The sequence below is a fragment of the Lacerta agilis genome, chromosome 8 (assembly GCF_009819535.1).
Source record: "Lacerta agilis isolate rLacAgi1 chromosome 8, rLacAgi1.pri, whole genome shotgun sequence".
Taxonomy (NCBI): Eukaryota; Metazoa; Chordata; class Lepidosauria; order Squamata; family Lacertidae; genus Lacerta; species Lacerta agilis.
Window position 1 is genome coordinate 58937290 of NC_046319.1, and position 224339 is coordinate 59161628.

The 224339-nt window shown below is 45.4% G+C and overlaps 7 protein-coding genes across 10 annotated transcripts; 4 read left to right on the forward strand and 3 right to left on the reverse strand.

The window, feature by feature from the left end:
• Nucleotides 1-75455: 75455 nt before the first annotated feature.
• On the forward strand, nucleotides 75456-112616 carry MFSD2A (major facilitator superfamily domain containing 2A). 2 transcript variants are annotated; one of them, XM_033157730.1, is made up of 14 exons: nucleotides 75456-75849; nucleotides 81587-81712; nucleotides 82751-82875; nucleotides 90933-91056; nucleotides 92558-92636; nucleotides 94263-94438; nucleotides 96069-96159; nucleotides 98738-98859; nucleotides 102078-102161; nucleotides 107106-107189; nucleotides 108390-108502; nucleotides 109071-109214; nucleotides 110401-110577; nucleotides 112186-112616. In XM_033157730.1, exons 1-14 carry the CDS (start codon nucleotides 75760-75762, stop codon nucleotides 112244-112246), a joined length of 1596 nt encoding a protein of 531 aa, XP_033013621.1. In that variant the 5' UTR covers nucleotides 75456-75759; the 3' UTR covers nucleotides 112247-112616. The 2 variants fall into 2 exon arrangements, with proteins under 2 accessions (XP_033013621.1, XP_033013622.1); XM_033157731.1 differs by lacking the exons at nucleotides 81587-81712; nucleotides 82751-82875.
• A 21659-nt stretch (nucleotides 112617-134275) lies between these two features.
• CAP1 (cyclase associated actin cytoskeleton regulatory protein 1) lies at nucleotides 134276-159456 on the forward strand. 2 transcript variants are annotated; one of them, XM_033157732.1, is made up of 13 exons: nucleotides 134276-134398; nucleotides 145805-145926; nucleotides 146373-146473; nucleotides 147546-147623; nucleotides 149425-149568; nucleotides 150442-150527; nucleotides 151118-151223; nucleotides 151328-151514; nucleotides 154181-154371; nucleotides 154871-154994; nucleotides 155481-155563; nucleotides 156703-156846; nucleotides 158042-159456. In XM_033157732.1, the coding sequence occupies exons 2-13, from the start codon at nucleotides 145815-145817 to the stop codon at nucleotides 158123-158125; spliced, it is 1440 nt and encodes a 479-aa protein (XP_033013623.1). In that variant the 5' UTR covers nucleotides 134276-134398; nucleotides 145805-145814; the 3' UTR covers nucleotides 158126-159456. The 2 variants fall into 2 exon arrangements, with proteins under 2 accessions (XP_033013623.1, XP_033013624.1); XM_033157733.1 differs by having other exon boundaries at nucleotides 134321-134447.
• Nucleotides 159457-161102: 1646 nt separating this feature from the next.
• PPT1 (palmitoyl-protein thioesterase 1) lies at nucleotides 161103-175821 on the reverse strand. Its single transcript, XM_033157734.1, has 9 exons — nucleotides 175678-175821; nucleotides 170505-170614; nucleotides 168565-168692; nucleotides 167681-167751; nucleotides 166437-166539; nucleotides 166248-166338; nucleotides 165444-165542; nucleotides 163096-163167; nucleotides 161103-161525 (listed from the first exon to the last, which is right to left on the reverse strand). The coding sequence occupies exons 1-9, from the start codon at nucleotides 175790-175792 to the stop codon at nucleotides 161403-161405; spliced, it is 912 nt and encodes a 303-aa protein (XP_033013625.1). The 5' UTR covers nucleotides 175793-175821; the 3' UTR covers nucleotides 161103-161402.
• Nucleotides 175822-178669: 2848 nt separating this feature from the next.
• On the reverse strand, nucleotides 178670-189585 carry LOC117051389 (elongation factor 1-alpha 1-like). 2 transcript variants are annotated; one of them, XM_033157736.1, is made up of 8 exons: nucleotides 189485-189585; nucleotides 186170-186333; nucleotides 184695-184874; nucleotides 183769-184065; nucleotides 182881-183031; nucleotides 182150-182406; nucleotides 180494-180728; nucleotides 178670-178996 (listed from the first exon to the last, which is right to left on the reverse strand). In XM_033157736.1, the coding sequence occupies exons 1-8, from the start codon at nucleotides 189522-189524 to the stop codon at nucleotides 178875-178877; spliced, it is 1446 nt and encodes a 481-aa protein (XP_033013627.1). In that variant the 5' UTR covers nucleotides 189525-189585; the 3' UTR covers nucleotides 178670-178874. The 2 variants fall into 2 exon arrangements, with proteins under 2 accessions (XP_033013627.1, XP_033013628.1); XM_033157737.1 differs by lacking the exon at nucleotides 189485-189585 and adding an exon at nucleotides 187354-187388.
• Nucleotides 189586-189760: 175 nt separating this feature from the next.
• On the forward strand, nucleotides 189761-196371 carry LOC117051388 (cyclic GMP-AMP synthase-like). The gene is made up of 7 exons (XM_033157735.1): nucleotides 189761-189796; nucleotides 190331-190596; nucleotides 191000-191277; nucleotides 192576-192807; nucleotides 193297-193542; nucleotides 194327-194426; nucleotides 195583-196371. Exons 2-7 carry the CDS (start codon nucleotides 190335-190337, stop codon nucleotides 196034-196036), a joined length of 1572 nt encoding a protein of 523 aa, XP_033013626.1. The 5' UTR covers nucleotides 189761-189796; nucleotides 190331-190334; the 3' UTR covers nucleotides 196037-196371.
• A 2294-nt stretch (nucleotides 196372-198665) lies between these two features.
• On the forward strand, nucleotides 198666-205476 carry RPL11 (ribosomal protein L11). The gene is made up of 6 exons (XM_033157738.1): nucleotides 198666-198745; nucleotides 200738-200891; nucleotides 201845-201951; nucleotides 202052-202183; nucleotides 204009-204119; nucleotides 205402-205476. The coding sequence occupies exons 1-6, from the start codon at nucleotides 198740-198742 to the stop codon at nucleotides 205429-205431; spliced, it is 540 nt and encodes a 179-aa protein (XP_033013629.1). The 5' UTR covers nucleotides 198666-198739; the 3' UTR covers nucleotides 205432-205476.
• A 3016-nt stretch (nucleotides 205477-208492) lies between these two features.
• LOC117051391 (kelch-like protein 31) lies at nucleotides 208493-219856 on the reverse strand. The gene is made up of 3 exons (XM_033157739.1): nucleotides 219715-219856; nucleotides 211632-212838; nucleotides 208493-209851 (listed from the first exon to the last, which is right to left on the reverse strand). The coding sequence occupies exons 2-3, from the start codon at nucleotides 212819-212821 to the stop codon at nucleotides 209119-209121; spliced, it is 1923 nt and encodes a 640-aa protein (XP_033013630.1). The 5' UTR covers nucleotides 212822-212838; nucleotides 219715-219856; the 3' UTR covers nucleotides 208493-209118.
• Between the last annotated feature and the right edge of the window lie 4483 nt (nucleotides 219857-224339).

Below are 224339 nucleotides of genomic sequence, written 5' to 3' on the forward strand. Positions count from 1 at the left end.
ACTCAGTCACGCAGCTGATCGCTGCAGAAAGCAGGCTTGAACTCACTGCCGACCAGCTGACCAGCCCTGCCCTTTGCAGGGAGTGGCTGTGCAATGGAGTTCTCCATGGGGAACCTGGCCACACAGCTGGTCCGGTCTTGTCTATCCCTGCCCCACACCTGACATCATATATGGCACTAGGTGGGCGTGGTCAGCAGACTGCAGCCTAATGCAGCAAACTGGGACCCCTGCTGGGCCAAATGTGGTTCTCCACACCTGTTATACTTCTGAATTAATACGATTTTTCAATGGTGTGTGTGCTGTTTTTATTTAGTTTTAAATTGCATTAAATGTACTCTTTGTTTATGATGATGACAAAAAGTTATGCTGTATCAATAATTAATAAAATATAACATTACAGTACTTTTCTTGTTTTAACCCACCCTGAGACCTTGTGATAAAGGTTGAGTAATAAATGTAATAAATAATGATATCTGGAGGGCCGTGGGTTCCCAATCTGTGGTTGGAATGCTTGCCTTAAAATACAAAACAAACGGGTCTCCCTCTCCGAATCACAGCATCATATTTTCTCCCTTATGCCTTCCCGTTTCCAAGATAGAGCGGCAAAACTACATTTGACGCTGCTGCCAATTAGCAAAGGCAATAATGGTCACAATTTGTCGTTAATAATTTTCAACAAAATGCATTTGTTGTCCTCATTGCTACCATCATAAAAAAACTGTTGGTGCTCTGGAAACACCACAACCCTTCTTTATTACACAAACATTATTGTGACCAAATGTAAATAAATCAAAGGGTTTCAAGGTTGCAAAGCTTGGTTTGCTCTTGTCTGTGTCTTTCTTTATCCTTGGGCCCTAATGAGACTGTTTTTGCTAACGAGTTTGCACCAGTCCTGTTGATGTTAATGGCCTGCTCATTAGCAAGTGGAGATGCCTTTGAAAGGAAATGTGTAATATGCTTCAGGAGCTGCAGTGTCTGAAGTGCAGGAGGTCATCGAGAGAGCCCCCACTGTCACACCCACAAGGAGACCCCCAAAATGCAGGCAGCTGTGTCAATCCATTCCTTATTGTGGCGGATATACCAAAGAGTCATAGTACAATGCACAGTTTTTTTAGGAACATCTGACAGTCATAGAATAAGAAGGTAGCAAAAGGTGTGGTGCAACAGCAAAGATCATTCAGTGTCGGACTTAAGGGTTAATTCTGTGGTTTATAAGGCAACTAACCAAGGGGCTGTGACCAGGGGCATCGCAGGGGGGCGGAGGGAGCGGGCAGCGCCCCTGTTGGGGGTGACACATCGGGGGCGGCCCCGCCCACTGGGCTTTTAAAATTTTGTTTTAATTTTTGTTTTAATTCTTTTTAGGTTATTTTCGGCACTGCCGGGGTGGAGCCGCAGGGGCAGCCAGCGAGGAGGGGTGTCACACCCCCTCGCTGGCCGCCCCTGCGGCTCCGTCCCAGCAGCGCCGAAAATAGCCCCCCTTCCAGCGGCGCAGCTCGGCATGGAGGCAAGGGGCGGGCCAGCGAGGTGGCCCGTCCCTCTCCCTGCCCCGACTTGCGCTCCGCCAAGGGAGCCTGGGCGGCGGATTCGGGAGTCTTTGCAGCCCGCAAAGACTCCCGAATCCGCTGCCCAGCACCCCTTCTTGCAGCGGCTGCTCACGCAGGCACGAGCAGCCGCGGCAAGAAGGGGTGCTGCCGCCGGACGGCGGCTTCTTTGGGAGTCTTTGCAGCCCGCAAAGACTCCTGAATCCACCGCCCGGCACCCCCGGGGGCGGGGCATCGCATGCGTCATGACGTCATGACGCACGCACGCACCGCAGTGCCCCCCCAGGGGTGCCTCTTGGCTTCCCGCCCCCGGCAGCCAAGGGGCTAAGAACGCCCCTGGCTGTGACCGTGGAGGTGTTGTTTGGCAAGCAGAATGGAATGATTCTCACTGAGGTAACACACACCCTGATTAGCTGAGGAGTTCTGAGGGAGTTTTCCTCTGTCTGTATACAGTTACAGGTAGGTAGCCATGTTGGCCTGCCATAGTCAAAACAAAATAAAAAAATAAAAAAATCCTTCCAGTAGCACCTTAGAGACCAACTAAGTTTGTTCTTGGTATGAGCTTTCGTGTGCATGCACACTTCTTCAGATATCTGAAGAAGTGTGCATGCACACGAAAGCTCATACCAAGAACAAACTTAGTTGGTCTGTTTGTATAGTTAAATATCTCCCTGCTACGCACAAGGCCTGCAGTAAGAAAGTAAAAACCCCTCCGTTCCTTTCTCTTCAAATTATACATTTGTTTTTATTCAGATTCCTCAGTAAAGTGTTACCAGGATTTCTATTATCTCTGTACTCTGCATTATTTAAGTGACTTTGCTAACAGTACAGTAACTTGGCTCCCTTCATCCCTGAACATTGCCCGTGCTGGCAGGGACTGTTGGGAATTGTAGTCCAAGAGACCACAGATTTCTCCTCTCTGCTCTAACCACTACATCAAATTGGCTCTTGTAGCAAGAAAACCCACAAACTAATGGTGTTTAATTTTATAATAATAATGTTATTTTTTAAAAATAATAATTGCTGCATCATATAAATATACAGTGGTACCTCAGGTTAAGAACTTAATTCATTCCAGAGGTCCATTCTTAACCTGAAACTGTTCTTAACCTGAGGTACCACTTTAGCTAATGGGGCCTCCCGCTGCCGCTGTGCCGTCGCCACACGATTTCTGTTCTCATCCTGAAGCAAAGTTCTTAACCCGAGGTACTATTTCTGGGTTAGTGGAGTCTGTAACCTGAAGCGTCTGTAATCTAAAGCACCTGTAACTCGAGGTACCACTGTAAATAATAATAATGGGTGGAATCCAACGTAAGTGAAAATTCTGTCTGTGAAAGGATTTATGCTTACCCAAAACGGGGGGGGGGGGGGTAAAAGGGCCACAATCTGCTCAACGTACATAGGCAGAGGGCAGGCTGTTACAAAGAAGAGGGATACCACTGGATGCAGCAGAACTTTCAGCAATGGGGTAGGGTTGCCAGGTCAGGAGCATCCAAGACGCTGAGATTTCAGGACCCAATTGTGAAACCTGGGGGGGGGGGGGTCTCTGGTGATAAGGAAGGGCAACCCTTGGTGAAGTTATGGGGGCCAGACCCTGGTGATGCCATTAAGCATGGCACAGGAAGCATGGACCACAGAGCATGCCGTTCAATATTCTTAAAAGCCAAAGTTTAACAAATGAGCAGATTGGTCATTGTTGGAAATTAAGATAGGAACCTTAGCTAAAGTGGGTGTTCCCACCTTTCAGATGAAGTAAGGGGACCCGTTCCTTCTCACCTGCTTAGGGTGCCTAGGTAGTCAGTATTTAATCTAGCCTACTTGCTTTTGGCCAGAAGGGTTTAAACGCTCCTGCCAGGTTGAAGGATACAAGCTGCATGCCTAATTAAAAAAAATAAAAAAAATTAAGGCACTTTTCTCAGCCACTTGGAGATTCAGGCTGCCACCTGGAGGAGGTCAGACAAACCTGGAGATTCCAGGTCAGCTCTGGAGGTCTGGCAACCCTGCTGTTACAGCATCCTGTTCCCAGAGAGGCCAACTGGATGCCTGCGGGAAATTCACAAGCAGGATTTGAGCACAAGAGCCCTCTCCCCTTCTGTGCTTTCCAGCAACTGGCATTCAAAAGCATTGCTGCCTCCAACTGTGGAGGGCAGAGTATAGCCACCGTGGCTAGTAGCCATTGATAGCCTTATCCTCCTTGAAATTGCCCAGCCCTCTTATAAAGCCATTCAAGTTGGTGGTTCTCACTGCCTCCTGTGGAAGTGAGTTCCATAGTTTAACAACCCACTACAATACTTTTAAAAAATCTGCCCGGAGGGGAGGGGTGGATCACACGTTTAGGCTGCAATCCTTAGCGTGTGGTGAAGAAGGATATCACACAGGCATGCAGGACAGCAGTCTCCCTCTTTGCAGCTGTGAGATGTCGGGACCATCACTTTTCCATCTGCACAGCGAGTGCCAAGAAGCGGCAGAAGGTTGAAGGCCCTTGGATGACACAGAGCTGGCTGCATGTTGAGAATTGTCTCTCTCATACACACACTGTACGTGCGCAAAGGGGCCTATCTCTGAATTGTCCTGACACAATCTCTTTTCCACATGCTGTGCCAAAAACGTGGCTCTCCCCCCCTTCTCCCCCCACCCCTTGCAAGCTTCCAGTATATTTAGCTGTGGTGGAACCTTCTACCTTTCCTTATATAGCAGAGGCCAAAAGGATTTCTCACTCTCCTTATTAATAGGCGGAGCAGAGTTTTGAGGAACCTGCCAAAAATAGCAAGCAAACATTGTATGGTGTGGGGAGTGAGGGGAGGGGGGTGGGGTTGGGGAGAGCAAAGAGACAGAGAAAGGTATGTCCCAGTCTTGCTCTGCTTAAGCGAAGTGTTTTATCCATCCCAGAACACAGCCTTGAAAGGGCCTTCAGATTTGAGTTGTGTGTTTAATATTTTGGACTCGGTGGAAGAAGAACAGCCAGCTTCAGCTCCCACATCGTGCTGTCTGTGGGGGGGCCGTGTAGCAGGGATAACAAACTCAAAGGTAGGAATCAGGATTTTGTAACTTCAGAAGCTATCTCCTTTCCAAAGGCAGTTCTAAGTGCTTTCCAGCATTTCCTTGCAGTGATCCTTTCAGGTTAGGACACTTTCAAACTGCTGCTCTCTTTGGGGTCGGATTCAATCACATACCAGCAAATTTAGGTTGCACAACCGAAGTTGTTTGGGGGGGTCTTATACAATTAACCCACTTCCTCAAAAGATCACTCTTTTTGCGATAAGCAAAGTGAGGAGGAAACGCACAGGAAAGTGTATGTGAGGGTAATTCTTGCTTTGACACGTCATACAAATTCCACAAAAATGCTATTTATGAATGCTCAATAAACAGGCCATCCAGCATCACACTTAGTTACTATTGCATTTTACATAAGATATATTTAAAACACACACACACACAGAGAGAGAGAGAGAGATCAAGAATCCTGGGAAATGTGGTTTGTTCAGGGTTCTGGGAATTGCTGCTCAGTGAGGGATAAACTACAGGAGTCTTGGGGGGGGTGCCTTAAAGGTGCTTTAAATGTATATGGTGTGTTCACAGCCTGAGGCTGAGAGATAGACAGCTTGGCTGAGGCCACCCAGGGAGGCCATTGGTTACCAGCAGAGATTTGAAACCCACCTTCCTTTCCCGAGGTGAAGGACAATATCTCCCCTACATTCACATTCACACACATGCATACAGCTCATGTGTACTTCCAGCTGAGTCTTATTTTGGCATTTGCAGCAGGGCAGCTTTCTGTACCACACCCAAAGGGCAACAAGACGTAGGGGGTGTGGCACATAGCTGTCCACCTTCCCCCTTTTTTGCGGGAAGTTCCCTTATTATAGCAGTGGGGAACAGCAGGGAGGGTGGCATGGCCCATAACTCCAGTGCCTCTCTGCTGCCTGAGGCGGTTGCTTCCCTCTCCCTAATGGTAGAACTGGGACTGACTCCAGCCAAGCTGGATTGCTACATGGGGTAAAAAGATGATGGGGGGGGCGAGAATGGGAAGCAGATAGTGGAGGGGGAGAAGGGGTGCTTCTCAACTTGATTGTGGTCCTTTTCTCTCACTGGCTTCCGTGATGTGGACAGTTCAATATTAATTTTAATAGGAAATAAATCCCAGGTCTAGCTTATACTTTGGGGAATGGAGACCATGAACAAGGACACCCAAACCCTCTAACTATGTTGGTTTGTTGACAACGGAAGAGTGCGCCTTCAGGGGTGAAGTCTAACAGCTGGAGAGTTACAGTGCCTGCTCTGGCTGTGTAGGGATGGAGAAAGTGGGGTGCAAAGAGTGCAGATACACACACTGGGGCTGCAATGTTCTCAAGTGCATTTTCCTGGGTGCAAGACATGCATGTGAGAATGTCAGTGTGGTATAGTGGTTAGAGTATCAGATTAGGACAAGGGGAATCTAGCTTCAAATCCCTGCTCAGCTATGAAGTTCAGTGTTGAAGTAAGATTCAACTGGGGAAGGGCCACGTAGCCCAGTGGTAGGCCAACTATGTACGCAGCTTTCTATGTAGAAGGTGCCAGGTTCAGTTCCTGGCATCTTCTGGTAGGGCTGGGGGAGACCCCTGCCTGAAATCCTGGTAAGTATGGGAGATACTGAGCTAAGCAAGTGAATGGTCTGCCTCGGTAACTGCCCTGAACCCCTGGCCTACCTGGCAGCAAGTCAGTATGCCAAGTCCAAACTTCAAAGTCCGAGGGTTGTTCCACACAAACGAAATCCAAAGACCGAAGCTCAGGAAACGAGGTTCAGGGGTGATCCAAGTAGCCAAGTTCAAAGTCCTGCAGTCAGGATACAGTCCAGAGTCAAACCCAAAACACAGTCCCATGGAGGTCCAAGAGCACCCAAGTCCAGGTCCATCAGCATGGGCAGTTGAGCAGACCCAGCACCTCAGCTCTGCTGCCCTTGTATACTTTGCCTGCTGACTGCAGCACCTGGGCTTGATGAGGCATGTGAGCCTCACCTGTTCCTACCCTACTCCAGCTGAGGAATCCCACCCCTTCTTTCAGAGCTAGTTTGCTGGGCTGTGGGCTCTTGCCTGCCATAGCCTCCTGGAGTTCCCCTCCCGCTGTTCCCTATGCCTCAGAGCATGCTGTGTTCATGGGGGACAGGGGCCCCTGTGGATCCGGTGATGGGTCTCCTGCTGCTCTGGTTCCTGTGCATTGACCCCCATTCTCTTGTCTCCTCTGTCACCCCGTGATTACTTCCAACAACAACTTCTCCTTCCCCATCCCCTGCTTGCCTCGGTGTGTCCCAGTCCCAGCTACACCCCTTGCCGGCATCCTCTTCCTCCTCCCCATTGCCCTGCCAGTTCACGGCAGTAGTGGCAGATTGCTTCTGGAAGGGACATAGCTCAGTGGCGGAGCATCTGCTTTAGATGCAGAAAGTCCCAGGTTCAATCTTCATCATTTCTGGGTAGGGCTGGGAGAGAAACTCTCTGCTTGAAGTCCTGGACAGCCACTGTCAGTTAGCATAGACAATACTGAGCTAGGTGGGTCAATGGCCTGACTCCAAATAAGGCAGTTTCCTATGTTCCTGTCAGTCTGGACAGCTTTTGTACATGGATGAGAGAGGCACCATCTTGTCCTTTGCCTCAGGCAGCAAAATGTCTTTGGCTGACAAAAACTATCTGTCAAAACAAAATAAAAAAATATCCTTCCAGTAGCACCTTAGAGAACAACTAAGTTTGTTCTTGGTATGAGCTTTTGTGTGCATTCACACTCACATGAAAGCTCATACCAAGAACAAACTTAGTTGGTCTCTAAGGTGCTACTGGAAGGATTTTTTTATTTTTTATTTTGTTTTGACTATGGCAGACCAACACGGTTACCTACCTGTAACAAAAACTATCTGGTTTAATCTGCTGTCTATATTGAAGGGGGGGGGGGTAGCAACTTTTCCTGATTTGGGGAATTCTCCTTCTGAATAAGTTTATTCCCAGACAGACTGGTACTCTTTTATCCTCCAGGAGACCAGTTTACCTTTTCTTTGTTGTTTCAGGAAGGTTTATGTCAGGGGTCAGCAAACTTTTTCAGCAGGGGGCCGGTCCACTGTCCCTCAGACCTTGTGGGGGGCCGGACTATATTTTGAAAAAAAATATGAACGAATTCCTGTGCCCCACAAATAACCCAGAGATGCATTTTAAATAAAAGGACACATTCTACTCATGTAAAAATACCAGACCGGCCCCACAACTCGAAGATGCATTTTAAATAAAAGTACACATTCTACTCATGTAAAAACACGCTGATTCCCGGACCATCCGCGGGCTGGATTGAGAGGGTGATTGGGCCGCATCCGGCCCCTGGGCCTTAGTTTGGGGACCCCTGGTTTATGTTCTAATGCCAATTTAGCTGCAGAATCTTGAAATCTGTTTTTACTTAGCTCATTTGTTAGACTATATTTGTGTTAACAGTGCCTATGTGTTGTAGCAGATAAAGTTGCCAAACATCAGATATTTTACTTGCCCATTCAGTTTTGCAGCCTCAAATTCAGTTTTGGGGATTTCGCTGAATTGAAAAGCCAAGGCAAGTGTTAATTTTCCACTCCTTTCCATCCCGTCTGATTTTGCAACTTTTGCTGCATCAAAAGCCAACAAGCCCCTCTCACGATCTCAACCCCCCATAGCCCCCCCCCACAAACAAAAAGCCCAGGCTCCACCTCCAGAGGTGACCAAATGATTCAAGCCCCTCACCTGCCAAATCCCCACTAGGTTTCACCCCTGACCACTCGAAACCCACTGATAGCATTGTTGTTGTTGTTGTTTAAATTTGTTAGTCATTTTATCTTGCCCTAGGCAACCCAAAGCAACTTACAAAAAAATACCTAAAAAAACTCATCTACACAGATACAGTAAATACCAAGGGCAGAGCATTCAAAACATCCCATCCACTGCTAAAAGTCCACAGATTGTTATATGCCAAATGCCTGGTTATAGAGGAAAGTTTGTGCTTGACCCCTTATCCTCCAACTGAAGCACTATGGTTAGATTCTTAACATTTTGTGGACTCTGTGGATAATTCAACTTATTGCTGTTATATTTTTACTCTCAGGGAGCTGTGTTTGTGGCGTTTTCTGTCTCAGACGCCAAAATAACTCGACCAAACATGGATACAAACTCTTTATTTATTTATGGTATTTACATACTGCTTAGTCATTAGCATTTATAAGTGATGTGAATAAAAATGAACCACATAAGAGAATAAAACAATAAATAAGGCATCATAAAACCAAACACTGCCTTCAAATGCCTGCTGGAACAAGAAAGTCTTTGTCATGTGACTGAGATTAGGCTGGCACCCTCCACAAGACCTCAGTGATCAGGCGGGGGATATACGGGATCAAGTGGTCCTTGAGATATCCTGAGCCCCAGTTGTTGAGGGCCTTGTAAATTAATGCACCTTGACTTGGGGAGGGGAGCACCATTTGCTGTTCTGCCTGGGGCAGCAAAACATCTTGGGGCAGCCTTGGTGGCTTTTTATTGTTTGTTTGAGCAGGAAGGCAGAGGTGCAGTGCCTCCTTCAGAGCTTCACTGACTATGTGAACAAAATGGCTGCCGCCGTCATCACAACATCTGTGTATTCTTCTTGACAAAGTAGTATAGCAGCTACCTTGTGGGAAGAAACTCTGCTTTCTCACATAACAGGGCAGCATGTTTTAGGGGTGGGAGGTGTGTCGTTAGGTTTTCTTAAAAGACGCATCATTGCTATTTTCAAATATTAAAAATTTGGGACATTTCCCTTTGCTTGATGTTATTCAGGCCACAATAGCTATTTTTCTGGATTATCTTGACACAACCAGGACAGCTGGCAATTTTCTTTGAAAGGGCTGGGCACATGTTTGGGTCACTGCAGGGTTCAAAGAAATAATAATAATTCTGGCAGCTGAATGATGACAAGCTGGAATTCAGCAAGTGAAGTTTTCCCTATCACTGCACCTCCCTGCCAAGAACTGCTGCACCGGATGCATTTCTGTTGGTGGTGCAGCTGTTAAAGACACAGTTAGTCTGCCAGAAAATGAGACAATTTGTTGGAGATCTGGCTCATCCCCTCTTGCCCAGTAACCACTGCCTGCTGGCTCCACAACTATGACATTCCTTTCCCCTCCACCCATTCACTGCCTTTTAAAATATTCTGTGCATCAAAAGCATCACTGTAAATAAACAAAGAAGACAGTGTTTTCCATTTGTGTAGGTAGACTCATCAGCCACACCCACCCACCTGTGTATTTAATAATATTAAATAATATGTTTGTGGGAGGGGGATTATTGGTTTGTTTTTTCTGTTTTAGCTATGTATTTTGAGTTCTCATTTTGCATTTTCCTGTTATGGACTGCCCTGTGATCTTTGGATGGGGAGTAGTATACAAATTTAATATATTATTATTGTTAAGTCATGGGTGCAGTGTCTATATGATTTCAGCTCTTCGTGTAATCAGCTCTGGGTAGTGATTCAGCATGCTAGCAAGGATATGCTAGGAGTCAAGTCTAACAAGAACAATCTCCTTTGTTGCAGTAGGAACTTGACTGTCTGGAGGGAAAGGGCGAGCTCCTTTTATACTGTCAGGAACAGGAGTTGGGGGAAAGGATACATTTAGATTTTGGCGGGACCCAATCAGAGTAAGGATCCAAATTATGCCAACAAGTTAACCAATAACAACTGTCAACCGCACCCGTTTGAATCACCCTGGAGCGGGAAAGGTAGTTACAGAACTAGCAGTGAAACTCATATTAAACCAATACATAACAATTATTATTATTATTATTATTATTATTATTATTATTATTATTATCATTATTATCATTATTATCATTCCAACAATTACTGCTTAATGACATAGTTTCTAAGCGGTGTACAATAAGGCTACAAAAAAAGCTACAACAGTGATAAGATCTGTTAAGATTAACCATAAAATTAAATTAAAATGCCTGCTGAAATAAGGTCTTCACCAAGTATGATAAATTCAACAAGGAAGGGGCTGAATTCCACAGAAGACTGAATGTATGTCTGCAGCTGAGTGTTTGGGCCATGGGCTCTGTAATGGGAAAAGCAGCCCTAGGCCAAATTCTCCCTTCTATGTAACTTTGAAAGTCATAGGGCTCCTCTCAGGGTTCAGACCTGGCACCTGACTCACACAAGAGCTTTGTACTTACCATACTTTTCCATGTATAACACTAGTTTTTTTAAAAACTCTAAAATAAGGTTAGAAATCGGAGGGGGGGGTCTTATGCACAGATAGCGCATATGCATATTTTCATTTGAGTCCCCAAAAGTAGGGGGTGTCTTATACATGGGTGCAGGGCCGTCTTAGCCATAGAGGCTAGTGGTGCGGGGAACCACAGCGCCACGTTCTGGAGGGCGCCAGGGAAGAGGTGGAGGCTGGACGTGGCGCCTCCCAGCATCAGCTTGCCGCCCTCGTCCGCCTCTGCCATGCTGCACTGCGCCCAGAGCCTCCTTTTGGGAAAGCGTGCCATTGCGGCTGCCCCTCCTTGGCGTGCCCCGCACCCTCCCAGGACGCGCACCACGCCCCCACGCAGCCAGCCAGCCGAACCCAGCACGCAAACACGAGTCAGGCTGAGCCTTTCGCCAGCAACCGGGGGGGGGGAATACATCTCCCCACTCCGCCTTTGCGCGGCCACCGCAACTGGGAAGCGACAGGTGAGGTGGGGAGGAGCTTGGAGGGTTCTGCGTGAGAGTTGTGGGGAGGCCAGGAGAGGAACAGCTCCAGAAGTATTCCTCTCCCCCTCTCCCCGCACAAACCCCTTCTCGCCATTTGGACATGCACATTGCACGCTATGCACCCCTGTGGGGAACCTTTCCTGAAAATGGTCAATACCCTTGGGGGTCCCCCGCCTAAAAAAGGTTGACAATTCTGGGAAATTGGGGGGGGGCACCGGAGGGATCTTCGCACTATGGCGCCGGATATGCTTAAGACGGCACTGCATGGGGGTGTCTTATAAATGGAAAAATACGGTATCTTTGGCACCCAGGCAGCCTGGGGAGAGCAGCAGAGGCATGTTGAGATCTGAGCATGTAGTGGTCATTTTGGGGTGGTCATTAAGATCAGTTTAGCTCTGAGCTAGGCCAAATCAAACCTCTGATCAAAACCAACTCCAAAAGATTTGTTATATTGGTGCCACGTGCTTCCGCAGGGCAGTTCCACATGGTGGATGCGGCCCATTTGATCTTCAAGGACAGCAATTTGCATTAAAAAAAAAGTCCACATGCTAATTCATATGCATAGATGCAAATTTAGAGAGTAATTTAAACAGAAATGCAATGTGACTCACTAGAGTGGGAAAACTGTTACCAGGTGACCTGTTGGCCTGCCCAGTCAGTGGTCCAGGTGCTGCTCACTGGTGATGGGCAACTTTGAAGGCCCCTCCTGCTTTTCCTTCCAGTGGTTCTTTTTTACTTTAAACTGGACTTGGGCCAGACACAGCTTTTCAAATAGAGGACTGCCCCCCATAAAACAAGGACACAAGGACCACGATTACCCTCACCATAAGCTTGAGATAGTTACAGGTAGGTAGCCATGTTGGTCTGCCATAGTCAAAACAAAATAAAATAAAATAATTCCTTCCAGTAGCACCAACTAAGTTTGTTCTTGGTATGAGCTTTCGTGTGCATGCACACTTCTTCAGATACACTGAATAGGGGTGGAAAAGCTGTTGACGCCTCTTAACGGCTGCAGACCAATTGCAGCCGTTAATTCCACCCCTATCAGCTGATCACCTATTCCCACCACCCTTCTGAGTAATACCCCTCCCCACTCCCTCACTGTATTTAAGGGTTTGGTGACTTCCGTCTCAGTGTATCTGAAGAAGTGTGCATGCACACGAAAGCTCATACCAAGAACAAACTTAGTTGGTCTCTAAGGTGCTACTGGAAGGAATTATTTTATTTTATTTTGTTTTGACATAAGCTTGAGAGGAAGGGTAAATCGAGATATAGTGAGTGGGTCCACTAAGCCCCTGCATGACCTCCATGGCTGAACTAAAATTTGAACCCAGAATGCTGGACTAGGTGGGCCACTGACTTGATCCAGCAATAAGGCTGTTATGTTCCTCCTGAACTACAGACCTTCCCCAAGGAAAAGAATGAGGTTGCTACAATCAGCAGCTAAGCCCCTTAACAAGGTTTCGGCCCTGGCAGTTGCCCTGTTTTGTTGGCCTCTGTGTCACTGGCCATGCCCAAAGCCTTGCTATCTGCTGAATGTGTGCGTGTTAATAAAAGCTGCTTTTAACATTTCACTTAATGAGGCAAAATCCTTCCTACCTGCCTTGGGGGCCAAAAAGGCAAGCAAGCTCTGGAGAGCTATTCACATATTTGCATGTGCTGGTGAAATCTGGAAAGCAGAGAGCCCCTCTCTGCAGTTTGCACGCCCGTGACAATATTTGCTGGTTAATAAAGACACCAAGGATTTCATTAGCATAAGTCTGCTCAAAGTTCCATTGGTTGACAGCTGGAAAGTGTTTGTGTGTGTGTGTGCGCGCGCACAAACACACACACACACACACACACACTTGCACAAGCATGCGGGAAAGAGGAGGTTGGTGGCACTAATTATTATTTTGGTTTTGCTCTTTAAGTTGTGGGGCAGAAACTGAAGAGGGGACACCCACCCCCCTGCCAAGTGTGCAGAAAGAAGCTCTTTTATGGATGAAGAGGGAGGCAGAGTAGGGGAGAGCCACCTCACCTCCTTTGCACCTGGAAACCCCTGCAAAGCTCAGCTTGCCTTCTGTGCCGTTTTTTTTTTTTAAATCCCTCCCCTTCTTTGCAAGGAAGGAACTTCTCAAGCTGAACTGTGAGAGGGTTTGCTGCTGCTGCTGCCGCTGCTGCCACTACCGGCTTCCAGGGAACAGAATGCAGAAGGCGAGAGAGAGAGAGATGTGCAGGGAGTTTTTTTTTTTTCCTGTGGCAAAGTCAAGAGGAGCATCAGAGCACCGGTGAAAGGGGGGAAGAAGAGAGAGAAAGAGATCTTGGCAGGCTGCGGGGCACCATCCCAAAGGCCCATGATGACCCCCCCACCGGAAAGGATGGGAAATCACCTCCAGGACTGTAAGTGATGCTGAAGCGGGAGAGAAGCAGAGGGAAAGAGATGGGGGGAAATTGCTGGGCACTGCAGAAGAGTTGGGCGTGTTTAACCTTCACCAGTACAGAGCTGGTGTTGCAAAGCTTGGGCACCCAGAGAGAGGCACCTTTTGGGGGTTCTTGCAAACGGGGGATGGGATGAGCTGGGACACCCCCCTCCCTTTGACATTTTGGAACCAGCACCATTTGCCAGCTTTGCAAGGGTGTGTGTGTGTGTGTATGTGTGTTTTGGGCAGGGGGGAGTTCCTCTGGGGAGGCTGGGGAAATCTCTCAAAGCCCTAGGTGGGAAAGAATCAGCATCTGCTGAGAGCTGCAATTTTCTCCTTTCTGGGTTGTCCAGAGAACAGAGACCCTCTCTAGGGGATTTGGAAAGAATTAGGGTCAGCAGAGAGAGTTTGTCAGAATGCTGAGAAAAAGGGAGAGGGTGGGGTTTTTTTTTTTTTTGGTTTTTTATTAAAATCATCCTAGCAAGGTTGCCCCCCCCCCCCCCGCAATGGGGCGGATGATCAAGTTTTGCAGAGGAAAAGTGTCACCAAGTAAAGCACACAGATCAGGTGTCCAGTCACATTCAGGTCTGTAACTTTTGGGGACTTACTGTGTCAAATTCAATTCGGAAAGCAGAATTCATAAGACATCTTAGTGGCTTTGAGGACAGCGCCATTCTCTCTTCCCCCATGCAGATGGGCTAGAAGAATGAACGACCCTCGTTAAGCAGACTAATACAGCCCTGACCCCCATCAATGCTGCCCTAGCACCAGAAGTACATCTCCCAATCTTGGTCAAGCGTGTATATTAAGTTGTTTCTGGAGCCCTAGGCCTAAAACCCTGGACATTTGGTAGAGGTGGGGGGGGGGAGCTAGTCTTGTATATGTGTTCAGTGACAAAAACTTGTAAAATGAGTAAGATAGATAGATAGATCTCAAGAGTGCAATTAATGCGCTGCTGTGTTGTTTTAATTAGGGTGTACAAAAAGATGCACATAAAGCCTAATATTTACTGTGGGATTCTCTTTTAATCCAAAAATGCAAATGGAATACTAGGCCTTGTAGTAGGGAGGCATTGTGTTGAACTGGGCTCCTGAACACTTCATGCTGGTTCCTAGACTTTAAATACATATATGTTTTCTTCTAGTCTGATTTGACACTCATGGGCAAAACGTAGATTCTCTGAAGCTAGAAGGGAAATGACAGAGGTCTGTTGAGTGGCTGAATGTTGGTGTCGCATTTTTGCTACTTTGACTCCAGTTGGAAAAATTATCTCTTTTGCTGGACCAGCTGTAATTGATCCAAGTGAAATTAATTTTGGTGGGTTTAAGCGGACAGACAGGTTAGGGTTTTTTCACTTCCTAACTGGCGGAGCTTGTTGATTTAGAGTAGGGTGTGGATTTGAATAAGTTCCAGACTTATTTTCTTGAAACCTCTCTGCTCCTTTTTTTTTTAATGTGTTCATCTGATAAAGTGGCTAATGCAGTCACTTTATAATGGGATCGATGGAGCTGGCAGAGGAGCAGGGCTGGCGGGTGGGGTGGGGTGGGGGATGAGTAGAAACAGGAACTGGGCCAAGCAATGGCAATGAGTAGTGAAACTTGGAACATCTCTGTTAAGTGAGTGGCTGCAGAAACCCAGGGTTGGAGCTGGAAGGAGATGGGATTAAAAAGCGAGAGACTTCCTTTTATAGCAAATGCTGGGCAGCAAAAGGAGTGTGTGTGTGTTTCTCTTCATCCAATCTGCCTTTGGCAGGTTCCCCAAGAAACTTCATCAGTGCCTTGGCTTGGCTGGAATCCCTATTGCTTCACACGCGACTGAACCCCAGTCCCAACATTCTTCCGCCGATTCCTGAGCCCAGCAGAATCAACAAAATGCCCCTTCTCACAACCATCCCAAACTGGTTCTAGGCTGTCTGGGTGACCCTCACCCCCCACTCCCACTCCACCTCCTCATTCTGCTCAAAAATATGAACTGCAGTGTCAACGTTGGGCAACAGGCAGTTTCGAAAGGGCAGACCTTAAAATGTGGCTGCGTGGGGCCTTTTCCTGCGTGCATCTTTCGTACATCTATGTCACTCAATTTCCCTGCAGTTCATTAGTGTATCCTTGATGACTGGCAGCTGAATGCATTGTTAAGAGCTCTCTTGTTCTCCCAAATGATCAGGAGCTCGGGGCTAATATCTATATCTATCTATCTATCTATCTATCTATCTATCTATCTATCTATCTATCTATCTCTATCATCTATCTATGCTTTCGTACGCCATTTATTGTGCATTGAGTGTTGCTCATCCCTGCAAATTTGTCGCAGCGTCCACTTGGCATCGCTCTTGTCAAAATCCCATCCCACCCACTCTGAATTTAACCCAGATTTACCATGATTTTTTTAAAAAATTAATCAGATTTTCTGAAGAAATGGTGAATCCAGTGTAAATGGGAAAATAATACAGGGCAACATTTTGATGAGGATGTTGTTTGTGTGGATGCTGGTGCAGGACTTGCAGGTATGGGGAGCAATGAATCCACCATTGATCGTGGCATGGAAGTGCCCTATCTAGTGCACCATAGATGTGCCTGGTACAGCTCCCTGCCCATAAAATCAATTCTGGGGAGATGTGGAGAAAGAAGAGGGAACAGAGGCAGGGGTAAATGCAAACTGCTCTGTTTCAGATGAACTTATTTAGGCTTGCTTACAGGAGTGTGAGCACGTTTGCAAGGTGGGGAAACTGTCAGGGTAACACACACACACACACACACACACACACACACACCCCACACACCCCACAACCTATTCTATTGACTACAACAGACAGCTGCTTTCAAGGCTAATTTCAGCAAGGGGAGGGGATCCTGCAAGCACCAGGGAAGATTTCGGCAGGTGCATGGATGTCCGTGGGCACCAAGCTGGCAACCCCTGCAGTAGCATATGGGAAACTAGAGGGTTGTGCCACAGAATTCATGGAATAGGTGGCCTCTGAAGAGGGATAGTTAGTTAGTAAGTAAGTAAGTAAGTAAGTAAGTAAGTAAGTAAGTAAGTGGTAACCTCATGCAGTGTTCTGCACAGCAGTTCCACACATCTGGGCAGCAAGACAGGATGATGTCTTTTGAAAGAGCAGGAGGGTTTTGGATGGCTGCGGGTGGTGGAGCTGGAGACGTGGAAGTCATGAGCAGGGGTTTATCACAGGGGTGGAGAATCTGTGACCCTCCAGATGCTGTTAAACTCACAAGTCCCATCAACCTCAGTCAGCATGGCCTATAAGGGATGATGGGAGTTGTGGTCCAGCAACAGCCGGAGGGCACTAGGTTCCTCATCCTTTGTTCATCAAACTAGAAGAGCAGAGAGATAAGCAGGAGGCATGGCCAAGGACAGCAAAGTGAAGAAGGCAGCTGGGCTGGACCCACCAAGAACAGACAGGAACGCAGTGGGGGGGATTTTTGAAGGCACTGCGCATTGTCAATGGGGAAAGGTAAACAGTTTGGGCAGCCGAGAGCTGGATATGGGCTAGATAACAAGGGTCTTCCAGGTCTTCATCCTGATTTGTTTGCAGAGAGAATAGTTAGTGATGCATCAAAGCAAGTGTTATTCCCAAACTTTCCAGTTATTCCCATCACTTTCCTTATTGCAAAAAGTCTGATCATTTGGGGAAGCAGGATTATTGCACAAGCCCTCCAAAACAACTATAATTGTGCAACCTGAATTTTTCATTATGTGATTCCACCCAAATATACCGGTAGTGACCCTCTGGATGAGCCCAAGGTGAGACAAGAGAAAAGCAGAAAGGATATGATTGCAGTAGTCTAACTAAGACATGATTAGGGGGATTACATGTCTTCTATTTCCCTTCGGGGGGGGGGAGGACAGTGGAGGCTTCGAATGTCTTTGTCATATCTGTTTTATTTACAAACATGCAAGCAAGTGAAAGCAAAGAGACTCCTGCAGCAGGCAGGAAAACTACTGCTGATCCTGCATCAGATTCCCGAAGAGAGCAGCTGCTCCCTCCCCACCAGCTATTTCCAACTAAGCTTGAGCACAAAATCTCCCAGCTCTCTGCCTGGCTCCATTTGCCTCCCAGTCCCAACTGAAAAATCTCAAGAACAGCCCCTGAGTTCTTACTAGCTGAAGGGTTTCACCTTCCAAAGGCAGGGAGAAAGATTCACTCCAGAAAGAAAGCCACTCCAGGCTTGGAAACAGATTACCCGAGAGAGAACCTTCTCAAATATCAACCTACCCAAACCTTAAATTCATAGGATTGTAGAATTGTTGGAAGCACAAAGATCATATAGCCTAACCCCCTGCAATGCAGGAATCTTTTGCCCACCATGGGGCGAGCATTGTTTGGTGTTGCATTCACTGAACGTACATGTGTGAAGCAAGTTTCTATGATTGACAGCTGTCCATGTGTAAACTGATTCCACTTAAGAGCCTTTGTGGCTAAGGTGTCATGGAAGTTCTGTCTGTGGGAATTGCAGTGGCCTGTTCACTCATGCGATCCATCATGTCATGTTGCAACATCATGTCATGTTCCCTTTCTCCTTGTGCCCTCAATCTTTCCCAATATCAGGGTCTTTTCCAGGGAGTCTTCTCTTCTCATGAGGTGGCCAAAGTATTGGAGCCTCAGCTTCAGGATCTGTCCTTCTAGTGAGCACTCAGGGTTGATTTCCTTCAGAATGGAAATTGCAGTTATTATGGGAACCGATGCTGCCTGTATCTGTGCTTCCCTGGTTATAATCATCACCACTACTTGTAGCATCTACATTTTTCTAAGCTTGGTACGAAGCCAAGGAAACTGGGGCTGTCCAAGTAGACTCCCAAAGTGAGCCCAAAACGGAAGAGTGGGTTGAAGCGGGAATCACAAGGCATCAAGTTCCCTGAGATTTCTGAGAAGATCTAAAGAAAATAACAAACACAGAGAGGGGGCAATGGGACAGGAGAGAGGAGATAGGAAGGGTAAACTAGCTGAGCAATCTGTCTGGGAGCATCCCTTTGAGAGGGCACCCTAGTTGTGCAGCACTAAAACTGCTAGCACGTTTGCAAAACTAAACAGGGTCCAATATGGTTTCAAATTAGATGGGGAAACACATGTTGAGATTCCTGCAATGCAGGGGATTGGACTAGATGGCTCCCAAGGTTTCTTCCAAGTGTACAATTCTATGAGTCTATGAATAAGAGGTTCCCAGTGGTGGTTGATGAGTATTAGAGCTGGTAGGTTGCAAAGCAGGGAGGCCAACAGTAGGTGGAGCCAGAGCAAATGGTAGGCAGAGACAGGCAAAGCCAGAGCCAATGACAGGCAGGGCCAACTCATTCTAGTTTTGTCCCCATCTTCCTGTTGAATTCTACAGGTACTGAGGAGGAGGAAGCTGATAATCAGGGCCACCCCCTGGGCCAGAGATAACCAGGCGGCGGGGGGGGGGGGCTGGTTGAAGGCAGACTGTGGTTGGTGGGCTCAAATAGGCCTTCCTCCAGTGAAAGGCTCCATCTAGAATAAAGGGGAGGAAGGTCAATAATCTGGATGGAGAGGGGCTGGTGGTATTCCAAAAGAAAGGCTGAGCACCACAAGCAATTGCAGATAGGGTACTTTTAAAGTTTCCCACCACAGTGCATTTGAGGGAATATTTGCAGAAGGAAGGCGAGTTCCGTGTGCAAAATTAAACAGGGAGCCCATATCAAGGCTGTACTCAAAAAGGGTTCGACGTGCAAAATCAAAGTGGTGGATCCTAACCTCCTCAAGAACTGTAAATGACTGTTGATTAGTTTACCTGGAGGAACAGTGGACGCTTGCAGACTGTCAGATTTTCAGGTGATTCAATCACATACTGAAAGATTCACATCACACAATTAGAGTTGACTGAGAGGTATTGCTGGACAAACCCACTCCCCACAGGAAACTGGACTTTTTGCAGAAAGGAAAGGCACCAGAAAGTGTGGAATAATGTTAGTTTCCATCTGAAAGCTACTGAATGACAGAGGCAGCACATACCTGTGTTGGCTGTGTGCAGTTCAATCAGGTGCTGCATCAGGCACTTGCATCCCTCTGGGATCCTTGCTCCTCACAGGCAACGTGGGCAAGTTTAACTCCTGCTAGAGAGAGTAGCTAGTACACACTAAGGTTACCGGTAGCTTTCCTCTGCTGTGCTTTGCACAGTCACTGGTACAGCGAAGCTGAATGAGCCGGGGAGTTAAGGGGTCTGCCCTGAAGGACAGTGAGAAGAATCATCGCTGCAATAAGACCCACACCTTTGAGCAAAGGTTGCCAGGTGGGTGGGGTGATTTCGGGGGGGGGGGAGGTAGCGGTGGAAGGACATGAGTGCTGCATCCTCCTCTTAACAAATGTATAGAACAGAGCAACCAAAATGGCCAAGGGGCTGGAGCATCTCTGTTATGGAGAAAGGTTACAATGTTAGGGACTGTTTAGTTGAGAAGGGAAAGGCAAATAATGGGAAGCATGGTTAGGGATGGAGAGAAATCAATTCAGTTCACAAATTTACATAATTTGCACTTTCTGAAACAACATGCAAACCAAGACAGCTATTCTTTGAAATTTGCACTTTTGCCAATGTTGCAATGCAGTTCCCCCAGCTGAGTGCGGTGCCTAAAAATGCACACGCCAGAGTAAAGTGTACATAAAAATGTGCATGTTAGTGCAAATAGCATACGCAAATGTATTGTAGTAGGGAACACTGCTTTGCAAAAATATGCATAATAGGAAAGATTGCACGTAAACATGTATATTAATGAGAAAGTAACGCCTAAACGCTGGGGAAATTTCCTGAGGACTTAAAAAAAATATCACCAGTGGATGTGAAAATTGTGAGAACTGAATTTAAGACCAGAAAAGCGAGAGTCTGATAGAAACCAAAATCGACTGATTCCCCCATCCCAAGACATGACTGAGTTGTATAACAGTATGCATGGTATGGTGAAGAGGTAAGTTCCCCCCCCCCTCTCATAATAATGGAACCTGAGGTTATCCAATGGTGCTTTAAAAGGGGATTAGACAAATTCACGACAGATCAGGCTGTGAATGGCTACTTGTCACAGTACGCCTCTGAGTACCAGTTTCTGGGAAGCATGAATGAGGGCATGCTCTTGGGTTCATGTCCTACTTGTGGGCTTCCCAGAACCATCTGGTTGGCCACTGACAAAAGAGCATGCTGAACTAGATGGGCCTCTGGCCTGATCCTGCAGGGACCTTCTTATGCTCTTTCCCTATTGCTGTACCCCTTTGCAGCCTTTCCCCCTAGGCCAGGGACGAGGAAGCTCAGGATCAGGGGCCAAATGTGGCCCTCCAGATCTCTCTGCCTGGCCCTCAGAACTCTCCCCAGGTCACTGGCCTTGCATGGAACCCCCCTTGAGTGTTTTGCTTGGTCGGAAAGGATGCTTGCTTGGATGGAGGAGAGCGAAGGGTGTGTCAATGTGTGTTGAAACTGTACAAAGTTAACATTCACATTTGTTAATCTATGCACCACTGGCATTTGGCCCTCGGAAGGTTGCCCAGAAGGGAATGTGTCCCTCAAAATGGGTCTCTTCCCCCCCTGCTCTAAGCCATTTCCTTCTCACCATTTCCTTTCCCCAAGCCAAGCTTATTTCTGGTCTTCAGTGGCCAGTTGGTGGGAATGTGGCCAGGGAGAGGGATGGGGGCAAGAGTTCAGCATTGTCTCCCATCTGACACTGCCCACCCCAATCCACCACTGTACCGTTATGCAGCAGCAACCCCTTGTTTTAATGCAGGAGTATGTTCCAGCCTAATTCCTCAAGGGGGAAACTAGTCAGTGGAAGAAGTTATTCTTCCCTGTCCCTGTATAAAAGGATGGCTGCTGGGGCCTTCACTACCATTGGGCTGAGTGAGGTGGCTGCCTCAGGTGAGAGTGGCAGGGCGTGTTGGCAAGGTGTTGGGGGGGGGACAGGGCTGTGTGTGCCACATGGCTGGCCCTGCCCTCCCTAAGCCGGCCTGCTTCCCCCAGATGCAGTGGAAGATGTCAAAGGATGCCAGCGTTGAAGTGCGGCTCAGCTGCCACCACAGAGCTTCCTTGGCCAAGAATTGCCAGCCTCTGCAAGGTCATGGGGCAAACTGGTTTTCCAATCCAAGCTGGCAAGGTTTCAGCAGATTTGTCAGCCTTCAGAGCAGAGGTGGGAATGGAAATGCACAGAGTCACAGTCACACACACACACACACACACACACACACATTTCTTTCCCCCACAAGTACATTGTGCTCCAGTTGGTTCACCGGAAATGCGACAGCTGCAGGGATAGCAAAATGGAATCATAGAATTGTAGGGTTGGAAGGGATCTCAAGAGTCATCTAGTCCAACCCCCTGCAGTGCAGGAATTACAGCTAAAGAATCCCTGACAGATGGGCACAGTCTGTTCCACTGTCAAGCAGCTCTTACTGTCAGAAAGTTCTTCCTAATGTTTGGTTGCAATCTCCTTTCATTTCAATTTGAATCCATTGGTTTGAGTCCTGCCCTCTGGAGCAGCAGCTTGCTCCATCTTCCAAGTGAGAGCTCTTGAGACTTCATGATTCTTTGCATCACCGTGTGCCTCAGAAGAGGGTTGCAGGGGAGGGGCATTTCTGCGGCCTGGGCAGACTTTTTAAAACATCACCACTAAAGCTTTCTTCTTTGTCTTCTTCAAGCAAAGAATCTGTGACCAGTTTGGGGCATGCACTCAAGTTATGTGTCATGCATATGAAATTCAAGGCATTTTGAGCAACAACCCCCACACCACCAGTTATTTAAAACTATAAAGCTTCCTTTTCTTAACAATGGGTGCTTCAAGACCATTGCTGTTTTGCAGGTGGCCACTCTGGGCCGCACATATAAAACATTGTAAAATATCAGACATGAAAAATTTTCTGATACAGGACTGCCTTCAGATGTTTTCTAAAAGTCAGATAGTTGTTTATTTCCTTGACATCTGGTGAGAAGGCATTCCACAGGGTGGGCACCACTACAGAGAAGGCCCTCTGCCTGGTTCCCTGTAACCTCACTTCTCACAGTGAGGGAAACGCCAGAAGGCCCTCAGAGCTGGACCTCAGTGTCTGCGCAGAACGATGGGGATGGAGATGCTCCTTCAGGTATACTGGGCCAAGGCTGTTTAGGGCTTTAAAGGTCAGCACCAACACTTTGAATTGTGCTCAGAAACGTACTGGGAGCCAATGTAGGTCTTTCAGGTGTTATATTGTCTCAGCGGCCACTCCCAGACACCAGTCTAACTGCTGCATTCTGGATTAGTTAATTAACATTTATTTGTCCTCACCAGGCCCTGATGGTGGAGGTGGTTCTGTTAGATTGCGAACCACCTGAAAGTGTCTCCTGCTGCTGTTTTCTGCAGATGCAATAGAGGCAGTGAAGAAGGTCCTATTTGCTGTTGCTATCGCCACTTGGTATGCTCGATGTTGAGCTCTAACCCATGTCTGGTCCTATTCAGAATGAGTTTTCCGCCACTGGCGCTCTAGCAGTTGTCTCACCACCCTCAACTCTGGGGGAAACCATGGGGCTGTCAGGGCTCCATGCAATTGGAGAGGGTGCTTCAGAGCCAGTTGATAGCTCTGGTTAACTCCGCATTCCAGCGGGCCACCAGGGAATCAGCGAAGAGGCCATCAACATGGGATAAAACACCTCCTACTACTATTTGGAAACCATTTGGATCCATTAAGTGGTGGGGGTGGACCATGTTAAAGGTGCAAGAGCCCTGTCCTCTTTTCTGTCTCACCATCCTACTTCAAAAACGAGGTCTGCAGCTGCATGGGGAGTTTAGGGAAAGTGCATCTCCCAGGCCACTGCTCCTGAAAGTATCAGGTGGGCACACCTGAAACACAACAGTGCCTGTCTCCTGTCCTTAGGTGCTTCCCACTGCATCCCCACTACTTCCTCCTTTCTACAGCCCAGTGAGTATAAGCAAAGTCCTGCCTGGATCAGCCCAAAGACTCTTAGTTGAAAAGAAAGGTGCCTAGGGAAATATGGCACTTGTAGGACCACCACCCTAGATGGACAAGCCAGTTCCACAGTTCCCTGTCTCTACAGGTGAGGCCACCTTGCCCATCACAAAAGAGAGGCATTCTACAGGTGCTCAGGAACACTTACTTCCCCTTTGGAAAAGGCAAGAAGGGTAGCAGTGGCAAGTCTTCTTCCCCATTATGCTCAAACTCAGTCCCTATTAAATTTGCTCCTCTATCTTCCCCCGGCATAAGTCCTTCTCACAATGCTGCAATACCCTCCCTTTCTAGGTGGACCTAATGCATTCTGGAAGCCGAAGAGCATTTCACAACAGTGGCAGCAGGAAATGGGGATACAGGAAGCTACCTTAGACAAACAGACCATCTAGCTCAGTATAGGGGACTTTCCCAGTCCTGCCTGCAGATTAGGAGGGGCGAGATGGAAGAAGAGGACAGGGCTCCTACACCTTTAATAATTCTGAAGAAGGAATTTCAGCCAGTGTAGCTTTTCACATAAGGCACACCTGCTGAGATTCCTCTTCTACAATTAAAGGTACATGAACAATGGCCTCTTCATCCATCCGACTACCCTACTGAAGGTGCCTGGGATTGAACCTGGGACCTTCTGCAGGCAAAGCATGCACCCTGCCACTGAGCTTCAGCTCTCACTCCTACTCTTCCTTCTTATGTGTGTTCTAGCAACCTCATACCCAGTGTTGCTCAGGAATTCTAAGAAACCAAAAAGCCTCATATAACCAACATGCTGAAGTCTAATTAATGCATGAAGGGGTTAATGCGATAAAGCAAGCTGTCCTTGCAGGCTTAGCTCACCTTGGGAGAGACTAGATAATCAAGGCTTGTTCCCCTCTAGTTGGCCTAAAAAGCTCAGCAATGTGAGGAGGTCTGAGCTGGTTGCTGCTCCTACACCAACAATTTAATAATTTAATCACTGCAACTAAGTCAGGTTTTACTGCCTGTGCAACTTTTTCTGAATGCTGTATGGAAAAGCACATGAATCCGATCTTTGGAGAGTTTGAAAGTAAGCTACAGTATTTTTTAACTTACCAAACATGTGGCATTTTCTATGCTGGGGAAGAGGGAAACTGTGCAAGGAACTTGGAAGGGCATTTTTCAAGGTTTTATTATTTCCATGCTTTACTTGGCTGTGTATTTTGTGATTTAAAATTTCTGCTGGGGTTCTCTCACCAAAGAGTACTTGCCCCCAAACCTGGATTTTTGCATCCATGAATTCTTATTTTAGACCTATTTTATTTTTCCTTGCCACCAACAAAAATCAGTGGTTAAAACCAGTGCAAGGGTTCAGTCCACCATATTGATTCAAAATGGCATCTAGTTGTATCCAAACATGCAAAAACCTGTTCCTTGATCTCAGGAGCTAGCATGCAAAATTTGGCTACAATATCTTAAAGAGGGGTCCAAATGCACAGTGAACAGGTTTCCAAAATATGTAGTAGTTAAAGCCCCACAGCAGTTGAATTAAGATCCAGTTGTCAGTATGAAGGATCAGGCCCATCCCAGTTTGTGTGTCCAGATTGCAAATGGAACTGGGGATTCTTGCTAGAGCTGAGTTCTCTCTTGCCTGGGGCAGCTTATTTGATAGTCCTGTAAACTTGCTCTGGTTCAGGAGAAGCCTCCAGCACCAGCCTTCAACCACAGAGACCTTGCTATGATTGCTTTCTGGATTTGCTTTGCCTTTATTGGCCTGACCTCAATGGTGTCCCCCACCCCACCCCCCAAGACCCTCAGCAATTAACATTCTCAGATACAGCACCCCAAACACGCCTCCAAGACTGTATCTAGGACAGGGTTGACCTGGTGCAGCTGCCATGGATCTTTGGTGGGTGTCCAGAAGTAGGCAAGGAATTAAATCTGGTGCTTTTGACAATCTCTGAAGGGACCTGGCCAAACCCAGTAAATGCTGTGCAGGGAACAGGCACTTCCAGCCTTTCCTCTATCTAGTTCTTCGTGGTGGTGGCATTACTGCATCAGCCTCAGGATAACAACCTGAAGGCCCTTTTAGCTTAGAAAGAAAGATAACTTTGGATGCGTACACAATATACATTTAAAGCACATTCAAAACAAATTTTTCTCCCCTCCAAAACCTTGGGAACCATAGTCTATTAAAGGTGCTGGGAATTGTAGCTCCATGAGGGGGAAACTACCTTTCCTAGGATTCTGGGGTTGGGTGTATGTGCTTTAAATGTCTGGTGTGCAAACAGTCTACGAAGAGGGAGGGCAAGATAGAGGTGTACTAAACTGTCCTTGGTGTGGAGAAAATGCACAAAAATAAGTTTTTCCTCACTAAGGTCATTAGAAACTGAGACAATTCAATGAAACCAGATAAGAGGAGACTCAGAGAAAGAGGAGGCCTTCTTTGCACAATACACAGTTGGCTTGCAGAAATCACTGATACACGAGCCACTGCTGGCCACCCAATTACCGGTAGGTTACTTTAAAGGGGGATTAGATAGAGGAGAAGTGTATCCATGCCTACTAGTCATGATGGTTATATGTTGGGTTGATTGAGAATTTCATTTCCATACTTTTAAGAAAACCAGAATGATTTGCAGTTCCTGGATCAGAGTAGTTATCCTTCACAGAATGATTCAGATATGGGTCATAAGAGACTCATAAATGAAAGTGTGTGAAACTGAAGTGAGTCAGAAACAGGTTGATCTGTCCATCCCTAGTTATTGAGAACCTCCATGATCAAAGGTTATACGCTATTGAAAGCTGCTAGAGAGTAATTGCTGGGGAGGACAATTGCCTTCGTGCCCTGCTTCTGAGCTTTCCAGAGGCAACTGGTTGGCCACTGTGAGGATCAGGGTGTTAAACTAGATAAATTGTCCTCAGTGTTTCAACACCCAGGACCCATATTGAGCCCAAGCATGTATTTGGGGGACCCACTTCATTATACATGTGTGTGTGTGTGTGTGTGTGTGTGTGTGGGCACGCGCCAAGATTATATATTGCTTAATCAAAATAATATCTCTTAAGAAGTTTGCGTAAGTTTTTTTTTAAAAAAAATCATTAAAATAGCAGTAAAAACAGTTTGATAGATGTAATAAAATTATCAAAATAATAAAAAATCAACAGATTTTAAATGCAAATATACACAATAACATTACATGTCCAAGTAGGCTTGCCTAAACACAAAAGGGTTTCGGCAGGCACCAAAAGCGAAGGGATCTGTCTAATTTCAATAGGCAGCGAGTTCCAGAGTATAGGTTTGATTAAATGTGCTGAACAAGCATTATGTGGCACTTGTGGAAGTGCCAGTTCCTGAAACTGCAGCAGTCAAGTGAGTAGATACGGGGCGAGGTGATTGTTCCCAAGCTATTAAGGGCTTTATATATTGATAGTAACCCATTGAATCTAGCCTGGTAACAAATCAACAGCCAGTTCAGATCTCCGAACAGGGGTGTAATATGCTGATAGGGTCTTAACTCCTGTCAGCGCTCATGCTGCATCATTGTGCACTAACTGCAATTTCTGGACTGAGAGCAAAGGAGGCCTCACATAGAGTACAAGGCAGTTATGCCGCCACTGCCACCACCCACCTTAGGTCAGGCTGAAACCCTGTAGTTGCTCTTGACCTGCCATGGGCCCAGTACAACACGGGTGAGAGAGGTGTTGTGGCTGAGGAGGGGGTGTTGGCTGGAAAGCACCCCAAGGGCCAGATAGAGAGGAGTGGAGGGCTGTATTTGGCCCCTATGTCTGAGATCATGCACCCTGTTTTCCGGGTTGGATTCAAGAGCTAGAGGGGATTCATTTGGGCTGCTGTAGGGCTTATGCATACTTGTCTTAATCATTTCTAATCATTTCCAATCAGCCTTAATCATTTCCAAGCCAATACACAAACGGAAAAGCAGCTGTCCTTTGATATTCACACAGCTACAAATTCTGCAATGCAGTTCTCCAACCCCCCCCCCCCAAAAAAAAGTATAGCAAAATGCATGTAAGTTAGTGAAAACAATGTGCAGGAATGCATTCTATCAGGGGAAATTGATTGCAGAAATGTGTGCAAAATTGCATAGAATAATTCATATACTGGAAGAAACAGGAAAGTGCATAGGAATTTTTGTGCGATTAAAAAAACTGATGTGGAAATGGTGTGAACTAGACTTTCAAAATGGGAAAAATGAGGAATTGAAAAGAACCAAAACTGACAGATTGGTCTACCCCTAGGTTCTGCACCCAAGGAACAAATCGCAGTGCAGGGAGGGGATTTTGACCCAGTTCCTGCTATGTTTGTGGGAGGATTCATATGATCCCAGAGGCAGAGGCAGTAGAGTGGGACAGCATCTTGGGAATGCAGCCAGCAACATCTCATAAAAATTATCTCGTTGGGGAAAACCCCAAATCCTCTTATCTGACAACAAAGAGCCAGGCACCTTTGGAAAGCACCAAAGCCGGGTACAGAAGGGAGCTTGTCCCCAGTGCCTGATACTCAGTGATAGACCCCTTCTGTCCATGGAGGTTCTGCTTAGCTGCCACGATAAAAGCCTCTGAGAGATCTGCCTTCTGCAGATTTGTCTAAACCCAATCCAGCTTCCATTCTGGATTCTCTGGGACTTCTGAGTAATAAGTTTATTTCTACCTGGCAGTGCTTCGTGCACCAGAAGCAGTTTAGTCATGCTGGCCACATAACCCAGAAAGCTGTCTGCAGACAAATGCCGGCTCCCTTGGCCTGAAGGTGGACGTGAGCGCCGTACCCCATAGTCGAATTCGACTGGACTTAACCGTCCAGGGGTCCTTTACCTTAAATAGGCAGTCCGGATCCCAGCCATCCAAAATCACAAAGTGAAAAGTGACAAACTCTCAGCTCAACCCCCTTGAGAGTGTGAAGCTGGCAAGAGCACCTTCTCTGCAGGCAAGTGGGATGATGAGGGCAGCTGTCTGGAGCTGCTGCAAAGCTAGACTCCAGAGCTCCTTTGTGTTTGCTAGGGTTGAGCAAACCTAACTGGCACTTTCCGAAACAATATGCAAACCGAAATACATCCACCCTTTGAAATTAACACTTGCTTGAGTTTTCCAGTGCAGTTCTCCAGCAAAGTAACATGTCGTAAAATACATATACTAGGGCATGGGTAGGCAAACTAAGGCCCGGGGGCTGGAAACGGCCTAATTGCCTTCTAAATCCAGCCTGCGGATGGTCCAGGAATCAGCGTGTTTTTAGATGACTAGAATGTGTCCTTTTATTTAAAATGCATCTCTGGGTTATTTGTAGGTCATAGGAATTCATTCTCCCCCCCCCCTTCAAAATATAGTCCAGCCCCCACACAACGTCTGAGGGATAGTGGAACAGCCCCCTGCTGAAAACGTTTGCTGACCCCTGTACTAGAGGAAAGTGTGTATTAAAATGCATACATATTTGCAAATAGCATACATATGGGGAAATTGTTTTGCAAAAAAAAATGTGTATATTAAGAGAAAATTGCACTCACCCACATGCTTGAGATCAACCCTGGTGTGCTAGCTTTTTCTGGTACATGGGACAGCAATACAAGCATCCCACTCTACCACCTCTGCATTCTACCAGTTTATGCGGCTGTGTGTAGATCAGGCCTGTCTCTCAGCCTTACGTACCACACAGGGTTGTTGTGATGATAAAATTGGATGCACCAAGAAACTCATGAGGGGGCCACAAATGTGAGGACCATCTCCTTTTGTTTGCATGCAGCATTTGGCATTCAGAGAGGTATACTGCCTTTAACAAGGAGGCTTTTTAAAGCCATCTTTGCTGATGAATGATGGTAGAACATCCCATGGAGGCTGGTCCCTTTGGGTGGATGGGGCACTGTGTCACCACCCTAGTCTACCCTAAGCCAGCCTCCACTTGCCTGCCTTCTTATTTACAAGCAGTCATGGGGTGGCCTTGGCTGCCAGCTTCCTCCTCCTTAATCTCATTGTTGCCCTTGTAGAACTCAGCAGGGAGTTGGCTCTGCCTGTCACTGGCTCTAGCTGTTGATCTCCCCACCGTAGGCCCTACCAGTCCCAACACAAACCAGCCACCACTGAGAACATCTCCTCTATGTGCTGGGCTGGCGTAAGACATTGTGCTGCCTGAAGTTGCATCCAGACTGTGTCAGTATTTTGCAGGAGGGATTCAATTCAGATTCCTAGAGATGTAGCTTTATGCAATTAAAAGTGGATTAAAGCACTCTGGTGCAACAAATCTACTTAAAAATAAACAGCAGGCCTTTTGTGGTTAGGAAAGTAACAGGGAAGTGCATTTTAAAAAGTGTGGGATAATTGATTAACAGGAAGATGTATAAATGGCGCAGAAGCAAATCAGGATGAAATCAGGATAAATGCTTGTGGTTGTACAACTCCACAAGCAAATAAGAATGAATGGGCTCCTTTAGTAGGTGGGATGTGTTAGGCCACCTTTGGGTGTGTGTGTAGGTTTAATTTTGTATTGGTTTTTTTTTGTATTATATTGCGAGTCACTCTGAGCTAACATTTTGTTTTTTAAAAGAATTATGATAAAGACAGACACCGTGAAGTCTCTGCATAACCTTTGTGTGAGCAAATCTGGATGAATGCACAACAAACAAGTCACCTGGAGGCAAAATACAAGATGGGGCCCCTACATTCCACACACAGAAACCAACCAGATTGGCCCTCCAGCACTGGCAACAGCACAGCATCTTCCACAGCACCTGAGAGCCATAGGCTAGTTTAGGGGGCCAGGCTTGCATTTCACACGCTGCTCTGTCCTCCCACAGCTTGCCACAACTTTCTACCTCCATAGCGTTGGATGCTTATGGCAGCTGCCTCACTCTGCCCAACGAAAGGGCTGGCCACGCCCATTAGTTTCTCTGACCTCCACTAACAGGTTTTTTTTCTTATTTTTCAGGGATCTTGCTGGGTTCCTCTGTGGGGCACAAGACAGGAGATGAAGCTGCCCGCTCCATGTTTCACTCCCTCCTGAGCCTACATACTTCTTCATATGCCCATATGGAGTCAGCTGGCATTATGGAATGTTAAGAAGTATGTATCATTGGGGTGGGATCCCTGCCTGGAATGACCTCTCCTCATCGGCTCTCGGCACACAACTTTCAGGACCAGCAAACAACTCTGAATATGCCACACAGTGCAGCTGCTAGAGAAGGGAAAGGAGTAAGTCCTTGTCTGTACGCTTTTGTGCCCCTGGCGCTGGTAAAAAGGAACCAGATCGACTGGCAAATGGATTTGGTCCCCTTCAACCAGCTGTAGTGGTGCATGCAACCTCTGGAACGCCTGTCTGGTTTAACCGTGATCCTAAGAACATACTTGTGTATGCCACCATCCCATGAAAAGGCAGAATTTGGGCTGCAGAATCAAGGTTTCCATGATATTCTCTCTCTCCTCCTCCTCCTCCACCTCCTCCTCCTCCTCACTCTTTTCATTTCCAGCAATGTTTTGTAAATATAGCTTGGAAATAGTTTGGCAACATTTGCTGAAATCTCAAAAGCCAGGAAACAGTTACAGAAGGTGTTCAGATATTTATGTGTATTTAAAGAATTTTTATCTGCAAAATGAGCCAAGTAAATTAATAAATCCCAAGTGTCAATACAAACAAGACGGTTCTTTCCCATAGGCTGAAGGGTTGTCCACACTTCTGCTTTCCCTGTGCCTAGAAAGCACAGGTCTGAGCAGTTTTGCTTTTGTCCTCCTCTTTTCCCCTGGAAAACCTGTTCTTTAGTGCTAAATCTGGAGAAAACGTCAATCTGGAGAAAACCCAATTGATGTTTGCACCAATACAGCGGGTTATGCCGGGAGAAAGTGATGGGGTAAGTGGAAGTGTGGATGAGCCCTGACAGTCTAAAAGATATGGCACAAAAGGAAAAGAAATGGGGAGGGAGGAAATCTAGTCAAGAGGCAGGGGTTTCAGTAACCTGTAGAACTCTTTGCCCCTCCTGGGACTGGCAGAAGCAGAACGAATTGTGCAAAACAGTAAAAAATTCTAAATACTGTAAATGGTTCAACACGAGTGCTGCTGGACCAAGCCAAAGGTCCATCTAGTTCAGCATTTCCAGTAGTGGCCAATAGAGCACAGAAACAGCAACACTCCCCCCCCCACCCCAATCCCTGGCCACAATTTCCATTTCAGCAACATAATTAACTTGTGGAACTTACTAACACATGATATGAAGTGTCCAGTGGTAATAGGGAGTGGGGATTCCTGTACTATTCACATTTGTATAGAAGAGGAAATGTTGAAGGGGTATCTTTTCTCATCCTGCAGGTCTCTGGAAACAGCACTTGCCAAAATCTTTTTTTACACAAGACCGTCACTGTATAGCTCTACCCTACATGGTTGGTCTCTACAAGGCCCCACGTCAGTCCCCAGCATTGCCAGATATAAAGGGATGTTGCGGCAAGTGTGCTGGGCACCCACAGTTGGGGAGCCAAGTTGGCACCCCTGCGTCTATATAGTTCCTGGGCCAGACCAGAAATCCGTATCGTGTGAGGTGACAAAACTTCATTGTTTTCTAAAGGTGTTCCTGGATTACATTCTCAGATGACAACCCATTCTGACTGGTTTTTTAAGCTTTTCATGTCATCAAGACTGCTAAAGCTTTTTTCTTTTTTCTTTTAAAAAGATCTAAAATAAGCTACAATGTGTGAACAAATTGTCCAATTTAAAATTTTAAAACTGTGTTGGAAAGCTGACGAATTTCTTAGAAATAACTAGTTGTAATAATGTCGTTATCAATTACCATTTTGTGGTACAAGGCATATATCAAGAAAAGGGGACATGGACGTGATTCTCGTGACAAGCTGCTCTTCCTCTTCTTTTCCTTTAAACATTCCACCTCTGTTATTCCAAAGTCAGCTAGGATCCCAGCGCACCTGAATGAATCAATGAACAGTGTCAGTATAGTTGCTCTTGTTCCACCACAGCTCCAAACTTCACTCCCAGCTGAGTTCACTGCAGGGTCCAGATTTCAAAAGCCACCTGCAAGTGGTCTGTTTAGTCTAACAGCAAGAGTGATATTTCCCTCCCCTTTACGGGATCCCTAAGGAATTTTACTTTAGCCCTCTCCAGGCGAAGCCATTTCCCTATCTCCTCATCCCTTGCGCCCTTGCCAAAGAGATGTCCTGGTGCCCCCACCCCAATCTCCAGGGGGGAAAAACATGATGTAATTCAGTAATTACAAATGACACTTAAACTGAGCATTTAACAGCACAATCTTACGTCTACTGAAAAGCAGATCCCACTGAGTTCAATGGGACTTACTCCCAGGAAAGTGGGTACACAGGACTGGAGCCTAAATCTGCCATGCCAGAGGCAGGAACCTCTGACAATACCTGGTTTGCCTTTTCATTACTTCCAACAAGGTGCTGGCAGAAATGTTGTGTTTCACTTGGAAGTAAGCCTTGCTTAAGTCAATGGCCCTTGCTCTCTGGGGTAAATATGCAGCGTGTGCTGGAAATTGGTCAAGGTGGGAAAGAAACCAAGGAAAAGTGACTCGGCTGTGGTAAATTAAGAGCTTTGCCTGCAGGAGGGCAGGGGCCATACTAGGGCGAAGGGCCAAGCAGCAGTGTCCTCATGGGGAGCACTGCTGCTGGGAAGGGGGCTTCACAGGGCTGCTGTGATGGCCAGCACCAGTGCCTGGATCCCTCTGGTGTGGCACTGAGAGGTGCAATTTTTGCCCCCCTCCCCCCTTGGCAGGGGCCAACCTGATCAACCCATAAGTGCGCCTCTGCCTGCAATTGTACATCTTCAGGACAAACCATGAAACTACGAAGGGAGATCTTGCCTGTTGGCTGTCCACTGAGGGGAACCCAAAAGTTCTGTTTCAATTAGCAATGAGCATGGCAGTAGCACTCCTCACTGAAGCCTGCTTGCTGTGGAAGTGGGAAACGACGTCATATGCAAAGGCGTCCAACCCCCTCGCTGAGCTCTGGTGCCTAATCAAAGATAACAAGACAAAGTCAAATGCCATGTAGTCTGCTCATGATGTGCCAACTGTGCTCCACCTTCTTGCCTCTCCACTGGAGAAGGAATGCCCAGAGGAGGAAGGGTTCTTACCAGGTGCTTGGTGATCTTGTGGCACAGCTCCTGCAGGTTGCAAGGGTCCCCCACCAGGAGAGTGCCTCCAGGGTGCCATTAGAGGGCCTCTGCAAGCTGTTCTTGGTTGCCTTCAAAAAGGACCCCCCCCCACACGTCCCTGCAGAATGAGGGTCACTTGTGCCACTCTCTCTAGCAGCATCTGGATGATTGCAGCTGTTTCGCTGCAGAAGAGTCAAGGTCAGCATCTTCCAGACCAGAGAGTCTCACATAAGTGTCCCAACTGCCTCTCATGACCTTTCCCTCCTACACCAACAGTTGTTGATGCTGCCATCGGTCCAACCAAAAGGCTACAGCATGGCCAGAGGTTGCCATGAGGCAATGAGGAGGCTTTGGCACTAAAGGGCACCTGAAAGTGTTCTAAGACACAGATTTCTTTTTTTTTTACTAGTACCACTCTAGTTTTTCACTCTTGTACTCTTCCACTCAATCCTGTTAAATATTTATATCCAAGTTCTCAACCTTTGAAACAAATAAAGGAAGTGTTTGTTTGGTGTAGCCTCCTCCTTCCCCCCCCCCCCCGGCCTTCAGCTACCACTATTCTGCACTCTTCAAGGTCACATTTTAGTCCTATTTCAAAGCAGCAAAATGAAAAAGGCACCAAAATCAAACACTGCATCTCTACCAAGGGAAAATGCCATGCCCAAAATGCATCACAGGGGGTTGGACTAGATGACGCTCGGTGTCCCTTCCAAATCTACAATTCTGTAAGGCTCATGGGTAGCAAGCGAAGCATTTAGGGATGCCTAATCTTGCTGCCACACGTGGAGCCTGAGCCTATCTGTGACGCTCAGGAGCTCCCACATGATATTCCAAAGTTGAGGAACCGAGCCCTGAATGATTCAATAGTTTAAACCAGGCTTCCTCAACCTCGGCCCTCCAGATGTTTTGAGACTACAATTCCCATCATCCCTGGCCACTGGTCCTGCTAGCTAGGGATCATGGGAGTTGTAGGCCAAAAACATCTGGAGGGCCGAGGTTGAGGAAGCCTGGTTTAAATCCTGGTCCTCAACCTCCTTTTGGTTGCTCTTGAAATTATTACAACTTTTTCTATATCACGTTCCCTGTTGTTACCCTTCCTGGGTCCTGTGCTGCTCTATTAACGTCTTCCTGTGGCTCCAGGGCAATGAGATGAAAATTAATGCACGCAACTGACTGCTACACAGTATGGGATGACCATCAGCAACGGAGGAAGCTAGACTCAAACAGTAGCATTCTCTAAACTGCCAAAAAATTGAGCGCAGTGGTCTACCCCAGTGGCAGCTGGTGCCCAATAGGATCTAGTGTGACTGCCAGGAAGTCTCAGTGGGGTGGTGAATGAGCAGTCACGGGGGTGTGGCCAAATTGTTCTAGTTTTCTCCCCATCCTCCTCCCTACTGTGAACACTGGAGCATCACAATTTTACTAATTTTACTTACGTAAATTGAAAAGCATCTTACTTTGATTCAGAAAGGGTCCCTGTTGTTGCAGTTGCTTCTCTGCTGGGAGAAAAATTGTGTGGATACCACCAGTTCTGGTTCTCTTCCTGTCCTCTTCCTGGGGGGTGGGGGAGAGAGAAAAAGTTGGGCCTTAAACACTGCAGTTTCATTAAAATTTAGCACTTAAATATCTTATTACCATGTTTCAGAAGAAGGCCCTACTGTCACAATTTCTGGTGTGAGTTCATGCCAAATAAACTGCAAGTAATCTCCACTGAATCCCATGGGGATTGCTCCCTGATAAGTATGTACACAGGTTTGCAACCTGAATGGATGAGTCTTAAAGGTGCTACACAGGACTGTTAACATAGGACAACAGAAGTTACCAGACCTGTAGGAGAAGATGGTTCTCCTCTCTCAGCTTAGTGGTATTTACTTCTGCATCTTATTATCCAGATTGTGGAATAAGGTAGAGGACTATTAAACAGATTAGAACCTCGGAGACCTGGGTTAAAATCAGCCAGGAAACTCACTGTGTGACCTTGGGCCACTCACTCAGCCAAACCTACCTCAAAGGTGAGGATAGTATGGGGGAAAGGAGACCAATGTGTGCCACCTTCAGAGCCTTGGAGGGAAGGTTGGGTATAAACTTAATGCTGATAAACAAGGAATAAACAAAATAAACATCTCTCTCTAACCTGCTTGCTCCCAATTTTGAATTTGGGGAGGGGAGACAAGTTTGGAATCGTGAAAAAAGGCTTACCTAAAAAAGGGAGGGGAATAAGAATCTCTATCCCAATTTCTCTCATACCAGGGACTCAGGTAGACAGTCCAGGTGACTTACACAGAACACTGCAGAGACAGCTTGCAGAGGGAGTCACCAGCCTGGCATTCCTTGTGTCGCAGCACCACCCTTATAACGGCCAGGGAATGTACTGCAGTAGCCTACATGAAGATATCTGGGCCAGATTTGAAAGACCGATGGGAATTGGTTGACTGTTTAACTACTGCTTCAGGCTTTGCTGCCAAAGGCCCAAATACACACAATGCATATTTACCGGGTGCCAAAGAGGTCAAAGGAAGCAGGAGTGACTAGGCTAGGACTCTAGGAAACACAGAGGTTCCCTATCTGTGTTTTAGAGGCCCAGGGTCAAATCTATACAGGGTAAGGAAAGGGATGGGCTGAACAACAGCAAGTAGGGTTGCTATCCTATTTCTCGCCCTGCTCCTATGCCGTTAACACCAGCGCTTTAATACATTAAGAGAGCCATGGAGAATATGCAAAATGCAGTATTTCTCATAATACTGCTGAATAAGCCTAGTCAGCCCTTGCATAATTGTTTTTAAGAATTATATTTATATTCTTCCAGGAAGAGGCAGACAAGGAGGAAAGCAAGGGAGGAGAGGAAGGGATGAAATAATTTTAGTCGAAAACATGGGTTCCCACTCTTTAAAATCCAGTCCTGATTCCCACCCAGCAGCTATTCATCATTAAGCCTGCAATCCTAGCCCCACTTACCTGGGACTGAGTAAGCCTCACTGAACTCAATAGGACTTACTTCTGAATAGACAACGGTTAGACTTCCATTGTAAAGCACCGTCACCCTTTACCACAACTAGGAATGGCACCCATGTCCCCTCCAACCCTCGTTTCTTCCTTCCTTTCAATAACAACAGGCCAGATCACCTCCATGAAGAAGAGGCCAGGGGCACGTGCCATCCAAAAGTGGGGGGGGGGCATTTAACACTAAAAATAAAATAAAATTCAGGGCCCCAACCAGGGCAGGAGCAGCAGAACAAAGAGGAGAAAGCCAGGCATGTGTGGCCCCCTCAGGTAAGAAGCAGCACTGCATGTGCTCACAGCTTGCGTTGTGATTGGCTATGAGCGGCCATAGCCCCGCCCCCACATGCTTCATTCCTCTCACATGCTAGGTGAATTCTCCTGCCTTGACTGACAGGAATGGAGGTGGTGGGAGGGGGGCAGGGGAGGCCAAAGGCTCGATGGCCACCTGCCTGTGCTCCTGCCTCCTGTGTTTCGTTTCTGCCCTGGAGACTCTTGGCTAGGAGTTCAAAAGGGCAGATTGGCTGCTTTCAGGTGGTGAAGAGAAACAAGTCTGGGGAGAGTGCAATTTCCATTCCCTGGAAATGGAAATGGAAAGGCGGAATGAAGTTAAGGCCCAGCAGGAGAGCGGACACAGAAAACATTCCATGGCAGGGTCCTGGGCACCCCTGACAGACCAGCCTCCTCTGGAAGATAACACCAAGAAAAGTATTACATTTGAGGAGATAGTTTTGCAGAAATGTTTACATCAGGCAAAATTGCAAACAAAAACGTGCTATTAAAAACAACTTTGCACTCGAGTGCTGGTGGATTTTCACCCGGACTTTTATGATTGCACAATGGGGTGGATATGTGAAGAACTAAAGTTAAGGCTGGGGGGGGGGGACGAGAAACCGAATTTGACATACTTGCTCATCCCTAGGTGGAGCCAGAGCCAAAGGCAGGCAGAGTCAGCGGAGTCTCCTTTTTTTTTGTCCCTGTCCTCCTCCCCTGCTGAGTGACCCTTGAGACGATGCTAGCCAGTGTCTCATGGCATTTAGAATCCCAAGGGCGCTTTGCATATGTTCAAAAGTGGAACAGAATAAATAAAATATATTTTTCCTTATTACACGTTCCAGGGCTGAGCCTTGACAATGAAAAGATGGTTCACATTCAAACTTAGCCTCACGTCTTGGCCTTAAAGAGCCGATGTTCACCCAAGCAACGCAGCTGCCGCAACCGCAAACAGACATGTCCAAATATAGAAGAGCTGCGGCTTCTAGCTTCCTGCCTCAGCTCTACTGAGCTGGCATTGTTGTGACATCTTTTTCTTTTCTCTTTTGGGGGGGAGGGATGACTCCAAAAGCAGAGTCTCATCTGACACCCAAGAAACGGAGTACACTGAAGCAGAGGAAGTCACCACATCTTAAAGAATACTGTTATGGATTTGCAGGTGGCAAGGATCACCTAAAAATCCTGGATCTCAGATTCCCACCCACCCAATAATTTCTAAAAGTTAGTAAATGTAGGAGATCACTGAATGCTTGAAGTCTTCACCCAGGTGCGAGACAGCTTAGCAGAGTGTAAATGCAGGTTGAATCAGTTTGTTTCCTGGTCATAGTCATTTTATATTTATATACGGCTTTCCCCACAAATACATTGTGTGCGAAGTGGCTCACCGAAAATTGACAACTACAAGATAGCAAATCATATAACTGTAGAGTTGGAATGCACCCCAGGGGTCATCTAGTCCAACGCCCTGCAATGCAGGAATCACAGACTAATATTCCTTGCCATATGGCTATCCAACCTCCGTTTAGAAACCTCCAATGAAAGAATTCCTGGCCAGGAACCGCCTGGGGAGAAGAACCATCATGCAGTAAGAGAGAAATCAATGGGCCTGACACAAACAGTTACCTTGTGCCAGCAGAGAAGTGTGAGCCCCTCCCATGCAGGGTTGGTAAACAGAGAGAAAGGGCAGGTTTAGGATTTCAGTGTTGGATTATGTAAAATGGGAGTGGTAATATTGCCAGGACAACAGGGAGCATGATGTCACCACAGGAAGAGTGCCCTTTCAAACTGAGGACCCCCCCCCTACAAGTGCTATTGGGAAGGAGGAGAAGGAAGTGAGCAGAACTCACTGTGGGGGACTGAAGGGTAGCAGCCCAGCTGGCTGATTTGCATGACATACTAAGCTACTTTATGCCCTAGCATGAATGTGTGGCCGAACGTGTAGCCACTTCGCTTCTGTTGCGCAGCACTGATCTTAATCTGCAGGGTGTGGTTTAGCTCTCTCAGATAAACCATGAGCTATAAAAAGAGATGAGGATTTCAATTCAGTTCCTGTTTAAATCCATATTTATTAAATTTGCACTTTTCGAAAAACAATACAAGCACCAAAACACAGCCATCTTGCAAAATTTGTACTTATCCAAATTTTGCAAGGGAGTTCTCTAGCTACTGTATTTACAAGAATGCATATTATCATCATTCTTATTAATACGCCACTTTTAAATATACAATTCCTTTCGAGCAAACAAATGAGTTAAATGAATATATGATTAAGTGCAATACCTCTTGATACCTGTTTGTTCAATTAGATTCCCACCCCGCTTTCCTCACCAGGCACTCAAGGTGGCTAACACCAGGACATCTCAAGACAATAGAAGACAACTGTCAGAAGCCACTAAAAGCACAATTCAAACATCAATTCAAATATTAAATAGAGCAGTAAATACACCCCCATAAAAAGACAACAGCGGTCAACCTAGCAGGTAGTCCTGTTTAAACAAGGTCTTCACTTCCAGGGTGTGCCTCTGCAGGGAGGGTGTAAAAAACTTGGGGACAGTCATGGGAAAAGCCCACTGGCCCATTCCTGCCAAGTGCAGGATGCAGAGAATCATGGATATTTTGCTTTTAGAGCAGTCAGGACTACTTTAAGTAATGGACCAGGTGTGCTATGTGGAAGTGTTGCAACTCAGCAGGTGATCAGATGCAAAGACAGATAGGGCTGTTGTCCCTTTCACACAGGGAAGGAGAACTTTTGGCCACTCAGATGGCGCTGGACTCCAACTCCCACCACCCCTGACCTCTGGCCCTGCAGGCAGAGGTTGATGGGAGTTGGAGTCCAATGCCATCTGAGTGGCCAAAAGTTCCCCTTCCCTGTGTGAAAGGGACAACAGCCCTATCTGTCTTTGCATCTGATCACCTGCTGAGTTGCAACACAAGTTGCTTAGAGACAACCTATTTATTGAACGCTCATCCTGATATGTTGGCACATGATTTACAGAGAGGTTAGGCAGTGTCTTCTGCTTATTCAGCATTCATTCTGATTCACCTGCAGGGAAACATCTTGCCAAGTAATTGTCACCCCACACTTTCCAGTGCACTACTTCGTCACTTCTGGAAGCACTCATAGAATGGGGTTCAGGATGCAGAGCTTCATTATGGCCAGCAGAGGGCACCTCAGACTGTGTGTTGCCTAACAAGGACCTTTTCAACAGAGAGAGAGAGAGAGAGAGAGAGAGAGAGAGAGAGAGAGAGAGAGAGATGAACAGGCTGGGTGAAAAGACTTTGGAGAAAGAAGCAGATTCTTTAACAGGGAGTATTAGATAGGGGTGGGGGAGAAATTCAGTTAAGTTTGCATTTTAAGCCAAATTCATCAAATTCACACTTTCTGAAACAATATAAGAACGGAAACACAACCAGTGTTTATAATCGTAAATGCGTATACAGTAGAAGGGGGGAATATGTCTCAAAATGAATTATGCTAGCATTTGTCTGTCTCAGGAGATAATGGAGGAGTGTGCCTTTAGGCGTGAGGTCAAGCTGTTGGATGGTTGCAGCGCCTGCTGTGGCTGCTGAGACTGATGTAGGAGAGACATGTTTTGTTGCAGCTGGAGCAGATGAAGGCACCCAGATGTGCTGCTGCAGATGCACCATGGCGTTTCTTCTCTCTGCGCTTCTCCCAGCCAGCAGTGATTCCTCCTCTGGCCACTGCTATGCATAAATGATTTGGCTGCCTCCAGGCACTGTGGTCGCTTGCAGGAAGAAACACCATGGACAGAATAATTGCCACACACAAGAAGAACAAGGATATAGTTTGACTTCCTCACTTGTAGTTTTATAAATCATTTCATGTGTCAACACGAATAGGAGTTATTAATATTGCAGTTGTTGTGTAAGGGATTATTATTATGACTGGAATGTAATGGAAATTAATAAGTTTTTGGAATGCAGAAATAAAGAAAACAATCAAATCATCCAATCTAGCACATGGGGGGGCTTTATCTAAATTATATAATTCGGTATTTGAACTATTGGTATTAATATTTGTATTATAAATTGGTATTGTTATAATGAGGCTGTTACAGGGCTGTAATTGAAAACTAATAATATTATTTTATATATATATATATATATATATATATATATATATATATATAGAGATGATCAGGATGAATGATCAATAAACTTGTTTTCTGGAAGTGCCCCAAATCCCTGCTTGCTTGCTTCCTTATGATTCTGCCCCGAGTCCGTTGTTACAGTGTGCATTAAAATATATGGGCACCAGCTCAGAGCTTTGTTCAGGCTTTGCCTCTAGACTGTTAAGACAAGAATTGCTTCCAGAGAATGAATTTGTTGAGCATTCATAGGAACAATGGAAGCTGCCCTACACCTGCATATCTATCTCTGTATTATCTACACCAGAGGCAGTGAACCTTGGGTCCAGAGGCCAAACTTGCCTGTTTCAGGCATCCCTTTTTTGGCTCTCAGGACTCTCTGTAGACCACCCTTTGCCAACCTAGTGCATTCCTGATGCTGTGGACTACAATTCCCATCAGTCCCAACCAGCAGAAAGTAAGTAGGGACAGCGGACCTGTGGAGCATGCATCAAACAGCAGTTCCCTTTCAAAATTCCCCATGGTCCAACCAGTTGGTTGCGAAGGAGGATTGAGGCATGTGCATGTGAGAGAAAGAGAAGGAGGTTAAACCTGCTTGCTTGTTCTCTCTAACCATATATGCCTGCAGGGCCACAGCTGTGTGATGGGAGAAGCATGCAGGCAGTGCCCCATCTTGCGCAGGTGTAGGAAAATCTGCTTCCATGTTCATCGCACACGTGGCTGGATTAAGGCAACAGTCTACTAAGCTGTCCTTTTAGACTGCCTTGTGGTGATACCTATAATTATGATCTTTGTGAAGTTACCAGTACTTAGTGGAAAGTGATCCAACACAGATAATCTGTTTTCATCCTGGCAAGAGTGCATGCTGGCAGTGCAATCTATCCTGGGCAGCCCTGATGGGTAAAGGCAGCCCTTTACAATCCTCTTATGCCTGAGAGTCATCGTAGCAGCTGGGAAAGGGCCCTTGAGAGGCCATTCCTGGCAAAGGACCTCCTAAGCACCACTGGTTGCCCAAGTGTCCTCAGCAAGTGAGTGTTCCCAAACAATCTTGATGAAAGGGCCCGTAGCTCAAGGGCAGAGCATTTGCTTTGCATGCAGAAGGTCCCAGGATCAACCCCCTAATGTATCCAGGTACGGCTGGGAAAAGACTCTTGCCTGAAACCCTGGCGAGCTGCTGCCAGCCAGTGTAGACAATACTCAGTATAAGGCACCTTGCCAAAAATATATTAAGAGATTATAGAGTTGGAAGGGGCCACAAGCATCATCTAGTCCAAATCTCTGCAATGCATGAATCTCAACACGTGGTCCCTCATCCAGTTTGAAACTTCCTGTTCTCCTCTTGATAAGATACACTGTGTTTTGTGGTCACCCCAGTTTTGCCACTGACCCTTCCACGTGGCATTTGGGAATGGGGAAGGAGCGGTGCCACCTGGGCAGGGCTTTGGGGCAAACGTCCAGGACCTCTCTGAGCAGAATGAGCAAGAATTCACCCCCCCCCCCAACAAACCAAGGCAGCAGGCCTGGCTTGCTCCATGGTGAAGTAAAGCACATGACAACTGGATGTGGTGGCAGAAAAATAGGGGAGGAGAGAATACGGGCTCCATAACATTTGAACATGTTGTTAACTTGTATACAGTATATAGATATGGATGCAAGGCTGGAAAACATCAACGTTGTTTAAATCAAAATGCAGCACATCACACCATAGTGGGGAAGACTGTGGCCTACAGGTGAACTATGTGTACACCTTCTCAATCTGCTTCCCAGGTGCCAACAAGTTATGGATGAGCATCTTCAAGGGCCCTCCTCCTCTCCCTTCTTAGACTCTTTAACTTTGAACCAAACTTGGACCAGGAAGGCTTTCAAGTAGAGGACTCCTTCAAATTGAGGACTGTCCTCTGTAATGCAGAACACAGGGACACCCTGTACTGCTATCTAAACAGCAGCCACACCCAAACTCTAAAATGTCCTAACTGCACCACTGCAGGGGGCATGCATGTGTAAAACTGCTACCTGCTTCTCAGTTCACATACATATGCCACCCCACAATCTCAGATGCTGCATTGTTTGGGGTCAGGCTGTGTACCATGTGCTTCTCTCCCTCTTGCTCTGAGCATGGTCCAGAGAGCAAACCAATTTTCACAGCCCCGTTCCCTTGGAAGTAGGGTTAAGCAATGATGGGGGCAATTGAACAAGCAGGAGCATAACCTTTGGATTGCCAGGTTGTGACGCGTCTCAGAGATAAGGGGTGGCAACACAACAAAAGATCACATGACTGGAGGGGGGGTTGTGTCACATCTGCACCATGCAGTTAAAGGGAATTTAAAGTACATATCTCCCCCCCCAAGAATCCTGGGAACTGTAGCTCCTCCTACCAAGCTACAATTCCCAGCACCCTTAACAAACTAGTTTCCTGGATTCTTTGGTCATGTGCTTTAAATGCACACTGAGTGTGCTTTAAATGCATGGTGTGGCAAAGGGAACAAGAGGGAGAAGCAGAGGGGAAATGAGTAAATGAAAGAGAGAGAAAATGAGAAGGGGAACAAGAGAGAGGGGAGCAAGAGAACAAGAGAGTGAATGAGAGACAGAACAAGGAGAAAGAGCGTAAATGAGAGAAAGAGAAGATTGCACCCAGGTTCAAGTACCGTATATTCTGTGGTGAGGCTCTGCCCATAAAGTATCTTAGGCCTGCACAGTTCCAGCTGAGTCGGATATGAATATGGTATTCTTGTTCCCTTTATTTCTGGATACATAGAGTTCTGAAACCTTCCACAGCACATTCTGCTGAGTGACACCACTAGGAGCCAAAATGACGGAGCAGATGGTGAAATCAGATGGTGTGGTATAACCCTTGCTTCTGAACGCAAAGCTCAGTTTGAATCCCCCAAGTAAAAAACACAAAAAACCCACCTCACTGCAAGTAGAAAACTAGCACAAGAGGAAGAGGGCTGGGCTAGAAGATTGTGCTTCCTTGATGTTCCAGCTTTCTACTTGCGTTGTTGTTTTTATGTGGGGGAATAATACCTTTGTTCCATGCTCCCTCGTCTTCAGTCATATGTGGAAGCTGAGCTGTTTTGACGCTGTGCTGCATTATGCAATCATTCAGGTGGGGAGGTTCTGTGCTTCATCCTCTGAAAGGACTCTGAGGAGGGCGCAAAGCCTGATCTATATGTGCCACTATCTCAATATCGCAACCAAGTGTTGGCAAGAGAATAATCCAGGCCTCCTCCTAGCAGATACACTGATATGTACTGTATGTCCTCCCATTCTTCCCCTGCCATTCCTGGGAAGGCTTTGGTTCAGGGACTTATCTCCATCTTTCCTGCTTTAAGATCAACGACAGCACTGCAGGGACTATCTTGGTACTAACTGGTATTCCCAAACATGCTAGTAATAAGAATAAGAATAATTTCATTATTTATACCCCACCCATCTGGCAGGGTTTCCCGAGCCACTCTGGGCAGTTTACAGCACATAAAAAAGGGTAAAACATTAGACATTAAAGATTTCCCGATACAGAGTTGCCATCAGGTGCCTTCTAAAAGTCAGGTAGTTATTTATTACCTTGACATCTGCCGGGAGGGCGTTCCACAGGGCGGGCGCCACTACTGAGAAGGCCCTCTGCCTGCTTCCTGTAACCTCACTTCTCGCAGTGAGGGAAACGCCAGAAGGCCCTCGGCGCTGGACCTCAGTGTCCGAGCAGAACGATGGGGGTGGAGATGCTCCTTCAGGCTTACTGGGCCGAGGCCGTTTAGGGCTTTAAAGGTCAGCACCAACACTTTGAATTGTGCTCGGAAACATACTGGGAGCCAATGTAGGTCTTTCAGGATCAGTATTATATGGTCTTGGCAGCCACTCGCATTCACCAGTCTACCTGCCACATTCTGGATTAGTTAATTAACATTTATTGCCTCACTGTGCTTTCCCAAGCAAGATTATCTCTAAGGGAAAACTTAAAATTGCTGAAGGAGCTAGATCAAAGGAAAGGACATTCACAAGAACGGCTTTATTAGGCTGGGTCAACATGTGCAACAGAATGTGGTGGGAGAGTGGAATGTGCCACTTCAGACTACCAGCGGGGGATGCGCATTCCCCTACCCACCCACCCACTAATTACTTTATTATCCACAATTACATCAATACATCAAAGACATATCATCCTTATTTTACATAAATCGATTTTGTCAAAACAAAAGTCCAACAAAAGAATATGAGTCTTCCTACAATGCTTCTGGTACATAAACTTGACTTCCCGTCCTTTCTATTTCCCCCCCCCCACCACCACCACTCTAATAAACCCATTGCCTCAGCTTATCAATATATTAATAATAAAATAATATTCATATGTATATATATCTATTTTCCCCTTTAGCCTAGGATACTCACAGAGATTACTCAAAGGCTGCAACCGAGTTCAGGTTGCAACAGTTATTCTTTAAGGGACGCGGGTGGCGCTGTGGTCTAAACCACAGAGCCTAGGGCTTGCTAATCAGAAGATCGGCGGTTCGAATCCGTGCGAAGGGGTGAGCTCCCGTTGCTCGGTCCCAGCTCCTGCCAACCTAGCAGTTCGAAAGCATGCCCAAAGTGCAAGTAGATAAATAGATAGCGCTCCGGCAGGAAGGTAAACGCCGTTTCCGTGCGCTGCTCTGGTTTCACCAGAAGCGGCTTAGTCATGCTGGCCACATGACCTGGAAAAACTGTCTGCTGACAAATGCTGGCTCCCTCGGCCAGTAAAGCAAGATGAGCGCCGCAACCCCAGAGTCATTTGCGACTCGACTTAACTGTCAGAGGTCCTTTACCTTTTTATCTCCTTAGAGGTTCCCAGTTTGAAATGAACTCCTGTTATGACTTATCTTTTATCTTTTCCGAGAGACTGTCTAATTCAGCATATTCTACCAGCTTTAATAACCATTCTGATCTACTGGGAGTTTCATCACTCTTCCAATGTTTTGCTATAAGTACCCTTGTGGCAGTGGTGGCATACAGAAAGACTTTTCTTGTCTTCCTGACAATATCTGGACCTGCGATACCCAATAAAAATGATTCTGGTGGGGTTTTTTTTAGGAAGGGTATATTTAACATTGTTTTGAGCTCTATGTATATATCATTCCAAAAGGTTTTAATCTTTTTGCATAGCCACCACATGTGGAACAAAGTTCCACCCGGCTGTGATGGCCTGGGAGTCAGACTCAGATGCTGAACCTGAGGGATCCCAGCCTGCCCAGGATTCCCTGCCTCCAGAACCAGCTGAGCCAGGGCCAGGGCTTGAGCCTGAAGGATCCCCACCTGTGCTGGATCCCCAGGTGCAGGCATCAGCGGAGTCTCCTCTGGCTCCTGATGGGAGGGAGGACCCATTGCCTGCAGGTGCTCCACTCCCAGCCTCATCAGAGGAAGCTGAGGCGGCCCCTGGGTCCAGTAACCCACCAGCCTCTCCTGAGCTGCAGAGGCTCAGGGCAGAGAAGCGAAGGGAGCTAAGTGCTTACAGGAGGAATGCTCGCCTCCAGAGGATCGGGGCCGCCCTAAGCATAGGGCCAGATAAAAGCCAGCCAGCCCCAGCCCAAGTTGCATGAGCAACTTAGCTGCAAACGTATGTTGACCTGCAACCTTGTGCCTGCACCTGCCTTGGACCTTGACCTGCTCCCTGCCTCGCTCCCCGCCGGACTGACCTCCTTTGGACCCCTAGACCCAGGACTGGACTTGGACCTCGCTTCACGGACAAACCCCCAGGGCCAGCACACCGGCTCTCCACATCTCCAGCATGTATTTGGTATGCTTTTATACATTTTGGAGAGTTTACTGCAGGTTAAAAACCATCTATATAGCATCTTTTGGAGATTCTCCCTTAACGTAGAACATGCTGTAAATTTCCAATTAACTTTCCAAAGGTGTTCCCATTGACTCATCTCTATGTTGTGGCCGAGGTCTTGAGCTTATTTTATCATTGCTGATTTAACCACCTCCTCCTTGACTTCCCAGTCAAGGAGGAGTTGGTATGTTTTAGAAAGGGTTTTGGTCTTAGAGTTTACTAGATTGGATTCAAATTTGGAAATCTCCATCGCAAATCCTTTCTTTTTGTAATTTTTAAAAGTTTCAAATAACTGATAATATTGAAACCAGTCCAACACCTGATCTCTTATTTCTAAAAAGTTTTTAACTTTTAACTGGCTTTCTTCTTCTTTTAATAATGATTTGTAAACTGGCCAGTTTCCGCTTGTGTTCTTCCTTTTAACTGCAAGTGCTTCAATTGGTGAGATCCACCAAGGCACTTTTGGCTTTAAAAGGTCCTTATATTTTCCCCAGACCATGTAGAGGGATTTTCTGATGATATGGTTCAGAAAGTTCCTATGAACTCTGATCTTCCCATAACCCAGGTAGGCATGCCAGCTGTACCTGTTATTATACCCTTCCAGGTCCAACAGTTCTAGTTTTTGAGTGTGTACCACTCCTTTAGCCAGGTGAGACAGGCCGCCTCATAATACAGTCTTAAATCTGGCAGGGAAAAGCCTCCTCTATCCTTACTATCAATTAAGATTTGGTGTTTAATTTTGGGTCTTTTTGCCTGTCAGATGAATTTTGATATACGTTATTGCCATTCCTTGAGGCAGTCTGTCCCACACAGAATTGGAATTGATTGGAATAAAAATAATAATTTGGGAAGCACACTCATTTTTATAATCGAGATCCTTCCCGAAAAGAATAAATTTAGCCTGCTCCAAATGTCGATTTAAAAAAAAATTCTTCCCAGGCTGTCAGGTAATTGTCCTGAAACAGACTGATATTCTTTGGAGAAATCCAGGTGCCCAGATATTTTACTTTATTGCAGATTTTCATCCCAAATATTTCCTCTAAATCTTCCCTTTCTTGGATTGGTACATTTTTGGTCAATAATTTCATCTTTGACGTGTTCAATTTAAAACCTGCCACCTTGCCGAAGTTTTCTATTATCCTAATAATGCTTCAGGGGCACAATGAAGTCTTCTTGTTGCCTCCTGCACAACACACGCAAGGAGGCTAGGGGGCGAAACCTTGCCCAGGGCACTGGCAACACACACTATGCTACTGTATTGGTCTACATGTTGGTCTCACCAGGGAGAGGGCTACATTAAATATTTCTATCTGTTGCACTAGACTTTTTCAGGCTGAGAATTTTTCTACTTGAGGAAACTTTCAAACTGATTGCTGCCTGCAGTCTAAAGCAGGGGTTGGCAACCTGCAGCCCATGGGCCGGATACGGCCCACAAAGACCATTTTACGGCCCACGAGCCCCCTTCAAATCAAGCTGGCAGCGCAACGCGGGGACTCACCAAGTGGCATCTGCGCACACGTAGATACCAGAAACCGTGTCTGCACATGTCCAGAAGCTGAAACTTGCTTCTGCGCATGCCCAGACGCCAAAAATTGCGCCTGCACATAAGCAATTTTTGGCGTCCGGAGACGCGATTTCCAGTATCGTGCTGCGCATGTCCGGCCCACAGATGAGCTCCATGGAAGTGATCCAGCCCATGACTGGTAAACCTTGCTGACCCCTGGTCTAAAGCATCACAGTTCTGATGTTTACCAGCTCTTTCTGTGCAACATGTAGGCTTACTATTTTATTAATTATACAAAATTCTCTCCCTCCCTTAGGGCCTTGCAAAACCTCAGCTTTTACAATTCTTTGTAAAATTGCCAGCTTCTTTGCAATAAACCTTGGTAAAACCTGAGCTGCCTGGAACATACTGTTACATGCCACCTCCAATTTTAACAGCAGTGCGAGATTCCAGGGGTTCCAGGTGTGCTTACCCAGGGACTGTTTTTCTTTTTGGAAATGAGGGACAGCAGAAACTGTGGTGTCTTTATGATATATGGTTTATTTACACATATATACAACCTGAACCTACAATGGAAGGATTCACAGCATTAACACCCCAAGAGGTTCTGGGCTTCTCCCATAGCTAAGACAGCCTTGGACTTAAGCTGACCCCAACCATTGCTCTCAGATGTTGCTCTCTGACTCTCCAGCCACTGCTTACTAATTCGGTTGCATAGCTCCTAACTCCAATCCTAAAACCTAACCTAAAACACTAGCATTGTCTTTTAAACTAATTCTCAGTTAAGTGAGGGAGCCACTCATTTCCAGATGAGATCTGCCCTTGATATTTTGTGTTGCTTTATTGGCTCATCCCCAGGCTATCACATGAAAAGAACTTAGCCTGACTTAATTAGTTTTTTTTAAATTGTTGTTGATTTCCTAGGATTAAAGAGGCACTGGACATGCAGCTTAATACACACGGGTCTTGATTAGATTCTAACACGTGAGAGTCTGACACACAGTTTTAATACATAAGCCTTAATTACATTCTAACACTAGAATGATCTGGAATTCAGGGTGTCTTGTACCCACCAACTGATACCAATACTTTGCACCTATTACAGATTTGGCATGAATGTTCCATTACCTTGCATTTGAGCCCACCACCACCTTCTATTAAGCGCCACCTGCACGACACGTTGAAAGCCGTTTCATCACACTTTAAACAGTCATGGCTTCTTCCAACGAATCCTGGAAACTACAGTTTTTTTTAAGGGTGAGCTGTGGTTCCAAGAGTTCCCTGGGAAGAGGGATCCGCTGTTAAACTACTCTGTACTATACTATAGCTCTGTGAGTGAAGCAGTGGTCTCCTAATAACTCTCAGCACCCTTAACAAACTAGTTTCCAGGATTCTTTGGAGAAAGCTATGACTGTGTAAAGTGGTATTACACTACTTTACATTCAGTGCAGATGGGGGCCTTAGTCTTTCGAAAGCTATCTCTTATGCAAGCAGGGGACTAGTTTGGCCCTTGAGCGGGGGGGGGGGGGTGTGGGTGTGTGGGTGGGTGTGTGGGTGTGTGTAGCGCACCTCTCTTGGCTGGGGACTTAACTATACAACATGACTATCCAAGCTCTGGTTTTTGAAGGGTTTTCAATCAAGGCTCCCAGGGACACCTTGCAAACATTTGCCATGGGAGCACCCGGAGTTATAATGACCACAAGTCCTTTGCACATAGTGCTTGACGGGTTTAAAAGGTTGAGTAAACATTCCCTCTGGCTCTCTCAATAGGATGGAAGCCAGCTGTGCCCTAGAAGAGAGGCCAGGTGTTCCAGCACACCCTGGTCCTCTTCACCACCGTCTCCTGCCTTTTGAGAGCACCTGTCTTTCATTGGCTCCTAGGAAGTCAGAACACAATCCTGAGAGATGATTGGCTGGCTCAAGTGTGCAGACGCTCTTGGCCACCCACGGCCTGTGTTGGCAGCAACAAAGGAAGAACAATGTGGTCCCTTCCAACTAGCCTCTGCTATGGTGCTCAGTGGCAAGACAGCCAGGGCAGGCAAATCCTGGACAAGCTGGTGGAGAGTCGGGGAAACTGATTGCGGTCACCCCACGCCATACATTTAAAGCACTCTTGTACAACTTCAAACGTTTGTTAAGGGTGTTGAAAGTTGCTGGGAGACCCGTGCAAAGAGCTACAATTTCTAGCACCCTTAACAAACAGCAGGAATCCCAGGAATCTTTGGCGGGGGGGGGGGAGCTATGGCTGTTAAAGTGATATAAGAGTGCTTTAAATAGTGCAGCTGTAACCTTAGAGAGCCAATAGTGGTTAAAGTGTTGGACGCAGAGGACCTGGGAGACCATGGTTCAGTGCCAGATTAAGACCTTTAGACGCCCTAAGCACTAAAAAGATTATGGTGCCCCTCATGTGTAATTCAAACAAACAAACCAGACCCCCCAAGTGTCCCTATTTTCCAGGGACGTCCCTGATTTAGAGAAGCCGTCCCGGTTTCTGATTTGATCAAAGAATGTCCCGCTTTTCCTTAGGATGTCTCTATTTTCATCGGAGAAATGTTGGAGGGTATGAAATACTAAAATGCAAAATAACATGCTGTTTTACAAAATGGCACGAAACTTAGAGCAGGGCCAGTGAAGGGTCTGGAGTGAGTCACAAGCACCAGAGAGTGGCACCTGCCAGAGAGGGGTGACATTTAGCTTCTGGACTTGAGGTTCTCCACCCCCACAATAAGCTTAACAAGGTCAGTGACTGGCCTCAGATCACTCAAAGAGCAGGGGTCCCACCAGTCCTACTCTGACCTACTCTAACCACTACACTTACTTAGGCTGGGTATATACTATACCTTTAAACAGTGGTGTAGCGTGCGGAGGCCACAGGGGCAGTTGCCCCAGGTGCAAAAATTCTTAGGGGTGCAACCCATAGTATACCACTGGACCACAGCAATCCCGAAGGTGCCGCGAGACTGGGAGGCAGGTGGCTCATTTTCAGGGCCCAGCAATGTGAGGAGGGCCTGTTCAGATTCAGCAGTATACAGCAGACTTTCCCTGGGAAAACGGCAAGACAAAAAAAACCAACCACCACCAAACCTCTTCGACCTGTCACTTGGAATCATGGGACAAACCTAAGTGTGGATAGGCCCTAATACTCATTTGCTGAGCTCTTTTCTCACAACCTCCTCCATCAGAAATGAGAAACCAGAAAAGGCGTCACCAGAATATTGTGCGGATGGAGGAGAAGTTGATGCAACATTTCATTGAATACCATAATGAGTGGATTTATACTGGAGCAAGGGACCATCCTCACATCTTTAGTTGTTCTGCAATACTTCCCAAATATTGACGCATTAAGCAAGATTTTAAAAACAAAAACAAAAACAACCAGAACATTGTAATATAAAAAGTTACAGGATTTCAGCAGGAAACAATGGGACATGTGCCGGTTGGAAACAAAGCTGAATGTCCAACCTGAAACATTTGCCTGCACAAACAGTATGCAAAGCAGGATTACATTTATCTGCCTCAATACATCATGAGCACAAATCATTATGAAGGCACGATAAGAAGGGCGCCTGGAGGGACCCGGGTTATTCACCTTGCCGTCTCATCTGTAGTGAGTTAGAATTGGCTTCAAGGAATCTTCCCCAGGCCAGGAAACCTCTGTGAACTGCTTGACAACCAGGCCATTCCTCAGGCTTAACATGGCCATTTGTGGATAAGTGATGTTTGCGGACTTATTTGCAAGGTTTTGCTGTATTTCCCCCTGTCATGATATCTCTCTGCAACTGCTGAACAGCCAGGTGGGAAAATATAGCAGGACCTGGGCACCTTTAATAATTTTGTAGAAGAGGGGATTTCAGCAAGTGTGGCTTGCGTGACAAGCTTTATTAAGGGTGCAGGAGTCCTGTTCCCTTTTGTTACCCTGTTCTGTTGCGGGGCAGCCTATTGCTTTTCCTTTGCCCCCAAGGTCAGGCCTTGGGGGCAAGGCTTCGGGTCAACATTTGCATGAGGTTTCTAGGCAGAGGCGCACATGTCAGCAGTTCTCTTGTTACACATTTAGATCAAGGTTTGAAGAAGCATCGAGGAGCCTGCCTATTCTGGGTCATAGCACTATGGTCTAGTCACGATCCAACCGTGCAGATCTATTGGACACAAATCGCAGAAAGACGTGGATGCTGTATCCGCAGAGCCTTAACTCACTTTTCAGAGGTTGCCAAAAGTTCCCCCGTGGCCTTTGGAATGCAGTTTGACAACATGGATGGACTTTGAAGTCCTGGTTCGATACGGCTCTCTCACATAGCAGCCCCTGTCCATTCATCTATCATCCTGGCCACACTTTGTTCTGCCACAACCATTCTTTACTCTCTCCTGCATACTGAGGAATCTGGTTTCATTTGTGAGACATCCTAGCTCCCCATCCGAGACCCCAAGGGAACCTGCATATCAGATTTCTCACAAATGAAAACAGATTCTTCTGCCCTCCCACTATTAGACTTTCTGTGTCTAATTGAGAAAAAGTGACTGTCTTTCAGCAGGGGTGGGGAACCTTTTTCAACCGAATGGCCATATTGCCTTCAATGCAACCTTCGGAGGGTGGCATAGCAGTGGTGGGAGGAGCCAGAGGTAAACCTGGGCAAAGCAATGTAAATTTTATCTTTCTACAATAGGACAGTTTCTGTACACACTCACATGCCCCTCTATCCTCCATCCAGGCAAAAACACTCAAGGAAGGTGAAGAGCAGTGCCAGTGAGGTGTGTGGCCTGGGGAGAGTTCCAAGGGCCAGATAGGAAGGCCTAAGCTCCTGGGCCTAAGGTTCCCCACACCTTCCTTTCAGGCTAACCTACTTTGAACACTAACCAGCAAGGTCAACTCCAGGTTTGAGGGAGACTTTGTCAAATTGCTCCCTGATGGCCAGCATCATCAGTCAGTGGGCTCTGAGGGGACATACCTGGTTGTGGTGGAAGTGCTCCAATCGGCTTTGGGAGGCCAGGTATCAGCACCCTTTTCATTTCCTGCATTAGGAAACCTTGGTAGACGTTCCCCCCCCCTTTTAAACTAACATTTAATGAAACCAAGCTCTCATGATTTCAGAGAAAGCTCTGAAAATAAGTTGGCCATTCTTCTGCTAAAGATTTAGGAAGGAAGAGAAGATCTTTGAACTCTTTCTTTAAAAAAACATATGTCTTCTCACAACCCCTTGGTCTTGCAATCCTGTTCTTTGCATCCTACCCCAGTCAAATAGAGCACAATGTTAGATTCCACCCATCCACACAAAGGAAGGGGAAAATTTGCAATCTGAAATGCAGTTAGGGTTGGGGAAAGCATTTATATTGCTTAATTCACACTTCCTGAAACAATACAAGAACTGACATACAACCATCCTTCAAAATCTGCACCTTCTCCAAATTTTGTCATGCAGCTCTCCAGCATGATATGCATACAAAAATAGTATAGTGGGTGAAATGTGGGAAAAAACCCATATATTTATGACAACAATGTACAACAATCCATTCTATTTCCTGTAATTGCTTGCTAAAAAATGTGTGTACAGCACTAGGCAAAACTGAATAAGAAAATGCACATTATAATTACAGACCTTTTAAAATAAAAATTCACAAACTGATGCAGCAATGGTTTGTATTTAAAGCTTGGGGGGGAAGAGAAACAGAGAAACTAAAGTGGGAGATTCATCCATCCCTAATACACTTTCAGAAAATGTAAGGATTCCACAGTGAAACTGTCAAAAAGTCCTGTGGCATCTTAAAGACTAACAGTTATTGTGTGAAATAAGCTCTTGTCGATGTATGCATTTATCACCACTGCAGGATGCATTCTTCTTGTGGCATCAGCCATCCTATGCACAATATTTGGATGTCTGCAATATCACTGCCAGTTATATTTCCATCCTGTATCACGGAATACTTTTATTTGCAGCTCCCCACGCTAAAACCTGAAGCCCAGCTGGGAAGAAAGGTGTGGTAGAAATATATCAAATAAACAAATAAGCTTGCTGAGAGGAAATTGTGATGGCGGGGGGGGGGGGGGAGGGAGGGAGGGATGTCTCTCAGATAACACAGCATAAACCCACACCCCACCATCACTTCCCATCAGCCAAAATCCACAACCTGGTATGCGATTATTTAATCTTATCAGAGCTGACTGTTCTGACCTGACCTGGCGCAGAAAAACAAACAAATTATGTCCAACCTGGCAGGATTACTAGGAATTCATGAGGGAACCTGGAAGCCTGAAGAGAAGGAAGGCCAGTGGGCTCTTACCTGACACCTTGGAAGCAAACACCTGACAGTTAGAAAGAGGAAGGGCCTCAGAGTCCTCCTTCTTTTGGAGAAACTCACTGCACAGTTCGAGGGAATATGTATACACACTCCATGTTTCTCATAGTGATGTACAGTACGTAGTTCTCTCCCCACCCCCCATTTTATCCTCAAAACAACCCTGAGAGGTAGGTTGCATTGGGAGACAATGGATAATATCCCATGTGAGTCATACTCAGAATGGGCCCAATTGAATTAATGCCCCCGTTGCACTGTATATTTAAAGCAGTATCATACGACTTTAGACAGGCATGGCTTCCCACAAGAATCCTGGGAAGTGTAGTTTGTTAAGGGCGCTGGGTGCTGTTTAAGAGGCCTCTGTTTCCCCTCACAGAGCTACAATTCTGAGTGGTTTAACAGTTTTTTTTCCCCTCCCTCCAATTTTATTACAATTTTCAGGTTTATACATTTCAATCATTTACAGTCATTCGAACATTTAAAAACTTGACTTCCTAACCCCTCTTTCCACGATTCCTTAAATTTATTTTAATACCTTCTGCATATCCAAATTAACTTAATTTGTTCATTTATTCATCTACTTAAATATATACTCTTATGAAACTGCAGGTTATTATTATAATCCTGCCAATGTTCTTATCTGTTTACAATTTATCTGTAAATATTTAATAAAACATCTCTATTTTTATATAAAAGTTTATCTTGATTTCTTATTTTCCAGTAAGTTTCGCCATTTCTGCATATTCTGTAAGTTTTTGTACCCATTCTTCCTTTGCTGGGACCTTCTGCTTCTTTCCAGTTTGGGGTGAGTAACATTCTGCCACTGTATAGCATACATGAATAAGTTTCTATACAGTTTTGGGTAGTTCTGTCCCTATAATTCCCAAGAGTGGTTTACCAGGCCAATCCTTCTTCCGAGGGAACTGTGGATAACCAGTCTGCCTGCAGCCAGCCCCTTCTTACTTGCAATCTATGTGGTGTAGATGGTTTAGTGTGTTGGACTATGACCTGAGAGACCGGTGTTCAAATCTTCATTCAGTCATGAAGCTCACCTGGGGTTCAGATCACTGCCTGTCAGCCTAACCTGCCTTCGCAGGGTTGTTGTGGGATTAAATGAGGAGGAGGGAAACCATGTATGGCTTGGGCGGAATCCTTTAGTCATCTACAAGATTGGGGGGGCGTGGGGCGGTGACCCCCGCCCCCATTGCGGCATCGATAACAGGGTTCCCGTTAAAGGGGTCTCAGGGGAGGCATTGACCATACGCCCAGAGGTCGTCACTGCCCTCCCCCTCCAGCGGCGGTGAACATGGGGCGGGCTATCTGCTTCAACATATGTTCTCCAGAGCTACCCCACTCCCTACTCACCGCTGGATAGCCCTGAACTTACCTAGAACCCTGGCTGGGGGGGCTGGGAAGGATAAACGCCCAATGCCTGAGCCAAGGTCTTCCTACATCTGAATATTAATAAAGTTGTGGCCAATTTAATCCCATAGAATGTTGTCACGTGTCGTTATGTCCCTCAGGGGCTGCCCAGGGTTCAGGGGACTCCGCCTGGCCACGCAAAGGGAACTTGGATCCTTGGTGGAAGAAAAGGGAACCCTGGATCCCAGGGGAAAACAGATGCAAGGGCAGCTCAACTTTTAAATGTTTTCCCCCCCCCACTCATGGGAGGAGTGACCCCTGGTTCTTCCTCACCATAAGCAGTCAGCGTTAATTGCTCAGGTCCTTCATGGCCTCTTAAGTACCCTTTTGCATTGAAAGGGAGTTGCAGGAGGTACAAGACAAACTGGCTTAGAGGTAAGACAGATCAGGGCCTTTCTTCACAGGGGCTGTGATGTCAGCTGATGGACAGGTGTGCAGTCCTACCCACCACATCAAATTTGGCATACAGGGGTAGGGGGTATAAGGTAGGGCTGGTTCACAAACCGCATACATCACAAGTTATGTGAGGGTTCCCAGGAGCACAACTTGATTTCACTAACGATGATTACAGCACTCTTGATGACTCGTACCGGAATGAAAAGAAACATGATTGAAATGTGTCCCGGCTGACTTCCGGCTGGCGACGCCATAGCGGGTGGTCGGGCTTGCTTCGGCTGCGAGGCGCCCGATCCATCCCGGGGGTTAGGAGCCGCGCTAACCGCAGCGCGCGGCTCCGGTTGGGGTGCGGGAAGAGCGTCCCGCACCCTGGGCTCCCCGGCTGTGCCCGTGGAGGCTCCGACCCTTCCCCTACCCCCCTGTAAAGGGGGAGTGGGGGTGAAGGGACAACGGAGCCGGGCTTACGGGGATATGCCCCAACCGGGATGCAAAATTGCGGCGGCAAAGCCCGCGGTGAGCGTCCAAGTTCTACCTGTGAAGAACGGAGCTAAAGGAACCCGGTGGTCGTGAGTAAATAATCTTGGCAGAAATCGTGTTTTTGGAACGATCCGGGGGAAGGAGAATGGCAGCCTGCCTCCCTCCCTTCGAGCCTAAGAACTAACCAATATCAGGGATTGCTGCCAAAGAACTGATTATAAAGTATCTAAAATCGACACATGAGACTGGCAAAACTTTTTCCTTGGGAAGCTAACTAGCGGAAAATATCTCTATTTAAAGTTGCGGTGTTTGCGCTCCAGCTCAGGAAAAATGGCGACGAACAAGAGACAGGAGAAGAAATATGACACCCCACTTCCTCCTCCTCTGCCAGTATGCTGGGTTTGTCCTTGAACTGGTATTGAACTCTGGACTAACAGATGAACAAAGGCTCACTGCATTGAAGGTGGAACTAATTTACAGAAAAGTTAAAGTCTTGTGTGGGGGTCTGAAATGGAACCAACTGCCCACAGAGGAGGCTAACAAAACTTTTGACACTTGGAAGGAAATCTTGTCAAAGAGCTGAGAGGATGGATGGAAAGATGGGAAGAAATGAATGAGCTACTTCGGAGAAGAAATTCGCTTGTTGGGGGTGGCAGCCCCAAGGCGATGTCAAGATTTGCTATATCCAGTCCCCGAGGTGTGAGCTCGGGGGCCAGGGACAGAGAATTAAGGTATTTACAAGAAGAAAAGGAATGCTACAAAGAACCGGAGAAGCTGAGAGAGGGAGAGTTGGATACCTCGGAGCTCGTGGCAAGGAGAGTGTTGGACTGTGCCTGGATTTGTGGACGTTGGGAGAGGGAAGTTGCATGGAAGTTCAGTGCTGATGCCATCAGGAGAAGAAGAATGGACAGAGGGGGGTGTGGGGTGAAGCACTAAGTAAAAGCTAAAGCAATCTGTTATGGTATTTTGAAATCGGAGGGTGAACACTGTCAACAATAGTTTGTTTTATTATTTGGTTGAATATGAAAAGAGATATTTCAAGTTCTATGTTATTAGCAGCAGTTCAAAGGATAGAAGAGATAGATCTGATGAGGATGATTTGTGAGGATTTATGAGGATGTAGTATAAATGAAGTCATTTTAAGTGGTTAAGTTATAGATTAAGATGATTAAGACTGAGATGAAGATTAAGATGAATGCGTTACTTTATATATATAGTTAAGTTAATTTTTTTAAAAATGAAGAGGTTATGAAGTAGATTATGGATATAAACTCGAAGGTGAAAAGGCAGGGAAGTCAACTGTCAAGATTGGAAAAAGAAATTTTTTTTTTTTTTTTTGCAGATGTTCAATTAAGAAGAAAAATCATGGCAATCTTTGTATGTGTAATTGTATTTGTTTTGTTTGTGTATAAATGTAGGTGTGGTGAAGGTTGTATGTTGTATAAGTAAAAATGTCAATAAATTCTTATAAAAAAAAAAAAATGAAATGTGTCCCGGCTGACCTGAAGGTGTTGCGAAAATTCTGCATAAAGTATCTAGTCTGTGAAGGCTGATTCACATATGCAAATTGCCACTTGATGCTATAGTCATCAAATATTATTATTATTATTATTATTATTATTATTATTATTATTAACAACAACAACAACAACAACAACAACAACAAGCATGCATGAACAATCCCAACATCTGAAGATAGCTGCCGATCCCTGGAAATCCAGAACAGACAGATTGAGGAGCTTTCACTATGATTCTGGTCAGCAACTAATCTGGCCACTTTGCTACACTCTGCATAATAATAGCCCTGTTGTGATAAACCTAACTGAAACAACCACAGTTTCCTCCCAATGTAGTTCACTGGCTAATCCCATTTCCTTCATCCAACATTCTGCTTTAAATCCAGCTTGCTACCTGGTAGGGCCAGGCAGCTTTTCTCACTGGCAAAATTAGTCCCAGAGGCTAAAAGTTGCTGATCTCTATCAGTTTGTTTGTTTGTTGTTTGTTTGTTTGCAGATTTATAGACCATCTCATATGAAAACATTACCAAAGTGGTATACAATAAAATAATGCAAGATAAAATTTAAAATGCTAAAGGTTATACACACCACAAACTAAAGGCAATAAAACCACTTCTGCAACTATACAGTTGGTTATTCCAAAAAATGGATGGGTCACACTTCAAGGAAAACCTTGCCTAACTATGAAATGCTAGCACTTGTCATTTAGCATTTGGGGAGTTTGTTTTAGAACCTTGTCTTTCTTTATTCATGCTTCTTTAACAAGAATGCAACATCAGTTCTGGCTAGAATGTGCATTCCATTTATAAAATTTCTCTCTCCTAACTTCTGTCCAGATTTCCAACAACTGAAAACCCCATTGCGCAAAGACGAGTAACATGCTAGGAAAGTTCAAGCTATATCTCACCAAGAAAAGCAAGTCTTCTATATGCGGGGATCTTTTTTTCCATGTGGGAGAATTCAGACCTGCTATTTACCCATGTGTAGTTTGAAATCAGATTGATTATATCTCTGCAGCCCAAAGATGGAGAAGCTCTATACATTCAGCAAAAAACAAGACCTGGGGCTGACTGTGGCTTCTTATAGGCAAAATTCCAGCTTAAACTGAAGAAAGTAGGAAAAACCACTGGGCCAGTAAGATACAATTTAAATCAAATCCCTTATGAATACACAGTAGAAGAACAGGTTTAAGGATTTAGATTTGGTGGATAGAGTGCCTGAAGAACTATGGATGGAGGCTCATAACATTAGACAGGAGGCAAGCAACGAAAACCATCCCAATGAAAAGGAAATGCAAGAAAGCAAAGTGGCTGTCCAATGAGGCCTTACAAATAGCGGGGGAGAGAAGGCAAGCAAAATGCGAGGGAGATCGTGAAAGGATACAGGAAACTGAATGCAGATTTCCAAAAATAGCAAGGAGAGACAAGAGGGGCCTTCTTAAATGAGCAATGCAAAGAAATAGAGAAAAACAACAGAATGGGAAAAACCAGAGATGTGTTCAAGAAAATTGGAGATATGAAAGGAACATTTCGTCCAAAGATTACCATAATAAGGACAAAAGTGGGAAGGACCTAACAGAAGCAGAAGACATCAAGAAGAGGTGGCAAGAATACACAGAGGAATTATACCAGAAAGATATGGAGGTCTCGTACACCCTAGTAGTGTGGTTGCTGACCTTGAGCCAGACATTCTGGAGAGTGAAGTCAAATGGCCTTAGAAAGCCTTGCTACAACAAGGCCAGTGGAAGTGATGATATTCCAGCTGCATTATTTAAAATTTTAAAGGATGATGCTGTTAAGGTGCTACACTCAATATGCCAGCAAGTTTGGAAAACGCAGCAGTGGCCAGAGGACTGGAGAAGATCAGTCTATATCCCAATCCCAAAGAAGGGCAGTGCAAAGAAGGCTCCAACTACTGCACAATTGCTCTCATTTCACATGCTAGCAAGGTTATGCGTAAAATTCTACAAGGCAGCTTAAGCAGTATGTGGACCGAGAACTCCCAGAAGTGCAAGCTGGATTTCAAAAGGGCAGAAGAACCAGAGACCAAATTGTGAACATGCGCTGGATTATGGAGAAAGCTAGAGAGTTCCAGAAAAACATCTACTTCTGCTTCATTGACTACGCAAAAGCATTTGACTGGTCGACCACAGCAAACTATGGCAAATTCTTGAAGAATGGGAGTGCCGGATCACCTCATTTGTCTCCTGAGAAATCTCTATGTGGGACAAGAAGCTACGGTTAGAACTGGATATGGAACAACAGATTGGTTCAAAAATTGGGAAAGGAGTACGACAAGGCTGTATACAAGGCTGCTTTTGAATTATGGTGCTGGAGGAGACTCTTGAGAGTCCTGTGGGACTGCAAAAAGTTCAAACATATCCATCCTTAAAGAAACCAGCCCTGAGTGCTCACTGGAAGGGCAGATCCTGAAGTTGAGGCTCCAATACTTTGACCACCTCATGAGAAGAGAAGACTCCCTGGAAAAGACCCTGATGTTGGGAAAGATGGAGGGCACAAGGAGAAGGGGACGACAGAGGATGAGATGGTTGGACAGTGTTCTCGAAGCGACTGGCATGAGTTTGGCCAAACTGCGGGAGGCAGTGGAGGATGGGGTGCCTGGCGTGCTCTGGTCCATGGGGTCACAAAGAGTCGGACATGACTGAATGACTGAACAACAACAGTTTGGAGTAGTCCTGTCAGAGTGTGTGTTTGTGGGGGCGGGGGCGGGGAGACTACTGATTGTGTAACTTGGTCCCAGTGGATGCTATCTTTGAAGGCTTAAGCATAAACTGAAGGTCCCCCATTGTCTTTGTTTTCTTCTGCTGCACTGTATTTGCAAAACTTCGTTGGGCCTTAACATAATGCACTTTGACCCATTAATTGAATTGCAGGAGAGAAAAGCACTTTCAAACAGGTCTTATCTTGAGTGTCATTAATGCTGTTTAAGAAATATCAGTAAAGTAAAAGCAAACCACAAGAGCTTGATGAGATCCAGAAGTGTGTGTTGTGTGTGTGTAAAATTAGTAAACCTCACCAGTGGAGCATGCGAAATCACAGAATTGTAGAGATGGAAGGGTCCCCGAGGGTCATCTAGTCCAACCAATGACAGACAGAATGTTATGTGGTTCATGATTCAGACATTCAGACATTGGTGTGTGGCACAGGCAGGAAGTATCTGACACAGAGAGACCCTTTCCTCCCACAAATATTTCAGTTAAAGAGAGACGCTTTTCTCTCTCTCCAACAGCAGGATACTGCACCCTGAGGAACTTGCCAACATCTCGGAAGCAAAAACAGGGACATGATTGTAACATCTTAATTTCCACACCGAGGGTTATTGTGCAAGCTCTCTCCTGCTTTCTCTCCCTCCCTCTCTCCCACACTCATACATACATGATTACACATGTAGTTTGTAAGGGTGCTGGGAGTTGTAGCTCTGGTGAGGGGTAAAATAGAGTTCCCTAGATCGTCCTACAAGTGTTAATGAAAAGTTCAGAAATTTACTTCAGCAGCTGTAGTGTGTGAAATTGAATGTTTGTGTATCGGACAGTACTTTTGGGATCATTCACAGGAGATGTTGCAGCTGTTATCTGCTCCTAGACCCTGCAGAAGGGGCATAACCCTGAAAAACTCTAGGTATTCTCCCTAAAACAATTTAACAAGGCAGCCTCGTCAGGCAAAAACAGACATCGATTTTACCAGCTACTTAGCAGAAAATAGGTTAAATAAGGACAGTTGGCGTACACGTGAAATGCAAAAAAAGTGGAAATTACCCGAAAGCAAAAAAGTTACATGAAAGTTGTGGTGGTGAGGGAAGTCCCTCAAGAGTGCTGGCCAGAGAGATGGAGGGGCTGTGGAGCGTGTGTGTGTGTGGGGGGGGGGGTTGTCAGTGGGTGGCATCTTGAATAGGGAACAAAAGATGTGAAAAGGAAGTGAGGAGGGTGAAGAAGACCTGCAGTCTGCTCTTGAGGGGTGAGTAGTGGGGTGGGGTGGGTGGGGCTGTAACCCTTTCTGGTGCCTGTTTACTAACAAGTAAAGCGCCCACTAAATCACACAGCCTTCGCATACCCTCCAACATTCCTCAGGTGGAAATGTCCCTATTTTCCTCTGAGGAATGTTGGAGGGTATGTGTTCAAGACCTGAATGTGTGCCTCCTACACCCAGAAAACTAGCATGTCAGGAGAAAGGCCCTCCTTTCCTGTACTGTACACTAGATTTTCTATGTGCAGGGATTCCCCTCCCCTTCATATGGAGAAGTTTTCTCATGTGTGAGCCTCCACCTGTGTCTATGATATGACACGGTAAAGCCCAAACACAAGTTTTCCCACCTCAGTGAGTACTGTGCTGCGGAGTTGAGGCAGTTATTTTTAGGCACACAATGGTGGAGGGTGTGTAAGTTTTCGTGGGTGCTGCCGACAGTAACAAATGGGGCAATTCAAAGCTTTCAAATGGAGCAAGAGGCAGCTGATCTTGTTCCACTGGTTTACATCCAGAATTTGAAATGCAGAGTATCCACTTGCCAGCAGGCTGTCTTCACTTTGGCCTCCATCATTCCCCGGAGGTTCCTCTGACGCCAGCAGAGGAGCGCTGTGCTGTGCTGTGCTGGTGGCACCAGTGTGGGGGTGCCTACTTTTGTGCCCCCTCAAAAACCCACACCCGGGTCCACGGCCCCTCTGGCACACACCCCCATGCTACACCCCTGTAGGAACCCTCAAACAATGGGGTAAACACAGCCCTTCAGACCCTTCTGTCTAGCCCTCAAGACTCTCCCAAGGTCCCAAAACTCTCATTCACATTTCAGATTCTTCTGATCCTCCTCAGTTTTTTTTAGCTTTTAGTTTTTTTTTAGTTTTTTACAAACCTGAACCATCACCCCAGGGGAAAAACTTCAGTTGAGACAGGAAATGGTGAGTTGTGATTGCAACATGTTTTGGAGTCCCCAAAAGTGCCGTTCCCCATGATTTCATCACAAATCTACTTACTTAAATGTGGATATATGATTAATGTATAGGGTGTATTGAGTCATAGTTCCCCCCCCCCTTTAGCTCAGCAGAATTATTACGTCCAAATACTATGCCGTTTCCTCCAAGTTAACACAACTGATTTCCATTTGATCCGTATGCTGTTAAAATTGCTCCTAATATATTTCCATTTGTTGGATTACAGTATTGGACAGTTGTCCCAGACATTGCTGAGCTAAGCGGCCACCTGGCAGTCACCTTTCTGCCCCCTTACTGTACATTGATGCCTGGTAAGCTGCAAGGTGTCAAGGGCCAACCAACATGAGCTGGAGCGAACTGACCATAGAGCACACCTCAGTGCCCCCCCCCTCCGAGGAACATGAATTCTCCTGACATGCACGAAAGGCAAAAACAGAGATGGCAATTTGACAAAGAGCAGAAGACACGGACCATCCCTAATGAATAGGGGATGCAATTGCTCCACTGTTGGGAGAGGTCACTGGTATGTTCCTTTTATTTCTGATGTCCAGGCTTACTTGGGGGTACATTGGCTGCTTTCACTGGAGCTATGACAGGGCTGTTGGTGGAGAAGGGTGCTGTCATCATGATGCAGAAGCCAAGCTGGGCTTGGGCGCTTCCCCCAGGGTCCCCCAAGGTGGCCCTTTTGTCAGCACTTGTGGAGTGGCAGGAAGAAGAAGAGGAGGAGGAGATTGGATTTGATATCCCGCTTTTCACTACCCGAAGGAGTCTCAAAGTGGCTAACATTCTCCTTTCCCTTCCTCCCCCACAACAAACACTCTGTGAGGTGAGTGGGGCTGAGAGACTTCAAAGAAATGTGACTAGCCCAAGGTCACCCAGCAGCTGCATGTGGAGGAGTGGAGACACGAACCCGGTTCCCCAGATTACAAGTCTACCGCTCTTAACCACTACACCACACTGGCTCTCTGGAAGCATTTGGAGGAAGCATTTGGAGGAGCTCTCAAAGCACACTGGGCAGCACTTTTTTAAAAAAGAAAACATACAGCACACTGGAAGCATTTGGAGGAGCTCTCAAAGGCACTGGGCAGCACTTTTTTAAAAAGAAAACATAACTTGGAGATCACATTCGGGAGTAAGGGGGACGGGGAGAGCGGCAGTGCAGACTTTAGCCTCCTACAGCAAAATTTATAGACCCAGCACTGGTGCCGTTTGATACCTGAGTCCTACTAATCATATTTACTGGTTTCAAATGCTGCTGCTGCAATCTTTCTCGATGCTTTATGATGGACAGCCACGCTGGGTGTTTGGTTTCCACCTCTGCCCAGAAGCTTCACGTGCCAGAACCTTTGGACCTTCTGCAGGTGGTCTGAGCAGAGCAGAGGTTGCATCGCCCTGGCTGTTAACATTTCCCCTTCCCGCAAAAGGAAAGAAACAGCAGTGCTCTCTGATAAAAACACACACAGGTCTTTGATATCAATGAGCCTTAGTCCAACATTACCTAAGATTAAAAAAAACCCGGACCACTCACTTGTACACATCTTCACCTTTATCAAGCATCAGGACAAAGGGCAGACAACTGTTTTGATGACAGAAAAGACAGACAGGATAAGAGACGGAACTGATTGCCCCTTTGATGGGCATCAAACTATGCACTACATCGCCCTTCGTTCTCCAAACAATGTCCACCTGGGGGTGCAAACACTTATCACAGCAAGCGCATGAGGAAACCCCGACAGTAACTTCTTTCATTTTGTTTTTATCCGACCCTGCTTCCAATATACAGTACTCAGGGCCTCTTGCTTTATCCTCACTATAAGCCTGTGTGGTAGATGAGGAAGTTGTCTGTTTCTGGGTTACTCAGTTAGCATCATTTGGACCTGGGTCTTTGGAGTCAAGATCTGGTAACCTAATCTGAGGGTGGGGAACACTGGGTCTCTGGGCCAAATTCAGCCCCCCAGGTCAGCCTGCCTGGCCCTTGGGGCTCTCCCTAGGCCACACCCTCTCACCAGCCCACAGCCCTCCCAGGCCTTCTGACTGCCCACCTCCCTGAATTGTGTCTTGAACTGTGACAATGCCTCCTGCACACTTGGAGGGCGGACCGGGAGGCTTCTGACTTCTGCATGGCTGGCATGTCACTGCAAAGGTAAGAGCACCAGACTCTCTGCTCCTTGTGCCTCTGGCTCCACCCACCCAACCCCCTGGCCTGTAGACCCTGGAAGGGTCCAACAAGGTCCAACAAGGAATGCAGCCCTCAGCCTGAGAAGGATTCCCTGGCTCTGCTCCGACTGGCTTTCAATTACACCAAAGCTACCTCTGCAGGGGAATAGAAAATCAGGCCAGAGGAAGGGCTATATGCAGCTTTTGCTTCTTCCTTGTGCTCTAAATTGCCCTCTCCACGCACACACACACACACACACCAAATCAGTTTTTCCATAAAACAGCCATCTAGCAAGTTACATGAAACATAGAGCTGGGCCTTGAATTCATGGCTTAGGCAGGGGTACCTCAGGCCCAGGGGTCAAATGCAGCCCTTCAGTCTTCCCTGCCTTACCCAAGGACTCTCCTGAGCCACACTCCCTGCTTTGTTCCTTCCTTCAGTGTTTTTGCCTGGCTGGAATGTGTCCTTGAACTCTGATAATGTTTCTTGCTTGCCTGGTTGTGGCATAGGTTATGTAGAAACTAAACTACTGCACAAAGAGGTAAAATTCATCACATTCATTGCTCTACCCACTTTCATCTCTGGCCCTGCCCACCACTGAAATGTGGCCCCCAGAAAGTTGCCCAGAAAGAAATGAGACCCTTGGCTTGGAAAAGGTAACCCCTTTTAGTCGCTAATCTAATTTACACTCAGAGAAAGGTAACACACAAGTAGCCAGAGCTTCCATTTCTGCTTTCTGTGCAGCAACTCCTGCTCCCAAAGATGCAAACTTTTTTTTAAAAAAAAAACCCCACAAATCTACGTATAGCAGAAGACTTGCTTCATCAGCTGCTGCAGAGGAAAAAAAATCTTTATTCCCAAGTATCATACAGAAGCTACCAGTGTGAGAATACAGGGCCCGCACAGAATATTTTGCTGCCCCCCTCCCCAATTCAGTATACCCAGTCTGGTAGATGAATTTAACTTCATTGTGGTCAATGGGGCCATGTCCTCAGCCACACCTGAGGACAGCAGTCTAGGGCTAGGCAGTGTGACACACACAACTCTGCTCCAGCACCTCACTGCCGTTGCCTGACACCACCATCACAAGCAATCTGCTGCCCCAAACACCTGCCTCACCCTGCCTAATGGTGGGGCAGACCCTGTGTGAGCTGGGAAGTCACCAAATTTTGCCTTAGCCTTTAACTTACTAGGTAGCCTCAGACCCAATAAAACACTTTTCTACTTCTTATAGAGAGAGAGAGCTCCCCAATTACCTTACAAACAAGCCACAGAGATTATGAACGGGAGCAACCCTTATTCGAGATAATTGCACAGTGAGTTTGGACATCTGATTACTGTGAGTGAGGCTGTTAAGTATTTCACAGTCCCACAGAGATTATGAACAGGAGCAACCCTAACCTGAGATAATTGCATTGTTTGTTTGGACATCTGATTACTGCGAATGAGATTATTATGTGATTGTGTACACCAGGGGTAGTTAACCTGCTAGGGCCGTTGAACCTTCCTGGGGCCACATGCCAGTAGTAACCTGCTTGGGCCGTTGAACCTTCCAGGGGCCTCATGCGCACAAATACACAGCTCCCCCCCCAAAAAAATAGAAGAAGAGGAGAAGAAGAGTTTGGATTTGATATCCCACTTTATCACTACCCGAAGGAGTCTCAAAGCGGCTCACATTCTCCTTTCCCTTCCTCCCCCACAACAAACACTCTGTGAGGTGAGTGGGGCTGAGAGACTTCAGAGAAGTGTGACTAGCCCAAGGTCACCCAGCAGCTGCATGTGGAGGAGTGGAGACACGAACCCAGTTCCCCAGATTACGAGTCTACCGCTCTTAACCACTACACCACACTGGCTCTCAATAGTCCATGCAGATGATCAGTCTGATAAGCAGGGAGAGAGGGGGAGAATTGCAATCTCATCAAGACCTGGGCAAGGCAGTCCATTCATCCCAGTGCCATCTGTACTTTAATCTAGACTTTTAAGAGAAGGGCACCAAAAATGGAGATTGGATGGAGACAGATCACACTCTGAAGTTTGTTGGGTGAGCTAGACCTGGGTGGCTCTGCACAATCTGCCAGCGATCAGGAGGTGGTGTAGGTGTGTTGCAGAACTGTGTGATGATGTGTGATCACAAGTGATAGTAAAGGTTGTAGAGCAGGTTAAGTTTGTGTTACCTATGTAGTGTTGCCAGAGGGCAGGCATGTAAATTTTGGAGGAAATGACTGGATGCTGAGAGCCATTACCCTACCCATAACAGTGTTACAGTTCAGGGAAAGTGACAGGACGATTTTTCACCACCAACAACACCATTGTGCCTTTTGATTTCTCAGTAGCTAAAGGGTGCATCTTCACTACCAATGGCTAGAAGATGATGGTTTCAGTGGGCACTTCTCTTAATTTAGCAATAGGGTCCTCCAGCCAACTAATGAGTGTAAAATATGTACAGTATATATACTGTACTGGCATAAAGTGTGCATAAAAGTACATTTCTTAATGAAACGAAATTGTATTATTTTAGGGAACATTAATTTGCAAGGATGTTTATATTAGAAGAAATTTGCACTAAAATGCTGGCGAATTTCCATGTGAACTTTTTCTATTAAAAAATTGCAAACGGTGATCTCTGGGCTGGAAAAGTATTGTTTTGCTGTCAAATGTCTGCATAAACAAGAATGTTTTCAAATTTATCCTGAAAGTTAATAATGATGGAGACAGGCACTAGGGAGGGCATTCCACAAACTGAGGAACTACCACTGAAAAGGCCCTGCCATGGGTCGGCCAGGCAGCTGATGGGAGAGGTCTGTGACTTAAGGGTGATCAAGGGGGGCATGCTCTGTCTGCTGTCGAGGTGCAAACTAACTGTGGATGCGCAACTTCAAAGCCCTTCCTTCTCTCCCTTCTTGGGGTTCTTTATCTCTAAACTGGGTTTAGAGCAGACAGAGGGCTGTCCTCTGCAAAGTAGGACATCTGGCCACCCTGAACACTTCCCAGCAATCTTGGGACCTGAAACAAAGTTGCGCAGCCCTTACAGAAACAAAGGCTTACTGTCTGCCAGAGGAATTTCCTCTCTACATTGTTCCTGTCAGCTGATCTTGGGAATCCAGTCATCCTTCCTTGGAAGAGTTATGGGTGCTATGATTGGCCTACAAAACCTCAGCTGTGCTTCCTCTAAAATTACTGGCAACAGTCAACACACTTTGAGGGAGATGTATCTTAGGTTAATAAGCCCTGTGATTAAAGCAATGGTTCTGAAATGGAGAAACTGATCACTAGGGAGCTTTGCCTGACTCCAGTATTATATATAAAAAGTATGCAAATGTTAAAAAGATGATTAGCTGTCCCCCCAATTTTCTCCCCCTCTGTGGGTGGATAAATTGGTTGGGTTGAGGGATTTTTGAGCAGATAGCAGGGAGGGAAAGAGTTAAGCAACTCTTCTGTCTTCTTACTACCCTATATCTGCTTCATTCTTCCCTCCTGTCAGTTGCTTTTAGTTTTAAAGTGTTTAGTTAGACTGTATCAGATTAGGACTTGAGTTCCAATCCCCACCAGGCCACGAAGCTCACTTGGGTGACCTCGGGTCAGTCTCAGACTCAGCTGGACCAACCTCAAAGGGTTGTTGTGAGGATAATATGAAGGGGGGGGGAACCTAGAGCTTTTTGAAAGCAATGTGCATCCTGTTTTGCTGCCTGAGGTGGTAACAGGAAGGTATTGGTCCACACACCCCACCGAAGACTTCCTTTTGTGGGTTGTGCGGTGGCACCCACAAAGCAGCAACGTTGATGGGTTTCAACGAGATCTCACGAAATCTCGTGGAGTATGCAAGGTCTCGTGAGATTTCTGCAAGATGTTATGAGCCGCTGTCACTGCTGCCACTTCACCAGCAGCAGCAGCAGCGGCAGAGGTGGTGGGGCAGGCAGGCTGCTTGCAGGTGCTGGCTCTTGCAGTTCTGCTGCCTAAGGCAATTGCCTCAGCCTGCCTCATGCACAGGCCGGCCCTGTATAAATGTAGTAATAAATGCAATGAATAAAAGCCTCACAGAATTATGTAAGACTTAAATATAAAAATGGGGTGGTTATGTTACCTGGACATTAAGTCATAGCTATACTATAGACTATAGTACTGATAGGGGTATTTCCTGCAAAAAAAGGGGGAAGGTTGACAGCTATGCATTAAGTAGCAATCTACATGGAAACCTTTGTGTGTTTCTGCACATGTGTACGCATTTTCCTTTAAAATAAATATTCGCCATAAATGTACTGTTATTTCCTGCATTGCCGAAACTGACCACAGCTTGTGTAATTCTAAAGCATTTCCTTATCAACCCTCACCATTCATGATGTCTGAAGTCATCATCTGGTGACCAGGAAATGAGAGGAAGATTCCACATCGCAAAGGAAGAAGAGAACAGTGATTTAAATCCACGCACATTCCTTCCCCGTCCTTCCATTGACTGCTCGAGCAATAAATCCAGGTTTCTGCACTGAAAGTCTTCTCTCAAAGAGACTGGCCTTTATAACTTCGCTTTGCCGGGACTGTGAGTGACTTTTGTGTGGAGGAACATTTAGATCAATCTTACGGCAGATGGAATCAATCTGGTCAGCTGATGGAACATCTGCTAAATGAGGAAAAGAGGTTCGGTGCTAGATGACAGCAATGCCCAATGGCAACTCACCCCCTCCCCCCGTAAAGGACTTGATATGACCAAATGCTAGAAATAATTTCCCCTCTAAGCCCAGACAGGTGCAAGGAGCAGATAAATGTGATCAACAGGTTCCCAAGGGCTCGTGCACAAAGATAACCCAGAGTCATTTTCTTCCCAAGACGTCCTCTGTCGAATTCCTGCACTCTGATCCAGCTGTCAGAGATATTCAAGAACAAGGAGTTCTGATGCTCAGCTAGCTTTTGTTCGGAGTGTTACATTTTTGTAGATTAAGAAAATGCTTGGATAAGTGCACTGGTCCCAGTACAAAGAAGATACATATGTCACAGGAGTGGCAGCAGTAAATCAGATGTTGTTGTTGTTGTTCAGTCGTTCAGTCGTGTCCGACTCTTCGTGACCCCATGGACCAGAGCACGCCAGGCACGCCTATCCTTCACTGCCTCCCGCAGTTTGGCCAAACTCATGTTAGTAGCTTCGAGAACACTGTCCAACCATCTCATCCTCTGTCGTCCCCTTCTCCTTGTGCCCTCCATCTTTCCCAACATCAGGGTCTTTTCCAGGGAGTCTTCTCACAGCAAAGGTGGCATTTTTCCATCTCCGCCGTATTAAGCAGTTGGCCCCCTACCTCTCTCGCCCTGATCTGGCCACAGTGATCCATGCGACGGTCACCTCCAGACTTGACTATTGTAACTCGCTCTACATGGGGCTGCCCCTAAAGCTGACCCAGAAACTCCAGCGGGTGCAGAATGCCGCGGCGAGGCTCCTTACCGGGTCTTTGCCGCGGGACCACATTCATCCAGTGCTTTACCAGCTGCACTGGCTCCCGGTGGAGTACAGGATCAGGTTTAAGGTGCTGGTTTTGACCTTTAAAGCCCTATGCGGTTTGGGACCCTCGTATTTAAGGGACCGCCTCTCCTGGTATGTCCCATGTAGGACCTTAAGGTCCTCAAGTGATAATCTTTTGGAGGTCCCGAGCAACAAAGACGTTAGGTTGGCCTCAACTAGGGCCAGGGCCTTCTCAATATTGGCCCCGACTTGGTGGAACAGCCTATCACGGGAGACCAGGGCCCTGCGGGATTTGCCATCTTTCCGCAGGGCCTGCAAGACGGAGCTGTTCCACCTGGCCTTTGGGTTGGTTTCTGTTTAATATTTATGCTTCATCTTTTATTGGTGGGTTATTTTGAAATTGAGACCTGCAGTTTTAATTGAATTTTAAATTTGTATTTTAATCTGTTATTTTAAATTGATCGTTTTTATGTTTTTTGTTGTGATTTTAATTGATGTTAGCCGCCCTGAGCCCGGTTCTCTGGCTGGGAAGGGCGGGGTATAAATAAAATTATTATTATTATTATTATTATTCTCTTCTCATATGCACTTACGGGTGCATATCTGATTTACTGAGATGAGCCCCTCAGTAAATCAGATATGCACCCGTAAGTCATCAACATCAGATGGATGCACATTCAGGTAGGAATCCTAATGCACATTCCTATCCGCATTTGGATGGAGATGTGGCTGAATTAATTAATTAATTAGTTAATATTTAAATTTATTAGTCTTTTCTTTACCACTGAAACTCAAAGTATACAATATTTTAAGCAACAAACAAAGACATATAGTTATGGAAAGCAGCAAAAAAAACCACAAATCTATATTAAAACATCCCACCCTTTTCTTGGAAGAAGGAATGTTTTTGCCAGGTGCCTAAAGATATGTAATGAAGGTACTAGGCGAGCCTCCCTGGGGCGAGCATTCCACAAGCAGGGAGCCACCACTGAAAAGGCCCGTTCTTGTGTTGCCACCCACCAGACTTCCCATGGAGGAGGCCTCTCAGACGACGACCGCTGGTTCATACGAAGAGAGGTGGTTCTTGAGTTATCGAGCTCCTGAGCTTCATAAGTCTTTAAAACCTAGTTTGAATTGGACCTAGATTTATTTATTCATTTTACATTTCGGTCCCATTCCTTCTGCTCAAATGGAATTCAAGGAAGTGAACACGTGGTTCCCAGGGGGTCACTCATCCAGGCACTGACCAGATTTGGGCCCGCTTAAAACTAATGAGATGCTGATAGGTAATGTATGCATTCCATTGCGCCTATGGACATGTGACCTACACACCCAATAGTGTAGCCAGCACCCGGGGCCACGCAGAGGGGGTAGGGGAGATGGAGGGAAATGGACAGAGTATGCATGCACATTCAGCTGCCTAATGGCATCCTCATCACCTAGGAGATCGCAGCCACAGAGATACGAAAAAAAGAGTTCTGTTGTCTGGAGAGGTCACTTCCTGGTTTTCATGGAGAAGCCATTTTCAATAGAGCCTAGTGATGGACACACACAACTGTATTGAGGCAGCACAGGATGTTGAAATTTTGCGTACCTAACAATTTTTGCCCCTGGGGCAGCCACCCCTATGCCACTCCCCTCCCCACTTTACGCCACTGTACACACCTGAAGTGTGTCTGGAGGGACTTACCTTGAACAGGATCTCCACATTTAGTGGGGAAGTTTCATTTAGCAGTCATGACAGGCTGCTGGTATTTTGGACTTGTGTTCTGAGCGTGACAGAATCAGCCAATTAAAGAAATGTTTTTAATTCAGTGTAGGCAATTTAATTTATTAAATTAATCAAGGGGGCAATGTGGTTAGCAACAGATGGGATGGCTCCACATAGCCTTGATATCACCACTGCCCTGGACCGACCCCACTCTGCCCTGGTTGTTGGTGGTGGTGGTGGTGTCAAGAGCATGGCCCTGCAGAAGAGCTGCCACTCCTGTAATTAATCATTTAATGAATCAATCAAACTTGTGATTTCCAAGTGGGAGGGTAGCTCATTGGGGCAGGCCAACCTCAGCAGTGGAGAACTATGAATTTAGTGTTTTCTCCATCAAGGGTGAAATGCACCCTGTGCTTGCTTAGAATCACTTTGCCTTAAGGACTTTTAAAAAGTCTGCTCAGAGCAATGGCACATGCTGCCAAAGATAACCAGTATAAAAAAGCACACAAATGTGGCAACTCTAGGAAGAAACAACAGAATGAGGCCCACTCAACTCCTTCTCATGGTGCTTCTGTTCAGAGGCCCCGACTTTCAGACTAGAAAGATTATTAGCACTCTGTGGCTAATTGCAGTCTTCTGGCATATGAACACACAGAGTGAAAATGGTGCATAATGTGCAGCCGTTACATGATGAAATCTACCCAGCATTTAATGTTTTCTTGTGACTCAGTGATGGAGCATAGGCTTGGCATGCAGAAGGTCCTAAATTCAATCCATCTCCAGATGAATTCAAATTCATCTGGAAAGAAGACTAAAGAGAGGCTCCCTTTCTGAAACCCTGGAGAGCTGCTGCCAGTCAGTGTACACATTAGTGGGCTAAATAAGCCAACATTTTGTCTTGGAACTGTTAGAAATTTCATTTAAACAATGCAGATGGATTCCAGAAAGAAATCTTGACAACACTTTAATGAGGAAACTCCACAAAGCAGTGTTTTGTGTCTCCACAAAACAGACAGGTTTTGACTTTCTTAGTTCAGGCCTTTTTCAGGGCAGAGGGACAGTTAACCAAACATATTTGGTGGCGAGAGAAACCCTCAAAACTGCACAGCCAATCAGAGCAAATGCCAGTCTGCCTAGTTGCTAAGCAACACCTCCACTCATCGTCCCTCTTGGCTCCTTGACTTTAACACTAACAGAATGAACCCCTTCCAACAGGAATTAGTTAGCTCCCTATGTTCCTAGGCTATTGTGTAGTGAATGCATCATGTTTGAAGCAGCCTTTATGCTGTCAACAATAGGGAAGGTGTTTAGCGTAAACACACACATTGTATACACATAACACAGTAGTAGTAAGATGGTCAGGCCTAACCACCTTCGCCACGCTGACTGGGCAGGTGGGGGAAGGGAAGCAAACTTCTCTCAAGTTTTCAGCAGAACACCTTCCGTTGAAATTCTCCTTTGGAGCTGCTACATATTTTTGTAGTCCATAAGATCTGGAAGGGCTAAGAACAGCTGCCTTGAAAACATCTAAAGACCACACCCCTGACTCCTCCCAATTTTAACCATTAGGCCCTGCTGCCCTACAGGAGCCAGCACAAACAGTGGCTCCACACACAAACACATCTCACTTCACCTTATAATCCAGGGGTGCCAACTCGCCCTCAGGATTGTGGGTGCCCGCCGCTGCAACGCGAACTTGTGATGTCACACGCACACACCTGCACATAGTGATGTCACACGCACTACGTACAGGCGTGTGCGTGTGATGTCGCATGTCTGTGTTGCTGCAGCTAGCAGCAGCGGTGGCTCCTCTTCCTCTTCCTCCTCCTCCTCCTCTCCACAGCCAGCAAGGCAACCTTTTCCATGGTCTGGCCTTGGAGGCAGAGAGACTCTGCCTCCACATCTGAGCCCTCCCCCCCCCAAAAGGGTGCCTCTTTGACTGGCTGAGGAGGGCGGAGCTGAATTGCTTCTCTCAGGGGCAGCACCGCTGCCACCTGCCTGCTTTTCTCATTGACTTTATGGGTGCCCCGCCCCCAGAAATATTATTATGGGTGCCCAAGCACCCACTGCCCCCTGGAGTTGGCTCCTATGTCATAATCAGTGCACTAGAAACAAGGTCTATTTTCAAAGTGCCTAAAGAAGATGCGGTTGATGAGTCCAGTTGATGGGGAGTTGTGGTCCAGCAATGTCTGCAGCCCTACAACTGCAGCCCCATTCCTGGCCTATATAAATGAATATTTGGGGGTGGAGAGGATACGAACAAGACGTGCCTCTTTTCTTTATTTCAGGAAGCAGTTTGCACCTCCCAAATTTGGGAAGTGCTAGTGTAAGCGATCTGGTAAAGCCTGACGCTTTTAGCAGCACGGGATACGGATGGGATTAGATCAGTTTAAGAATAATGTCTCAGGGACTTCGGAAAGCCGTGATCACAATGTAAAAACGGCAGGCAGGTGGAGGGGCTAAATTTAGGAGCCGGGATTGTCTGCTTCGGCGAGGAGGAGGAGGCAGGCAGAAGGCGGTGGGTAAATGGGGGGTGTTTGCGCCGGCGCAGCCGCTGATTGGCTCTCGCGTTATATTGGGTGGCGCCTCCAATTATGGGCACAGGAGCAAAAGAGGATCAGGGCTGGTGGGTGTGCGCTGGGCAGCTGCCAGCCCACACCCACCAGCCCTGGGGCGAGGGGAGGGGGCGTGTCTCACGAGCAAGAGGGCGGGGCCTCCGCCAGCAGCGTGCGAGTGAAATTCAATCTGCCTCGAGTCGAGCCGTTCATTCATTCACTCACTCACTTTTGGGCGGCTTCGAGCGGGACCTTCGCCTTGGAAAAAGCGAAAGGAAACGCCACGCCGCTCCGTTCTTGCGAGCGCGCTTATCTGGCCATCAAATACGTCGTGCTCCTTTGTCGACGGGGTACTTTCACTTGCGAAAAGGCAAAGCGAAGAGCGACCAATCGAGCAACAAGGAGAAGAAAAAAGCGAAGGAAGCAAGGAAAGAAGGAAAGGAAAGACCAGTGAAGGGGATCGGGTCGGGGTTTGGGGTTGGCTTTTTTCCTTTTTTTTGCCAGATGGCCAAAGGAGAAGGAGCGGAGAGCGTTGCAACTGCGGGTCTTTTGCAGCAAAGTATCTTAAAGCAAGAGGAACTGATACGTCCCAAGGTACGTAAGGAAAAATGTGAGAGAGGGGGCGTCCCCTTTGGGAGGTCGGGCCGGGGGTGGGGAGTTTAGAAATCCCCAAGGAATTTGAAGCCGCGATCCTCGCACGCTGGGCTCGGGAAGAGGGGAGTTCCATCGTGCGTTACTCCCGAGGAGGCATGGCTGGGAAGACCGGGGCTGCCACGTGAGTGGATCCGGATGGCTCGATCCGGATGGCCTTTGGTATTCCCCCCCCCCTTCTTCTCCTTCAAAGGGTCGTGCATTGTGTGTGCAAAGAGAGAGGCTTTGGTCCGGAGCAGAAACAAGACTCTCGATCCTGCGACTCGCCCCAACGCCGGGATGCGGATCGTGGCGTCAAAGCGATGTGGCAGATCCGAATCCCGTCGGGATTGGGGCGTGGGGGTGGTGACGGGAGGACTCCTAATGAGGTTTATGAGATGAGAGGAGGGGAACGGCCCACATCTCGGGTGAGGACTGTGGCGGGTTGGAGGCGCTTTGTCAAGGCTGGATTTTCTCGGGAGGCGCCTCAGCTCGGCTGGAGCGGAGGGCCGGGGCCATTAGCCTGCTGCGCGAGGGGTGCTGCACCCCCTGCCTTTTTTCTTCCCACACAACCTTCGAGTGGTAGTAAATCGGCTCCAAAGGCCGCCGAGCCGTTCAAGTTCATTCATTAGAGACAAGGGCAAACTTTCCTTAAAGGCGCCGCGTTCCCTTTACTCTCGATGGGTGGGGGTCGCTCGCGCTGTTTTAACTTCCTGGCAACTAGAAAATCGGACTTGTTCCCGCTTTCTCATATGCATTTAAAACATATACATAGCGGAGTGGGAGGTCCAGGTGGAAATAAAGAGGATAGGGAGCATAAAGTAATAATTGATTTATAGGGTGTCCATACTAATGTACAAACTTATTACATTTGTTTTTGTAAGCTAAACTATATGGAAAGGGGGGGGGTCTATGTCTAGTTTTTAACTCTAAAGTTTAGAGTCTAAACTGGAGGAAAAGGCTATGCTCCTTCTCCCACACTGTCAGAGGCAATATTCCTCTGAGAATCGCAAGTGGGGAGAGTTTTGCTGCTGGACTCTGGTCTTGGCTTTCCATAGGGGATCTGGTTGGTCCCTGAGAACAGGATGCTGGACTAAATGGGCCACTGACCTGATCCAGAAGGGAAGACTCTTCTTGAGTTCTAACCATGACTTCCAAGGTGGGATTTTGGTCTGTTGGCTTCCTCATGACTGTTGAAGACTCTGGAGAATCTGGGGCAGAGAGGCGAGAGAAAGCTGGTCAAAAGATAATAGCCCTGGGCACTAAATAAAAACTACCAGTGCTGGTAGTAGATAGTATTGATCCTTATTCCAGGACTCGAAAGGGTATCGTTGAACAGTTTGCAGTATGTTGAATGGGGTGCAAAATGTACGTGGAAATTTCACCTACCCAAGAAGGTTCTTGTGTGAATGAATGAAGTAAGGAGTGTAATTTAAGGGGTTTGGAACTGCACATGAGCTAGGATTAGAGACAAATGACTTTCAGCGAACCTTGGGTTAAAAGCAGAGAAACACAACACTTCTTGAATGGGACCAGCCTCTTGTATAAAGCAGGGGTGCTATTTAGCAGTGTGTGTGTGTGTGTGTTTTCCCCCCATAAGGGGGGGGGGAAGGCCCACTCATTCAAGCTTGAATTGCAAAAAAAAGTCAATATGCTACAAGAGCATGTGTGGTTGCTTCAGAGTTAGCAATATTATCACTCAACATAGGTCAGAGTTATTAAAGAGGTGGTGGGATTCTTGCCTTTGGCATGCACGCTTCATGCCCATTTTAATTGTTTGGTGCATAGTGTAAAAGTGCTCCTGAGGAGCAATCCTATGGAGCCTGCCATACAGCTGATGGTGGGGGCAAAAGCATCCCCCACCCCATGAAATTCTTTGCAGGCTTCTTCCAGTGTTAGTTGCAACATCCCTACTGGAGAGGTTGACTGCTTGCAACAGAAAGGAAAGGCGAGAAGCACAGAGGTGCCTTGCTCAAGGTTGCCTGTTGTTGAATTAGTATCAGGATTGGCTTCTGGTAGTGGAAAGCCCAGACCTCACTCCTTGCAAAGGCTTTGGAGACTCATTGTTACAGCAGCCCCTTGTACTGTACAGTGCTGCATAGGGTGAGAGTAGCTCATAACTTCCCACAGGGCGCTGTTGATGGAGCCCGCCTCCTGGGGAAAGTGTACACCAGTGCCGTTGAAGTACGTGTCTCTTTCAGGGCCTCTCCCTTTCCAGTTCCCAATTCCGGGGCTTGGGGGGTGGGGAGCTGCCCCAGCTGTTCTCCCTGCGAATGCAGCTGTGCTGCTAAACTTGGCAGCTGGATTGCTTTGCAGAATTAGGCTTGTGTTAGTCCACTGGCTCCGTTCAAAGCGGTTGGTTTTTGCTGCTTCCTAGAGAAGTTTGCTTGTTATCTGTAAATCAATCCCCCTTTGTTAATCTTCTAGATTAAATACAGTCCAGTGGATCCAGGGAGCTGTGCACATTGTTCTTCTTTCCTGCTTCCGAGTTTACTGCATAGATAGATGGAGCAGTTGCATTGCCAGGCAGCCACGTGGAGCTTAGGCGGAATAATCTTACTAAAAGAGTGAGGCAGGAAATGTGTGTTTGCGTCTTCCCTGCCCACCAATTCAAATCTCACTTCTGCCATAGATTCAGTAGGTAGGCTTTTGTGGGTTGCCATCTGTGTCTCAGCTGTGCCTCCACCTGAAAAACAGTGATAGTAATACTGGCCTGCTTTATGGGGCTGCTCTGAATCTCTTCTGGGGGAGCCCATGGCTTTTCTGTGTGGTGTAGTGGTTAAGAGTGGTAGACTCGTACTCTGGGGAACCGGGTTCGCGTCTCTGCTCCTCCACATGCAGCTGCTGGGTGACCTTGGGCTAGTCACACTTCTTTGAAGTCTCTCAGCCTCGCTCACCTCACAGAGTGTTTGTTGTGGGGGAGGAAGAGAAAGGAGAATGTTAGCCGCTTTGAGACTCCTTCAGGTAGTGAAAAGCGGAAATATCAAATCTAAACTCTTCTTCTCTGAAGCAAGCAGAGAGAACTTGTGTTGTTGGACTCCAGTTCACATCAGCCCCGGCCAGTGATGAGGAAGGGTGAAAGTTCAGCAACATCTGGAGGGCCGCAGTTTCCCCATCCCAGCTGTACAGTGCAGTGTAGTGATTAAAAACAATTGTGGTGCAAACCTATACATATCTACTCAGAAGTATATGGAGATCAATGGGGCTTGCTCTCGTGGAAGGAAGTGCATTTTAGGAGTGCAGCCTTAAAGAGAGCACCACCGCCAGAAAATGAGGACTTGGATCACAGGTGGTACTTATGATGGAAACAAAGTGGTGCTTCTCTCCAGAAAAGGTTCATATGGCTAAATACTATATATTTGTGGTGGGAGTCCTGGTTTAGACAGCCAGCACCTGCAGAGTGTGTGTGTTATCAGATGCTTCATGGAGAAGGGAACCCATTTTATGTGGGTTTTTAAAAATGTATTTAAGCACTTCATGTAACTGGTTAGAGTACTATTGCTTTATCTGACCACAGACTGAACTGTAGCAGGTACATGATATTCAGAAAATTTAAGGCTGCACACCTATCCCAAACTCCATAGGAGTGAACCCCACTGAACTCATTGCATCTTCCTTTTGAGTAGATACTGTGTGTATGTGTATGATTAACTGTAAGACCCTGGTTCTTGAGAATGGGAGGGGGCAAACAAGATGGATCTTTCTGGATTGTACCTTTAAAGCTGCATACACACTATACATTCAAAGCTCATTTTTCCCCTCAAGGAATTCTGGGTACTGCATTTCACTAAGGGTTGCTGGCAATGGTAACACTGTGAGGGGTAAACCATTGTGCCCAGGATTCTTTGAAGGAAAGAATGTGGTTTGAGTGTGCTTTAAAGGTAATAGTGTGTACACAGCCTTACATGGGACTGCTGTTGCTGATTGGGTGAGAGGTAGGGCTATTCAGTCTTCCAAAAGGCTCGGGGTAGCCTAACTGGTCTGGTCTGCATAAAAACCCTGTGAGGTAGGCTTAGTCTGAAAGAATGTGACTGAACAAAGTTCACCAGGTAGTCTTCCAAGTCCACTGTTCTACCTTTGGGGAGGGCTGCTGCACAGAGAGAGAGAGAGAGCACCTGCTTTCTGCACAAAAGGTTCCAGGTAATCCCAAGTATCACCTGAAGAAGAAGAAGAAGAGTTTGGATTTGATATCCCGCTTTTCACTCTCCTTAAGGAGCCTCAAAGCGGCTAACATTCTCCTTTCCCTTCCTCCCCCACAACAAACACTCTGTGAGGTGAGTGGGGCTGAGAGACTTCAAAGAAGTGTGACTAGCCCAAGGTCACCCAGCAGCTGCATGTGGAGGAGCGGAGACACAAACCTGGTTCACCAGATTACGAGTCTACCACTCTTAACCACTACACCACACTGGCTCTCACCTGGGATTGGGCTGGTAAAGACTCCCCTCTGAAACTCTGGAGAACCACTGGCAGTTGGGAAGGCTAAACTGTGGCTCCCCAGATGTTGCCAGGCTTCAGTCACCCCAGCATTAAGAGAACCAGATATAGGCTAGCGGTGGGGAAGCAGTGGTCATAGAATCATAGAACTGAAAGGGACCCTGAGAGTCAACTAGTCCAAGCCCCTGCAATGCAAGAATCTCAAGATGCATTCCCCCATCCAATTTGAAATCATACCAGACCCTGCTTAGCTTTGCAAATGTGCTAGCATTTTAATGAATGAATGATGATGATGATATTGCTGCACCGCTAGGAAATTGGTCAGTTCTTAAATTATTACCTATTTAAGAAGTAGGCTTGTCATGGCCATAGTTTTGTATGCCGTGATGAGCTTTTTAAAAGTAAATATTCTGCAGCCTGTAAAAGACGTATAAAATAAACATTTCACCCCACCCCCCTGAATAGACAGGGAACAAAAAGACAGGGAGAGTTTTACTTGGTTAGCAGGAAATATAGTTTTGTGGTGTGGAATGCATTGCCACACACGCACAAGCAACTTCTGTTGTCCGTCCTTGATGCAACTCCATTGTCCATTTGAGGCAGAGCTGTTTGCAAACAGTGAGTGAGCAATGTAAATCTTTGCTAGTAAGAGTGGGGAGTAGTAAAGCTGTCTACTCAAATATGCCTTGAGCTAATACAACCAGATATGACAAGTTGCTTGGAAGTCATTCAAGGCTCTGGACTGATTAATGCAAGAAGGTGATTTAAAAACCTACAACCTCAACTACGTGCAAAGTTGTTAGGTTGCCATGCTGTTCCCACAAGAAGCTGAATATGCCCGGGAATGATTTGCATGTGTTTTATGCAGGCGGCGTTTGAAAATAACCTTTAAGTTGGACTCAACTCTTTCAATGCACTCTCAAGATTGATCTGTGTGGATTACCGTAGTTGTGTGTTTAAGCTCACTCACCTGTTACGTAGAACACTGGTACACATTGTCTCTACGCATGTACAAGTTATTGTGTGAAAAACAGTATGCTTGCTGATTTGTGTAGCTAAATTGCTATGAATGCATAATAATAACAACTCTGGGCAGCTCCCAACAAAATAAAATGGTGGATGCATAAGGAAGAAAGACAGTTTCTCTGGGTACTTGAGACACTCTCTCTCTCTCTCTCTCTCTCTCTCTCTCTCTCTCTCTTCTGGACATATCAGACGTTTAGTATGATGGTGGCTAATTTAGTACGTCCTGTCCTCTATTTTCCAGAGAGAAAGCAAAGGAAAGCTATCGATATGCAGCAAAGTGTGTTATGCCGTTGGCGGAGCACCCTACCAGATCACTGGCTGCGCCTTGGGCTTCTTTCTGCAGATTTACTTGTTGGATGTGGCTCAGGTAAGTCTGACCAGCTTGTATGTTTTCTTTTTGAGGGGTGGCCCAAACGTGATGGAATGCAGCACTCCACTGAATAAGCTGCAAATTGAAACAAAAACTTGGCATTTCAGGAGAAGCGTTTTCGCTTGTGCCTGACAGGCCCTTACATGAAAGCTGCCTTTGGATATACTGTAACAATATAGCAGAAGAGAGTGGTAGAGTTCTACTGTTGGAGGAAGGTCCATAGCTCAGTGGTAGAGCATCTGCATTGTATGCAGAAAGTCGCAGGTTGAATCCCTGGCAGGTAGGGCTGGGAAAGACTTCCTGTCTGAATACCCTGGGGAGCCACTGCCCGTCAGAATAGACCAGGCATGTCCAACAGGTAGATTGTGATCTACTGGTAGATCGCAGGGTATTCCTGGTAGATCTTTGCCCCCCCCCCGTGAGCTCCTCCCCCCTCCCCAAAAGGGGGGGGCGACCACTGTGGCTTCTTAAAAAAGCTCAACAACTTTGGACCACCCAACGACAATGGGTAGATCGCTGCCAGTTTTTTCATACTGTGAATAGATCAGTCTATTGGGAGTTGGACGTCCCTGGAATAGACAATATTGAGCCAGATGGATCTATGTCCTGACTCAGTATAAGGCAGCTTTCTATATCCCTGTGTAAATTATGTTGTTCGCAGGAGTAGCATTTCATGATGCAAGTTCCTCTTCCAAGGAAAATGTGCCCTACTAGCCACCTGGGGCTTGAAAACCCTCCAGTTTTTGATGCCTGCCTTGAGGGATTTTTCCAAGCTCCTGACAGGCTGCACTTTGTTGCTGCTGGTTTTTGTGTTATGGTGTCATCTCTCCCTGCCTGCTGAGCTTCTGTAATGTGTGGTAGGTCACAAGCTGTTCAAGCTTAGTGGGGGGCAGACAAAGACCACCTGAGATGACAAAGAAAAATGGTGCACTTGGGAAAGCATAACTGATGGAACCTCAGCTTGTACTCACGTGCTTCCACACCTTCAGTCTTAAGCTGCTTGACCTGAATTGGATCTCTTCCTCTCCCGCATAGCTGGACCCTTTCTATGCATCCATCATCCTTTTTGTGGGCCGCGCATGGGATGCCATTACGGATCCACTGGTGGGTTTCTTCATCAGTAAAACGTCATGGAGTCGCTTGGGACGCCTGATGCCCTGGTAAGCTGGTTTTTGCCTAAATTTGGGATTCGTAGAGCTAGTCAGTGCATAGTGCTTGTCACTATGATGAGAAGCACATGCATTTGTGAATGGAGTGGGGGCCTGTTTCGGGGCAGATCTTTGATAATATGGCTCCCCATGTGAAGCCAAAAATTGGCGATCTTCTCATATATCTTCTCAATTCTGTGCCCCCTCAGCTTAGTCTCCTGTGTAGGGGAAACTCCTAAGGCAAGCAAGAGGCATTGTTTGAGATAGGGACAAATGACCCTAAATCAGCGACAGGGAGGAAAGGACCCCACCAGCTGCAGGAATAGAAGTCTGGATTCAGACCTTTCTTCCTTGGCTGGAAAAATTGCCTTTTTCTTTCTTGGCCTCCCCTGCAAAATGAATGAGCCGTGTGTAGTTGTAGCTATGTTATTCTGTCTGATAACGAGGAAGAGAGAGGGCAGGCATTTGATTTATGCCCAACAAAGGATTTAACAATGCTTTATTATGCACTCCCCCCTTGACTGAGGTTGAATGGACTTTATTTAAATTATCTTTGGACTGAACCAGCAGGGTAAGAGAGCAATTCAGAGTAAGAAGATGAATGGCTGCTAATTAAATCTGGCAAGAGCTTATATTTGTGAACAGGCTTTTATTTTTATTTTATTTTTAAAACTACATGATGAGGAAGAACCCCAGAGTGGAATTTTAATGGCAGAGATTGGTCATTCTAGTCTCCTGTGTAGGGGAAACTCCTGAGGCAAGCAAGAGGTATTCTGCCAGCGCAAGGACACATTGCAGCCAAATGGTGCAATGCAGGGGCAGTGAGGGGTGTGGTGAATGTCCTGAGGGCCAGATAGCTAAGTCTGGAGGGCTAAATCTGGCTCCCAGTCCAGAGCTTCCCCACCCCTGGTATAGGTGAAAACTGGGTAACAGATATTTTTAATAATACTGTCATCACTGATAATCAGAGGCTCCCTGTCAGGCAGGGTTGCAGCTCTTCCTGAAGATAGAACCTGGGACCTTTCAGCATGCAAGGCTAAAAGCTGTACCTTCGAATTACAGCTTTTCCCATCTAGTACTGGAGAGTGTAAATGACTGGAAAGCTTTTGGTGCCTGGGCAAACAGCAGCCTTTCCCCCCTTGAGGACTAGGAGAGTGCTGCCACCTCTTTCCTAACAGGCCTACGTCTCCACAATACTCTTCACACATTGGGCACAAAAGAATCTGGAAGGCAGTATATTACCCAAATATTTCCTGTTTTCAGTACTTGGAGAAATTAGGGAAGAGAGAGGCTGTCTGAAAGTGGATGTCTGAAGGGTGGAAATGAGTATCAAATCGGAACTTGCAGTGGGGCCAGAAACCATTGTGGCTATTCAGGTTCCTATGGATAAAGTGGAACTTCTTGATAAATTGAAGTTGCAGCAAAATAAATTTTAAAAAGGCTAACTAGCACCCTGGGATTTATAAGGAAAAGCATCGTAGGAGACAGCTGCTTGTGTTTGAACTCTCCCAATCCTCTTTCAGCTGACAGTCAACATTAGCTTGTTATGGCTGAGGTATAGCGGCAGCCTCTGAATCTGGGAAGCATTTGCTTCTGTCACTAGGATTGCATTGCTCACTGGTCGAAGGGTCTAACAGTGGATAACATATGAAAAAGGGTTGGGCGGGGAGGAACTGCCCAGGGAGAAATTAGATATGCCTTTCCTTGGTAGGGCATGATTATACTCTCCACCCCACCCTTTGGGATTCTTAAATTTGCTGGTGCAACTTGGTGCTTTTTGTTTTGCTTCTGTTGGCCTTAAAACCAGGCCCAAAATATCCCTCCCCCACTGCTCTTGCCTTTGCTGAGGTTCCAGGACTGGAATAAAGGGCGGGTGTCTGCCCAGCCAGCATGCAATGATGCTATTTGGGTTCAGTCCAGGCAGGCCAGTCGGAAGCCAGAAAAAACTCCTGTTGGCGTCTAACATAGACTGGAGGGGCCTACAACAAAATGTTGCTGTGTGGAATGTTGCTGTTCAGGGTACCTGTCAGTGAACTGTGCCCCCTTTCATGTAATTCCATTTCATTCCCATCTCCTATCCCCTTCCCCCCTTCACCTCCTCATTTTCTGGGTCAGCTTTCTGCTCAGTGCTTATTGGGTTGTTCTCTGGGTTGTCCTTGTGGTGGTTGTTTTGGTACTTCTGCAGGCCTTAGGGTCCGTATGTCTATTCCCACCCCCCACTCTCCAAAGTATTCCATCTGTGGGGTGGCTTTACTTCTGTTTTTGCTGTATGGGGATTGGCTATTGGAGAAGCAGTTAGCCATTGATATACTGTATAGCAGCGATGGAATACAGTCGTACCTCGGAAGTCGAACAGAATCCATTCCGGAAGTCTGTTCAACTTCAGAAGCATTCGACTTCCAAATCATGGCTTCTGATTGGCTGCAGGAAGCTCCTGCAGCCAATTGGAAGCCGCGGAAGCCCCTTCGAATGTTCGGGTTCCGAAAGAACATTTGAAAACTGGAACACTCACTTCCTGTTTTCAATTGTTCAGGAACCAGAACGTTTGACTCCCAAGGCGTGTGGGAGCTGAGGTACAACTGTAATGGGATTTATACCCCAACATCCTCTGGAGTGCCCAGGCTCCCCATGTTTGCTGTATATAATATAGATCCTCACTGGCTTTTTATGATATGCTAATAAAATGCTGGCCAGGATGTCAGTAGGAAGTGGGTGGGGGCTAATTAAATTTGTTGGGAGTAGTGGACTAGTTTATTCTTGGGAAGCAAAAATTTTTTTGCAGTTAGGAGAGTGCCTCATCCAGATACCTTGTTGGCGCTAGTATATATGACTCACAAAGACAGAATGGTTTCAGTAGTGTCTGGAATGTGTTAAGAATATGCAGAAACAAATGTGACTTCATCCTCACCTGTACATGATCTCATGGAAATCTTTTGTAAGCGGGCTTATTGCAGAACAGAAAGCCTTCCCTAGCTGTGACATTGAGCGTCTAGGCCATTGTTAAGCTAGGACTGATTCTTTTAAACATATTTTAGTAATAACTTGCCTGGCAGTTTATTGCAGCTGAGATGTTGCTGGGGACAAAGGGCAAGGTTTCATGTAGTTTGTGTGAGTGTGCTTAATAGCTTCCATAGCACCAGTGCTTCTCTCTCACTTTTGCATCTCGGATGGTGAGTTGCAAATATTGAAAGTCCAGAATAGCAACATGTCAAAGAGCAGTTAAGTTTTGTGATTTCTGATGCAGTAAGTGGGCTGAGCAGATGGCTTATGAGGTCGTGTCCTTATCAGTCTGAGTCGGCTTGCTTCTCTCTAAAATTGGCTCCCTCTTCATCGCACGTCTCTCCTGTCAGGCTTGCAGGGAACAGGGCTCGCTCCTGCGATGCAATCCTGTGCACATCTCCTCAGAAGTAAGTCCCACTGTCTTTGATGGGGCTTAGCATGCGAAGGCTTGTAGCCTTACTCTAATATTGCCCACAACATCTTTAGCATGTTTCTCTGCAGTGGCTTTTGGGCATCTTCCCTCTCCAAGAAGTAGCCACGAGGAGAAACACAGGTGTGGGTGGGTGTTTCTGGAACACACGCTCAATTTGCAGGCGATGACTGTGAGGACCATGACTCCATGCACCCTAGAAGGTGCCCCAGTATGATTTGCAGGGGTTCTGTGGTAGGTGATTGAGGACTTCTCTGTACAAGCGGTAAACCAAGAACAGATCTTGGTTACAGCTTATTGGTTTGTCTGGCCCCAGTTTGGTTCTGGAAGCAGCAGCAGAAGCACTGTGGCTGCCATCTTTGCTTGGGAAACTTGCTCATTTGTGCTAAGCTGTGGTTTAGCATATCATTTCATGCAAATTGAGCCAGGGTTTTACTACTCAGTAATAATACTGGGTGGCTGGGCGATACAGTATTGTTGTTGCTTGGTACTATGTTATGTATCTTTGTGTTTTTACATTGTAAACTGCCCTGTGCTCCTAGGGTGAAGGTTGGGATAGAAATTTAATAAATCTTAATAATGATAAATAAATAAAACACCAATAATAATACAGTGAAAAGTTTGCTTTTAAACACTTCAACATGGAAGCAAGGCTTACTTTTGAAAAATCTGCTTTTAATTTTTTTTATAAAAAAAATAGTATCTCCTTCCACCCCACCCCCTACCCCCGCCTCACACTTTCCATTCTGATTTGAAGCCGAGCTGAAAATCAAACTCTTTCCCTTTCCCCAAGAGCAACGTGTGTGGAAGGAAGCTGTTTCACAAATGGCAGAGGAAACGGTTAAAGCCGGTGGGCGGGGAAGGAGAAGAGATTGCAGTGGAACACACCATCTGAGCTCAGCCAATGGAGAGCCAGGGTGTGTGCCTGTCTAGCCTGTTTCATATATCTCTGCGGATCAGCGGGTGGGGGTTACTAGAAGTCAAACCGCTGGGAGACTCTGTCACTCTTAGAATGGCTTGGAGAGGAGGAAACGGATGAAGCTGGCCGTGGGGTCTTGAACTCTGTAGCAGTCATTCTTGCTAAAAAGGTGTTTTACACGGGGATCTCCACAAGGGCACCCCCACTGTAGGGTGTGAGCACTCCCCCACTTTCCGCAGCACTATTGAGCTATGTAGAGTTTATGGGGATTTTTTTTTTAAGCCCAGGGGCAAGAGGAAGGCTACGCAAATACTGAGTATCTAGAAGCAGTTCAGAATACCAGGACGCTTGTGATTGTCTTAGTGTCCTAAACACGTCACTTTTCCTTTCCGCGTCATGGGAATTGGCATGCTGTGGGGCAAAATGCCCATGAGTCATATTAAAATAATTTCTCTCTCTCCCGTCTGCCTGCCTTGCTCTCCTCCCTTGCCAGATGGAGAAAAGTAGTCTTGCACACACCCTGGGGGATAAATTTAATTTTCAGCCACATGGCTGCAGCCCCCAAAAGAGAAATAAGAGTGCTAAGAAATAAGATTGCTAAGATTGTTAAACCACAGAGCCTTGGGCTTGCTGATCAGAAGGTCGGCAGTTTGAATCCCCGCGATGGGGTGAGCTCCCGTTGCTCGGTCCCAGCTCCTGCCCACCTAGCAGTTCGAAAGCACGTCGGAAGTCCAAGTAGATAAATAGGGACCGCTCCAGCGGGAAGGTAAACAGTGTTTCTGTGCGCTGCTCTGGTTCGCCAGAAGCAGCTTTGTCATGCTGGCCACATGACCCGGAGGCTGTACGCCGGCTCCCTCGGCCAGTAACGCGAGATGAGCGCCGCAACCCCAGAGTTGGAGATGACTGGATCTAATGGTCAGGGTCCAAAAAAAAAAATTCTACCAGGATTGCCCATGCATTATTATTATTATTAGTATTCCCATTCCCTCATAATATGCTCACAGAAACCTTTTTTAAAAAAGAAAAGAAAAACTAATTCAGACTTGCTCTCCACAATATCTCTTGTTACCCTTGCACTCACTTAACAGTGGGGTAGTTCCTGCCCCACTTATTCCTTACAATCCATGTGAAGCAAGACTGGTGGGCACAGCCCCTAGCTATCAGTCACATGGCATCACAGTGACATCAAGTGCAAAGAGCTTTGAAGTGCTAAAGTTGGGACTTCAAAGCCCCTTTCAAAGCACTGCTAAAACTTGTTTTCCCAGGGGTTTCCATTCAAATCCATCCCTGAATCAGGAAGGGGTTTGTATGGAATCTTGCTCATTTCAGCTATACTGCTGTGTTCCTACATGAGAAACATCCATGCACAGCCAGCACAGGATTTATCCTCCCCCTCCTGCCCATCGGATAACTGAAGTAAGTTGAAGAATGGGTGGGCATTTTCTGGGGAAAATTGCCTCTCAGACCAACTCGGACCCCCTGGAGGGCCAAGGTTGGCCTACAAGCTTGAGGTTTTGAGAATGCATTAAGTCCAAATAACAGTACACACATTTCTAGCGTGTACAGTCCACAGAGAAGTCCTACACAAAGGCTTATTGAACCGAATGAGAACTGAACCGAGAGAACAGTAAATGTGTTATTGCAAGGGTCCTCTTCATTTTAATGAGGCCTATGCAAGAGCACATTCCCATTATAGGTTGTGTCTTTTAGATCTCTCTTGGCAACCTTGAGTTTAGTTATCAAAGGGTGTGTACATGTGTGTAACCCAGTGCCACTTTCGATTTTTGTCTCTGTGCATTAACTAGCAGGTGAAAGGCAAGAATGAGCCAGCCAATCCTTCCCCCAACCCCACCTGGAATGAGCATCCATTCTTCTCATGTTAGCCTCTGCTTTAGTATTGAGGGGGCGAGCTTTGCTTGGTTGAATCCCTACTCTCCATGCTTATTAGATTGGAAGAGCTGGGAAAAGTTGACGAGCATTAGGCCAACTTCACTTAGGAAGAATATGGTTCTTCCTCCCCTGTCGGAGGCACTGTGCCTCTGAATACCAGTTGCTGAAAACCACGGCAGAGGAGAGGGGTTGTTGTACTCTGGTCTGGCTTGCTTGCTTGCTTCCTGCAGACAACTGGCGAGCCATTGTGAGAATGGGATGCTCGATTACTGGATTGATCTAGCCGGCTTTTCTTACGTTCACCAGGTCCTTTCCTGTAAAAGGATTTAGCAGTTTCTCTCCTGGGGAATAAATGGATACATTCCCCTTTGTCTCTTCACCCCAATCTCTGCCCTCCGTCTCTATGTACTCCTCTGTCCTGTTGATAACGTATCCTTGCTACAGAGAATGTGCGTACAGCAACGCACTCCGGTTTCCTGGAGGACCAGTGAGACAACAGGCGTTGAATGATAAAGAACTAGGTTTCCAGTTAAGGACGAAAGCTGCCGCCCAAGTTGCCTATGTTGCAGGATACGCCACTGCTTTCCAGCATGCAGCCTGCATTTTTTTCTGGGTTTTTATTTGTTCTGGGGTGTATGCAGATCTTTAGCTTGTTTGGGGGAGGAATTCCGAGCATTGCCAGATTTCCTTCTGTGAAATGCGTATCTTGTGGAAATAAACCCACCTGAGTAACTAGCTTGCAGAAATATTTGGCCTGTCAAGCCACACTTATTTATGCTAGTTTTCTGTGGCTTAAAATAGGCTGACCACCTACACCTAATTCTTTGTCATTGGATGGCCAAGTGGCTGTTTAAAGGTCTGTCTTATCATGCGGTCCTGCATGGGAAGTAGATACGCAAAGAAAGCCAGTTCAGTTCTCTTTTCTGAGCGAGGGAGGTAGTGAATTCCTCTCTTTGGGTGGAGAAGGTGGCACTTTAGTTCCTTGGTTTAGCTTTCCTCGCTTCACACGCACAGCATGTAGACTTCCCCTGCCTCCCTCCCGGTCCTGCAAAATGCTTAGCTCCTCCTGGAGTAGACGGACCTTCTTGCCAAATCTCTGCTTTGTTGCTCACAACAGGTTCTAAAGCTCAGCAGGTCTGCTCCTGCTGCCTCATTGAAGGGGGACTGTGTGATCAAAGCCGCACCGCACAAAACCTTACTCAGCTCTTTATGCTCTCTGGAACTTTGCCTCTCCTCTCTCTCTCTCTCTCTTCTCCTACCCACCCAATCCCGCCCAAGCACTGACAAGCCTGGAATTATAAACTTGTAGGACTGCAAGCTGAATCTGAAGGTCATCTAATCCCTTGGAGCTGAACCAAGGGTTCTGACCATGAGGCGGGGCTCACAGGGATACATACCGCAGCCATACAGTGAAGAGAATGACAATTGTACTTGGCTTTGTTTCCAGTTGTCTAAGCGCTTCCCAAGGATGGTGTCAGTATTTGCTTCCTAAAAGTAGGCCAGTATAATTATCCTTTATGATTCAGGTCAGGGACTTGGATCTGGTGGCTTTTCCAAGGCGGCCTAGTAAGTTCATGACTGACATCAGCTTTAACTCCTCCGTGGTAATGAGAACTGCTGTGGCCCCCAGCAGCCATTGAAAAGAACAGGAAGGTGAAAACCCTGTTAGGTCAAGACTAATAGAACTTCAGCAGAGGTGGTCAATGGGCTACATCCCTTGCATTTAAAACCAGACTAATTCATATCAAATTATACTTTTTCTCTTCCTTTTCCTCTCTCCAAACCCCAAACTATATCAAATTTTTCTCATCTTGCTTTAATTTTCAACAGGATTATATTCTCCACTCCTTTTGCTGTGATCTCCTACTTCCTGATATGGTTTGTGCCCGACATCTCTCAAGGCCAAGTGATGTGGTATCTCTTCTTCTACTGCATCTTCCAGACCCTCGTGACAGTGAGTCCCTCATCTTCTTGTGAACAGCCTGCATTTTGCTTTTGAGCTAGGGTGGGGAACTTCCAGCCCACAGGCCAGATTTGGCCCGCAAGGCCATTTCCCCCCAAAACTGCACTTCATTTAGCTCACACCTGACATCATATGTGATGTGGCCAGATCAGTTGTGGAACTGAGTTCCTTGCGGGGCAACTTGATCGTATATCGCTGATGCTGCGGAAAGCGACTTTGCCAGTTCTCTGCTTAGTGCTTTGCAGAACGTAGGCCTGGCAGAGCCCTTGCAATGTACTTCCCAAGTGCAAGAGTTCCTTCCTCCAGTTGGCACTGCTAGCAGAGGGACTTGGGAGCAGCAGCAGTTTCAGCAGCAATATGTCACTGAGTGAAACCGCTATCTCACCCTGCCCTCATACGATATTGGTGAGGTGCCAGTACAGCTTGTTCCTCCCTCTGCACCTTTAAACTGCACAGCTGAGGAGTGTGCAGCTTCCCCTGCCTCAGCTGAGCAGTTAAAGGAGCCCCCAGTCGGGTGCCGGCTCCCGCAAGCTGTGAAACTGCTCAGCTGGCGGGAGGAACCTTCCCCTCCCCACAGCTGAGCAATGCAAAGAAGCTGCATTGTCCCAGCCTGTGAGCCTGGGTGAAACCGCCTTGGCTCTTGAGGTGAGAGCTGGGGCAGTTTCACCCAATGTCTCACGGGCAGAGGCCAATGCATTTTGTTTTTTTCAGCATCGCGATATATCGCCAAACCACGATGTTCGGCTGGTGGATACACCGCGATGTTGAAAAGCCGATATCGCCCAGCCCTAATCTTAAATAATAAAACTGAACAAGTGTGCACTGTATGAAAGTGTGTGTACGTTGGTCTTGTTTGCCTCTAAGCACCAGGCCCTCAGCAGGTCCGTGAGCCATTGGCTGCCTTTCTGCAGCGACTTCAGGTTGTGGGGAGGGGGAATGCTTCAGAGACCGAATATGCTACTAGCCCCTGGCACACTGGGGCGGGGGGAATACCAGCCCACCACATCAGATAGTTTGAGAAATGCTGATATAAAACTTTCTGTAAATGGGAAAAGTCTGGTCTAGTACCATTGAGAAGGATTTAAGGTCCTTTCTAGCTAGTCATGTGCTTGCCACATGTTGTTGTGTTTCTTGGTCTGGTTTTCATATTTAAATGCCTGAGGAGGAAGAGGAGGGGTTCCTGCTTGCCACAAGACGGGATCCTGGTAGATCTAGACAGTGGAAGTTGGGCAGATTTTGAGTTACGCTCCGTTTTTGCAGGTTGAGGGCTTGGCCTGTCCAGTAGGGGGTTTATCCTCTTCAGGTTGAGAAGCTCAGCACGCGTCAGGCCCCGAAGCCTTGCTTAACTATTATTCTGCATCACTCCATCCACACCGCACCCTCCTAAAATAGCATACACTTTGCATACACTTCTCCTTTTGTATATTGTAATTGCAGGTTGGACAAAGGTATGTGTAGTCTGACTTCCTTATTTGCTTGTTCTCCTCTGCAGTGTTTCCATGTTCCGTACTCGGCCCTCACCATGTTCATTAGCAGGGAGCAGAGTGAGCGAGATTCTGCCACTGCCTACCGTAAGAACCGCCACTTCCTTAAATGTTAAAATGCTTTTTGCTCCTTTCATTTGAGAGTCTGTCTACTTCTCTCACCCTGCCACCTGCCGTCTTGCACCAACTAACCTGTGTTTTAACTGTGAATTGCTGGGACTTCAGCGTGAAATTTGCTCATATGCCCCGCTCAGTTGCATGTGGAGGCTTGAAATTTTGGGTGTGTGCCTCTGGTTGCTATGGCTGGAGGTCTATACGTTTGCTGATGATTGAGCGTCATCATTGTTACGTGCAATAAGGTGTGCGCATTCGAGCGGAAGCAACTTGATGAAAAGGGGAGAGACTTTTCAGGCTGTTCCTGTCCACTTCTGAGTGTTTACTTAAGACAGGAAGAACACACCTTTGCAAAGCTTGTGCTCAGTGCCTGGTGATTGTGGATGAACTGTGCAGGACAGTTTGGAAAACACAGGGCAGGAGCACTTTGTTGCTGCTGCATTCAAAAGATTTATTTTATCTTATTTTTTTTGCAATGGAAATTGGGCATCAAGATTCCCAGGTTGTGAATAATTAGCTCTTCGGAAATCTCTCCTCTCAGCATATCTGTACAGGTGATCTGTTTGTCCCACACTTCTGCTCTCTTCCAAATTTCAGGAAGTTCAGCACTGTTAAGTTCCTTGGAATGGATGCAAATCAGCCTCATTACAAAAATACATTTTTGCATTGATCTGGGGTTGTTCTGCACATTAGTCAGAACAGCCCCAGATCAATAGAACTCTGGGGCAATAGAACTCTGGCTGTGCCACTTAGAAATGTAGAGAGAGGACATTAAGAGGAGGGAATTCACATACCTCACTTGCAATCTTCCCGTATGTAGTAAAGTAGGTCACTCAATTTTTCACATGGGGGAGCATTAAAAATTAAATTCTTTGCTCCCACTACAGTGATACTGTCCAGATTTTACCTCTTAATATGTAGAAGAGTTATTTGCAACAATTTTAATATTTAGACCAGAGACCAAAATGTAACCTCACTCAAGAGGAGCTTTTGAGCAACTGCAAGATAAGGCTGAGGCTCAGAGGGAGTTCACGTTCCTCATGGATCCAGTTTTCCTTCTGCATTAGGAAGGAATTCTATCTATTAACTAGGAAATGAGGGACCAAATTCTGTTCATATTTACTATATTTATTTATTTATTGAACATATTTGTGTCCTGCATTTCTTCCAAATTCAAGACAGCATACTTAATTCTTCTCCATTTTATCATCACAACAACCCTGTGAGGTAGGTTAGGTTAGACTGAGCAATGGTAACTGGCCTAAGGTCATCTGGTGATCTTCGTGTCAAAGTGGGGATTTGAACCTGAGTCGTCTTGGTCCAAACATCTACACCCCACTGGGTATTTGGGAATATGCATTTTAAGTAGATGCTTACTTGGAAATAGCTTCCCAGGAAACTGTTGGGAGATGACTGAATACCTTTTGCAAAATAGGCTCAGTTGCTAAGTGGGTTAAACCAGAAACGGGCTTGTTTAGCCAACTTGTGATGGTTAAACTTGTTGGGCGAGCTAAGTTTTCACATGCCATTTCTGGTAAAGACTGGCTCAACAGTACATTTATTAGCCCTAACCACCGCTTGTGTATCCCTTTCCTGCAGGCATGACAGTGGAAGTGCTTGGGACCGTCCTGGGAACAGCCATCCAAGGGCAAATTGTGGGCAAAGTGGGCACGCCTTGCATTCCAGACCCGCTCTTGTTGAACATTGGCAATACTTCTTCAGTGGCCATGGAAGAGGTCAACATCACCCATGACACTGGCTCACTCACGGACACGGTACAGATCCCTTTTGACCATTCCTCAATTCTACTTGGTTGGGGTAATACAGTAAGGGGTTTAGCGGAAGCCCATGGATGCAGAGCTGGGCTGGAGAGAGAACTCTTCCTCCTCCTGCTGCTTCTTCGTCAAGAAGACCGTCTAGTAGCCAGGCTGAATATGCACTGATGCACCAGGTTCAGAGGAGACAGCATACCTCCAAATGCCAACTGCTAGGCAGCAGCAAAAGGAGAGAGAGCTCTTGGCTCCATGTCTTACCTCCATGTCTTGTTTTGTTTCCCAGAGACATATACCCCGTATATACCCGAGTATAAGCCGACCCAAATATAAACCGAGGCACCTAATTTTCCTACAAAAACCTGGGAAAGCTTATTGACTCAAGTATAAGCCGATTCACCTTTGCCGCTGTGGAGGAGGAGGAGGAGGAGGAGGAGGAGGAGGAATGAGCAGCCCGAAAGCAGCCCTTTGGGCTGCTCCTTCCTCTTCCTCCTTTGCCAAGTTTGCATTTATGTGAGCAGTTCAGGAATAGAACAAGCTGCCTGGGGAGAGTAAAGAACCGCTGTTCTTGTACACTTCTTAAGGAATGGTTGACTGGGGAGAGCGGGTGGCGGCACGAACGAAGAGAAAGGGCTTCTTTCTCGCCGCCCCCCACCACCCACCTCACTCGAGTATAAGCCGAGGGCAGCTTTTTCAGCACAAAAAATGTGCTGAAAAACTAGGCTTATACTCAAGTATATATGGTATTTGGCCACTGTGTGGGACAGGATGAGGGACTACAAAAAGGATGGGAAATTTGCATCCCTCCAGCTTGTTGGACTTCATTTCCCATCAGCCCCAACCAACACGCTTACTCAGTGATGGTGGTTGATGGGAGTTGCAGTCCAGTAACATCTGAAGGGCCACAGGTTCCCCATCCTTGGACTAGATGAACCTTTGGGTTCTTGCGTTCTTATGCTATCATCCCAGGTTTCTTTTGCCCTGATTAAATTGAACTTTGCCACAGGACCATTCTTAACTGGAGGTGCAGCAATCAAACCCCATGCTGTTTCTTGATTCTTTAATACCGCCCTCCCATTGAATTCCAGGTCAGTTTATATGAAAGGAAAGCTATACTTTCATCTCAGCCTGTTCATAGTGCTAATTTAATGCTCAATGTGGTTTGGGAAAAGAGCAGAATACAGATGTAATAATAATTAAAATCTGTTGGGTTTTTCTGGAATGGTGACTTTTGTTTCACTCCATTGTCAGGCAAGCATATGATGGACTGTTTTGCACGTCACACCATGCCAAACCATGGCTTAGCAAGAGCATAGAGGCTTCAGGCGAACCGCAAGCTGTAACCAAGGTTTGCCCTGTGGTTTACAGCTTAAGTTTTGTTTGGAAGCACTGACTAAACCATAAGCCCGGGCTTGGAGAAACGGGCCACGCCATGGCTTAGCTCAGCACAGCGCAACTGCAGAGCAGCCAGGGAGAAGCAAAGCTGCCACAATCTCCTCTCCTGATGCCCACATGCTCATGCATTTGTGCCAAGCCGTTCTGGAAAAAAAAGTCCATATGAAACATCACCTCTCATCTGGACGTGCCATCTTTCTTTCTCCCCACCACCACCTTGTTTCCTACCCTTGTACAGAGAAATGCCTACATGATCGCAGCTGGTGTCATCGGTGGGATATATATTCTTTGTGCTATCGTCTTATCTGTGGGCGTTCGAGAAAGACGAGGTAAGCAAGAAGGACATATTAAGTGACCTCTGCAAAGTGGGTGGAGGGGATGGGCTCCGAAAGGAAAAGGCCAGGCATAATCTGGCAAGAAATTGACTTGCTCGTGACAAAGATGGATGCAAGTTGAGTAGTGCAGAATTCATACTTGCTCCTAAAGGAGTCCATTGAAACCTGCCTTTTACTTCATCTAGCTGAGTATTATTATTATTATTAAACTGCTTAACACTGTAGTGTCTACTCTGACTGCCAGCAGCACTCCATTGTTTTTGACGGGGTGTTTTTCCCCAGCCCAACCTGGAGATGCCAGGGATTGAACCTGCGACCTGTTTAATGCAAACTGTGTGCTCTGACACTGAGTTAGGTCCCCCTCCCATTACTTACATAGACCTATTTTAAATATGTAACAACCAAACCATGGTTTGGCTTTCATAAGCGTATTTCCAGTCACATGCATTCCTCTTCTGTTCCACCCACCTCATATTTCCAATTCATATAATTTTTTTCTGGTATGAGAGAACTAGGATTATCCATGAAACATTCTGTGCACTCCTAATGTGCTATATAAGCATCTGATCTCTCTTTCCCCCTGCTAGAAACAGGAGACATGCTTTCTGTCTTTTCTTCCAATTGGGCATGTAATCAGGCTGGTTTGAGAGTTGCAAAATAATCTACTCCTTGCCTCTTGGGGATGGATGTCCTTATTGTGCCTCTTGGTACATGGGCCAATCCCTTTTAATACATGGGCTGACTTCTAGGGAGCAAATGACACACAGGGCAAGAATTTCCATTGCAAGAATTTCCCTTTGCATAAACCAAGCGTCACCTACGTAACTCCAGCTCCTTGTGGAAAGGCCCTGACTTCTGCTGGTTGAAACCAGCCATTTGGGGAGGGAAGCTGGCTCTTGTAATCTTTGTTCTGCATTCTCAGAGGCCTCCTTGTCACTCAAGTTCCTCTTGAGGTTTTTATTCCACTCAGTCTCAAGGTGTGCTGGAGGCCATGTTTGCAGGGGGCTTATCAAAAGAACCACCCACAGCTATAAAATATTGTCCCTCTTCTTGGATAACTACGGCTATCATCACCCAAACACTCCACATTCGAGAATGATAATTAGCTAGCTTTGAAGGGGGAAGCCCTGCCAGAGTCTTGCAATCCATCTGTCAACAGTCCTAAACTTAAGATGGAGAGGAGGTTTTACTGACAAGAGATTTCCTTGATAGGTTTGCTTGCTTGCTTTTTCTTTCCCCTCACCCCCCAACGTGATGTAATAGAGTCCTGGACAAATTGTAAAATAGACTTGTTAGCCTAAATACAGTTGTACCTTGGTTTTCGAACAGCTTCGTTGTCGAACGTTTTGGCTTCCGAACACTGCAAACCCAGAAGTGACTGTTCCGGTTTGCGAACTATTTTTGGAAGCCGAACGTCCAAATTCCTACAGCCAATCAGAAGCCGTGCTTTGCTTTCTGAACGTTTTGGAAGTCAAGTGGACTTCCGGAACGGATTCCTTTGAACTTCCAAGGTACGACTGTAGTGAGTAGGGCTGGGGGGGAATATACAGTATATCCAAAATATGCAAGTAATGAAAGTATCAAAGAGCAAGTGCCTTGGCCGTCAGAATATATTGCAAAGGCATGGAAATTCCCTTTGCCGTATTCCACCAGAAAGGTTTCAAACTCTGATTTTAAGCTGCTAAACCGGAACTTAATGGAAGGGCCATGAATCAGTTCCCAGGTTCAATCCCTGGCATCTCCGTGTAGGGTTGGGAGGGAATCCTGAACTCCAGGAAGGCCACTGCCAGTCAGTGTGGACAGTACTGAGCTAGAAGGACCCCTGGTCTGACTCAGCAGTTTCCTGTGTTCCTAATTCATTTGCAGACTTGAGCTTATAGGAACTGGGAACGATTTGCTCACTGCAGGAAAGAAGTTGTCTTTCTTTGCAAATTCATTACCGTTCTCTGTAGTACTGTGAGATATCACTTCCATTGCTTGATGTTTTGGCCTTGCTACATAACTTACTTATTTTCTAATCCACGTACATAGCATTCTGAGGGCTGCCCCTTCTTGCTTTCTCTCTCTCTCTCTCTCTCTTGCTCAAATGCAGCAACACATAAGCTACAGTTCCACGGTAGTGTGGATATACGGTAGGATCTGATAGTGGGGTGTGTGTCAGTGTTTAGCTCTTAGGAGATGACAGCCACTAGCCCTTATACAGCAATGATACTGTGGGAATCACGTTAGGGAAGTGACTGAGCAATTTTTTTCTCGACTTGGCCTTAGGCTCCTTGCTTCTCATAGCCAGATCCTAAAACCAGGAGCAAAATGATGAAATGACACAAAACAAGATAAATAATGAAGGCTTTGTAAGGAATCCATTCACAGCATTTTATTTTGCATTCAAATTTATTTATGGTGTTCGTGTACCGCCCAACTAACTAACCAGATCCTCTGGGCAATTCACTAAATCAAATGGGAATCAAAGAATCAAAACAAACTTTGCACCAGCACAAGATTAGCATGAAAGCAGCATAAGGTTTGATGGGAAATAACTTGACCTAGTCTGCTTCTGTTTTGCTCCCCACAGAGTCTTCTGATCTCCAGCCAGAAGAGCCAGTTTCCTTCTTCCAAAGCTTGAAGCTGGTGATGAACTATGGCCCCTACGTCAAGCTGATTGCTGGCTTGCTCTTTACCTCCCTGGCCTTTATGGTAAGGAAACCATCTTTCACATGCACACACCCCTCCCAGTGATAAATGCACCGTTACTACCCAGCTTCAGAGGTGGGGTCCTTTCTCTCCCCAAACTGAGGTGAGGTCTGCCTGTTTGAGGCCTCCCCACCCAACATTGGTGACCTTCTCTCCCTGAGAACAGAAGTTCCCAGGTGAGCACAGAATTTCCATTTCCCTGAGTGCTTAGAACCATAGCTGTCAACTTTTCCCCTTTTTTGCGGGAAATTCCCTTATTCCAGCACCGTTTCCCATTGCAAAAAAAAGGGAAAGTGGACAGCTATGGCCGTTTCCCAATGCAAAAAAAGGAAGGTTGACAGCTCTGCTTAGAACGTCGCTGTGTTTTCTTGGGAAAAATCCTAATCCAGAAATCCACCACAACACCAAGCCAGGTGGCACTTGGGATTTGCATCGGTGAGCCCTGTGTTGAATTTGCTTGTTCCTATGTCATGGGCTGCCTTGACCACCTCTATTTAAGATGATGATTTTATGATTTCTCCAGGCAGCCGGCCAGCTGGCTTAATTAAGTAATTAATTAATTAATTAATTAATTAATTAATATACTGCCCTTCATCCAAAGATCACAGGCTGGTTTATTTCATTGCAGCCTTTAGACTTACTGTTTTTCCTCCCTTGCCATGTAGATTCTTTCCAGGTTGGCAAAAGAAATGCAAGTCTTACAGTATTTGTCAACTTTGCTGGAACCTTATGTTGGGATAGGTAGCTAAGAAGTCAGACATATAGCTATTATATATAGGTCATAACACGGAGAGTCATGTGCTGTTTTAGAGAGAATAGATTGGTTCAGGAGTATTCTTGTTTAAAAAGGGAGTAAGTTATAATAACCATAATCTGCCAGAAGGGTTTTTATGACAACTGTTTGTTGGAACTCTTTCCAGAAATGGAGACAAAACACCCACAAAATCTGAGTTAAGGGTGAAACCTTGTGCATTTAGTTAAATAAATAATACCCTGGTTGCCTTTTGGAAGCCTGAGTTGGTAATAGGAATGCTACAAATCTTTAAACTTGATCAGAGACCCATAGAGAAGCGTGTTGTGTGTCCTAGTGCAGGGTTTTTCAACCACTGTTCCGCGGCACACTAGTGTGCCGCGAGATGTTGCCTGGTGTGCCATGGGGAAAATTGAAAAATTACTTTATATATAGTCAATATAGGCACAGAGTTAAATTTTTTAACATTTTCTAATGGTGGTGTGCCTCGTGATTTTTTTTCATGAAACAAGTGTGCCTTTGCCCAAAAAAGGTTGAAAAACACTGTAGTGTGTCTCCTGTTTCCTTGAAAGCAAGTGTGGTGTTAAAAGCCAGATTGCAAAAGAAGAATAACATTTTAGTTGCCATTGAGTTGATGGCACTTTTCTGACTAGATTTGGGGAAGGACCACTCAGCTCTGTTTCTGTCAGTAATACAAGATAGCGTCCTAAACTGAGCAAATGACAAGGTAAATTAGTTTGAAACAGGCAACTATATGGCAGAACCCAGGGCAAGATCTCTACTAGCTAGAATGTTAATACATACTAAGGCCTCATATTAAGGACTAAGGTTTAACAGAAAGAGTGCTATGAAATGGGCTGCCCTCAAAAAGAGGAGCAGAGGAAAACAGCTGGGCCTAGTGAATGAACTCAGACCTAGATCTATTTCTGGATTATAGACCCATTGGTATAGAAGCAATCACCGGACAAGGCTGAAGAACTTGACCAGAGGGTGTCTATGGGTCCTTAATACCAGATTCTTGCTAAAGAGGCAAACTTCTTAACCTTTTCTGGAATCTGCCCTAGTAGCAACAAGCTGCAACAGCAGCAGTGCTGAACTAGCTCCTTGGCTGAATACTTCTCATTTAGCTTTCTTTCTCTTTTTTTTTAACTTCCAGCTCAATTGTGAATAGTGACTTTTCTTCTCTGTCCTTGGGGAATCTGCTGAATTCTTCCACTTTTGTTAGCCTTCCTTCCCCTTCACTGTGGCAGCCATCCAGTAGCCTTCTCGTCTTTTTCTCTTCCTCCTCCACACACACACACACACCCCACTGCTCCAGGTTCCAATAAAGAGGTTTATTTTTATAGGCCTCTGTTTCTGGAGTTACCGTATTGGTCTGAATATAGGCTGCACTCCCCTGCTCCCCCCCCCCCCGGTCCCGTCCCCCGAAAAATCTGGTTTGTATAAACCTCAGTGTATAAGCACACTCTTGGATAGAGGCGCTATGATTTAAGAGATCTTTAGGGGCAGTGTTAGAAACTCAGATATATAATCCTAATTGCCAAATGCCAAAACCTAGGTTACGTTCACCACAATAGAATGTCTAGTAGCCCCCCACACATACACCCGATAAAGGTTGTTCTTGTTCTTTCATTTCTATACAGCTTTATATTTTAAAGAACAAATCTCAACGTGGTTTACAACACATTAAAATAAAATAAAGCAATCCAGTATAAAACTAGTTCACCCTTCAAGGAAAATATTTCAGATCCTTCTCTAAGTGGCATTTTGCTTCCCCTAGTTGCTGACCTGGCATCCAGAGATCTCTGTATGGCCGCAATTGAGCCCACGCCAGTTGCAAAATGCACCTGGAGCCTGGCTAATTTAGAACACTGTTTAGGGACAGCCTATAATTGGGGGTGGTGTATATTCATACCAATATGGTATGTTCAATAGCTCTCTCTCCACCTGTCCCATAAGTGCACTTAACATTGCAGCTGAGCCTCCACCCCTTATGGGATGTGGGCAAGTCAGTGAAGTATAGTGGTTAGAAGAAACAAAACAAAACAAAAAAAATCCTTCCAGTAGCACCTTAGAGGCCAACTAAGTTTGTTATTGGTATGAGCTTTTGTGTGCATGCACACTTCTTCAGATACCTGTAACTAGTGGCTAGAAGGTTAGACTAAGACTGGGGAGACCTAGGTTCACATCCCTGCTTGGCCTAGAAGCTCACAGGACAGCCTTTGACAGTCTCAGCCTCTCTCTCTCTCTCTCTCTCTCTCTCTCTCTCTCCTACCTCACTGGGTAGTTGTGAGAATAGATTGTATAAGGGGAAAACAGCTAGGTATGCTGCTGTGAGCTCCATAGAGGAAAGACAGGATAAAGAAGTTACTTCAGGCAGAAATCAAGAACATCCCTTCCTTTCTATTGAGATTTAATGAGAGTTCCCAGGATCTCTTTCCTTAATGTCAGCTGTTCCACTTCTTTTCAGCTGCTGGAAGGCAACTTTGCTTTGTTTTGTACGTACACCTTGGGCTTACGCAATGAGTTCCAGAACATTCTCCTGGCCATCATGGTATGTATATGGCAGTCAGCATGACTACTACTCACTTTTCTCTCTTGTTCTTTATCTGTTGCAAAAGGGAGCTCTTGGCGGGGGGAGACCCACAAATAAAGATTTGGTGGTGGTCCAAAGTTCAGCTCTGTCATGAACCTAAGTGGTTTTGGGAAATCCATTTCATCTTGACCTCTGCCCTCATTCTGTTCAGGTTAATGTGGGACAGTTGCTTTTTATAAGCTTTTAATGTTGTTCTCCTGCCCCCTGTCCCCACCTGCAACTTCCTTAGTAGTCATGTAAATGGCTGTACCAGCGTAGTTTCATGGCGGGGGGAAGGCCCAAATTGCCAGCTGGAATCCAAGTGGCAGCAGCTGACCTCCAGGTAATCAGTTTTTGCAGACAAGAGGATTCAGCAGCACAGAAATGAGGGTCTGTAGCTGTTGGCCAGTGCGATGAGGGAGAGGACTCTCATGAATGGAATTCTTTTTAATTTTATTTCTTTATTACATTTAACAATGCTTATATACTGCTCAGTTGTAACAAAGCCTCTAAAGTGGTTTACCGGAAAAATTAAAATGATCAATAAATAGATGGAAACATTTAAAGCATTTAGAAAACAATTAGAATCAGTAGTAAACTAAAAAGAGATTAAAACAGTGGTGCATCTGCATAGGCTGCTCTCCTCCTGAGCAGAAATAACTGGACAGTTGTACTTTTTGACTATCCAGCTCTGTATCTGTTTAAGGCATCTTGGGGAAATGTTGAAGAACTTTGATTTGGTTTTCCCAGCAGCAACTGAACACCAAACTACCGCTGAACTGCAAACCCAATAGTAATTGAGGCGCATCTCGCAGTAAACTGGCCTTGAACTGCCAGGGTGCAAAGAGTCTAAGGAGTATGTGGAAGTTGGAGAACTGAGCTGCACACTCCTTGGAGAGCCACCACCATAGAAGCATTTAAACTGCCTGACAATTGTGCAGGAGTTGGAGGAACCTAAAGGAATGGCAACCTTAGGGAAGGGAAGGGCAGTCACTTTACATGGTTCCTGGAACAGTGTGTTCTTTGTTAGGCATTTGAAGGAGGCCATGAAAAGGGACGGAGAATAAAAGCCATGTGAGCCTTTTGTCCCAACCCGGCCATTTTTTCTACCCTTAATCATGAGAAAAAAGGAGCCTTGAGTGTTTATCGGAGAGAGGCACTGAATGAAAGGAATGGAGCCGATTTGTCTGGGAAAGCCTTTCCAGGCTGATGGATGGGAGGAGGAGGGGTGGGGGTGGGGAGCAGGCAGTGGGGGGCATTGTGTTGTGCCAGGCTAGAAAGTAAGTGAAGTGTGGGGAGAGAGGGGAGAGCCCCCTTCCTCTCTACGCCTTTAGGAAACACAGGGACTTGAAAGTAATTCAGGCAGTAATAGCACGGTGGGCAAAAAGGCCCTATTCCGCTTCTCCAAGCTCACAAAGGAGTCAAACTGTGGCCTGATGCAGACACCGTAACATAGTAAAGCCCCACCAATAACTTGCTGTCTTCCTCTTCCTTCTCCTGTGTTACATTTACAAAAAGGTTTGATTGCACTGGTTGCAGACAACTGTTTTGCCACATGCTTTCATCTGATGGTGTGGTAAAAAGAAAATTCATTTGCAACCTGGCAGCGTGGTACTGACTACTATGCAATGGTGTTGCATTTAGCTCATTGGGGGGGGGGGTGCTCTGTCAGCTTTCTCTGTGAAGCAGCTTTAGGGTAGGCCGAATCCTGAGCGCAGTCTGGCTTTCTGTTTACCTTCTCTTCCCCGCCAATGGTCTCTGTTTTTGTTGCAAAAAACTAAAGGCTTTGGGCAGGTGAAATGCCAACTTTTTTTATCTGGTACTAGATCCAGTGATTCACTCTTAAGCCATCCTAGAAATGCAAAATGGTGTATTTTGAAGGTGCCATTGTTTCCCATATAAAGTAATTAATTGTTTAAGTGTTTGTAGAGGAGGTGCCATGCCTTGGACTATACCACTTCAAACAGGAGGACAGGAGATGATATAGATAGATAGATGATATAGATATAGATATTCACCACATTGCTAAAAAACAAGGAAGTTTTTTTTCTTTTAAAATGACACATTCAGGAGCATGCATTACTGAGGCCTCATCCATATTATACATTTAAGACGGTATTGCACCACTTTAAACAGTCATGGATTTCCCCAAAGAATCTTATAGGTGCAGAGAGTCGTTAAGCTCTGGGAGGGGAAGGAGTCTTTTATTCCTCCCACAGAGTTCCCAGAGCGGTTTAACAAGTAATCCCTCTTCCCAGGGAACTTTGGGAATTGTAGCTCTGTGAGGGGGAATAAGAGTCTCTTAACAATTCTCAGCTCCTACAAGAAACTACAGTCCTCAGGATTCTGGGGGGTGGGGGTGGAACCATGACTATTTAAAGTGGTGTGTTACTGCTTTAAATGTATAATACAGACGGAGCCTGATAATGCTAATTTTCCACATGCTCGGATTCATTCTCCCCCACTCTCGGGGGGGGGGGAAGCATTCAGAACGGCAGCCGCCACTATTCCATATTTCAGAGACCACATTCTGCAGAACATGCAGAACAGCTCCTAAAGGAAATTGCTGGTTTTGAAGTTAAGCAGGGGCAGCATATGTAGCACACCCACCTGGAGCCGAACAGGATGAATTGGATGTTTTGGAGATGAAATGTTAGAGAAGTGAGTGGGGAAAACCTGATCCATTTCCATTCAAGGAGCCATTACAAACCCTGCATGGAATGCTGAGTGTGTGTCCGGGCTGTTTTGGGAGAATAAAATGAACAGGGCTCTGGACTATTTGGAGAAGAGCTCTGAATATTTTGGAGTGGAGGGAGGCTGTGGTAAGAAAGGGCCTTGCGGTATCTGAATAACGGGTGGTGAGACTGTGTGTGTGTGTGTGTGTGTGTGAGAGAGAGAGAGAGAGAGAGAAAGAAAGAGAGAGAGAGAAACACGTGTGGCCTCTATAAGGCAGTCCTGAAAAGTATGGTGTTTGTTTTTGTGTTTTCAAAAAGCTTCTGCTTAATCGGTGTGTGGTCTCCTGCAGTTTTACTGTGTTAATTTGACTTGGCTAGCATATTCATTCCTATTCTTTCCTTCCCACCCAAACGATGTGGCCTGGGCATTTGCAGCAAATTCATAGTCTGCTTATCTAGTGAGAGTTTAGGCCACACACACACCCTTTTTTTTTAGGACCTCGTGGCCGAGTCGAAATTGAGGAAGAAAGTAAAAATTAGCTCCATATCTTATTTTAGAGCCGTGTAAGTTCAGGAAATAGTGTGTGTTCCTAAACCTGGGAGGCGGTCTTCATGGGCTCCAGCCCAATGACCTGCAGCACTTCCCCGTGCTCCGCCCCCCATAAGCCCCTTGCCCAGTGAGATCACACACAGCTGTCTTACACAACAGCCTTTGCCAGCATAGTGCCTTCCAGATGTTTTGGAGCACAAATCCCATAGAATGAGAGGAGTTGTGATCCAAAGCATTTGGAGGGTGCCAGGCTGGCAAAGGCTGTTCCGTAATCACTCCACAAAACCTGCCTTTTTCCATTAAGCCTTCGGCTTAAACCCTTTAATTCTTTTGACTGTAACCAAACCCAAGTGCTGTCCTGGGAAAGGGAGGAGGACATAGACCTGTGTCACTTTTCTTGCTTATGGAACTCTGTATAAACTTCAGTGTCCACTGATGGAGCTGTATTATATAATAATTTGCAGTGCCATCTCCCTGTGGTGTTTTGGGACAGTGCTGATGAGAGAGGATGGATGAGGGGCTGTGCTTGTCCTCAGTAGGATATTCAAGCTTCCCTTAGTTCTAGTCACATGCTTAGCTTTGCTGGATGCCGGCGGCGGCCGTGACCTCAGCCCCTCATTGCATGTCCCTTAGAGAGGGGTGTGGAGCATGTTCTGTCGTCCTCGTGGCCAGCTCTCTTGGCCAGACTCCATCCAGTTCACGCCCCCTTTGCAGAATCAAAACTTACGCCAATCCCTGTTAAGTAACAGTCCGGAGGACCCTGCCACCCTTCATTTCTCCTCTCCTCTTTCCCCTTTCTGACTGTACAGGAATGTAGGGGCGTGTTCTTGACATGCCACCAATAAATTCCTGTCCTGTCCTAAGAAGAGGCAAGGGCAGAGACGCTGCCCTGAGAGAGGAACTTTCATGAGGAAAAGGAACTTGACACTGGCTGAGTCCTTGTGGGAAACTCGGTGCTTTATAAGCCTTGCGGAATTCTGGCACTGTTGCTATAGAACGCAGAAATCAAGAAAATCACCAAACAATCAAATCTAGCACATGGGGGGGCACTTTATCTACATTCTGTAGCTCTGTATTTGAACGAATTGTATTAAGAACTGTGCTGTAAATTGGTATTGTTATAATGAGGCTATTATTGGACTTTAATTGAAAACTAATAAACAGTTATTATAACAAAGGAAGGGAATTTGAGGCATAAGGAGGCAGTGAAGGAGACTGGACATGATTGTTTGAGAACAGGAGACTATGGTGGGACAGCTGAGGATAGAATTGGCATTTATGCTGGCTATGAAAGAAGCCAAGGAGCTGGTGCAGCCATTTGTAAATGGGCATCATGTAACCTGAGCATGTTCTTTGCCCTGCCATTATGCGACTGCAGGCATGCCTAAAAAAACAATAACAAAAAACTCCCATGATCATAACCTGCCCTGGGGTCCTTAGCTATGGTTGCTGTCAGAAGCATTTCCCCTTCTTTCTGTGCATGCTTATGAACGAACTGTGGATTCCATACACATGATTGTGTTTGGAATCGGGGGTTTAAGTCCAGGTTAATCAATGCCACATCCAAGCGTGTGATCTTGCATATGTAGTGCCCAAGGCTCCCGCAGAGCTCCCTTGGAGAGTCTGTTGCAAAGACTGACTCTGGCTGACTCGAGTAACAACTCTTCCTCCCGTCCCCTTCTTGTTGCTCTCTTGCAGCTCTCTGCCACTCTTACCATCCCCTTTTGGCAGTGGTTCCTCACTCGCTTTGGGAAGAAAACGGCCGTCTACATTGGAATCTCGGTGAGTGAAAAATCTCCAAGGGGAAGCACAAAGCCGGCTTGAGGTTTTGTGCCTGTTGCCAAGCCTCGCAGGGAAACATAGCGCACAGAGCAGGTCTTTCCACTTGGCACTGCTAAGCCTACAACAGCGAGGAAACGACGCAGCCCAAGTGGCCTGCCAAGCAGCTTCTAAATGAGCTGGTCTAGATCTCGATAAAACTATTAGGTCCAAGAACTGAACATGCCATGGAATTATGGGTAAACACTATGGGCCTCTTCAAAGGTTTTCTCTAGAGGGCTGTTAGTGGTGCAGTGTTAGCTCTGTGTGTTTTCCTCTCTGAGGTGGCTGTTCTGCAGCGGATCTAAGGCCTATTGACAACACAGGACGTGGGGCCTCATGTGGCCCCTTTACTTCCCCCCAGAACAAGGCTGTTCCAATGTGGAAAGGCCTTGTTATGGGGGAACAGATATCGTGTGCTTGAGGCCTACTGACACCATAGTGTTGGGCTATACCTGCTACTTTCTTCCTGTAAGTTACTAAGTCTATTAACAGGGCTGGGCTATGTTGCAATTGGCCTACAAATCAAGAAATGCAGTCTTCTCACATGGTGATTATGTTCTGGGGATAGCGTGGATACCCACAAATGCATATAGACATACCATCTCCTTGGAACCACAGTCTTACTTTCCTGAACCAGCACACCATGTGAGTCTTTAAAATGAGAAGAGAGCTTTTAAGTGCTCTGTCTTGCTTACCAGACTCTAGGAGGCTTTCTGAGATCTTGCGAGACCCTCCCAGAGCCCGAGAATGAGCCTCCCAGAGCCTGGTAAGCAAGGCAGAGAGCTTAAAAGCTCTTTCTGCTCCACGAGAACTCTGTGCAAAAAGAACTTTTAAGCTCACCAGTTTTTGTGCATTTAATTTGTTCAGTTTTAACCAGTTGGCCATCAACCGTGTAAAGCTGAAATTGCATAAATTAAACACATGTAAGTTGTGAGGTGACTCTATTAATATTAGCCCGCCTTGTTCCTTAAAAATAATATATATTGCATGTATTGCAGGTATATAAATGAATATTTGTATACTGTTTTCAAGGTGCAAACAATTAAAGCCTAAAATATCATGTGTTTTTTTTAAAAAATAAATCTTTATCCACTATGTCTTGAGCCAGTGAAAACCTTTGAATGATTATCTTTTTGACCATTTCCTCTCTTGATTCCACAGTCTGCAACTCCTTTCCTCCTCTTGATTATAATCATGGAAAGTAACCTTATTATCACTTATATAGTGGCTGTTGCTGCAGGAATCAGTGTCGCTGCTGCTTTTCTTTTACCCTGGTAAGTATGTATATATATCTATTTAGTAAACATAGTACTGTGTTTTCAGTGCTGAAAGCAGATTATGCTTCCACACACACACCCCTCAATAACTCCTGTTATGTTGAAACTCCCAACTCTGTGTTGAAATGTGAGTGGCAAATAATGGGGCAGCTCCAAAACATGTTTTTCTGGTTATCATTGAGTGAAAAAGTGTGATTTGTAATTTAGGGTTGCCATATTTCAGAGAGTGAAAATCCAGTGACAAATGTGGTTGAGCTTTTTGCAAAAATCACGAAACACATTAAATTTTTTGACCTACTTTTTAGGAAATTTGCCCAAAAAATCCACTTCCAACTTGGGTTGCCATACGTCCAGGTTTTCCCGGACATTTTTGCAATTTTTAGAAATTCCTCCCAGAAGCTATTTTCAGCCAGCTGAATCCTGGATATGTCCGGGAGAACTTGGATGTATGGCAGCCCTGTGTAATTGGACATCTTACTTACTTGTTGTAACCTCCAGTTTTGAAGCTGAGGACAATGGGGGAGAATGAAATGGAACTGACTGGTTTGCTTCTCCCTCCATTTAGGTCCATGTTGCCAGATGTCATTGATGACTTCAACCTGCAGCACCCAGATTCCACTGGCCATGAAGCGATTTTTTTCTCCTTCTACGTCTTCTTCATCAAGTTTGCATCTGGGGTATCTCTGGGGATCTCCACACTCAGTTTAGAGTAAGTCTTTGCCTGCCTCCCTGCCTCTCTTTCTCCCCTCCCCTTTTTTAGATTTGGTGGTATTATAGCAGAACGCCACCCTTTGAAGCATTATTGTTTTTACCCTGCTCTTCAGCCGAAAAGGCTTCCAGGGTAGCTTTGTTTGAATAAAAGCAAAGCCAATCCCTGCCCTTACCATCTAAAAAGATACGATGCAAGAGGAAATGGGGAAGAAGAGGACTATCAAATGCCAACACCATTTCTTAAAAATTGCATGGTACTTTTCATCATGATGGCTGGAATGGGGGGCATTTTAGAGAGAGGAGGATCCCAGTGGATCTGCTGGAGAACTAGTGAGATCCAGTGAGTAGAATGCATCACCTGGGAGCCCTGGAATACCTGGGCTTGAAGCTCTGTGTCACCAGTAATTTCACATACCTGTGTGCTGCATTAGGCAGTTTGTTCTGTCTTAGTTGCAGTTCGCCTTCTCTAAAATAGAGACTTACCATATATACTTGAGTATAAGCCTAGTTTTTCAGCACATTTTTTGTGCTGAAAAAGCTGCCCTCGGCTTATACTTGAGTGAGGCGGGCGGTGGGGGCAGCGAGAAAGAAGCCCTTTCTCTCCGCTCGTGCCGCCACCCACTCTCCTCAGTCAACCATTCCTTAAGAAGCGTACAAGAACAACGGTTCTTTACTCTCCCCAGGCAGCTTGTTCCATTCCTGAACTGCTCGCATAAATGCAAACTTGGCAAAGGAGGAAGAGGAAGGAGCAGCCCAAAGGGCTGCTTTTGGGCTGCTCGTTCCTCCTCCTCCTCCACAGCGGCAAAGGTGAACCGGCTTATACTCGAGTCAATAAGCTTTCCCAGGTTTTTTGTAGGAAAATTAGGTGCCTCGGTTTATATTCGGGTCGGCTTATACTCGGGTATATACGGTAACTCACAAGATTGTTCAAAGACATTACGGGGGCTGTAGCAGGAGTGTATGTTGTTAAAAAGAATGTTAAAATTCTGTGTTCAGGCAGCCCAAGAAAAGAGTTATGAAACCTGTTTTGTGTGTTGGTTTATTGCCATTTGAGCCAATTTGCATAATTTATTATTTTGTTTAATTTATTCTGGTTTTGTTAACCTGATGGTGTGGTAAGGAGCGACGCATGGCTACTGGACACTTTACTCGGCCATCATAACGGTTCTTTTCTTGGTGTGCAGCTTTGCTGGTTACAAGACCCGGGGGTGCTCCCAGCCAGAGGAGGTGAACTTGACATTGAAGATACTGGTGTCAGCTGCTCCGGTGGCTTTGATCATCCTTGGTCTGCTGCTTTTCAAGCTGTACCCCATTGATGAGGAGAGGCGACGGAAAAACAAGAAAGCCCTGCAGGATTTAAGGTGAGACCCCAGATGGCCACTTGGGGTGGGGCGGGGGGGGGAGTGCATCTATAACTTGGCAGAGATGAGCAACTATCAGGCTGGGACTTTTCTCATGGGATGGGCTATCACCCCCTAGCCAGTAGTTGCAGGAGAATATTCACTTGCGGGGATGCCACAGATGCTATGCAGCCTCGCACCCTTCTGAACAAAAATGCTCAGTATAGTTTCATGCGTTGAGCATGGGAGGGGCTCCAGAGAAGGATGGCTTGCAAAGGATCTGGAATCCCGTGTCTGTGTGAAGCTGCAGTTAAGGGGAGAGTGTGATCTCATTCTCCACTCAGAATCAGGAAGATTCCCCCCACCCGCGGAAGACCCCACTCTTTCAAAATTCCCCGTGTGTGGCAACAGGTTCAAATCCTGCAAGGACAGGTGGCTTTCTCCAGATGACCCTTTTCGTTTATTGCCAAAACTTAAAATAGAGCAGGCGTTTGATGGCCCTGGGACAAACGGGTGTCTACTTTCTCTGATGCAACACTCCATGGCAGGGTGTAGAGAGCTAAATATAAAATGCTGAGTGATCCTGAATGTTGGCCCTTTATGCACAAATCACTGCTTGGCTTCCTGATAGTTCTGTCATCTTCACTTGCCAGGATTCCTGACTGTTTAGAGTTGCCTCGGGTACCTTGTTTGCTCCAAGATTAGTGGTGGCACATAACTGCCTGATAGTTCAGAAGTGGGGGTAGCTCTAGTTCAGGGATAGGCAAATGGGGACCTGTGAATCGCAGTGGCCCACCAACCAGACTGTTTTTCTGCCTTTTCTGAGCCTGTTCCAATACTGTGAACCTCTTTCATTCCCCAGAGGGAGGGACATTTGTCACATAAGCAGCAGGCTGTGCCTTGCACTCCCTGTCGAGCCTGGAAGAGGGCACCAGGGGAGTCATGAGCTGCATCTTAACAAGCAACAGGCATCTTCACAATGGGACAGATTAAAGGTCACCTTTTAGGCAATAGCGGAGGGTCTGCTGAAGCAGTAGCAGACCCTGCTGCTTCCCAGGAGGTAGAGGAGGAGGGACGAGGCAGGAGCAAGGTCAGCATAGTGCAAACACACCAGGAGCACTGGTACACACTGGTACCTTGCCTGGTACACACCAAACCTTTAAAGCACCCTCCCCCCCAAAAAAGAATCCTGGGAAATGTGGTTTACTCCTCACAAAAGTATAATTTCCAGCAACATTAATAAACTACATTTCCCAGGATTCCTGGGATAGGGTGTGTGCTTTAAATGTATGGTGTGTGCACAGCTTAAGGACACTTTTGCTGCCTCTGGCAGCAACACCTAATCCCTGTTTGGAAAGTTAGGAATTCATCGTAGTGCCATGGCAATTGTTCCATCAGCGGAAACATGTTAGCGTACCAGAGGGAACTATCTCCCCTCTCCTCCCTCATGCACTGTTCTGGGTTTCCCCCCAACACAACTCAAGCTAGGAGGATGCGGGGAAGCCCTTTTGCACTAGCAGAAGTCCTTGCGTGGGCTTCCACTAGTAGGACTCATTAGTTGAATGCTGCATTCTGTATTGTTTTTGTTTGTTTGTGTGCTTATATATTTTCCTTCTTTTACTTCCCCAGAGATGAAGAAAACAACAGTAGCACCGAGTCAGACTCCACAGAGCTGGCCAGCATTGTTTGACCTCGGCTTCCCTTGGTTTGCTGTTTACACACTGGGATCCTTTGAAGGTGGGGAGGGGCTGCCACGGGGCCATCCGCTGTGCAGGAGGGATGCTGACTTACTTCCTTGAGGGAGTGCTCTATGACGTCCTTCCAGACTTCTCTGGAGAGCAAACACTGGTACATGCTATGGCTTACGTGGAATCGAAGGAGCACCAACTGCATGTGCGTGCAGGGCAATGTGCAGTACTGCAGGAACATACCTCTTGATTGAATAAGTGCGCCACAATCGTTATTTATTTTTTGCAAAACACCTTTTGAGCAGTCACTTTCTTTGGGTGTGCTTCATGCTGCCTCTGATCCACCTGATACCAATGGCATCAAGTGTGGTATTGCAGTACTGTTAAGGGTCCCCCCCCTTTTTTAAATTTTTATCTTGCCACGGACCCAGATGGTGCTTGTTGGTGTACATTACACCATTGGCATGACCTTGCCAAACACAACCTTGTACTGTTCTCAACTGTAAATAAGACACAACTAATGTTGAAGCATCTTGTGCTGGTGCTATTTATGTACATGTGTATTTGTATATACAGAGAGCCTAATTAATAAAAGTAACTTAATTATTTTGTAAATATAAAACTGCTACGTTTACCTATTTGTATATATCTGTACAGAAAGAAGACAATGGACCTATTAATATTAATTTACATTAAAATGCAAACGTGTCACCTGTACTCGTTATGTCTTTCCCTAAAGAACAACTGAAACTGAACAAATTGTTAGTTAACTATTATAACTTTGGGTCCTTTGATTGAATTGCATCTTTTGTTCTGGTTGCCCCAAGTGCCAGTTTTGCAGAAATCAAGACATCATTGACCAAGGGTGCCTTTAGGCAAATCCAAGATTATAGGGGAGGGAAATACAGTTGTTTGCCAGATGTCAACATCTGCTCTGAAGCTTCAGGTTCAAACTTCCCCTCAGCACCCCCAGAGTTTCCCAAGAGAAGTACTAAAATATTGCAAGGAGCTGGATCCAAGGGGCCATGGAGAGGTTTTTGTATTTCCTCACCCCCCACCCCACCCCAGTCAGACTCCATCCCTGAGGAACCAATCACTAGCGACTCCCCACCTCCAAGTTCCACTAGACTTTCTGGTTTAAAGATGATGAACCAGAAGAAGAGAAAACAGGGACTTTGGAATTGGACGTCAGCAGCAGTGGGTACCTGGACAGAAGACTGAGCTGGCAAATGGGACCACCTGTTTGCCACTTTATTCCTATTTAAATGACAGTAAATATCTATACACTTGCATTTACACATATAAAGTCTGCATGCGCAAATTTGTGTCCTTTTTGGGGGGACAGGGTGTAAGTCACTCTAACTTTCAGCAAAGCTACCTTTTCTATTGAACCAGGCCTGGCATTGGGCTATCAAGTCCAGTTCTGGTATAGGGAGGGCAGGGAATGTCTCCTGTCTGAAAGCCTGGAAAGCTGCTTCTTTATGAACTCTGCAATTTGCACATGAGCCTACAATTCATGCACGTGACCCTGACAGGGTCTTTTGACACTGAGACCTGGGTGTGCCCTAAAACTGGCACTTTAAAGATTTATGGAGTAAAAATAATACGTTAAAAATTACCAATTAGTCAAACAAGTAAAAGGGAACGGGAATCTTTATTTAAAATATGTAAAACAGAAGTGAAGGGGCATAGGCTTTCATAGTTTTAAAGGAATTAACATTCAAGATACCGACATAGAAACATGTACACTTAGTAAGGGGCTGAGAAGGGCAGAGCAAGAAAGAAACTAGGAGATGGGGGCCGGGGGAATTGGCTGGAGGTAGTATTGAAAGGAAAGTGGGTGCTGACTTGGGCCACTTTAGATAAAGAAGAGGAGGTTTTTAGAGGAAGCAGGGAGTTTTGGTAGTGATTTTGTGGGGAGTTGGGGAAGTTTTTAAGGCAAGAATCAAACAAAAGCAGTCGGAAAACACTGCTAAAGGGGGTCCTTTAAGTGGAAGTACCTGAGATTGCATTTGGGACCCTCTGTATGCAGAGCAAGTCCTCTACCACTGAACAATGGTCCCTTATCCATGTAGAAGTAAACTGACTATAAGACTGAGCAGCAGGCCACCTCCTCCTGCCGGCCTCCAGTCTCTTACTTTGGAGTACTGGAATGTCTTAATCCAACCCCCCCCCCCAATTAATGTGCTGGTGTGTTCACTTAACCCTTTGACTCTCTCTCAGCGCAGGCCTTCAGGACTCCAACAAAGCTCCCATTCTTCGAGATGCTCGTAAAATACACACACACACCCCAATGCCATTAAAGCTTCGGTTGCTGAGATTCCAAGCTGTGTCCTAGCTAGAAATGGGAGAGAGGCTGGGAAGAAATCCCACGAACCTGACCTTGCACTGACACAAGACACTTCTACAACCCTTATCCAAACGAAGCGAAGGACTGATTGGATCCTGTGGAACAGCCTCTGGAGGCAGATTAGATTTATCGCCCCTGTTTTTATGGTTACTGAAGGGGTGAAGGTCAGGTCCTTTTCTTTTGATTGCAAAGCAGGAAGTTTGGGCTGTGGTTTTGAAATAGAGGCAAGTCATTTGTTAAAGCGCCTGTTAGGAACTGGGAAAGGGGGGGGGAGTCGCTGAGAAGGATGAGATGGGACAGTTGATGTCATTGAGCCTTGCTCTTTCTCACAGCCTGAAGGGAAGCTAGCCTGTCCATATTCTATGCTTAAAAAAAAATATCCCAATGAGTCAACACCTTGCACCAACTCATTTAGCTGGCATCTCTGGGCATTTGCCAAGGCTCCAGTGCCCATTGTGCAGGTTCATGGCCAGCCCCTGACCCACAAAGATGGAGAAGGAGGAACAGTGGCTGCTGCAGGCTCATCTCTGGGGTCAGTGGTGAGGACCGGACCTCCTCCAGTGGGTCCTTGGCACCACACTCTCTTCTCCCCATCCCTCACATAGACATGCCATGCATTTAAAGCACACATGCAAAAATCCTGGGAACTGTAGTTTTTGTTAAGGGTGTTGAGGATTACAGTTTGTTAAGGGTGTTGGGGATTGGGAAAATGTGTTTTAAATGTAGAGCAGGGATGAAGAAACTGTGGCCCTCCATACTTTGTGCTAACTGTTCATGGGAAACTTCCAAGGGCCATCCCTACTCTCCCTTTCTTAGGGTCTTTCTTTTTAAACGTGGCAGCCCTTCACACAAAGGACTCCTTCAAATATAGGCCTAATTTATTTTTCCGCTAGTGATAGAGATGGGCAAAACCCCTAAGCAAGACATAGACAATGCAGTTACCGGTAGGTAGCTGTGTTGGTCTGCCATAGTCAAAACAAAATAATAATAATAATAAAAATTCTTTCCAGTAGCACCTTAGAGACCAACTAAGTTTGTTCTTGGTATGAGTTTATGTGTGCATGCACACTTCTGAAGAAGTGTGCATGCACACGAAAGCTCATACCAAGAATAGACAATGCAATATTTCACATGTCTACCCAAAAGACCCAGTTCAACAGGACTTACTCCCAGGTACAGGTACAGGATTGTGGCCTGAAGCACTGCCTGCTTTCTGCTGAAGTCCTACTCAGCCAGCCTCTGAAGGTTTACATGGCATCACCCATATCCTTTCAAATAGCCATAGCGGCTAGAAACTTGCTCTTTAGAGAAGGAAAAAAGAGAGAGATGATCAGGGTGCTAAATTCCATTCACTGTACTTAAATGTGACATGTTTGCAGGGCAATGGTGGAATACATTAGAATCTCTTGACACTGAACCCAGGCAGATTAATTAATGATTGGTCAGCTGGTCCTGTGCTTAGGCACTCATGCTGCTCTTGGGTGAGTTGGTTCATCTGGTCCAGGTTTGCTAGTGCTGGCTACCTGGAGTCATGAATGAATAGTTGTTCCCAGCCCTGTGTTTTGGGTAAGTGTCAGAGTGGATGGTGTCCCCGCAACAAGAGGCTGCTGAGGAGGTGGTAGAACCAGCCTCCAAGGAAAGTGCCACAGCTGCTGCTGACATTGTGGTGGCGGTGGCGGTGGCAGCGGCAGCAGCAGCAGCAGTGTGTGGGTAGGTCTTGTAGGTCAGATCTGCTGTCCCTGTGGATCATGCCGCCTAAGGTGGTCACCTCACCTTGTCTCATGGGTGGGCTGGCCCTGCCTATGCCATACAGTCGTACCTTGGCTCCCGAACGTCTTGCGAGTCAAACATTCCAACTCCCGAATGATTGAAAACCAGAAGTGAGTGTTCCAGTTTTTGAACTTTTTTTGGAAGTCAAACGTCCGGCGCAGCTTCGGCTATTGTTTCCAGCGTGCCTGCACCATCAGGAACCAATCGGAAGCCGCACCTTGGTTTCCAAACTTTTTGGAAGTCGAACGGACTTCCAGAACGGATTCCGTTCGACTTCCGAGGTTATTCTTTAAAAGTTATCCAGCTGAACTTGATTTCTATATATCTGGATAAGTTCTCCAATTGAACTTGGATTCTAGATATATTCCCCCCCCCCCATATATATTTTTCCAATTGAACTTGAATTCTGGACATCTGTCCTCACAAGACGGTGGGGAAAGCTCTAAAGGCAGCCTCCTTAGCCCCATTTTCTGGCACCCTTGAGGCAACATTTCCCATGGCCCAAAAGTTCAGAAGGGTTAACATTAGCCTCAGCAGAGCACAATTCTTGGAGGTGGATGGGAAGGGTGCACAGATTATGACTCATGCGCTGTTTGAATGTTGAACAAAGCGAAGGGGCTGGAATGAGGAGTGGGTTAAAAGCGACAAAAGGGATTATCCCTCAGATGGAAATGCTGGACTGGCCTCCAGATAAAAGAGTGAAAAGTAGCCCTGGTTGGGCCAAAAGGAACAGGGCAAAGCCATTGGCCTATGCTAATCAAGGAGCTGAGGCAAATCCTTCAAGACTGGGGTACATCGGGCAAGACGAGTTGACAGGCCATGGGGCCATTGTGTGGGGTTGTGGGTGGCTCTTTTGCAACTGAAAGTGGCCTTGTTTTGCAGCCAAGGATGATAAGCGCCTCAGGACATTTTCTCTCTTTCTTTTTTTTAGGTAGGAAAACTGGGGGTCTCTTCATCCATTAGGAGCGAGCTGATTGATGGCAGCAGATGCTGACGCGCTGGCAAGCCAGAGAAGGGCAAACAAGAGACGGGCTAATTTCTCAAAACAAAGGCAAGTGGAAGTCAGGGAGCTGCTTTGAGGAGGGCTTCTGGCATGGGAAAAGAATCAAAAGGGAACTCCCTTCACACCCAGTTGAGCGGCTGGGCGGAACAGAGGGGACAAAGGCAGGGATGGAAATGCCTTGTTGAATAGGCCAAGGCAAGCCAGGGGTCTGGGGGGGGGGGATGCAAACTCCTAAAATGAGCCACAACCTCTTCCCCCTCCCCAAGGAAGGAAGGAAACCAGCAAATGGCACCAGTCAAGCAGAGCTGAACAGGTTGGAGGAAGCAGGCTAGGAAGCAAATGCATGAAAACATACGGTAATTGGAGGCATGCATGAAAGTGATTGCTCAGGCACACCAATCATCTTGTTTCGCCAATTATTTACAAGTTGGGAGTGGATCATGCTCTCTCACACACTTTGGCTATTTTACCAATTTCACTTGAGTGCTCTGTATATTTTGGCGGGAGGGGGATTTTTATGAGAGCTTATGCTACCATCAATTAATTTCTTAGGCTTCAAGGCATTACAAGACTTTTGCTGCCAGAAACTAACATGGCTCTATAAAGCGGGCTCAATTTTTTAAAAAACCAAAACGGAAAGGAGGTGTTGAGACTATCTGCATATTTCGCAAACTTAGGGATGCCATGTGTCCAGAATTTCCTGGACACAGCCGGAATTCAGCCCTCATAAACAGCGTCTGGGCAGAAATCGAGGAAATGTCCAGCAGCCCATGTCGATTTTGACGAATTTCACTTTAAAAAAGCTCAAATTTTATTTCTTTTTTTTTTTTAGATTTCTCTAAAGAAAGGTCCACAATTTTTACAATCTTCTGGATTTTCACTTTTAGAAATATTGCAACCCTAGACAAACTGAGATCTGAATGTACAGTGTTAATTCTGTCGTGCAATAAATAGCAAAGCTATCACTCTGCTTTGAAACTCATTTTTAAAAGAAAAGCCTGGGTAGCTTATCAGAAACCTTTTATTTGAATAAAAGAAATGTCTGAAGTAACTGATATTATTGTTTGAAGTTTTGATTCTTCTGTTATATTTTATTCCAAGAAGACCCATGTATCCCAAATAGAACCCAATAAGGAAGACATGTATGTATGTATGTAAATAAATAAATAAATAAATAAATAAATAAATAAATGTGATCCCATTAAGATCCCAAGATGAAATTTGGAGGTAGCTCTTAGAAATATGAACTAATCAATACATTTGGGGGGGGGGGTTAAAAAAAATTAAATAATTTTTTTAAAAATTAAATTTTGTAGCTTAACTTTAAAATTTAAAATAAGACCATCATGTACTATATCATATTAAACCCCATGAGGTTCTGAAGAGATTTGTATTTTTAGTTTTGAAATATCTCGATTTTGGGCTGAGCTTTTAAGGTTTTTATATAGTCCGGCAAGGCCAAAATACCGGTAGTCATTTTTTAAAAAAAATTCAAACCCTTATAACTCAAAAACGGGATGAGGTTTAAAAAATTAATTTTTTAGATTTAAACTTAGTTTTCATCATTCAGTAAGTGTACAAAATTTTTAGACAATTGGATGATATGAAGTAAAAAATAATAATTTAAAATTGGATCACTTGTTATGAGAAAACTCTTGAATTTTGTCCAGAAATACAATGAGCAGTGATGTTTTGACACAGGTGAAATAGGTTAAAACTCATATGTCAAAGTTAGTATTCTGACTGCTGTGTTGTAAACAAACTGAAGTTTCCTAATTGTTTTTAAGGGGAGCTTCATGTTGCTATAGTCTAACCTAGATATTATGAGAGCATGAATGAATTTTGTATAATATGAATACAGAATATATTGACAGCCCAAATACACCACATTTACTCATTAGTCCCACTGATTTCTGCATAGCTCACAAGGGAGTATAGATAAGATTGCTATTATAGCTTGTCATTAGAGCAACACTATATATTATGACTCAAGGGCTAGCTATAAGGGAGAATCAGAGATGGGATGGGGGTTTTTAGTTTTAGTTTTCAGTTCTTAGGTGCCAAAGGCTCTTGCCATAACTCTGGGCTCTGGCCATTCTCCATCATATTACCCACACCCAGCATGAGTAGGAAGATGAGATGGGCATCAAAGTGGAGAATTGGAATGGAGAAAGATTAAGTGTCCATAAAAAACTCATAATTTTTAAAATTCTGAACTGAGCCAGATGCAAGTTTTGAACAGCAGTACAAGGGTCAATATCTTTTTAGCTTACGCTGCAAAACATTTTCTTTCTGCAAAATCCCAATTTGAAATTCAGACAGCAATTACACTCAAAGTGTTTTATTTAAATATGATATTCACAATGCATGAGAAGTGCAAAATTCAGAAGCTACAGGCAGCTTTAATTCATACAAGCTTTTGTACAGTTCTAAAAGAGATTCAGAAGAGATCCTTTGTGTGTGTGTTTAAAAAAAGGCTAGCAATTAAGCTAATATAGATAGAGGATCAACTTAAATCAAAGAAATTACATATTTATACAGTGCATAACTAAAATATTGAATGCAGTAGACTAACACTGTGGCGCTGTGGTCTAAACCACAGAGCCTAGGGCTTGCCGATCAGAAAGTCGGCGGTTTGAATCCCCGCGACAGGGTGAGCTCCCATTGTTCCGTCCCTGCTCCTGCCAACCTAGCAGTTCAAAAGCATGTCAAAGTGCAAGTAGATAAATAGGTGCTGTTCCGGCGGTAAGGTAAACAGCGTTTCCATGCACTGCTCTGGTTTGCCAGAAGCAGCAGAAGCAGCTTAGTCATGCTGGCCACATGACCCAGAAGCTGTACACCGGCTCCCTTGGCCAGTAAAGCAAGATGAGCGCTGCAACCCCAGAGTCATCCGTGACTGGACCTAATGGTCAGGGGTCCCTTTGCCTTTACCCTTTAACACAAATTATAAAAGGTAATGGATGAAACCTAAGATTCTTAGTACAGAATTCTGTTTAGAATTATTAAAACCTAATTTTCTCTGAATTGAAGCTATGCCATTCTGCCGTAGTATTGAATAACTGAGGTAATTGCTGCTTAAATTGCTCTTAAATTTTAGCTCAAGGTTTTATTTCCCTTATAAGGGGAATTCAAATTAGAATAGGTGTTGATATTGACAGACATGTACTGTCATCATTATTAAATTTGCTTAACTATGGAATTCCTCACTTCCCAAAGTGAAATGCAGGCAGCTCTGCACAGTTGACAGGGAACTTGCACAGCATAAGCCCCACCAAAATGAATGAGCTGTTCTCTTAATAATTCTTGATTCAGTAGAGCTAGCACAACGGAAATTTCCAATACATTGGGCTCCTAGTAAGTAGACAGGCAACCAGGTTTCAGGTGGTAGTGCTTATTTCCCAGGAACTCAAACCAAAACCATTTCATAAATATATATTCATCCAGTATAGTCGTACCTTGGAGGCCGAACGGAAGCCGTTCCGGAAGTCCGTTCAACTTCCAAAACGTTTGTAAAACCAAGGCACAATGGACGTTCAAGTTCCAAAGGACGTTTGCAAACTGAAACACTCACCTCTGGGTGTGCGGCATTCGGGAGCCAAAACGTACGAGTGCCAAGGCGTTTGGCTTCCAATGTATGACTGTATCTCTAATGTAAATTGCATATGACTGCTTAAATTGCACAAAACCTCCCCCCATTGCAAAAGGACACTTTTTAATATAATGACCACCACTCCTCTCTCACTTTCGTAGTGCCAACTGCAAATATTTGGGATTTTAACCATCCACCCTTAAGCAGTTTATGTCTGACTTTTCTCTCTCTCTTTTCTTTAGAGAAATTATGTCAGCTGGGTTTTTTTTTAAACGAACTGGTTCCATTCTGGCTTGTTTAGCTGGATTTCCCAATCCTTCTATATTTAAAGCCAGTAAAAAGTTTAAAAAGAAAAGAAAAGAAACGGTAAAGGACCCCTGGATGGTTAGATCCAGTCAAAGGCACTCATCTTGCTTCAGGCCAAGGGAGCTGCCGTTTGTCCACAGAGAGCTTTCCATGTCATGTGGCCAGCAGGACTAAACTGCTTCTGGCGCAACGGAAACACCGTGAAGCAATGGGAGCTCACCCTGTCGTGCCGACCTTCTGATCAGCAAGCCCCAGAGGCTCAGTGGTTTAAGCCAGCCACTAGATGGAGCGCTAGCTTGTGAAATGCTCATAGCATCAGTTTTTGTGGAAAGATGGGATTTCTGGTTGATGTGACTTGGGTTCCTGATCCCTATGAAACTGAACAACAATAACAACCACAACAGCGATTTGAACACAACAATAAACAGTTCCCTTTGAATAGGAACCGCCCCCCACTATCAGGGGAGCTTGGAGCAGTTCCCAAAGCTGCAGAGGAGAACTTAGGGGCCGGCGGAGATCCTGTTGTATTTACAAGATCTTCTACCTCCCCAGGGTTTACAATGAACATGAGAATATGTTTGGTTGCAGAAGAGTCTGATAGGAAAACTCTGTTGAAATATTAGGTTAGATAGCCTTAAGGGTCACTCACTTTTTCACTTTCATTCCGTTTCACTTGGTTTGCAGGCTGGATGGTGTTGGGTTTTTTTTGGTTTTTTTTTACTTTTTCTTTTTGCAGTTCACTACATTCCAAGAATTATCCGCTGCTGCTGGATGATCATCTGTGGTTTTTTTCCAAAAAAATAATATTTATTAAGTTTTTTAACATAACAAAAAAGAAAACAAACAATAACATTACAACTACAATAACAACAAACATTAACAAACAAAAACACAACAAAAATAACAACTTATTACTTCTATAAAAATTAATTAATTTTTTCCTCACATCTTAATGGGACTTCCTCCTGTCTCCTCCTTCTGCGTCCCTTATGAATACCTTTTTCGTAACTTCCAAAACTATCTAATTCTAATCTATTTTCTAACAACAACTTATCCATTAATATCTCTTATCTCTAATCTTATACTATAACCTTATCTAATTAATTAAATCTATCCCTTATCCTATCTTATCATCTGCTGGATGATCATCTGAGTCTGATTCTGCTGATTTCAGTTGAGGAGGTACTCCTAGGTTTTGGGAGCATTTGTTCTGATTGAGTTACATTTGATGTGGACAGTGATTTTCCATTATGCTGAACAATTAGTGAAATTGAAACAAAATAGAAAATGCATGCACACTTCTTCACACTATCTGAAGAAGTGTGCATGCACACGAAAGCTCATACCAAGAACAAACACAGTTGGTCTCTAAGGTGCTACTGAAAAGAATTTTCTATTTTGTTTCGACTATGGCAGACCAACACGGCTACCCACCTGTAATTAGTGAAATTGTTGCAGACTCTTCTTTATCCCTCTGCCTCTCCTTCCTCTGCATTACCTCTGTATTAAATGTTAGCCTGTAGTAGTAGTAGTAGTAGTAGTAGTAGTAGTAGTAGCAGTAAATTATTATTTACACCCCACCCATCTGGCTGGGTTTCCCATCGGGTCAGGGATCTGTCTTTTGCACTCATAGAATTGTAGTGTTGGAAAGGACCATGAGGGTCATCTAGTTAAGCCTCCTGCAATGCAGGAATCTTTTGTCCAGCATGGGGCTCGAACCCATAACCCTGAGATTAAGAGTCTCATGCTCTACCAACTATCATGGGCATACTCGGCAATGCAGTGGTGGGAAGCCTCAGGCCCAGGAGCTAAATGCTTCTCTGTCCCTCTGGACTCTTCCCAGGCTGCCCGAGATGCAGCAGCAAATGATGTGTCCCAACCCCAAAGGGTTGGAAAGGACCTCAATTTAGTCCAACCCCACTATTGATGCAGGAAATCCACTGCTGCAGCATCCCTGCTAGGTGGCCTCCCAGCATCTGCTTAAAAACCTCTAAGGAAGGTAGGAGAGTCCACTACTTTCCAAGGCAGCCTGCTCTACTCTCAAACAGGTCATGCCACCAGGAAGTTATTCTCCCTAACACTTAGTCAAAATCCCCTTGATTGTAATCGGAACCCTTTGCTTCCTGGTCCTCCTGCCCTCTGGAGCAACAGAAAATAATTCCACTTCATCATCTACATATGACAGCCCTTTAGATAGTTGGGGATAGAAAAGAATGTTAACAATGTATGCCCTTACAGCGGCCAGAATTCTCTTAGCAAGAAATTGGAAGAACGAGAATAACCCCACAATATATGATTGGCAAGCTTTAATGACAGAATATATGCAGTTAGCGGTGATGACGGGAAGAATGAGAGGTCAATTCAATCAAAAGACACAAAAGGAATGGGAAGGTTTTATTGACTACTTAAACCAGTACAATAACATCAAAATTTCCTGGCAATAGGAAGGTGAAATCTATATACGTATTGAATATCAACATATTATTAGAAAGTAATAGAAGACCAAATTGGATGTAACAAGACCTGTGTGAGAAAAAGGGTTAAGATAAAGAAACAAAGAGTAAACGGAAGTCAAGCGTATGTAATTGTATTGTAATAATGTTGTAAGTTGTAACCTTAATCTAGACTTTCTACCTTTTTTTTTCTTTTTCTTTTTTCCTTTTCCTAATCTTTCCTTCCCCTTCCCCCTTTTTCTATTTTCTTTCTATCCTTTTTCCGTTTGTCCTCTGAACCCCCTTTTAGGATTAGTCCTTCTTTTTAAATACCGTCAAATTATGTGCGGGTTGTATCTTTTTCTTTATGTGTGCTTTGAAATTATTGTGTATTCTGTTTTTGTTGTTTAATAAAAAAAAATGAAAAAAAATAGATAGTTGAAGATGGCTATCATATTGCCTCTTAATCATCTCCCCATCTAAACATACTGAACTCCTTTAACCTACAGAATGCCCTCCTTTTGCAAGTGAATGCAATATTAATTTTCATGTTTTCATGGTTTGGTATTTAACGAAACTTAACATGATGTCAAACCTAGATGGAATTTGGAGAAAGTATATACATGTGGGAAGGGAGTTTCAAGTGGTGGAAAGGAATTAACACATTATGGGATTAAAGTGGAGCAAACCCATGAGGAACTTGAAGGGTTAGAAAAAGGAGGTTACAAAGTCAGTGTTGGGATTTGTGGGCTGATGTTACAAGGCTTGATCAACAGGAGAGTTAAATGATAATGGGTGCCTCCAGACTGCCACTATTTTGCAGAAATGTTGGTTTGTGCGATGAAGGTGGATTAAAGTACTCTGTCACCCTAGTGCAACAAATCAATTTTAAAAACACAAAACAAAAACACCTTTTTGCAACTAGGAAAGTGACAGAGAAACGCATTGAAAAGTGTGGGATGAACAATTAATGGAAAGATGTGTAAACATTCCACAAGCAAATCAGGATGAATATGCATTTGTTATTTTATTCATTTATTAAACTTGTATCCTGCCCTTCTCTTGGGAGAAAAGTGATGACGAACCTAGACAGCATCTTAAAAAGCAAAGACATCACCTTGCCGACAAAGGTCCGTATAGTTAAAGCCATGGTTTTCCCAGTAGTGATGTATGGAAGTGAGAGCTGGACCATAAAGAAGGCTGATCGCCAAAGAATTGATGCTTTTGAATTATGGTGCTGGAGGAGACTCTTGAGAGTCCCATGGATCAAACCTATCCATTCTTAAGGAAATCAGCCCTGAGAACTCACTATAAGAAAAGACAGATCCTGAAGCTGAGGCTCCAATACTTTGGCCACCTCATGAGAAGAGAAGACTCCCTGGAAAAGACCCTGATGTTGGGAAAGAATGAGGGCACAAGGAGAAGGGGACGACAGAGGACGAGATGGCTGGACACTGTTCACAAAGATACCAACATGAGTCTGACCAAACTGTGGGAGGCAGTGGAAGACAGGAGTGCCTGGCGTGCTCTGGTCCATGGGATCACGAAGAGTTGGACATGACTGAACGACTGAACAACAACAACAACAACAACAACAACAACAACAACAACAACAACAACAACATCCTGCCCTTCATCCCAAAGGAACCTGTTGCCCTATAGCTAGCCTTCAAAATTAATGTGCAAGTAAATCAGAATGTAATGTTATAAGTTCTAGGGGTCAGAGTCTGTGGGTGCAAGTCACCTATAAATCCTGGAACTAGTAAAAATTAGAATTAATCAAGGTTTGCTTAAACTGTGCCAAACACAGAACCCCCCTGGATTTAGGTATGCTAACAAGCCAAGGCACCAGTAGAGCTAGCTGGATGTGGGTCCCCCACATTTGGCCAATTCCTGTGGTATTACTGCTCATATATTGAATGTTAACAATGCATTCCACAGAAGAGGAGCTCTCTGTTCTAGCACAGCAATCCAAGCACCAGGCGTTCAGTTCTCTGCTCATGGCTGTTATCACATATCAGGTTCTGCTTTCAATCCATGTACCACTTCGGTTCTTTCTCAATGCAGCAGTAAATTGCAGCCTGTCAGGCAGAAATCCAGAGCTGCAAACTGGTAAGTTCACTTCAAATGCTGGATGAAGGTTGCCCTCTCCTGGACTGCAGGAGGGATAGCATCTCTGTATACTTAGGCACACAACCAATTAAAAGGCACTTTAAGATTTGCCTTTGCGCTGTAATTTCTGTATATATTTGCATGTTACCGAAACTTCAATACACATGCAATAAATAAAAGTGACCACCCATTTTCATCTTCATTATCAAGGCCATCTTTAATAACTTCTCTCTCCTTCTCTCTCTCTTTCATAGCATAACCAAAAACAGCCTCCAAAACAAAGCAGGTGTAGCCTGACCTCGCAGAACCACTGATTAAAACCGACAAACCGGCAGGAATGATGATGATGATGATGCCAGGTTTTGTGTTAGGGAGAGGGGTGCTTGGAAGAGACACTTAGAATGGACCCACTCCTTTGGTGAGTCTGCCATTGTTGCCAGCTGCTCTTGCTGCTCTGCCCTCCTAGCTACTGCCACCCGCTTGCTTGCCAGACAGATCCAATAAGCAAGCAGGCAGTGGCAACCACACCTCTTCCTTCTCACCACTGTTGTTGTTTGCCTGTTGGAAAAGGAGGTGGGTGCAGAAGCAGGTTGCAATGGGGAAGAGAAGAAGTACGGCAAGTGCTCAGCCATGTTGACTGCTAATGCTGGCCCTGGTTCTCAGATACACATAAGCCATAGAGTCTACACCTCCCAGTTGCCAGATAAAACAGGAAAGCAAGAGCCAGCTACCCCTCACCAATGGAGAAATAGGCTCTGACAGTCGCTATTCCTCCTTCTAACTACTTCTGTAGTTTGCTTAGGCTACTTCCTCCCTCTTGGCTAGAGCAAGAGGCAGGTGAGCAAGCAAGTTAGGAACCTAGAAAGCTGCCTTTTACTGAGTCAGGCCCACTGGTCTATCCAGCTCAGCATTGTCTGCACTGACTGGCAGTGGCTCTCCAGGGTTTCAGACAGGGAGGAGATGTTGGGGAATGAACAAGGGATATTCTGCATACATGGGTGTAGCCAGAATTTATGTTGGGGAGGGAGGCTTCATGTTAGGGGGGCAGAATCTCAGTTAGTTAAGTATGTTTATTGATTTACTTGATTTAGAGGGACAGTCGCCCCCCTGCCACCCCAAGACTATGGCCATGTCTGCATGCAAGACACAGATGCTGTACCCCTGAGCCCCATTAAAAAGGGGAAGAGCAGGGCCAGGGAGTGGGGGTCCTGGGCAAGTGCCTGGCCAGGTCAGCCCTTGATGCAAGCCCTGAAAGTGAGCATAGAATAATAGAATTGTAGAGTTGGAAGGGACCCCAAGGGTCATCTAGTCCAACCCCCTGCAATGCAGGGATCATACATGACAGTGGCCATCCACCCTCTGCTTTAAAACCTCCAGGGAAGGAGAATCCACAACCTCTCAAGGGAGTCCGTTCCACTGCCAAACACCTCTGCTTGCTCCATCTTCCATGTGACAGCCCTTGAGATATTTAAAGATGACTATTGTATCTCCTCTCTTTCCCAGGCTGAACATACACAGCTCCTCAGTGCCGTAGCATGGGTTGCCAGCACCTGGAGCCACACAGAAAGGGGTGGAAGGGAGGAAAATGGACAAAGTACACATGCACATTCAATGGTTTAACGGTGTCTGCATCACCCAAATTGCAGCTGCAGAGATAAGAAAATACCGGTAATAGTCAATCGTGGTCTGGAGAAGTCACTTTCTGGTTCACATGGAGAAGCTGTTTTCAATGGAGCCCATCAACAAAAGTGCACAGCTGCATTGAGGCAGCACCAGGTGTTGAAATTTTGCACCCCAAACAATTTTGCACCTGGGGCAATTCTCTCTGTGTCTCCTCCCACACTATGCCACTGCAGCTCCTTCACCCATTCCTCTTAAGGCATGTTTTCCAGATCCTTTATCATCTTGTTCTCCCTCCTCTGCACACATTCCAGCTTGTCAATATCCTTTTGTTATGTACTGAGCTGAATCCTAGAACAATAGGATCCAGAATGCAGCAGTCTGATTGGACTGCAGGAGCCAACCAATCCAGCTCCAGGTGGAAGTGAATCAGCAACCTGATTGGCCTACAGGAGCAGCCTAGAAGTAGCCAATCACGCAAGGCCCATTGTGTAAATAATGTATATATAGCAGGCGTTTTGGGGAAACAGACATTCTTCTTTTGCTACTAGAAGCTGAATAAAGAGCATGAAATTCACACTCGACTCCGAGTATATTTCACCTTTCTAAATTGTGGGGCCCAGAACTGGACACAGTGCTCCAGCTCAGTGGTGGAGCATCTACTTTGCATGCAAAACGTCTCAGTTTCAGTCCCCAATATCTCCAGGCGGGGCTCTGCAAACTGGTGTGATAACAATTACTGTTCTTATCAGCCCTCTGAAGTCAGGTTGCTCAGCTGCTGTTGCAAAGCAGACCGACAGGCACAGCTTTATTTTCCGCTGCTAGGATTTCCAAGCAATGAGCAACTGATAACTCCAGGGCAGATCCTCCCAAAAGGAAATACCCGGATGTGGAACAACAAATGTCCAAAGAACAATCATGACTACAAGTGAGACTCCATGTGAGGCGAACTGATAAAGGTTACGAGTGTTTAGCTTCCAAAAGAGACACTGAAAAGCAGATCTGATAGAAAGCAAATGTGTACAGTAGTCAGTGACAGAGAAAGCTTCTATATACTGCATTGCACATAATTGGAGGGTGCCAGATGAAATTGAAAAGCAATCACTTGAAAGCAAAACAGTAAAATGAAACAGAAGGCCCTTTTCAATTTGGTGAAATCTCACTTGTTGCAAGGTACTGATTGATGACAACAGCCTAAAGGTAAAGGTACCCCAGACGACTCTGGGGTTGCGGTGCTCATCTCGCTTTACTGGTCGAGGGAGCCGGTGTACAGCTTCCAGGTCATGTGGCTAGCATGACTAAGCCACTTCTGGCGAACCAGAGCAGCACACGGAAACAGCCTAGGAACTGACAAATAAGGCATGGATGATTCAAGGCTTGGTCCTAGATTTCTTGGCTTAATGTTTATGCTTTAAACTGGAGCGGGGAACCTTTATCAAGCCAAGGGCCGCATTTCCTTGTTGGCAACTTCTCCAGGGCCTTATGTCAGTGGTAGGCAGAGCCAGAGGCTGAAGTGGACTGGGCCAAAGGCAAAATGGGCAGAGCAACCATTGTGGTTCTTAAATTTGTATGGTAGGTTACACCCCAGCCACACAAAAGTCAGGGGTTTAATGTATTTTAATATTTGTTGGAAGCCGCCCAGAGTGGCTGGGGAGACCCAGCCAGATGGGCGGGGTACAAATAAATTATTATTATTATTATTATTATTATTATTATTATTATTATTATTATTTATCCCCATCTCTTCATTTTCCATCCAGGCAAGCCAGAGGCATTCTCACAAGTTCAGCCAGGCAAAATCACTTGAGAAAAGCACAGAGCAGGGCTTTCTGGGGCGTGTTATTGGAAGAAGGTTTAGTCTGGGAAGAGTCTCAAGGGCCAAACAGAGAATCGGGGGGCAGTACTTAGTCCCCGAGCCTGAAGTTCCCCACCCCTGCCTTTAAAAATCTCAGAGAGCAAGGAATGGGGGAACACCTCTGCCTGACACTCAGGAGAACCGCATCCAGTCAGACTGCATCTCTACATGTGAAATCGTAAAGTGAGACTACACAAAGTGAGACTACAGAGTCCCATTCAATGTGAAACATAGGGTGGGTGAGTGGGTGCCTGGTACATACAATCCAATACTGGTTTTAAGAGGCAGTGTAGTATTGTGGACAGATTTGGACTACAGTATAGAGAGCTGGGTTCAAATCCTTGCCCAGTGGCTCTGGACCAGTCACTGCTACTTAACTGAAATAAAATAAAAAAATTAAAAAAATCCTTCCATTAGCACCTTAGAGACCAACTAAGTTTGTTCTTGGTATGAGCTTTCGTGTGCATGCACACTTCTTCAGATACAGTACTTAACTGTCAGTGTCTGCCCAGCGCATGGGAAAGTTATAGATTAGTTTGCTCCAGGAGTGGGGATCCTCATACCCAGGGGCTGCATGTGGCCTTCCAGCCCTCTGTATCTGGCCCTCAAGGAAGTCCCCAAGTCTGACCTCTCACTGTCACTGCTCTCAGCCCTCCTGGAATGCTGTGACTTATCTTTGAACTGGAACAATCTCTTGTGCTTGCCTGGATGGAGAGATGTGTGCATCAAAACCTCTGACCTTTGTGTGGCTGTAACGTAGCCAAGAGTACAAAGATAAAAGTCGCTTCTGCTGCCCCACTTTTGCCCTTGGCCACACCCACCGCCAGATATGCAGCCCCTGAAGACTGCTCTTGGGCAGAAAGGTTTCCCACCTCTGTTTTACATGGACCATTGTGGTGACTTTGGGTATTGGTAATGGTAAAGGTAAAGGTAAAGGGACCCCTGACCATTAGGTCCAGTCGTGGACGACTCTGGGGTTGCGCGCTCATCTCGCTTTACTGGCTGAGGGAGCCGGCGTACAGCTTCCAGGTCATGTGGCCAGCATGACTAAGCCGCTTCTGGCGAACCAGAGCAGCACACAAAAACGGCGTTTATCTTCCCGCCGGAGCTGTACCTATTTATCTACTTGCACTGGTGTGTTTTCGAACTGCTAGGTTGGCAGGAGCAGGGACCGAGCAATGGGAGCTCACCCCGTTGCGGGGATTCGAACCACCAACCTTCTGATCGGCAAGCCCTAGGCTTTGTGGTTTAACCCACAGCGTCACCCGTGTCCCTATTGGTAATGGTAACCATCTAAATTAGTTACTTGTGCAACAGACAGAAAGCTACAACTGAATACGTGGCTCTAACTGGACTTTGACGATAAGAGTGTCTAATCTCTCTCTGTTTTCTGCCCAGTTTCTTCCAGTTTGTTTGTGGTTGCTGGGAGGTGCTGCAATAGCATGTGCACCTGCTCTTCTAAGTTTTTCTCCTCTTTGGCACTGTGTCCTTCTACACATTTGCATGAGAGCAGATCAGCTTTGGGAATGTCTTTCCCAGGCTTGTATGTTGCTTTTAAATTGTACTGTTGTGCTTTTAGGATCATCTGCTGAAGTCTTGGTGGAGCCAGAGGTCAGAGGTTTATTTAGTATTCTTTCCAGGGTGTTGTGATTGGATTCTACAGTTACAAAGCACCCATAAATGTACAGATCCCACTTCTGACACCATGTGTTGTCTTCAGCTATTTAGGTAAAAATTCACTACCAGCTAAGTTAATGGCTAACAAACTTTATCTCTGTTGAGGCCGGGGGGGGGGGTTGCATAGAGTAATAACAGATTCCTCCAGCCAGACCATGCTCCACACTTACCTTTAGCCCTGTACTTTCTAGGGATAGTGCCCTGTCCGAGCAAACCCCCCCCCCCCGCTTTCCCCAGGAAAACCCTCTCTTTAATGCTGAATTGAAACACACAGTAATTCAGGTTTTCAATGGATTGCCATTTGCTCTGATTCAGCAGTAAAGAGTGGGTTTCCATGAGGCATATGCCAGGGCAAAAATAAAAGGCAGAAGCAGAGTATGTTTGATGTCTGTTTCAATCAAAGGCTATGGCTATGGGAGAAACAAGACCATCTGGGGTGCTAATGCTGCAAACCCCTCCACTCAGGATGTATATATGTGAGAATAAACTATAGATAATAAAGACACTACAGTCTCTGCTGCGCCTCATTTACAAAAGGAAACACAAACCTTGTATAAGTGCCTGGAACCCCTGGAATCTGCACCACTCGGAGATTGGGGTGGCATGCAACAATATGTTTCCTTTCCCCCTGGAACAGTCCTCATAATACAACTGTAAAGGCAACAGGAAAACGAAGCCATCTAAAGCTAGCTCAGAACAACAGCACAGTAATTAAAATTAGTACTCTCTGGAAACCTAGAAAGCTTGGCAAAAACCTGCTTTTCACTTAAAGCCAGGTCCAATATACCTCTCTAGGGAAGGATTTCTAGAATGTATGATTCACCACAGAAATCACTTTGTTAGATGAATAAAATCAAGTGTTGTTGTGATCTGGTGAACCTGAATCTCTGTCTGATCTTTATCTAGGGGTCAGCTCCTACTTTGGAACTTGGGTGGCAGTCTTGAAGACCTTCTGATCCCCTTAAGAGTCCAATGATTTTCTAAACCATCAATTCATACACATTACACAACCTATTTGAAAAGCAAGACACTAGATGTCAGCAATTCCATATCCTTGGCATGTATGCATGCACACACACACACACACACACACACACAACCAGGAATCCGCTGTGTCCTGTTCCCTCCTAGCAACAAATTCCCCCCCCCCCCCATTTCTGAATGCAAAGAATCCTAGAAATAAAGCAGCCGTCTCTACAAAGCAATGTAAGAGCTCCAGGCCAGCATTATGCCTGTTTGTTTCCAGTTTCCACATGCCTGGTGTTTGACTGTCGATGTTACCATCTATGGTAAAAAAAAGAGACGAGGGCAGGAAATGGTGGTGAAAACAGCCAGCCTCACTGCGGTGTCCCCTCCTTCCCTTCTCAACACGTCCCAGAGCATCATGGCTTTTATGGGCAAGACTCCCTTGCAAACAAACAGGCTTATTTTTATTCCATTTGTAAGCTGTTCTTGCCTCCTGAGGCTGGTAGGTTAGGACTGAAAGGAATAGCTGGGAATGCAGCCAATGTTCAGAATGAGGAAGGAATGCGGATGTCACGAATGGAATAAAATGCTCTAAATCGGGGTTTTCAGAACTTGTTTGGGAAACATGGTACAGGCGCCTTTATTCTGCCTGATAGGATTAGAATCCATCACTCTGTCCTTTAGTGGACTCTGTAAGAATCCGAATCCGAATCAGGATCTAGTCAAAGCCTCTGGGTCAAATCCACTCCCTGCACACTTTCCCCTTCTCTCTAGATGCTAATCTAGGGTGAGGAGGGAAACAAACGTTGTGAAGATGAAGGTGGCAGCTTCAGAGCTGACAAAAGGAAACACACCTTCACACAGCACGCAGTTAGACAAATTCATAGAGGGGGGAAACTATCAATGGCTATTAGCCACAATGGCTCCATGGTCTGAGCCAGCATGTCTCTGAATTCCAGTTGCAGCGGAATAGCAGTGGAAGCAGGCATTTGTCCTCATGTCCTACTTTTGTGTTTTCTAGAGGAATCCAATTGACCACTGTGGTAGCGGGATGCTCAAGAAGATAGGGCTTTGGTTTGATCCAGCCCAAGGTGCTACATCTTTGTGAGTGTCTCCTCCAGGAACAGAACTTGCTGCAATGACTTCATGGGGTGAGAGTTGTAGCACAGGTGCTCCATGTTCACTTTGGTGAGGAAAGCAGCCCTTCAAAGAATCTTTTTGCTGACCAAGGATTTATGGGATTGGCGGTGTCTATGTTTATGTAGACCCCATCCACTTACTTTCAGACATGAAGGTGGTGGCACAATAAGGGCTAGCAGTGATTCTCTCTGTCCTAACAAAATAGAAAATTCTTTCCAGTAGCACCTTAGAGACCAACTGAGTTTGTTCTTGGTATGAGCTTTCGTGTGCATGCACACTTCTTCAGATACGCACTGTAACTCTCTCTGTCCTGTTTCTGCCCACCCACCTCTCACCATGAGACTTCTAGTGTCCCGTCAGGGCTACACTAAGCAATCAATAGCTAGAGCCCATCCCTGCAGCATTCAGCCTTATGGATGGCATAGGCGGGGTGAAAGAAGAAAGGGAGGCATTTCCCAGAAGAGAAGTAAATCTCAATCTGCTACCAGATTCTACAGTCTTACACAGATTTGATGTCAATGGGACCTGAGTGATTCTACTGAATAAACCTGTTTAGAGGATCAGGTTCTTAACAGATAAAGTGTGTTTTATATTGTTTATCCTCACGATAATCCTGAGAGGATTATCGTGAGGATAAACACTGTGATCCTGGTCTTCTCCATTTCTCTCTCTTTCTCTCTCTTTAAAAAAATATAAAATAGAAGCTGAAAGAGGATGTCTTACCAGAGTTCCCCAAGGAATTAAGTATTTTTGCTTTTAACTTTTGCTTCAGATGTTTCAGCATTTTTAAAGCCTGATTTTTATTATCGTTTGCATCAGTTTTATTTCATTTCACATCCCAAGCCTGCAAAACACACACAGATTGCCAGCGCGTGCATGGCAGGCAGAAATCCAACAGGTAGAGTTATTTCCGTCTCTGAGCCAGGGAAGGCTACACCACCTAAATTTCTGCCTACCCTTCTATGCCTACTCCTCCCTTCACCCCTCCCTTGATTACTGCCCATCATAATTTCAAACCCCGCCCCTTCCCCGGGGGGAACCTCCCTATCCAGAAAGTCACGCCCCTCGTATTGTCCCGCTCCTTTTCGTTCACCGCGCCTTGCCCAATCGCCAGCTTCCCTCCCGTCCAACCCGAACAAGAGAGGCGTAGCTGCTCTTCTCCCCGCCTCCTCCCGCTCCCGCTCCCTCCTTCACTCTGGCCGTCTCGCGCGCCTCCTTGTTGCAGAGAAGCCCTCGCGAGCGTATTTCCGGTAAGGCCGGAAGTGGTGCGGGTAGGTTTACTGGGCGTCTCCAGGCGGAAGTGGAGCAGCCGGGAAGAGGCGAGCTGGGCAGAGGTGAGTGGGTGGGAGAGCGAGAGAGATACACCCTGCGTGGCTGAGCGAGGTAAGGCAGCGGCAGCTGAGGCTCCCGAGGGTAGCCTGTACTTGACTGAGGTGTTTGGGGAGGAGCATAAGGAGGGGACGGGGGTTGAGTGGTAAATATCATGCACGTCTGAAAGGTTGGGGGGGGGAGGCTGAAGCAACGAGTGTCTGAGGTGCTACTTCGGGGACATGGAGGAGGGGCGGAGAGTGTTTGCATGGATCCAGTCAAGAATAATCCTAATTATTGCGCTAATTTTCTGGGGAAGGGACGCATTTCTGCCACATGCTTGACAGCCCGGTTTATCCTCGCGAGGAACGACCCTGGGATTCAGGTCGTTGTCATCTCTGGTATTTGCCTATTGTAAGGGAGGCAGTGAAAGATAGGCGTGCCTGGCGTGCTCTGGTCCATGGGGTCACGAAGAGTCGGACACGACTGAACGACTGAACAACAACAACAAAGGGAGGATTTTGAACATGTTGTTAAGTTGCATTGCAGTCATGTGTGTGTCTACTCCGGAGAAAGTTCCGTTGGGTGGAGAGGGCTTAACGCTCGGGAGCGCATGGGAATTACAGCATTAGGAACTGCTGTGTCAAGTGGCTAAGGTGACAAGGCGAGCTGTTAAGTTGTTCAGGACTGTTATTGGGCTCTGTGTAGCTGGAGGTCTGGTCACTCTTGTAAGATTGAGGGGGGGATTTTTTTAAAAAAAGTTATTTAAATGTTTCGCCAGGACTTTTAAAAAAAAGGGCCTGGATATTTGAATTTGAAAAACCTCTGAAAGCTATGGAAACAGCAGTTATTTTCTAGTCTGCATTGTGCATCCTGATTTGTCTTTAGAACTTTAGCAAGCTACAGTCAATTATGACAAATTGGCAAGCAAAGTGTGTGTGTGTGTGCTAGGTTGAGTAGGGATGCTCACTTTCAACACATCCTGTTTGATTTTGGCGGGCTGAACCCTTTGGCAGTGAGGAGGGTGATGGCCTACCAGAGACCCTTCTCTGTAATGATCCCAAAACTCTGCAACTTCCTCCCTATAGAAGTGTGTCATACACTACCTATTTACAGCTGTAGGCGGTTATTGAGGGCATATCTCTTTTCTGCCTTTGGCAGTTGAATTTTTATTGTTAGTGTTCCCCTATCTATAGTCTGGCTTGTCATTGTTGCACTAAATTGTTGCACTAGTGGAAAGTAGCACAGCGGTTTCTTCTAGTGCAGCAGGACTCCCCTGACTTCTACTGGTTTTTTTTAATAGAATAATAGAATTGTAGAGTTAGAAGGAACCACAAGGGTTGTTTAGTCCAACCCCTTGTAGTGCAGGAATTTTTTGCCCAACATGGAACTCTAACCCACCCTTTCACCCTCTTCATATCTGCAGAGGAGGGTTGGGAGAACCTTAGAACAGCGAGTTGGGGGTGGAGAAAAGAGACAATCTCCTTACCACTATGTTGAATACAACCCTTTGTATCTGGTGTCTTGTGTTGTTTGTTTTATTTGTTTTATTGTATTGTGTTATGTTTTTAGATGTAACCCACCCTTGGACCTTACAGTGAAGAGTGTGCAATATTAATTATTAGTAGTAGGAAGTATGCTTTAGTGTGTGTGGTTCTGAAAAGAGAGAAGTCTATATACTATCTGAAAAGCACCTTCTGATGGAAAGAGTATAGCTGGAATTCAGGTTAGGAGCTCATATACTAGGTATGGTGGGAAGGTTTGTAACTGTATTGGGGGTTAAAAGGAGTCATAAAATGGTTTGCTGTGCCTGATCCTGAAAGAAGGAAGCAGATTTATAGCAGGAATTAATTTATACTACATAGCCAACTGCCAACCAGTTGTGGATAGGCTACAGTAGACATAAATAATTCTTCTTGGTATCTTGTCTGTCATGCTGTGAATTGAAGAGGTGATGAATGAGAGGGCTAGCTGGGCATGAAAATAACAGGAGGTGGTGGTTTGCAGATGAGTGGTGGAATAGAAAAGTGTATTCCTTGAAAGATTTGGGTTGGTTTTGGAGGCATAGTGCAAATTGGAGTAGGGCTTTATCTTGGTAGGAGGAGCTTGGGGATTGAATTGCGAGTCAGTATCTTGTCTTATTGATGGTGGCTAGGCATAAGGCAACTTTAAGCTGTCGGTTGCACCTTCACAATGTAGCTTCCATGGTATGATGAAGGTGTGCCTCTTTGCCCTGGTTTTGATGCCTGAGATAAAATAATTTTGAACCTGCCCTATTCTCGTAATCATGTGCTTTAACTGTTTTTAACACCTGTTTTTAAAATGTTATAACTAATCCAAAAAAAAATGCAGGTATAAATGTGTCTGGCTGGCTGTAGGCTCTGGACAGACACAAAAAAGTACTAATTCTAACCAAACATATTTAACTTACGGAATTCATGATGGGGTGGTGGCCACTACCAGTAGCTTAGATATTTGGGACTGGTTGGCTCAGAAATGGTGCACTTGGATATCAGGAACTGGGGATAAAGAGGGAGAGATATCTCCATACACTGCTTTTGAACTTCCCAGAGGCATGTGATGAAACAAAATGATGGATTAGCCAACCCTTGGTCTAATTCAGCAGGGCAGCTATGCTAAATGTAATTGCTATTGAATTGCCTCCCCCTCCCTCTGGGGCAGGGGCTATAAGCCAGCAGATGCATATTTAGTGTCCTCAATCCAAGCTTCAGAAGAGCTCTGACATTGTAAAATAGAAGCCTTTGCCCTGTGATCTAAGGAAGCTGCAGACTTCTGCCCATTTCTCTGCAGCACGCTGGCACTAGAGACACTTTGCTTCCCAACTGCTGTGTTTCCCAGTTAGTCAGGAACTCTTGGCCAAGGATCCTCCTCCACTGAGTCATCAGTTGCGTGAGATGCATGCTTCCAAGGGTTAGCATAAATGTGAGAGTGAGAGAGGAGGAAGCTAGTACTGTTTGTTTCTTGTTCTTAACTAGACATAACAGAGCCAAGTGAAAACCAGTGGCATAGATGTATGAGAAGAAATAATGATTCCCAGGTGCACTTATCTAACCAAACTTACTTTAATACAAAGAGATTTACTTACAGATGTCCTTCATTAAGGCAGGAAATAGACCCAGATTGCTTTATGACAACTTCCTGGATTAATATTTGGTAGCAGCCTATAATTCGTTCAGTCAAAGGCTCTTGTAATGTGTTGGAATGGAAGGTTTTGCTGCTGGTGGATTTGGGCTCTCTCTTCAGAGGTGTTGTTTAGAGGAGTTTGAATTGAACTTTGGACTGGAAAAGCCTGGGTTTAGTTGTCCTGCTGCGTAATGAGAGAGACTGAGGGTTTGCTTAATCCTCTTCTTCGTCTTAAGTACAAAAGATGGCGGCCAGACCGTGGGCCTTTCCTGTAGTGGCACCATCTCATTGGCGCTCCCTTCTCAGGCAGGTGTATCTGCACAACCTAAACTGTAAGAAACATCAGACTTTCTAGAGTAACTGAAATGTTTCATATCGAAACTTGCTTGCAAGATTCTCTTGACTGGTCTTGTAAACTGTATGTAAAAAATTGTGTTTAATCTTGCAGGCACAGCGAGAGCTTATATACACTGATTTTGCATGATAGAAATGTAAAAATAAGCACGAAGCTCACTGGATGATCCTGTGCTCATTATTATCTCTCAGACTGGCCTACTTTGCAGGGTTGTTGGAATAAAATGAGAGAGACTTCTGTATGCTGTGCTGACTTCTTTGGAGAAGGGATGCAGTACAAGTGGTTAAAAAAAATCAGTATTGGTGACTCATTTGTCACTCTCTGAGTAGTGCTTCTCTGGTAAAATTCTGTGAGCTCAATTTGCTAGGAACGTTTCCTGCCAACGCCTCCTTGGAATTTGGCTATTTTCTTGCTGCTCCTTATACAGTCAAACCTCGGTTCCCGAACAGCTACATTTTGGAAGTACAGCAGGTGTTCCAGTTTTCAAACTTTTTCAGAATTCGAACATCTGACACAGCTTCCGCTTGAGTGCAGGAAGCTGTTGCATCCAATCAGAAGCCGCACCTCACTGGTTGAATGTTTTGGAAGCCAAACGGGCTTCCAGAATGGATTATGTTTGACAACTGAGGTTTGACTGTAGCTTTCTCCTACAAATGGGTACATCCCACCACCTTGCTCTTCAAATCTGTAAGACCCTTCTTTTTCCCTGAACCCTTGACTCTCTCAGTCCATGCATAGTGATTTTAGCTACAAAGGATTAGGAATGAATGACTGTGTGAATATTGACCTTTACTTAACTGCCTGAGTGACACATATCTACATTAATAACTATAGTATGTTGTCTTTAGAAAGAAATGGCCACCACACTTATCCCCAACTGAAACTAAGGCTAAGTATTTGCAACTGGAACAAAGTCTATGCCTGCAAAACCACACATGCTCAGATCATCCCACATTACAGGAACCTCTCTCTCTTTCTCTCCCATTGCAAACCTTTCGACTGCAGACTACTTGGGTCAGAGAAGTTTTTTACTTTGTAAATAAACGTGGCTCTGTATAGCACCATATATACCCATGAAGGTAAATAAGTGAAATTTGCTCATGCAATTGTCAGGTCAACAGGGTTTGCTCTGGGGGATTTTAGATGCATTCTGATGTGCAATGTGTTCAGTGGGCATTTCAAGCTTCCTGCAAGTATCGGCTAGCATGACTCTGAATCCTGCTGCCAGTTCTAGTAAACATATGGCTTTGGCATAGATGGCAAAACAGTACTCAAGTAAGGTGCGTTAATGGAATTCAGGGGTGGTGCCCTCTTTCTGCATATTGGCTTTGTGTTACACTCCTTTTGTTTCTCCACTGTTGCTGCTCACTGCCTATTACAGCTTTGGCAATAAAATGTGGTTTAGTTTCTCTTTCTGGAACAAAGCATGTCTGGTGGTTTTTGCTTATACGGTTGATAACGGAAGCAAGGCAAGCTGTAGGGTTGGGCAAGGTGTTTAAGGCCCCATGTCAAGAATTTATACTTGGGAGAAGAGGAGTGTAGTTGTTGCATTTGTGTTTTGGAATGGTAATGAATTCTCATCTGATCTTAAGATGTGGAATACTGGTGAGCATCTTTTGCATGCATCAATTACACACTTGAGATATTAAACAATGCAGCTTGGAAGATTTTAAAGTGTGTCTTCTTAAAAACTATGCTGTGACAGAAAAACCGAATCCAGTTGGCTTTATTCTCCACTGCCCCACCTCCCACTGCACATGCTAAAGTTCTTTAAGGCAACATTACTATACCAGTTTGAGCTGCAGCACTTGTTGCAACAAAAGCATTCAAAGGCCGAAGCCCATCCAGGGGTCCTTTACCTTTTACATACATACATACATACATAATTTTATTTATATGCCATCGTTCCATAGTTCAAACCATGCTCAAGGTGGCATACAAAATGAAAAAATGCATAATTACAACATAACAAAAGAATTCGCAAACATTAAATAAAACAACGCACGCGCCCCAGGCAACAAAGCCCTCTAAACCATACCCCAGCCTCAGAACAGGAGTACTTGAGGGGCATATTAGTATTTTAGTAACACTTGTGTAAGAGCTACTTGGCAGTAGATGTAAGGGTTGAAATAATTACTCTGTTACAGTGAAGATACATTGTAGAATAAAACCAGATATGAATGATATGTTGAACCGCTTGATCCACATGCAGTCATGATGTTTAATGTGGCTTGTTTTCTGTTAGCAGTGGGTCTCAATATCCAAAGTTTCAGTAATTAAGGGCTAGCCACAAATTTGGGCATGAAACCATGCTTTGAAGTAAAAACAGCAGTCCTCTGGCAGCTTAGAGGTTAACAACTATATTACATGCTTTGAAGTGTGTTTTCAAACCATAGCTTGCATTGGCTAATCATTGTTGCATGTGCGCAGACAAAACCACAGCTTTGGTATTTTCCATGGCTTTCTGTTTGTAGGTCTCACTGGACTTCCTGTAGATGCTCTCGGAAGACATGGTTTCATTTTGTACCCTTGCAATTTTAACCATGGTTTGTTTCCTTAATGATGACATGCAGTATCCATGCTTTTCCTAAATTTCATGTAGAGATGCTTGGATATGTGCTTCTATAAATTCATTATCTTTCTAAAGGAGCTTGTATCACTAGCAGTTAAGCTGAGTCCAGGACCAATGCCTTTATAAACAATGCCAAGAATATAAATATTTCCAAGAGTTGTAGTTTGAGAACCGGCTTCAGATACGTTTGGTGTGCATGTTGCGAAATATCTTGGAAGACCACAAGGGAGAACTAGGGAAGTCTGACATTCTGGAGGTAGGCGTTAGCTTCTTGATGATCAGGAACTTACCGGTATTTTCTTAGTGGTCCACTTCAAGAAAGCCTTGTGTTCCACTGCAGACAGACCTGCAACAGCTTGTCAAATTCCTCTGGGTTAGAAGCCACTCTGCTTCTGAGCTTTCAAGGGGTAAGTAATCCCTATATCTGAAATGCAATCAGAGAGAGGGTAATGGGGCTCTAATCCGATCAAACCCATATGGAATGCAGCAGAACGGCACCTCTGTCTGTTCCATTAACCATTAATCACTTACAAACAAATTCTTCTTGAAATGTCTATAAAGTCTCAGCATATTCAGACAGAGCAGAGAAAGGCCCGTAGCAAAGATGTTCAGTTTCATTTTGATTTTCGTACTCTCTTTAAAATGATGCATACAAAGAAACAGAACCAATTATTACCCTAATCCCACTCCACCCCCTTCCTGCATTCTTTTATAGAATTATTCATGAAATGGAGAAACTAGGAATGAAGGAGATTTAGCCTGTGGCTGTTAGACTGGAATTTTTTAAGGGTCTGTGTCATGAATCTTAGTGTAATGGGTGCGCCTGTTACAGCTAGGGTGGCCTCGTGTGACTTACATCTGTATTCTGTATTCTGCAGTGTCTTGCAAACAGATTGACCACTGCATTAAAGTTTATGGGCGAGCAAAAAAAGCTTTCACCTACTGAAACTGACAAGGTACTGGCCTATGAAAATCTTACTAGACTGCCTGCCCACACATAACCTAATTTAGATGCTTGTGGCCTAAAAGAATCCATTTTAGGAACTTCTGTGGCCGACTTACCACAGGCAAACCAGATCAAGCTTTTTTGCAAGCCTGACCCTTTGTTTCAAGTAAGTTTATTTGGAGTTGCCCCATTTCATCCTTGCAGAACTTGCACAAGGAAGTGATTCTGGGATCAAATGATTGGCACAGGTTACGCAGTGAACTTAGGGGCTGAATAGGGCATCAAATCTTCATCTCCCCAGTTCAAGTCCAGCACTTAACATCAACCTGTTAATGTCTGTGGCTGTGGACAAGATGACTGTTCATGTTGACCCATTTACAACTGCTTTAGAATTGGCTGGGAGTTACAGCTCAGCAACACCAGGCTCCCCACCACTACTCTATAGCACCATCATCAGAAAGGCGGGGTATGTGCTTCCATCTGCTGAATGTTGATGATCATGCTATAGAGTAGTGGTGGGGAGCCTGGTGTTGCTGAGCTGTAACTCCCATTTTCCGTGACTTTTTGATGGGCTTAGCATGACAGCTTGCAATTCTGTCGCTGAAAGTAATCTAGCTTAAAGCAGAAGAGGCAGTGGATGGTCCTACGTTTTGTTAGATGGGTTGTCATCATAAAGTGGAGTAAAATGTGTGTCTGTGTGCCTCCAGAAGGAATATGAATGGGTCTGAGTTCCTATCACTGCTGGCATGGGCTTTTAAATATCCACTCATGGTACCTCCGGATTGCTTTTGGGGTTCTTTGCCTCTTTGAGGCCATCCAAGCTTAGGTAGGCTAGTATGAATGTCTGACCAGGCCCACATAAAAGCTACTGAGTTGAGAGTTGAGTTGTCAGAAAAGTCCTACAGTTCTTTACATAAAAGAGAAGCTACTATGGATATAGGTTGCATCATTTCCAGATATGGGCAGCTGTAAGCACCTACACACATCAGAACTGCTTTGCAGTTGTTTCCCAGCTTCAAAAGACATCTGACCCTTCTTCCAGCATCTGAGGTGTGTGTGTGGTGACAGTTCCAGACTTAACTCAGGCCATGGTTGCATATGACCAAGTACTTGTCTACACTGAGTGTTTCAGACAGGAGTCTCTCTGACCAATTTCTGGAGGTGCTGGAAATTGAACCTACATCCTTCTGCAAGCAAAGCAGCTGCTCTACCACTGAGCTGTGGCACATCTCCCAGGAGTGCTCAGCTGCCAAAGTTCTGAACGAATCAGAGTAAAATTGTTCCTTCACCTTCGCCCCTCTTTAGCAAAGCACTTAATGAGGTTTCTTCTGCTGGGGAGAATGGACTGTGGTTAGTATCCTTGTTTTCCATCCTAGTGTCCAGTAAGTTTGGATGGAAAATCTGGAAGGGTACTTGGGGCTGGATTCAACCCAGTACACTAGTGGAAGTCAGTGCAAGGACTCCCACTACTGCAGTAGGGTTCCCCCCCCCCAGGTCTGCTTGAGGAGGGGCATTAGGAAAACTGCCTAGAACAGCTCCTGGGGAGGAGAGGGGAGACCATTCTATCAGGCAAACAGAAATGTTTGTGCTAATGGAGCAACCTCCTTGGCGCTACTTCACATTCCACCTTTAATCTTCTGACTCCTCCCTCAACAACAGTGATCTGTTGAATTTGTTGATGTCAAAAGAGGTATTGGTATGTCTCTGTTCATTCTTGCACTCTGAGAGGCAGCTTGCCCTCTGCTGTGTGAACAAGTGTCGGGGTTGCGTGCAAACCACAGCTTGTTGAAGGGGGGGGTGAGGTGGAGCCTTTGAGGAGCCACTATTGCCCCTCTGTAAAGGGGAAGTCAAGAAGAGCAGTCTGTTCCAGGAAGGAAGCTGTCCTCTTCCTCTTTTTTGAGGCCAGCCTGTTTGGGGAGAAGGATAACATTGCATCGGACTTCAGTTGTGTCCTTAGTAGGTCTTTTGATGATTCTTTAAAGTATCTGAGTCGTAAATGTGTGTAAAACAACTTTTTTTTCTCTCTCAGCAGAACTTGCAAACAGAAATACCATATTGATATAAACCACGGTTAAGTTTCCAGGCTTTCTAGTCATAATTGATGTACTGTTTGCTTGCTGTGCTCTGTTGGCTCTGCCTCTGTTGCTCCCATCATAGAGCATGTTCCCATGGCAGTTATGGACTGCAGCAAAGCACAAACTGCTCTACTGACAGCTGCTGTGAAATATGGGTCATCCCTAACTGCAGACACTCTTTTGTTAAGCTGCTGGCTTCTCCGGGCTTTGCTTGGGTGTCTTGACTGGACCCTGAAAGGGCAGCTGCACAACCCCCATGAGTACTGCACAGACACACTGCAAAGTTGCTAATTGCATCTGCCCGGAATTTAAGGTGCAAAGAAGCCTGGAGTATAGCTGAGCAAGTGTTTCCCCCTCCTTTATGCCCTGCGCCACAGCCAGTGATTGCAAAGTGAAACGTTGCCTGGCTTCGTTCTGAGCTCTTAAGGCATATAAGGGAATTCTGCTCTTGGCCTGGGGTGGTGATTCATGCTCCAAATGATGGCTGTGATTCATTGTGCAAATGACCTAAGCGATTAAAAAAAAAGTAGCTGCCAGTTCCTCCAGGCTTTCCCATCATACTAGGGAGGGAGGAAGGCAAGCTTGAAATGGTCTCCCATTTAGAAGGCTACAGACAGACTTTGTGCTCCTGTAACAGGAGGCAGCTAGCAAAACTCGCGTGCCAAAATCCATCCTCCTTCGGCATTTCTTGGAAAACAAGGTCCTGTGCAAAAGCATGAACAGGGATGCCATTGTTCATTATCTTGGGCAGCTGGCTTGTCTTGGCCCATGTAGTAGGCCTCTTATGCTAATTTGTTCGCCATGGTTGGGACTGGGTGGCTTTGATGGTTTTGCGATTGCTTTAAAATAGTGTCTGCCTCAGGTAAGCTTTATGACTCTGTCCCTCTATTGATTGGAGAAGAGAGGAGCCACATTTGCAACCTTTGACAAGCCCTTAGGATTTGCCAGAAATGTTAGGTTTCTCTATGATACTCATTTAGGCCTGCCCTCCCTCCTCTTGGCTCTAAACATGTCCTATACTGTACATTTAGATGAGAAGAGCGAGGAAGCTTGAGTTGCTTACCTCTTATGTGGTTTGAAAGCACTCTGTGACTGTCTAACTCACCCTTTGCCAACCAGGTGTTCTCCAGACGTTTCAGACCGCAACTTTCAGGCCTAGTCAGCATGGGAATTGTAGTCCAACACATCTGGAGGGTACCAGTTTTGATGAAAGGTGGTGGTGGTGGGGAAAAGACTAGTGCCTTATTACCTGGAAGCCAAGGAAAAGAGAGAATCTAATAGGGAAGACAAAAAGCTATTTCACATGATGCATAATAAACTTATGGGAACTGTTTCATAATGTGGTGGACATTTAGATGCCCCTTAGAAATGGATTGGGGAAATTCTTTGAGGACAGGTCTGCCTTTGGCTATTAGCTTGGGTGGCTAAACTCATGTGCCTTCACATAGTATCCTGAATCTAGACCATATCCTGCTCTAGATGAAACTTAGGGTAGTCTTGTGTTCACTGTAGCCTTGAGTCTGTATTGCAATCACCAGCCCCGGCCCATGGCCTAGGATCATCTTGAGCCCTTTTTCCATACTAGAGGGTACAAAAGCACAGCTTGGCTGAGATCTTTCAACCAAGATAGCCAGTGGCTGTTGGAGGTCAGAGAGTTGTGTGTCTGCCTGTTGCACAGCTCCTGATAATGTAGGTGTTGCGACACACATGCAGTGGCTGGGGCTCATTAAAATATGTGCATACCTCACCCCTGTAGTGTCAGTGCAGATACAATTCGAATACAACTCAGAGCCTGTGGGATAGCTCAGTCAGTAGAGCATGAGACTCTTCATCTCAGTGGGTTTGAGCACCATGATGGGCAAAACGATTCTTGCCTTGCAAGGGGTTGGGCTAGACAACCCTCTTGGTCCTTTCCAACTTTAAAATTCTATGATTCTTTGGTACTGAGTCATGCTTTGAGTTGACCCATTGAAATGAATGGACTCAAGTTAGTCATGATTTCAGGGTATGACTTGGTCAGAGACAGGCCACTGTGTTTTCAGGATTAGGATCTTTGGGAACAGAATACTGTACTCATTTGCACCAAAAAAGGTAAAATGGGAAGTTATCTTTGTTTACAATTGTTGGGTGGTGGACCCAGAGCTTCTGGCCAGGACCTTGTTTGTTTTCAGCAGTGAGTTCTTCCCAAAAAATGGTACAGTAAGCAAGAGTAAGTAAACAATCTTCAATTGCCACTTCTTCACTTCAGTCCGAGATTGGTACAAGATTGCCCTTTGATTAAATCTATATTAATATTGGCTCTGTCAAGCTTTCCTCTAAATGTATGGTCTAACTTTGCAGGTGCTGAGAGATGACAGAGCTGCACGGTCTTGTGGAGCGATTGGAGAGAGCTGTGGGCCGCTTGGAGATGATGTCCCATGGCCCTGGCACGCAGGGCGGCTGTGGAGATGGCCTTTCCAAAGGTGAGAGGCCGTGACTTGACCAGTGTATTCAGGATGAATTACTTTAATCTCTCCCACTTAGTCAGTACATGCAGCTGACTTTGTGTAAACCAGATTGGGATATGCAAGGAAGAGGAAATGAATTGCCCTAATTGTTAACCCTCAGCAGCTAAATGTTGGCGTCACATTACTCTGGTGTCAGCAGTGATACTGGCATTTTACTTAGAGTCCAGCTGCTTCCTTTTAAAAGTGAAAAATCTAATTAGAGCCAAGACTTGGGTGCTAACAGGCAAGGATTTTAATAAACCTAGAGTGCTCTGCCAAAGTTTTGTGCATTGCGGCCGGGAAAGGAGGGGCTGGAGGGGAGGACAGATGCTTACTGCAAAACATGACTTGCAATTGTTTCAAACCTAATCCATCTGCTGTGTCTCGGTTCTCATGATTGACTTGCTTGCATTCCTCTACAGACATAGCTGAGTATGTACAGGCTTTTGACACACTCTTGGCGGGTCCAGTAGCTGAATACATGAAGATCAGCAGAGAAATTGGCGGTGATGTCCAAAAACACGTAAGGCTCAGGCTCCCTTCCTATTTGGAGAGAACATTTGCTTGCTGCACTCAAAATTTAGGTTTTGGAAAGTAGCTGGCTAATGTCCCCTCCCCCCCCCACCCCAAGAGTTGGAAGTGGTGTAGTAAATGTGTTGTCTGTGGTTTGCCCATCCATCCCCCCATCGTCTATGTGTACACATTTGCAGGGAGTTATTTTCAGCAGCGTCTCAGAACCATGCAGATATTTTTTGTCAGAGACTGTAGTGCACAAGGAGAGATACGTTCACACCACAGGCTACAATGGCTGTAACAAAAGTCTACAAATTGTCAGTCTATTTAAAAAAACCAGCAATGCCCCAAATCACTCTTACTTCGCCATAAACAGCCAATACCAGCAGCTGTTAAAAGGGCAGGGCATCCAACAGGCGGCTACAGTCAGGGCTTTTTTTTCAGCTGCAACTCACCAGAACTCAGTTCTGGCTCCTCTCAGGTGGGCACCATTGCCATTATAAGAGAACAAGAGAGGTGTTCATGGTGAGTTCCAGCACCTCTCTTTCTAGAAAAATTGCACTGGCCACAGTGTTGAACTAGGATCACAAAGACTTGGGTTGAAATATCCCCCCTAGCCATGAAACACATAGGTTGACTTGGGGGGGTCACCTTCTCTCTGATGTGCTAAGGATGAACTGGGTTGGGGTAGAGGGAGACATGTGCCCCACTCTACACACTTGGAAGAAGATTAAAACAAAGTAATAAAACTGCCTGAATAAATGGGGGCTGATCAAATTGATTGGAGTACCAAGTATACAGTATAGGGAGGGAACTAGAAAATGCACACTCTTATCCATATTCCAGGCCTCCCAAACTCATACAGAAGAAAGTTAGTCTTTCTCTGAAACAGCTGCAGTTGATATTTCAGAGCTTTTGGCTCTTAATATGAAATGGACCATCACGTGTGCAACACAGTCCTCCTTAGATACAGCTGGTGCTCTTTTTGTCAGAGTATTACCACCCCATGAGCAATATATATGCAACTAATTCATGCACACCTTTCCCCCCTTTTGCCTCTTGGTATCCTCTCCTCCTCCAAGGCTGACATGGTCCATGCAGGGTTGATGACAGAGAGGGCTCTCCTGGTGACAGCATCTCAGTGCCAGCAACCCACACCGGTAAGTCTGGGGAAACCCCTTGTATTTCAGCAGTGAAGCTTAAGAGCAGGTGCAGCTGGAAACTACTTTCCTTTTTTCCAAAGGATATAAAAAGTGATCTTCTGAATGGGGATTCCCAGCTTCTTTCAGCCTGGGATTGTTGCAAAGGGTTGTGGGCATGGTCAGCTGTGGGGGTGTGGTCAGTCACCACATTTTCGAAGCACCCCCACTTTGTGGTGCATGCTCTGTATTTTCTATTTTTTCTCTCTCACACACAGCTCCTTCCCCTTATGAAAATTGCTCCATTGACTTGCATGGGAGGAAAAAGCTACACACAGAGAGTGGCTGGTGAGGTGGAAAGAGTCTGCTACTGCCAAAAACTATTTTACTGTCAGGGAGTGGGCTACCCTCTCCCACTAGACATTTTTGGCAATAAAACTTTCTACCCCATCCCCTTAATTTACATAGGGCAAGGATGGCTGGCCTGTGTCCTTCCTGATATTGCTGGACTAGAACTCCCATTGTCCTTGACTACTGGCCTTGTTTGCTTGGGCTGATGGGAGTTCGAATCTAACAAGATATGGAGGACCACAAATCAGACACCCAGGCATAGGAAGAAAGTTACAGTACCTCCAGATGGCAGGACACAGTGAGACCCTTTGCAGGCAGCATGGCATGGCTGCATGGGTGCTGGGGTATTTGCAAGTGCCCATTCCAAGACAAGGGCTCATTTTCCGGGAAGCCAAAATCTATACATTTTGAGTGAATCCTAAACAGGATTTAGCAAATGGTGGTCCGAGGGGTGTACGTTGGTAGGATTATCCCATAACACCTTCCTGTCCAGGAGAAGGATTTAGGGTTTGGTAGGAAAGTGGTACTCTCCTTTCTTGCTTGACTACATGATATACAGAACCTGGCCTATCTGCTACTTTGTTCCTCCTTCCCCAGAACTGCCTACTATGGATCAGCCAAGTAACTTACATATCATAGTGAAACAATTGCTACCTGGCACTTGCTTATTTTCCTCTTCCCTCCTTGCTCAATTTTCCTCTTGTGTCTTGCCACTTTGAATTACAAAAAATGCTTTGATTGCTTTGACAAAGGTGGTAGCTAAATGTATTTATTTCATTTATATTTTGCTTTTCCTCCAAGGAGCTCAAGGTGCTGTACATGCCGCCCCCCCCTCCCTAAGAAAACCATTTGTGAAATATGCTGGGTGACTTTAGGCCATTCATTCTGTTTGGTGTGAACCAGCCTTGCAGAGTTACTGTGAGGTTAAAATGGGGGATAGGAACTCTATAAACCATCTTGAGCACCTTTGAGGAAGATTAGGATCATTTTTCTCTCAGCATCTTTAATACATGGATAATACTGTCACTGGTCTGGTTAGCACAACAGTATAACTTATGTCACGATTTAACTATGACTTGTTTCTTCCCAGCTGGATTTGTTTTCCAGCTGCTCTTGCCTTGTGCCTTTGTAGCTTTGTGAGCATTTTGGGTGGAACCATGGTTAAGGAAGGGTGCCAGTTTCACACAGTATGTCAAGCCATAGCTAAAAAGCTAACCAAGGTTCGTAGGCCAACAATAAACCATGCTTCTGCTTATGGTTTGACAGTAAACAAACCATAGTTAAGTTGCTGTGCAGGGTTTGGATCATTGAACAAACCCTGACTTAGCTTTATGTGCAAATCTGTCCACTGACAGGTGCAGGCAATCTAAATGACGGCAGAGGGAGGAGGGAAAGCAAAGGCAAGGGAGACCAGCAGGCTTAAGCAGTCCACACCTTGCTCGGCTTATCTTCTGTAATTTTGTTGTTGCAGAACAACTTCTCATCTGTGCTGAAGCCAATATCCGAGAAGATCCAGGTGGTCCAGAACTTCCGGGAGAAGAACCGTGGCAGCAAACTCTTCAATCACCTCTCAACCGTTAGTGAGAGCATCCCTGCATTAGGCTGGGTCGCCATGGTAAGGGCTCAGGAACTGGTGCTTTTCTGTCAAAACTTGTTCTGTGGTTCTGGTACTCAAAGGGCCAGCAGGCCTCCCTGAAGCTCCTTAAACTGTTCTTATGTTTGTAGCTTTGTTTTTAAAATGTAGCCCTTCTCAATTTCTGTACATAGACACATGCTAGGAGGAAAATAATGCACAGATAGCATGATTACCCCCCCCCCGCGTCCGCATATGTGTTGGTGCTGATGGTACCATTCTCACATGGGGAGTTTTAGTTGGCAGTGTCAATCTGGTCGTAGAGTCATTCACTTCCCCCAGGGAAACCTGGGAGTTGTAGTTTTGTATGATTTGGCCGGGATATCTTAACAGAAGCTTCAACAGCCCCTGCAGACTACACTTGCAGGGGTTCTTGAGGCGCACTAGATACTGTTGGATTCCCAGCCAGTATAGCCAGAGATTGTGGACAAGGGCAGTTGTGGCCCTCGAGGTGATGGAGTGCAGGTTCCCCACCCTTGCCTTAGGGGAAAGTCATTACCATTAAAATGGTATGGAACTAACAATAAGTTGGTGGTTTTGTGCCCATAAGCTTTCAGTTTCTTTTGTATTTCCTAAGAGTTTACTTAATCCTTGTCACCTAATTTTCTCTCATCCAGATGCAGTTTTAAGATTTCAAACTGCACTTCCGGCCTTGCCTCTGTTATCTGGGAGGTCCTAAACTGTTGTGGGTTTGGGGATGGCGTCTCTATCCACTACCTCCTGGCAAACTTGACTTCTGGTCCTTAAACAATTTCACTCAGGAGGTCAGCTTCCAAATAACTCTGGTGGGTTTGGAAAGCTGCTGGGTCAAACGCAAGAACTTTTACATTCTGATGACGCACTGTCTTTTCATAGGCTCCCAAACCAGGCCCTTACGTGAAGGAAATGACTGATGCCGCCATGTTTTATAGCAACCGGATCCTTAAGGAATACAAAGATGTGTAAGTGTTGCTTGCCTCTTGGGTGGGGGAGCCATGGGGTGCCGCCAGCAGCAGAGGATTTTGAGGGGAGGCGGCATTGGATCACCTTCCAATGTTTGTCTCACTTAGTTAAAAAAAAAATACTCATCACCCTCAGATTCCTAACAGCAGGAGGTGGCTAACAATTTTTGGAATGGGAGTGGCATGTTCACCAGGCCGTGAGTTCTTAAACTCGGCCACTCAAGGCGGGCTCCACTTTTAAAAGGGAATGCTAATAAATGGAGACAGTTCACGGAAAATGAGAATGCAAGGATGTGGAGTTACCGTGAATGGGACCCACTGAGATGCAAAGTTTTGGAATGCTGTTAATGAAACCATACAGAAGAGCAGGGAGAGAGGTGGTGCTGTGACCATTTAGAAAATGAGGGAACCTGAGGTGGAGGGGTGGTAGTGCAGGGTTTCATTCCAAGAAAGCTCTGAATATTCAGTTTATGAAAAGTTCCATCTGCAAAGCAGGAGAGTAGGAAATCTACAGCTCCTGTTGCAAGTGGAGTTTCAAATATCCCCCCTTACCTAGACCAATTAGTTTGCCTGGCTCCTCTTTCTCCTAGAGATAAGAAGCATGTGGACTGGGTGAAAGCTTATCTGAGTATCTGGACAGAGCTGCAGGCGTACATTAAGGAGTATCACACCACTGGGCTGACCTGGAGCAAAACGGTGAGTACAGGCTGAACGCTAATCTTCAAGGCACCACAGAACTCTTGCATTTATTATTCTTGACATTTCTCTGTTTTCTGTTCCTATCCCATCCCCTTTTCCAGGGACCTGTTCTGACTGATTCAGAAAATGGATCCCGAGCAGGAGCTCCTTCTCCTGGTGGCCCCCCACCCCCTCCACCTGGCCCTCCACCCCCTCCAGCTCCTGCCTCCACAAATTCTGGCTCAGATGACCCTGCATCCCGTTCCGCACTTTTTGCAGAGATCAACCGGGGAGAGGCCATCACTTCTGGTAGGTGAAATTAGTTAATGGAATGGCAAGCTGAGCAAATGGCTGTGCTCTGAGCAAACTCACCTGGGATAGAAATTGCAACCCTTCTGCACAAAGCCTTTGTGATCTACAGGGGTCCTTTCACTCCAGTATCTGGGGACGAGGTCCAGCGTAGTCCCATCTTTTGAACCATACAAATGCATTTGTACCCATGGTCTTGTTGCAGATGGCCCTAGAAGATTACTTGGTCATCTTGATTTTCACAAGCTGTTCTTAAAAGTGAATTTGCATAGCTTTTCACTGACACAGCAGAAATGCATGGCTAATTCTGCTAGTGTGTTTTGATGCATTGAGCATACAGAATGTTCTGTTGTGTCTAGATTCCAGTTTCCTGCATTCCGATTCACGACGCCCCTTTGAAGAATCCACCCCCCCCATAAAAAAAAACTCTTGGGTCATAATTCCCTAAACCAGTTTTGCTTGCTAAACAGCCCACTCAACTTCAGTGTGCAAAACATGAATTTTGAGAATGTCCTTTCCTTGGAGAAAGCAACCTGAATGTTTTGGATGAGGAGTAGAGGTAGTGGAAGTGGGTCCATAAAATACCTTTGTGGTTAGTGAAGATGGGAGAAATCTGCACTCTGGGAATTGCAGTGGCCAAGAGGGAAACCCAGTGGCGAGGGAAACCCAGCCAGATGGGCAGGGTATAAATAAATAAAAATATTACTATTATTATTAGAGGAATCCAATGCTGGGCTAGGTGAGGATTGATGATATGCAAAAGATTTAATTTTATGTATCCTAAGGTTCAAGAAACCCAAATATAGTGAGGAAAGCTTTTGTACTGCCTTTCTGGGGAATTGATGGAGTTTAATTTTTGGAATCTCCAGGCCATGCATGGTAACCTGTACAAATAGTTGAAACTAATCTCTGATCTCCAGTATATTCTTCCTTCAGCCAATTAATTCCTCCTTTTTTCTTTTCATCAAGTGAAACCAATTAGATTGCAGGTAGCCTGGGGGGGGGCATGCGTGGAGGACAGTGCTGTGTGTAAATTGCACATACTGCAATGCAGTAAGCCAATGCAGAGATCTCCCTGTGGCTCTGGAATCCACTGCTTTTGGCTTCTGGATGCAAATGGGATGCCTGCTGAACCTTCAATAACTTGAACCTGCTTTTAAAGCTATTTTCTGCCAGTGACAGAAGCAAAAATAAGGGAAGGGGACAAAGGGACATCTCGCATCACATACCACTAGGAGCACTGAGATTCTGTTTTCATGTAAGTTGAGGAAAGACTGTTTTGTTAAGGATAAAATTTCAGGCATGATCTGCATGTATTGTAACCAGCTTTAAACCTTAAAAATGTGATGAGTTGTTTCACTCTTCCATAGCCCTTTTACTGGCTGTCTAGATCAGCAGCTGATGGGAGCAAGTGATTTCCTTCCTATGGTGGGATGGTTTTTAACGTGGTTAAAACTTGTACCCACTCTTTCCTCTAAATCCAGTGTGTGTGTGTATTTATCATCCTTTTTTATCTTTGAAAGAGCCCTGTGGGGTAGGTTAGGCTGAGTGTCAATTAGACAAGAGGCAAACACCTTGGCCAAGATGGCATTTGAACCCAGGACTGCCTGGCCAGAGTCCAGCCCTCCACTCGCTACTACTCCACACAGGCTGCAGTGTCTGTGCTTGCTATTTAGAAACAAAAGTCTCTAAGAATTGAGGACTTGATGCTATAGCGGGGCAAGGGATGGAGTCCAAGAAGCTTTCCATTCTTACAGATCCAGACAACTGCTGAAAGCCCTTCACCTAGCCAGAGAGAGAAGAATGGGCAGAGCTAGACCATCTTGGTTATGACCCTTGGTTATGGACCTCTTTATTGAAAATGACATCCCTAGCTACACAGTACCAGGTTGTTTTTTGGGGGGAAAGCAGCATATGACACATTAGGATATGATTGTAGTAGTGGACATTTTCCTGAGGCTTATAGCAATTTTACTTTGAATTTGTTTTGTTTTAATTATTATTATTATTATTATTATTATTATTTATTAATGAATTTTTATTTATACTCCGCCCTTCCCCGCCAAACGGGGCTAGGGCGGCTAACACCAATAAAATCACAACAAAAACATAAAACAATTCATTAAAATACAGATTAAAATACAATTTACAATACAATACAATACATTGGTGTTATAAACCCTGGTTTCTATACTTTCACGTTGAAATTCATTTTGAGCTTTTTGAGTAAAAGCAGCATAGCCCACCAATTAGTGCCAAGCTAGAAATGGGAACTAAATTTGTCTGCAAGGCACAAATGGCTGGTGGTCTGATGCAGGCTGTGGTGGTTTCAAGGGGGAAGTTCTTGGTTCATAAGAAGCGGCTCTTTGGGCCTGGCTCTGACATTGCCCTTGTGGTAGAGAAGCGGCAGAGAAGCTCTACTTGGGGGTCATGTCAGATGTACTGAAGCTTCAGAAAGGGTGACTCAAGCGTGGGAAAGGGTTGTGCCTGGGGCTGCTGATAAGTGGTGTGGGAAGGAGCTGCACTGCGATGCTCCCACACTCCAAAGCTGCCACAAGAATGGAAGCGCCTGGGTTGGGAAGAGTAGCTGCTGGCCACGGCCGAGGGGCGGCTCTTAAAGCTGGTGGCATCTTCAAGGTGGACGTTAATGGCGGTTTCCCTCCTAGGCCTTAAGCACGTGTCGGACGAGATGAAGACCCACAAGAACCCAGCACTGAAGAACCCAGGCGGTCCTATGCGGACAGGACCGAAGCCTTTCATGGCTCCAAAGCCAGCCTGTCCTGTCAGCGCCTCCCAAAAACTGCCTGCGAAGAAGGAACCTCCTGTGCTGGAGCTGGAAGGCAAGAAATGGAGAGTGGTGAGTTCCGAGGGGCTGGGGTGTCGCAAGGGTCCCACACAAAAGACTCCCCACTGCCATGGATAACTTGAGATTTCATACGAGGTGGTGGAAACAATGAATTGTATTTTGCATTTAGATTATGCATTCATTTTGAAGCATGCAGCATCTTAGAAGAGGCACGTCACCTGCAGTTCTTAAGAGCACTTATTAAAGTCTGTTGTCCAATTAATTCAAGCAGCGCCTTTAGTCTTTGTGTAAATAAATTAAAAGAAGGACGGAGGGAAACTTTGTCCTCTGGGTGTTGGACTCCAGCTCGCAGCAGCCCTAGTTAGCATGGCCAGTGATGAGAATTGGAGTCTGGGGGGCAAGAGGTTCCCCTTACCTGACCTGAATAAGAGAGTCTTGTAAGGAGACGCTGGCTCATTGCTGTCCATCAGGCACATCTGCAGGTCATATGCGTATCCGAGGAGGGAAGGGGCTGGAATAAGCGGCATTTGTTTTTCCCCTTCCTCTTTAGGAGAACCAAGAAAATGCCTCCAACTTGGTGATCAGCGACACGGAGCTGAAGCAGGTGGCCTACGTCTACAAGTGCATGAACAGTACACTCCATATCAAGGGCAAGATCAACTCCATCACACTGGGTAGGTTCTTAATGGCCGGGGCAGGGGCAGGAGGCTTTAAAAAAAGAAACAACCAACAACTCATGCCCACCAATCAGCTCATGCCACTCCAAGGGAGGTGGGTGCAATTCTCTGATTCACTTCACTGTTGGCTTCAGGCACCAGTTCCCTGCAGGATTTCAACACCCCACGCCTCCCAAGTACATCAGCTGAAAAGCGGGGAGTTAAATCCTGCTCAGTCCAACAGGGTTCACTACAAATGTCTTCCTGATAATAGGTGGGGAACTGGTGTGTGCAGCCAAACCCCATGGGGTTTGTTTTTTTGTCCTAGTTTCTCACTTTCCAAAAAATTACCCTTGCATTGCAAATGAGGAGTGCTGTTTTTGTGACTTACCTTGGACCACCCAATGGATGGGTGGCTAAATCAGGACTTGCTGAGGTATTCTTCAGCCACACTGGAAAAGATCTTTAATGTTCCTTTCTGTTCTCTTTTCCTCTATTTTGTAGATAACTGCAAGAAGCTAGGTCTGGTGTTTGATGATGTGGTGGGCATTGTTGAGATCATCAACAGTCGGGATATCCAAGTTCAGGTGATTGCACTCCCTCGCCCCTTAACCTCATAACGGTCCTCACTCTGCCTTGCCTCTTTTGAAGAGCAGGAACCCTTAAACAGATGAGCAAGAAGTAGTCTTTGAGGGGGGATTCAGGGTGTTCAGATTCTGTAACAGAATTAGAAACCCATCTTGCTCCTCAACCCATGCCACACACACACATGTCACAGAAATGGGCGGAACAAACAGAGAACCTGCACAAACAATGCTGACACCAAACCCTACATATATTCAGTAAAATAGAAACATCGTCACCCCACCCCACCCACCTCCCCATCCCGCTCACCTCTTTCCCCCTTTTCCTCCTAATGTCTCAACAAACGAAATTGATTTGTAAAAATGTTACATGGAAAAAATACGAGAAAGACATTACACTACCTTTGTAAATTAAGAAAATATGTAATAAAAAGAAAGAAAGAAAGAAAGAAAGAAAGAAAGAAAGAGGCGAACGGCGTGTTTGCCAGCTTTTTCAATTGCGATTTCACTTAACTGTGCAGTGCCTTGGAACGTAAGCCCCATGAAAATGTACAACAGTTATCATCTGCATTTAAAATGGCAAAGGACAGAATATTAACAGCTAGGATAAATATTTTAAAATGGCAACCTGTAGGATTAAACACAGCTTTAAAAGGTCTGGACGAATAAAAAGGTATTCATCTGGTGCTGAAAAGATAACAAAGTTAACACTGGGCAGGCCTCTCCAGGGAGGGTGTTCCAAGGAAGGGCAATTGCATCCTGCGGAAACCCCCGTCTTGGGTTACAGGGTCCTGCCATCTTGGGAGTGAGACAAAGAAGGGCCCCTCCAAAGATGATGTTGCATCCAGGCCAGGTTCACGTTGAGAGCAAGTAGCACTTGAAGTACAAGCCACTCAGAGCTTGAAAAGAGAACATACTGAATTTTGTTCCCCTCGCTCATAAGATGCACCACGCTGTTTTATGATTTATTGATAATTGAATGTGTTATTGATGAATCCACTATATTCATTGATGTATTATTTATATATGATATTATAAAGAGTATTGATAATGTTTTCAGAACAAGGAGAGGTGAACTGTGTTTCTTTCAGACTTGTAGGGTGGTAGGGCGCTCTGACATCCTTTCCTTTCTTGCTTGCTAGGTGTTGGGTAAAGTGCCAACCATTTCCATCAACAAGACAGACGGTTGTCACGTCTACCTGAGCAAGAACTCATTAGAATGTGAGATTGTCAGTGCCAAGTCCTCAGAGATGAACGTCCTCGTTCCTACAGACAGTGGTGATTTTGTAAGTTTCTTTCTTGTTACTTGGCGTAGAAATCAGATGCTGGAAGAAAGCCACTTCGCTGTGGGTGGTGGTGGTTGTTGCTGACATTGGGAAGAAGCTGTCTTGGGATAGCTCGTGGTCAAAAGTCACCAGGCTAAAGAGCTGTGTTGCCAAAATTATTTTAGCTGGCTTTCAGAAGCCCAGGCTTAATAAGGCAGGTAGGCTTTCAGTGCTTGGGATCAATGTACATCTGCACCACACTTTTAGGATTAAGGAGCATGAATCAAGAAGCAAAGCTCTAAGGAGCTTAATATTAGGGTGGAGAACTGGATCCATCTGACAGGCTGAATCCTGCATTCCCTCACCCATAGCAGGCTACTTTGACAGGTGGAACGGGTCCTGCCCACCTGTCATAACCTGGTATTACTATGTCAGGTGAATAGTTTCTTCTCTGTAGCATGGCATGGCTTGAAGCTACTGATTGGTGCCAACTTCATGCTCCTCTTGGGTGGGTGGCTGGCCGCATTGCAGATCCCACCAGGCTTGCTCTCGCCACCTATCAGCTGATGGGCATGACAGCAAGCCTCCTTTGCCACTGATCATCCTAGAGTGTACTTTAAGGGCCTCAGTTGTGCTTTGGCAGCTGCATCTACTTGACATCACATTTGAAGTTAGGTGTGTGGTAGGGAGACATGGCTTTGCAGGCCAAAATTGCACCTGTACCAGATCTAATTAACCCCTTAGGCCGGAGATTGCCAGACCTGGCTTAATTTGGCACTTGCTCTGTTTTTTAAGTTGCTATGTTGAATGGGATGTTAATAGCTTTGTTGCTGAATTAGGCCTCTCTGCAGTTTTCTCATGTCTCCACCCCTGGCATGCAGCTCATTTAGACAAGATATGTAAGTGGAAGGTCTGCATTCAAGACAGTGTTGTCCCTGAATGCCAGTTATTGAGGGAGAGGGGAGGGGAGCAGCCAGGCAGATTAGTACCCTTGCTTGTGGGCTTCCAAGAAGCATCTTGCTGGCTGCTCTTGAAAAGCAGGATGCTGAGCTAAATGGGCCTTTGGTCAGATCCAGCAAGGCTCTCCCTGTGGTGGCAGTAAGCTTTTGTGTTAGTACTAAAGGACAGAGAGCACAGAGGGGCTTTGAAAGCTGTACATCTCTGCAAGTCACTTCCATGTAAATGTTACTGACTTCAATATTTTGTTTCCCCCTAGAATGAGTTCCCGATCCCAGAACAATTCAAGACACAGTGGAACGGGCAGAAGTTAGTCACCACTGTGACAGAAATAGCTGGATAAGTTGACCTGGCGCTCGACATTCACCCCACTACTGCTGTGGGACAAATCTGCTTTTTTTGGGATGATTTATAGATTTTCCTGTACCTTTTCCACTCTCAATCTGCTTCTGTCTTCTCCCCGAGAGACTTGCCTACCTGCCTTCACTGAAAATACCTCAGGCTAGGATTTGGGGTAGGGTGGCAGAATCATTTGCTTCTATCAATTGATCAGCAGGAAAGTGTGGCGTTTCCCCTCGGTCAGGCAAACCCGCATCACCAGTCAACTTCTGTCTGGCCTTTCTTTTTGTGCTCCCTGGAGCCAGTATCTCAAGGACTTGGTTCTAGAGGTTTTTCTCTTCCCCTTTCATTTTAAGCAAAGGAAGACGGTTCCTCTTGGAGTAAAGTGAGTTATCAGGATATAGAGTCCCCAGTGATATGTTTGTGTGACAGTGTATCTGGAAGGTGTGGGTTGGGGGAAGTACAAGGGAGTTGATTTCATTCTGTTTAATCTAATTGGGGCTGTTCAAAGATTCCAGGAATGGCTTTTCTGGACCAAAAGCTGAAGGAGTGGTGCATGTATAGCATTCCTCCCCCTCCCCAATTTCCCCCCTTACGTGCTCAGTGTAAAATTCTGTGTTGTGCCATGATGTTGGGGGAGACCTCTCGGTTACAGGTGCCACAAGACTACCATGGGACAGCCTCCCCACCCGCCCCTTCCAGGAGTCTGTCCAGCGCCTAGAAAACTGCTGCTCACCCACTTCCATTCAAGCCCTCCTTTAAAGGGAAAATTGTGCCCAAAGGGTCCCTCTTCTGAGCAACTGAGCGTTGTCCAGGCTTTCCAGGACAGGTTTTTTCCTTGGAGCCCATCTCTTTTCTAGGGAGGGATGAGTCTTCTTCATTCCAGGTCCAGTATTTAATTATGTGAAAGCACAAGTTCATTCCAAACCTCCATCTGAGCTTATTTACCCTGTAGAGTCTGGAAGACTTTCTCAGGCTCTCTCTGTCGCTCAGCTTCTTCTCCACCGGAAGGCCAGTGTGTGTTAGCATGGCACTGCAGTGCTTGCACCGAGACCAAAGGCATGGTACTGTACTGACCCACCAAAGGGAGTTGCCTGCACACCAGAATCATAAGTGTTTTTGGATAGCATATGCATATCTTATTTCCCTCTTTGCCACATTAATGATTCCCCCCCCCCACTAAAATGAAGCTTAACAGAAGATATGCAATTTCTTTTTATTTTGAAACTGTCCTGTGACTTGTATTTCTCCCGAGGCTTGTGGAAATAAAACCTTTCTTATGTACTTAAAATTATACTGAAGATAGAATAAAGTTAATGCCAAGTTGCTCCTTAACATGGTGGTCCTTCCTAAGCACCTCTGCAACCAGCTTCGTCCAGAAAAGCTGCAAATCTCAGTTTACAGCTTCAGACTCAATGCTGCTCTCTTTCAGCAACATTTCCATCTTAAGCTTGTCTGAGGAGTCCTTGGGAGTGTTTTCACACTAGTCTCTCAGAGCCCGCTGTGGCTTCACCCAGAATTTCATTGTGGCTAGCGGTAGTGGTGGGCAAATGCGTTCATGGAAATGTTTCCTGGCTTTGTTAAAAGCTGTTACCACAGAAGCCACTGACATCTGTTGTGTTGGCAGGAAGATCTTGAGCTAGCCCGGCAGCCTCCCTACATCAGCCCCCCCAAGTCCAGAAAGCCATCTCTCCACTCAACAAGGGATGGTAGTGAAATAATTCAGATGTTTCAAATGAAGGGATTCTGGAATTTAAAAGAATGTAGGGGGGGGCAACACATAAGGGGCAGGAGACAGTATGTATAACCCAACATAGTATTCCTCCCAGTAGCACCTTAGAGACCAACTAAGTTTGTTCTTGGTATGAGTTTGTGTGCATGCACACTTCTTCAGATACACAAAAGCTCATACCAAGAACAAACTTAGTTGGTCTCTAAGGTGCTACTGGGAGGAATTTTTTTTGTTTTTTATTTTGTTTTGACTATGGCAGACCAACACGGCTACCTACCTGTAACTCCAACATAGTATATAATGGGTGGGGAAACTGTTGGCTACCCAACTTCCTTCCATCAGTCCTAGCAAGCAGAGCTAGTGGTCAGGGATGGTGTAGGAGATGTAATCCAGCAACAAGTGAAGGGCTGCAAGTTTGCCAGACTCTCATGTAGACTGCAACTTGGAAGTTGCAGCAGTTGCTTCTTCATCCAGCCTCTGCCCTTTAGAACCCAGGTGGGAGTTTGGGGAAAATGACACTTCTTCTTCTTCTAAGTGAGTATCTCTACTGAACCGCAGATCTTGTGTTTTGCACCTATTTCTAGATTACAATTCCCATAATTCCTAATTAGCCATAATGGTACCTCTTCTTATTGCTTTCAAGAGGAATGTTGCTTCATGCTAGGAGTGAGGATGCAATCTCCCTCTACAAAAGAAAGCAGTGATGCTGCTCACTGCATCACCTTATTTAAACATTTTTATTGGAATGTGTTGGTTTTTTTGTGTGCTATTGCTTATAACACAATACAAAGCCAAAGAGCTTGAATCACCATTTCTTAACATCCTGCCATTCACACTGCCCTGATAATACAGTATTGTTGCACGTATAAGTCACCTGTTTCTCTTGTTTACCACAGACCTACTGCCTACTTTCTGACTTGCAGTCTGGTGAGAGAAACATAAGCTACTGAAGCACCCCACCCATTTTATCTCTTGTTCTAACAAGAGGTATTAAATATCCCATCCCTGAGATCTGCAAAAGGTTAACAACTGCAATATCGCATCCTCGGTTTTACACAGCTTTGCACAACATGCTCCACTAGTAAATGTGTTCATTTTGATGGCTGCCTGTCCTAATAAAATCACTAAAGGGGGAAAAAGACAAAGTGATCCTCCCCTCCTGCTGTAGTCAAAACATTTTTTGGGGGGGGGGGAAGGTTGGCACAGATCCCAGAAAAGGGGGCTGATAAAGCATTGTAACCCACATCAATTTTGCCATCCCAAAACAAATAGGAATGACTTTTCACATAGCTGAAAGGACTGTTATATTTCAACGCCTCTGCAGGACAAAGCTGATAAGAGGTCAGGCTGTATTAAATAAAGGTGCAGAAGACCTACTGAGAGAGTTCCATTAATTGGTGTTAATCCTTATATCAAGCTAGCCCCTACCTAGCAGTTTAGTGAGAAGTCTCCTCCAGCCAAGCGCTATAAAGAACACACCAAACACTGCCAGGAAAGTCATCTCCAGCAACACAGAAAGGCAGGCTCAGCCTGTGGGTCATCAACAGCTTCACTGTAAGAATGGCAAGATATTCTTGTAGAACCATTCTTCGGAAAAGTGGAGGTGATCTCCTTCTGCGCCCAGGAACACCAGCTTCCCTGCTTGGTCCATTTCCTTCAAACCCAATCGATCCTGAAAGAAGGAACATGTCAGAGTAACAAACTAGATGGACCTCAGCTAGAAATCACCATGCAAAACTTAGGCAGCAGAGCATGCAGAGAAGGTGGTTTGGGATCTACTGGTAGATTGCTGGCTGAAAAGAGTGTTTGCTTCCAACTATATGTCTTTTGACTTGTTAGTAGATCTTAGACTTCTAGTAAAAAAGTAGGCTGAACAAGTCCCCTCCTGCCCACCTTGAGGTTTTTTTTTCTTACAATCAAGGGGTATATAAATTTTATTAAATAAAATAAATATTAAGATCCTAAAGCTGCAATCATAAGCACTGGAGTAAGCTCTATAAATGGAGCTTCTGAGAAAATGCAGCAGCAAATGTTTTCACAGCTGCATATTTAGAACAATCCTAAACTAGCTTACATCCAGTTTAACTATCAAGGCTTCCTCTGAGCAGATCCTGGGCCAATTTAGTTTGAGGGCACTAAGGAAACTACTGGAAAAATGCTAAAATCTGCCATTAGAATAAGCTGCAGTGTAGGGGGAAATTCCACCAAGTTAACTAGCGTGGATTTAACGAAGCAGGGGGTGTAAAGGCAAGCAGCAGTGACAAGGGTATAAAGTACAAGGCTGTTGATTTTTATCCTCGTAACTCCAAATCGTTCAAGGTGGTATCTGTCCACTTTACCAGATGTTTTGCAGCTCACAGCCAGTGCATCAACTGCACTGATGCAAGAGTGTAGGGATGAAATATTTCTGCAATTTATACTATCTTAAGTTACATCCACTGATTTCAATGGGTCTACTATTCTGAGTACAACATTGTTGGACCTCATCCAATGTGTGGTCCCATTAACCAGGGCTGCCTTTTTAATTAATTCACAAAGGCTTTCAGTCATTTAAAAGGTTGCAGTACTAATCCAACCAAATTCCTTTAACTTGCCCCTGAGAGGAGGCAGTAACAGTTATTAAGTACTGTATGCATTCCTAAAAGCTACTGAAGTCTAAAAAAAAGACATACATTTGCCTGTTGTTTTTGGAAGCATGCACCCTGCTCTCGTAAAAGCCCAGAAGGAACGCGCTTCCAGTGGTCAGCGCATCTTCAGGTTTGGAAGATTATCTCTGCTCGGTCACACCATCTTAGACTCATTTATCATTTTCCTGTCAACTGTCTCAATTTCAAATTCTGCAAATCAGTGTTTGTAGAATAGTATTTATGCAGCTTTTTAAACAGACAACTTTAGAGTGGAATTTATGCTCACCTGCAGCACCGGGAACCCAGAAGAGGGGAGCACCCTAGAGTGTCCTCTTGGCTCCCCATAGCCCAAAGAGAAAGGACTCCTTGTGAACCACAAGCACTCCACACTTAAATAAGGGTGCTCCCCACTTATACACAATTCACTTATGCATGGGGCTCCCAGAACATAACCCCCCATGTAAGTGAGGAGTCACCTGTAGTTATTAATATCTCTTCTGCAAGTTGTTATCTAGTTACAAAACAAAACTTTGTTGCAACAACTGATGGGATGTCACACAGCTGGTTTGGTGTCAAATTCTTGATAGGTATAATAGCAACATTCGGGATAGTTACCTCTGTGTACAGCGAGGTCTCTTGCAAGGGAATGGTCACTTTGGCCTGACCGCTCCGGTAGTAACCAAACCACTGGGGAAAGAGGAGAGCAACAAAATGAGTCACTCGCTGTTGCAATGGCCAGTTCATACCTACATGCACCAGGCCGGCAAAGGCCTGTCCCTGGAAAGACCTTTTAGGTTAGCTACTGCTTTGGAGTACAACTCCCATCTTGATGGCAGTTGCAGTCATGGGCAGCTGAAGGGCACCTGGTTGGCAAAGGTTGGTCTACAGCAGTGATGGCCAAACTTGGCCCTCCAACTGTTTTGGGACTACAATTCCCACCATCCCTGACCACTGGTCCTGTTAGCTAGGGGTGATGGGAATTGTAGTCCCAAAGCAGCTGGAGGGCCAAATTTGGCCATCACTGGTCTACAGCAAGAGAGAGCAGTTTTCTGGGATCTGAGGTAGAGAGAGGTTTTCATCCGAGCCCTGCTGCCTGCAAGATGCTTTTCAGCTAAAAATGCCAGGGACTTAACTGGAGTCCTCCTGCATTTAGTGTATTCACAGCTCCACTAGGGTTGCCAGGTCTGCTTCCAAAAAATAGCGGACAAGCGGGGGGGGGGGGTTAAATTAAATTAAATTATATATTTTCTTACAAACATTTTAACACATATTAAAATACCATTTCATCATAAAGCTTTTGAATAAAAAATGTCCACTATTTTTTTTTGGGGGGGGGGGGGAAATAGTGAACATAAAGTGGCCTGTCCACTCAAATAGTGGACACCTGGCAACCCTAAGCGCCACTGAGCTATGGCTCCCTCCCACACTGTGGTGAATCAACGCATTTGTAAGACAATTTGCCAAATTCCCCAGGACAATAAAAAAACAACTAGTTAACTTTGCAATAGAGTAAAGTGCATGCATTGAGCTATCTCGGGATGCTATAGTAAGTTCTGCAGTGCTGTGTTTGCATCATGAAGGAAGCACAAAGTCAGCAGGGATACCTTCCAAAGCCTTTTATATTCCTGAAATTTGCCTACTCCTCGGCTGGAGTGGGCAAGAGAGGGAATGGCAGCATACTGCTTTAAGGAACCTACAATATTCTACCTGGGAGCACACATGCACACACATCACCCCCCAAAAGGAACGGCATCACTTTCTCTTGCTTTAAGGAGCTTCCGGTCCCTTCAGCATCAGCATCCAGAGTTCCCACTTCTCATCTCAGCCCTATTTGCTTGCCCAGCAACCAACGCCCCTCACACGAAGGAAAGGGAGACTGTCATAGAATTGTAGAGTTGAAAGGGACCCCCGGGGTCACCCAGCCCCTGCAACAGGCATGGAGATGGCCTTACACCATATATGCCTACTTGACCACTTTGATCTGCAGAACTGGCACCGTTGCACCTGCCACACAATATTCATTCAACATTTGTAAGAAATCAATTGCTTTGTGTGGCAACTCCCACACTTAGGAACACCCTGCCTGTTGATATCAAGTAGGCATACATACTGTACTCTTTTTGGTGCAAAGCCTATCCAGGCATGTTTTTAGCTCACCATTGATTTTAGAATAGATGGTAGTTCCAGTGGAGGTCACAGTCCATCACAAACATTAAAACAATTAGGTCAGCCACAGCCCTTTGGCATCCATCAGCTCAATGCGAACTCTTACACTGGTTATGTTCTTTTGGCAGAAATACAGATAACCTGCAACCAGCTCACCTGATACATATTTAACCTTCCTTAGTTCAAACAAATTTGCCCATTTGAAGGGCAAGGTTAAGCTGCATTGTTGGCACACACACAGTCTCTCTAATCAACCATAGCTATTCATTGCTTGAGCCATTTAAAAGGGTTTATGATGTGCCAGTTATATACTGCATTGTTGCTGTTCCAATTCACAACTGAAGTGTGTCAGCTGAATATTTTATTATTACTGGTCTTGCTTTTATAAAATATATTATTGATGTTTGCAACATATTAATTTGTTTGTTTGTTTTTTAATAACACATAACCTGCCCTGGGACTACTGGGAAAGATTGGTTCAATGAATGAATGAATATGGCTAACAGCTATCGAGGAGGAGGTGGCTGCTGGTGCATGCATAATCACTATCCCCCTTCCCCACCACCAAAAAGGAGATCATGGGGCTTCCCAAGAGGTGTTTCAGTTTTCAGGAAAAAGATGCAAAGGGGGATGCAATAACCTATTTCCTCCCTCCCTCCCTTCCTTCTGTTAGTTATATCTGGTTTGCAAAATCAGCCTCCTTCCATTTCAACGGATTCTACATGTGTTTTTCACACCTATATATGCGTGTGTGCACACGCACGCGCACACACAGAGAGAGAGAGAGAGTTGCCCACCTCAGATGCAGGAGGGTCCACCATGGTATCATTGAGGAACTTCACCATCACAAATTTTTTCAAAGACATCAGGTTCTTCTTATAGGTACTGTTGTTGCTCTGGAAAGAAGATGGGGGCACAGAGGGAGGGAGAGACAGAGAGAAAAGAAGAAGATTTAAGAGAATCCCAAGCTACCTTGGAATCTTGACCCAGGGCTTTGCTAACGGCATTGCAGAAAATTCCATGCAAATCCTGACCCAAGTGCGCCCCAATGGTTTACTCCTGCTGGCCATAGGACCCGGAAAGCTGTCTGTGGCCTGAAAGTGAGATGAGCACCGCACCTCATAGTCGACTTTGACTGGACATAACTGTCCAGGGGTCCTTTACCTTTTATATTATTATGCAAACATACTTTTTGGGTACTAATTGACTACGTGTTTAATAACTCACCCTTCAAAACAAGGCTTATAGTACGTAACAAAACAAGTTAAATGTCAACAGCAACCCTTCCTATGAGGAAGCATAAGCATGCAACTCGCATGCTTTCTTGTCTGGTCACTGACCAGATGCAGACTCTGCCTAGACTCAGCAAGGCTGCTGCATTTTGTGCCTATGGACCCTGCCCTACATATATCTGCTTAATTTCTGCATGTTTTATTCTACTTTTTCTAGCTTGGTTTTTTCTTTCTTGAGCCCTTCCAGACCTTCACAATTTCACGATAAATTTCCTGCTGTTTACAGGGGATGTTTTTGGATTTGATGAGAGGGGTGGATGAGCAGCCTCTTGTCCACAGACTGGCCAGGCCCAAACCTATCAAACTTACTCGCTCTTGATTGATGTCAGCCAGGAAAAGACTGTGCTTCCGGTATTCATCTTCATTCAGTGGGTCGTGCCAGTACTGGGCTTGGACCAGGCTGTAGAGGAGGGAGAACTGAGAGTTCAAAACACAAGCCAGAGCAAGCCCTTGAGCCACCACCCCCATTAACATTCGACTTCGCCAAAGTGAACTCACCGGTTCTGGACCACTGCAGTATAGGCCCCTAGGTCTAACATCCTTCGGATCCAGTCACAGAGGTGAGAACTCTCCCCGGGACAACGCGGAAAGCCATACACACCTGTGGCAGCAAGGTACCAATTTTCAGGCATTCAGGGTCTGAACATGACACCAGTCATTAAGATTAATGGCCCTTAGTCATGCTTATTACTTTAATAATAATTGTTGTTGTTGCTGTTGTTATTGTTTTATTATTTCTACCCCACTCATCTGGCAGGGTTTCCCCAGCCACTCTAGGCAGCTTCCTTCCGGCACATGCAAAAACACAATAAAATGTCAAACATTTAGAACTTCCCGATACAGGGCTGCCTTCAGATGTCTTCAAAAAGTTGTGTAGTTCTTTATCTCCTTGACATCTGATGGGAGGGCCCTCTGCCTGGTTCCCTGTAACTTTGCTACTCTCAGTGATGGAAACGCCAGAAGATCCTTGGAGGTGGACCTCAGTGAATGATAGGGTTGGAGACGCTGCTTCAGGTATACTGGGCCGAGGGCTTTAAAGGTCAGCACCAACACTTTGAATTATGCTTGGAAACGTACTGGGAGCCAGTGAAGATCCTTTAGGATTGGTGTTACTGTATATGGTCCCGGCAGCCACTCCCAGTCACCAGTCTAGCTGCCACATTCTGGATTAGTTGTAGTTCCAAGTCACCTTCAAAGGTAGTCCCACGTGGAGGAATTTGCAGTAGTCCAAGCGGGACATAACTAGAGCATGCACCACTCTGGCGAGACAGTCCGTGGGCAGGTAGGGTCTCAGCCTGCATACCAGATGGAGCGGTTAGACAGCTGTCCTGGACACAAAATTCACCTGTGCCTGCATGGACAGCTGTGAGTCCAAAATGGCTCCCAGGCTCTGCTGCTGTTCCTTCAGGGGCACAATTATCCCATTCAGGACCAAGGAGTCCCCCACACTCACTCAGCCCATCCCCCACAAACAGTATTCTGTCTTGTCAGGATTCAACCTCAATCTGTTAACTGCCATCCATCCTCCAGCTGCCTCAAGACACTCACAGCAGAACCAGAACCAGAACCAGTGCAATCAAGGCAGTTTCAGTCCCATGACGGGGACTGAATCCCTATTGGAAGGGATCCATATGGTACGCATCCTCCAGGCAAAACATCCTCTGTTGCTATGACATAACTTTCCCCACCTAAATCTGCATTCTCACAGTCTAGAAAACAAAAGACCACCCAGATGGGCTTACCTTGGTGCTGACCTCCTACAGAAATCAGATTGAACATAGGGGGAGAGGGACATCTCTGCACCACCGCCCTCCTGGAAAGGGGACAGGGGGAGACGGGACAAAAACAGATTAAGCAGCAACCTCCAAGGCAGAAGCCACATTGTCCAGACAGTTCTTATATGCCAGGGCAGAACGTAGAACTGGCAAGATTATATTGACTTTGATTTAATATTGATTTTGTAATGTAATTTATATACATTAGATTTTATTATACTTCTTTTTGGAATTCAGGTCGGGGAGGTGGGGTGACCTGTCAGATGTTCCCATCATCCCCAGCCGGCATGGCCAATGGCCAGGGGTGGTGGGAGGGGACACTTCATGTCATCTGAAGGCCTGCAGTTCCCCATCGATAAGTTAGTCAGTACTGAGCTGGATGGGTCAAGGGCCTGGTTCTGTAAAAGGCAGCCTCCTATGTCACAGATAGGGCATTCCATATCAAGTGATTCAACTTTTTTACCTCATCCCATCCAATTTTCTTAATATTTTGTACACTTGTTGAATGATCAAAACTAAGCTTAAATCTAAAATTTTGGCCTTAAAAGCTCAGTCCAGAATTGACATACATCAAAACTAAAAACACCAATCTCTTCAGAACTTCATGGGCTTTAATATGATATGTCACATGAGGGACTTAAATTTAAAATTTAAGGTAAGTTACAAAATTGAACATTTTAAAAAGTGATTTTTTAAAAAATGATTAAAAAATTCAAAAAAATGTATTGATTATTTAACACTTTTAAGAGCCTTCTGCATGCAACACACATGCTCTACCACTGCATTCTACCAAAAGTCGACCCCTTTCACCCAAAGCTCCTCCCTCATTCTGTAACGCTTGAGACACTTACAGGAACTGCCCTCCCTGTGAGAAGCCCATGGCGTTGTAGCCGCCTCGAAGCTTTGGGTCCTTTGCGAGTTCGTCACACACGAGTTTCACCTGGTCATTCACGTTCATGAAGAAGCTGTTCTCCATGTCCTGAAGAAAACAGAGAAGTTGAAGAACAGGAGACAGCCAATGACCTACACATGCCAAAGTGTCACACACTGAGCAGGAGGAAGGCACGTCCCCACAGGGAGACTGCAGCTCCCTTCCCCAGACAATCAACCCTCCTCCCTTCTGTTTCAATCGCTAGCCCAGGGACAGGGAACCCGTGGCCCTCCAGATGTTTGCTCATTTAAGAGTATTTATGAAGCCTACAGTATATTAAAAATGCAATGATACAGCAGTCACTAGAGTGGGACAAGTTTGTATATAGATTTCCCTCACTAATTGTCCAATGTTTCAACAAGTGTCACTCTGCAGCTGAATTTCCTGGTCTCGGTGGAGCCAGATGTTAGTCCTTCCCAGGCCCAGCCTTCCTCACTGGCCCAGGAACAAATCAGTCGTCAATGCAGATCTATGAGCTGAGGATGTACCGGTAACATGCTGGCAGGATCAGCAAATATGTTACAGTGTTCTGCATTAACTGTTATTTCTGGACCAAACACAGGAGGGATAGATAGATAGATAGATAGATAGATAGATAGATAGATAGATAGAAACAATGGAGAAGTAAAGAGGGAGAGATGAGGCTGCTGTGTCTCTCCATTGGCTCTGCTGGACAGCAACTCCATCAGGCTTCTCCTTCAAGTGCCTAGCAGCAGCCCTTCCTTCAGAATACAAGAGGGAGAGGGGGTGAGGGGGACTACAGGGTTCTATGTCTGTGGCAAAAATGGAAGGTGAAACTTTAACTGAGGTCACCCAGAATATATGACTAGCTGCTTCCATGGGAAATAGCTTTGACTAAAGTGCTTGTGTGATTGTGTCTGGCCCCACTCACTACTGGGATGCAGCCCCCAACAGCTCTCCACTGGGGAAAGGCAGCCCTCAATGCTTGGAAAAGTAAGGCCAGGGTGGAATTCGATTCAGCGCCCAAGTTCTGAGCTCTGCGTAGCAAAACCAAAGCCACGAGCGTGTGGGAGAGCCGGGCGGCTCAGCATCAGGACCAAATCCATTTAGAGATCAGAGCTTAGGCGCAGACGAGGCTTAGAAGAGGCCTAAATCAGATGCCATCATAGCTTCAAGGAGCTCATAAGCAGATCTGCTTCCAAATCCAATTACAACCCGCAGCTTTGGGGTTACTTCATGGGAGTCTGCCCTTCTTACTCCCTTGCTTGCTCACACCCGTTTTAAAGGTGTCCATGATGAATGTCTTTAGGTTTTCCCCACCCCTACTCATCCCCTGCTCATCAACAGGCAGGTCTCCTAGCCTTTCTCATGAACCAGCAAAGGTATGAGTGGGAAGAATTCAACTGCCCCAGAAGGGTCCTCCATCTATCCCCACTGAATACATGAGATTACTGCTCCTCACCATACCATCATTTCATCCTCTTTCAGGCAGAAGAGATGCTGCTTTGTTCTAATGGCATTTCCCTACAAACACCCCCCCCCCGTCCCTCCTCTAATGCTAGTCTTGGCATCAAGACTGATTGCCCCAATGCACAGATCCTTGTATGAAGCAGCACGGCAAAGACATGCAGCGCTGTCCACAATGTTCTGCACACTGTCCTTTAGAATTGAAGAGTTGGAAGGGACCCTGAGGGTCATCTAATCCAACCCCCTGCAATGCAAAAAATATGCAGCTGCCTTTTAAGGAGACCGAACCTACAACCTTGGCATTATCAGTACCACACTCTCACCAACTGAGCTCTCCAGGCTGATAGCTGGGGCTCAAGTTAACAAAGTATGAGGAGCACCATTTTAAACACCGTGCCTACTTGAGAAAATTCACAATAAAAATGACACCACCTCAATTAAGTTGCTGCCGATCTTCAAAGACAGAACGTAAATTCCTGGTATTTTCTTCTCCACGATTTTTTTTATGTAACCCATGCTCTCAGGATTGCAGCAGCTGTCACCTAGGATTAAAGGAAAAAAGCACATGAGGGCAAAGATTTGGAATCAGAAATTCAGCAACTGTTGCAATAGCATTCTTTTTTTAGTCTAGCAAAATATATTTGCAAATTATAACAAACGCAGACCCAGCTCATGTGTTACTGGGGGGCCCAGGGGGCTATAGGGAAGCCCCATAGTCGGCTCCCACCTTAACACAAGTAAGCAGGGTGGTCAACTATTAAGACAGACTTTTTAGTTGCTCAATTATCTTTCCTGAAAAGTTAATGGATTACATTAAAAGAAAATCCTGCATTTTACAAAAACTGCCACATAGATGTCTTCTTGAGATACTGAAGGATAAGCAGATAAACAAAAACACATTTGTTTCTCTGTTCCACACAAACAACACAATTATCATTCCTGGCCATCCTGGGCAAAGCGTGTTGTTTCTTGTGCGAGGGCTGCTGAACGTCATCCTGGACTACACCTGGGAAGATAACAGTGATGATAAAGTGAATTTATACAAACAGCATGCATCTTCTCTCGCCAGTGAGTCAGGAGACTGACATCTCCCACGTAGACAAAGGCAAAAGGAATATATAATATTTATAATACTCCCATTTGTGGAATGCTCTCCCCAGGGAGGTTCGCCTGGCACCTTCATTATATATATTTTAGGTGCCAGGCGAAAACGTTCCCCTTTGGCTAATTCACATTCTACTGTGTCTGTGGGAAGTGGGCAGGTTATTGTTTAGCTGTTTTAATCATGTACTTGTTTTATCCTGTATTTTATCCTGCGAACCTCCCTAAGATCTTACGATGAGGGGTGGCATATAAATCTAATAAATAATACTAAAATATAGCAATGGATTTCTGGTTTCCTGACCAAACTTCAGCCATTTTGAGCCAGATATATACAACAGGCACTAACTTGAGCAGCTGTAACCCAAAGCCCCATCCAAAGAAAGGGGTGGGGGAGAAGAGACAAGAGCATGTTTTTTAGACACACATAGGAATTCTGCACTTCAAAATAAATGCATGTCGAATGTGGCTTTGGACATGGCCCAAGGTTTCCTGTACCCTTGTTAATTGTATGCTCATGACATCAATTTAGATTGTTTGCCACTGGATATTAGTCCCAGCAGAGAAAGGGTATCAGGACTTTTTATTCTCCAAGCACATGGCTGACTCTTCACTGGAGGAAGGGAATTGAGGACACGTTATCTGGCAGATCAATGGTGTTGTGAGAATTTTATATGAAGGGAGGAGAGGGTGAATCTATTATGAGGAGGGTAGCCCTTTTTAGAAAGAAAGAAAAAGAAAGAAAGAGTTTGGAAATCAAGATAAAAGCCCAGATAATATCAGAATGAGGTCTGGATGGATGCAAAAATTCATACTATATCTAACATTTCATGTTATTCCAGTCATATTTCACAATGGGTCTACAACTGTATATACATCATACAGTTGAAGCACATTTCTTCTCCAAAGAATCATGGGAGCTGTAGTTGAAGGGTGCTGGAAATTATAGCTCTGTGAGGGCTAAACTACAGATCCCAGGGTTCTTTGGGGGGAAACCATGTGCTTTAAATGTATTGACTGTATGCAGCCTTAGACCATATAAAGAAATCTGGCCTGATCTCACCAACCTGGGACTCCAAAAGAGCCTCAGGGGAAGAGACAAGATCAGCAGGAAACTGGAGGAGGATCTGGGGTGGAGAAGCTGTACTTATCATCTTCCCCTAAGAAAAAAAATATTAATCGCCCAAGCAGCTCTGTCATCAGTTTCCTAGTCAACAGTCCCTCCCTCATTTGTGCTCCATCCCGTGTATAAAAGCAACAGATTACGAACCCTTGGGAGTAAAAGTCTGAAAAAGACTCAAAAGTGCAACAGGGGAGTGCACATCCAAATTTCAAACCTCACTCACAGTAGTGAGTGTGCTTAACATCTTACATGGTGATTTGGAGTGAGTAAGAACCCTAAGACAGGAAGTCTGGAGCCTTGGACTTCTATAAAGCTGAATGATCACACAAATGCAGCCATGCTATAAACCATTTTTTAATTGAGGCTGAAATCACTGTGAAGAGTCATGGAAGTCTGGAGCCTGTGGCCTTTCAGGAGATACAAATATTCTCTTTTATACTGTGGCTGGAGGAGTGTTCCTGGCCTGGAGCCAGTTCCTCTAACTCTTTACCCCTGGAAAAGAAATATTATCTCAGGGCAAGGTGCACAAACTGTGGCTCCTCCAGATGTTGCTGGACACCAGCTCCCATCAGCAAGGCTAGTAGTCAAGAAAGATGAAAGTCCACGAATATTAGGAGGTGCACAAGGTCCCCCGCCCCTGTCCTAGAGTCAGCAACTACCTTGAAAGGAGGCTGGGCAAAAAAAGGGCCACCCTCTACCCCCACCCAAAGTGGACAAACAAGTAAGCCTCCTAATGTAGCCCCTCATCACTTCTAAACACCCCTTTTGCAATTGGTCCTCTTTCAAGGTTGAAGTTGGTCATAGGGCCTCCAGTTGCTAACCCCTACTCCAAGATGTCTTGCCATTTCAGGATGCCTTTCCATTTGCAAATTCTCAGCAACTGCTTTAGGGCAGGGCGAGGGTTAGGGAGGAGAATCAAACTGGTCTTGAGGAACAGCGTTAATGCTACCTGCCCTTTCTCACTGTCTTATTCAACTGTAAATGCATATAACACTTGCAATGTCATTGTCTGGAACTGGATGCTATGTTTTGTATGGTATTCTTCCAATTTTGTAAATTCCATTTTTTTAAAGTTTCATTTTCTCTTCTGTTTAGTTTCAGTTATTTAATGATGTTGGTCAGCATATTTTGTGAGAAACAGTGTCCCATGATCTCAGTTACAGAGGCAGGAAGCCCTTTTCATCTCAAGGCCCACATGTCTCCAGGTGATGAGCAGGGGCTAGAGGCAAAAGTGGGCACAGCAATGAATTTAATGTTTACCTTTGTTCAGTAGGCTAGTTTCTACACACATCCCTCTCCATCCTCATCCAGACAAGAAAGAGGCACTATCAAAGCTCAAGGACACATTCCAGCCAAACAAAAACACTCAAGGAGGGTGCAAAGCAGGGCCAGCAAGGGAGGGGTATGGGCTGGGGAGAGTCCCAAGGGCCAGATAGAGAGCCCTGGAGGGTCTGGTCCTGGGCCTTCAGTTCCCCACCTCTGCATTAACACAAATTCTAATAAATTTTCCTTGACTGAGATGAGCTTTGAATGCCCAGCTCTTTTCATGCCACTCCAGTTATTCAACCATCCCCTTGTATAATCCAATTAAGTGATAAGATCATAAAGGGAAGGATGGCACTTGGCCAGCTTTGAACAAGCTTCACCAGATTTCTTGCCACCTGTCTGTTTATGCATCAAACATTGCTTTTAGACTAAAGCAAGCAGATAAAAAAGGTCACTGTTGGCAGGATAATGACACTGAGGTAGTTGTTAAGTATTACTGCTATATTTATAAAAGCTGCTTCCATTTGCACTATTCATGCTTGCAGAATCCAGCTTCATTTGTGCACGCATGTGTCTTTTTAAGTTATGTAATTGGCAGAAGGATGAGTTGTATCAATCCACTTTTCAACTAAAGTAGTCTACACATCAATCACGGCAACCGACAAAAAACTGTGAACACCCAAGAAATGCTAGAAAGATTGTCACAACTATCCGACAAGTCCTTTCTTAAGGAAAACCACTAGGGAGAAATGCATACAAGCTTTGCTTGGTGAAATACTGGATGAGTTTCCTGCAAGTTGATAAGCTAGTAAAACACAAAGTAAGGAAAATGTGATTGGCCAGGCTACTGGGGAGTACAAGATTGGGGTCAGCAAACATGGGCTACAATGAAAAACTGATCTTCTGGTTTAGATACTAGTTCCTCCAGACCCTTCAGGCCACTTAATGACAAGCAGGAGACAGTGACTTAGAAGAAGACTTGTTTTTTAGTTTCACAGTCACAGTGTACGTGTGCTGCTTCTGTTCTCAAAGCACTACAAACTTATGATTTTCCAGATAAGGAACTGAAGCTACAGGACAATCAGGTAGTTACCACATTACCTTCCTTCTGAAACTGAAACAAGAAAGCCACAGAGTTTCACCCTAAAAGAAACCTTGCAAAGTAACTGAAGTGGTGACACTTTGAAGTAGCAGAACCCATACTTGAACCCACATCCAACAGTTTAACAACTAATTAACACTTGCTTTGCACTGTTTTTGTTGTTGATTTTGCTTGACAAGAGTTAACTGACAGTGCAATCCTATGCAGATCTTCTCAGAAATAATTCCCAGCAAGGGACCCCTGACAGTTAGGTCCAGTCATGGACGACTTTGGGGTTGCGGCGCTCATCTTGCTTTACTCGCCGAGGGAGCCGGCATACAGCTTCCATGTCATGTGGCCAGCATGACTAAGCCGCTTCTGGCGAACCAGAGCAGTGCACGGAAAAGCCGTTTATCTTCCCACCGGAGCAGTACCTATTTATCTACTTGCACTTTGACGTGCTTTCGAACTGCTAGGTTGGCAGGAGCAGGGACAGAACAACAGGAGCTCACCCCTTTGTGGGGATTAGAACCGCCGACCTTCTGATCAGTAAGCCCTAGGCTTTGTGGTTTAACCCACAGCACCACCCGTGTCCAGCAAGTTAAATGGGGCTTATTCGCAGGTAAATGAATAGGCTCCTGACAATCAGCAACCTGTTGACAGATACTAAACTAGGAACAAGCCTACACTGCTGTTAGTAAGGCTGCGATCCTCACTTACCTATGAGTAAGATCCATTGAATTAAATAGGCCTTACTTCCAAGTAGACATGGCTAGGATTGTGCTACAATTCGTTTTGTTAAAGCACCTCATAGTACATGCTATACAGATGTTCCCAGTGCTTTACCACAACGAGGCTGGAACTCCGTGGGAAAGCGTTTACCTATTTGCATCCAGCCACAAACCTAACTAGCCTCTTGTAAGGCTCTCTCAAGACTGCTGCGAAAGCAAAAAAACCCGGGATGAACATTTAAATCTATCTCTCTCTCTCGACAACGCATCGGCCGAGACCCTGACTAGATCCCGTTCACTCACCCATGCCATGCCAGATGACCAGCGGCACCGGCCCCGCCGAGCTCCCGGGACTCAGCCAGCAAAATCCGCTCAGCAGCTGGAGCAGCAAAACTTTCTGCAGCCTGGACGACGCCATCTTGGATCTGTCATATGACACAAATTTCCCCCCTCCCTTGCAGCCGAGGAAAATATGCCATGTGCACAAAGAGGTGGGCCTGGCGCAGCCTGCTCGCCTCTTCAGAAAGGAGGAGCTCTGGGAACGGGAGATTGGAGGACTTGGGTGGGAGGGGCATCCAATTAAATAACTAAACGAAAATCTCATTCAGGTTTCCCCCCCTTTTTAAATAAATATTTTATTAATTTCCAAATATAACAAAAATAAAACATCAAAACAAATTCAATATCAAACAAATAATTTTACTTCCCCCTAGTCCCTTCCTTGGTTCCAATGTTTATCAACATACCGCATGTCCAATGTAAAACAAAAATCATTAAAATTGCTTATTGTTCATTCATAAAGTAGTTACAAGTAGTCCTAGAACCCTGCCAATGTATTAACCTGTGTACATTCCGTCTGTAAGCAATAAAGTCCTTCCATTCTTCCTTAAATTTGTGGTCATCTCTTTCTCTTACTTTCAATGTCATTTGTGCCATTTCAGTATATTCCATTAATTTAACTTGCCAATCTTAATTAGTTGGGACACCTTCTTTCCGTGTTGTGCAAGCAGTACTCATGCGGCTGTAGTCGCATACATAAGGTTTTTTTTTGTAATCTAGGTATATCTACTGGTACTCCTTTAATAGGGATGCTTCTGGTTTTTTGACAAGTTATTTTTTTTATAAAAAAATCATTTCATTATAAATCGTTTCCCAATAGTATTTTTTACTATTTTACATTCCCACCACATATGAAAAAACCTTTCTTCCGTTGTTTTACATTTCCAACACTTCATTTTCTTTAGATTTATACATTTTTGCTAATTTGACTGGAGTTATATGAAAATGATGTATAGATGGTATCTAATTTTCTTCAGTCGCCACACATGCTGTAAATTTAATCCCACTCTTCCATAGTTTTCCCCATTCCTCCATCTGAATATTGTGTCCCACATCTTGTGCCCATTTAATCATGACTGATTTAACCTCTTCATCTTTCGTTTCCCAGTCTAGCAACAGATTGTACATTTTTGATATTAATTTCTTATAATAAAATCTCGTTCACTTTCATGCTTCAGCCAGTCTTTACACTTACTAATTGCATTTACTGTATACCCCACCTTTTTCTCCAAGTTGCTGTACACTGCCCCCCCTTTTAATCCCCACAACCCTTTAACAGTAGGCTAGATTGCTAGAGGTCGTGACTGGCCCAAGGTCACCCAGTGAGGTTCATGGCCAAGTTGGGATTTGAACCCTGGCTTCCTAGGTCCGAATCCAGTGCTCTAACCACTTCACCACACTGGCATAGGAGGGAGGTGTCAGAATGCAGAGGAGGAAGGCAGCACTCCTGCATCCTATAGTTGTATAAATGAGATTATTTCAGCAGGTGCAACTTGCCATGCAAGCTGTGCAAGGCTACCAAGTTTGTAGCCGCAATGGGTATTTTCTGCCTTTGCTGTTGGACACACTGTGCCACTGAATACCACTTGCTGGGACGCACAGGTGGGGAGAACATGGTTGCAATCAGGTCCTGCTTGTGGGCTTTCTAAGAGACATCTGGCCACACAGCATTTGACCACATGAGTCTTTGGCCTGATGCAACAAGGCTCTTCTGTTCTTGTAAGTAATATATCCATTCAGTACAATGGGACTTGTAAATACACCTAGGATTCTACTTCAGAGGTGAAAGGAGCTTTCAAATAACAGATGAGGAAAGAGTGGCCCTCCACATTCTGTTGGGCTTCAGGCCCCATCATCCCCACCCATTAGCCATGCTGGCTGCAGCTGATGTGAGTTGGGAGTCAAAACAGTATCTGGAGGACTGTAAATTTCCCCACCTATTTTAAAATGGCCAACATGCTTAACCATTATGCCTGTTTGCAATGAACAGAACAAGCTTTCCACTGCCAGATTTGCAGTGCAACTCTATAAATGCATACTTCAAAATAAGCCCCTTGATTTCAGACATACTTGCTAGTAGATTGATTGTTGCTGCTTTAAGAGGGTATTTTAAAAGAGCCCAGAGCTGTACGCCTTGCCCTACAGGGAATAACACTGCACTGGCTTCAGCTGCTCAAACTCAAGACAGTGGACGCAAGGGTGGCACCTGGTAGGACTTGTCAATTTTATTATTTAGGAGAGACCAGACAACTTTCCTCTTCTATGGGCCTTTGCTGCATGATGACATCTTTCTGTCCCACCTGTTTTGAGAAATGTGCTGATGTCCACCTCTCACTCTCAATATTGAGAGATGCAAAGACTGGAAAGGAAATACATGGGGCAGAGGGAGGATGGTTTAAACTTTAAGCTTAAAGTATGGAAGGGAAAAGACAGCTGGGTTTGAGCCTTATGGAAGAATCACCTTGTACTCTTGCTTATATTTTTCTGGATATCTTCATTGCTGGAGAGTCCTAGGAGGAAGTCACTGCCTGAGGTCCAGCAATCCTGTTAACTATGCATGGCTGTTCATGTTCTCTATTTTTTATAGTATGGCTGGGTACATCTAGGTTAGACCTAGATTGTAGAATCATCCTCTTACCCCCTTCTCCTACAAGCAGAATCCTTAGTTGCTCATGCAGTAAAATAACACTAGCATTTGTTTAGTGCTGTAGATGCAGTTTTTAAGAAGTCTCCAATCCTATGCACACTTACCTGGAAGCAAGTTCCATTAAACTCAGTGGACCTTACTTAGGCATGCAGGATTGCACTGAGAACCACTACAGTCCTTAAAACTATAAGGATTATAAACAGGCCAGTGTACTCTCTTCCTCCCCTCCACCCGACTGCAAATTGTACATTTGGACGCAAGTATTATAATCTGGTTATGGGTGCTATAACAATGGAGAAACGTGGCAAATAAGATGCACATTTTTATTTTTTATATATTTAAGGCTTTTAAACCCACCACCCACACAGTGTGTCCCGTTTCCTTCAAGATCCTCTTCCGCTGCATGGCAGTGCTCAGCCATCAGTCCTGTTTGAGTGAGGCCAGGCTCCAGTCAGGGATCAGAAAGAGCCTAAGCACCAGCTGTTGATGCTTGGGGGGGGGGGCAGGAAGCTCTTCACTTTTTACTGGCCTTTATGGCAGACTTAGTTAATTTAGCTGCCCCGCTAGCCTTCTTCTCCACAGACTTAATTACACCCACGGCCACTGTCTGCCTCATGTCCCGAACAGCAAAACGACCTGCCAAAGAGAAGAGATCTCATTAGGGAACAGAAAGTTCAACGGTTTTTGGAATCTTTTTACCTATGACCGACATGTTTAAACTGCCATGGCTTAACTACAGTTGCTAAGTGTTTGAGATTTGTAGCTCCACTCACAGAATTACCAGTTCCTAGTATTCCTTAGGAAGAAGGACTGATTATGAAACTAGTTTTTAAAGCTGTCACATAGATGTAGCTATAAATGGCTGTAGAATGCAAAACCACAAGATAGAAGAGTGCACCACCAGCAAGCAGCAGCCTTCCTAAAAGATAGAAACAAATGCCTAACCAAGGTGAGGGTAACATTTGGTCTGCCAGATGTTGCTGCACTACAACTCCCATCAGTCCTAAGAAGCTTGGCCAGGAATTATGGAAGTTCTAGTTCATCAACATCTGGCCTAGCCACTCATATCATGTACAATAGCCACTAATAGTTAGCATGTGGCACATTTAATAGGAGTATACAGTCAAGGATCATCCCTTACTGCCAAGCTTCAAAGGAGGACCTGATTCATCACAATTGACCACATGATTCATTATTTGTTTATTTGGACGATTTATGTACTGTTTTCAAGTTCAGCCTACTCAAAACAGCTACCGAGGCAGACAGGAGAGGTCTGAAAGAAGACTCCTAAACAGACCCACAAGGTCCTACAGAGGCAGTCATTCTTAGCAGAAAAATACCCTTATATGAGCAACACACATCAAGCACAAACCTACTCAAAACTTCCTGTTATAGCAAACTCTCAAACCACATTCTGCAGCCACTCCCACAATTCAGTCTCACATCCTCAGACAAGGGCAAGATGTACTGTGTACAGACTTAGCTACCCAGGAATCTAATTTTTCAATCCATTAAAAAAAAATTCTAAATTGCTGGCCCTCATGGCTGTGGTGATATGTGCACATGCACAATGCCCCCTAGTGCCAGAGGAAAACTGGAACATAGCATGCTGCCTTATATCACTGGCCCATCAAGCTCAGTTCCATCTGCCCTGACAAGTCACAGTTCTCCAGGGTATCAGCCAGGGAGTTTCTCTTCCAACCTTACTTGGAGATGCCAGGGATTGAACCTGTGACCTTCTGCATGCGAAGCAGATGCTCTGCCACTGAGCAATGACCCTTCCCCAGGTCAGGGCCTAGGTATAGCTGAATGACCCAAGTGATGAAAAGGCAGAACTTCAGTGCCCTTGCACAACTTATCAACTCTCACCCTTCCACATGAGAAAAACCAAAATTATGCCCATTAAAACGGAAGTATGGACACTTTTGCATGATGGTTCCCGAGACCAAGTAGCAGGCTTTCAGCTGTGGTTTTTTTGATACATTTGGAAGTCATTTTGAATCAAGATAGTGGACTGAGCCTTTCTAAGCTACACCAATTTCAAAACTGCCCTGATGTTTTTAGTTTTTTAGAATTCCTAGCGAATCCCAGATATGAGGCCGCGAGTCTGGGATAAATGTGCTGCAAACCTACCAAGAGGTGGGTATTCAGAGAAGCTCTCCACGCACATGGGCTTGCCAGGGATCATCTGAACAATGGCCGCATCACCACTCTTCAGGGATTTGGGGTCATCCTCCAGCTTCTTGCCAGACCTGCGGTCAATCTTCTCCTTCAGCTCAGCAAACTTACAGGAGATATGGGCTGTGTGGCAGTCCAGGACTGGGGCATAGCCTGCTGAGATCTGGCCCGGGTGGTTCAAGATGATCACCTATAACATCAAGGTCAAGGAGGAAAACATGTAGGACTTCTGAAAACATTCACTATACCTGTGCAGCAGCCTTCCCCCAACTGGGTGCCCTTCAGATGTTTTGGACTACAACTCCCATCAGTCCTGGGAACATGGGAGATGGCCTTTGCGGTGGCTGCTCCTAAACTATGAAACTCCCTCCCTGATGAAGCTAGATTGGCACCCTCCTTGCTGTCTTTCTGCTGGCAGTTAATCCCCCCCCCCTCCAATACAGTAGGCTTTTTGGAATTGACAGCTTTTTATGAAAGTGCTGGTGCCGTGCTGGTTTTATTATTATTTGTAAAGCTTAAAATAAATTGTATGTACGTATATAGCTTTTTGTTCTATCAGTGTTTACTTTTTTAATGATTGCTTTTTCCCCTTTTTTGCAGTTCTTATTTTTACTTTTTTAAGTCAGCTTGAGTCCTGTTCTATGACAATGATGCTACACAGCAGAGGTAGGAAACTGCCCACTTGACATTGGATGATTGTTCCTCTTGCTGTTTATGCAGTATTCCACAAGCTTTGTTTTCTTCTCTAAATGCCATGCCACCAGGGGCAACTCCATGTTTCTGACCAGAACAGTAATAATAGTTCAGGAGTCAGAATACTTGTAATGCAAAGGGCTTGATCTCAGTGGTGACTGGAGCCCATGGGGAAGGCATGGCATTATTATTCAGCCATACTGATCCTTGATTCTGTCCCTGATCTTAAGGTACTTAACCTGGGCAGACTGGAAATGAGAATTGAGCATCCAATGCAGCTCTGGCCTTTTTACACCTGATCTGGGAGGGTGGGGCCTGAGGCTGCTGAGGTGGTGTTGAGGAGGGAGTTGTTGCTCTTATTGCTGGGTTGTTGTTTTTGTTTTTGTATCTTTTGCCGTGATTTATGGGAATTGTTCGGCTTGGTTTTGTATTTTGTATTTTTGAATTTACTATTGATGGCTACTTTTGTTACATTGCAGTTATGTATTTTTTCATTATGTAAGCCGCCTTGAGCACATGGCTCGAACTGTGGAAAGGCGGCATACAAATAAAATTATGTATGTATGCACGTATGACTGACTGACAGGTAGTAAGTTGGCCTGTGGGGGTGTGCGGAGATAAAGGCCTGGCCGACCAGGCTAAAAAGGTCCGTCCGTCCGCCTGCCCCCCGCTTTATGGAGTTACAAGGATGTGCAACCAAGCATTATGGGAAGGGCTGCAGCTCAATGGAAGAGCATCTGCATACAGAAAGTCCCTGGTTCAATCCTCCAGGTAGGGCTGGGAGGGAAACCAGGCCCAAATCGTGGAGACCTGCTGCCAGTCAGTGTAGACAATACCAAGCTAAATGGACCAATAAGTGACTAAATATGGAATCTTCCTCTATCTCCCAAGATCCCTCTGGCCGTGCCCACCCCTCACCTGGGCTGCAAAGCTGCCTGCCTCCATGGGAGGGTCGTTCTTGCTGTCCCCAGCCACGTTCCCACGGCGGATGTCTTTCACCGACACGTTCTTGACGTTGAAACCCACGTTGTCTCCTGGCAGGGCCTCCGCCAGCGCCTCATGGTGCATTTCCACAGACTTCACCTCTGTGGTGATGTTGCTGGGGGCAAAGGTGACCACCATGCCGGCCTTCAGGAACCCTGTTTCCACCCTGCCCACCGGGACAGTGCCAATGCCTGAGGGTAAAAGGACAGGGTTACCCACTGAGCTGCACAGCTAACGGCCTGACATACTTACTCCAAGCTCATAGCCTCATAGAACAACGGCCTTCCCCAGCTGAGTAGTGAAAAATATGGCCTAGTCAGCCTTAGGCAAACCACTAGGCTTCCATATGTTAATACTATTTAACTTTTAAGAATTAGTGTCTGAGTTTGTGTTTCTCCTCTTCCATCCCAGACTTCCCTTGTGTGCCATGGCTTTTAGACCAACCCTGCAGGCAGGGGCTGCCTTATTTCAGTCAATTCTATGTAAGTTGCTCCGGGAGCCTTTTGGCAGAAAAGCAGGCTACAAGTGCAAGCAACCAAGGAGTCAGAATTCTTCCTGAACACTGGAATATTTGCCTGCATTGAATCACTACACTGAGCATAACTATTGAAGCACAGGTTCAATATTCTTTTACATTATTATCCCACCTGTACAATAATGCATACCACCAATCTTGTAGACATCCTGCAGAGGAAGCCGAAGGGGCTTGTTAACAGGGCGGGAAGGAGGGATAATAGAATCCAGGGCTTCCAGCAAAGTGGTGCCAGAGGCATTGCCTTCCTTCCTGGTGATGCTCCAGCCCTTGAACCAAGGCATCTGCCAACAGAGATCAAGAGCATGTGCTTAGTTTTCAGCATGCCTGCAAATATTTTTGACAGCCTGAAGTCACATCATGCAATTCTACAGTGGGAGACTTCCTGGTCTTTGGAAGTGGGCATGTTCTCCTGTCTCTCTCCTGGGAATGTGTTTCCAGTTTTTAGGAGGGGGTAGGAACAAGCTTGGCATGTCTAGGCTTAATCCCTGGGATCTGCAGTTGGGAGCTTACCAAAGACCTCCTTCATTGTACTCTGGAGAACTACTGCCAATCTATGTTAGCCAAAGTGGGTCAGGTGGGCAAACAGCCTAAATCAGTATGAACAGGGCTATGTGTCTTCTGCAATTCCACTGGATGTGAAATTCAGCTTACCAAAAGCCTCTGCTTTTATTTTCAAAGGAGGGGGAAATGAAGTTTCTAGTACTTATGACTGCAGAGGTATGCTTGAAAGTGGGCATAAGATGTCTGCTTAAATCTCCAGTGCCAGAATAGATGCTTAAGTAAGATTTTTAGACATGGGATAAAGAAGTGATGAGGTCTTGTGGCCCTCCAGATGCTTGACTCCAAGTCCCATCAACCCCAGCAAATATAGTCGGGAATGATGGGCGTTGTGGTCCTCCAGATGCTGTTGGACTACAGGTTCCTTGGTGCTGGAGAACTACCACTGACCTCATCAATCTAAGCTTCCCTACTGATTAGGTTTGAGGAAAAGGGCAGAAAAATACTATAAGCTACTCACGTTACTGCTGGGCTCCAACATGTTGTCTCCATGCCACCCAGAGATGGGCACAAAGGCCACAGTGGCTGGGTTGTAGCCAATCTTCTTGATGTAGGCACTCACTTCCTTGGAAATCTCCTGGTAGCGCTTGCTGCTGTAAGGAGGCTCTGTGGAGTCCATCTTGTTCACCCCAATGATGAGCTGCTTCACTCCCAAAGTATAGGCCAAGAGGGCATGCTCACGGGTCTGTCCACTCTTGGAGATGCCAGCTTCAAACTCACCCATGCCAGCAGCCACAATCAGCACTGCACAGTCAGCCTGGGGAGACCAAGAGGCAGTTCTGGAATACTGTCTGGAGTCTAGGGACTCCCAAGGAGTCAGGGTAGAATCTAGGGCACAGTTAGGGCAAACCAATATGGCAGGCGTTAAGTCATTTACATTCATCTAGAAACTATTAGTGCCATGAAATGGGATACAGATCTCTAATGGAGTTTCAAGAGTCCTCAGCAAACTAGAACCCATGAGGTTGCATTAGGGAAAAGGTTTGATGTCCAGACTTTTTATCTTGGTAGCCCTCCTCTGCACATGTTCCAGCTTGTCAATATACTTCTCAAACTGTGGCGCCCAGAACTGGCCACAGTACTCCAGATATGGTTTGACCAAGCCAGAATAGAGTGGAACTATTACTTCCCTTGATCGAGACACTATACTTCTGTTAATACAGCCTGGTTAACTTTTTTTGCTGCTGCATCACACGGTTGACTCATGTTAGGCTTGTGGTCTACTGACAAGCCAGATTCTCCCCACTCTCCATCTTATTTTTGTGCAGCTGGTTCTTCCTGCCTTTTTTAAAAAAAGGTAAGTTACATTTTACTTTGCACTGTTTTGCGAAGAAAAAAGAAGCAGCCATAACTAATGGCACGCATTTCCTCTCCATGGGACCTTACCTGAGAGGTCCCAGTGATCATGTTCTTTATGAAGTCCCTGTGGCCAGGAGCGTCGATGATGGTAATGTAGAATTTGCTGGTTTCGAACTTCCACAGGGAGATGTCGATGGTGATCCCTCGCTCCCGCTCGGCTTTCAGCTTGTCCAGCACCCAGGCATATTTGAAAGAGCCTTTCCCCATCTGCAAGGAAGAGAGAAAACTACTGTACTTATAGCAACCAAACTATACATGATGCAGTTACAGGTAGGTAGCCGTGTTGGTCTGCCGTAGTCGAAACAAAATAAAAAATAAAAACATTCCTTCCAGTAGCACCTTAGAGACCAACTAAGTTTGTTCTTGGTATGAGCTTTCATGTGCATGCACACTTCTTCAGATACACTGAAACAGAAGTCACCAGATCCTTATATATAGTGAGAGGGTGGGGAGGGGTATTACTCAGAAGGGTGGTGGGAATGGGTGATTGGCTGATAGGTGTGGATAACCTGTTGACGACTGTTAACGACTGCAATTGGTCTTACGGGAAAAAGCAAGGGGTGAGAAGGTTAAAAATAGATTTGTCATATATAATGAGAGGAATCCCATGTCTCTATTCAGACCAGGTCTCTCCATAGTTTTAAGTTTGGTAATAAGTTGCAATTCAGCAACTTCTCTTTCCAGTCTATTTCTGAAATTCCTTTGTAATAAGACAGCTACTTTGAGATCTTGTATAGAATGTCCTGGGAGATTGAAGTGTTCTACTGGTTTCTCTGTCTTGTGGATCTTGATGTCAGATTTGTGTCCATTTATCCTTTGGCGTAGGGTTTGGCCTGTTTGTCCATGACATCATATTTATACATGATGCAAAATGCATCATCAGGAAGCCCAACTTTGTTTTTTTTTTTTAATTAATTGAATGCATGGATGGCGATGGGGGGTTTGCTAGAATTAGGACTGCAGTGCAGCACATAGGAAGATTTAATCTTTTCATTCTCTACCACATTCCTTATTAAAATGACATACCTACTCATTGCTGTAGGAGCTGTTTCTTTCTGGAATTAATAGCATGCAAGGTTTTTTTTCAAAATGATTGTAACAGGGGTAGAAAGGGTTAACTCTTCTCCATGGTCATATACCAATAGCAGCCTCTTAAATGAATTTAAATAGTTAACAATAGTTTGTTAAAACAAAGTATCTAAGCCAGCTTTCTTGTGCAGTTGCAGGAGGTACCGTAGATGTAGCTGTGTGTGAGAGAGAGCTACCGTAATATATTGTTACTGGCTACCCCAAACTCTGCCAAGCGGTAGCAAGATTTCAGGGGTCTTGGTACTTAACCGGTGTTTGTGTTCCTTTGGAATGAGGCAAGGCAGAGCCTGTAGTGTCTTTAAGATATATAGTTTTATTTACACATACATACACCTTAGCCTTTAAGAATGCCCTCTGCACATACCTAGAGGCACTGCTCTTCATTCTAGGCCTGAGCCCTAGCATGAACTCACCTCAGCTGCCTCCTTCTCAAATTTCTCTATGGTACGCTTGTCTATGCCTCCACATTTGTAGATGAGGTGGCCTGTGGTGGTTGACTTGCCAGAGTCCACGTGCCCAATCACCACTATGTTGATGTGGGTCTTCTCTTTGCCCATGGTGATGAGGCTGAGGAAGCCTGTAAAGATTGGAAGCAAGAGGACAAAGCCCAGGTGTACCTGGAAGAGGGAGGAAAGTCTACAAACATGGTTCAAACGGCAGCTACACAACAACATTTGCAGGCCGCCAGATGCAAAAAAAGACTCTGGAGTCCAAATTATGCCTCCAAATTTAACATCAAAGTTTTTTTTACTATGCCTGCATGCCTCCACCCAGCATTATTGGGGGGGGGGGGACAGGGGCGGTAAGTAGAAGTCAGTGGCCCCAATCAGAAGCTGCTAATTTAAGATGCCCATGCCCATCTAATTTGGCAAAAAAAAAAAACTATCCAGGCTTGAATCCTGGTGCATGCACCAAAGTTTCTCTGGAGTGAGACCTATTTAGACCGCTGTAAAGATTGATGTGCAGTGATTAGTGAACACACACACACAGAGCCAATTCACCCAAATAGTCACAGTTGGGGTGGGCAGGGGGCCAGAGAGGGCAGGTCTCCTGCACCTTTAACAGGTATGTAGAATTGAGAATCTCTCTTCCGCAGGTGTGCCTGGGATGACAAGCTGCTAAATTCGCTCCCCCACATAGATATTAAAGGCACATGAGCACAGCCCCTTAACCCAGACACCCTAGTCGCAATTTCAGGAATTGAGCCCTGCATGCACGCTTCTGAGTACTTCACCTCTCCCTACCCGAACACCAAACGCCCCCTAACCGAAACCGAAGCGACTTCGAAGTCAAACCAGACCAGAGTCCCTCGACCTTGCTAAGATCAGCGGGGAAGCCACACACCCCCCGGGTCAAGCATCGGTTTTATCGGGGGTCTTTGGTGAGGGGGCGGGCGGGAATCCACCCCCTCTCCAGCTTGCGTGTAAATGGACCAATTCGAATAAACCTCTTTAGAAGAAACCCAACCCTTTCCACGAGCAGGTGCCAACGTCGGCACGTGCAGAAGTGAGTCCCCCTCTTTGCAACGCACAAGTCACTCCCGAATAAAACGGGTTGAGAAATCCCGCCGAGTCCTCCCGCACAAACCCAGCGTCACCTTTCTCCACGTGTGAATCCTGAAGGCCCACTACTATGCACTTTTGGTCCGCGGCTTTTAAGTCCTCAAAGGCGGGGCCGAGTTTGGGCAAAAACCCAAACTCCCCACCCCCAGTCGCTTCTTTTCAGCCATCACAATGGATTGATGGGAGGGCTAGGTTAACGTGAAACAGAAGTTTTTAAAGGTAGAGGGACCAAACGAGAGAAGTAAGGTGTCTCGCTGTACTTCGGGATTTGATTTTTTTACGTACACATACTCTTACTTTCCTGGGACAATGGGGGCTAGAGAGTTAAAATGATAAAATCAGACATTCCCTTCAGTTTTAGCGGTGGATCTGTTTCTCTACAGGGAAAAGGGTGCTATACGCGGCCACAATGCAGTGCAAACACTTTTTTGAGGCAGTGGCAAGGCCAGAGCTCCAACTCCCATCTGCTCCAGCTGGCATTGCCAAGGGTCAGGGATGCTGGGCGTTGTACTGCAGCAATATCTGGAGGGCCACAGGTTGCCCAGCTCTACAGTAAACCTGCATGAGTTCCTGCTGCTCCTGCTAGACCAGGGGTGGGAAAAAAACACCTCTCATTGCATTCTTCCATTTTGGCTGCCAACAAAATATATTTATTTTTGATGGATCAATCTCAGTTTCCAGCCTGAAGATATTCTCCACATAATGTAAAGCAATTTTCCATTGTTTAGGCTGTATAATACATTCAAATTCCTTAATTCACGCATCTCGAAAGATCCATTAAGTTTGTATGAACAATGGTTACAGGTTTAACTTTAAGGATCCAGCTATTTCCTCCAATGATTTAGGAGATGTTACTTATTGTCCCTTTTAATCTAACACCCAGGACCCGAGGTTTGATTAGCCACAAAAACTAATGCCATAATGAATTTGTTGGGCTTTTAGGTCCCACAAGACTCATTGTTAATTTTGCTAGATTGGTTAGTCACTCTTCCTGTAGAAAAATAATTAGGAAATGAACATTTATCATGAGTTTACACACACACCTTGCTCTTTAGGCAAAAAAGCTCTCAGAATATCATGACACATGAGGTAAAAGGAATTGAGAGGGAAGAGGAAAAGCAAGTTCAAAGACAAATTATTAAACTTATAGAGAGTAGTTCATAACATAGTTCAAACTTCAAAGACAGAAGATTTGGTGTAGCTGAGCATACATATGTTTACTCAGAAGCAAGCTTAGTCTGCATTTAATGGGCCTTGCTCCCAAGTAAGTTTCTTTTATTTCTGTATCAAAATATTTAGAGACCCCACTTTAATTAAAATACATAAATAAGGTATGCAGCATACAAAACAAGATAAAACATCAAACATTAAAAACTTCCCCTTGACATCCACAGGGAGGGCACCACTACTGAGAAGGCCCTCTGCCTGGTTCCCTGTAACTTCGCTTCTCGCAGTGAGGGAACTAACAGAAGACCCTCTGTCTGACTGATTAATACGTTGTTGTTGTTTTTTGTTTTTTTAAAGGACAGCTAAAAGAAGGTAGGAATGATTTCTGACATGTCTCTACTGGCAGGGAGTTCCACAGAGCAGGGCTGGTCAAACCTCAGGGGCACCACACACCAGGAACCTCAAGAAGTGCCCCATCACAGGATCTCAGTGATCAAGGCAGGGCTACGCAGAATCAGATGGTGCTTAAGGTACTTAGGCCCAAGTTGCTGAAGGCTTTGCGAATTAACACAAGAACCTTAAACCTGGCTTAGTAGCAAATCTCTCTGTAGAGGAGTAACATGTTCTCAGTACCAGTTCCTGTAAGCAATCTGGCCACTGCATTCTGCACTAGCTCCAGTAAACTCGGTGGCAGAGGATTGCTAAGAGGTTTAGCTATCTATATGGAAACCATCTAAAAATGTTCCCACTAAAGACCAACTAAGAAGACATGAATGAATCAACAAGCTTTCCAGTTTATCATAATTATTTATCAGCAAAGAAAAATGTTGTATTTTTATTGTTTTTGCAGAGATACAACATAGTATTTATGGGCATGATGAAAAAGCATCTGATGACATGAGCTCTTGTCCACGAAAACTTATACCACTGCAAGCCTGAAACCCTGTACCCATTTACTTGAACATGAACCAAACCAGTTCATTTTGTAAATGGACAAACATGGAGTGGAATCAGTTCCTTTGGGGGACATGTTGAACATGAAATAGTTCCTTTTTAAAATGAACTTTCCAAGCTCCGAGCAGCCCTCCTGCCTGATCAGGAATGTTTACTCCCTAACATTCTGAGGGGTTTGGGTTTGACCGTTGGAAGTGGGCAGTTGGTGATCTCTGGGGTAAGTAAGGCTCCTTAGGAAACTCTGTGGGGCTGGGGAATTGCAAAGGCAGGTCTCTACTAGTGAATGTAGTCGGGGGGGGGGGGTTAAATAAAAATAAAAAAGCCCAACGTCCAGATCAACTTCCCTACAAACCAAGAATAAGTTCATTTAACATGAAACAGCTCCATTTGCTAGCCTTTCGTGTCTCGTCACTTACTTGTCAACTGTTATTTCGGTAATTTTATTGATATCTTCTATGCTTTTATGCTCCACACACTTGTTGGTTTGTTTATGTGCTATTCTCTTTTGTATGCTCAATGTTATTGCAGAAAAACTCACTTTTTAAAAGTCTGTCCTCGTCTCCTTCCTCTCATGCCAGTCTCCCCGCCAGGCCTGTCAAATGTGCTGCTATTTGCCCCCTTAGCCACAGACTAAGCAAAATATTTCCTTAGCACCCACCCATGCTGCAGGATGTGAGATTCCTCAGGTAGTTTTAGGGCAGCCTGCCCCAAGGTATTTTGGACTACAGCTCCCATCACCCTCAACATTTCACTGCGACAGCTGGGGCTGATGGGAGTTGGAGTCTAACACATCTGGAGGGCATCTGGTTGGGGAAGACTGGCTGCTAATCTTTCAACATGGCTTCCAGAGCAGTCTGTGAAACTAGGCCCGGTTCTCATTCCCATTCTCAGCAGCATGCCTGTCAGGAATGGCAAGGAGATGGAGAAGAGGTCTCAGAGTAAGAACAGAGGGAGGACATGCGCAGAGACCAGCGATAGGGAGGTGCCTGGCTACAAAACCCCATTGCTATCAGCAGGAGAGTCCAAAGAGCCTGCAGATGGGAATCTGCAAAGTCCCAAGGTGCCTGGATCCCAAATCCCTGAAACTGTGGAGCATCCTGGGACACCAGCCCCCTGGTCCAGACGGAGGGCAGACAGGCTCAAACAGGAGCCGGCAGGTAGGTTATTATCCTGCTTATTTTATGCTCATTTTACTGCTGGTGTCACTTTTGTATTGAACATTTTTGATCAGCCTTCTTTGACCTGATCCCCTCCAGATGTTTTGGACTACAACTCCCAACAGCCCCAGCCAGCACAAGGATATTGACTCTAGTCTTCCCTGCCCAATGTGTATATTTGTAAAACATGCACAAAACCTCCAGATATTACAAATACACCATTAATCTCACAAGAAAACTAATTTCATGTGGCAGCTGTTTCTGGAACTCCCCACTACCTTGGGAAGTGTGGAATGTAATAATAATAATAATAATAATAATAATAATAATAATAATAATAATAATAAACCGTAGCAAGTGAACTAAATACAACTATGATCCGAAATGTTTTTTTTTGTTCTAGCAGGTGATGGGTGGGTGTCCAAAGATGCAGAGGCTTTGTCTGCAGTGGCTGTGGGAGGCAGAGAAGGAAACCACCAAACCCTGCAGGCAGAGAGCATCCCACTGGTTCAAAAGAAGGCAAAGCCTCTGTCCCTGGAGGAGCCAAACAGAGCCCAGGCAGCAGATGTGCTTGAGAACTTCCTCAGTCACTTTCTCACCTATCTGCATGATTGCCCAGACAGGCCTTACTTCAGGGACACCAGGGAAATCGCTCCAGGCAGCAGCTATGAGTATGAAAAGGTAATGTATAACAAATGCCAGGTAAGCAGCCTTATCTAAACCTGGGCAACCTCTCAGTTGTTGCTGGGATGCCATCCCCAACATTCCCAGTAGAGCTTAGCCAGTGGTCAAGGATTATGGAAGCTGAAGTCCCGCAACATCAGGGGACCCAAGTTGCAGAACAGGGCTGGGGAATCTGTGGTCCTCCAGATGTTGCTGGACTCCAGTTGCCATCAGACTCAGCCAGGTGACCAGACTCAGTCAGGGATGGTGGGAGTTGTAGTTCAGCAATATCTGGGGGTACCAACAGTTCCCCACTCCTAGTAGAAAGAGTTAAACACCCCTTATCTCAGTGCTGCTGCTATGATCAAAACTGAGGACATCTCCGCCCCATAAAACTTCAGGAGATCAAGCCTCCTACACCTTGCCTAACTGGGCTCTGAGGAGGAAAGTTCAAAAATCTCACCTAAGCAGCAAACTCACCAGATGGCCTCAGGTGAGCCTCAAGCTCTCCCAGTCTTAGTCTGAACACATCTGCTATTATTATTATTATTATTATTATTATTATTATTATTATTATTAATTATTATTTATACCCTAGCCACTCTGGGTGGCTTCCAACAAAATATTAAAATACAGTAATCCATCAAACATTAAAAGCTTCCCTAAACATTCTGCTGCATGGGGATTCAAATTGCAGGCAACAATCCATCACAGAGTTTCACTTGCCTAAGCCCATTAGAACCAGTGGGTATTGTGCCATATGAAGATTGTAATAGCAGTGTAACATAATGGCTGTAGATCAAACTGCACCTAATGGACTTTTAATTTAAGCAATGGGAGGGAATCCTGTGGGTGCTACAGAAGGCCCCTGTGGGTGCATGTGCACCTGCAAACCCCACATCAGTGACCCGTGTGCTGTAATAAATGCTTACTACTACTACTTTCTGGTACTAAAATCCAAAAAGCCAATATAATGCTGGTGAAACATAACAGTTATCCAAATCAGGCCATTTGCACTCAAAGAGTAAATCTTCAAGGAAGAATTAATCTCAAGGAAGCTGCCATCTGTCTCCTTACGGCTCCACTGCTGCAACTACCACTAACCTGCCCCACCCCCTGCGATGCAATCGGACACACCTCCCATCATCTCAAACCACAAACCATACTGGCTGAGGCTGATGGGAACTGAAGTCCAACAACAGCTAGAAGGGAAGACCTCAGAGTCAGTGTGACAGGTGAGGCAGGGTTGGTTCTGTGCCTCAAGCCCTCTCCTTTCTTCTCTGTTGTCTTCAATGATGCTGTTGGTTTGCCTGCAGGTCTTGCATCCAGGCGAGTTTGAGGTGATGCTAAGCATCCTTGACCCACAGTACATCCAGTACACTGAAGTGGAGGGCTATGGCGGCCTCTTTTATACCCTGGCCCTATTGAGAAAGTCTCGCAGCTTCCCAGCAACGCTCCTTCTGGAGGATGGGAAGACCATCTCCCCACGGAACATCATGGAGGAATTCCGGAAACATGTCGACCAGTTTCTTAAAGTTTCTTATTCAGGTGTGGTTGCCAATCAGGGATTTGGGGTGAGGGTAGGAGGAAAGGATGAGTAGCCAACACTGGAGTGGGGGTTTGTTTACAGACCTGAACCACTTTATACTGCACCCAGGCACCACACATTCCTGGGAGGCTTGTAAGCATTGCCAGTCACAGCTTGCTGAACTATGCAGGCACCCCAAGCAACTCCCTGGGATGCCTGGGATATCCAACACACATTAAAAGCATATAACTTCCCCCAAAGAATCCTGTGAACGGTAGTTTCCACCTCACAGAGTTATAATCACCAGCAAACCCATTTTCTGTAAACTGCTTATTTATGTTTAAATTAAGTAGTTTATAAATCCTGCTAAATAAATTCATAAATTTGCTGCACAAATGTACACCTGGAGGTGTACTGCATTTTTGGCTTGTGTTTTTGATAGCATTGCAGGCTGTTTGGCCCCTTGAGCTGCCTCAGTCGTTCACCTAGATGTCCTTCTGGTCTCTCAGTGCCTTTTCCAGGTTGGCAGATGAGGCTGGAGAAGAAGAAGTCAAACTGTCCAGCAGTTCAGCTTGTAATGCTGGACAACCAAGGCACCAAGTTCATGTCCTTGGACATCATCCCTGCTCTGGAGATGACTGGCCAATGGCCATGCATGAAGAAGGCGAAGGAGCTGATCAAGGGGAAAGAACTGCTTCACCTGATGAGGGTGTTTTATTTCATAGCCGAACAATCCCCTGGGAAGCACAACAAAGGTAACAAACCCCTCTTACCTCTGTCAGCCAACCTGGTGCAATCAAAGGGTTTTTAGGGGTAAATTTAAGGCTGGAAATAGAGGCAAAGGTTCCAGTTTCCCAGCAAATTCTTCCAATACGTAGGCTCAGCCAATGTTTCACCTTGATTCCCACTTACACACAAACACACATGTACCCATTAAGGATTTTATTTTCATAGAAAATAACTAAACACGTTGCATGTCAGCAAAGCACAAAACCTATTGAATTTCCACCAGAAATGGTAAATCTGGATTGTGTGGATGCTGTGGAAAATGTGCATGCATAAAGAGCATTGATTCCACGCAACAAGCCCCCACCTGGAAGCAAGCCTGGACTGTGTTTAGCCCTGCTGATCTTGGATCCCTGCTGGGTGGAAATTGGGGGCAAGACAGGCTAGGTGCAAAGAGGAATGCAGCAGCCATAGGAGCCAACTCCAGGGGACTGAGGTCCCTTTGCCCCCCCAAAAAAAATATTTGAGGGGACCACCCCCCATTGATCGGCATTGCCATTCAAATGGTGTGTGTGCACCACGTCTTGTGATCGAGGGAAGGGCTTACCTGGGACCCCGCAATATTCAAGTTGGCACCCCTCCTCCACACCCTGCATAATTTAATCCACCTCTTTCATATAACATGTCTCCTGCCCCTATTTTTTTTTAAGCTGTACACCACCAAACATTTCTTTGTAAGGAGGTGTCTCCAGCTCCTTGATAATATTGATTACTGACACAGAGTGGTGCGTGTCTATGTCCTGTATATTTCAGAGACCTGGAGAATTTCATTCTCTCATGTTGAAAAAGAGATTTTGAACCTCAACAGCAGGTCCCAAGCGTATCGCCGATACCACAAGACAAAGTGCTGCAGGTATGTGTGCCTGGCAACATTGTTAGGGTTTGTGATTGATGAGGGCAGCACTTAGTTTCTGACATAGGCTCTGGGGAGTGGGGGGGCATTGTGTGTGCATGACTTCACGCACACAGTGCCCCTGCCAACCCAGCTAGGCCAACTCAGACCGCCACCCCCCTCTACTGCCAGCTGCCTTGCCTATGTGAAAGGGGTGTGCGGAACAAATATGCTTTGCCCTGCTATGTCCCTGGCAATCCTCAAAAGGACATGGCAGGGCAAAGCATCTTTATCCTGGCACATCCTTTTCAGGATCACTGTGGATTTTGGGAGGGAGCTGCCCCGTTCTTGAAAATATTGGGGGGCTGCCCCCTGCCCCCCGGTAGATGGCACCCCTGGTTTCTGAAATGAGATGGGCACCTGTACCAGCATTCCACAAATGGGGAGCCACTTGTGCAGAAAAGGCCTGTTCTCCTGTTGCCACTCACTGGACCTCTCATGGAGTGGGCACACAAAGAAGCCTCTGTTCCTCTGTCTCAGCCTCCTCCCTCATGTCATCCTCCTGTTCCCTCCCTCCTTGTATGTCTCAGCCTGCCATTCCATTTCTGAGCTCACATAAAACTTGAGACTCATAACAGAAAGCCTGCTCTTTGGCATGTATTTTGGCTGAGATCTTGCAGTGCAGAAAGGAGTGTTTGACCAGGAGTGGCAATGTTTGGCATAAAGCTTTGCGAACAGAAAGCTTACCTGCTGCATGTAGGGATGAGTGCTTCGTTTGTGTGTGTGTGAGAAAGAAACTGTTCCCTGCTGTTGGGTTACAAGAGAGTTAGACCAATATAATGTACAGACAAGTTCCAAGGCATAGTAGTCATATATTAGTAAAGGGAAGAGCAACTGCTCCACCATCACTTTCTCCACCACCTTGCCCCCAACCAAAAGTTTTATCTTTTCCACAGTTCCCCTCAGCAGATATCCTCCATGCATGCTCTTGTGTGGATGATGTACTGTATGGCCAGAGAGATATACCTCATGCCACAAGCCCTATTGTCAAGTTGCAGAAATGATAACCATGGTTCATTGTACACAGAGATATGGGGGGGTGGACATTATCTGGGGAAAAGCTCTAAGAAAATATCTAAATGAGTCAGGCTAATGACTGGGGGCGGGGCTGTTCTAGGAAAGACTGCTTCAAGATGCTGGAGGACCTTGTGAATGATCTCAAGATGGAATACCCTCAAATGTTGGCTCATCTGAGTTCCTACCACAGTCGGACGTCCTTCCTGCACACCCTGTGGGAGTGGAAGGACAATAAAGACTGGAAGCCTTCTGAAGTCCCTCAGTGTTTTGAGAGGGTCTTGACCAATTTCATCCACAAGGTGGCCACTGCTCACCTGACCCACTTCTTCCTACCCAAATGCAACCTGTTTGGGGCAAAGTTCTTCCCGCCCACAAAGCTGAAATTCTTATGGGCGCAGCTGAAGGAGAAGGAAGGAACTATGAAGTCATTCACTGTGTCCCGCAAGAGACATTGTTCTGCCCTGATTGTAAATCCTGATATGACTTGGCCTCTCATGATTACCCTTGGCCTGATAGTTCTAGTCTCAGTTGTTCTCCCACAAACTGCAATTTAAAAATGTAGGGTTATCAGCTTCCACTGTTTGGTTTTCTGAACTGAGAGAAAATGTGTTTTAGAATATCTTTGTTAATGGCCAATCATACTCATCTCATCCTGACCCAGCTAGCAACATTTTGATGTAATCCACAGCAGTGCTTTAGAGGCAGTGTTTTACAGGGTGGAATTTGTGTGGGAAAATGTGTCACTGGGCTGGAAAATCCACATGGAGTTTAGGTAAGAGAAGAGATCTGTGAGCAGGATAGCAGATGGTTGTCAGCTCCTCCTCTTGGTCCTTCTTGCAAAATCTGTGGGGATCTTTCTCTTGCACATTTTTCCCATGGAAGGATTTTTTTTTTTGGCACCTCAAGCACTCCTGATTTTCATCAGAGATAGATTATATGGTAACAGTGGTAGCACATGCAATGATCCTCAATATTCCTGTTACGCATTTATCCCTTGATGATTTGACCATATGAGGAAGACAAAATATGTGAGTACCGTATATGGTGAAATAATATACCAGAGGAAAGTAGATAGATGGCCTTATTCCTTAGTATAAGACAGGCCAGTTCCATTACCACTTTTGAGCAGATCTTTGAATTCTGTTTACCGGTAATTAGGAAATTGCTTCTCCAAAAATGTTGATTTGTGGGTTGGTGCGCTGTCCTGAAAATTAATTTCTCTTTGTGTTTATGCCCACAACACCTAGTTAAAGCTACATCTGTGGCTCCAAGTTGCTTGGTCTTCTCAGTCACAATATACAGGATTTGATAATGTACTGATTTGGCATTCAGCCTTTCCCAATCTGGTGCCCTCCAGATGTTTGGACTGCAACACAATCCCATTAGTCCCAGGCAACACAGGCATGTTTCCATCAGTCTCAGCATAATGCTTGCCAGGGCTGATGGGAGTTATAGTCTAAAACATCTAGAGGGCATCAGGTTGGGGAAGGAAGGCTGGTACAGTATCACCACCTGTTGCTTGCCTGGGTATTACTTCAGCTAGAAATGGGCTGCCTAGTTTGGTTTGGAGAGATCTCCAAGTTAATGAGTGGAATGAAAATAGTTTGTGTTTCATTTCCCTCCTCATTGTTTTGTTTATTGGTGAGCTGTGTTGGTGTTCTGATGGATGGACTTTGTTTATTTCAAAACCAGAAAAAAATATACGGGTAATAAATAGATTTCCTAAAGTTTATTTATGTGTTTGTCTTATTTGTTACCTTTTAACTGGCACAAACACATCCAGGAAACTTCACGGTGGAGTGGAGATTTGAACCCAAGTCTCCTTGGTCTTAGTCTCAGTGTACCACACTGGCTGTCTATTCCCTCATTGCACAGCTAAAATTCCTCAAGAGGGGGAGAATGCCTATTAAATCAGAGGATGCTGCAGCTAGACTGCTGACAAGACGCCTGCTTATTTCAACTTAGTACAGTACTCCAATACTGCATCCTGTTAATTGGCTTCTCCGAGTTTCCTGTGAAACAGCATTTTTAAATCACTATGAAAATTGTAGCTCTAGGAGGGAACTAGAGGTCTCCTAACAACTCTCAGCACTAGTAACAACCTACAGCTCCAAGAATTCTTTGCGGGAAGCCATGTTTGTTTAAAGTGGTGTGATACTGCTTTTAATGTATGGTGGGAATGTGGACTTAGTTGAAAACAATCCTATTACAGCCAAAAACCGCAGAGTTTTGTGTAATGGTGGTCACATGTTGGAATTTACAGAGGACAGTTGAAATATACTCAGAGTCAAATGAGGATTTCATGCTCTTTATTCAGCTCATAGTAGCAGGGAATGGAAGTTCCCCCAAAATGTCTGCTTTATATACATTATTTACACAATGGGCCCCACGTGATTGGCTAATTCCGGGATTCTCCTGTAGGCCAATCAGGTTGCGGATTCACTTCCACCTGGAGCTGGATTGGGTGGCTCCTGCAGACCAATCAGACAGCTGCATTCTGGATCCTATTGTTCTAGGACCCATCAGACTGCTGCATTCTGAATCCTATTGTTCTAGGACCAATCAGGCTGCTGCATTTTGGATCCTATTCAACTCAGTACATATCACCAGTCTTCTGTTTAAAGGACTTCTCAGGTTGAAAGGCTGTTCAGTCCTAAGGATAAATTGTTCAGTTTAACAATAAATAACCCTAACAAGGGAGAGCTGGGGGTGCCTGGGAGTTGCCCATCCACAGCTAGCAGCACCTCCACAGCACACTGAGCAGATACAAAGGTTGCCTGGTTGCTGAGATTCCTGCATTGCAGGGGTTGGACTAGATGACCTTTGGGGTTCGTCCCAACTCTACAATTCTATGATTCTATGACAGTCTTCTCTTCTGCAGTGAGATGTATCACATTTCTGCTGAAAGTATAGTAATGATGTCTCAATTTCCACCTGCACATATACAGTACTGAAACTAAATCTTATTCAAATATGTTTGCATCTGCACATATAAAACAACAGATGCAATTTGCATGCAAATCCGTGCCATGTTTTTTTGGCGATGTGTAAACGACCGCCCTCGTCTAGCGGCAGATTAACACAGCGTCGTTATCCGTTGATGGGGATCGCGAGCACTTCCTACCTCCAGCCTCCAGAGGGCAGCAACGTCCCCTTCAAGCAAGCCTTCTAGCTCCCCTTCTCTGTGGCAGTCCACAGCAGCTTAGGCGTTTAAGATCCCGTTCCGGGGCTATCGCGATCTCTTCTACGCTTCCAAGATGGCGGTGAGTAGCTTGTGTTTGAGGAGTTGCGCGGAGGGACCCCTTGTATCCGCAGCCATCCTTCCGAGTCCGAGTCCTTCTGGGCATGAATTTACTCAGACGTGGCGGGGAAGGGCTGGGGGCTTTCCGTGGGGCCGTTTTGGGAAGCGACGAGAGGCTCGCCGGCCCCGCGGAGGGCTGTAGGAATAGCTGGCCCTGTGGCTAAACCAGGCTAAGGAGTCGAGCTTCCTCCTTCGGAGAGGCCTTAAACGTGAGTCTGGAGATACTGTGGTCCTCCAGGCCCTCTTATCTCTGACCATTGGGCAAGCTGACTGGGCCTGACTCAGTTCTCTTTGGGGTGCGCGTTCCGGGAAATCAGTGCATCCCCCAAACTTCACTTTCTTTGGGGCTGCATTTTCTTACCCAAGATGCTTTTCCTTGGGTGATCGGTAATTGCCAGCTCTCCCTTCTGTCCCCCCCCCCCCGCCTCCAACTTGGGTTCTTTGAGAACAGCCTGATAACACAAGAAAAGCAGCCAGTGCAATTTGCCCTGTTGCTTTTGTCTCCATGCTTGAAAAAGCTTTGCTTGCTGAATTCTGTAGGTGTAGTTCTCTCTCTTAAGGCTGAAGGTTTGGGGGGTGGGGAGTGCACTGGAGGGCGTAAGTGATAAAATACCTCATGCAGAAAAGTTTATTGCACACAGAAAGTTGATGTGTTGTTAGAAAGGCTAGTTTAGAATATTTCTACCTAGCATGCTAGAAGTCTAAGGAAAGGGAATGTGTTTTCTATCTTGTTGTTTTTGTTGTGGTTTTTCTGGGTAAAGCCAGTCCAAAGTAGTTTACAAACAACAAAATTGGCAGGTATAAAAAGCCAATATTACTAAAAACAGGGCTAAAGCAAATTCATGGTGTTAAAAACAAACCAGCACTGTTACATCTTGGCTGCTGTGCACTCTTGTGGATTTTGTTTACTGTTTACTCATGAAATGGTTTATAAGAAACAACATGAAATTAATTATTTTTAGGGTACTCCCATTATCTGTTGGGTTGTCTGTGTGTCTGGTTTTTGTTGTATTTACCTTCGTGTACTGGTCACCAGCTTCACTGTATTTTAAAGATACTGTAAGTTGCAGTTACCTATTGTAAAGTATCGCTCAGTATTGTATTGTATTTACCTCTTGCTGGGTTTGGTTTATAGCCAAGGTTATGAACAACCTATTAAAACTACTTAGGGTAGCTACCAACAGGTTTTTACAGAAACACCTCAAACTTTGAAACAGACATCCAGAATTAGGAACCATCTTAACAATTACATGTACTGTGTTTTTCATGGTGCTGCTTATTCTACTCTATAAGGTGCTCATGTGGTAGCAGTGTCACATGTATTGATGTTGAGGTATTGGGAGGCTTCCAGTAGGGAAGAAAAGGCTTTGGGATAGGATTTTTCAAGAGCCTGTACTAATCACATTTTGTTGGCTAGTAGGCTGATTTTCTTTTTCTTGAAGCTTGCCTACTAGAGCAGAGTAAGGGGACCTTGCTGACCAAGGAGTTTGATGGTAGTTTGGCCCTTTTCCTCAAGTGGATGGGCTGTGTCAACAGTATTGGTAAGCCATAACATTTGGAGAGGGTAGGGTCTAGTTCAGGAATCTTTCTAAATCGCAATAAAAAGAGATGAATATGGAGAATACCACAAAGAAGGGTGGAGTGGCCACTTGAATGCCTTTTAGGGTCCAGGGCAAGGATCAGGAACCTGTGGCTCTCTGGCTGTTGCAACTCCCATCATTCCTGACCATTGGCCATGCAGGCTGGGACTGATGGGAGTTGGAGTCTAACATGTGGGGTGGGGTTTCATGCTAAATTGCCAGCATGGGGACAGAAGTTATGCTTGTAGAAGTTAAGTGTCTTATGAAAACTTTTCCCAGCCCAATACGTTGCTCCTTGTGTCATGCTGTGTGAGTTGTGTATAGGGAAAAGCTGTCACTGGTTTAACTGCTTTCTTTTCCCCACCATTACACAGCAACAAGACAAGGGTGAGAAGGAGAACCCCATGCGGGAGCTGCGCATCCGCAAACTCTGCCTGAACATCTGTGTTGGGGAAAGTGGAGACAGGCTCACCCGGGCAGCCAAAGTGCTGGAGCAGCTCACAGGCCAGACTCCTGTTTTTTCCAAAGGTAAGCTTTTTTTGGAAGACTGTTACTGAAGTTTCTAGAGCAAGAAGGCTGAAATTTTATTCATACCATTTTATTTTTTGAAAGACAAAGGAAGGATGAGCTTCTGTGCAGGATGTATAGCAGTGTTTCCAAAGTTATTTAAGACCCATCAGTGGTTTGGAAACTTCATTTGCTTCCCCTCACCCAGACTTCTCTTTTTGTTGTGTCGGTGGGTACCCTGGTCCAGCTTAACACATGCACAGCATGGTGACTAGGGCAAAAGAATAGGGATAGGTGATTGCCCCAGGGCAGGAAGTCAGGGAATGGGTTGACCAGCCTCACAGTTCTCTGTACACCAAATTGGATTGATTTTGAACTGGAATCCACATTTCATGCTTTCTGTTCTGTTGTGTCCAGGTCTTTGTCCTTTGCAGACTTCCCTTTAACTATGAATGCTAGAAACCTTTAAAAAAGAGAACTGGATTCTTAAGTTAGCCTATCAGTATTACCAAAAGTAGCTTTTAGCTCAGGGTTCTCTGTCTAGTGCTTTCTAGAAGCTTGGGCGGCAACTTCCAGCAGCCTCACTAAGCACGGCTAGTGGATAAATGTAATGTAACTTGTCCAAAAACATATGGTGAGTACTAGGTTGGGAGACGTTTAAGCCATTGACTGAGACTGCTTACAGCTGGTGCTTTTGTTGGGGACTTGCCAATCAAACCCATTTCCTGATCAGCAGTGATGCATGCCTTCCCCTCTTTGTGCTTGCAGTCACATGGCCTGTCAACAAGTTTTCTGTATAGCTTGTTTGCAGATGTGGACCTACTGTTTGGAAGTTGTAATCTTAAACTTGGAGTTGGGTGTTTGGTAGACATTTCTGACCACCTTATTTTTGTTTTCCTTGAATATGGCATGTCATACCTGTCTTTTTGCTGACCCTTTGAGCAAACTTAAAAGAAGTTGTGTTTCTTCTTCAGCTCGATACACAGTCAGGTCCTTTGGGATCAGGAGAAATGAGAAGATAGCCGTTCACTGCACTGTACGTGGGGCCAAAGCTGAGGAGATCTTGGAGAAAGGGTTGAAGGTGAAGTGCTGTCCTTGCTGTATTTGGATGCTTTCTTAAGAGAACTTGGCACATGCAAGGCGGAAAATGTCAAAGCTTAAAGCTGATGTCAATGTTTCAGGTGCGAGAATACGAGCTGAGAAAGAATAACTTCTCTGACACCGGCAACTTTGGCTTTGGAATCCAGGAGCACATTGACCTGGGGATTAAATACGATCCTAGTATTGGTATCTACGGCTTGGACTTCTATGTGGTTTGTATACTTAGCTTACCCTTTTGCATTCTTAGGCTGTAATCCAGAGGTCATGTCTTTAGAGTTTTGTCAATCTTACTAACTGAGCCTTGGTGCCACTGCAATGATAGCAGCCATTTTCTGCATGGTTGGACACACAAGAGAGGGGCTGTCCTAAAACAAATCTGGGGAGCCTGAACTTACGCTGTAGCAAGTGCACTTGGTGCGTGCATGCAAATATTTATTGATAAAAGTATTTCTATCCCACCATATAAAAAAATCAAAATAAAATTAAACAGCTGCAAAGACCTATTGGCATAAAAGGTTCTTCAAGATATGCCTGAAAGTCAGAAGCAAGGATGCCTGCTGAATCTCTCCTGGAAGACTATTCTACGGTGTGAGAATAGCAACACTAAATGCCTGATTTATAGTTGAGGCTAGTTGGGCCTCTGTAAACACAGGAGAAAACTAAATGCTCTCCACAGAGGGTCTCTGTGATTGACCTGGTGTATAAGGGCTCAGCAAATCCTTAAGGTATCCTGAGACCAAGTTGTTCAGGGTTTGTAGATCAACACAAGAGCCTTGAACCTGGCCAAGTAGCATAAAGGGAGTCAGTGCAGAAGTTTTAGCAAAGGTGTCACATGCTTTCAGCTCCCATCAGTTGTCTAGCTGCTGCATTCTGCACCAGCTAGAGCTTGTGGACCAGACCCAAACGTGCCATGATATTTTACTGTTCCAGTCTGTATCTAGTTAATGTGATGTGTGTGGGCCCTCTTCCTACTCTCTGTTCCTGTGCTATAACAACTGGTAACAGCTGTAGAAAGGGAACCGTGTGGTTTGACCAATTGACACTTCTTACTTTCTCTGCAAACTTTGCCGTTGGATATGCTCATGTTCAAATTCCCATTTTGTCAAGCTTACTGGGTGAGAAGAGTCTCCTTTCTCAACCTATTTTAGCTGACAGGGCAGCTGTGAGAATTGAATAGGACCAAATTGTAAAACCATCAACAGAAAAGCACTACTGGAACGATTGCTGCTGTTCTTTATTGCTGCAGCCATACAGGCCTGCAACAGAATTGTTTTTTGAATAGTTTACTGTGTTTTCCTGGGGCGAGACTGACACGTATGTCCAGTGAAGCACTGCTGACACTGCTCTTAAGATAATTTTAATTGGCTTGCTGAAAGTTCCCTTGTTACGCTTACTGTTTTAAAAATAGATTGCTGCATTTATTTATTTATTTTCCAGACTCATTTTCTCCAGATATTTTTTTTTACAAAAATTGAACACAGAAAGTTAAAAATATATAATAGTTTAAAAGTAAGTAAAAGGATGTTGTCAGTTTTCTGCTGTTTCTTGATAGTCAGTTTTGGGGTAAGTCTCTTTGTGGGGGCCACGCAGGCGGAAAAGTGGCTTTACAATGAACACATTAAATAGCTGTTCATGTAACATTATGTCTATAGATTCTTTAAAAGGAGCATAGGAATTAGTCCTCAGCAAGTGTTGCTCATGATGGCTTTGCTTATCTCATTAATGTTGGAAGGTGAGATATAGCATTTTAATCTTCAGACCTACGTCTGAGGTAGGTTAGTCTAGGAGAGTGACTTGCATCAGATCGCCCAGCTCTTCCTTGTTACCCAGGTCCTGCATCCAAGTTCAGCACTCTAGCTGCTGCTGCAGTGTGTTTACTCTGTGAGAAGCTGTGAACCCCCTTCTTGGGTGCTATGGATAACTTGGGTGCTTTTCTTAAATTTCTTTCTCGAACACAATGAAAGATGGAAGTCTAACTGAAAAGGCTTTCTAAAGGTAGGTCTTCAGGACTAAACAAGGCTTGTGTTTCTGCTGCAGGTTTTGGGCAGGCCAGGCTTCAGCATTGCTGACAAGAAGCACCGAACTGGTAGCATTGGGGCCAAGCACCGAATCAGCAAGGAGGAAGCCATGCGTTGGTTCCAGCAGAAGGTAGGTTTTGCTGCATTTTAAGCTGTGAACAAGCTTGCGAAACATGTTTAGTCAGCTTTTATGACCTCTTTGTGTTAGACCAATGTATATATAAAAGAAACTGTATCCCTGCCCCCCCCCCCCCCAAAGTGTACAGTGATGCCAAAATCAATTGGAGGCTTAACAGTACAATCTAGTGCAATCAACAGTTTCTAACCTTAGCATCTTTAGAATAGGGTTTACAATTAGCTTGGCCCATGTCAAACGGTCAATGAGAGCAGAGGTATGTTGAACTTTTCCACCTGGCCAAGCTCAAGGTTCTTGTGTTAATTCACAAAGCCCTGAATAACTTCGGCCCAAAGTATTGTAAGGGCAATCATGACACCTTATGCTCCACCTAGATCACTGAGGTCATTTGATGGAGCACTTCTTGGTGTTTTGCACACTCCTGAAGCCCAGTCAGCCTTCACTAGGGACCAAGCCTTTAGTGTGGCAGACACTGCCCTGTAGAACTCCCTACCAGTAGAGGTTTGGCAGGAATCACCCCTGCCTTCTTTTAGATGTCTGCTAGAAAGGATGTTGCTTAGACAGGCCTTTGAAATGTGAATTTATCCAATTTGCTTGTTTTTATTGTAATTTTTGTATGGTGTAAATGGCCTTGGATTTTTATGGAAGTGCTGTTTGTAAGTATTTAAATAAAATAATTGTGCTCAGTTCTTACCTTCCACTTCTAAAAGAATCCCAGTACATAAGTCTTCAGCAGTTCTGGTAGTTTGGAACAGTTTTGGAGAGCTGCATTGAATTGTTAGTGTTTGGCTACGTTAGTTTAATGGAGCTCTGTTTAACAAATGTAAAAGATCTGTGTGACCTGTGCATTCTGCAGCAAGGTGGCTGGAGATTTGGGGGTGGGGGCAATTCATACAGTTCTTCACAGTATAGGGAAGTGTTGCAAGCAGCATCTCAAAAGTATTTGAAATATGCTTCCGCATGGCAAGATCATTATTTACAATGCATAAGCTTCTCTTTTATAGCACTCTTCCTGCTTGAATGGCTTGTAAATACTCTCTTGCCTTTCAGCCAACCAGAAATTGGTTCTTTTTCTGTGCCACAAAAAACAAACAAACTAATGTGTGGGCTGGTGCAATATTTATAATCTGCTAACTTCTGAGTTTGTTTCCCAGTGCATCAAATCACTTTACCATAGACATGATGTGGGAGAAATTTCCTGGTGGTGGCTGTGCTTTAAGTGGTGCAAGTCTTTCTTGCACAATTTTTTTGATAAACCTTTTTTTTTCTCTTGCAGTATGATGGCATCATCCTTCCTGGTAAATGAAAAGTTTCCAGTATAAAAAAGTCAATAAATTTTTCCACCATTTAACTTGCTGCTGTGTGTTTTGTCGTCATTCATCCTTTGCTGAGCCACTATATCTGGATCAGTATGTTTGTCCTTTCTATGTTGTGTCTCGGGAGCTATTGTCTGCCTAATCTGGAGGCATGACAAAAGCTGCTATAGGAGGAGGACTGTGTCCAAGCAACAGTAGACATACAACATGATTTCAAATGGTTCCAGAAGCCTATCATTTGGCAGGGTGGGGGTAGATGGGAAACAGGACAGAGACACTCCACAAGTACAGAGGGTGGAGTGAAAGTGGCAATATTTCTGATTCTGCTTTCTCTTTCGCTCTTACAAAAATAGCTTGGAGGTGTAGCCTGTGGTTGGCTTGACCATGGAGAGCCAATGTTATGATTGGTTTATGCAAATGTTATGATGCTGTTCAGTTTATCAATAAATGGCCCCTGCTCTCTGTAGCGGTGTGTAGAGTGCGCGAGACAAGCAAAGAGAGAGCAAGTAATGCGAGACAAGCACAGAGAGAAAGCGAAAGAGAAACTAAGCAAAGGACACGCACAGAGAGTAGTTGGGAGAGCGCACCTCAACTGCAGTCTCTTATTTCTTATTTCTTATTTGGCCGCTTTCTTACTTTTGGCCGCACCTTTTGCTATTCTTTTCGCTGCCTATCCTTTCCTCTTCGGAACCTTCAGAACTCCAGAGAAACCTTCGTAACAACCGTCAGAATTCCAGACAACTTCTCACGACCTTCAGGATAACCTCATAACCAGCGGACCCATCATAACCAGTGGGAGCAGGCACTCCAGGATTACTGGTTATCCCAGAAGTTGGTTATCCCCACAAAAGACACAGGTGATCCCAGTAGCTGTCTCCTCATTGCTAACAATACATCTCCTTGCTCTGCTTTGGAAGATCTTGTACCTCCTTAGATAATAGTATGTGTGATAATTCTTTTCTTGTACTATATTATTTTGACATCCAGGCCACCACTTTTATCTTAACATTTTTCTTCTAAGGAACCAAAGTGGCATATAGAGGGCTCCCATCCTCTTGCGTCCAAGCACTGACAGTAGACCTAGGTCTAGTTAGCTTCAACACGGCTGCTGCATCACATATCTTCAGATCGTGCTCTGTCTGACATTAGTAACAAATGGAATTCTGTAAAAACTTCAATTCGTATTCTCTGTGTGGAGTGGAGCAGAGTCTTTGCTCAGACTGCCTTTTAATCCATATTTGATAGCTGGAGTACCGTGGGTGATTCTTTTAGTTTTGGGTGGGTTGTAAAAAAACCCATGGACTTTCTTGGCTGGGACAGCCAGCCAAAAGTTTCCTGAGATCAAATTAGTAGTGCTCTTTGAAAAGCACATAGCACAAGTGAGAGCATGAAGGAGAATTAAATATATTCTGAGTCCTCACAAGATGTGCCATCCAAAGACACACACAAAATGAGTGGCTTCTTTCTCCCAAAATGGAGGTAGCCCAAAGCCAGTCTAATGAGAAAGAATTGCTCTGACCTAGGAGCCAAATGGGTAGATGAGAGGAAGAGCCCATGGAGGATGGCTTTTAGCATGTTGTGTGTGCACTTAGTGAGGAAAGCTGAAGGTTTGCTGCAGTGATGTTTGTGTGCAGTGATAACAGCGGAATATACCACCTCTATTGGTCAAGGTGGGGACAGGCAAAAGTGAGCTGGCATGGCAGATTTAATTTTTTATGGTAATTGAAGGGGCTGTAGCTGAGTGGCCGAGTACCTAACTATGGACACAGAAGGCCCAAATTGAGTGTTGGAACTCTCCAACTAAATGCATCATAGGGAAACAGCTCTGGAAAGACCTATTGGAGATATTGCAGGAGAAATGTTGGCACCAAAATTACACTGTGCAGGGATTTCCACCTATTTAAACAGCAAGTAGCAATGGGAGCTGATCCAGATAAGGACTGCCAAGGGGTGGGATGTTTTCGTTCCCGTTTCTATTGCTACCTGTAGAAAATTTAAAAAGAAATACACATATTTCCTGTTGTTGCAGCCTTACTTAGTAGATACTATTGGGTTAGATCGGGTAGGCAACCTAAGGCCCGTGGGCCAGATGCAGCCCAATTGCCTTCTCAATCCGGCCCGCAGATGGTCCGGGAATCAGTGTGTTTTTACATGAGTAGAATGTTTCCTTTTATTTAAAATGCATCTCTGGGTTATTTGTGGGGCCTGCCTGGTGTTTTTACATGAGTAGAATGTGTGCTTTTATTTAAAATTCATCTCTGGGTTATTTGTGGAGCATAGAAATTTGTTCATTCCCCCCCCCGCAAAAAAATATAGTCCGGCCCACCACATGGTCTGAGGGATGGTGGACTGGCCCACGGCTGAAATAGGTTGCTGACCCCTGGGTTAGATGGACCTGGTATAATACAGCCTCATAATTGGCACGAGGCAGGCCTGTGTGAAAACAGGGAAATCTTGTGCCTTCCTTGGTGATGGTTGCACTTTTTCTTGGGAGGCTTATATTGCCTTGTACAAAAGGCTGTCACCACAATTGTACAATCCTTTGTGTTTGATTCAGCTCAGTACAAACACTTCCAAGCACACGTGTCCTCTTTGCCCAGGGTGGTGGAGGAAAGTGCTGTCAACCACCCTGCAATTAACTCAGCTTTATTTGCCTCATAATTATTCTGTCCCCTAGCAACATACTTCCTTGAGGCATGGTGTGAAAGAAAAATTATTAATGCAAAAAGTTTGATGAGAAACCCTTTTGTTCTTACGGGTGGTACTCCGGGGATGGGGAGGCTGTAAAACTAAGGGCCTGAATGGGCAGTGTCGAAGCCAGGTATGAGAGTGCAGCCTAAATCCCTTCCTTGAAAACTTCATTTCAAGAGAGTCATTGGTTGACAGAACACACTGGATGCCATTTCAAAGTTCCTCCACACCACATAGACGACACAAGACAAATTTGTAAAGAGTGCTTCAGATTTTTAATTTAGACCTGGGGAATCCTATATCTCAGTGACGCAGTTCATTCAAGGTAGGCCTTAAGGGTTACACCTTTCTTTTTTAAAAAAAACCTGGTGGTGATATTTGGGGGTAGAAGCTGAGGGACGGGGAGTTATATTTCAGCTCAAATGACATCTTCAGGTTTCACTTGAGGGACCAGAAATTGCGCTTTAAGTGTTATTAAAGTAAAACCATGGGAAGGAGGTGCTGTATTCAGCCCTGTTGCTTATTTTTCTGTGAGGTAAGCTATAGTACATGGATAACTAATTTGTGGCCCTCCAGATGCTCTTGCACCCCATTAGCCCCAACAATCAAGGATGGGGGTTGTCCAATAACACCTGGAGGGCTGCAGGTTAGCCTCCCCTGTTGCAGTAAGACAGTGCTAATTATCTAAAGCAACTTTGGGGGATCTTTGGCCTTGGAAGTGTTGCTGAAATACAATTCCCATCAGCCTCAGCAAGCATGGCCACTGGCCCGGGATGATGAGGTTTGTATTTCTGCAACATACAGAGGACCAAGAGCTGCTTACACCTGCTCTACAGGTAGAATATTTATCTCCTGGAAGCTGGCAAAACCAAGGCGTAAATGAGAATTTTAAAGAAGTATTTCAACGTTCTTGTGAACCCCCTGATCATGCCAGCTGAGGCCAGTTCTGACTGTTTCCTTCATTCCACACAACCATCCTCTCACCCTTAAATGCTGACCGTTGCTGAGGCAGCTGAGCTGGCTCTGGAGCCCCTGGTGCTTGAGTGCGGAAGGGCGATGGTGCAGCAGGAGACCCCCACGGTGCCTTCGGAAAGTTCTCCTTCCTCTGTCCATTCGTTCAGGTCCGGATTGTAGGCGTGGATGCTCTTCTGATACTTTTTCCCACTCTCATTCCAACCACCGACAACCAAGATTTGCCCACCGAGGGTGGCCACCCCCGCCATGCTCAAGCCGGTGGGCAGGGGGGCCATGTAGCTCCACTGGTTTGTGGAAGGGTTGTAGCACTCAACAGGGATGACATCCACCCTCTCCCCCCGGGGACCCAACTGGCTGCCGCCCAGGACGTAGGCACGGTCTGCTAAGGTGGCAGCGCAGTGCCAGCCTCGGGGGCTGCTCAGCCATGCACCGTCTCGCCATGAATCTGTGGCGGGGTCATAGCTGCAAACGGTACGGGAGTAGGCGTTGTTGACGTAGCCGCCCGTCACCAGGATCTTGCCATCGATGACCACGCTGGCATGGCAGCAGCGGGGCAAGTCCATGTTGGCTTTGGCTTGCCAGGTGTTGGCTGAAGGGATGTAGCATTCAAGAGAGACTAGGGTCCCCTTGGCATTACGTCCCCCGATGGCATAGAGGTTCCCATTGAATGCGCTGAGGCTGAAATGAGTTCTTCTGTGCGACATGCTGGCCAAGTGCAGCCAGGTGCCAAAACGGGGATCATACCTGCAGAGGGGAAGAGAATTGGTCATTGTCGCCATTGAGTGTGATGGCTGTGTTCTGCCTCCATAGTTGGAAGCAGTAATGCCTCTGAGTACCAGCTGATGAAAACTGCAGGAGGGGAGAGTGCTCTTGTGCTAGGGGCCTGCTTGTGGGTTTCCCACAGGCATCTGCTTGGCCAATGTGAGAAGAGGATGCTGTACTTAATGGACCATTGGGCTGATCCAGAAGGCTCCACAGGTGTTGCTGTGTTGGCTTCTTATGTGTGGTTGAAGCAGGGGATCTGAGTTTGCCTAGTGAGGCTGTCAGGGTAGCAGTTTGGGGTCCCACTCCTCAGATGGGGCCCCTAGCAAACTTGAGGCCAGTTTACTTAAGGGGTCGCAGGTTATACATTTTCTAAATAAATAAATGCAGCAGGTCCATAAGACCACTAAGCCCAGAGTCATGGAGAACATTATTCCTTTTTTCTAGGTGCCCCTGAGGGGAAAAACCTACTGCCTCAAAACACATCTAAAGTTCCTCTGCTTCTTGTGCCCATCTAGTTCAGCAGCCTGTTCCCAATGGCCAACCAGATGCCTACAGAGAAAGTAAGCAGGACCTGAGTGCACCAGCAACTCTCCCTACTTGTGATTCCCAGAAATTGGTCTTCAGAGGCATCTTCCCTCCAATACTGGAGGCAGCATGCAGCCCTAGCAGCCAGGGATAGCCTTTTCCTCCATACACCCCAGTCCATCTCACCACCCCAAAACCCTTCAAGCCTTGCTAGCTGTTTGCCCTGAAATGGACCTTTTCAGTGGTGACCCCCCCCCCTTTAGAAAGCCTTGCCTCTTAAAATATGTAAGACATCTACAGGACTGTCATTAAGAAGCCAACTTAAAATATGGCTTTTTACACAAGCATTTAGAGATTGATACTGATATTCAGATCTATCTGTCTACCTACCTACCGGTACATGTGATTTTTATTTTGCGATGCTATTTTTAAAATTGAGGTTCTTTTTCTCTGCCCTGTGAGGCAGTTTATACATCAGGTGTGGGGAAACTCAGCCCCATGGGCCAATTACAGTCCACTATGTCTCTCTACTTGGCCTGTGGGACTCTCCCCAGGCCACACCTCTTACCTGCCCCACTTCATACTGCCTTTGATTATTATTTTTCTGGCTGGAATGTGTCTTTGAGCTTTGCCAATGCCTCTTGTTTGCCTAGAGTCAGACAGAGGATAGAGAGGGCTGGGTGTACAGAAACTAGTTTACTGTACAAAGGTAAAATTCACATTTGTTGCTCTGCCTACTTGTGCCTCTGGCAGGTGACCCCCAGTATATCCAGGGCTGGGAAACTGCTGGCCTCTTCAGATGTTGCTGGACTACAGCTCCCCAAACCATTGTCCATGATGGCTGGGGATACAGTCATACCTCTGGTTGTGAACAGGATCCGTTCCGGATCCCCATTCGCAACATGAGCAGCGCGCAACCTGAAGTGCCGTGTCTGCGCATGTGTGCGCCACGATTCAGCGCTTCTGCGCATGCGCAAAGCACAATTTGACGCTTCTGTGCATGCGTGAACCACCAAACCCAGAGGTAACCCATTCCGGTACTTCCGGGTTTGGCGCGTTCGTAACCCGTGACGAACACAACACGCAGTGTTTGTATCTAGAGGTATGACTAATAGGAATTGGAGTTGGGCCATGGATACCCCAACGTGGATTTAAAAGATTTCAGGCATGAAGAACACCCCTGCTTGGGCATCCTATTTAGACAGTGTCAATCAAAGTGCAACCTCCCCATTACCTGCACAGGTTGTTAACTGCATGCTTTGCCTGGTTCCGGGCATCAGTTTGATCCTCTCCACCAGCCACGTAGAGGAATCCATCCATCACCACAACACACTGGTTAAAACATTTGGTGGGCATCTCTGTTAGCTTATTCCAGTTTCCTTCTTGATCTCTGTAGCTTACATCTTTGCTAAGAGCTTTCTCGGCTGAGCATGGGCGGCCCCCAACCATGAGCAACACTTTACGGCTTCCTCGAATCTTGGTCCTTCTGGACTGAAGGTCATTTTGCTGATAAGGTAACAAGTGGTAATTCATAGCGTCTACCAGGAGCTTGTGGCATTCTGGGTTCTGCATCATGCACGGCACAGGCTGGATGTAGTTGATCAAGTCATGAGCTGGGATCGTGCCAAAGCGGACATTGTTCAGGAGGTCGGCGGCATGTTTGATCCGCTTGGGATCAAACTCGATCCATTTCATGACGATCTGAAAGACTACCACCTCATTGGGAAACTGAAGGTTGTCATCCATCAGCAGCTCGTTGAGCTGATCGAAGGTGAGTTTCATGAACTGTTCAGTGTCGGAGAATTCCAGGAAGCATTCTCGGATGAACTTCCTTGCAGCATCCTTTGCTTGGCTGAGATTGTATGTGTCTGCCAGGTTGGCGATGTACATCCAGTTTTCCACATTCATCTCTTGGATGAGGAAGTCGGTGCACATGTTGAGCAGAGCATACATCCTCAAGCGGCTGGCTACGGAAATGGTGCTGCCAATGGTGTACAGAGAAAGGTTCAGCTTCCCGGTGTAGGTGTAGGCAATGGCAGTAGCCAAGCCTAAGGAGGAGGCATCTTTGAGGTCCACTTGTTGAAGGTTTGGGTCCTTTTTCAGCAGGCTTCTGAAAAACTCACTGCAGGAAGACATGACCAACTTGTGAACGCTGAAGGATTTTGTTTTTGTGACAATAGTGAGGTCACAGAGGAAACGCTCCTGGTGCATGAGGCTCATCTCCTCCAGAACACTGGTTCCGTGGCTAGGGTTTGTGACTTCTGTGGCAGTGCAGAGGAAGCCTCCTGAACCATTTTCAAACAAGCCGTCCAGTTGCTCATGGTGGTCAATGTCAAGAGAAGAGTCCTCTACCATGGTGACATTCGTAGACGTTTCCGTCTTCGATGGCTTGCTCTTCTTTGGGGCTTTCTTCTTGGGTGCCATTGGAGCGGAAGCGTGGCCTGTAAGGTGTATTAAGGAGAACGTTGCTTTGTAAAGGAATATCATAGGTGACACACCCACACCCACCATATATATATATATATACATATATATATATATATATATATATATATATATATATATATATGTGCCTCCTGCACGAAATGGATGGAGGAATTTAAAAGAGACAAGGGTGGGGAACCTGTGGCCCTCCAGATGTTGCTGAACTACAATTCCTATCAGCCCCAGGATGCATGAGATAAAAACCTGGTAGTCTGACACTCTAACCAAGTGACCCACCAGACTAGCTCTCACTGATTTGTGGCTTCCTGGAAAGTTGCCAGGAAGGGAACGTGGCCTTTGGGCTGAAAAGGCCCATCCCTGGATCGGACAATACTGAGGTGGTTGGACCATTGGTTTGACAAGGCAGCCTCCTGTGTTCCTGTAAAGTGGGCCAGTATTATTACTGTCCTATCACAAAGCTCCCAGGGTGGGCCTGAGGCTTTAAAATAGTAGCTTGGCCCAGGTCAACCAAGGGAGCTCATAGCTGTGGTGTGATTTGAACCAGGGCGTTGCTCCCTCACTGCTCAAACTTTCAGCTACTTAGCTACTGCAGCTCTGTACAGTTCTTTTTGCAGAAACCCATAGTGGGAGAATAGAGGATATGATTTAGGCTGTTGCGTGTAACTGAAAGCACAGGCTGTGTTTCTGACCAAGACAGACACCTTATCTTCCACAACGCAGAGAAAAGGTTGGTGTACCCTTCTGTAATAATTCCTTCCATCAAGGCCTGCCACGTGTTGACTTCATGACTTGGGACATGCTGCATAACTGCATTTGATATCTGAACTGAGCGTGCATACAGATTCTGATCCTCCACAGGCAGGACAGCTTATTGCTAATGTTTCTCAGCTGTTTCTGTCCACCTTCCCTTCCCTGCGCTGGGGGCGGGGAGAGAAGGAGATCTGAGCTCCTGGGTGACAAACCTGTTTGTTACAGGCCAGAAATAGCCAAAGTGCCTCTGTCTTGCATCTCTCAGAGCTGGACATAAAGATCAAATTTCTGGAGGGTTAAGCAATTGGCAATTCTTAGAACAGGATGGGGAGGAAGCAAAGTCCTAGGCTAGGGTTGCCAACTTTTTTTACCAGCCTTTGTAGCTGTGCCTTTAATAGGAACTTGATCTGCAGACATTTGTAGGTGTTAAGGATCTGGACGGAGTAGCACGCCCTCTGAAAGATCAGGCTTTCAGTCTGACAGTGTTTCTGGACCCAGCCCTGCCTCTGGAGGGCAGGTTGTTGCTGTGGCCACGGAGTGTGCTTTGTGCATCTGTGACAAGGGTGCTAGCTGCAACCCTTCTTGGAGAAGGCGGATCGAGCCACAATTACACATGCTTTGATTACATGTAGGTTGGACTACTGCAACATCCTCTGCATGGGGCTGACTCTGAAGACTGTTGGGCAGCTATACTCTGCTACTGCCACAGACTCCTTATTCACAGACTCTATATCTATTTGGTAAAGGTAAAGGTGGCCCTCCGTGTATTTTTGAAGCCCAGTTCTAAGCATGCAGTTTGCGTCTGTGATATCTGAAGGACCCCTCACCTTGCTCCCTCCACAGGACTCTGCTCACCAACGAAGACTTTCTGAAGAGGCTTTCCTCTGCATCTTACCACCATCTGATGTGCAATTGGAGAGTACACAGAACGGGACCTTCCCAGAGGTGTGCCGAGTCTCTGGAAATTCTTCCCTGCCTCTTCCCTCCCAGTCTTTAGGGAAATGTCCCAAGCGGACTTATTTAGACATGCTTTCCATGCTGTCTGTTTCCCAGAGTTGTATTTATGATGCTACTGGTTCCCCCCCTCCCAACACACTTTTCCTAGTGGGGTTGCTTGTTCCTAAATTGATTTTATCGTTTTGTGATGGTTGTACTTCGGTCTGGGGACAAAAATTGTGTGCAAAATCTGTAGAGGCAATGCAAGTCCCAAACTGGGATGTGCTAGTGTGTCACAAACAGGGTCTGAGACTGCAATGCTAAGGCACTTTCCAGGGAGTAAGCCCTATTGAACTCAATAGGCTGTTGTTGTTTTTAAACACTTCCAAGTAGACCCATCTACAATTGCACTGTAATGTGTTACAGGTAGGTAGCCATGTTGGTCTGCCATAGTCAAAACAAAACAAAATAAAAAATTCCTTCCAGTAGCACCTTAGAGACCAACTAAGTTTGTTATAGTTAAAGCTATGGTTTTCCAAGTAGTAATGTACGGAAGTGAGAGCTGGACTATAAAGAAGGCTGATTGCCGAAGAATTGATGCTTTTGAATTATGGTGCTGGAGGAGACTCTTGAGAGTCCCATGGACTGCAAGAAGATCAAACCTATCCATTCTCAAGGAAATCGGCCCTGAGTGCTCGCTAGAAGGACAGATCCTGAAGTTGAGGCTCCAGTACTTTGGCCACCTCATGAGAAGAGAAGACTCCCTGGAAAAGACCCTGATGTTGGGAAAGATGGGGGGCACAAGGAGAAGGGGACGACAGAGGATGAGATGGTTGGACAGTGTTCTCGAAGCTACTAACATGAGTTTGGCCAAACTGTGAGAGGCAGTGAAGGATAGGCGTGCCTGGCGTGCTCTGGTCCATGGGGTCACGAAGAGTCGGACACAACTGAACGACTGAACAACAAAAGTTTGTTTTTGGTATGAGCTTTCGTGTGCATGCACACTTCTTCAGATACTGTAATGTAATGTAATGTAATGTAATGTAATGTAATGTAATGTAATGTAATGTGTGTTTTGAAAAAGATATGGTACAATCTGATATGTACATAGGAAAGCTACCTTATACTGAATCAGAGCATTGGTCCATCTAGCTCAGCATTATCTATACTGACTGGCAGTGGCTCTCCACAGTTTCAGACAAGGGACACTCTCAGCCTTACCTGGAGATGCCAGGGACTGAACCTGGGACCTTCTCCATGCAAAGCAGATGCTCTACCGCTGAACTACATCCCTTCCCCTTCTACTTAAAAGTACTGTAAACTGATTTCAGTGGTATTTACTCCCAGGTAAGTGTGCCAAGGATTCCAGCTTGAGCCATTACATTGGATGCCTCCACTACTCTGTGCCCATTGAGCAGCAATTGGGAGGAATAGGGATGCACTTTTTCCTGAGGGGGTCCTGTATTACAAGTGTACATCTTTTTTTCCATAATCATTTTTATTAGTTTTACAAACATACAATATATGTTACAATTTATTACATATTAATCTTTAAATATGTTGGCTTCCTTTAATCATGACTTCCCTCAATCCTTCCATGTGGTTTCCAGAATTATTCCCTTTTTGTTTTTATACTTCTTCCATATATCATTGCTTTAATATTCATATCTAACATAATCCTTACTTATTTCATCTTACAACAATATTTATTATTTACTACAAAGCCTCTTGCAGTCCTATTAACGTATTCAATTGTGTTTTTTCCTTCAAATAATTTGCAATTTTTTTCCAGTCTCCAATGAATTTCTGATCTCGCTGTTCCCGAACCCTTCCTGTCATTTTGTCTAACTCCGCATATTCCAATACCTTCATTATCCACTCCTCTTTCATCGGCAGTATGTCTTGTTTCCATTTTTGTGCCATTAGAATTCTGGCTGCAGTCACTATATATTGGAAAAGCTTTAAATCATCTTTTTAAATTTCCGTACATATAATGCCTAATAAAAAAGCCTCTGGCTTTTTATCAAAATTATATCCTAATATTTTCTTCAACTCATTATATATTTCATCCCAATAATTTTTCACCTTTTTGCACTCCCACCACATGTGATAAAAAGAACCAACATTTTCCTTGCACTTCCAACACTTATTGTCACCTTTATGCATTTTTGCCAATTTAACTGGAGTAATGTACCACCTGTACATCATCTTTAAAGCATTTTCCTTTAGTGCATTACATGCCGTGAATTTCAGCCCCTCTTTCCACATTCTTTCCCAATCTTTCATCATAATATTATAGCCCAGATCTCTTGCCCAATGTATCATTACCGACTTTACCTCCTCATCTTTCAGTTCCCATTCCAACAATATTTTATACATTTTGGATAATGTTTTATAATTATTATTCAATATTTCAATTTCAAATCTAGATTTAACCTCGTTAAATCCATTCTTCTTCATATCACTTTTAAACATTTCATTTATTTGATAATAGTGTAGCCAATCCTTAACATATTCTTTTACTTCTTCATATGGCTTAAGTTTCCATTTTGTTCCATCCTTTTTAAGTAACATTTCATACGTTGGCCAATTCTCACTCATATTTGTTTTTTTTTAACTCAAAACCTCCAATGGTGATAACCACCATGGGGTTTTCCTTTCTAATAAATTCTTATATCTTTCCCAAACTTCATATAGAGATTTTCTGAATATATGGTTGCGAAATCCTTTATGTACTTTTATTTTTTCTTGCCATAAATAGGCGTGCCAGCCAAATCTGTTGTCATGTCCCTCTAAATCCAATAAATTTGGGTTCTTCAATGTCATCCACTCCTTTATCCAGCAAAGGCAAGCTGCTTCATAATATAATTTCAGGTCCGGCAGTGCAAATCCCCCTCTTTCTTTACTATCTGTTAATAATTTGAATCGTATTCTGGGTTTTTTCCCCTGCCAGACAAATCTTGAAATTTTCCTTTGCCATTCTTTGAATATTGCTGTTCCCTTGATTATAGGTATTGTCTGGAACAAAAACAACATTTTCGGTAGCACGTTCATTTTGATTGCCGCTATTCTTCCTAGTAATGATAGTTTCAATCTGTCCCATATTTCCAAATCCCTCTTTATTTTATTCCAAACCAATTCATAATTATCTTGAAATAGATTAATATTCTTATTTGTCATCCAAATTCCTAAATATTTGACTTTTTTGGCTACTTCAATTTCTATTGATTGTTGCATTTTTTGTATTCTTTCATTATCCATATTTTTAACCAGTATCTTTGTCTTGTATTACAAGTGTACATCTGGCCAGTGATGTATAAAACATTCTGGACCAGGTGGTTCCTTGATCTGATCCAGCAGGACTGCTCTTATGTGCTTATATCATAGAACATTAATTACATTCATGGAGATGGTGCAATTGAGCCCTAAGGTATTAGCTACGGCAGCTGAAGAGAACCTCCCCATCTAGATATAGTCTACCTATTAATGAATAACAGCTGCCGGGGCGGGGGCAAATGACAGGTGAGGGTTCTTGCTTCCATGTTTTGCTTGTCAGCATTTGGTCAGTGCTGTTTCTGCCTTGGAGGAAATGCTTATATGAGCCATCATTCCCATTTCCCAGGGATTCCCCCTCTCTTTTCCAACTCTCTATTGAAGTTTCTAGCCAAAATAACAGCAAAGCAGAATTGAAAATGTCACTTTCTGAAAGCAAATGCACTCTTGAATTACACTGCAGAATATAGGCTTGGATCCAGACTAACCAAGTGGCACTTTGGTCTCACTTAAATCAATATGAACAGTTTAAGTCAATGGGACCTAAGTGTGATTGACTTCAATGACTTGCAGACTTAAAACTACAATCCTGTGCCCCTTAACTGGAGAATAAACCCGCTGAACTCAATGAGACTTACTTCTGAGTACAGTGGTACCTCTGGTTACGTACTTAAATTCGTTCCGGAGATCCGTTCTTAACCTGAAACTGTTGTTAACCTGAAGCACCACTTTAGCTAATGGGACCTCCCGCTGCTGCTGTGCTGCCAGAGCACGATTTCTGTTCTTACCCTGAAGCAAAGTTCTTAACCTGAAGCGTTATTTCTGGGTTAGTGGAGTATGTAACCTGAAGCGTATGTAACCTGAAGCGTATGTAACCCAAGGTATCGCTGTATAGGAACATGCCATTAATCTGGATCTAGCACATCCAACTCAATTTGCCAGTGTAAATCCCTATCAATAGCAGAATTATGTGCAAAGTTACTACTTTGTTGACTAAATATCATATACACACAATGTTTGGAATCTGGATTTTTATTCTGTTCGTGTTTTAATAAAATAATAATTAGCATTTATCTCCTGCTTTGAGTTTTCAGAGCACTGTATGTACCCGTCTCAGGACATCCTCAACTGTTCTATATCTATATTCCTTCTCCCTCCACCTGCTGCCTTTTCGGACATTACCTTTGTTGACCATTTTTAAGCCCCACAGGCAGGTTAGATCAGGGTTAGAATAATCTGTTTTATGTGTTGCATTCCTCCCTCCCTCCTTCTGCTGCTGCTTAGAATCCCTCGCTCATGGCCACCAACATGTGTTAAATTTATAAAGCGAGAGTGCACACTCAGGATCTCTTAACAGTTAAGGCATAAGTAATCAGTGTCAGGTGATACTGAGCATGCTAAATGATACGTTTTCTTAGAACATAAAAGAAGTGTCTTGCTAGATCAGGCCAAAGACCACTGAGTCCAGCATTCTTTGCAAGAATCCTAAGAACCAGAAATTTCCCATTACGAGATCTTCCCCTCCAATTTATTTTTTTCTGCCCCCCACTAGCTTAGCTAAAATACTGCTATGGCAATTCTGGATCATATTTACTTTTTGGAGTGATGACTTTGTGTCGGTAAATAGCTTGAGTTTGTATTTTGTTCCCCCACCCTGAAATCATGAAAAATTGTAGGTTTTAGGCAACGGAAATCTAAGCCTTCTCCTGTTTTTTTCCCCCCACATTCCAGTCACTCGCACAGCCTGTGTTTCTTTCTCTTAAGAAGGACTCACTTTGTTCCATCTGCACCCAACTTTTTAAGAGCTCAAGTGACCTGTAAACCACTCTGCAAATATTAAAGTAGAAAAGGGCAAGCAGGTTGGTTCAGGACAGACAGACAGACAGACAGACAGAAGGGCCTTTGCTCCCTACCTTGGCGTCAGGAGGCTGATCCAGTGGAGGGTATAGCAACCAATGCCTGTATGCTGCACAAACTAAGAGGCACTCAGGAGCCCAGGCAGACGTCCAAAATGTAGCAGCTACCCTGTCCCTCCTCCTCCTTTCCCAATTCAGCCTGGCCAGCTGACGACCCTTATCAACTCGCCAGTTGCATCCAGCTTGATGGGAGTGACGCACTACTGCCGTACAAGTATGTGGTTAAAAAAAAAAAAGACATGGGACTCCAAATGAATGTTTGTGCTCCAAGTGGGTCTGAGGTTGAAGACTACTGCATTTAGTGGTCTTAGGCAAGCCACCATTCTCTGTCTCAGCTGCTATTTGTTATGCGGGGTGATGATTATTAAAATTAAAATAATAAATAATAAAACAGATGCCAACCAATAACAACTGACCTATCGCCTTTGGCTGTGCACACACTAAAGGTAAAGGTAAGGTAAAGGACCCCTTAAAGCACATAGCTTCCCCCCAAAAATACTAGGAACTGCAGTTTACCTCTCACAGAGCTACAATTCCCAGCACCCCTTAACAAACTACACTTTCCATGATTCTTTGGAGAAAGTCATGTGGGGTGTGTACATAGCCTTGGTCTGTTGGAAGGATTGATAATGCATGCTTGAACTACATATTCAGCAAAATGACATGGTGGGAAGAATTCTGGCACCAGACTTTGGGGGGCCCTTGGCACTGTGCTGCTGATGCCCTCGAGTACACACATCCACTTAGCAGGGAAGAACGGCTACATGCCTTGGGCAGGTGGGCCGAGTGCTGTTGCACTCATGTCCAGCTTACAGGCTTTCCACAGACAGTGGGTCAGCCATTGTGAAAACAAGATGCTGGACGAGTTGAGCCTTTGGCCTGATCCTACAGGTTCATCTTATGTTCTTAGGCAGCAGTGGCACCGCACATCATCATCTCTTTAAAAAGCAAGAGGCTCATCCTGGGGGGGGGGGAATAGAGGGCCCTGCTTCTCATAATTTTATCATGAACAAAGCTCAGTTCATAAGAAGTGTCCCACTGGATCAGACCACAGATTCATCACCACATCTTGTGATGGTGAGTTCTGTAAATTAATTTTGCATCATATGAAGAAGTAAGAGGCAAAATCAGGGACAAGGAACCTACCAATAGTCCTCCATATGTTTTAGATTTGTCTGTCCTATAAGGTAAAAAGATAAAGGACCCCTGGACAGTTAAGTCCCGTCAAAGGTGACTATGGGGCTGCAGTGCTCATTTCGCTTTCAGGCTGAGGGAGCCGGCGTTGGACCACAGACAGCTTTCCGGGTCATGTGGCCAGCATGACTAAACCACTTCTGGTGCAACGGAACACAATGATGGAAACCAGAGTGCATGAAAACGCCATTATCACCCCGACGCAGTGGTACCTATTTACAGTGGTGCCCCGCTAGACGAAAATAATTCATTCTACGAGTGTCTTCGTAGAGCGAATTTTTCGTCTAGCGAAGTGGCAATGCAGCGCGGAGGTTTTTGTGCCAAAAAATAAATTGTCTTGCGAGGCAGCCCCATTGACATTTTCGTCTTGCGGGGCAGCCTTCCGCTAGCGAATGCCTTTTGTCTAGCGAGTTTTTCGTCTAGCGAGGCATTCGTCTAGTGGGGCACCACTGTATCTACTTGCACTGGCATGCTTTCGAACTGCTAGGTTGGCAGGAGCTGGGACAGAGCAATGGGAGAGATTGGCAAGCCGAAGAGGCTCAGTGGTTTAGACCACAGCACCACCCGGATCCCTGACCTTTGGCCATGCTGGTTGGGGCTGATGGAACTGTTAGCCCAAAGCATCTGGAGGGTATTAAGTTGGAGAAAGCTTAAATAAGAGGCAAATCAAGAATGAGGAACCTGTGGCTCTCCATTGTTGGACTCCCCCATCATCAGCCATAGCATACCCTCCAACATTTCTCCAATGAAAATAGGGACATCCCATTCCATAATGATAATTGTAGTATTTGTACCCCACATATCTTATTGGGTTGCCCCAGCACTCTGGACAGCTTCCAGCTAACAACAACAACAACAACATTAAACAACTTCCCTATACAGGATTGCCTTCAGACAGCTCGGGGGGGGGGGGTTGGATAACTCCATACCCTCCAACATTTCTCCAATGAAAATTGGGACATCCTAAGAAAAATCAGGACATTCCGGGATCAAATTAGAAACCGGGACGACTTCCGGCGGCGACGCCATTGCGGGAGGTCGTGGGTTGCCTCGGCTGCGAGGCTACCCAGTCCATCCCGGGGGTTGGAGCCCCGCTACCGCAAAGCGGGGCTCCGGTGGGGTGCGGGAAGAGCGTCCCGCACCCTGGGCTCCCCGGCTGTGCCCATTAGTGCTCCGAACCCTTCCCTCGCTCCCCCTGTAAAGGGGGAGTGGGGGTGAAGGGACGACGGAGCCGGGCTATAGGGGACATGCCCCAACCGGGATGTAAATGCGGCGGTCGCCCCCGCGACGAGCGTCTAAGTTCTACCTGTCTTTAATGGAGCTAAAGAACCCGGTGGTCGTGAGTATTTGAAATGGATTGACTCTTATATGTTTTGAACGATCCGGGGGGAAGAGGAAAGGAAGCCTGCCTCCCTCCCTTCGGTGGGAAAGAAAATAACCAGTTTAAGTGACTGCTGCTACAGTACTGGATACAAAGTGTTTGAATTTTTAAAAGTGAGACTGTTGAGATTTCCCTTTGGGGATTAAGTTTGCAGAAAATATCTCCGTTTAAAGTTTTGGTCTTTACGCTCTGGCTTCAGAAAAATGGCGATGGAAAATTTGGACTGACGTGGGAAACAATTGAAACAAAGGGAGGAATATAGAGACAGGAACTGAAATTTGACACTCACCCCCTCCCCCAATATGTTGGACTTTGTGTTTGCACTTGTTTTGAACTCTGGACTAACGGAGGAAGAAAGGCTTACTGTCTTGAGGCTGGAACTGCTGAATCGGAAACTGAAAGTCTTGAGTGGGATAATAAATAAAAGAAATCTACTTTCCACAGAGGAGGCTTTCCAAAAGTTCTACACAATGGAAGGAAACCTGGGCAAAGAGCTAGAAGGGGTGTTTGAAGGATGGATTGAGATGACTGGGCAACTCCGGAAAAAAGATCCGTTCTTTGGGGGTGGCAGTCCCGGAACGGTAAAATTTGCAATATCCAGACCCCGAGGTGTGAGCTCGGGGGCAAGGGACAAAGAATTAAGATATCTACAAGAAGAAGAAGAATGGTACAAAGAAGCGGAGGAGCCGAGAAAAGAGGAGTGGACCCTGAAGCTCGATGTAAGGTTTGCTGTGAACTCTGCCTGGATCTGTGGACATTTGGGAAAAGAAGAAATTTGGAAGATTGGTTCTGGCGATAGACAGAGAAAGTCAATGGACAGAGGGGGGGTGGGGTGAAACATTAAATGTAAAACTTAAATGGTCTGTTATGGTACCTGAAATCGGAGGGCAAAGGTTGTTAGTTGTAAGTTTATTCTGAATAAGTAAGGAGATACTGTGATTTTATGTTAATAGCAGCATGATAAAGAATAGAAGAAATAAGTTTAGATTGTATGAGAATATCTTGTTAAGATTTATGATAGAATAAGATGATTAAGATATTATTTTTAATTTCTAATTGAAGTTAAATTTTTTAGAGAGAAGTTGTTAAAAAAGTAGATTATGGATTTAAAACCGAAGGTGAAAAGGCAGGGGAAGTCAACCGTCAAGATTCGGAAATAGAAATTTTTCTCTATGTATACAAACAAGAAGAAGAATCCTGGCAATATATGTATTTGTTTTATATTTGTAGGTGTGGGTTTGGGTGTGTGTTTTGTTATGAAAATGCCAATAAATTCTTCATAAAAAAAAAAAAAGAAACCGGGATGGCTTCTGTAAATCAGGGACGTCACTGGAAAATAGGGACACTTGGAGGGTCAGCCATAGCCAAGATGACTGACAAGAGTTGGAAGGCCACACATTTCCCCATGCCAAGGATAAGCACTGTTGTTTAAAGAGGAGTAACCAGTCTTGCTCTTTCCTTACGGTGGTACCTCTGGTTACGAACTTAATTGTTAAGCTGAAACCGTTCTTATCCTGAGATGCGCTTTCGCTAATGGGGTCTCTTGCATGCGCGCCTCTAACGCACAATTTCCATTTGCATCTTGGGGCAAAGTTCGCAACCAGGAATAGCTACTTCCAGCTTAGCGGAGCTCATAACCTGAAGCGTTCGTAACCAGAGGTACCACTGTACTTAAATTCCAGTTTCGGGGTTTGTTGCTGCAGACACAGGACCAGCATCAGCAGTTGGCCTGGTTGGGAACTGTCCAAGGCTGGCTGGCTACTATAGGGGTGGGTGGGTGGGTGGGTGGCAGATGCACTTTTGAATAGGAAATGAGGACTATTGCTGCCATGCAGTGGAAAAAGTGTATGTGTGAGAGCTGGGGTCTGGGTAGGGCCCCATTGACAGCACTATGCTGAGAGCTCCCTGAATGGTTCTGGCCCTGCAGAGACAGTTTTGTTTGCTCCTGATGCATTGGAGGGAGACGGATCCCCAAGAATGGATTAGAATGGAGAAAAGACTGATATGCAACAAATTCTCAGTTGATAACAACAGATGGAGATTCCTG

Excerpts from the sequence above, each read along its gene's own strand:
- LOC117051389 (XM_033157736.1), bottom strand. The coding sequence starts at position 189,524 with ATGTTCAACATGTCCCCCAAAGGAACTGATTCCACTCCAT. Across the intron at positions 184,875-186,169 it reads TTGAGAAGGAGGCAGCTGAG|ATGGGGAAAGGCTCTTTCAA; the intron begins GTGAGTTCATGC and ends TCTTCCTTGCAG. Across the intron at positions 178,997-180,493 it reads CTCTGAATACCCACCTCTTG|GTCGTTTTGCTGTTCGGGAC; the intron begins GTAGGTTTGCAG and ends TCTCTTTGGCAG.
- LOC117051388 (XM_033157735.1), top strand. The coding sequence starts at position 190,335 with ATGCCTGTCAGGAATGGCAAGGAGATGGAGAAGAGGTCTCAGAGTAAG. Across the intron at positions 191,278-192,575 it reads GCAGCTATGAGTATGAAAAG|GTCTTGCATCCAGGCGAGTT; the intron begins GTAATGTATAAC and ends GTTTGCCTGCAG. Across the intron at positions 194,427-195,582 it reads CACAAGACAAAGTGCTGCAG|GAAAGACTGCTTCAAGATGC; the intron begins GTATGTGTGCCT and ends GGGCTGTTCTAG.
- MFSD2A (XM_033157730.1), top strand. The coding sequence starts at position 75,760 with ATGGCCAAAGGAGAAGGAGCGGAGAGCGTTGCAACTGCGGGTCTTTTG. Across the intron at positions 94,439-96,068 it reads CTGGCTCACTCACGGACACG|AGAAATGCCTACATGATCGC; the intron begins GTACAGATCCCT and ends ACCCTTGTACAG. Across the intron at positions 96,160-98,737 it reads GGGCGTTCGAGAAAGACGAG|AGTCTTCTGATCTCCAGCCA; the intron begins GTAAGCAAGAAG and ends TGCTCCCCACAG.
- RPL11 (XM_033157738.1), top strand. Across the intron at positions 200,892-201,844 it reads GACTCCTGTTTTTTCCAAAG|CTCGATACACAGTCAGGTCC; the intron begins GTAAGCTTTTTT and ends TTTCTTCTTCAG. Across the intron at positions 201,952-202,051 it reads TCTTGGAGAAAGGGTTGAAG|GTGCGAGAATACGAGCTGAG; the intron begins GTGAAGTGCTGT and ends TCAATGTTTCAG.
- PPT1 (XM_033157734.1), bottom strand. The coding sequence starts at position 175,792 with ATGGCGTCGTCCAGGCTGCAGAAAGTTTTGCTGCTCCAGCTGCTGAGC. Across the intron at positions 166,540-167,680 it reads TGTAGGAGGTCAGCACCAAG|GTGTGTATGGCTTTCCGCGT; the intron begins GTAAGCCCATCT and ends TTGCTGCCACAG. Across the intron at positions 166,339-166,436 it reads ACTGCAGTGGTCCAGAACCG|CCTGGTCCAAGCCCAGTACT; the intron begins GTGAGTTCACTT and ends CCTCCTCTACAG.
- LOC117051391 (XM_033157739.1), bottom strand. The coding sequence starts at position 212,821 with ATGGCACCCAAGAAGAAAGCCCCAAAGAAGAGCAAGCCATCGAAGACG. Across the intron at positions 209,852-211,631 it reads GCAGTTAACAACCTGTGCAG|GTATGATCCCCGTTTTGGCA; the intron begins GTAATGGGGAGG and ends TCCCCTCTGCAG.
- CAP1 (XM_033157732.1), top strand. The coding sequence starts at position 145,815 with ATGACAGAGCTGCACGGTCTTGTGGAGCGATTGGAGAGAGCTGTGGGC. Across the intron at positions 150,528-151,117 it reads CTTAAGGAATACAAAGATGT|AGATAAGAAGCATGTGGACT; the intron begins GTAAGTGTTGCT and ends TCTTTCTCCTAG. Across the intron at positions 154,995-155,480 it reads GATCAACTCCATCACACTGG|ATAACTGCAAGAAGCTAGGT; the intron begins GTAGGTTCTTAA and ends TCTATTTTGTAG.